Source organism: Thunnus maccoyii, chromosome 16, assembly GCF_910596095.1.
Source record: "Thunnus maccoyii chromosome 16, fThuMac1.1, whole genome shotgun sequence".
Lineage (NCBI taxonomy): Eukaryota > Metazoa > Chordata > Actinopteri > Scombriformes > Scombridae > Thunnus > Thunnus maccoyii.
Window position 1 is genome coordinate 9,546,593 of NC_056548.1, and position 243,488 is coordinate 9,790,080.

Sequence of the window (243,488 nt, forward strand, 5' to 3'; positions counted from 1 at the left end):
CAGTGGTTCCCAAATTTTTTGGCTTATGGGCCCTTAAAAAGGCCCCTTAAGTGTGTATCTGTGTCTCTTTGTCATGTTTCAGACATCTGAGTTGTTTGCAGTTCCACTAAAGAGACATTTCCCCTCACATGGTTTCAAATAAATAACTGTTTAAGGCCCAAACAGGTAAAATTCTCCAATATTTCACAAAAATGCAAACATGAAATGTTCTGAAAAGTTGATCCAAGTTTATGTGGCACAACTATGCTTTTTATTCTTTCCCACCCAATCTATCATCTCAAGACACCTCAGAGTTATCTCACGACCCTTACAAAGTAGTTCAAACTAGCTCCACCTTGAGCAGCCACAACAACAAAATCCTGATTATGTATCGGCTCATCAGTATTAACAATGTACTTTAAGTAAAGCTTGTAATACTTAAGTAGAATTTTAAATGCAGGACTTTTACTTGTAATTAAGTATTTTTACATTATGTTATTGATACTTTTACTTAAGTAAAGGATCTGAGTACTTCTTCCACCTCTATTTAAATAGGCTAATTGTATTAGCAGTGGCATCAACTTTGTCATACATCTTATGGATGAAACGGTGATCTTTATTCACATGAAAAGTTCTCTGAGATAAAAAGAATCACAATAAACAAAAAACAAACAAACCAAAAAGCATATAAAATTGTCTTAATAATAATTATATAAAAAAAACTACCCTCAAGTAGACTATGGCTCATTGAGTGGATGAATCTCCAGACTCTGTATTAAATTAATCTGATAAGAAAGATCACATAGTATTACCCCAATGCTAATGGTGGTCAACAGAGGTTCCTTTATCAGATAAAAATCACATATTAAGACCCTTTCAGATTCTTCATACCCAATAAAGTACAAGTGGTAAAAGTTTTAATCCATGTAACATATTCATCTATAAATATTTAGATTGTTTTCTGTAAATGTTTAGGTTTATTTGGTTTCTGCTTCATTCTCAATTCATAAATATGAAATAGAATCAAAATTACACCTATTTTTAAACTTCTGCAACTCCACAGAAACTTGGACAGATGTTTCTATGTTTAATCTTAATTATTTGTGCAATTTCATTTATTTTCTGAATATATGTTGCTGTTTTTTTAATCTACATATATCTTTGTCTATGGAAAACAATTTAGTCTAATATTCATTAATCAAGAACAAACAATGCTCCTAAACTTCATATATTTTCAACTGATGAGGATTTTTATGTATTATTTGTCATTTATTTGTTGTATAATTAATTTAACACATTTGTATACCGTCCCTGCTTTATGTTACAATTCTTCAGCTGATATTCTATCCTGAATAGTTCAATAAAGTTATTTAGAAAAAAAGAATACAAAGGTTTTTTTTCTTTAATAAAACTGAGAATTAGATTTAAGCATTGCAGTCATAAGAAATGTGATGTGCTGATACAGTAGTTTTCCATTTTCTCTGCAGATGGAAGATAACATTCAAAGACAAAGAAACAGTGGTTTTAAATATAATTCAGCCAGTTAATATGATAACCACAATACAATTTACCTTGAAGCTTAGGCAGATGCATAGGCAGTACAATTTTTGATTGTTTAAATGTTTTGCTTTGTTTTGTTTTAACTATTTTCCATCATGCAGGTGTGTGTTTGTGTCTGAAACCTATAAAACTACATCCAAACTTAAGCAACACCTAAAATAGGCTATATTTTTGGGTGGGCAAAAGTCTTCTTTTGAGTCAGCTTTATTTTCAGGACTGTTCAAATCATCTAGTTTTCAGCGGTGTAAATGCCTTTTGTGGTTAGTGGCAAAACAACAGGAAATTAGATCTTTTAAAGAGACTGGGGGACAGAAAATGTCCACTCGGCAAAGAGGATGATGTTGTTTTTATGTCTGTGTGACATCAGTCAAATACACCATCAGTAGCTTATGCTGCCTCCCAGTGGTCTTTGAGAAAAGTGTCTCTTTTTTTGTGGCCATGTTCCAAACAATTCAATTAAATTCAAAGCACTTCATTTGTCCCCGAGGAGCAGTTTGCAGAGGCATGTGGAGTAACACAGTCAACAAGCAACACAAAACAGGAAAATTTAAAAATACGTAAAAAGCAAAAAACAAGCTGTACACATTATGATAATAATGATATCGATATGAAAAGATAATGATATTGCAAAAGGGTATAAAGCAGTATAATGCAGCATAATACTGTACACATTATGATGATAATGATATGAGAATGATAATATATGTATGCAGTAAAGAATATAGAGCAGTATAATGCTGAACACATGATAATAATAATGATAATGATGTGAGAAAGATAATGATAGTACCATTAATGTTAATGTAAATTAGACAAATCAGATTGTTTCCTCAAACACAACAGAGGTGACCTTGCTTTTAAGCCACTTTACATATCTACAACATTGTGTTTTTATCTCACAACACGTACATGTTATGATATCCAACAAAATGTTAATACAAATAAAAATAAATCAACACTGAACACCGGTGGTGGAAGAAGTTTTCACCTTTTAAAAGTAGAAATACTATAGTCTTAAAAAAAAAACTCTATCACAAGTAAACATCCTGAATACAAAGTGTTACTTAAGTAAAAGTACATCAGTTTTATAGCAAAATGTACTTAAAGTATCAAAAGTAAAGTACTTGGATGGGTGGAAAAATTCTTGTGCCCTTGTCCAATGTCACTTTTGATGACGAATAAAGAAGAAGAAACTCTACAGGCTCCAGTTGATGTTTACTTGAATATATGAAGTTGATATGATCTGATATCAGTGTATACAAGAAATAATCACTTCTTATAGAGCAGCACAGAACATGCAACCTGAGGAAGAGGGAAAAGAGGGCACCCAGGGTCAGAGTGAACTCTAATTGTAAATAATGAAGATAGCTGTTGTTGTCCGTTTGAGGCTACCTCATCTCTTCCCCTGGCGCCTCGATGTACAATATCTTTCATGAGAGACCATGAATGTCAGAGAGACACAGGCCTTGTAGATTAAAACATTATGGCAGGGAATTTATTAGAACATTCTTTCATGAACATATATCCATATATTGAAGATAATTTCTTCCATTATGTACTCATTATGCAAGCTCTCCTCTTTAAGAGTTATAATATCATAGTATTTTTATATATATATATATTTTTTTATCATTAACAAATACATGTAAGAGCATTTTAAATGTTGTAGTTCATCAATATGGAGCCAATTTTAGATACTTTGGGTAGATTACTGGTAATAGTACTGCAGCTAATAATATGATAAGTGTATCATGTGTTTTTTACAATAATAATAATAATAATAATAATAATAATAATAATGATGATGCACTTTATTTATATAACACCTGTCACACAAATTGAATGACAAATTTAAAAAATAAAAAAATAAAATAGCAGTTAGAATATTAAAATATATTATTTTATGTAAAATCTTAAACTGGAAAGTAACTAAAGCTGTCATGTAAATGTAGTGGAGTAAAAAGTACAATATTTCCCTCTGAAATGTAGTACTACTAGTACAGTAGAGGTACAAAGTAGCATAAAATGCAAATACTCAAGTAGAGTACAAATAGGCTACCTCAAATTTGAGTAAATGTACTTTCAACCACTACTGAACATTGGTGATTGTGTACAGCGCGCGCGTGCACCGTTGAGCCGCGAACGAGCTTTAAAGAGCCCCGGCGCGAGCGCCTGAGCTTGTTGCGAGGGGCGATCGAATCGGGGCCGCGCGCGCAGGAAGGCTGATGATCATCACAGAGTCGTCACGTCACGGATCCGCAGCGACCGATAGAGAGATGCTGAGGTGACAGCAGGCAGAAGGAGAAAAGGGACGGTCACACTCAGACGTATTTCGCTCCTCTCTCTCTCTGCGCCTCCTCGTTCTGTTTTCCAAATCACCGACGCGGCCGCCGCCACCTCTTCCGATGGACGCTATGGGATTCCGCTCGATGTCGTCCCCGCCGCCTCCGAACGTAGAGGATTTTTTGTAACCACACCCGGCTGTTCTTCGGATCAAGGATTGGCAGCAAAGACCCGAGGTAAGAACCGAGAATCCTGAGGCCGTGCTATGCGTCGCCCCTCCGGTTTCGCCCCCCCTTCCCCTCCCCTCCCATTTCTTCCGTCCTCCTCTTTTGTCGCCTGCAGCTGCGCGCGTCGAGTTTGTTAACCCTGCATGTTGTCAGAGCTCATAACCTCCTCCACGCCAGGCGGGATGAAAGCTTGCGTGGCCTGCGGACGGCCAATGTGCGTGGACGCGCCTGAGTAAATCTGCTGTGGCAACCAACTCGCTATGCAACAGCAAAGCCAATGTGTCCGCTGCAGGGAGGATAGGTGGTTCACTCGTTTTGCAGACCAGCATGACAACCGGCTTAAACCAAATATACTGGGACATTGCTGCAGGTCGCTACCTGTCAAATCCCATTGAAAACAACTCAGCAGAGGTGTTTGTTGCTGCGTTAATCCATGTTTGAATGAAGGATTTGTCAAAGATATGGAAGTAATTGCAGAAATCTGGTGAAAAGCATCCTTAATAGTACAAGCCTGTACTGCTATACTTCCATGCCTCATCCTTCACAGTTTCTGCTGCCTGTATCAGTTGCATCCCTGCTGTGATTTGAGAGGAGCCAGAGTGTGGAGGGGCCTTCCCATGCTGGCTCCTCTCCAAGGCTTGTTCTGGACACACTGAGATGTCAGACCGAGCACAAAAAAATTCATCCGGCAACTGTCCCTTGTCCCGCCACTGAATCAGGACGTGCTCAGATTGAGCAGAAAATGCAGCAAACATTAGATTTCCAGTCAAGTTTCTGCTCGGTTAATTTCATTTGAGCCACATGTCATTGCACATGCATGCTTAGATGCGCTTGTCATGCATAGTTTCAGTGTTTATACTTGATCATCTGTCAACATAAAGACACTATTTGCTCAGTTAGATTAGATTACATTCAACTTTATTGTCTTTATTGAACAATCACAAGTACTTAACAGCGAGATGCAGTTGGCATCTAACCAGAAGTGCAATTTAGACATAAAGTGCAGATGTACAGGATATAAATTATTCTGAATAGCTTTCAAAGAGATAGATATAAACATGTGCAGTGATGCATTATGTTAAATAAAGTGATGTTGTGGTGAGTAAATAGTTTTAGTATTTCCAGGAGGAGCAGGAGGAGTATTCCTCCAGGGTGGGATCACTCATTTGACATTTCATGATGCTTTATGTCGCTATAAAGTTGCAGCTTCCAGCGGAGCAAAAGGGCAGAGGAGACGACAAGCTGCAGTCAGCAAATGAAAATGGCACTGCACCATCGTCGCCATGGAGATGCCGGGGTCAGGAAGCATGATTCATGATGAGACACAAGCCGGCTGTCATAGATTGGTTTAATTTTTAGGTCCAAAGTCCGCTCCTCCTCCTCCTCCTCCTCCTTGGCTGTTTGTCTTTTTTCTTCATTGAAGGTGATTTAGCATGGAGGAGGAGGAGGAGGAGGAGGAGGAAGAGGAGCAGAGCCTTGCCTCTCTGTGAGGTGTGAGATTAGTCACAGTGTGAAGCCAACCTGGCTTGTGCATAGGTGCGTGCACTTATGCAATGTGTGTACGAGCTTGTGTCGGAGAGGTGGCGTCAGCTGATTATATGCAGTCACTTAGTATCTTTTCTACTCTTCTGTCCCACGTTGGCTGTTTTGGAGGGATTGAAAAGGTAAAAGACGACTTATCCTCACTCTTTAACCCAAAAGAATAGGTGAGGTTGGGTAACAGAGACCTCCACGGACATCCATCCATCCTTCTATCCTGCCTCCAGATCTTTCTAAAGCAGCCAGAGAAGTTAAACGTGTAGTAAACAGCAGCCTACTTGCTTCGTCTCTCTCTCTCTCCACTGATCAATTTTTTAACAAATGACTTACTCATCCTTCTGTGCTCGGAGAGGATGTCTCGTGCGTGATAGCTCAGATGTAGAAAACGCTGGAACATGAGGTGACCTTGAAGTTCTGACACGGGACTCATCGCCGAGGTTATTTAATCACAGTGTTTACAGCCAGTTTAACATCACGTGAGGTTTCGTACAGCACGTTTCTTCTCCGTTATGACGGTGCGTTCCTTGTTTTTTTGGGTCGTCACCAATTAGCATAACATCAAGATTTCGACTGATGTTTTCACAAGACTACTCTCACTCAGTGTGAGGAAAAATATGACATTGAAATGTTTAGGTACAATTTATAGGCACAGTACTTGTACTTTACTTAAAAGTATTTACATTTTATGCTTGTTTATAGTGGTCCACTAAAGATTTTAGTTTTTACTGTACATACTGTACTTAACCTGTGATGATCTTTTTAAATGTGTTGCATTGTTACGGATTACCATATACAACATTAAAATACTGCTTACACAGTATTGTATCAGTAATAATAATCAAATATTATAAAATATAACACTCACAGGGGTCATTTTAGTGCGTAATGTGTGCTTTTACCTTTTATACTTAAAGTACATTTTGCTATTAATACTTTTGGACTTAAGTAAAATTATATGTAGGACTTTTACTTGTAATAAAGTATGTTTACAGTTTTGGTTTTGCTACTAATACATAATACTTCCTATACGACTGAAATTAAAGTCCCCTCACTAAGCATTTATAAGCAGTATGTAAAAATGTAATAAATAGTAAGGCTGGGCGATATGTACAAAATCAAGTATCACAATATTTTTGACCAAATACCTTGATATTGATATTGTGATAATATTGTAGGGACACAATGATATTTTTAATAAATAATCATCGGTAATGTGTATATAATGACTAAGTGGATAAAAATGAAAAATAGAACAGTCTGGTAAGAAAATTACATCACTTTACTGTAATGCAGCCTTTAAAACCAGGAAAAGACAACACTTATGACATATCACAATATTACGATATCTGGTCTCATATCACGATATCAATATAATATCAACATATGGCCCAGCCCTAATAAATGGATTATAACACACTTGTAAGCAGATATAGGGACATTTTAAGTGTTTACTGCACAACTTCTCCTATGAAAACATATTTAATATTATTATAACTCTGTTTTGCTATATTGTCATTCATAATCTGTTTGTGCATCAGGCTCCGCTTATAGGTGCCCACAGGAGGAGTTATAATTGTTGACTAATACATAAATAAAGACTTATATCTGCTAACAACTACAAGTAAAGTTTTGGCCAGTATGGCTGTACTCAGAAGTGATCAGAAGTTTGATTCAATTCGACTTTTATCCCCCCTATTTTCTCACTATTCATATATCTGTCTTGATCTAAGCCAAAAACAAAGTTGCTAAGGATTTTTTATATTAACATTTTTTTGATGTTTGTATTTGCATCTTTCTTAATGCTATACTGGTTAATAAAAGGCTTACTGCTCTTACAGTCTCATCTGAAACTTCATGAAAATAATCTGCATAGCACTTTTCTAAATAAGGCCTTAAATGGAGGAAAATGGGGAGTATAATTTGGGAATAAAACTCATATGGTATACCTATGAAACAGTTCAGTAAAGTGAACTTATGCAGATCATATTCTATATAAATAAATTAAAATTATATGAAAATATAATCTTAATCTTAGACAGTAACTCACAAAGGTCAAGACATACAGGATAGGTAGTGGTAATAAATAGTAACTAGATACAAAATGAATAAAGTTCAAAGGACATTACAGTACTAGTACTGTATGTCTTATGAATAAATCAATTATCCTGAGACATCTCGTCCAGTTGTGTCATCTGTTCAGCAGCACCGAGGCCACATTACTCCTGAGTCTTAACCCTGGGTCACATTTCATGGTCGTCATTTTGCCAGTTATCAAGTCTAACCACGCTTTGCCCTCTTCCATCTCCCAACCTCATCCTGGTGCACGATGGGATTGATTGCCTCCTTGATGTCGGGATCATGCCCTGTAACCAAATAGTGTTTTGAAGGCTTGTTGCATAACCGTGGATGCCTGCGCGCCGTGTGCAGAATGATGAATCGAAGTCGGCTTGCTTTGTGTGTTTGAAGCCAGACTAAAGGAAGTTGCCAGCATGTGCTCTCCAGAGGAATGCTTATCTATGACATGGATGTTGTATAATATAGCAGTATAGACACAGCTTTTCCAGGGGAAACTCCGTTTTCAGCCTTGTTGTAGAGACAACCTGCATTTCATGTGAAGGAAGCTAGTGCTACATTTATCAGTACCACTTTCTAATAAGTCATCCTTTATAAACTAATGGCTTTATTAATGGTCTATAAATACTTTACTTATGCTTAATAAAGCTGTAAATAAGAACAGCTTTTGGGTTGTCAGGTAGAAATACAGCAGGACACTTGTCTTTTTAGCTCTTTAATTCATTCGCCTTCTGGAGAATCTGCACCATCATTAATATATTAACAAATTATTACCATGTATAACTGCAGTGTGCAACCCACAAGTGTTAATTCATGTAATAGTAATCTATTATTACCCATTAGAGAGGATAAAAACACCTGCCAGAGTGATTACTCACAACCTAGCAATCCAAACATTGTTCGTGTTAACGGCTTATAACAGATCAATAAAGCACTGAGAAATGATTTATTAACATTAGTAAAGCCTTTTGTTACAGCTTATAAACCTTTAATAAGGGGCAACTCATCAGAAAGTGGCACCAATTTATCTTAAAGCATCAGATACATTTAAGGTCGAGGACAGTATTTGTCAAGTGGTGGGTCAAGAATCAGATCATTAGTATAACTGACTAATAACATCAGTGTATTTATACTCATAAATCTCATTTATTGTACAGTATGTTAGCAGACATGGTTTGATTTCAAAATAATGCTTTAAGATATGATAGTTTGTCCGTCATATTACGCTGCAATTTTTATAATCTGTGCAAAATTAAACAGCCTCGGTAGTATCTGATGAGACTCACAGTTCTCTATTTACTAGGCCTGCTCCTTGGTTGTCACACAAAAGAAAAACGGCAGGGAAAAATGATACTAAGATGAAGCCTTTTGTAATTTAAGACGCAAGACTTTTGCTTGCGACTTGGTGGGGTGAGTTTGTCTAGAAAGACAGCTGCTGGCAGCAGGTGTGGCAGCTGCAGCGATGGTCAAGTATCAGAGAGCCCCAGACATTAAGCCAAAGGTTTAACTACGTCTCTCAACTGGGGAGACTTTCAGACTTTCACATGGCCTGAAGTATATCCGACACTATGAAACCTCCTTGTTTACTGTCAGAGAACATCAACCCAAGAAGTGCAGATAAGCCTAAACCAGAATTCAACTGATTTCTTTAGTATTTATTCATCAGCTTCTAACAGTTTTGTGTCTCTCTTGGACTTCCGTAGGGTTCTCCATCAGACCCCAAATGCCCGGCCCAGTTTGAGGCTGTTGGTTGAGGGGGGAAGCAGTGAGGACAGCAGTCCTGGTCTTCAGACGGTATGAGCGGGGGAGCGGAGCAATCTGACATCCTAAGCGTGCTCTCCCTGGTCAAGGAGCGATGGAAAGTGGTAAGTGACACGTTATTCGGCGACAATAGGCAGTGTGTTTGTCCAGCCCTGTCACTGCCTGTCCCTAGCTTGCACTCTGTCCCACAAACAACAACTCTTTGTTCATCAAACAGTGCTTTTCCCCCCCGCCTATGAGTCCTTCTCCTTGTTTCTAAAGTGTCTCACCTGTGGCTTGGACAGTTTGGGGTCGTGTCTCACTGTACAGATAGTGCTGCTGCAGTATGTGAGATCCAAAAATAGCCCGTATAGCTATTTGTGGCAGTGCAGTGAGCTATAGGCAGCAGCAGTGTTCCCCCGAGGGCCCATGTCTCTCATTGCTGTGCCAGCCGGGGTGCCATGTGAGGCTGTTATTCCTAACTGGCAGCCTGGCACCACTTCCTCTCTTCTAAGGAGCTGAGTTACATAAGAATGCTGCAGCTAATCCCACGACTTTAGCTCCTAGTGCGACACAGGGCCTTGCGTGTGTGTGTGTGTGTGTGTGTGTGTGTGTGTGTGCATTAAGGACGGTGAAGGACACGTGGGAGCTTAGCGGAAATTAAAGCTTTGAGAGATGAGAGTGAAAAGGTGGATCTGTTCGGGGAAATTTGACAGATCAAAATAAAAGAAGAGAGTGTGCTGAAAAGTACAGGAACTATTCACGAGTGAGCTAATTATCTAGTCACGTTAACTCCTGTCATAAAAGAAAGTTTCATAAATAGACCTATCACAAAATAACTCTTGTATAAAGTGAAAAACTGCCTCCTTACTGCTAGTATGTTCAAATTGAACCTACAATACATATTTTAAATAAGTTGAATGCCCTCATTACTCATGCCCATTGAAGTACTATGAATCTCTTCCATTATGTCGTAAAGGAAACAATCAATTTGGAGCTTCTCATTTGAAATATCTGTATGAATAATACAGAGGTGATATATTAATTTGGCTTGTTGCAGTAGTCCTTCATTATTCAATATGTGCTATGTTTTGAACCAGTGCCTACAAGATCTTTTATCGATTTTCATCGACACACAAACTCTTTAACCCCTTACCACCCTAATCCTTCTTAGGAGAGCCTAAATGAAAACAGATTGACTGCTTTAAAAAAAGAAGAAGAAGAAAAGGCTTCCTGTGCACCAGAAAACTCAGCTCTGGATGAATTTAAAAAGTTGTTGTATTTATTAAAAATATTAAACTTTTAAACAGTTTTTGGTTTTTGTTGCTATGCAGCAAGATATTTGTTCATTTTTGATTCTCTTGCATTGCAATGATTTATAACACTGTTAGACAACCAGCCTATTTTGAAAGTATTTTTAAGGTGGTTCAGTTCAGTTATGCTCTTTGGCTTTCATTGTAGCTGAATTATTATCAGGAGAGGGTATTCTTTTTGAAAAAAGACTACAGTGACTGAAAAGATGAGAATCTATTAAATCAATCAAATCATATTACATGTTCATATTCATGTAACTTTTTATAGCGGTCTGTGAAAATGTGTAATAAAGGGCTAAAGATGGCGTTCCAGAGTTTTCCAGTGCATGCACACACACTCATACTGCAATCACTTGGAAGCACATGCTTTTAATTTGAATTTATCCCCTTATTGCCCACATTGTCATGGCGACAGTGATATCCCCATGGAGGAACGTCTGATTTTATATTAATATTGCTATAAGTCCTCATTGATACCTTGTTGTAAAGGTAAAGGAGAGAAAATAGAAATACTTAATACCAGAAAGACAGAAAGCATGCTCTCCTGCTGAAGTGTCTTTCATGTACATGTTGTGTACTTTTTCATATGAAGTTCTTACGCAGTGTTTCATGCTCTTCCTCCAGGTGAAGAAGATCGGGGGTGGCGGGTTTGGGGAGATCTACGAGGCGTTGGACCTGCTGACGCGGGTCAACGTGGCGCTGAAGGTGGAGTCGGCCCAGCAGCCAAAGCAGGTGCTCAAGATGGAGGTCGCCGTGCTCAAGAAGCTCCAGGGTGAGTCGAAATGGATTCAGTGGGTTCGGTTACATTTCTGGAATTGACCGATCCTCGTTGTCACGGTGACCTATTGAGTTGACCCAGAAGTGGATATTGTGTGTATTCTTGGCAGAAAAACAGATGCTTCAGAGAATTGAAACATGTTCTTTTAGTAATTTCTCCTGAAATGATGAGAATAAAAATAGGCAAAGAAGAAGACCAATCCAGGAAATGTCATGTCAGAAGAAAATGCAGGGATAGCCTGTGTGCAGCGACAGTGGGGTGGAATTATCTCTCCCTCTGAGACCAGATATAGATCATCTGACTCATCTGAAAACACAATTTGACCCAGGGTTCTTCTCAGTTTGCTTCAGTCTCTGCGGTGCAAAGCACACTGTCATTCTGGATGCACAAGATGTAAATTCCAGTCATTTATCTGTGCTTCATTCTTGTTTTCCTGCCTAAAGTGTTTGGGGTTTTAATGTAAAAAGCTTCAAATGGCAGTAAAAGAAGTGACAAAGTGCTCATGCAAGAGGAAGTATATGATTGAAAGCCTGGGACGCTCCCAACTCCCAACAAGAGAGCTCCTTCAGGCGAGCATATAGTTTTACCCCTTTCTCTCTTTTGTTAACCATGTCTCTTCCTTGTCCTCTTCCTTCCTGCCTTTTAACCACTGTGCCCTTTTTTTCTTTCTCCCCTCTGAGAGGAAAATCAATGGGCTGGGATCATGTTTGCTGTCTAATGGCTGCGACCTTAGGCATCACGGTTCTGTTGCTTCCTCAGGGAACCATAATGTAACTTGAGATAGGCTGAACTCCAGCCCCCCCAAACATTGCTGACCCGCCCAGCTGTAAAGAGTAAACATCGACCCACAGCCTCATAAGAACGCTAATGGGTCATATCAGGCTAATAATAGCTTGTTGTGTTTTTCATTTGGATTCTTTCATTGGATTATTTTGATTTGTTGCACCCTTAGATAAGAATTTGGTGAAAACAGGCAATCAAAAAAGTAGTGTTTTAACATGGAGGTTTTGTTAGTGTTTGCATGCACTGTGTGCTGAAGGGCTTTGGGGTGTGGTCAAGCTGCCAGTGCAGCAATGTCCTTTGAGACCAGAATACACGCACTCACTCACACACACGCAAGCACAAACACACAACTCATTCATGCACATGTGTAGTCCCCGGTGTTGTGCGCTATAGCCTATACGTTTAGCAGGATGGTCATACGGGGAGGCTGGTGATGGGAGCCGTAGCGACTGGAGAGGGAAGGACACAGAAATATGGAAACATCATTATGATTCACGCAGCATGCCGCATCTTATGATGTAATTATGCAGCTGATGTCAAGCGGCTGTGAGGTGACCTCATCTTCTGCCCTGAAACTATTCTGAAAAACTCTTGTCTTCCTTTATTTTTTTAGGTAAGGACCACGTGTGTCGCTTTGTGGGATGTGGCCGCAACGACCGTTTTAACTACGTGGTGATGGAGCTTCAGGTTGGTCTTCATCTTGGGCTTCAGGCACCGAATACATCACAAGCAAAGCAAGCTTAGTGTAACAGATCAAACCAGAGCTGAAACAATTAGCTGATTATCTGTCACTATCAAATTGACAGATAATTAATTGTCAGCAGTTTTGAGATTTTTGTAATTGTTTAAGAACTTAATTAAGAACTTAATTAAGTTTGGTCTGTACCAGCCTCTATCATGATGATTTCCTGCCTCTCTCAGTTTTTAATGATTGGAAATGGAATATATTTGGGTTTTAGACTTAATTATACAAAACAAGCAATTTAAAAACATCACTTAAGGCTCTGAAAAATTGATATTTTATGAATGAAATGATTAATTAGCAAATGAATCAACAGATTAAAGAGAGGCTGTAACATTTAAATTAAGTCATGAAATATTCCTCCTCCTACAAATGAAAAGTTCAATTCACAAGCAGCAAAACACATCCTTGCACAATTCTATACATTCAAGGGTTTTTGCCACTGCAGCCTTACTTGGTCTGGTATGACCAGTAGCTTATGGTTGCTAATGTTAGCCAACTTTAGATAAAGACTACTCAAATGTCACTCGTTGTCAAAGTAGCTGCTGTTCAGCCAAAGTTACACAGTCTTACTTTAAAGCAGTCCTGCGTCAAACCATCTTCAGTCATTGCTCTGAACTGGACTCGACTTTGGATTGTCAACAGATTGTCTTATGTTATTCTTGTCTAGAAGTAAGTTACAAGTACCAAGCCATCGGTTATTGTAATGTTAAATAAATCATTTATAAAACTCTAGAAATTCTGCTGCATGTAAATAACGTAGCTACTAACATACATACACTACATTAATCCAGCTGTATGGGTTAATGAACACTACATATTTGACCTGGTTCACACTAGCTAGTCTCCATATATATGAACCAGACTGTGTGGCAGAACACCAAGCAACAAAAAGTATTTATAGCTTCAATACTCTCAGTGTAGTGATTCAGGCAGCACTACTGCAGGCTGTTCACAAACTATATCCCCTACTGTGAACTACAGAGGCGTCAAATTAGTTTCAATCATTGCATCCAGAACATGAGGCTGTTAATACCGAAAATCATCAGCACAATTTTACAAATACATTCTCTGAATCTGATGATGAATGATAGTTTTGAAAGTGTGGTCTGCTTGTGATTTATACAGCCAGACCCACAGGAATGAAGATTTCCATGTACTGTGCTGACTCCTGACCTCACCATGGGTTTAATTATAGATGATCAGTGTAGCTGAATTTGTGTTTTTCCTCACTGTGGGCTTGTTTTCTATGTCCACTCAGCATATTTGTCCGTCACCACTGTCAAACATTTCAGTCAGTGTGACTGTTCATTAGTGATTTTATTTTTCATTTCAATAAAGATTTACTAGTCACTACGTGTTGCTGCCAAAAGAAGAACTTTTGGCAGTTTCTTTCTTTGCTAACCGATCTTGTATAATTCGCTCTTTCAGGGTCGTAATCTGGCAGACCTGAGGAGGAGTATGACCCGGGGAACCTTCAGCATCAGCACCACCCTGCGTCTGGGGCGCCAGATCCTGGAAGCCATAGAGAGCATCCATTCTGTCGGCTTCCTGCATCGTGACATCAAACCGGTGAGTCACAGGGAGCTGAGTGCAACAGGGGATATTTTGGTTCTAATTTAATTACCTAGCACTTATTTTCCTTCTATATATTCCAGGCACATGCGATTATTTCATTTCTGTTGTCTGGATAACATTTGTGACCCATGCACTTTTTGTCATTGGCTGCTAGTATTGTTGCTGATTCAGGGATTTTGTTTTTTTGACTGTGCACTTGCACTGTTGGCTCAATATGAGTGTCGGCCAAATACCTGAAATATGTTTGAATAAATATCTTCTGTCTTTTGAGCTGCTGTATTAGATGATATTCCACCATAGCAACACATGGGGATAAATGTATAAACATTTTATTTGCACCTACACCTTTACACCTAAATGATTTTATAATTTTTTGAACCGTTGCCTCCTTACCACCCCTCTCTCTCTGCTTCAGTCCAATTTCGCCATGGGTCGCTTCCCCAGCACCTGTCGAACCTGCTACATGCTTGACTTTGGTTTAGCTCGCCAGTTCACCAATTCATGCCAGGAGGTCCGAGCTGTGAGTGCCTTTATCTGTTTCTGAGTATATACTGAGCTTAAAGCTGCATTTATTAATATTTTTTATTCTTTGTCATGTGTAATGTAAAACCTCAGAGAATTATCACTTCACTCTGCTGCTCTCTCCAGAGTTTTTAAGTGTGTTTCAGCTCATTGTTTTGGTTTTACAGCCTGTAACTTTACTGTTTTGGTTTATTCCTGCTGCTCTTATCAGCCTAGCACCAAACAAGAGATAAACAAAGTTAGCAACTAGCTGCTGAAAATAGTGGAGCATTTAGTAACTAAAAAAACAGACATTTGCCTCAGAAGTTGGTGGAGACCAAAACAGAGATAAAAGTTGAACTGACATTTATCACATAGCATGAAACATGATGTTGCTCCGCATCTGAAGTTGTGTTCACAGCTAGTTTCTCTGCTCCTCTGGCCAAAAAAATAAGTGAATCAGATTTAATGTGATGAAGTCATGTTAGAGATGCTTATTAAGGGTTAGGATCAGATATGAGATGTAAACATATGTTAGTTCTTTTCATTTTGTGATTTTTTTCTCTTTTTTTTGGCTGAAAATCTGTGAATTCTGCAGAATATTTCAGACATTGTTTGTATTGAGCCATAAACATGTTAGATTACATCTGTGTTTGCATTTAATGGCTGTATCCGTCTTTGTTTGTCAGCCCCGTCCAGTGGCAGGGTTCAGGGGAACGGTCCGCTATGCATCTGTCAATGCACACAAGAATAAGGTCAGTATCTATCTACCCTCTGCTAGAGCTCTTGTGTAATAAGTGATGCTGCCCCACACGTGTCTATTCATGTGCTATATTCAACTTTACTCCATTTTGTCATAATTTGTCACCACTGTCTCCTGTCGATCAAATATTATTACTCAATGTAAACTCAAGCCTGGTGTAATTCTACAGGAGATGGGTCGTCATGATGATTTATGGTCCCTCTTCTACATGCTGGTGGAGTTTCTGGTTGGTCAGTTGCCTTGGAGGAAGATCAAGGATAAAGTAAGGAATACCTATAAATTGTCCCTCCTGGAATCTAAACTGTAAGTGATGAGAAATTATAGGTGTGTGTGTGTGTTTGTTTATTCCTAGGAACATGTGGGGAAGCTGAAGGACACTTATGACCATCGTTTGATGCTCAAACACTTGCCGGCAGAGTTTGGTGTGTTCTTGGAACACATATCCACTCTTGACTACTTCACCAAGCCTGACTACCAGGTGACCCAGGCATCTGATATGGGTTTAATAACAGAACTAGTTTGTCTTTAAGTGAAGTGTGGAGTGCATGATCTAGAAAGTTGTATTCTAGTTGCTGCGAGCAACCCAAAATATTTTGTCTACTCTGAATCTTGCTATATATATATATATTTTTGTGTTTTTCCAGCTGTTGATGTCAGTGTTTGACAACAGCATGAAAACCTATAATGTAGTGGAGAACGACCCTTATGACTGGGAGCGGACCGGCACAGATGGCACCCTGACGATCAGTGCTAGTGCCACGACACCCCAGCATCACACCCGCCTCACCCCAGCACACATGGGGTATGTTTGATCCAATTACTACACCTTTAGTAGAGTTATTTCATAAGGGTTTTAATCAACCAAGAGTTTTTTATAGTTCACATATAAGGAAAGACTAGACATCATACTGTAAGTTAACCTCAACCATCAAATGAATGTGTACCTTTTGTTGTCCCAGAATGGCGAACGCCTCCTTGATCCCCGGTGACTTAATGAGGGAGAACACAGATGAGGTCCTGCAGGACGAGCAGCTCAGTGACGCTGAGAACAACCCTGCTCCCGAGCGCCTGATGGGCTCTCCCATCCACCCGCACCGCAACCAGGAGGCTGACGTCTGGGAGGAGCTGGACCGCAACCGTAACCGCATCAGGACAGCAGTCTGGAAGGTAGATTACATACGAACACGCAAAGTATAGTTTCTGTACATGTGATACGGGAGTTACATGAGAATTTATACCCCAGTTGAAATTTACCTGATTCTTTAACCAGTTGCTTACAAAAACTTAACTGACTGGTTCCCACAGGCAGCGACAGAAGAGGAGCACAGCAACAATCAGGGCAACCAAGGACATCAAAGCCCTTATGCTGGACCAAGCCTGGGTTCCCCAGTCAAACCACACCCTGATGTGGTGGCTTCAGACCGTGACGGCCCCCTGCTGAGAAAGCTCCGCAACATCCACAGCTTTGAGCTGGAGAGGAGGCTTGGCCTGGAGTCCAAGCCCAGTCCAGAACGCTTCCTGGAGGCCTGGTAGGTCTATCTAGTGGCCCATCACCATTATTTGCTACAAAAGTAGACTGCAATTTAACCAGTTTTAGATCAACTACTTTATTAATTTTATCATCAGTTTCTTTACTTTTTTAAAAAGAATTCTGAATTTTCGTCAGGATAGAGTAGAGACTTCATTGTTTGTTTGTCTTGTGTCTGTTCAGCTCAGCGAAGCAGCAGCCTGGCACCCAGCAACAGGAGAAGGCTGACGGGGCTTCAATCATCCCAGTAACTCAGGGTCAGGCTTTACCTGCTGGAGAGCGTCCTGAGAGGGTCTGGCACTATGATGAGGAGTTTCTATCTGGTGGTGGGTCTCCTAAACCAGCATCCCCTCGATCTATAGAGCATGGAGAGGGGGCAGCCAGTAGTGGGGGCTTTGTGGCCCTCAATCTTAGCTCTGGGAGGCAGGACATTGACTCAAGGGAGTGGGTAATGGTGGAGCGGCCCGGTGGCTCTCCAGGAGCCAAGGTTACCACCAGCCCCTCAGAGGAGGATGAGGATGAGCCAGAGGTGCTCCAGCCAGGGGAACAGTCTCCTGGATGGGAAAAGGGCAGCCCAGGCCCTTGCCCTGGCATAGCTAAACAAGAAAGCCTGGCTTCCTCCAAGGGAAGTGCAAAAGCGGACAAGTTGGAACTTAGTGTGGGCCCTGCAGGGGCTCTGCCCCCCGTCACTCCAACTAGCCCGGCTGAAGCTCTAGCCGAGGGAGTTCTCACTCAGGTAAGCACTTTCATTTGATGGCCATCTCACAACATGACATACATGATACTGACTGTAGTCAGCATTTTACAAAGCTAAAAAGCTGCACAGAGTCAGAGTTCTAGCTATAGAACTTCAATGCTAATATCATACAACGATCAGAGTTCCACCAGCTGCATCTTGCTGTAGTGTGAAGCTAAATGTTACTGCTTTATGTTTGGTGGCTTCTTTGCTTGTGTATATTTGTTAGAAAAAAATATGACACAAATGCAGAGCTTTTATCAGATCACAGCATGGGGGGAAAGAGAGCTTATTGCTTTGAATTGGACTTTGATTTGCATTATATATCATGTATAATTTTATCTTATTTGCAGACATTTTCAGTATGTTTGGTTGTTTTTATGTTCTTTGTAAATGACATGATTTATTTCCAAAATATACTTTGGTATGTTCAGTTTAAATAACTTTTTTGCTCCTTTGCTATTCATAACCTTCAACCAGCCCACTTCCAAAATCCTGCTCAACCCATGAGTCCAATATAAACAGATTTCACTCAAGCTGTAGAGTCGTACTTTTCACTACAAGAGGAATGAATGCTGACTGTCCCCTCACTCCTACAACCACAACTACTACCTCCAAATTCAAAATGTACACTGCCTTCCGATAAACTACCTACCTCTCTTCCTTCCCTAGCCTAAAACAATCCCCAACCCCATATTTTTGATCCCTCCGAGACTTTACCTGTTCAAAAAAACTCTACGTCGTACTCCCCACGGGTGCAACCTGCTTGTCCTGCCTCATAGCACTTCCACCATACTTCCTCCATCTTCTCACTCCCTCACCAATCTCACGACCCCTCCTTTTTCCACCTCCCACTTCTCTCCTTCCCCTCTCTTAGCTTCCCACCTCTCCTCCATCCCTGCCTGAGGAAGTTGCGGCCCGGACATCCAGTCCCATCCCTCTGCGCTCTCCCAGCCCTCACACCCTCCTGACCACCTTGTCGGACCCGCTGCACCTGCGCCACCCGCCGGGCTTGAGGCGCAGCCAGTCTGCTGACCATCAGCAACAGGAACGCCCGTCCTCTTCCTCATCCTGCCACGCTTCCTTACCACTACCACCAAACCCTGCCCCCGGCACCCGCTCGCCCAGTCGCAGGAAACTGCCGGCCATCCCGGCGGGTGCTGCCAACACCAAGTTTCCCTCTGTCATACGCATCACCCGTGCCCAGCTTCAGCAGGTGATGAGCCCATCACAATACTGTAAAAACAGACCTCCATTCAGCTTCCTCCCGCTTACATCAGTAGCAATACACGGGCTGTCAACATTTTTGTTCTTTGTTTTTCTTTTTTTTTTTTGTTTAAGTTGCTTGTTTTGGCTTCTTTGTTTAGTTGGCTTGGTTATTGTGTTGTTGTCAGGCAGCTCTCTCCAGAAACCATGAAGGGCATTGTGCAGGCCAGACAGAGCATGGGTCAAATGTGTCCTTGTGTCTGGACATGTGTTCTTGTGATCTGAATAGGGATGTGTGTCTGATTGTGGCATGTGTGTTTGGAATGTCGAGTCATGACTACAGGTTGCATGGTCTCTTTTGTTTCAGATCGTCTTTGTCCTCTCTATCTTTCTCTTTCTCTCTCTCTCCCTGTATTTGTTCCTCACCCTCTCTTCGCTGAAGCCCCCTGCGAAGTTGCGTGAACGTTTCCTGTTCTACTTGCTGGTTTAGTACTCACAGCTTGACTGACACTGCCATAGCACTTGTGTGTTTCGGTCTGATAATGGTAGCTATGGTATTGCATGCTGTTGCCAAACTAATCACCATTTATTACCCCATATTTTAAAATTCTTCTCCTTTCACACATCTGCATCAGGCTCTTGCTACAGAACTACAGCACAACTCGACATGTTGTAGTCTATCAGCAACAGGCCTTTGACAATTAGAATATTATTCCAATTTATAGTGAGGCTTATTTCTATAATAACACCAGTGTGTTTTTTTTGTTCCCTCTCATGTCTGCACCTCCCCCTCCCCTCCAGTTGACAGCTCAGCGTCCCTCTGGGCTGTCCTCCCAGTCAGGATCAGACAGTGCTCCACAGTGCCTCCTGGTGGAGAGGCGTGGTGAAGCTGAAGATGAGGCTCAGCAAGTCCAGGAGCACACAGCGGACATCAGTTCCCCCCAGGACCGTGTGCCCACCCATCCTGGGACACCCACAGACCCTTTGGCTGAGACGCTGATCAATGGAGACAGCCACACCAAAGCTCAAAGTCCTGTGCCAAGCCGTGTGTCTTCCCCACGCTCTCCCCGTTCACCGCACTCACCTCCTCCACGCTCGCCTTCCTCTCCACACTCTCCTCGTTCCCCCCACTGCCCTGTGTTTGCCAATGGCCACCTCTCACCCCCTGTTAATGGCCACAGGGATTTAAATAATGGAGCTTTTCCGAAGTTCAAAGACCCTGAGAATGATTCTGGCCCCATGCCCTGTGTCACAGAGCCTCAGCTAAGGTGGGAGGAAAGTGGAAAAGTTAATATGGCCCCAGCTTCCTCCTCCCCTGCTGCCCCCCGTAAGGACCCCAGCCGCAGGCATAGTCGTATCCCCGTGCTCGAGCCCTCCAGCCTGCTGGAGCTCCCCCCTCCAGGGTCCGCCAAGGAGAAACTCCTGCAGAAGAAAGCCAGCCATCAGGGCCCGGTCCCCTCTCCCACTGCTTCGCCATCCCTTTCTGATAGACGTGGCCACGTGGTGGCGTCCCTAGCTAGGGACCCCTTATCCTCCACCTCAGACCGCTCTCAGGATGAGGACTCTCTTATGGGCTCCCGTTCTGACCGCCAGGGAGACGACGCTCCTTCCCTCTCCTCCTCCTCCAGCCCCCTGTCCCGCAAGAGCAGGATCCCACGTCCCGTTCATCCAACCTCTTCTGCTGAGCAGCTGGCTTCACAATTTCTGCCGCGCCCGCCCCCAGGAAAGCCACCTTGCCGCCCCACAATGGAGGGCAGGTAACTTGTTGATCTGCATTCTTCCTTTGATTATTGCTCTTAAACCATTTATTGTGAGTGAAATAACAGAAAGAGTATGAAGAATATTTAAAAAAACATAAGAAAAAGATATAACGCTTTAAATGTCACCTTGTTGATTTGCTCTTGTGATTAAAGGAATAGTTGAATGTAGGAAATAAGCTTATTTGCTTTCATGCAGATAGTGAGATGAGAAGATCAATACTAATCGAATGTCTAAGAGTTGTATCAATCTTATCTAACTCTCGGCAAGAAAGCAAATAAATCACCTGAGTTGCTTGGGAATATATGACTTTGCTTTTATTCATAACCTGCCCTGCTTTTTGTATCTATTTAGGCTTAGGCGTTACCGCATCCGAGCTGGCAGCACCAGTGACTCAGACCTCTTGACATGCCTTGCTCAGCTGATGCATGGTTCCCGTGGCTCCCCCCTTCACCACCGCTCCTCCACTCAGCACAGCTCCAGGATGGGCATCTGCAGCCTGAACAGCTCTCCGCACCACCACCGCAGCTCTAGCGCCTCCCCGCGCAGCTCCTCCTCCCTGCAGCGCTCCGTCAGCTCCTCGCCCTCCCGCCATGAGCACCGTGGCAGCGGGGGAGGGGGCTGCCTGGGCCGCAGCCGTTCGCCTCCCAGCTTCTCTGGCTCGCCTCCTCCCCGCCGCTTCTACTCCTACCACCAGGAGACTTGCTGCAGCCGCCAGGCTCGCACGAGCCCCTTCCACCTGACCAGGGGAAAAGGCTGCAGTCGAGAGGGGAAGTGCTCCAGCAAGCTGAGCAGATAGTTGCTGCCACAGCAGAAGATGGGAAGACTCCAATCAGGATAGAGTAGACAACAGTGTAGATGAAAGCCTGAGTCTTCCTGTTTGAGTATAATTAGACAACAAAATTCTTATTTCCCTTTTTTTGCTGTCAGTCTGAACCTTACACATGTCTTGCCGCTTCCCTCCGCTCTCATCACTCCTATTGCACACAGGGTTTGTCATTCATTTATGTGCCCAGCTTTATGATAACTTATCAGACAAGGGATGTTGACATGTCAGGGTCCTCATTTTATGTATAGCATAGTGTAGCTGCAAAATTAAAACAGATTTTCCCAATGCAGGGAATATTACATAAATCAATAGTTGGGCCTGTGGGCACATTAATAAATCAGCTTCCTGTTTATTCATCTTTGCTCCATCCTGCACCACAATTTATAGTAACTTATTTATCCCCAGTATTAATGCACTTGGATTATACTGATGAAATATCAGTGTATATGATTACAGCTTAATTAAATATTGGCCTGGGGTTGACTCAGTTATCTCCTCTGCGTTTGGAGATTGCAGGCAGGGTATATAATATTTACTTTATGCTATATGTGAATGCATAAAGCCAGACTTTGTGTACAGTTGTATTTATTGAGATATTTATTTTGATGCATAGTGTTGCTTACGACTCCTACCCTCTTCTGTGTGATAGTGGATGTGTGGTTTAGTGTCGCTCACATTAATTTTAAATGTTTAATTGAAGTGATTACTCCAAAGTGACCCTTTATACAATCAATCATGTAAAGTGCGTGAGGACACACACCTTTTTGTGCCTACTGTGTTGCTAAGAGGGAAGTTAATTGTCACTCTGAATGAGAGAATTAAAGGTCAGACTCGTGAAACTACTTTTGAGATGTGTTTTAGAGCTCAAGGCATTAATGGAACATGCATTTCCAGTAGTTGTAGTTGTAGTAGCAGTAGTAAGCTTAAACAACACAAGGTACATTACTGACGAGTAATGTTCAGACACAGACGTTTGTCTCAGCGTGTGCCTTGGCACTTTGGGCAGCTTGAGGATTTACTCTGGTGTGTTTGTAATTAGAAAATAAGGAGCCAAAAAAAACAGACTTGTGCCAGCCGTTATAGGACAACCCTTTTCACCAGTATTCTCTTATGTAGAAAAGGTAGCAACACAAATGTTTGGAAATCAAACACAATTTGAGCAACAGTTTACTTTATGAGAGAGTAGCTATTATTTGTAGTGACGAAAGGAAATATTTCATGTGAAACCCACTTTAGCTGTCCTGTATATATACCAGGTCAGTATTTCAGATAAAACTTTGAACAAATGTGAATTTCAGACCTCAAAAAACATTTATTCAAATGTTAATGAAAATTGAGGCCATATGTACATATATATTTCCTCCTGTCCTGTTCCTCCTGCGCCGGAGAATGTCTTTTTATATAATGACATAAAGTATGTTTGTGCACAAGGCGAAAGAATCAGCGTGTTGTTTGAGTTTAATTTAGTCAGGATTCCTCACTGAAACTCTCCTCCACAACCTTGTCCCACTCCTCTCCTTGTAAGATACTGTAAAATAACTCCAGCTTACTTCCAACGCTACTTCTTGCATGCTCAACAGAGAAAAGGGGAAAAAAAAAAAAAAATCAGAATCAACTACTGAGTAAAAAAGCTTCATACCACTTCCCATCACACCGCATCTATCTTGTGAAGATTTTAACACAGCAGTAACTTCATTACCTGCTGGGTGAGCAATTTTAATTTCTGTGAAGCTGTATATTTTCTCTGACCTATGACACTATTCCTCTTCTCGCCTAATGTTTGACACTAGTTTTCTGCGCTTCCTGCACTGACTCGGGATGATTGTGTTGCTGGAAAATGATGGACTGTATTTTTATCAGTGCAAATAGCTGACGTGGTGCACAAAAGAATTACCTAAAAACTACAAAAGAGATTAGACGACACATAGGGTGTAAGATTGATGGCAGTCATAGCCATTATAAGATATGGCTGCACATAGAGAATAATAATAAAAAAAATCACATTGCCAAATATCTTGATGAATTTTGCAGATGTGGTTTGAACTGGGATACATGAGAGTGTATAGAGACTGAATGGGCACACTGCTTTGTAGATATAAAATGTGCTGGTTCGTTTTGACTCATGCAGATGTTGCAGGTACCTACGCTAGTCTCACAGAGCAGCTATGATGACTCATCCTGAAGGCAGACAGTGTTCAGTCAGTCAGCCGCCTTAATGTCTCTTCTCTGCCCCTCTGTGCATAGCGAGGGATGACTGAGCCTTGTCTGTGTTGGAGATCATTCCACTGTTAGGCCAAGCCAAGCCTTCCATCACTTTATCTCTTGTCTGTATATGGCATGTGCTACCATGCCTGTCAGCGTGGTCTCTATATCACCGCTGAAATCAGTGCTGTCAGACTGATACTCGTGTGCTTAAAAAGCTATGCTTATACCGGAGAGAGCTCCCTGTTTGTCTGTGAGAATGCGTGGACCACTATCGATTGAAAGTGAACAATTTCAGTGTGCAGTATTCAAAAGTGTTTTTGTTAGTATGCTCTCATAACAGCGGCGTGTAATTTCTACATGTCTCCAGCAATCAATCTTTGAATTCTCCCTTTGCCAAATCTCAAATTTCAGGCTCACAACTTTTAAGGCATTGCAGCTCAGCAAGTTCAGAATGCATTTGTGCAGACTTTTACTATATACCTGTAAAATATTCAAATGAATTATTTAAAAAAAAAAAATCATTATTGTAAACCATAACTTATATGCTAACAAGCTTCAGTGAAAGGGAGGAACAGACACTAAACAGTGCTGCTCGTTTTAAAAGATAATCAGATTTCTCATGTTTTTTTTTCAATTATTATTGCACATAAGTGGTGTGTAGTTGTAGTACTAGTGTGACCTACCAGATGAGATTTTCTTTGTCACTTTTCTGAGTGGCCTGCTGATAGAAAAGTGTCATATTTATAGTAGCTTGCTGGTATTTGTGGTTACAGATACCCATAGGCCAACAGAACAAACCCAGCTATATCTTTTATTTAAGTGAGATGGAAACTAATGAAAGCTTTGGTGTGCACTGGTACACTTCTCATGTCATAACATTGGATTACTTGTTTTATAACTTATAAATACTTGACAGATATTATTTATTGTGACATATGCTTATTTGCCCATCCGTCATTTTTACTTCAATTGTTGGGATTTTTTAATGGTTGATATTTTTTTGTGTTGTAATGTATCTCATGGTTTTGAAATGTAACTGTACAGTCTCCAGAAGAATGTAACAAGTGGGAGTTTTGCATTGTATATAACTGTAATTATTTATGTTTATTCTATCATTTGTATCATATCAATGCCTTGTACAGTGTTTTTTTTCTTTTTGTTTTAAAATTATTTTGTATTTTATTTTTATAAACTGGTTATAAATAAAATACTCATTCAGCATGCAGACAGAAATGTTGTGAACAGTTTCTTCTTTTAATCGTTCTGAAGTGTTGCTGGCGAGGCGCACAAAATTATAACACATCTGCATATTTTTATTAATTATTGAACTATTGGTCAGCTTTTTAAAAAAGCATCTTTATTTTAAAAAATTATAAGTCATAGATTTTACAAAAAGTAGGGGAATTAAATATTAGAATGAGAGTAAAGAATATAATAAACACAATACTACAAAAGAGGGGAAAAAAAAGTAAAAAGTTTTAAGCACATAAATTAAAACAATCAAATGCTACAGAGACTTATGTGGTGTTTAGCAGAAGGATTTCAATGTCTCAGACTTGCTTCATGCTTCAGACACAATTTTTTAAGACTTGCAATTTTTTCTCTTCGATATAACATCAGTCATACAACAGATGACATACAATGATAAATTTTATTTCAAATCAACTCAAACTCCCCATTCCCACCCCAACCCGAGACGGAAAAAAGAGGCGTCAACCTGCATATAGAGTGGCTTGCATATAAAGCTATTGACAAAAAAAGAGAATAAAACTCTGAAAAGATCATTAAAAATACATTAATAATAATAATAATAATAATAATAATAATAATAATAATAATAATAATAATAATAACAAAATAATACAATATACATAAACATATCTCTCACATGGAAATCAAAAACCCTCTCATCTTTACACTGATGCTTTTATAAAAGAAATATACATACCCCACTTTGTCTTGTCCTGCAGCCTATGTGACATCCTTTCATATGCAGCTACTTTTCCTAACTCAGTCACCCAGTCCTGAAAAGGAGGCTCTCCAGGCGCCTTACAGTTCCTGAGAATGATTTGCCATCCGGGCATAATTAACACCTGACCTTACTTATTTTTCCAGTTAACTTCGGCTCATACTTCACATTACATCTGGAAATTGAATTCAAATGTAATGAAATTGGTTTCAATGTTTTACACAGTTGACTTTATTACTAATATTTTTAATTGTGTAAAAATTGATGATTATTTTGTTTAAAAAGTAGATATAGTGTCAGAAGAAATATTTTTACTAACAAATTACCCAGCAGTCGTGGCCTTGGCCGTATTACAAATCTGTGTTGTTTTGTTCCTGTGTTTGCGTGAGAGTGTGTAATCTCTTCCTGCCAGGATCTTGGAGTAGCCTATGAGTTCTAGGTATCTCCATCTGATTAGCTGGTTATGTGGGTTCGGCCTGGGATTATCTGCTGCTGATTGGTCCGGAAATTACATCCTACCTTTTAAAAATGGCCATTTTTCCACCAGTCCATTGGCAGCATTTTGACAGCAGCACCTTGTTCCGTCCTCGGCCTCTGAACCACTCTGTTTTTCTATTTGTGATTGTCTTATTAGAGCGTTGTTAGACTTTGTGATGTATGGTAAGTATTTTTTGTACAAATTCGTGAATGCACATCCCACATTTATTTGTTGTAAATAGCACTGAAGCTGTAGGTGAAACTGTAGCTGCACTGTTTTCTCCTGGTTTTGTTTAATCCTCGGGAGTTAGGTTTAGTACATGTCTTTTTGTTTGTTGGTTTGTTTCACCTACGTTAGTCAACACTTTTTGAGGAGACAGATTCTTATGTTTGTTGTTTTGGCCTTGGGTCGCCCTGATCTATATTGCTTCAGTTTAATATTTAATTGTTATTTCACTCTTTTTGTAATAATAGCAATAAATTGTTTTACATATTGCAATTCCATGTTGAGATTTTGGGCCGGGGACCAGGGAGGGAACAACCTTTAACTCCCAATGTTGCACTCCAACCCCCCTAGACTGGGGCGTAACATAAAGTGGGGGCTCGTCCATCGTCTTTTTTTCATGTTTGTCCCACTTGTTGTTCATTGGTAAGTTGCTTTTGTTTTGCTTTTGTTTTTCTTTGTGTGTGGGGGCACAACATGGAAGTTGAAGTAGATGAATTCACAAGAAGTAATACCCTTGTAAAATTGGACCGATGCACAAAAGCAGATTTTTTTTGGATTGCAAGTTTCTTTGACATCTTTGTCCTATTGAACGTATGCAGTCAGTGAAGTTGGTGGAAAACAGCAACAAACTCAAGACACCATTAATTTTGCAGTAAATATGTGGGAACCCTGCTTTTGGGAAGCAGTATGGGTACTTGGGGGGTCCTGGGAGGTAAATGCTAGATTGGATGGGCCAGGGCGACAAACTCTTGCAGGTTCAGTTAGGGTTAGGGTTAGGGTTAGGCTTAGGTTAGGTTAAGGGTTAGGTTTTGGGTATAGGTAAAGGTTTTGGTTAGTGTACAAATATCACAAGAGTTTCACAAACTGTCTCTCTGGCCCATCCAATCTAGCACTAAGTGACCTGGAAGGCAGCAGTTCACTGCAGCTGGTCCAGGTCATCTGGGGAAGTACCCGGGGGAATGTGGGAATGGTCCCAGATGCCTGACCAGTACTCCCACTTGCTCCCCCTAGCATGGGTGGAATCTGGAAGGCAACAGTTCACTGCAGCTGGTCCAGGTTCATGCCAACCTTACTGGGGCAGGCTGGATGGCCGCAATCCTCTGTGGCTAATCTTGGTTGGCCCTCAGTGGAGGAGCACCCAGGGAGAGGAAATGCTGGGAGAAAGCTCAAGGAGGCAGCAGCTTGCTGTGGCTGATCAAAATGTGCGTTTTCTTCAGTAGATGTATGCTATTACTTTACTTTTTTCAAGCATATTCCAGTAATAAATTAAATTTATAATGGCCGTCTATGGGAGTGTAGCTATAGTTATCAATATCTCAACAATTAAAAGAGCTAAAGTATTCATAGTTCATGGACAGGGGTCTCATGTGGAAATGCTTGACATATTAAAACATGGTACCAATAGCACCACCATGTGGTAAGTTATTACGTGTTTTTTACATTTTGGCTAATAACTCGATTAGACTGATTAGACTTAGACTGACCCGATTGGACTGATAGGCCACATTTTTTGCTTCTTTTGGCACGCATTTCATCTAATCTTCAAAAAACGTATGAGTTCGTTTTTGGGTATCACTTACCATTTGTCTGCAATGGTTACCAAAATTTTGAAAGTGTGGCCTGATGCACATAACAGGCCATAACTCTTCAACACAAATTATGACTGCAACCAAATTTGGGAATGTTGTACATACAACCACATTGCACAAGTTTGTAACATTTCATACAATTCTACCCACAGAGGCGCTACAGTAACATTATAACATGATACTTCTAAAATTCTGTTGTCTTAAATAAAATGAAATGTGGTCCACAATTTCTCCATGAGAATGTGCACAGCATAATGAAGCCCCACCTTGTGCCCATAAACACCACAATACTACTATTAACTGTAAAAACCATCTCTCTTAAATGTAATATTCCATGGCAACCAAATTCAGCAAAAAGTTGTACAGATAGGGATGTTAAATAAGTCTGTAGCATTTGATACAATTTTACCTGTAATTGTCACTACAAGATTTTAATAAATTGCTGCTGGAGCAGCAGCTAGCAGTCTTATCAGCTAGCAGCAATCCCACGCATTTTCTTCAGGAAATGCACATTCTAGTTTCCCTTTGGGATTAATAAAGTACTAAATCTATCTATCTATCTATCTATCTATGAATTTTGGATACAACAAAAGCAGATAAATCCTTCCAGACTTCCGGAGCAACGACAAAACCAAAATAGGTGAATGAATCTCTCTAAACAGTCACAAAAAACACAGGCAGTATTATTTGCTTTACAGAATCTTGTAAAATAATGATCACCCATGTTGTTACCACACTGTTAGCTGCACACGTGGTCGGCATACGTCACCCGCAATACGCGCATGCGTGGTGGTTGACCCCGCCCCTCTCCTCTCAGTCCCTCCGCCGCGCAGCGACTGGCCAGAATGGCGGCTCTTTTGGAATCGCTTCTGTTGAAGAAAGTGGACGTTAATACGGTCTTGGACTGGCTGAAAAATGTTGAGGTAGGTCTGAAATAACTGAGAGCCACATGAGTGAGACATTTGATACGCGCTTGCCTTTGGGTAGCGTGTTATAAGAGATGACATAGCTCATAACTGATTGTAAACAAAACTTTTAGCTGGCGAGCTAGTAAGTTAGCTGTAGCCTGGATGGAATTGATCCCAGACGCGACGTTAGTTACGTTGTCAACTTTCTCGCCAGTCTAGGAAGATTTTTGTGTTGCAAGTTAAAACAGATCATAACTTATCATAGCTGCTTGCTTCTTATTATTATTATCATCCGAAGGGGGCTGTGCAGCTAAGCAGATGTTAGCCAGCGCATTGTTAGCTCGGTGAAATGGCTATGTTCTGCAGAAATGTCTTGAAGCTGTCCAACCTTTACTGACCTAGTCACGCACTATCTTGGGTTCGTCATGGATCGAGTAACGTTGACCATCTGTGCCAATTCAATCTTAAAATGCTGCATTTGTAACAATCGTTCAACAGTTGTGTGTCTCTTCTCAACAGGAGGGTGACAGGCTGGCGTTCAGTGAACCTGAGGTGACAGTTCACAAACAAGAATTTGTCCCTTTTCTTTTAAACTTCCTGAGAGAGCAGAGCAGTCAAGCTCTAACCCATGGCCCTGCTACGCCTGCAAAGACTCCCAGCCGCCCCAGGCCTGCTGCTCAGATTCAGGGCTTGTCTGACAGGAGGGGTTGCAGGTCTTCTGGTGGTGGAGCTGGCTCTCGGAGTGCCAGTCGGGTCCAGCTGTTTTCTCCTGCGCCCTCTGTTTCCCCTGTGAATGAGTGGGATGCTGCCAGTCAGTCAGGCACACACTGTTTGAGCGGGGTCAGTGCTTTCAGCAGCCCCTCCTTTTCTACAACATGGAGCCCAGCCTCTAGGCCCTCGGGCTCGGAGCGCCGACCTGGCCAGAGGATCAGTCTTGGGGACTACATTGTTTCTCCTCCTGAACTCCAGAACAGCCCCAGTTTTCAGTCACAAAAGGGCCGCAGGAGGGGTGGCGGCGGCATGGCGATGGGGGGACAAGGGAGACATGGAGGAGGGCGTGGTGGACATCATAGTGATGAGATTGGGAGGTGGGAGAGTGGGGGGAGAAGATCCGGTAGAGGAGGAGGAGGAGGAGGAGGAGGAGGATATGGTAGGATAAGTGAGCAGGTTTCACCTCCATCTGTGGGTCAGCTCAATTTCAACAATTTGGAGGACTTCCCCCCTGTAGGATCAGCATCCATTTCACCTGCGTGAGTCCAAACAACTCTCAGTTTAACAAAATTCAACACTGACTTGATCATCTTTTTTTCAGATTTGATAACGGTGTCCATTGTTCTTCAGGGGAACTAAACCGTCTAGGAGAATAAACCCAACACCAGTCAGTGCAGAGCGGCCACACTCTAAACCAAAGACCTGCTTCACCTCCACCCCATTCAGTAAGCCCTCTAGTCCCCCGTCAGGGGTGGAGGCTCTGGAGGGGTCGATGACAGCGGCCAGTCCTCTGAGCCTGCAAGAAGAGAGGGAGCTACTAAAGAGGGAAAAGTAAGTGGACATGCAGAATCACTCAATTGTTTTGACATGAAAATCGGCCTCTTATTGTGCCAGGGAGAGTAGTGGAAGAAAGGGTGACACAAATTTGCTACATGCTTTCTATGGTAGTGCCTTGCTGAAATATAAAGGAGACAAGTTAATAGTCTGTGCACTCAGTATGATGGTGTTATTCTACAGGTTTCCACACATATGTCCCAATATCATTATATTCTTCTTCTAGCCTCTGTTTTTTTCTGCTCTGACTGCAGCATCACTTTCTCTTCACCTCAGTTTATCTCAGCAGTTTCATATAGTAATTAATAATATTTTTATTTTTAGGACTAAGCGTGCTCAGCAGGCCTGCTCTCCTCTGCCGTCCTCTTTGGACCCTTGCACCCCTACCAAGTCAGGACTCAGGACGGGTTCTAAGGTTACACCAGACCTGCAGACACCATGTCCTGAACCATCCAAAGTCACCTTCGCCTCGGATCTGGATCTCCTGGCAGAACTATACTGTACCTGCATTTCTGGTAAATGACCACTAGGTGGTGCTAGTGAGCTAAGTAATCAATAGGCTGAGGATACCATTTTAATAAAGTGAATTTTGAGAAACATAACAATCGTGTGTTTTCATGTCTTGCAGAAAACCTAGTGCCAAACATTTTCTTGGAGCTTTTCTTTGTGATGCAGTTGCTAACGTCTCAGTCTCCTCACACTCATGATGATGAACAAGAGAGTTTGTGTGCAGTAAATTCAGGTGATTATTTCTTATGTCACATGAAAAAATGCAATGATTTATCAACTGTCATTCAAAATGAAACTGATACAGCTCCTCTTCTGTTTCTTGTTTTCAGATGCTCTGGAGAGATGTTACCTAAGACAAGTACACAACTGTGTGTATTTTGCGGTGAAGGTTCTGGAGAATCAGTTTCAGTGAGTGTCTTTATGTCATGTGTCACAGTTTTCCTCATTTATCTCCTATTCACTAACAGGAATATATCAGCTCACAGATCTTTCCTGATTTAGAGACTTTATTCCTCCACTCTAGTTCAGTTGATTCATAAGCATGTGTTTTTATCACGTTTCAGGTTGGTTGCTCATTTGGACAAGTGCACCTTGCGTATGCTGGCAGAAAATGAAAGAGTGGCGTCTTTTTCTCTGGATCTCAGGGATCGATTGACTCAGGCCCAAGACAGAAGCACAGCCAAGGTAAATGCTTCAAATAAAGGTTATTGAAAATATTTGAATGCTTGTCCCACTAATGATAGAAGTTATTTAAAAGCATCTAATTTTTCAATATTATGAATGTTATTACTACATGATATTTTGTACATGCCACTTGCTTTTGTTTAAGAATAGTTTGTACTTGCTTAATTTCTCGGTAAACATTTTCCTTATTGGTCTATGATTTTCAGACAACCTGAAAATGTTATACTCTCTTTTTTGTTCATAACGTTTTGTATTCAACCTTCTCTCTTCCAGCTCTCTCCTTCAGTTTCCACTTTCATCCACTCGGTCCCATTCCAGCCCGCTACGGACAACCGATCCAACTTCAATAGTGACAAAGCCTTCCACACTTTTAAAAAACAGAGGTATACACAAGCATTTTTTGTAGATTTATCTTTGAAATTAGTAGCTGCACTATTTCAAATATGTTCTAGGCTTGGTGCTTGATAAGTAGAGAATTCATAGTTCATAGCTTAAGTGCTAAACTAGACTTGATCATCAGTTATTCTTTTGCATGTCACATTTCTGCCCCTTTCTCAGAGATATTTTTTATGAGGTTCTGCGGGAATGGGAGGACTTTCACAAGGAACCAGGATGGAACTTTGATGCTGTTCTCGGGAGTAGGATCAGGCAAGTTCAATTAAATATTTGCAACAGCTTTTTTGCCTCCCGTACCAGCTGTAATTAAAAAAAAATCTATCTAGTTATCTAATCTAACCTGATTTAGTTGTGCTTTATGCATCTTTTTGTGTTTTGTTTTTTTAGAGGAATGATGAGTCAACTGACCGCTGCAGGAAACCATTCACATTTTGCACGTCTGTTCCTGAAGCAGCTTGTTCAGGTAGACTATGGCACTTCATCCACACTTTCACAATCATCTTAATAAGTTATTTTTAATTTTTTTGTCTAATAACTTACATTTAAGATAAAAAGACACCAGAATACATTTTCCTTAGATCAGAATTGTGGCGTATTGCCTAATATTGTATAACACTTGACCCAATAAGGTTCTTAATCCGTCGTTTTCTTCAGATGTGTAAAGGCCCCCGTTTTAACAGTTCTCCCGGGGACACCCCTGATGCCGACCTGCTGGGCATGCTGGGAGCTGACAGCCTGGGGCGTTTGAAGCGCCTCGAGGAGCGCCTCATTCAGCCTCAGGGAGTTGTTGGCCCCTGCCCTCCTCCGTCCTTCCCTGGTCACCAAGAGTTCTTCAGGGACTTCTTGCAGATAGCTAGTTGGTAAGATAATACATCGCAAACAGAGATCACCAAGTACACTGCATGATATGAAAAATATAAAATCTGCACACAGCATCTAAATGTTAAATTTATTTCATAGCTACCTAACCTGACAGGCCAGTTAGGGTGGTCTAAATTTTTCATAATAACAGTTATTTTATTTTATTAGCAAGTTTTTCATTTGGCAGATGTCCATTTCAAACTGAATTAAACGTTTAATTTGTTAAAAAGTAAAAGCTTTTTGTATGTATTCTGTGTCTGTTGTCTTTCTGTGATCTAACATGTCTTTCATACTGTGCACCAGCTGTCAGCTGAACCAGCACCTGCAGGACAGCTTGTGCCAGCAGCTCCTTCAGCTGGATGAGGTGTCCATCCTGAGCCCTCCTGCTTCAATTGGGGAGGGAGAGGAGGAGGGAGATGGGGACATGGAGCAGCAGGTACTGTATGCTAGAATCAAACAAGCAGATATTACTGATATGTAAACTTGTCAGTGTTTCTGCGATTTACCTGTGTGTGCCATGTCGATTTGGATCAAAATAGTTATATTAGTAGTAACAATAGTTCAGCATGTATAGTCCATAAAATACATTTTGCCAGATTCAGAAAAGACTAATCTCCTTTGCGTCTTATCTCATCAGGATGAGAAACAGCGGTTTGCCTCGGTGCTGCTCCTCGCTCGTCTTCTGGCTAAGTTTTTGGGATTCATTTCTTTTCTGCCTTACCAAACATCTGAGAGACCATCCAGGGAGATTCAGGAGGCCGCTATAGCCCTGCGCAGCAAGGTGATGAAAAAAGTTTAAAAAAGTAATACATCACAGGTCTGTTTGAAATATTAACATGAGAAATCTTATACTCTCTCTCGGTCTTACAGAGTGTCCCAGTGCTGGATGTGTGTGCTGTGCTGAGTAACAGTGTGAGGAGGCGGCGCACCATCCTGACTGTACCCTGGCTCGTGGAGTTCCTCTCCATGCTGGACTTTATTGGTCCTCTGCTGCTCTGCTACAGGACTGCTTTGGGAACACTGCTTCTCCTGTACAGGTAGAGTATGTCTCAACCTCGAGAAAAGCTGCAGTTAAGCACCTGAGGTTGTTTTTTTTCCCCCCCTTATTCTTTAAAACGCAAAAATATATATTATAGCTCTCATAGACTTTCAAACTGTAAATAACAAATCTGAAAACGCAAGTAAGAATCAGAAGCCTCTATCCTAACAACCTCAGGCAAACAAACACTTTCTTTTTTCTTTTTTATTCACTTTTGACCTCTTGTTGTTAACTTTGGCTAAACATAGCTTTTGTTTGCTTGTAGGAGAATGCTGCTGGGCAAATGTGGAGAAATGTGTTACCTGAACAAGCTGCTAATGGTGTCTGTATTGGGATGGCTCTTCCAGGTAAGACACAACTTGTAGATATTTGTTTTTGAATATAATGGTATATTGTGAGCGGCAGAACACAACTGGTTGTAATCTACTTACAGAGCTCACTTTTGTCTTTGTCTGAGAATCATTTTTGTTACATTGTTGAACTTGTTGTGTTTTTACTTGTGCAGATCCCAGTGATTCCTGAGGACATTTTTTTCACCAGTGAGTTTACTGAGGTAGCGAAGCTGGAAGACAGCAACACAAGTGCTGCAGGACTTGTAAGTGAAATGTTCATTCCTCTCTGTATTTGTCCATAAAATTCCCACAGCTGGTTTTTCACTCATACTGCTATTTCTCTTGTTATTTTTTAGGACTGCATTTCCCTGGTGGATCAGCAGCTTCTCTATACATGTTGTCCATTTCTTGGTGAGTGGAAATGTATTTTGTTTGATATTCCCTCAGGGATGAATGGTGCAGTTTTTACCTTTACTTTTTTTTTTTTCATGTGGCTGTAAAAGGCAGCCAAGCTGGAGAGATTAGATCCTATTTTGTCCTTATATTATCACCACAAATGAGCCATTGAGCTGTGGATCAATGTTCTGGCTTGTTTTCATCGCTCCAGGTGAGTTTCGTAAGCTCCTAGCTGCCTTTGTGTCTGGAAGCACAGCCAAGAGTGGAGGAATAATTCGCAAGATCACTCCCACTTCTGCTGAGCTAAGAGATACACCAAGTGCCAACAGGTCGCAGCAGAAACTGCAGGTGAGTCAACAGGAGATGTAGTAAATAGAAATGTTATATTGCATCATGGAATTGCCTGCACGAGTATTCAAACCAAACACTCAAATGTGACAATTCTTCCTTTTGTGAAGGTGGATCTCGAGCAAGCCTTCTTTCATAACCAGCCGCCGTCTTTGCGTCGCACTGTGGAGTTTGTAGCTGAGCGTGTCGGATCCAACGCTGTCAAGCATATGAAGTAGGTATCACAGAGCTGGGAGGCGGTTGGGGTCTGAGAACTGCACATAATCAGTCATGAATTTCCATATTTCCAAGTCATGGATTTCCAAATTAACTGTAACTTTCACATTTCCTTATTTTACTTTTACCACCCTTCCACTAAATTACCTTTTAGAATTGAATAGGACTCTAAGAATAGCAGGTTATCAGCCTGCAAATTTGGTTGGTTGCCTACCTAAGTGGCTAGTGGACAAAGTGAGTGTTCAGGAGTTGGTGTGAATTTACCACCCTGTGTGCATGCATATATGTGTATCAAAAGTCTATTTTTAACAGCATTAAAACTGAACTGTATAGTATGTGTGTGTTTTTTGTGTGTTCAAATGTATCTGGGGATCTTTAACAGGGCCACATTAGTGAGTGAGTTGGTGGAGAGAGGTGAGAAGATGCTGCGAGATGGACTTCAGTCGCCAAACGCAAATCCATCAAAACTGAATGACTCTATCTGTGCTCAGCTGTGTGACACAGGCTTAGAGGCCCTGGCAAGAGCTACAAGGTACAACAGCTTATTTTACAAGTAACCTGCAAAATCTGTCTGTCTCCAAGTCTATTGATTTAATAGGATGTTAGTGCCAGGTTCTTTTTTTAATAGCCTGCATACTGTACATGTATTAGTGAAGGGCCATTTGAGTCTGTATAGTCATTTCTACTTTATGGTAAACTCTGTTTTATGTGATTCTTCAGATTTTGCTGTGAGAAGAGTCCTGAAGCTATAAGAATCCTGCTCCCTGATGAGACCTCCCCTGCTGTAAGTCCTGTGAAAATCACTGTGCAAAATAGTAAATTATGGCATGTAAACATAAAAAATCCCGAAGCCTCCTTTTACAGAGCAAACCAAGCACATACAGTACATATATATATTATTTTAAGAGGGGAGGAAAAATACACAATAAACCTAAATAATGAGTGTGTTGTTCCATTTTTCTGATACTGTATCTCTCTGCAGGTCTTGACCACATCTGAAAACATCACCAAACGTCTTGCAACAGAAAAAGCCTGCAGCTGGCTCTCTGGCAACATTACAGGTAGTTGGGTGAAGCATCATTTATGTGTTTCTGCATGTTTTTACCCCTTTAAATTTGAGTCTCGGTCTTATAATTTTTCTAATGTGTTTTTTAGAGCTGCAACAATAAGTTGATTGACAGAAAAATAATCAGCAACTATTTTGATAATTGTTTTGAGCCAGATAAAAAAATACTAAAATAACGGTTCCTGCCTTGAAGAAGGTCTCTGACTGAAAGCTTGTTAATTAAAAAGATTCTTGCACAGATTGAATGTGCAGATGCTTTTTTTTTTCTTTCAGTTCAAAGAAAAAATACCAGAATTTTCTGGTTCCAGCTTCTCAAATGTGAATATTTTCTGGTTTATTTAGTCCTCTGTGATATTAAAATTAATATCTTTGGGTTGTGGATTGTCAGTCGGAACAAAAAAAGACATTTTAGATTCCATTTTGGGTATTTACCATCTTCTGGTTTTTAATAGACCAAACAACTAATTAATTAATAGAGAAAATAATCAACAGTTTAATCAATAATGAAAATAATCATTAGTTGCAGCCCTAGTGTTTTTTGAACCTTTGTCATTTTTTCCTTTTTTTGTATTGAGATGGGCAACCATGTCCATGTTTGCATTTAATTTGTATTCTTGTTCCAAATATTTGTCTTGTAATTTGAAACCACACATACTGTAATGATTGTGATGAATTATGTGTGTCAAGCAGTAGCTACTGTACATTACATTTCAAAGTGTAACACTGACATGCTTTGGAAGAATTGTAAAACTTAAAGTTATATTTTGTTGAGACTACAGATTATTATATTCAGATCCCTTTTACTTTTTCCACGTTGTTATGTTGCAACCTTATGCTAAAATTGTTCAAATTAATTTTTTCCCCTCAATACCCCATAATGACGAAAACAGGATTTTAGAAATTTTTGCAAATTTATTAAAAAGGAAAAACTGGAATATCACATTCTGGCATAAGTATTCAGACCCTTTTCTCAGGTGAAGCACCTTTGGCAGCAATTACAGCCTTGAGTCTTCTCGGGTATGACACGTCAAGCTTTGCAGCTTTTTGGGGATTTTCCGCTCTTCTCCTCTGCAGATCCTCTCAAGCTCTGTCAGGCTGGACGGGCATCGTCGGTGAACAGCCATTTTCAGGTCTCTCCAGGGATGTTTGATTGGGTTCAAGTCAGGGCTCTGGCTTGGCAACTCGAGGACATTCACAGAGTTGTCCCTAAGTCCCTCCTGCGTTGTCTTGGCTGTGTGCTTAGGGTCATTGTTCTGATGGAAGATATACCTTTTGGCTCAAAAAGGTCCTGAGCGCTCTGGACCATCATTAAGGATATCTCTGTTCTTTGCTCTGTTCAGCTTTCCCTCATCCCTTACCAGTCCCCCAGTCCCTGCTGCTGAAAAACACCCCTACAGCATAATGCTGCCACCACCATGCAGTGCCTGGTTTCCTCCAGACATGACGCTTTGAATTGAAGCCAAACAATTCAATCTTGGTTTCATCAGACTAGAGAATATGACCAGAGAATCTTGTTTTTCACAGTTTGAGAGTCCCTTACATACTTTTTTGCAAATTCTAAGCAGGCTTTCATGCGTCTTTCACTGAGTAGAGGCTTCTGTCTGGCCGCTCTACCATAAAACACAGATCGGTGGATTGTTGCAGTGATGGTTGTCCTTCTGGAAGTTTCTCCCATCTCCACACAGGATCTCTAGAGCTCAGTTAGAGTGACCATCAGGTTCGTACCAAGGCCCTTCTCCCCCGATTGCTCAGTTTGGCTGGCCAGCTCTAGGAAGAGTCCTGGTTGTTCCAAACTTCTTCTAATTCTTAAGAATTACAGAGGCCACTCAGCTCTTGGGAACCTTCAATGCAGCAGAAATGTTTCTGTAGCCTTCCCCAGATCTGCTCCTCAACACAATCCTGTCTCTGAGCTGTGCAGGCAGTTCCTTTGACCAAGGCTTGGTTTTTACCCTGATACGCATTGTCAGCTGTGAGACCTTATATAGACAGATGTGTGCTTTTCCAAATCACATCCAACCAATGGAAGTTACCACAGATTGACTCCAATCAAGGAGAAACACCTCAAAGATGGTCGAAAGAAATGGAAGGCACTTGAGCTAAATTTCATAAATAAATCTAATACATTTGCAGAAATTTCTAAAATTCTGTTTTGACTTTGTCATTATGGGGCATTGAGTGTATATTGATGAGGGGAAAAAAAGAATTTTTCACATAACAAAATGTGAAAGGGTCTGAATACTCTCTGAATGCACACGATTTCACATGCATTGTATTTTTGCAGGTGTGTTGTATTGAGTTCATTAAATTGTGAAAGGACTTTTTGTTCTGCCCACTGAACCAATGTAAGAATGAATAATATGTAGGGACCATGCTCGAACATGCAAAAAACACCTGAGAGCTTTCAGTGCTGTTGGGATCATGTTGTACAACATCATTGCCATTGTTGATGAAAAAAGAAACCAATGCTGTGATTAAAGGTTCCCTAAAGGACATCCATCTAAGATTTCCTTTCTATTTTCTCACTGTCTCAGCGCTGATAAGGCGAGAGTGGAAGAGCAGGTATGATCGTGTGGTGAAAGCTCTGGGTAGCCCAGTGGTTGCAGACTCTGGGGATGTGGCGGGAGCCGTGGTTGAGCTAGAGCAGTCGACTACCCCCAAGAGAAAGCAAGGAAGCGAGAGAGTGACCTCCTGCCCTCCACACTGCAACCACAACGCTTCACTGCCTTCTGACGTCCTCATAATGATGAAGGTACACTTCATCTCTATGGATATTTTAACCCTTTATTAAGGAGTAGTAGTTGTGATTTATTTATCAGTACAGTACTATATTTGATGGATCATTCTTTATGAGTTTGGGTGTTGGACAGTGTTATATCACCAGTTTGCCTCACACAAATGTTTTAAAGGAAATCCAAAGAACTGACTGAATTTACTTTTTTATGAAGGAGCTGTTGAGCATCGCAGTAGGCCCGCGGACTGACGAGGAGCTGCCAACTGACTCCCAGCTCAGAACGCTGCTTCAGAGAGTGGGAGACACACTGGCCTGCAGAAAGGTACATCAACTACAACAGTAGTGTCAGATTTATTGATTTTTTTTGCCAGTATTGATCACACTCTGTTTTCTTTTATCTTCTCTCTTAGTTCTCAACTGTGGTGTCAGAGCAGATGCTTGTGAACTCGACTGTCCTACTGGCCTGCAAGCTTGGTAAGACAGTCCTCGCTGTCAATGATAAAACTTTTAATTACAAGACCTTTATGACATGCGATGTATACTACATTTTGTTGTTATTAAGTGCTTCATAATTAATTTTGTTATTTGAATTGTGCCTTGCTGCTTAAATGCAAACAGCATGTAGTGTATTTCATTTTGGTTGATATACTGTACTGTGTAAAAGACCTGACCTGGGGCTGTTGTGTGTGTGTATGTATGTGTGTGTGTGCTCAGTGTCCGCAGAACTGCCGGTGCTGTCTCTGTCAGAGTGCAGCAGAGGTGGTGAGGTTGTTGTGGGTCCTGGTTCAGGTTCAGAGCCTCCTGTCAGAGCACTGCTGGAGCAGCTTGCTGAGCTGTGGGAGAGGGACTTCTGTTCCTCTGCCCCCCTCCACCTGCTCTTCACCCCAATCACTGTCACTGCTGTGCTGAAGGCCAGTGACACTGAGGTACTTCTACCACTGCTGCTAATACTATTTCTATCTTTTTTTTTTACCTGTGTTCTCCACAACTACCAAGACACTGTGTATATACAATATAATCATTAGCCTCTATTTACCTTGTATGTTTATCAAGTATTTACAGTGACAGGTGTGCAAATTGCACTTTTCTCATTTAGAGATGGAAAAAAACATATTGCTTATTTAATCTCAGTGTTTTCACCTGAGTCTGTCTGCCTTTGTTTTACTTTGGTGTGTGCTGTTGACCATCAGGTGGTACTCAAAATAAGCTTTTGGTCATTTTAATTATTTTCACTTTTCTTCAGATTTTTCATTTATTCCACACTGCAAATATTTCAGTTTTTGTTATTTCTGATATATCTAGCCTCATTTGACCAATGCAGATTATATGTTTTGTGACAATCCTTTCAGATTTCCCTTTAAATTTCAGGTTTTCTCTGACATCTGATAGTTGTTTTACTCTATGTAATGACCTTTTCTAATGTGCTTATTTGTCATTTTAGTGGAACAACTACCTGTTCTTGGTTAGACAGCTGGTTGACAGAGGAATCTTGGGCGAAGAAGAGGTCATATCTCATTGGAAGAAGCTTACAAACTTGGCCGTGCCAGCGGTGAGGGTCCATTGCATTCATCGTCATACATTCTTTGGAAAACATTAGGGCTGCAACTATTATTTTTATCTGCTCCCTGAGTCCAAGGTGATGTCTTTAAATGTATTGTTTTGTCCAACCAACAGTCCAAAACCTAAAATATTCAGTTTACTGTCCTGTGTGATAAAGAAAAGCATCAAATCTTCAGATCTGTGAAGCTAAAGCTCTAAAAAAACAACTAAAACGGTTATTCAATTATCAAACTACGTGCTGATTAATATTTTGTTGATTGACTCATTGCAGCTTTAGAAATAAGTCTTTTGTCTTTCACCAGTGATTTGACCACACTGACTGTTTCCCTCTCCATCCCGCTCTCTCATTTCATGTCATTTCAGGAGCTGATGGAGAAATTTCAGCTGCAGTCACGGAGTGTTAAACCCTCCTCGCCTCTGGCTGAGTTACAAAGCCACATGGACATGCTGCAGGTCTCACAACAGACAGTAGAGGGGGCTACATGACAATAATACTAACCTGTATCCCACGGCATCTTTTGTGTGATCACCACTGTGTTTTATGTCACATCTATCAGTGTGATGTTCAAAGGAGAGACAGTTCTGGGTGACTTCTTGTTGTTGACCATTTTTCAAGTTGTCATCTCTGCAAAGGCCATCAAAGCTGTTCCACAGTCAGCCTCTGCTAGCTTATTGCAACTTTTGATCTCTACCTGTGAAGTGAAGTGAAGCAGCCTTTCATGAATTTCTCTGCTCTTTTTCTAAGGTGCTGATGAGTACTAGAAAACCCTGACAGGCCAGGTTAGTAGCTAGGGACCACAGCATCTTACACCTTAGATCTGTGAAATCATCCCGCAAGAAAAACCTGGATAGATAATTGTGTCAATTGGGAAATAGTACTAGCTTCTATTTCAAATAGCCAAGATCATAGCAGATTCTTGAAAAAGATAGAAAAAGGGTCTGCATCAAGATGGGCATTCATAATTTTTGCAACCCAGAGCTCAAAATGAGTAGGTTCAGTGTTGCTTAAAGGCCTTGGTTCATTAAAACATACAACATATACTGTGTTTTTACATTTGTGACTCTTGAATTTCTACCAGACAAGCCATAGTTTAAAGTTTTAGAGACACTGCTTTAGACAGTTGCTAAAAATTAACTGAAAAAAAATATGGGCAGTTTTTAGACCCTCCAGAGAAAACCAGTGTCTTTATTTTAGTATAGCACTTTTCACACACTGCCTATGACCGCCACTACTAGTGACTGCATGTTTATTTCATGAGTGCAAGACTGCATTTGTGATCGTTTCTGTTCATGTTGAACAAGCGCCGTATCCCCTGCTGCTTTTAAATGAGAAATATTTTTATTTTGCGACAAAATTGAAATGATAATAATAAAGATTTATTCTGCTTTAGTGTTTATTGTGTATTGTCATATTTGTTATGTTGGTAGCAGGAAAAACTGTATTGTGCTGTTGAAATTCTGGTATGACAAAGCCCAGGATTGAATATCATTTGTTTCCAAGACAAACCACACAGATTATTTTTACTACGTTTCAGAGGAAAGTATTGTAATTTTTACTTCACTATATCTTTTTCACAGCAGTAGTTACTGGCTACTTTTCAGATCAATATTTTATGAATGAAATGATCAGTTTATAAAATGTGAATTGTTATAGTTTAGGTTACCCAACAGTATCAATTGTTAAAGGACAGGTTTGCAATTTGTCAAGTCTGTCTTAAAACAACAATCAGGTGCCCAAATGACCACTGAAATAGTTTTTTTTAATTGCCATAACCATTGCTCCTGTTCATGCTGACCATAAGAAGATCCCTTCATAATGTACTTACAATGTAAGTGATGGAGTCCAAAATCCATGAGCCTCCTGTGCAAAAATTTAAAAGTTTATCTGAAGCAAATATGAAGCCTCAGCTCTACAAATTAGTCTAATCAAGTAGATATCTTTCAATTTTACAGTCTTTTTAGTGCCAAAGTCCTTCTTTTCGTTACTACCACCACAGCTCAACAGGGAAACACTGTCTGAGGAAACACAAAGAGGGAATTTTATGCTAAAAATACTGTAAATGTGGCAGATATCCACTTGATATGACTAACTCAGACTGCTGAAGCCTCATATAAGCTTCAGCGTTACTTTTAGTTCCTGTTTTTTGGCACGAAATGACTGTAAACACACTTGGGATTTTTGGCCCCCATCACTTACGCTGAAACCACATTTGAAGGAGATCCGTTAATAGCCAGTATGAACAGGAGGAATAATTACAGCGAGGAAAAAACCTCTTTCAGTGTTCATATAGACACCTGACTACTGTTTTAAGACAGAAACTGTCCTTTAAATTTAGCTCTGCCTTGACCTAATTAAAATGCTACATGTGCATGTCAATGAATCCATCCAATGCATCCAATACTCATGTACTTCTACTTAAGCAAGATTCTGACTGCATGACTTGATATTTGTTATTATGGTACTACTACTTCAGTAGATTTAAATAATAACACAAATGCAAAAAGAAGGGATTTGAATATGGCTCAGTAAGAGGAGGAGTGTCCAGCAGTATCTCTCCTCCCGCCCCTCCCTTTCTGTCCAGCAGGAAGTTTCAGTTCCCTGTGAGAGTTTTTGGAGAGTCGCGGCGGGCGGTTGGACCGTCTACCAGCCGGTTGAAATGGCTTGAGAGGCGGATGGCAAGGACGGTTTCGCCTCGCTTCAAGTTTTGTCAGTAGAGTATTAATATGCAATATGCTTACTCAAATGAGTAGCGTTATTTTACACCAGCTCCGAGTTATTCCGCTGCTGTGTTGTGTGTAAAAATCTTCGGAAGGCATCATGGCAAACGTTAAAGTTGCCGTTCGAGTCCGTCCACTCAACGCAAGGTAAGTTTAACGTTAACGCTGTTAGCCATAATTGTTGTAAAATACGGCTAAATTAGCTAATTGAATGAAACGACGTTTCATTATTAGAGCCCCGTCTCTTCATGTCTGAACTGTTGGGGGATTTGGCTTCTGCTTTGTGCTAATAACATACCAAACAGTACACTTCTCATGCTGTCTTTTGTATTAACACTGTTGTTCTTTTTGCTTTTTGCCGTGTCTAACGTTAAGTCGTTATGCTAGCTAGCTAGTTAGCTCGGTACTAACTATGTGCAGTGGTTAGAAGTGGAACAAGTGGTGCACATGGTGAATAATGACAACTGTGGCTGTCAGTACTGTTGTCTGACTGTATGTGGAGCTGAGAAATGGAGCTAAAGTAGGTTAGGTTCAGAGTAACTTAAGGCATGTCTTTATACAACAACCAATTAGTGTTAATTGGTTTCGTAATTAGAAATGAATGGTGATGTAACGTTATACAAAACAATTTAGATGCCTCTGTGTGTTGGACTGCCCTTAGGATGAATCAGTTGTGGTGTTTTAAATGGCCTGTTTTATCTCAGGGTGGCAAGAAACCCAAAATATGAATCTATTAACATCCAGTTTTAGTTTAATTAGTTGATTACTTGATTAGTTAATTAACAGAAAATTAATTACCCTCTATTTCATCAACTGATTAATATTTTGAGTCATTTTTTTCCAACATAAACACCAAACATTTGTTGGTCCATGCTTCTCAAAACTGAGGATCTGCTGCTTTTCTTTGTTTTGTATGATAGTAAACTTAAATGTCTTTGGGTTTTGCTCTGTTTGTTGGACAAAACAAGCAATTTGAAAATGTCACATTGAGATTATTATGATAAAAGTGACTTTTAGTTGCAGCCCTGTGAATCTATATCAGTTTTTCCATTGAAGCTATATGATGTTTTTACACCAAGTGAAATATTCAAACCCAAGATTCAGGATTTGTTATGGCTGCACCATTCCATGAAATGGAAATATTCTTGTGCAACCTGTCATATTTGATATCTTTTGAAACTTTGGGATTACCACTAGATATGTTTTAAAAGGTTTGGTTGGTTTGAACAATGCTTGCCTGTACCGCATGAGTTATTAAGTAGGTCTGAAGTGGTACATTTCATAATACTAAACAAGGAAAAGAAGACAGACTCAACAAATGTTTGGTTTCCTTTTAACTATTTTTATTCTTAAATGGGAGGCATTTATGGTGAAAAAAGTTCCCCTCTATTTTACAGTCTTGTAAAATCTACTATTGAAGTAGCAAAGTAACACAGGGAAGTTGCTCTGCCCCCCTTTACATTAAGAGGCAAATTGCTGCAATATGTTAAATAACAGGTCTTTTGGCTCTGGGGGATATAGCACACACACACACAGTATAAGTACTACAGTAATACATGAATTACATGGCACTCCTGCAGGATGTTTTGCAGGGGTGCTTAATGTGAGGGTCACCACAATACCATAACAAAGCATTATTCAAGCTATGAAGGGCTGGACAATGATTCTTTCAAACAGTCTTCCTGGTGTTTTGCATAACAAAAGAATTTCTTATACCTAATGTTCACTGTCATGCAAATCTATGCCTCCAGATTCTGATTCTGACAGTCCTACTGTCCTCTTTCCTGTTTTTTTTTTTTAATTGAAGGATGTATTTAATGTGATTTACCTACATATTTGAATAAGTGCCTGCTGTGTAACACAGATAACATTAACACCAGCATGGTTAGCTGCATTCCTCATTCGCCCGGGCACAGAAATGTGTTGTGTCTCTTTGTTTTAGTAAACCATTAGGATTCAGTGGGACCCCCCTGAGAATGCAGGCAGCCTCTCACATGTGCAAGAAACATGTCAGCCGAATTGTGAAATTGCTCTTTTTAGGTTTGTATCAAAACACGTTAAGAGGTTTACTATTTTCCACCCCCGACCTCCTCTCCTTCATGCTGGTTAGAGAGAGACTGAGTGTGGTGGTTTTGGGTTGGGCCACCACTGGGGTTGGCAAAATGAGTCCCGCGTGGTGAGGCACAGGGAGAACTGACGATTACAACAGCCTCCTCTTCTGCCCCTAACCCACCACAGAGCCTGAGCGTTTGCACTACAGGCAGCAGTCGCCATCATTATCGCTCCTGGAGATTGAAATCCTCTCGGCTCTGTGTTGTGATTGCCTCCAGTTTCGCATGTGTTGCATCAGATGCGCTTGGTCCAGCTGCTGAAGCACACACAGCTGAGCTGACCTTGTTATATGATCTTATACACACACAACTCTTGCGCGTACTCTCAGCTTTGTGGAAACAACCCAAGCTGCCTCATCAGAGGATGTCTCTGGAGAGTACGATGGTCTGTTTTCATTTGAATCTGAAACTGTCCAGTGGTACTTGCAACTCTTGTGTGGCAATTTCATGGATCACATGCACACACTAATGCTCATACAAAGATTCATTGTTGTAACTGTCATGTGATGGCCTCAAGTCAAGTAGAACTAGCCTTAATTTATCTGGACACCCTCTCAACTATAACTGCATCAGCTAAAAGGGGATTTTAAACCTATTTCAATCTGTTTGTAGAGTCTTGAATCCAAAGTGAAGCCTTTGTTAAATCTCTGCAGGTCCTGAATGTAAGTGCAGGATTGTGGGTATTGCGCATAATTTAATTGATTCCCGCAAATCTAGCACTTATAATGCAGGAAATGCCTGCACGTATTTGCAGCGATGTCTAATAATGTTCAGCCAACATTTGCACCGGTGCTGAATGTGAGATGACTGGCTGGAAGTGCTGCATCAGATGGACCGAGTGCTCTCTCTCCCTCCCTCTACAAGGCTACGAGCCCTCTCTGCTGTTGCAGCATCTCTCGCTAGTTTATACAGACAGGTTTCAATGATATGCACTTGAAAACCGCTGGCTAAAACGTAAAGCTACATCATCTGATGTGGAACCCGCTCAGAATAAATTCAAATGAACGGGGAGTTGTTATTAAGTGTAAAGAGAGTGAAAGAAAGAGGAGGAGACCGAGTACAAGGAAATGATAGAGCATGCAGACAAGAGAGAAGAGGGAGCCACCAGAAGAAAGACTAAGGGCATTGATGAAGCTCAAAGAGATGACTACTAAGAGAGGAGACGGAGAAAGAAAGAACAAATCACAGCAATGTATAGAGTTCAGAGGATCCATTGAGTTGGAGGAGAGAAACAAAATGCAATCTGATGTAAGCATAGGACAAGTAAGACCTGTAATTGAGCTCACAAGTGACAAATGAATTTCAGGCCCTGCTCTGTGCGGTACGCATTTGCAATGGAAATCACTGATCCGTACTGATAACTTCCGTTAGATCGCCTCCTCTGTAGTGGAAGCATGTTTTCACTGATCTGATCCCTCTCTTCTCATCAACGTTTATCACATTTCCTTACACTTCCAAATATGGATGTTTACTGAGTTGACTGAAGCAACCGTTCTCTTCTTGTCCACAGGGAGAGTGCGGACAGAGGAAGGGTAGCAGTTCAAGTGGAGGATAAATTTGTGAGGATCCAAAATGTCAAGGTGAGTATTTTTGGGGGGGCCAAGTTTTTCAACTGCTTTACAGTTAATGTCAAATACTGAGAGTATTTTTGTGTGTCTTTTGTTGCGTAGAAGGGTGTCTATCACAGCAACAGGATGTTTACAGCTTCGCAACGGCCTCTTCCTGCTTGATGTCACTATTGTTTATTATATGATGGGCTCATACACACATGGACTTAGAGACCCCTCCTGTCAAAACACATGCAGTCTGACACTCTGCACACCGATTCAAACAGCAACTGCCAAATTCTTCAGACACTCTTAAGAGACTGACTTACTCTAAATCATTTATGGATGGAAATTTGAGCCTCCAAAGGAATAAAAAGTTTAAAAACAATATAATACTACACACAGTAGATTTGATATTGAATTAGGTAAAGAGGGAACCTGGCTTCTGGCCTCATTGGTAACAGTCTCATTTGCAAGACAAGAAGAATTTGCTGTTGTTTTATACTGTTCTGGTTCTGGAAATAATGATTATGTTAGCTACATAGTCTTGTAAGCTGATACTTTCTGTAAGTTATGAACTTGCTGTGTCAGATGGCAGGGTAGACTTGTCTGATTGGTTTAGCTCCATTGCCGGCACACAGTCTGGTGCTGTGACTATGTCTCATACTATATTTTTCATTAACGGAATATTTGCGTTAGCTGGAGATGGATAATGGAGATGATAAAACTTTCTGAGCATTGAGAGAGAGAGAGAGAGAGAGAGAGAGAGATAAACTGTAATGTCCCAAAGGAAAATTGTCTTGGGCAAAAGCGCTATGCAGAGCTGCAATCAAGCAATACATGACAATATAATACATGGAAGAAAAACATACCTCATTGACGAGAATGCAGTAGTACACAATGCAAAAAAGTGCTGCACCCAACTACAATCTCATACCTCAGAATGTCCATCTCCAATGTTTACAAATGACTCAGACATACAAAAAGATAAAAGAAATTCAGCCTGGAATCAATTTCAAAACTCACATTTGGCTCCAACTTTGTCACACATATATGAAGAACTCTCTCTTGTTTACATTCGGACTACATGCAGACAGAGAGAGAAGTTGGGTGGGGGAGGAGAGAATCTGTTACAAATGATGTGACCGGGACAAACCACATATGGCCTCCCTCTGCAATGGAAAAGGATCAAGACTCCGAGGCTCTTGCGGGTCTCATGGGAATAATTATTTATGGAAAGTGGGACAGTTTTGAGGATGTGAGACTGAGAGAAAAATGGTGGATTTTAAAAGACAGTAAACATAAGGCTCATAAACAGCAACTAATACAAGCTATAAAGACCTACTAAACTAAATTAAAAGCGTGAAACAAGAAAAATATACAGGGCAATCTTTTAAAAACAAGCCAAGTTAGGTCTCCATATCTTGACTAGTTGTAAACACCATTCCCTCATGGTTGAAGCTCTGGTGGCTAAGAGAGTTGCCTGTGGCCGGTGTTGCTTTTTGCTAATCCCGCACACTACAAAGCCATTGTCTAATTTCATCACAATGCTGAGGGGTCAAACAATCATGCTTTCAGGCAAGCCAATTGCCGTACACAAATTGATAAGCAGAGCTTAGTTTTGCCTAATGCTGCAGTTAGAGAAAGGAAAGGTCATTTACGTAGATAATTATTTGGAGTCATCATTTAATTGATATTGAAGCATAAAAGTATAAAAGAAAAGGACCATTTTCTAGGCAGTCCTCTTGAATCCTTATTGGCTCCAAATGTGCAATTTTTGCAACTTATCATGCACTCACCAGATGAAAAAATGATACCCTGATGTTGCCTCAACTTGTCCACTGCAGTGGAGTTTGATAGCTAAACGAAATCAGATGTGCACAACATTAATGGTAAATGTCCTCAGAATGAAAGCACAACAGCTAAACGCTCAAAATTGACAGCAGTGTTCAAGAAAAGCTAGGTGACCTTGACAATTATAATGTCATGGTGTACAGAAACCTCTAAAACAAATGGTGGGTGGTGTGCAAGGAACATCATCTTGGGTGTTTACCAATTTTTATGCAGCTCATACGGGCTTAAAGTTCAAGTAGTTTCACCCGACTAAAACAGCCAGATTAGTACATAAAATTGTAACTGTAATGCATGATATTACAACTTCAATCCCCAGCTGTATCCACAATCATAGAGGGAGACATCAGTGTGCCAGCCTCCACCAGACCATGATTCAATGCAGTGAAAATAACATGTTGTGTTTTGCCACAATCATACGCACGCGCCACTGCACACAATCTTGTTGTCTACTAGGCTAAGCATTATTTAGTCTTCCGCAAATAGATGGAGAGAGGTTTAGATGAAGTGGGTACCATTTATCACAAAAAGCTCCTGAAATACAACCAAACGTCACTGAACAGAGATGGCTCTCAAGGTTGAAGAGATGTTTAGATGCCATTAAATTTTTTTTTTTTTTTTTTAACAGTGCGACTGTTGTGTTTAGGCAAATCCAAATGCTGCTGTGCTGTCTTTCTTCGGTTCAGCATTCACTCACAGTAAGCAGAAAGGCGTTCAGTGTTAATGCACTGAAGCAAATAGGACTGGATAAGGAGTGAATGGAGTGCTAATGAATGGAAACTGCTTGCTGGCAATTCCACACCAAAGCACTCCCATAAACAAAAGCTATAGTACCTGGCTTTTATCACTGGGAATTTTTGTTTGTGTAGGTTAGATTTATTTTTCCTTCACTTCTCAGGTTATTAAATGCATATACATATTGTCCCTGTACAGTGTGTGTGTGTGTGTGTGTTATGCAGTTTAGTACAGTAAAATAAATTCTTTCTTATTTATTTTGCTTGGTAAATTAATCACTGATCTTGCAATGTATGATAAACAAATCAAATGTATAAGTGCAAAATTAAATCCTATGTTACTCCTCTGTTTCTTCTCCAAAGCTGGATGGACGTATGGACAGTGTTGTGGACTCCAGGGAGAAGCTTCTGGAGTTTTGTTTTGACTACTGCTACTGGTCGGTGGACCCTGCAGACCCTCACTATGCTTCGCAAGAGGAGGTAATGACCTGACTCCTCGACTTTGTTTATGTGAACTGGAATATCCAGCTATTAACCTTACTCAACTGTAAACAAGACAGTATTCAAATGATAGGTCTTAAACATGGGTAGATCCCCCTTTTATGCTACAAATCATACTCCAAATAATAGCTGAAAAGCCCTCCACAGTATGTTACAACATCAGAGTTTACATCCAGCATTCAGCCTCAAACCCTGTATCTTTCAAAGCGCTGCTGTGGTTCAAACGTGTGGCTATCTTGGTGGAAAAGCAAAATAAACAGTTCTTTTGACAGATTTTTATCACAGATATACATGAGAGTAGATTCAGATAGTAGAGCCAGCACAAACAGATGGTTCTCCTGGAATGATAAATCATCATATTTGGATTACACTGAACAGAAAGTTTTGTTTACATGGCAGTTTCTTACACTTGAGTGATGTCTCAATTGGATTAGTCAGTGTTAGCCTTTTATGTCCTTTTGTAATAGATGAAAATATGACATATTTGTGTGGAGCTACCTAAGATTTTTCTGTGTTTTGATGCCATGTTTCATGCCCTCGTCGTGGGTGGGGATTATATGCGTGCCAATCCGGACGCCTGCCACAAGTTGACACCGGGCAAACACAACTACTGTACCAAGAAAAGAGCCCAGAGGAAACGCTGTCCTTGTAGACAAACCGCAACAAGCGGGGCGTGTGTTGTGTTGTATGTTTTTACACAGATGGCCACTCTGGGGATACAATATCAGCTCCATCTGTTACCCAGAAGTCTCTTTGCTTCAAACATGGCATAGCTAGAGTCAGCTTGCTTTTCATGTCACGGCTGCGATTGGGTGATTAGATATCTTTGTGTTGCTGTGATTGGAGGGTGTTGCTGGAACCTGAGAAGAGCTTGACATCAAGAGGAAGTGGTGCCTGATTCCATTACAGGAAATCTGCCCTAAACCTATTCATTTAGAGTTATTATTTTAGATAAATATAACTCGCACTTGTCATTAATTTGTATCCCAATTAAGCTTTCATTGTTCAACACAATAACTGCACCCTTGATCTTACAGTCAGTCCACTTTTTCTATCCTTTGTCCAGGGGTTTCCCTCCTCTGCCTCTCCCTCACTGCCCGTCTCTCCTCTTGTCAGAGCTGCCTTTGTATGTGTTTAAGAAAGACGGGGCTGTGATGACGGCCTACACACTGCACAGAGCAACAGACAACACAGCACTTTCCTCTCTCCTCTTTTTTTTTTTTTTTTCTGGCTGCCTCAGTCCTCAGCAGAATTGTGTCCAGTCACAGTGGCCTGGTTGCCTCAAGACATTCCTCTGTTGACCCAGGGTGGGCGAAAGGACATCAGTGAAGGACTGATCCGCTGGTTCTTAAATCTGACCTCTTTTCCAGCGCTACAATCTATTAACAAAGAATCTGCTAGATGACCACGTCAGCCGTTCATTTATCACATATCAATTGAAAATATTTGAATGAAGCCTTTATCTGGTGGATCTTTCTCTGGTGGATAAAAACGTTGCAGTGCAGGAAGCCAGATTAATGGAGCACAGTGGCAGGTGAACTCAATAATTTAAGAGCCACTCTAACTATTTTACCAGACAAATTGCTTTTGAGAACAATAAAGAGTCTGTCTGAGTGGCTGTTTGAAAAGGCAGATTTATTATACACAACCGAAATTTTTGCAACAGTGTTGGAACTTACTGTTCATTTCCCACACTGTTGCATCGCCTCATTTCACTTAGTGGAAGTACATTATGGAAATTTCTCTAAAGCAAGGTTATGGATTTAGTTTCTCTTATCTGGTATCTAACCGCATCTATTTTAAGCAGTCTCCAGCTTAATGAGTTAATGCTGATGTTGATGCTTTCTCATGGTTTCTATTCTCAGAATATATTTAACATGCTTTACTTTTTCAGAGCAAGAAGAGGGACTTGCTCCGAATTCTTCTTACTCTGTAGTCCCCATGAGACAATCTGAGCCTGTTGGTGAATGAGAGGAGGGGAAACTGGATCTTAACTCCTGCTTTTCCAGTCCACCGCCATCCCACCACACCCAGCGCCCATTGACTGTATATAAATATGGACGACGCGTCTCCACTTCCCACCGCTATGCAAAAATGAAGCCAAAACATCTCCTTTCCAGGATCTGCCATCTTGCTTGGGTCATTTGGAGCCTGCGCAGTAGAGTCGGGTGGCGGGATGAGGGCCTGCGGGACACACCCCCTCAGCTGTCCCGCCATCTGACAGAGGTTATAGAACAGCTGTCACAGCTGTCAATCATGATGCCACACCTCCTTTTTATATCATCAAATAACTAATTGAAAATAAACTTATCAGAAAATTGAGCTCTTGGACAAACATCAGCGTGATAAGAACGACCTAAAACGACAGAAACCATCTTTGGGGAAAAATGTATTTGACATGTACTTTTAATTTTTTTTAGTTTGGCTCATGTCCCATCCACTAACAAAGAGGGCGTGGGGTTTAAGACCACCAGAGGCCCATCGAGATGTTTTGGCTTCACTTTCGGGGCGCTGTCACGACGTCCATCTTTAAACACAGTCAATGCCAGAGTCCCTCAGAGACTAGCCTGTACCTCCCTCCCCACTCCTGCCTTGCACTGTCTACATGTTCATGCATCACTGATAGTTGACACCAGATACTTGTGGTGGTTTCCTTCTTCAAAAACTGTTACAGCAGACAGAGAAGACAAAAATCTGGTAACTATATGTCGGGGTGTAGATGTAGTTGCATTCTGATCGCCGAGGGCTCCCCACATGGAAAGATTAGTTGTATCTTTGGGTGAAAAAAGTTTCTAGAAGAATGTTGAGCAGAAAAGAAGGGCTCTACCAGGTGGAAAGAGGTAGTATTTTGGAAGAGAACCATAATCCATAATAGGAGCCAGCTGTTGAGTTAATGCAGGAGAGAGCTGCGACTATTTGTCTGAAGGCTGTGACTATGATTTGGGTCTAGATGTTGAGCTAATAAATAGCATCCCAGCATATTTATTGTTTTTGACGCTTAGAAACACAGGAAAGTGAAAGAGAAGCACAAGATTATGAGTTTAAATGGAGAGACGGCAAGAGAAACTAATTAGAGATGAAGAGAAAGTGGGAATGTGAATTCCACGGGTGGAGTAGGAGGAGGAGGAGGGGAAATGGGCAGGGGGTCCACTTTGCCTCTACGGCCCCCAGCTCTCGCCTGCCAAACTCACAGCTGCCTCACTAAGTACTTTTTCGCAGTTAAATATCAGTGTAAAGACGTCACTGCTGAGATTTCGGCTGGGTGCACAATGCTGTTTTTTATTGCCAAATGGAGTCTGCATGCTGGGGTTTTTCCTCTCCCCCCTCTGTTTTCTCCTCCTCCTCTTCTGTCTCTCTGTCGATGGCAGAGCATGATCAGATTATGCTCGCAGTTTCTAGGTCTGTATGTCAGTGGCGCTGCAGACGGGGGGGGAAGAATCGTTTCTCTGTGTATAGGAAGAATCCTCCACACACACGTGACCATTTATTCCCCCCTAACACATGGCTGGACCCAGAGCCAAAAGTCCAGTCTAGCCTGGTTCGAATTAACTACAAACAGGACACCAAATAAGCCCCATGCTGTCTACAAAGAAATATGATATCTAGGCCATGTGGATACGGAAAAGCACCTGTGATTTATGTATGAACTTACTGCTTTCTATCAGTGAAGACAGAGGACGAGAGGAATTGTTTCAAACAGTGTTTGTTAGATAGACACACATTATGAAAAGTAGCAGAGCTTGCACACCATTATCCTAATTGCACATTTTTAATTGGCAATGTGGATGCCAAAGTTGAATCATTAGTTAACTGAATGGCAAAGATCCAACTCAGGCAGAAGCTTTGCTACCTGAGATACAGTTGATAAGGTAGAGATATGGTGTGTTATTGGATTTATGGTACTTTACTCCTTATATTAGAAAAATTGTAATACGGTCAGTTGTGCTGCAGTATTTATTGCCTGGTTGTATGTCATAAGCAAATGATTTAAACATTTTTCTATTGCATCATTGCAGAATATACTTCCACAATAACTTGCAAATGGATTTTATTATACAGCATGTAATACAACACAGGTGTTGCCCATGACTTATATCTCTAATTCTGCCATGAGATGACTATAAGTGATTTAACTCGGGGTCAAAAAATTTTCTTTTTCTGGCACACCTCTCCTGTTTTCATGGATGGATAACCACACAAGACTATAAAGGGTCCAAGAGCCTTTGTTTGAACTTATAAACCTTTCACTTTGGAAATTTGAAAGGCTCAGTTAAAAATAAGAATGCTCTGATCACTTTTTTGTGGCTTTTTTTTTATAGGTCTCTGTGCTCAGGGGTCTGTTGTCTCAATCCGTTCATGTCTGTCACTGTCAATTTGATGCATAATCAGATGCAGATAAAACATTTCAGCCGGGTAGTGAAATCTTCTCGCATGGGAAAGACAAGCAACAGAAAATAGGTTATAATAAATGCAGTCAGACAGGTCAAAAAGTCGGCTAAATCCTTGTGTAGTCACATGGTACTATCATCACAATGTCAAAACATGTTTATCACACATGATCTCATGTTTTCTCTGTATCATTCAACGACAGGTCTTCTCATATCTGAAGACCTGAATCTCATCAATCACCCTAGAGTTATAGCTAAGTTCATGTCAAACTGCATCCATCAGGTAACTGAGTAGCATAATGCATGTCCCGCTGCAGTAGTGTTTGTATTGAACCCATTCGATCCCCAGTGAAGGAAACTACTGTACCACTGTACAATATGGATAAAACACAAGGCTCCCATCAGTCTGAAGGCTGGGGAAGTCATTTCCAACCTACCATGAAGAGTGTGGCATGCAGCTCCACTCCGCAGTGTTGTGCTTTGACCCCTTTAAACACAGATTGGGGGGGAGGAGCAGCAAATTCCCAAACTCTCTCCAGATACGGCTTTATTTATTTATTTTAAGTCTAGCCCTTGCCCTAGTGTCAGCTGCAACAAGAGTGTACGCTGAAAATGGAAAGCACTGCCCCTTTGCTTTCTTTTTTTTTTTTCACTTTCCTGTCCACTGCCTCTCTTTTTCCCCACTGTCCTTCTTTCCCATGTGTCGGCAAGCCCAAGTAATGAAGAGCAGCCAATCTGTTTGGCCTGCACAGCTCTGTCTCTCCCTCCTCCCAGCCTCTCTACCCTTCCATGCTAATTTGACCTACAAATTCTGTCCAAGTGTGACAAACGAGAGTGTTGTTGAACTTCGGCCAAACAGCTTCCTCTCTGTCTCTTCTCTGCTGTGTGTGTGTGTGTGTGTGATTCTGTCTCCCCGTGTCTCTGTCCTCCCTCCCTCACCGTTATCCTCTCCACTTTTCTCTCTCTCTCCTCAAATCAGCTTCCTTGCACGAAGCCAGGACAAAGATCTCCAGTGACATTTTCTTTCCTGTGTGTAAACAAAAGCATTTAGCTTTTTGCTCAGGGCCCAGCTGTTGTGTTTTCGTAACCCAGTTGGAAAGCGTGGGACGGAAACCGAGCGACCCTCGCGTCTTCTGCAGCTGTCCACTCCTAGACATGGACAATAAGTGAGGGGAAACGCGTAGATAGGAGTTATGTTTTTTTGGATAAATTGTTGTAAGCATCTCTTTTTGCACTTTCTTTTTTCGTATGCAGTCTTGTGTCTTTGCATTGAGCTCAGAGACGTCCTTCCAGTGAGAGCGGTTGCAAAGGGAAAATTAATCTCCGTGCCGCTGGTTGCGTCAAACCTGGCAGAGGCAATGAGAAATTGAAGTTTTTAAATGTGGTGAAGTGCTTCTCTTCGCCTGGCTGGCCTTCTGCCATCACCCCTGACGACATCTTACTCACATTTACACACATACACACACACACACACTCCACATAAATGCTTCTCCAGGATTTAGTGTAGAGCAGGCCACATAAAACTATACCAGCAATTGGCGTTTTCCACAGCCAGTGATTACAGGACTTGACTCATTAGAGGCATTACAAAATTACTTTTTCACTCTTGTCAGCCTGTCTATATCTGTGTTTCTCTTTTTGATTGCCACTCTTTCTAAGCATTTCTCCCTCCCTTTTTCTTTTTTTTTCACTGCCTTCCCTCCACTTTCTATGTGTTACCATGCCACAAACCAGTCTAGGGGAAAAAAAAGTGTTTCCCATGTTTCAAAACAAACCCGAAACATAGTATTTATCAGGGTCCAGATCTCTGGCTTGAAACCCAGCTGGTTCCTTGTTTTTCCTCAGAGAGGTCTGGTCCAACTTATGTTAGACACACGCATGACACTTCAGCTTTATTCCTGAGATCTGTTGCCAGAGTAGGATTTTACTAGATAGCATCTCTCTCTGCGTCACCACTCGGTTTGAAAACGGTTTGTCATGCATGTCATGTGGCTGTATTGATTTAAGGCTGTGTGCTTTCTCAGTCTCCTGACATCGCTTTGCTTAAAAGTTTGATCTTAACATGAGCCTGGCCAAATATTCTATTTGGAGGATAGTGGTGTAATAGTCAAGATTGCTGTGCAGCAAAATATCTCCTCTGCATCTCTGCATGGCTGGATGATGAAATTCAAAACAATACCATAACCTGTGATCACCTATTAAAATGACCCATTCTTGGAAGACTGCTTCTCTCAAAAGGGTACAATTTCTCCCTTATTATACATTTTGTGTCGGAGAGAGGCAGTATAGATGAGAGTGAATGACCCGTGCCAAAGTCTATTTGGGTTTTAACCTTAAAAATCATTTATGTCATGCATCCTATCTAAAGCAAACCCTCCTATTCTTCTTTTTCATTTTACTAGATCTAGATCATTTTTCCACCATCCCAAACCCTTGTTTTCCTCTTCCTTCCTTACTCTCTTGTTTTGACCTGATGAACCTGACCTACATTTCCTTTTATAAGAATGAAATCTATATTCTGCTTTTCCTCTTTCATTGTTGGATTGTTTGTACATTTTTTTTTCTCGAAAAGGGGGAAGCAAACTCTTGAGTCTTTTGTCTTTGTTTTGGATGCTGCTTCCTCTTATTTGCTTTCTGGTCAGAAAAACACATGTGCACAGACACACACACACGCACGTGCAGCAGCCTTCCTGTTAATGGAGGTGTTCAGTCTGTCCCCGGAGTGTTTTCGAGGCGACCGACCAGCCTACACGCTTGTTTTGGCTCTCGCCTTGTCACTTTAACTCCAGGCTGTTTTTGTCCTGCTTCATTTGATTCTGGAGTCCATTTCTATCCCCACAATGCAACTTGTCTCTTACCTCACCTGCTTTGTTCACCTAAAAATACCTCCCAATGCTGCAGGGTGCTGCAAACTGTGAAAGTAGGTTGCGAGAGAGGGCCATTGTGTCCATTTAAGCAACCAGAGTACAATGGCACAAATTACAATCTACTGATTTAATTTGATGTGACAGTGATGACCAACAACCGGATTGTTTATTATGTTGCCCAACATGGCCCGTCTAGACAAACACAAGGTTGTAATTCTCTCAAGAGGTTGCAATAAGTTTATGCTTTTCCTTGCGGTTTTGTTCAGAGGTCATTTAAAGTGTTTTTCCCAGATATTTAATGAAAAGAAACAGGAGAAAGTAATAGAAAGAGAGTCAACAATAGCAATAGTGCACAGAGAGAAGGAGATAAGTCAAGTTCAGAGAAGGAGCGGACAGTTGAAGTGAAGTTCCTGCTCTTTGTATTAAGCCTGGAGGGACCCTCAGTCTTGTTGTAGCCCCCATAGAGTGAATTTAAGAGGGTCAACTTTAACAAGGGCTGTATTGAAGCTCTCTGTTTGAGGGAGGAGAGGGTGTCTGTGTCTGTTTTTTGAATAGTAGGATGAAGACAAGACAGGGGTGGTGCTGCTTTTTGTCTTGGTGTTTAAGTTTCCATTCAGCCAAGAGGCAGGGGGCAACACTTGGTGGTCTGGACTCCAGTGGGCTACACACTTTGAGATTTTTACTTGTGGTGTACTTTATTGAGCAACAGTTACATAAGGAGCTCACATTTTCAATTTGTTTCTCGATATAAAATGGAGTATTAGATTCTACTTTGGTTTTACACTATCAATTAGGTGCAGTGTATTGTACACAACTGTATACAACTTAAATGTCTGTCACAAATGATACTTTATCAAGGTCCCTGATAAGGTTTAAAAAACACAAGTTACTTAGAGCCTTAACTTACGTGGATTAAAATACATTTCCATGCATAGGAATAACGATGTGTTAGATGTTACTAGTCTAGTGCCTGTTGGGTGATTTATAAGGTCATCGAGTAAGACGGCCGTTGTTGCAGCACTTTTACTAGTTACACGTGGCTGTTGCCTGCACATGGTTGGCTAGGCTACAGGGTAATACTTTCAAAGGAAAATGGTGTTTGTAGGGTTCAGGGTTGCAGCTAATGATTATTTTCTTTATCAATTTGTATATTTCTTTTTTTGATAAGTCAGAAAACCTTTCCAGAGCCCAAATCACATCTTCATGATTGCTTGTTTTATCAATGCAACAGTCCAGAAGACAAAGAAAATCTATTTGCAGTGATTTTAAAACTGAAAAAAGCAGCAAATATTAACATGTGAGAGCCTCAAACCAGTGAATTTATCAAAATAGCTTCTTTATAAATAGATGTATAAATGTATCTGATTGGATTTGATTACTGATTTATTAATTGACTGATCGTTTCAGCACTGGGGTTGTGGAGTAATGTGAATGCAAAGATGTAACGTAATGTAATTCTATAAACTTACAGCGCTGATAAACCTTTTTCAAGCAGGTAATAAGTATTCCGCACTGGATTACATTTTAAGACTGTCCTTGAGTGTTGGTTTACTCATTGGTATTTGCTCAATCGATCGCTCACAGTCATAGCGGTTAGAAAAGGACTCTCTGAGTGAGCTTTACTCCACAGTGTCAATGTTGAACATTTTAGTTCTCTCAGAGAAAACTCAAGGCTGTTGAATATTAACACACACATTCACACTCTCCTAAGAACAACCAGATGACCAGTGAATCCTTTCAGGGTGCTTTCACAAGGCCCAAGCCTTTCACAAGAGCTTTCAACCATGTCCAACTTAAACCTATTCCCGCCGTTTTGTAAGCCTAGAGTATACACAGGCTTAGCTCCAGGTTCTTGGTTCTCCTGACAGTGGTTGGTAGTCACACACACACTGGGAGGTATGTTGAAAGTATTCTTGTGTTTGATCCTTGGAGATCAAGGTAGCTTTGACAGCATTCCCCCTCTCTCTTCTGTGTACTTACCCACCAGTCTCCGTGGGCCTGGCCCGAACCTGGGGGCCAAGGGAGGGGACCCCTCACTGATCCCAAGGTGTGTTATGGTTCTGGGGGAGAATGTGCTGTGTCTCAGGTCTGGTCTAGATCAGGTTGCAGCCCCCTTAAGGCATGTGTTGCCTTTGGACTGAGCGTTTGGGGTTGCCAGTGAGGCCTCAGAAACTGATGAAGTTTCTTTTTGCTTATCAGTGATGAACTAAGGAAATATAACAATATAGGAGATTGAACACTTCTCCATTGCCCTACCTCAAACCAGTGACACACGCACAGAGTACTGTAAGCACAACTGACTTATATCATATTAATTATTAAGTGGTACATACCTACATTGCTCACCTTGCACAGTGTGTTGTGCAGCAAAGTCAGATACAAGATATTTGACTTTGATAATAATACAAAGATAAATATGTGCAGTTCTCTGCCTCTGAGCTGCCATGGAAAATCCTCCAAGTGATGTGTTACCACACTTGATTTGGAACAGGTTTGCTGCAACTTTTACATGAGGATTTGAATACGCTGGTTGGCTGTTTGTCAGTTCTGAAAGTGAGTTAGGTCCATATTTCTTCCCTGGTGCCAGTTTTTCCAGTCAGTTTAACTTGATTGTGACTGGTTTCTAGATGCGGTACACAGTTTGATGTTGGTGCCACTGGTGCACAAGTCCACTGTGAAGAGCCAGACAGCTTTCCTGCCTATTCCAGTATATTAATCTTCTTGTGTTTCTATCCTAGTGTAGGCATGTGTCAATAGAAAAACATAATTGGCTAAAGATAATATCTTTATCATCATACTTAAGTGTTATACTCTTCACGTAACTTCAATTTGCATTATGGAAAACTTATTTGATATGTTATCATGAGACTGTGAGCCATAAGTTGCTGGATATTATTGAGATACAGAAAAGAGGGAGACATCTATTTTTCATGTTACTTCTATTTTAGTGTGCACATACTGTATAGAAAATGTTCTTTAACATAATGTTTAAATGATATTTATAGAGAACACACTGAATATTTATGTAGATTGTCATTCCTTTGATATTGATATTGTAGATATTAGATATTATGGCAACACTACTTCACAACAACAGCCTCTACCAAAGATGATCTGTTGAATTACTGCAAACATAAAGGTTGAGTGAATACACACACATTTCATGCACCATCCAGCTTTTTTTTTTTTTTAACCAGTTTAACCTATAAAAACAAGTGGTTGTGATTTGGCCTCATGCTAATAATCCCCAGACTCTGGCTCTCAGATGCAGGGAGAAGGAAAACAAGAGGCCTCAGCTGATTGATTTTGAGTGGGACTCTCCCGGATCCACCGTCTCACCACTACGCTTTTAGTCGAGGTTTATTTTCCTGACCCAGTCATTTTTGAAAGTCTTTGTACTTTCACATTTGTTTTTCTCACATACACACACACACACACTCTCTGCAAGGTTGTTTATCCAGAGTATTAGCTGACCTCCCTGCTCCTTACCCAAACACCTCAGCAGGAAGCAACATTACCTCCCCACCAATGGCTCGGCGCCACAGCATTGTGATCCTGAAACCTTGGTGTAAATCTAGACTCTTGCGATTCAGATCAAGGACATTGGCTTACATTGTTAACACTTTTATCAGCCCCCCGAAGCTTTCAGCTGCTTAATCATCTAGACATTTTGAAAAAATAGGGAGGTAAATTCAGGTGTCTGGCTCCATCTAATTACTTATAGATATCTCCTAGTCTGTCTTTGTTTGTGTATTTGTGATTGAGGGTGTGTGTTAATGTTTCTCAGGTGTTCCAGGACTTGGGTGTGTCGGTGCTGGCCGGAGCTTCCGAGGGCTACAACGTGTGTCTGTTTGCTTACGGCCAAACAGGATCTGGAAAGACGTACACAATGATGGGGACACCGGTGAGGAAAAAGGGTGGAGTGGGCACTGGCATCACTGCATGGCATTAGATATTGTGTGAGGGGAGATTAATTGAACTTTAAGGCCTCAGGTAATGTCACCAAACACAATGGAGGCAATGTTGCAAAAAGTACAAACTCAGACCTTGCAGGACTGCGAATAGGCAAATGTAAACACCCTGTAAGGAAAAGCAACACATTCTACATTGCAACTTTCAAATTAATGTTGCTATATCCTCAATTTGTTTTTTTTTTTGTTTTCTTCTGTATGATGCCAGGATTCCATTGGCTTGACCCCTCGGATCTGTCAGGTACGTCAGTGGATTATAATTAATGCAGGTGGCAACATGAACAGATGTGAGAAGTGTGAAGTAAATTGCAGTTCTCCTTTTTTTTACAGGGTCTCTTTAGGTCTGAAGACACTTTTCCTGATGGGCAGAACTCAAGCAGAGTAGAGATCAGGTACTGTGTCCTTGTCTGACTCTGTGTAAGTGTCTTTCGCCTTTTTAATTGGTGAGATTGAGCCATTTCCTGATGCTGAAATACAAATTACACTTATGCAGCAATTATACTGCAAAGCTGCATGCAACAAAATGCAAATTATGAACTGGATTTGATTTGGTCAACTAACTTTTGCAACATATTGCAAGTAATATTAATTTGACAGAGCAGAAATTATGCCATCTGGTTTCACCCTGCCATTTACTCTAATGGAAAAATGTAGTCTTTTTTAAAATTTGAAAATTATAACCCAGTGAAATTTCCATAGTAAAGACTCTTTTCTTTCTAGGGTTATTTAGTTGGACCCACAGTCTAATATTATTTTTCCGATAAATCATTTATTCTATAAAATAAAATATAGAAAATGGCCAGAGTTGCCCAGAGAGAAATTTATCAGAGTCCAAGGCGACATCTTCAAATTCCTTGTTTTTTCTGACCAACAGTCCCAAACCAGACAATGTTTGTATTACTATCCTGTGTGACAAAGAAAAGCAGCAACTCCTCACATTTATGGAGCTGAAACCAAAGAAAGGCTTTTTTGCTTATAAAGCAACTGAAACCATTAATTGATCAATATAGTGCTGATTATTTCTCCTGATCTACTAATTGGTTAATCAACCAATCGTTGCAGCTCTAGTCTAAAACGTAGACCATGTAACCATGACTACGACATGGTTCAAAACACATGGTTCACAGTCAAGGTCAACAGTACAGTCGACACCAGAAAAGAACTCTTAAACAAAGATGATATTGTGTAAAATGCAGATGATGAATTGACAAGAATAAAACAACTTACATAATGTGTAATGAGACTGTATGTAGGTCTGTGATGGTACGGATTAAATGGAAATCAAATGATCCAATCTGTCCCTCTGTCCCTACAGCTTTCTGGAGATCTATAATGAGCGTGTGAGAGACCTGCTGAAAGGAGGAGAGCAGAAGAAGAGAGCCTCCCTGAGAGTCAGAGAGCATCCTGAGAAAGGGCCTTATGTACAGGGTGAGTCCTCAGCTGCACCTTAACATTGCAGTGTTTTTTAAAAGGAAGGACATACAGTTCTCAGGGGCTAAACTCAATTTTTCAATTTGAAAGGCACCTTTTTTGTGAGAACTGGTTACGCGGGATGACATTGGAACCAAGTGATTTTTTTTAATTTACTGTATTTGTTTAAAAATATAGAAATGGTAAAGATATAAAATGGACACCCAGGGACAATCATTTACAGATGCATATATACATGTGCATATGTATGTGATGACACGTCCATACACATGTGCACAAGGCTGTGCGGGAGAAGTAGGAAGGAACAAATTACGTTAACTACAATGTAAATGTGATGTTCAAATATGACCCCACAATTCTAAGTGTAATTGCACAAAATGTCAAACTCAATAACCAACTGATTTCTGTTTTTTGCCCTTTTCTGCCTGTCTTACAAAATAAATATTATATGGAGGACTAGAGGCTCCAAATTCTCATTGCATACATATGTACGTTCTGTATATTGGGGAAAAAACATTATTTTAAATAATCCTGCAACAACCTTATGTCGCAGACTTTGCATGTTTAACTGTCATATTGTTAAGATTAGGTACTTTAGCAGAAATTAGCTTTATTAAGTGTCCAATCTCCATTTCTAACACTTGAGAATAGTTTGCAGTGGTTCATGATGTAAATGAATCTGTCTCAAACACTTGGTGTTGAGAGAGCAAAGACGAGAGCGGATACCACAGGTTAAATATTTCTCTAAGCCGTCATACACACTCAGACACATAATTAGGTGAAATTATGGACTTGTAACATGGTCTGTAGTATTTTGAGTAATGCTGTCTTGTAAGTTTATTTTGTAAGTCACTTTGGTATGTGGTCAGTGGTAGAATTTTGTTCTCTTTTGATCAGCTCCAAAATTGTCTTTTCTGGCTCTCATCCAGTCTCCTCTTTTAGCTTGTCTTACTTTTTCTCTTTTTTTTTTTTTTCTTTTTCCTACTGTCCTTACAGCCTTTCCTCCTCTCTTTCTTCCCCTCTCATCCGCCTGTGTCTCTATGTTTAAAGCCACACATCCACTCATTGTCTGTATCAAGAGAAATCCCAGTTGACCAGAGGAAGTGAAGTCATATCCTTGTGGTTCCAAGGAGAACACTTCACCATACACACAGCACATTTTGAACCTCCAGAGTTGTACTTCTCCATCAATACTTGTCTATCTAACAGTGTTTTACTGTCACTCTTATTCTTTTGGAATAATTCAAATATCCGTACTCACTGACCAAATTAAAACATGGAATAAATAACCACTCGTTATAGCGCCACAAGGCTCTGTGGTAATCTGTGTGCACACATGTTTAACAGCTACTTATGCTGATGTGATTCATGCCTGGAAGTAAAACATTGCGACAGATTTTTTTTTTGTTAGTAAATGCTGTTGGAAAGTATTACACATCAAACATGAGCATGCACTGATGAGACATGTTTCCCATTTGTGTCATTTCCATCTCTCTGATCGTTAAACTACTTTGCGAAAAACGTCTTTTTCTTATTTGCTGAAGTTTTATCGGTTTCAGTGTCACTGACAGTTTTATGGATTTTTTTTTTTCACAGAGCTGTCTCTACAAAATATTTACAAAATTAATGTTTAATATGTGTATATCTCATTTATTTTTGCCCAATGTATCAGTGTAGCTTTATTCTTATAGCAGCCACACAAAACCTTAACCTTAAAATGCAAGTCCATATATATCCTTTATCTTTAAACTTCATTGCTTTTTAATGTTTTTAGACGATTCTGTAACATTATATGGCTTTTTCAAATGTCCAACTTTTGCCTGATGTTCATCTTGCTTTACAACAATGTAGCTGTGCTGCTTTTACCCTTACAGAGAGTTTCCCACAACAATTTGCATTCATAATTCCCCATAGGGGTGATTGAGTCAATTAATAAGCCTTTCTATGTTTATATAAAAACATACTACTCTTTGTTTATTTGCTCAGATTTCTCAGCATTTTGCTTCTCTGTTTATTTCTCTCTAATCAGACCTTTCGCAGCATGTGGTCTCGGACGGCAAGCAGGCCATGGACCTTTTGGAGGAAGGCATCGCCAACCGCATCACCGCAGCAACCCACAATCATGACGCCAGCAGCAGATCCCACGCCATCTTTACTATCCAGTACACACAGGTCATAACCTCTCTCAGCCCTTCAATCACAGTCTACATACCATCACACTCATCTTGATTGCCCCTTGAATTCTTGCGTGCAATTAACACGATTAGGATCCATTTTCACGTGGAGCATTTATCATTATTTGCAGATTCCAGTCTGATTATTATCATCTTTTCTTCACAGGCAATACTAGAAAATAACCGTCCTTCAGAAACTGTCAGCAAGATTAACCTTGTAGACTTGGCGGGGAGGTGAGACTGTTTCCCTGTGTTGTGTCTCTCTTTTTCTCAACATTTTTGAGTCCAAGTCATTGACAAAACTGCCCCCTAGTGGATCTTGACTACTGCCCTGAGATTTTCTAAATTCCTTCAGCATTGCATTATTTGCATCTTTAATCATTTCTAATGACATGAGTCATATTGTGTTTGTGTTGTGTCTGACAGTGAGAGAGCGGACTACAACTACTGCAGGGATAGACTAACAGAGGGCTCCAACATTAACAAGTCGCTCGTCACTTTGGGCATCGTCATTTCTGCTCTTGGTAAGTGAGATCAAATGATGATGCGTGATTAAAAAAAATAGATTTTATGTACCTGTTTTTCATTCTACATTTCTGCAATCCTTATTCCTTTCTATCCGTTTCATTCTCTGCACACATTCCTCAACCTTCTTTCCCCTGCCTCCACAGCCCAGAATTCCCAGATGTCCAGCAGCTGCCAGAGTATCAACAGCATGGCCTCTGAGGGTGATGGCAGCACGGTCGGTAGCCACAGCAGCTCCCTTTCTGGAGGAGGAGGAGGAGGAGGAGGAGGAGGTGGGAGGAGGCACTGCTTCATCCCCTACAGAGATTCAGTCCTGACCTGGCTGCTGAAAGACAGTCTAGGCGGCAACTCCAAGACCATTATGATTGCAAGTAAGTATCATAGCAGTTATTTTTGAAGGACCATTGTGCTGGTTTTGTATTTTTTGTTTTACTATTTAAACTTGATGAGATAGATTTCTGCACACTTAGATCTATGCAGTATTCACTTTATTTTTAAGCTTTCGGCCCATCAGACCTTCATCAGAACATACATGATTCAACCATTCCTCTCAGATCTTTCTGACAAGCAAAAGCGTGACATCCTGGATGAGGGCATGGACCCGAACAAGCTGTTTGTAACTGCTGTTGCAACCATGCAAAAGCGGTGTGAAGAGAAGAAGAAAGAGGGAGAAGCCCTGCAGCTTTGCCTTCCAAGAAAGACTCAGGCTACTTCCACTCCTTGCTGGGCCTTCACTCAAACTGTGACTCAGCAGGCCAGCAACAAAGCCTTTAAGATTCCCACACGCCCAGCCCCTCAACTTCCAGCACAAAATCAGCCCAGGCCATCAAACAAGGGGCCCAGGCCGAAGAAATCCTTTCCAGGGGGGACCTCAAGCCTCAACCTCCTCCCAGGGAGCAAGGAGGAATAAGTGGGTGTAGCAACTCGCTGGTGTTCCCCTCCCCTCCGCCAGCTCCGTTCCTGAGTCTGTTCCAGAGTGTTGCCTCCATGCAGCATGCAGGGCCCGAGTTGGCGTTTACAGTTCACCGCACCCACAAAGAGGAAGAGAGACTGTTCACCAGCGGTAGCCGTCCACATGCTTCCTGTGTGTCTCACAAGCACTCTTATGTGTCCCAAAACAGATCAAAGTCATCTCCAGTGCAGCCAGGCATGTTGCCAAGGGCGCTGATGAATACAAGAAAATATGCACTGTTGAAAAACAATGTCAAAATAAAACCCTTTGCGTCATCACCAGAAAACCCACTTTCCAGGGTGACTGGCCACATTAGCGCTTTACCAGAACAGACCTTAGGTCATACATGTTCATAATGCTGATACATGCCGCCCTGCTATGTTTTGTGTGACTGGTTTACTTCAGTCGACCTAAAGGACAGGAGGTGCCTTTCCAGTGCTCAGTGCCCATAATGCTCAGCTTTCTGCAAGACTTGCTGAATAAGGGCAAAGCTTTCTCTACAGTAAAGGTTTACTTGGCTGCTATTGCAGCGTGCCATGTAGGTTTTGATAGTAAGGCTGTGGGACAACATCCCCTTGTCAGCGGTTTTGAGAGGGGTGCTCGCCGTCTGCAACCATTGTCCAAACAGCTTGCTCCATCATGGGATTTGTTAACTGTTTTGGATATGATTTCTCACCCCTCCTTTGAGCCTTTAGATCAGGCTGATATAAAAGTGCTCTCATTTAAGACTGCTCTTTAGTTGGCACTGGTGTCTGCTAAGCCGGTCAGTGATATTCATGCATTTTCAGTGCACCCTGACTGTCTTCAGTTTGCCACAGGAGATGCAACGTGTGGTGCTATGGCCTAATCTGACCTTTATACCGGAGAACCCTACTTTGGTGTGTCTCCCCTTTGACCTAGCAGCCCCCCCCCCCCTCCTTTCCTGTCCTTGGAGCAGGAGTGGTTACATACATTGTGCTCAGTGCACACATTACACATCTACGTGGACAAAACACAGGGGTTTAGGAAAACGGATCAGCTGTCATGGGTAGAGCTCTACAGAGAGTCATGAAGACGGCCCCAAACATCACTGGGACACAGCTGCCGGCAGTCGAGGACATCTACCGGGCCCGATGTCAGGGTAGGCCCTCCAACATTATCCGTGACCCATCTCACCCTGCCCACCACCTCTTCAAACTACTCCCCTCTGGCAGGCAATACAGGACAATACATGCACACACCACAAGACTGAAAAACCGCTTTATACATACATATACCGCTCCCCCCACTGACTGAACTCCCTATTGTGCAATATGCTCATAGGCCATACTTGTTTAATTGTGCATTTGTGGCTGAATTGTATGCTGCTAACTGTTTGTTGTTTATTGGCACACCAATAGCACCTTGAGTAACTTTGAATTTGAGCACTGTTTTGTATAGTAATTTTGTATTATATATTATATTGTCCTTTATAGCAATTTCGCCTTTTTAAAAATGTTTTAATATTGTTTTCATATCTGGGAGTGTCATCGTAATTTTGTTGTGTTGTCGTCTTGCACAGCAGTACAATGACAAGACTCATGTTATCAGAGAACCAGGGTTACCTCTGTAACCTCAAGTTTTTAAAAAATAAAATAATGACAACAACAAAATAAGGTGAATATACTAACCATAAAATAAAATTAGTTATTGCGATTATTATTTTGTATGGCGCATAGTATGAGCACTCAAGAAAATGTGAAGGATTACTTCAGGATATAGCAGTTACTTCATCGGTGAGCATATTTGCTTTGCTTTTCTTCCTAATGCCTGAGTGTACTGTGAAAAGCTACAACCTGTGTTGTTTTTTAAATATAGATATTGTGAGATGTGAAAATACATAGTGTTTAGTCAAATAACATCAAATATTCATGGGTAGGAGATCCAGACCCTCAACCAAATGACCCTCCATGGAAAATGCTGAAATGCAAATAAAAAAAGAGTATAAAAACAAATTAATGTTTTTAAAAGGTAGCTATTTGTTAAATCTGTTTTTCAGCATGTAAGATGCTCAGTAATTAAAAGGAATTTGGTGGTTTTAAAAGCAGCCAATTCTGTGGTCAAAGTTTTCCACAAGTACTGAAAAATGTTGTCTAAATGTTTTGTGTGATTATCAACTTTATCTTTGAAAGTTGGTTTTCATGTTGTTTTGAAAATTAAATCAATGGCTGCCTAGTGGGCAGGGAATTCATCTAAAAAGTAATAGTGATGCTTTGGAGAATGGGTTGCAGTAATGTGAGCATGCCAGCAAAGCCACTGGTATTTTCCCATAAGGCATAACACATAAAACTGCCAGTGTTGTTTCTTGTGATGTTAGTGCTAACTGCTCTTTATATTTCTGTGTGTGTGTGTGTGTGTGTGTGTGTGTGTGTGTGTGTGTGTGTGTGTGTCTTTTGCAGCGGTCTCACCCTCCGCTAACAGCTACAACGAGACCCTGAGCACCCTTCGCTATGCTGCCCATGCCAGAAATATTGTCAACAAACCTCGGGTTAATGAGGTCAGTGGCTGTTTTATGTTTGATGGCAACATTTAACATTTGATCTAAATGTTTTCAGCAGGTTAATGTGAGCTCTGATCTCTGCGCAGGATGCTAATGTTCGGCTGATCAGGGAGCTGAGAGAGGAAATTGACAGGCTGAAGAGCATGCTGCTCAGCTTTGAAATGGTATGGCAACCTTTCATCTTCAGAGTATGACACTAACCCTCCTGGTGATACACCCTGCTGGGTTTACCCAATAGTATTCTTAGCACTGTAAGGCTTTGAATAAAAGTGATTTCTAGCAAAGGCTTAATGCAGTGATTTGTGTCTTTGTGACATTTTTAATCCACTGGGTGGTAAAGATTGTATTGCAATGTAACACGTTTGACATTTTCCTTTTGCACAGTATGTTGACTGATGATTTTTTACTCTCTTGACTGACAGCAGCGTAATCCCAGTCCATCCCTGAGTGACGAGAGGGATGGAACACTTTCTGACATCGTGCTGCAGAACGAACTAAAGGTAACACAGGGTCGACACAGATAGTTTCATCTGCCTGATTGATAGTCCTTGATATAGCAAGCCAGAGTGCTTTTATGTTTAGTTGAATATTTTTCATCAGTTTGACAGATATCTCACAAAAAAGAAATCCGGGGCACGAATGTAATAAGTTGCATCATCCTTTGACTGGCAGTTTCATCATCACATATGTTGTACGGACAAACGTGATTCAAATCGCAACTCTGGTTAAGCTCCAGTTTGGATGGTGAGGGTTTAGATGAGATCCAAACACAGAAATATTACCGTCAGTTTAAAAAAAAAAAAAAAAATGTTTGCCTGATATACTCTAAAAGGATCAGTTCACCCAAATGACATACATTTTTTCACCTTTTTAAGCCTTTTTTTTAAAAGGTGAGAAATATATCTCATTTAAAATGTTTTAATAAAATAGAAACAACTACAACTACTACAACTTGCCCCCCTAGCAACTTTGAAGCGAGTTAAGAAGAAATTACAAAATTTAGATGAAACATTACAATTGAAGAGGTTAACATTTATGCATATTTGTGTTTATGGATGTCTAACAAATCTAAATATAACAAACAATCTGTTGTCATATTATTAGTAACAGTAGTCTTTAGTATCAGTAGTTGTAGGACTGGCAGTAGAAGTTTGAACAGATACTTTACTACTCTGGTCTCATCCTCCTTTCTTCATGACTTTCCTTCATTGTCTTTATCCGTGCATCCCCTTCAGGTGGAGCAGCTCACGAAGGACTGGTCGGAGAGCTGGAGAGACAAGAAGGAGCTGCTGGAGCAGTACAGTGTGGACATCAACAGAGACCAGGCCGGTTTCCTCATCAACTCCCTCCAACCACACCTGGTTACCCTCGATGGAGATGTTCTCAGCACTGGGGTCGTCTTCTATCACCTCAGGGTATGATCATAAGGAGGCAAATAGTGTCCATGTATAAATGATATTAGTGTTAGATTTGGTATTATTTACTAAATGAGGCCTTTTCTTTATGTCATTTATGTGATGTTATTATAGTCTTTAGTGTTAATATTAGAATAAATGTTAGTTGAGAGATGAGAATTACTAGTATAATTTTTGGAGTTTATATCTTTATAAGTCCTGTTAGATGTATGGATGATATGAAGTGTCTATTTTCAATCAGTTTCTCTCTTTGTAGATTTATATTCATCCCCAGAGACATGCATCACTCATTTCCACATATTTTCTTATACTGAAAATACACATTTGCTTGAACAACATAATGCAAACCCTCACGAACCGATATTCTTTGCATTTGCTCTACTTTTTTCTTTTTCTTTTCTCAAGTTACTGATTCTGTCAGCCGTCTTGACTAAAACCATCTTTTTTTGTCTACTAGATTCTTCCTCCCCCCTCCTCTTCCTACTATTTATCTCTGTTCTGCTAGAAAAACTCTTGAGAAAAGGTGCGTTTTGATTGTCTTTTCTTTTCACTTTACCCTCCAACTGTTCTGTCGATCTCCCATCTGTGTGTGTGTGTGTGTGTATGTGTGTGTGTCTTCTGCAATGTATAAAGCTTGGTTGGATAAGAGGTTCTTAGTTCTGAGGCTAGGACTCAGGGGAGCTTAAGCTGCCCTGATTCTGACAATGACAAGCATACCCTCAGGCCTGACAATTACACTGTTTCCTGCATGTGAAGAGCTGAGGCCACCTGGGAGCACATGTGGTCCTGACACCATATATGAAAGCCTTTAATCCCATTAGATAAGACTTCAAAGTAAGCAAATGATAGTTTTTCTGTCAACTGAGTGGAAGATTAGAAGTGAAAGGACAATAGGTCTTCATAGAACAAGGTGTAAATTTGCTGCCATGATATCCAGTAGTCCTCTTGTGTTTTGAGCGCATTCAACTAATGACCAGTATGCGCAAGGTGTGCAGGGTTTCCGCCAGAAACGTTGTTAGGCCCTGCGGTCAAGTGGGGGGGGGGCTGAGCAAAACTCAGAGGAACGGCTGAGATTGTCACTAAAACAAGAATAGCTGCCCCACCTTAAGTGAGCCTGGGCCGAAGTTGTCGCTAACTTCGGGGCTAACCCCCTTCACTTCAGCTGGGTGGCAAGCAAGACATGGGAACTTGGCTTGGGTCTTGAGGAGTTGTAGCATTTATTCACCAATAAATAGCCTAAACTGTACACTGCTACATTCAGAGCTATACTGCTAACTTCATACTCTCTGCTCCGCCCGCCAGCCTCACCATCGCACACCTGTTTGCCCTCTCTCGCTCTCTCTCGCTCTCTCTCTCTATTCCCCTAATGGTTAGGCCCGGCGGGCTGCCAGGCTTGCAATACTCTGGCGAAAACCCTGGTGTGTTTCAGTGTCTTTGCTTATTTGGATGTTGAGAATAGCTGCCGTGTTTAAAAACTTGGTCTTTTGTTACAGGAGGGAGTTACCCGCATCGGACCTCAAGATCAGTTTGAAGAACCACAAATAGGTATTATTTATTCATTTGGTCTCCATGTTTACCCATCCAGCTGTTAATATTAATTTTCAAACTGTACAGTGAGTTCAGAGAAAAATATTTTTTTTTCTCAGCTGTTTTCCATTTCAAGAGCCTCTCACAGCTATGTTTTATTGCAGAGTAAACATACAACACATGCAGCATTAAATATGGACAAAAGTAGAATATCAAGTTTATTAGCTAGCTTTTCACACATACATACAGTTCATCGTGATATTTACTTAAATGAGAATTCATAGTAAAATATGAAATGCCATAAAATGGGCCGTTAGCGTTTCATTAAATGCTGCATTGAGCACTGAATATATTTAGTAGTACAGAGGCTGCGTCAGCACAGCTGTCTAAATCGGTGTGTGTGTGATTGTGTTTCTGCATTCTGTTTCTAGTTCTGCAGGGCAACGCCAGCTGTGAGATTGAAAACCACGGAGGTGTGGTAACGCTCAGACCGCTGCCAGGCTGCGTCTGCCTGCTCAACGACAGGGAGGTTACTGAGCCCTGCAGACTGGCTCAAGGTCAGTTCATGTCCTCAACAAATCAGTTTGTTTACACAGTCTTGTTTCCATTGCAGTTTTTACATACACGTGACACAGATTGGATGTTTTGTAATGAAAGTAAAAAGCAAAATGTTTCATGTTTTAATTTGTGATATGAGCCTTGTGTGTGTGTGAAGGCCTATAACTTGTATTTTAATGAGAATAAATAATAAATGTAGTGTTGGTATCCTGAGAGAATTGCTGTCATTTTCAACCTTATGAAAGCTCACCCCAGGGACGGTACTTGTGAGCATTAAGGCCTACTGTGTGACTGTGGCTATGTGCTGGATGGCACATATAGGTTAATGTACAATTACATATGCACGCACACTTAAAGATGCATAGATAGGTTCAATATCACATATAGGTCAATGTTAAACCTTAGATACACGGAGTCATCCTGAGAACATTGACACACACTCACATACACTCTTCCCCACACTGCAACACACACACACTTCCTGCCCTTAGCTTACATCGCTACACAATGAGCACAGCGTGTAACAAAGGATATGTCTCTCTGTCTCTAGGAACAGTGATCACCTTAGGAGGAGTGCATAAGTTCCGCTTCAACCACCCAGCAGAGGCAGCTGTCCTCCGTGAGCGCAGACGGGTAGGTGCTGCTCAGCTGAAAATAAAAATGATGCCGTTGGTTATGATCGCAATCAAGATAATATTGATGTCAACTAGATGATTGGGATGCTGCAGGCACAAATTTTTCTTTATCTCTTCAGAGAATAGCGATAGTGGCGGTTGTTTATTTTTTTATTTCTGGCAAATTTTAAAGTGTATCTCTACTGTTCTCAGGCCAGCGAAGGCGGCATGCCCTGCACCTACATCGACCTTTGCCCCCTGACCTCTGACCACAGGTAAATACTACCCCAAAAAAATAAATGACCATACAACACAACAATCTTTTCAGGACAATATTCATCAGTGTGTATGTGTTTGATGTACACAGTGATCTTCTGCCAACTTACAGCCAGTATATTTATTTAGAGGTACAAGTCTTACATCAGTGTACATGCTGTAGAAATGTCATGCATGTCTCCCTCCAGTTGGTGGAGATGGCATGTGTTTCCATTAGCCCCCACCCTTGTGAACATTCCCAGTTGTTGCTTGGTTACTGTTGAGATGCTAAACTAAAAACCAACAGAACCTTTTACTTTGACCCTGCTACACTACCACCAAACTACTAAATTAGGCAAGGTAAAATAATAATTGCTTTACTTTTTCTGGATGTTTTTTTTTGTCTTTCCATCACAGTTTCTTAGTCTGTGTTTCACTGTGACTCTGTGTGCCTCTTTTAAAGTGACAAACAAGTGGAGCTCCAAGGGCAGCTGGGAGCCAGTCTCTCCCCCAGTGAGGAGCCTACTGCTAGGCAGCGTGTGGAGGAGCAGCAGCGCTACGTGGAGAGTTTGCGACAGGAGATTCACTCTGAGCAAAGACGGGCTGAGAGAGAACTGGAGAGGGAGCAGGCCCATCTCCGACAGCAGCACAGTGAGAGTAAGTACTCTTTCCACACTCTCACATTTTGATAAAGGTTATTATTGTGTTATTTCTCACATAAATACAAACTTACTTTCAAAATCAAAGCCAAAATTCTAGATTATTTTAAGCAAATTCGTATATTGATAAATGCTGGGGCACTATGGTTGTAAAAGATTTCCACTCACTCCTGACTTCGACTTTTTGTGAATCTTTATCCAACAGTCCAGCAGTGGATTTTGCAGGAGAAACGGCGTCTGTCAGCAGTAGAACATAGAGTCACCCAAGAGCTTGGAATTCAAACAGACCTTGTCCCTGCACCCCTCCTGGAGCGGCTAACAAGTCAGGCATCTGAGGATCAGGAAGGTCTAACAGTGAATCGTCCGTCCCAGGTGGTAAGGGCCAGGAAAAAGGCGGTACAGGAGGAGTTACTGAAGCATCACGCCCTCTGCCGTGCTGAGAGCCGCATCCGTCGGAAAAGACTGCACTACCAGCTGGAGAGAATCGCCCGCAAGCGGCATCTTTTGGAAGCTAAGAGAGAATTGCAGCAGCTAGAAAAGTCCTTGCCTCCAGGACCAGACAGCCCTGAGTCTCCCGAGATGGGGTCCCCCCAGAAGCTCAGAGGACGACCATTTGTTTCTCGTAGACATTCATTCTCAGCAGATCTTCTGTCCCGGCTCTACCCACAGCACACCCCTATCTTCAGGTAAGCACATGGAGTTCTAGTACAGTTCGAAGTTCTTCAGTGGTAGTTAGATCAGGAAATCTACCCACAGAGAAAATGTATAAATCAGTTATGGTTGCTTTCACCTCCTATATTCATGTAGATCATAAATATTTTTTTTTAAATTGAAGTTTATTTTTTTTCCTATCAACAGACACTTCCTGAAGAGAAACAGATCCACAGAGCTGGCTTCCAATTCGTCCATAACGTCTGATTCCATAGGCAGCAGGAGGTGGGTTTCGGATGAGTGCCTTCCTCGGGAAAGGACCCAGAGTTGTTCCGGCACTCTCTTCTCAGGACAAAGTCGAGCCTGCCAGAGTAGAGTCGGCTCCTCTGAAAACAACAGACAAACCACGAAGGAGGCGCCCCAAGCTCAGCCCTGCAGGGAACGTCCAGAAAGAAAACCTCTGCTGCCGAACCGAGACCTGTCTTTTAAGAAGAGATCAGATCAGAATTCACCAATTACTCTGAAGTCACCACTTAGTTCTACTGTGCAGCCAGTTAGCAAAGAAAATATGCAAGGATCCACAACAGACAAACCGTGTTCTGAGATTGTCCCTTGTATGAATGTAAAAACCCCAGCCCATGCTAATGACAACAGACTAGAAACCATCAGGAAATCTTTTTCTCGCTCTGTGGGGCCGAGGTTAAAAACAGCTCTGTCAAAAGTGTTCAGAAAACCACCGTCAGGTGCAAATGGAGGACGGGGCCCCAAAGCTCTGGGGAGGATAGCAAGCAAATTTCACTGGAGACAAAGAAGAGACAGGAGCTTCAAAGATACCAAGACGAGCAGAAGTAAATGTACCATTAAAGCTGCTGTGTCGTGCGAGGAGCTTGACCAAAGGACTTTGTTTGAGAACATTAGACAGAGGAGGTGGCATAGTACAGAGACCCTGATGAACAAGACTGGCAGATGGGTGGAGAGGCAGCAGGAATTGGTCAGATGGGAGGAAGATGATAGGGAAGCAGAAGTAGAGAGGGATGAAGGAGCGTCAGACTGCGAGAGCCTTTTCTCTCTTGATTCTCTGTCCTCTGCTTATGCAACAGCCCTAGTAGAGCAGCTGAGACATGAGGAAGCAGCTCAGAGTGAGGCAGAGAGCGAAGACAGTGAGATGTCTAAAGACTCCTTGGCTGTGGGGAGCTGTGAAAAACACTCTATAGTGAGGAGACTTAGCCAAACAGTGGTTCCAACTTACTCACTGGTGACAGGTGCCTCCCATTCATCCACGGTGCGCAACAAGACACAAGAGATCAATTTAGAACGAGATAGCTGTCGGAAACCTCAGGTGATCCCAGCCGAGGCGTACTGGAGCCAGCAAGGCTCCCCAAAAACAAGACATAGAGGGGATATTGGTGCTACAAGGAAACCCCTTTCTCAAAACCCCTTAGCAGCAGATTGTAGAGGCAGAGACACTGTTCACAAATTGATTGAGGACTTTGGTAACATGCAAACCACTTCAACATGTAGCCCCCGTTCCCTGAGCAGCTGTAGTGCGAGGGAGTCAGAAAGCATGTTGCCTCTCACTGATGCCTGGTCCTCTACCGATGCAGCAGACAGTCCCAGGATTCACAGGGATTCTCTACCTTTCCAAAGAGAAATGATGTTCAGAGGTGTAGAGAGCAGCAGTAGCAGCCCCAGCCCAACCAGTATGAACCTCTCAGACTCAGACAGACAGAGCGGATCTAGAAGCTCAACATCCACCAACTCTGAAGGTATAAATATAACAGTGCAGACTCAAGACTCTCGGAGTCTAACAACACCAGATGATGCTTTGATATCACAGAATCTGAAAGATTTAGAGCAATCAGAAAGTATGCAAGAGGCTTTTACAGATACTCCAGATGACAACAGCAACAGAAGTCCACCATCTTTGCCCACCTCAGATCGAATTGCTTGTGTGTCACCCACTGAGATACCCCACGCTGCACAACTAGCATCAAAATTGCTCCAGGTGTTTACTGATGGACCTGATATGGTTTCTGCTGATGTTATGATGTCCTCTGACACTGAAATGTGTACCTCAGGTTGTCAAACAAAAAAGCATTTCTCTACAAATCCTACAAAGCAAGGTCAAGTATTGAACAAGATGTTTGACACTGCAAGTGCCTTAAAATCGTCCACTGAAGATGATGTACTATGCAATCTAGATGGTGCAACAGAAACGTTGAAAGATATACACCAATATGATTTTACCAAAGATGTATCCCTCACAAGGGATGAAACAGTAGATGAGGTTGAAGCCAAAGGCACTGAGCAGTATGTTGCACTACAGCAGGAACTTGTTAAATCAGCTTGTAAAAATTCCAGGAAGAGGAACAAAGACAAGCAGGATGCTTTCATGGGCAGCCTGAAAATTCCAAAAAGGAGCAACAGCAGAGAGTCGGTGACTTTCTGCTCTATACCAGTTGGCAGCCAGGATGATATTTGGCTTGATGACAATAACAACACCAGTGACTCTAAAGGAGAACAATCTCCTGTGGAAACTGACAGCCCTGGATTTGATTCTGCTCATGCTGATGGCAGCATTAGACAAGATACAGTGGCTTCAGTGGTGTTGCCAGTTTCTGATCCTGTGTCCAGGAAACTTGGACAGATTTGTAAGATCTTTGAGGACTATGAATGTGGGTTTAAAAGTGGTGACAAAAGTTCTCATACTGGTAATTCTGTGGGAGAGAAGAAAGTAGTTGAAAAAGGTGATGTAACAATAAAAGAAGTTGTTACAGTATCAAAAGAGGACAAATCCCAAATTAATAAAACAGGAAAACATCAAGAAAATAGAAAACATGTATGTCAGTCAGAGGCAATTTGTAGCGCCATTGACCTGAGAATCTCAGAAGTTGTGAAAGAGCACATGAAACTGTCATTGACTGGCAGCAACTGTGACAGGAATAGGAGTCAGAGTCTGAATGCCTTGTCATCATCTACATGTCATTTCGACTATAAAAGTGATGAACATCAATGGAGAGAAAAACAGCAGAGAGGTGAGAGAAGTGATCAGGTGAAAGAAGTGACAAACCTCGGTGGAGATTCATTGGACAGAATGACATGCAAAAACGCGGTGGACAAAAGTGAGCACCTGGCATCAGATATACCAGCTGAACTGGGCACTAACAATGACGACGACACTCTTAAGTCTACTGAAATAACACAAAAGATTGACCATGCTCAGAGCTATTCTGATGGAACATCAAAAAAGCTGGTAAATGATCATTGTGTTTTTCAAAACTCCTCTGCAGAAACCAAAAATATTAAATCGAATCTGACACTGAATGGCCATGAAGAGTCTGAGGAGCCTGGCAACCCAACTTTGCAACCAACGAGTTTGTCCTCAGTGAGTGATTTCACCTCAGCAAGAACATGTATTGATTCTCAAGGAAATGCTGTGGAGAAAGATGACACAGGTCAACAAAAAGAAAATTCTCATCTTAATCCTACCGTCGGTGATATTTGTTCAAAAAGAGTGGACCAGCAGAGCTACTCTGAAGCCCCTGCTTTGAATTCTGATTGCCCACAACTTCCCCAAATATCCCTTGCAACACCTGACACCACCGGTGGCACAAAGGTGAACCTTTGCTGTAAATATGTAAAGGATGTCAGTATGAAAGACGCATCCAGTGTGGAAGATGAGGACTGTCATTCATGCAAACAAAACTCACCGAGGGCAGTCAAACAGCATATCCAAAATAGCCCTCACATGTTGGGGGCTGTGAAAAAGTTCTGTGATGGAGCAGTCAGTCAATTCAGACCACAGAACCATTACAGCGACCAGAATACATCCACTTACGAGAAGCAGCCTGGCCATGATGACAGTGAAACAGACACCACGCTAGGAGGTAAACCTTCTATCAGAGCACAGGATCAGTTCAGCAATCCGCAAACCCATTCAAATAACTTGGCTCAGACTTTTGTCGTCAATATGAATTACAAAAACAAATGTCAAAATATGCCACATTCACAGTGCAGATTTGATAAAGATGCTCAAACCCACAGCAAAGGTGATGATGTAATGAAAAATGACAAAGAGATATTGACCCAGTCTGAAGTGCAGCTGCCAGAGAGCTTGGCAGAGTCTAAATATGAAACAAGTATTTCTGGTTCTACACAACCCCGACACGAAATGCCACAGGGAAATGGCGTCAAAAATACAAGTTGCTTTGGGTCTGTAAGGCCGCAAGAGGGCAAGATAAACACATCTACCGGCACACAGGGTAATTCTGCTCTTATATCAAAAAAGGCCAAGTCTAAAAGGCTCAGAAGGTCTAAGATCCAGACTCATCCCACCTCTTCCTCTGACTCCTCTCTTAAGTCTTCATCAGATGAAGAGGATGACATAACCTCCAGAGTACATCACAGCAGACTCTCATCTACACGGGGAAAGCTTGGATCTGAGAGTACCGGCAAACTAGAAGTCAGACAGCCTAGAAGCAATGATGCAGATATTTCTGCTACAGTGTCAATGAGAAAATGTAAAGTGAAGACTTGTTCTTCTAAAAATGAGGTTCAATTTAGTAGAAATTATTGCCAAAAAAGACATTCTTTACCCCCTGTAGAAAAAATCATTCCCTTTGCAAAGAAAAGCGAACCACAACATACACTGAAGTCGCAGGACTCCCCCATGCATTTTGCCTCTAGTGACATCAACCCTTTTGTTCACCAGTGGCAAGACGAGGACTCAGACCAACACTGTTATAAAAACCCAGCATTTGGAAGTGCTGCTGACCTTTCCTGTAAATCTCCCCTTTTAAACAGCACTGAAAAACGTATAACAAGATGCTGTAGTGTTGACAATGGTTTGAATGGGCAGAACTCTCCTTTCAACTCCCATCTCAGCACTTACGCCACCAACAAGGGGCTCTCCAGTACACTCAGCAGTATGGAGGATTATAAAGAACAAGTCAACAAAACATCTCAGCTTACGCCACATCAACAGACATCCATCGATATTCACAATCACCCAGCCAATCTGACAATGAACAGTAGTTCTTCAAACAACGATGTTCCCAGCGGTTTTAGTAACAACTCCAGTCACATGGATGAAATCATGTTTGTTTACTCATCTGAGCAAGAGTCTCAGGCGCCCAAAGCCCAAACCCAGGCCCAAAGAAGGAAGACATGTGAACATGGCACTCAAACTGAGCGTAGCCTTCAGACAATGCTGGTTAATGCTAGTAACAGTAGTAGTGCTCTAAAGAGGAAAGAGCGGCACAAAAGGAGCAACACTGATGTACCTGCAACACAGAAAACCAAAGTGGACATTAAAGAATCTCCAACGTGGGCCAGTATGGAAAGCATGTCAGTCCAACTCTCAAAGTTGATCGACAGCACTTCAGACCTGCTGGAGGACGTCCAGGGAATGAGAACAGGTGAAGCCCTCAAGTCCAGTCCACAGAAGAGCGTCAACTTGTCAAATATCAGCATCTCCTATAGTGAGAGTAAAGACTGCACCAAGAGAGACTGCTCAACTCAAACAGCAGTAGATGTTGGGATCCAGACAGAAAGGCCTTTAACACCAGCAATGAAGGAAATCGCAAAGCATCAAACATCTACTGAAAGGTCCAAAGCTCATGAGGTCAATGTGATTGTCAAAGTGATTGGTTCTGAGGTTGTTAGTGTGTCGAAAGACAAGGATGTTCACTGTGTGGTGAAAAATGAAGCTAACACACAGGAAAAGATGCAGAGCATGCCTGACCTGAGGTTTAACACCTCTGCTGCAGCAAAAAGGTCTACTATACAATCAGAGAACGCCCCCGTCAAAACACCACCTATGAAGACTGCAGCTGAAGGTCGAAGACGTGTAAGATCTGCTTCTTCAAGAGGCTCAAAGCAAAGCACGCCTGAGGCACTGTTCCACAAAAGTGTTGCAGTCTCTGAAATCACCCCCAGATCAGCAAGAAACAGCCACCAAGAAAATCACAGCCCTTCTAAAAGAGGTGATCCATCACCTCGTTCAAAGAAAGAGCCTACATACACAGATCGTGCATCGTCTCCCATTCTCACTGTGGGAATGAGATTACATATGAATCAGAGAGGAAAACACTCCACACTTTGTCCTCCAAAATATCAAGATGGGAATACAAACCATGCTTCAGAGGAAGAAAGCCTTATTGTGCCTTCTAGCATACAGTCAGCATGTACATCTATTTCAGAAGATGATCAAATGCCCAGACAGGATTGTGATGTTTCCTCGAGAAAATCAGAATCTGTATCACTCGAGAAAGTGAGTGAAATGAGTTGCTCTAGCCCCAAAGGCTCCGATAAGTGCTCTGCAAGCCTGAGTTCATCACTGGATAGATATACAGACACTGACAGGAGAAATATTGCCTATAAAGACAAGAGCAACACCCAGCCCAGTCCCAAATGGCAGATGACCTGTCCTCCAAGTCCTGTCAAGACCTCTACTGATGGTTTACCCATGCAGAACCATATCTCTCCCATATTAAAACAGACTGGTGTGCACGAACAGCTGGCTAAATCTAGACATAGCAAAACACCAAACTACACAACCCAACCAAGACCTGCAGTGGATTCTGTAGATTTTTGTGTTGACGCCTACAATCCTTCCCCAAACAGCGACAGGACTGTTCTACTTCAAGAGGACGACATGGTGTCGCTGGCACCCAGTGAGTGCAACACAGATATCCTCGTGAACATTACACCTGTCACCAGCATGTCCATGTGTCCAGAACACAAGAGAGTCCCTGAGGACCTGCCTATGCACAATAAATTCACTAACTGGTCAGGCATCAACCATCAACAATCAAAGCGCTGGAGTCTCCCCAACAAACTGGACACAAGTTTTAAAAACGACCATAAGGAGAGCAGAAACTGTGCCGAATGGGGCGAGATGGAGAGTTACGGCTCAAATGCGGAGTCTATGGTGCAGAGCGACAGAAGGGCGAGAGAGATAGAGAGGCTGCGACAGGAGAGAGAGCAGGTGATGGCTACAGTCAACCTCAGCATGAACCCCACACCGCTGACTGTGGAGCTGACAGAGGCCAAGCTCCATTACGGCCTGGGAGAGACAGACACACTGTTAAAGATGCTGTCCCCGAGGTCCAGAGAGGAGCCGGAGCCACCGACCTCTGCTCCTACCAATCAGCAGCTGTATGACAGGTAAAGATACACATGACTCAAATACTCTTTAATTTTAATTTTATACAACATTTTTGGGCTTTTGTTTGGATAACACAATACAAGCATCTATACAAGAGTTTTGCCTAAACAAGGAAACTTCCTAAAATTGCCAGTTTCCTGATTTACATCAGGAAATAACTAATCAAAGAGTTAGTAAACAAGACTAAATATATAACCACACATTCTATGTAGCTTTCAATACCTTACTGTTTTTGATACTTAATACTACAGACACATTTCGGTTGGTAGTAAAAAGGTGTTGAAGTGGGATGTCCAGCCCTAAAACTGATAAATATTAAGTAAATATTTCCTGCTAAACTGTGTTCTAAGATATTTTTATAAAATCTGGTTCAGTGTGTGAAGAACTTTATTTGTTTATTTGTAGCCACTGCACCCATCTTGGAATAATGATGAATGTTTTGTAAAATGTGCTAAAAGCCTCTTCTTTGACCTTATTGGTTTAATTGTATTTCTGCTATTGTCGTCTTTTCCTCTCAGACATCGCAGGAGTATTGAGGGTTTGAGGCAGCAGAGGGAGGAGCGTCTCCAGACTTTCCGGAGAGCTCGTAGTCTGAGTCCCAGCAAACATCCTCGCTCCTCTCCTCAAGAGGCCGTTTCCTCCTCCAAGGTTTCTGTCGCCACGCCCAGTCGGCGTAAGGATTATCTGCAACAGCTGCGTCAAGAGGTGATAGACAGCACCAGGTAAGACACTGGGTCTTTCACTATTTCACAACAATGTGGTCATAGTAGTCTTAAATTGAATACATAAATCTTTTCAGGTTTCTATGGAAAATGCCAACATAAGATATTAATCAGAAAAACTTCTGTAACATGTGTATTATATTTGTTTAAATGCAGCTGCTGTTTTGCATTTCTTGATTGAGATCTCACCCAATTATCTATTTGACAGAATACCAGACCCTCCAAGAGGAGAGGGCCAGTGCCCGTCTGATATTGAGCAGCTGTTGCGTGACTACGGCCGTGCCCGGGAGGAAGCCAGGACAGAGATCGCAAAGGCACGGGAACGACTGAGAGAAAGGACCGAGCAGGAGAAGAGGAGGCTTCAGCAGCAGGCCCTGTCTCAGGAAGTTAAAGTCAGTTTGTTTGTCATTGCAGTGACGTAATTGATTTGTCATAAGTCACAAAAACAACAATAAAGACATCAGACATCATCATGAGTCAATTTGCTTGAGGCACCAGATAGATAGGATGAGATTTTTGATAAAAGTATTTCATTTTTCAGTTTGTCCAGCTCACTTTCTACTAGATTAGGCTAAAATAAACCTCAACAGTTAACTGCAAACACAAATTGTCATAGGTTTATTGATGTAAACATTAAATATGAACGGTTAATAAAATATTTTGTTTGTAGATTTTTTAGGAACTTACAGTTTTATTTGTAACATTATACAGTAATGCATATACTTTCCCTGATATCTCCATTTATGTGTGTGACAGGATGACCTGAGACATCGAACAAGAATCAGCAACAGCACCTTGTGCACAGGATCCAGCCTGAGCCTTTCCTCTGGACCAACGTCCGGGTACAACAGCGGCAACACTGTCCAGCTTTCACATTGCAGCAGACCAGTTCTTACTGGACAGGTTGGTGCACTGATGTTACACATTACAGAGGATTTGAGTAATTGATAAAGAATAAATACACTGAAATTCAAGATGACTGGATCCCATTCCAGATCTATTAGACTCAATAAATACCTCACAAAAAGATAAAATCTCCATGTATTTGTTGTGATTTTACTTTTTGAGCAACACACAGGCTAACTGTATTGATGTCACTGTTTTGGTTTAGACTACAGGGTTCCAGGATGAAGGGCTGAAGGTCAGGACACGTCCTCCTATATGTGGTCCTCAAAGTGTGAAGACACAGGGTGCCTGGCTGTCTGCCCAGGGTAAGGACTGAACTTTGTTTCACAAACAGACTTTGGCAAAACATCCATCAGGAGTATGTTAAATATTTCAATTTCCATATACCATCTCAGCATAAATACCTATTTGGGTTCAGTGAAAGGTTTCATTTTGACATTAGAAACTAAGAGATATGATTCCAGATAACTTAAAATAGCTTCTACGTGGTTCCCTGTATCTAAATTCCATGTTAACTTCCTTGTGTTTTATTAGATGTCCGCTTCGAGCCTTCTGTCACCGGGTTTGAGCCGGTGATGACCTCATCTCCATCACCCCCAACGTGTACTCGACGGCGCACCGCCTCCTTCGGCTCCTGCTCTTCCATATCCACAACTTATCAGGATATCACATCCAGTCTCCTCGGTCGAGCTCTAGCCGAGGTAATACACAACTCGGAATTAATTCTAAAAAAAACTTGTAGTGTGAGAAAAGATGTCTTTGGACTGCACTTGTAATCATTGACTGTACAATGATTATCCATGTTTGTAATCTAAACTTTCAGACATTTGTATCAAATTGTAAATTTCTTTCACCTTAGGTGCGACTTGCTTCCTCTGGGGATTTGAGCAACCTGATGACGGGCAAGGCCACAGCAGGCTGGAAGTGAGTTTAATCATTTCCCCTTATTAAACTCATCCAAACACGATCTGTCCTTGAGACTATCGCCAACCACGGGATCTACTTTCTCAGGATTTCTCTCCAAGCTTAATCTCTCTTAGATGAGATTAAGCGGCTCATTCATGTGCTAATATATTAAGTCCATGTTTATTCAGATACCAGGGAGAAGAACGAGGCATCCAGGCTTACTATAAGCCCTCTTCCAGCCTGTCTGTCCATGGTTTCATGGGGGCCGGGGAGCTGGACAGACCCCTTGACAGCCTGTGGAGCCTTATCTGCCAGCTGTCCAAGAGCCACATGTACAATCAGTCAGTCCGTTCTGTCTGGACACGACCACTAGATGACAGCACTCAGCTGGGTGAGCTAATGTCCCTGCCTAGTCTATATTCTCCGTCACATATAATACATGTTTGAAGCAAACTTTCTGAAATCCCAAATGATACTTATAGTCAATCCATAGTAGATATTTATTATTAAATCAGCTACTCTGATAATACTAGTTCATGAGATACAGATAAATATTTATTTGCAATTGAACCTGTATGTGATGGAAGAGTTTACCTCGCAAAAAACATGCATTTTTGCAAAATATAAATATAGAAAATGTTTACAATTTTTGTCTTTTCTGCAAAATTATTTATATTTTTGCAAGGCATTTACCGACCCTCGCAAATGTATGTTTCAAATTATGCATCTGCATCCATTAGTTATCTATAGTACAGCACAGTACAGTCACATTCATCACTGACAAGCTTCTTGTATTGCATGACCAACTCCATTCTCACACCTGCAGTATGTTAGATTTAATACCTACAGTACATCTTCATATGTTCTGCTTTGTTCAAATGTTTCTTATTCTCACCAAAGTTATATTTTGACTATTTGATTTTGTGTTCACACTGATGTAGGGTTATTATTATTATTATCATATCATGTTACAAATACATCAAATTTTGCTCTTTTTTACTGACAACTGAAAGATAAACTGCATTCTAAGCTTCTTAAGCACTATTGTTCTGTTCCAGTGCTTCAGTTCTTCCATATTTTCCTTTTATTTACAAGTTTTTATCAACCATATTTGTCCATCTGACGCATTCTCTCTCTCTCTCTGTATTTCTGTTTAGTCTACATATTAACAGATCCGTCCACCTGCCACCTCAGCCAGCCGCGGGACTTCTGCTGCATTAGCACCGAATCAAAACAGGTAAGCACAGCTGCAAAATCAACCAGCCGGTCCTGATGATTACTGCTAGTTGCCCTTGTACAGGGTTCATTGAGCATTCGCAGCATAGCCAAACACAAAATCGCAATGTAGTTTGAAGGAGAAAATTCCATTTACTGTCATATTAGTGTAGCGTGAAATCAGGAGAGGACAGTGCTGCCTCTTGTAATTACAACCAATTTAAGAGCAAGCGGCGCAGCATTGAGTTTTTCATCCACAAAATGTAGAACATGCGAACAGGTATTTAGGAACTCGTCATGCTGTTCAGCACTGCCTCACAGATACGACAGGGAGTGTAAACAACGCTGACCCAGGGGCAGTGGGTGTGGAAGAAAGCAAGTCAGCTGTTGGTTATCAGTGTCAGTGAACAGTTGCCTCTCGGCTGATCAAAAGGCTGCACTGCCTGTTTTATTGATGATTTTTTTTTCTCTCTCTCTCTCTCTCTCTCTCTCTCTCACTCTCTCACTGCCCCAGGGTGGCCTGAGCGTGTTGGCAATGCAGTCTGTGTTCGAGGAGTCTCTGCCTCGTCCCAGTGTTGATGCCGTCCGAGGGGAGATGATGCCCAGTTGCTGGATCCTGCAGCCGGTCAGACGAAGTGGACAGGAAGTCACCAGGGTCGTCTACCTTCTGCAGGTGAGATATGACAACTATATACAGTCATAGTTGACAGGCTGGTCTTTGCCTTGTTATTTTGTGAATTAACTGTCGTCATCTTCTCCAGGTTGATCTCGGATCTCCATCTTTTCCTCACCGACTCTTGAACACTGTTGCCAGGAGACAAGCAGCTGTCATCGCCGATCTTGACATTTTCCTCGCTTCGTAAATCCGCAGACACACACACACGAAGACGCATCAGCAGTGAGCACTTAGACTTAACTGTCTCCACTGTGGAGTTAGTCTGTCTTTTTGAATTTGCACCTAAAAAATTTTTTACTTGACTTTTTCTATTTTAAGAGCACTGTTATCTTGATTTCCAGTTACAAAGTTGAAGCAGCTTTTTTTTGTATGAAGGTATTTAAAAAAAAAAAAAAATTGAAACTGTATTTTTGTACGTGTATGTGAATGCTTTTAACAATCATACTCCTATTATACCAAAGATTAGTTAGAAGTCTAAGGGAATGACTTGCCATGACCCGTTATCAAGATCCCCAACTTGATCTTTTCACCAATATGATGAAATATCTTAATAAATATTTCATAATCTGATAAGTACCAACTATTTATCTCCCTTAATACCTGTTAGCAATATGGTGTCTTCTGATTTCTACCATTTGCTAACTTGGAAAGCTAAATATGTTAGAGACAACAAGGCATAGCAAGATAACACTCAAAAGAAATGTCACTAATTAGACGATATGTATGTTTTCTATGCAAGTGTTCCTCTCCAGTCTTTTCTTTCTATGTATAATAGATGTAGCCAGTTTTATAGTGACAAGAACATGTCAATACAGCTGAGATTTAAACCATATACAGAAGGCAGCATCACTCTGTGCCAGATCCCGGGTCAGTCAGTTTTTGCAAAAACTTAAATGCTTTGTTTTACCCCCGTTGGCTCGACGATGACGGGATTTGACAGATATGACAGTAAAATGAAAGCTGTAAGATTGAGGCTCACTTTCTAGGGAAAGTGTTTGGAACGCATGTGAGTTTCTTTTCTACTGATATCCAGACTTCTTCTAAATTTCCATTTGTCCGATACTTTTAATTTATATAGCAAATGTTCACATGCCAACATGTTACGCTAAGCTTATGGATATTGTACATTTTATACCTGCTTAACATCAGCAAGTTAGCATTGTCATAGTGAGCATTTTAGCAAGCGGATGTTAGTAGTAGTAAGGATGTACCGCGTGACACCTGAATTGTCCTACTTATTTACCTGGGAACTGCAAATCTTAACCACTTAATGACCTTAATTGAAAATGTATTTCAAATGTCCTTCCGCAGTAGCAAAAAAGGACAAAGGTATGTAAGCTATGTTTTGGATAGTAGAGGTGGTGTATTGAAGGAATGCTAAGAATTAAGAGTTACTGTGTTTATCAGTGCAGGCTCTGCTCATTTTAACTCTCTCTGCAGAAAATGTAGTCCAAAAACATGTTTTGTAACATAAACATGGAGAGAAAGAGTCGGAAGGTTGGGAACTTTTTGGATATAACAAGTCTTAAGAGCTTGTAGGCTGATCAACTTTCAATCAAAGGTCGTCGGTTCAGGAAGCATTTGGCCTGCTGAAGTGATGTTGAGTAAGATACTGAAGATACCAACCAAGCTCCAGGGAAGATGCTCTGTAGCTGATCCAGACCCCTGACCTCCATTTTTTTTTTCTCCCAGTAGTACTATATGGTACCCCAAATCTGCAAAAGCTGGGTTTTAAGGGCTTGTTCTCACCAACTTTATGAAGTTTCTAGTATTTATTTTGTTCCTCCTGCCCTCTTTTTGAAATGCTGTTGAATGTGTTTTATAGTTGTGATTGTTTTTTTTTTTATACGAGCAAAGCATGATGCTGTTTACAGCTGCTTGCACAAAAACTGTTAATGCATTTATCAATGTTGATATTAAAAAAAGGTGATTTTTTTAGTTTGTACAGTGTTGAAACTATGCAGAAGCTGATCAAAGACAGGACTGCTCTCAGTCAAAGCTGCGTCGGCTCTATCCAGATATGAAGCCATATTATTTACAGTAGTTTGAAGGTTCAGGACTTTTTTGGCACTGCAGCTGCAGCGCTCAGTTTGGTGACTGAAGACGTTGCCGGGGGAACCAAAGAGAAAGGAACAAAAATACAGAAGACGCAGAGTGAAGGAACGCAGTCACAACTTTTTTTGTAATGACTTCTTTTTTTTTTAATGTACATCTATATATTATAAAGTGTTTTTCATTGTGTGAAAAAGCATTGTTATTTATGTTTGTACAATGTATTGTAAATGTATTTTGTTATAAACACCCTGCTTCCTGTCGCTAATAAGATGTAATGTGGCCATGTGTTTGGCCATGAATACAATACGTATTTTTAAATGAGCTGTCGTTTTCTCATTTTTGGATTTGTTTATCGATGTTTTATGTGAAGGCCTCTTACAAGACTTACCAAGTCATTATCTAACTTGTCAACAGTAGATTGTGATTTTAATCAGAATTTGCTGATTATAATTAATTTCATTTTTCACTGTGCAGAATGAGGTATGTGCAGAGTTTGACACTAGAAGGCTGTTTTCACATTCACCTGCTGAAAAGGGAACATTTCTCTGTGCTCACCTTGAAATTGAATTCCTCTCCAGACAAGTTTTTAAGAAATATATTTAGCTTTGAACAATAATTTGAAGAAGGTGAGCTTTAGATGTCACTTTTAACTAGATAATTGAACTTTTTTTGGTGGAAAAACCATATCAGACAAAATATTATTCTGAGTATTTATATCCTAAACATAGACTGAGGGAATCTATAATAACTCTTTTCTTTTATTGGTACCAAAAACCAGACGTCATGTCAGATATTGAAAAATGTCAAGTATGAGTAAAATTTTAAGTTTAGTAACATTTTGTTTTTATTGGTCCAAGACTTCAAAACAGAATCCAACTTCACTTAATTTAACTTACTGAATCTGTTAGGGATTTAAAATCTTATTACTTTATTTTAGTATTTTAAAAAATGACCCTCCTGTTGTTTCTAACCTAAATCATCTTAATGGAAGACTTGCTTTGAGACAAGTGTCAATTTATTGATAGCAGAGGTGTTTTTGCTCTCATATTAAGTTACTGACAGTTGCTCTTAAGAAATTCCTCGAGCTTAAAATCAAGTAAACAAGTATAAAAAGTTTCTATCTTAACAGTGTGCGTCACATTATATCTGACAAGTGTTTTCACTAAGTGATGAACATCCTTTGTAATGTTGGGGTATCTGTCTCCAGCACCTCGCTGCTCTGCGTCTAAATGGCACATACTGTACACACAGGCGGCAGTGGAGGTGACATTTCTGAAAGGGTCTCGGTGGGTGAGCGGGGTGGGTGGGTGTTATGTGTGCGATTAGAGGGTCGGGGCGGGGTGCAGTGGAGTGGAGTAGGGTGGGGTGGTGAGGGGGGGGGAAGTGCTCAGGAGATCAGAAGTGTCTCTGCCATTTAGAGTCACCAGCTCTTGTCAGGAATGTGCGTCCCCTGCGCACACAGATCATGTACTGGATGCGCCCACTTTATTTTTAACCCGGCTGGGTGGGTCAGTCGCTGGCTTTCGGGAATGACCGTGGAGCGCGCGGCGCCTACAGCCCCTTTCCCTCGTCCCCCGTGCAGGACCGTGTCCTCCTCGCGCTGTGGAGACCCTCCGCTCTGACCAGGACCCCGCTACAGCTTCAATGGGATTATAATTGGTTTATTGGCAGGGAGAAGGCTCAACATAAACACTTTCGGGACAGGACAACATCCAGAAGCAAGTAAGTGTAAATTTAAGGCGCTGCTAATGCGCCATTGTTAAATGAAATTATTGATCTTTGGCCAAATAGTTTCTGACACCGGTCACTAAATGGTCCTCATTCCATGTAGACTACAATTGTTTGCCGTTGTTAATGGGGGGAGTTAAAAGTTTCCTCCAAACCACCTGTTGGACCAAGCTGCCATGTTAAATAATGACGTCGTTTTCAAATGATCTCAGACTATTTATTTATTTTAAATGATGACATGTTCCCCGGCTGTTAGAAGTGGTCGCTTTTTGTTTTAATTTAACTTCACCTTGTTTGAATTCTTGAGTTTTCACTCTTGTTATCTCTGACTGTGCAGTAAGTAGGCCGCAGCAGGCGCGATAGTGACATTTGCGCACAATGACGCCACTGTGCGTGTTTGCGCGTGGAAAAGTGCGCTCCTTAAAAGTTGTTTATAATCCACCAGCAGTAAGTATTTAGATCACTTACACAAGCAATATTGCAATATGAAAATACGCTATAACAAGTAAAAATCCGGCATTGAAAATGTAATTTATGTATTATGAAGTAGGATTATTAACAAGATGTAGAAGAAGTTTAAAGTATTAAAAGTACTAATAATTCTGAAAAATATCTCTGTTAGTGTTATTATAGACCTATATTACACAGCTGAATTATTGTTATTACTGATGCATTCATGAATAAATGTAATTTTTCTGTTAAAGTTGAGTGTTGTAGTTTGGGTGGAGCTAATTTTAAGTGTTATTCTGTAACAATGCATCATTTTATTTGATAATCATGTTTTGTATGATAAATCTGAATCTGTAATGTAACTCAAACTGTCAAATAAATACATAGTAGATTACAAAGTACAACATTTCCACCCCACTGAAATGTAGTGCAGCAGAAGTAGCCTACAAAGTAGTATGAAATGGAAATACTCAAGTAAAGTACTTCAAACTTGTGCTTCAGTACAGTACTTGAGTAAATCTACTTTGTTACATTCCACCACTGGTGTTAACCGAAGCCCAGGTTCACTATTATAGATTCTCTCTGTCTTACAGCACCTAAGAATACATAAAAAGTCCTTGAACGAAAACAGTGTCATGGCCTTTGAAATGATCTGCTCCCTGTACAAAAGTTTCTCCCTCATTCCCCTTAAAAGGACAAGTGTGAGTGTGTCGCCATGTCTGGACCAGCAGGGACTTTTGTGTAAACACACTCCAGGAATAGTTTACTATCGATTCCTTATGACCTCTCGCAAGATCAGGCGCAGTATTGTTCCAGTCAAAACAATATTGACCACAACAGTGCTTTTTTTTTTTTCTCTGCCCACCTCAGAGCTTGTTTACATGATGGCGCAGTATGGATTATGCTAAACAGAGTTTTGTTACGCTTGTTATTTTCTTACATCTTGTTCAAATTCATGAGTGATAATTAGCTTGATGTTGATATTGGCAGTTTGAGGAGAAAGCTGCAGACTTTGATGGTCACTCAGCGCAGTTACCAGCCTCCTCCTCCTCCTCCTCTCCACCCTCCATATTGATCTCTTTCCACTTTGTGTTTATATCTCAGATTTACTCTCTGCTGGACCACAGGCCTTACTTCTCCTCACTTCTCCCAGTTGCTGCTGCTGCTGCTGCTGCTACAGTTTCATACACACACTGTAGGTCACACACACACGTCTCGACCACACCCATCTCCTATTTCATCCTTTCCATCTGACTCCGTGCTACTCAGAATAATGTGCTCACTCCTTGCCAGCTAATGTGTTGTGCTCCTCAGAGTGCAGGCGTCAACATGGAAGTTTACGTAATGTGCAGCTGGGGGGAAAAGGTTCCTGGTGTTATTATTAATCTCAGGTGCTGATTTGATGTTTACATTGTAAATACTTGTTTACGGTGTAGTTTTGCTGTAACAACACACAAGAGAAATGGTTGCAGTCAATTAAAATCACAAGCAGCAGAAAAAAGTTTTCACACATTAGAAACAAGGTATTGTTTTGTGGCTTCAGAGAATTTCCTTCATTACTGTATATCCTAACTCAGCAAAACATACATATAAAAATCTCATTCACACCTTTTAACCACTTTTACAAGTGCTGCAAAAGCAATTATGTGCAACGCTGCATCCACAGAAATCGAAAACTCATATTGCATTATTGTAATTTCCAGCAAAAAAGAAATGTAATGCGGCTGTTTTTTGTTTTTTTGTTTTTTTCCCCCCTTCCCTGAGGTCAAGCATTACTTGAATATGTGGAGAAACTCCAGCTGGCATTTTTTTATCATCCTTCTTGACATTTCTCTACTTTTGAGAAATTACCCAGTGCCTCTCGGTAATCAGTTCATAACATGCTGCCAGGAAAATGTTGTATTTATTGGACCATGAAGTGAGGATTTTATCCTCTACAGGTGACAGAAAGAACAAGCGGTGCCAAAATATAACATAATTTGTTTTATCAGTAGAGGCCAATAATAGCTTAAGAATGTGTCTTCGGTATCAACCTGATATCAGAATTATGTCCAGTACCTCTCAATGGTAACGCTGATAATATGACTGATCATACAGTTACTGTACATCATTTATGCGTCAGTGGTAGCTTTGGCAAATTCAGACAAATGTAAACTAGTATTAAAACAATTAGTTGTTAACCAATTGGACAATTCCTAGAAATTGATTGCAATTTTTCACCTTCAATCCTTTAAGTAATTTATGATGGAAAAATGCTTAAAAGTAACGATTTTCTGGGTTTTTTGTAAGTAGCATGTGTTTGGGTTTGGACTATTAGTTGGACATTTTCTGGGAACTTGCAATGGATATTGTCACTTTTTAAAAATTTAAAATTTTAAAGATGAAATGCATCGCAATTTTAAAATCGTAAAAAAAACCCAACTAGTTAGTTGTCGCTTTAATGGAAATTGTAAAAAGTTATTGTAAAAGAAGATACAACAGCAACATAAATTGCCTCACTTTTCAGAAATGATTCTTTACTCTTTTTAGAGCTTTGCATCTGCACCGAGCTTTTAGTTACAGTAAAACAAGCCAGTCATCAGCCAAAATTCTTCTAAGAAATACCTCACTCATGTACAATAGTGCACAGCTGGGTTTTTTTTAGCCCACTGTTACCCTCACTCAGTACTTCATCCCAGTGATTGCATCTCATTGAGTTTGCAGTTTGTATTGTGTCTTGGGTGACCTATTGTAAGTAAGCAATTATGTAGGAGTTCTGTCTCTTGCTCAAGGACACCACAAGAGGACATCTTTCTATTGACAGGCGCACACTTGCTGTGGCAGGCGGTTAACTTGTGACCTTTCTGTCACAGGACTGTCTATAAGCAGGAGGTCACTTGCCTTCATAGAGCTCTAAATACAGCTCGCTGTCGTATCGTTGTATACAAGTTCCCACTACAAGTCCCAGCTCACTCACACAATTTGCTGCGGTTTGTGTTTGGCTGCTAAGTTGAGCAGTCAGTCGGTCCTCAGACACGATTAGAGTCTTATGGGTTTTGTATACAGTACGGTGCAGGCTGGCTGGCAGTCTGTGGATATGGGTTTGTACAGTGTGTAAAGAGTGTGTTGTGCAGTAGTCCTGTCCAGGTTGTGTGTGAGGTGATAAGGGGATCCCCAGTGGTGGGTGGAGCATCCCCAAGCTGATAAGAGCCCTCTGCAGAGGACTGATACTGAGCAGCAGGAGGAGGGAGACCTGTAGGATGCCATCATTGTACATCATCGAGGGCCTCTTCTCTGAAACATCCTCCATGGTCACATGGTGAATTTATGTCAGGAGAAGTGGAAAGTACTCAAGCACTGTACTTTGGTGCAATTTCGAGATACTTCAATTACTTTCAGAGACAAATATAGTAGTTTTTACCCCACTACATCTATTTTACAGCTATAGTTGCTTTGCAGATTAAGATTTTATAAGTAAAACATATCATTGCATGTACTTTTACTTGAGTCAAGTTGAGAATTTCTATTTGTAATGGGATATTTTTACTTGCTATTGCTAGTTGTACTCATTAAGGGATCTGAACACTTCCTCTACCACTGTGAGTCAGTTTTTATTTATTTCGCCAACATTTTTTATGTTAAAGTTCCCTTAAAGATGAGCAGAGATGTACTTTATACTAATCATATATAGATGAAATTAGTGCATTACTCCTCTTGTTTAGACATTAAATTCAATTAGGCTATTTTTAAAAAGTTAATTGCATAAAATCCTAAATATATAGTAGAAAAAAACGCAGATTGTTTGTCATATCACTGATCTAATGTTATCACATAAATCTCTGATGTTGTGACAAATAGTCAAAGTCATTGCATGCACTCTAAGGCACATACAGTAAGGACACTCTGCCATGTTTCTTCTTTTTTTTATGCTTTTTGTACCAACAACACAAGTTGGATTCTCCACCTCACACACTTATTCTCACCGATACCCGCCATTGGAGATGCACAAACACACAAACTCACAGAGTTCAAACTACGTGAGCTGCATCATTTAAAAGAAGGCGGTTTCGTCATGTTATGCAGTACAGAGAGGTTGCCCTCCCCCCTGTGAGACATGATAAGAGAGCTATGCTGCACCCAGATAGAGCTATCTGAGCGGGTACCCTTCACCCGCCATTCCACACAAAGAATACACAGACGCACACTGCAGGGTGACAGTTCAGCAAAATGGCACGCACAAAATGGAGATCACGAGCGCCACAGCAGCTTGTTTGGAAGCTACCGTAGGCACGATTTCTGTGTAAAAATATACCTGTGCCATATCTGTGATCACATACTTTTCCTAAATTAAATTCTGGTGCCAGGTACAGCCCCTCCCACTGGAAAAAATAAACTGAAACTTAAAACCAATATACACAAAGTCACCTAAACTGCAGTGAGAAAGTGCTCCCTCGAGAAAAACGTGGCTTCATTATCATCAATTCTCTCTCCTGACACTACGGTATCCTTTGAAATAAAGAATCAAAGAGCAGTAAGGTTAGTAAACTTGAATAGCTTTGTTGCACACGGTTTCTCTTCTATTTGAAGCAGTCAGTGTGAGAAAATGTCTGCATCTTTAAGGCTCAAATTATGTGAAATTGTGTCGTGGTGTCATTTATTATTTTGTATTTGTATTTGATTGAAATCTAATTGTCTAGATGGCAAACAGTGCAGGTGATCAGTCAGCTAAAAGTCAGATCAATCAGATTTCTCAGTGATCAGGGAGACAGTGTTGGTTGTTTTTGGAAAGCAGACAAAAGTGTGACAACGACTGTCTAGGTCGATGAAGAAAAGCAGCAAATCCTCAGGATTGAGAAGCTGGAACCAGATAATTTTCTCACCTTTTTTGCTGAAAAAATTACTAAAGCAGTTGATGTTTATCAAAACAGTTGCTGGTTCATTTTCTTTCAGTCGACTAATCCATTAATCATTTCAGCCCTAGTGCTGAACCCCAATTAATCATCATAATCAATCATAACACATCTGTGTGTTTACTCTCTGTTTCAGACTTCTAGATTCATCCTGCCATTTCCTCCCATCTGCTCATCTTCCTCTTCACCCAGAGCACCTGAGGACGCCAGCCGCCGTCCCCCAACCCGCTTGCCACGCTGGCTACCGCCATGACTTCCACCACGACCTCCACCACAGACTTTGACAATGTGGAGATCACGCAGCAGTACAGCCACATCAACACCCGCTTTGAACTCTCTGACGAGGAACTAGACAATGACAACAGCTCTGCCAGGCTGTTTGAGCGCTCGCGCATCAAGGCCCTTGCAGGTGAGTGCCTGCATAGTAAGCAGGCTGCGTCCTCTCTGAGGCATTTGTGTGGCAGATTTTTGAGATGACAGTGTCTTTTTAAGAGCGTGGGAAGGGCAGAAAGGTCGAGCTATAATGGGTGAGCTTCTGTTTACCTTTGGCAGGTTTGGATATGCTGACCTTCACTCAAATTTAGTCAAAAAAATTACAAAAATCACACTCTAGGCGATACTTGATTTCACTCCAAAGCTCCCAGCTAGAGTTCTGCAGGTGTTGTTGTATGTGTGTGTTTGTGTGTGTGCGTGCTTCTCGTGGTGTCACACATCCCCAGCAGCTGAGACCTGACACCGCTCCGCACCCTCTGCAAGTAACCGGGATCGCTTGTGCATTCCCAGAATGTTCTCCGTCTGACCGATCTGGACAGCTGCCTTGTCCGTCTGCCTGCCATAGCACAGATCTCTGGCATTTCTGGCTAAGCTCATAAGCTTTGACCCACCTGTGTGCCGCCAGCTTGGGGTTTTAAAATAGCAGCGTTTCTACGATGGAAGGAAGCGTAACAGATAAGGGGAGTTGAGGGTCAGTACATGTTCATGTCTGTAAAGCCTCAGACACAGAAGAGGTCAGCTATGGGGTTGTATAACATGATATAGGCTTTGTGGAGAAAGCACCTCTGGGTAGCACTAAACAGCTGTATACAGTGAGGGTGTTTGTCAGTCATTGATATGTATTTTGAGTTGTGTTGGTGTCCACCTGATGAATATTAGATCCGATATTCACTTTTCTTTGCTCACCACCTGTCTCCGAGGAAAATATGTGTCTCTTTAGCTGCAAAGTGCTCCACAATGTTCACCAGCTGGCTGATAACTTTGTCTACTGTTTCGTGCTGGGCTAGTAGTGTTCAGTAGGGGCTGTTCTCTGAAAACACCTGCATGCTCCTTCTGGAAACGTCACCGATGAGGGCGGTGAGAGTGAACCAAAACACTAAAGTTGCAGGCTGTAAAACCAAAACAGTGAGTTGACGGACATTAAAAAGCGCTTTGGAGCTGAGGGGGAACTGCATATCAAGTGATAACTCTCTGCAGGGTTGTCACTATGATGACACGTTTTACATTACACATAGTCATTCGATGCATTATTATTTTTAACACATGTGTCGTCCACTCCGGGCCTTGAGCAGCGACTGCCAGAAATGCAACCACAGAAGTGCAACTCGGATTACAGTGCATCCAAACAAACCATAAGATGAGAAGACTCTTTCCATCACATGCTTTTAATACAGAAGAATAAAGAAAAAATTCAACAATGTCATCTTGACACTGACCTCATGGTCGTATGTTGTCTTCCACATTACGGGAAATCTGTGCATGTATTTTCTTTACTACCATTTCATCTACTATGTGCATACATTGTTCCTATGAATTAATGCTGAGCTGTATTACTGTACTGAGCATTGCATTAGTTCTTGGCTACCAGCTAACTAGTACCATCCAGTCATATTTGTGCAGGTGTACACGACGGCCTTTATAACTCAACTACTCTTCTCATATCTTCATACAGCTCTCTCCACCACCCCAAACTCCTCCTTCCGAGCGAGGCCTTTTGTCTCGTCAAACTGACTAAGTGTTTGTTAAGTTGGATTAGTTCTCCCAGCAGAATCCTCGTGGCTGCTCGGATTCTTTGAGAGCAGAGAGAGAGTCTCTCTCAGTATCGGAATTGGCAATTTTGGTAATATCCTTGAAGTAGAGTGACTCAGAGTGAAAGAGAGAGACAGTTACAGAATGCAAATAGATTGAATGGCTCCTGCAACAAATACACCACTCAGAAATAGTATCAAAAATTGGGTAATGAAAAGCTTTATAACCTAAAATCAGGAATTATCTGATCAAAGAGCAAGTGAACAAGATAGCAAATCTGACCAGACATTCAACACCAGTTTTCAGTTACCTGACAGTTTCTGGTACTCAATGCTACAGACGCACCATGGGTGGTACCAAAAACCTACTGAGGTCCGATAACCAGCTCTACTTCTGGGTGGCCATAATGGCTTGTGTCCTGTCAGAACCATTTTATCGTGCAGCTCTCTCCCAACTCTTCTTGTCGTCCCTTGCTGTCTCTTTAAGTGATGAAGGCTTCTGTGTGGGTGTTGGTGATATTGTGTTAGAGTGCTGCTGTACTGATGTTTCTGTAATGCAATCAGTGTTTCCTGTCAGAGTGAGAGAGACAGAGAGAGAGGGAGGGAGTGAGAGAAGGAGGGAGGAAAGTGAGGCAGGAGATGAGAGAGACATTGAATGACACCTGCTGCCGATTTACAGCTTGTGAACTCAGAAATAGGCGCCCTGCCTGCCTTCAAAGCACATACAGAACGCATGAATATCCAGTCATTTACAGTGTGCCTTACATAAGCCTAAAAAAAGATTCCTTCAAGATGGTTAGTTTCATGTAGGAAATCACAACTGTGCCAGTCGTACACTTTCACATTCAGTGATGTCACAACTGTGTGGGAGTGTTGGGTTGTGGGAGGGAGTCTCGCAAGGCTCATTGGGAGCACATGGATGTATTGAAACATATTGTATGCATGGATGGGGCTAGAGAAACCACTCTGAGCTGAACTGAAGGCTGCCTGAGCCCTCGTGCCGCCTGAGAGTGGAGGCACAGCATCATCACACCAGCAGTGAGGAGAGAGTTAGAAAGAAAGAAGAAGAGGGAGGGAGGGAGGGAGGGGGCAGGAGTACGCGTGAGAGGGATCTGGAAAAGAGGACAGAGAGCCAAGAGACAGAGAAGAGGAGAGACGTGGAGTGCCAAGCTCCTCTGCCGGCTCCAGGCTGCCTGTTGTTGTTGTTGTTGTTTGGGGGTCAAGATGAGCAGCCCGTGCCTGCTGCGTGCTGCCCCTGTGAGCCAACCCCGACTCCGAGAGGTCAAGATCAGCCTGAAGGCCGGCAGCAGGGAGACCACAGCCATCCGGAGCAGCAGCGGCGGGACCAAGGAGACTGCCAGCCGGCCTTATGCTGCGGCCGAGAAAGAGGCCCCTTTGCGGGTTGGAATGAGCAGCAGCCGGAGCAGGAGCACCCCGCCGGTCCACCGGGCCCAGAGATCCGAAAGCAGGAAGACGGCGAGGGCAAGCAGCAGCAAGAAGCAGGAACCGGAGCACCACCTGGAGAGGAACGGCACCCTCCTGCACATCCCGCTCACCGTGGCCCCCGTGAGACTGTCCCCTTTCTCCTCGTCCTCTTCCTCGTCCTCTTCCTGCACCCCAAGACGTCAGCTGCCCTCTCACCCGAAGCCTCCACCCGCCCTCCACTCCACCTCCTCCTCTTCCTCCTCAGCTAAGAGTATGAAGCGAGCACGCTGGCTGAGTTTCAGCACCTCCAACATCTGTTTCAACTCCATCCTGGATGGACGCTTCAGGCAGCTGCAAGGTACAGGGGTCCTGATGGAAGAGCTGTGGGTGTTTGTGCATCTGTGTGTGTTTGAGAGACTTTGCCCATCCCCACAATCTCACAGATGAGAAAGCTAACACTTTTCCACTCGTGCCCCTCCCGTCCCCAACTTGGGTTTGTGTTTAGTCCAGGACGGGGATGGCAGGGAGGTTGGGCTGTGATGCGTGAGCAAGTGTGAGGTTAATTTGTCATCCTGTTGTGAGGACTGGAAAAAGGCGGCAGCAAAGAAAGTCAGAGCTTCCATAGCGTTGGCCCTTTTTATTAAATGTATTGGGTAGTAATTTATTTATTTTCAGGAAGCTGTGGCTCTGCCCCAATTGTTCACTGACTTGGCCTTGAATAATTCATAGTGCAAACTCCTAAAAAGGTTGTGATGTTTTTCCCCCTGAAGCCATTCATTTCCAGCTAGTGTTATTTACTCTGATATGCTGCATTTTCTTTAAAATAACAAACATATTCATCATTTTAGCTTGTTGTCTACTCTCCTTATGGCCCTCACTTTTCACAAATTGTTCCAAAGAACAAAGCATTAGTGTGTTTTGATCCCAGGCCTCCTTTTTTTTCCCCATGCATGATTGCCTTGGCGTTGTTAAAAAAAATAATCAATTTCTCTGACAGTTTAACTTCTGCCTGCCTGTGTTATTAACGTTTTAAGAGAGAGGTTTGCCGTCACTGTGGATTTTTGTTAGCTTGCACTATGCTATCCAACTCCCTGATGACAGGAGTGCATTAGTGAGAGGAGGAAAATGGAGGAGAGGATGAAAGAACAGAGAGGGGAAACATGTTTTTTTTTTTCTGCCTCTGCTAGATTTCAAGTATTGACTGATTTGGGAGACTGCAGAGGCAACTGATATGTGAAGCGGCAAACTTTGAAGCTTTCCTAAATCAGAGTGGTGTTCAGAGCCAAGTCTATTGATCTGCCAACTGCATGTCATGAAATTTTATTTACTTTTCATTTACCCATTATTCTGAGATCTGGTCAAGACTGCAGAAAAATGAAGTTGGACAGAACAACAGTAATAAAAAAAACCCCCATAAGTAATAAATAGAGAAAGAGAGAAAAACACTGCATTTTGCATCTATTGATTTCAACCATTCATCATTTTCTTACATCTTTCTTAGAAATCGACATGTTTCTGTTGCCCTGGTTGCCGAAAAGTGCTTGCGCCAAACTTGCCCGGTTGTTTTTTTTTTTTTTTTTTGTGAGACCTTGACCTTTAACCTTTCAGCTATCCTCAGCTGTGTCTGGAAAACTTCTTCAAATTTTCGGGCCCTTATATTTCTTCTGTTGTACTGTTTGGAAATATAATCTCACCTTAAGTGTGATACTATACTTTAATCAAGGTTCACAGCTGATGTGCTCATTTAGCATCTTTCCTTAATCCTTATCAGTACAAATATCGGTCGATATTGATTTTGTGGCATCAAGAAACCTTGACGACCTGTGCATTAATCAGATGTTCAGCAGCTGCACCTATCAGAGGCTCAGACAATTCATCTTTGACTGAAAACTTGTCTTGAGGAAGAGTGTAAGCAAACAAACGAGGATTTAATAAGACCTGCGATCATGGCTGCAAGACAGGTAGCCCTGGTGGTGCCATGACTCAGGCATGTAAGCTGGGTGCTCTGGGACCACTGGTCCACATCCAGTAAGAGCTGACTGTGGGAAAAGACAGACCAGGCTGTATACAGGGAAAATCCATCAGCATGAATAAGTCATGGGGCTTTCACTGAAGTCAAAGAGTGGATGAGAGATTACTAAGTAAACGCATGTGAAACAGAGGAATGTTTAGTAAGGCTTGTAGTGATATACAGGAAGAGAAAGCTGGGAAGTTTGGAAAAGGGATGCAGGGCAGCAAGGAAGAGATGCTGCTACTGTCCAGCCAGTGTGGATAAACTATGACGGAGAGTGAAAGAGGCTGGATATACTGGATGACTGCTGCTCACGCACAGGAATATTTTATTCATGTAAAAGCACAGTTTGACAATGGCAGCCCCTGTTGTAACAGCACTAAGTACAACCAAACATCAGACATACTATAACGCTGCGGTCAGACTGTCGTAGCTACTTTCCTGTTTAAAAACTGAACCATGCTCCCTCTCAGCTCCAGTTCTATCATGACTGAAGATAAAATCATACAGTAAGTAAATAAAAGATTGTAGCTTTTATATACATTTCAATAAAAAAAACCCAACAGTACAGGTTGAGATATCCTACTTATACACCAACTTTAATATACTAAACCAATAGAGGTGGGTGATAAAATGTGGATAAAATCATTAGTATATAGTATGTAATTTTACATCACAATAGCAGTATATATCATAATACAAGTCTGAGTACATTTTCATGGAGTTTAAAAAGCAGTTAATAAAGCACATGTATAAAAATGACAACATAAAATGGTTACTGCTCTTTAACTGTTTTGACTCCACTCACGATTCTGGTCTCTTTAAATGCCTTAAAGTTTACTATAAAACAGTCAAAATGAGTTTGCATGATACTGAATCAAACAACCAAGGCACCTACTGTACATTCTTCCTATTCTAAAAATGTCCTTTCTCGTGATTTTTCCGTTTAGTTTGCATTCCTGTTACAAAATAAGCAACATTTATCACAGTTATACTGAGATCTTCAAATGGTTTACATGAATAGAACTGTGAGGACATATTAACAGGTAGAGCTGCGACAGTGAGTTTTGAGTAATTATCAAGTAAAATGCTGAAATTCTTCTTAAATGTGAATATTTTCTGCTTTCTTTAGTCCTCTATGACAGTAAACTGAATATCTTTGGGTTATAGACTGTTGGTCAGGTTAAAACAAGACATTTTAGGTTGCATCTTGGGCTTTTGGAAAAGGTGATTGACATTTTTCACCATTTTTTTTACATTTCGTAGACCAGCTAATTCTTTATTTGAGAAAAAATAATCAACAGATTTATTGATAATAATAATCGTTAGCTGCAGCCCTATTTCCAAGCCTATCTCATTATGTTAAATTTGTCAAAGTTGAGTGATGGCGTCCTAAAGTAAGGACAAACCCAACTTCCAGCTACAATTCCACATTATCAATACTATATATCAAAATATAATGTGAGGGTCGCTGCTTTAGGAGTAACTTTTAAAAATAATTTGTAATATGATGTTCATGTTATTGGGCTAGAACACTGAAATAAGCTCTAATTAACTGTAACACAGCTTCAAACACCTGGAATAGACAATATCTAAATATATCTTGATATTACAATAATAAAATCTCAAACAATACTGAATCTTATATAATATTATAATGATTTGATGCACAGCTCTACAAAACCTCAACAGGAATTTTGGGGGTTAAATTGAACTTAGTTTTTAGACAAACGCTGAGGGCTTTGTTCAGCTGTTGTCACATTGAGCTTGTTGAACTACTCATCTGGAGACTGCTCAGCGGGGATGCATGCAGGCAACAACTTCCTTCCCTCCCCCTCTGCTGTCCCATGCTTCCTAAATGGCCGGGAGCATCAGTGTGTTTCTGTCTCCTCTCAAGGTCTTGTGATGTGAAACGATACCGACGAACCATGTGCATGTTTCAGGGATGTACTCTCACCGCCTCCTACTGTAAAATCCTCCACAGGCAGCAGCACCCCGAATAGTTTAGAAAGAATTCGTCACTGGTTTTATGGTGCATCTGTTTTTTTTTTCGTTCTTATCAGTCTCTGTTTTCTGCACTGCTGACAGATTATGATATAACCGTTTGTGATGTGCTAAATCAACTCCGACACTCCTAATGGAGCTTCGAGTTATTTGCATGTTTTAATCGCCATTACTTTTTCATGCCGTGGTTATCCGTGTGGATCTAGTGGAACGCTGCGTGCTGTTGTTCTGCTGCGGGGAGCAGAATGAAGCATGATTTATTTACTGTACTGTGCTCCGTGTGTTTTACATACAATAACCTCTGATTTTCTCTGTCTTTGATGACGCTAAGAATGGAGCTGAAGCTTTTTCTGTGCTTATTAGGTCATTTTTAGCAGTACGGAGATACTGTAGATAATGTGTCTTGTTCTATTTTCCTTGCTGGGTCCCTGTAGACTAAATCTGAAAGCCTGCATCCCAGTCACTTTCTCTGCTACGTTCTTTCTGATCTGTTTCGACCTCTATCGTTTGCTCTTCCTTGGTTTACTTTTGCTCCAGACTCTTTTTCCTCCCTCCATTTCACTCTCTTTTCTTGTCTCCTCTCCCTTCGTAACCTTTAATCTGACACCTTTAACTTCTTCGCTCTTCCTCTTTTAACCACCCTTTCCTTCCTTTTCTCCCTCTGTTTTTTTCTGTTCCTCCTCTTGAGCTGTTCCTTGCTTGTTCTCCACAGCCTCAGGGTCTGAATCATTTATTACATGAGGCATTAAGGATGCAGTCCTTTGCACTCCTTAGTTTGCTGTCGTATTTGGATTCAGGAATAAAGAGGGCAAACTGTAGCAGGGAGACCAAAAGGAAGTCACGTGGTGCAAGATGGGACAACTGAGGGGAGAATATCTCATCACCAGCAGTTGACCTGATAAACTTTACAGATCTGTGTGTGTTTATATGTGTGTGTGTGTATCTGCTGAGTTTGAGTCTGAGTTGTGGGTGCAATCAAGGTAACTGTAGTCAACTTGCATTGTCCTTCTGTCATCCTTGCTCCAGATTATGTCAGAGATTGTCACTCAGACTTCATTCAAAAATTATGTCCACTATGAGAAAAAACTTCCTAAAAAATAAACACTTGGATAAATCTGAAGTCCATTACAGGTTTCACTTAGAGTTGATGTGATAGACAGTTTTGTGGATTAATTATTGACTTAAAATGAAGTCACATTGTTATGATATGACCATATACTCTAGTGTTTTCATTTTGCAAAATGTAGTTGTCCAAATTAATGTTTCCCATGCAAGTTTATCTATTTTATGAGCAGTATTTAGCCGTGCTAGTGGCTTGGCTTTAAGGATGGCAGTATCAGTCTGTTGACTGAAATATCTCAACAACTATTTGATGGATCGGCACAACATTTTTAGCAGACGTCCATAGTTCCCAGAGGATGTATCGTACTGACTTTGGTGATCTTCTGACTTTTTCTTGAGCGCCACTATGAGGTTGACATTTGTGGTTTTGATTGAAATGTCTCAACAATTATGAAATGGATTGCTGTCAAATTTGGAACACACATTCATGTTCCCCACAGGTCCAAATGTTGGCTTGTTAACTAAGAAGCATGGTAAATATTATACCTGCTAAACATCAGCATGTTAGCATTGTCACTGAGGGCATTATAGCATGCTACATTAGCTCAAAGCACCACTGTGTCTGTAGTCTTGTTTACTGATGTGACGCGTATCAGTGGAGCACAGATGTTTGCATGATATATACTGATATCAGAAAATATCCTTTTCAACAATATTGCCAAAGCCTAGACTCCTATGTGATCTATAAATATTGTCTAATCAATTAAGTGATGACTTTTTTCCAAAATGGATGTTAATATGTTGGAGTGAAGCCTTATTAGATTATATATTTTAATATTTTAAAAGATGAACAAGCTGGCATCCTGTGGTGTTTCCTCCTCTGGGATGTTGTGGTCTTTAATGGTGTTATTACATTAACATAAATATAATTCAGAATAGCACTCTATGTAACTTGACATGTAATAAGAGAAAGTTTAAATCATGCAGGTAGATTCTAGGTATTTCACATGCTTTCTAAATGCAGATACACTGTACCACCTCTCGTCGCAATCACACACCCACTCACACCACCCCCATTCCCATTTACTTTATGCATGTCCACAAACAAAATAAACAAAGTTTAGAACATTAGGTCACACCGACATATGGTCCCATCAGATATGGTTTTATTTTTGCTGCTGAGTAGGAGGCACATCTGCCGTGCGTTGAGATTTGATTTAAAGTGTGAGTGTGAGCCCGGCAAAATGTGTCACCATGTGGGCAGCAGCGCTCACCCTCCCAAAAAACCTCTCCGAATGTGATGCTCGTACACTCTGCATCTCTCTGCCCTGTCATTCCTGGGTTTTCATGTAAACCTGCAGTCGAGCAATTCAGCATAAATACACCTACGCTTAACTATTACTTGCCTTTTTATGCACCTGATTTTATTTCAGTATGCAGCACTTCTACTTTATTGCTCTTTCCAAGAATTTTTCACATTTTATCGGAGGAATGATGTCACTAGAGAGGAGCTTTTATTGATTCACATACTGTACTAAATCCAATAACATAGATGCCCTGTTCAAAAAGACAAAACTCACAAGAAAGCACAGCCTGAGGATTAATTCAACCAGTAAGATTTCTGTTTCTTTCAAAGCAGCTTTCCTTAGACAAATGCTGATATACTATAACTCCAACTGCTGTTCTGTAGCTGTGAAGATATTCCATTATTCATGGAGCTCATGTTCTTTCTTCACTTTGTGCTCCCTCCAGATGAGCGTGAGGCGGTTCAGAAGAAGACCTTCACCAAATGGGTCAACTCCATCCTGTCCCGGGTCGGATGTCGAATCTCCGACCTCTACCTGGACCTGCGGGACGGACGCATGCTCATTAAACTGCTGGAGGTGTTGTCTGGTGAACGACTGGTGAGATGCTCCCTCGTCAAACCTTACATTTATATGTTGTAGAAATCCTTTTTTATTCTTTGAATCATTCCTTTCTCTCACTCTTGTCTCTACAATTTTCCCTTTCCATCTTTTGCTTTTCCTTTCTGTCTTCAGCCAAAACCCACTAAGGGCAGAATGCGTATCCACTGTTTGGAGAATGTGGACAAGGCCCTGCAGTTCCTCAAGGAGCAGAGGGTCCACCTGGAGAACATGGGCTCCCATGACATCGTCGACGGCAACCATCGCCTCATCCTCGGTCTCATCTGGACCATTATCCTTCGCTTCCAGGTAAACAAACCTTGACTACACTCTGACAGCCCATATTTACCTTTATTTACTTATATTTACCTTAATTTTACTTTCTTTTAAATAAATGTGGGGGTTGTTTTGGCATTGATTTAGCTCATTTTTTGCTTTCATCTTCAAAGTCTGACCATGATCATATTAAACTTGTGCACCACTGGTAACTATTAACTAAATTGTGCAGTACAAGTCAGCTTAAACTGTAAAAATGTAAAAGCAGGGTGACAACTTATATAGTGAAACTTGGTCCATTTAAATGACCGCCACAAAACGTTGGACAATTGAATATACATATATACATATATACATATACACATATACATATTCTCTCTTACTCAGTTACTAACAACTACAGGCAATGTGAGAATGTAGTTTTCATCAAAACATTATTTTATGAACATTATTATTATATGCAATGTATTTAATTACCATAACAAAGAAGATCAGTAAAGGAAGTTAATCTAGGAAATAAATCTCAACAAAAGTAAATCTTGCTTCACATTTGGATATTGTCCAGATGGGTCTTTGGCAGTGGTTGCAAACAGTGTTGTGATATTACTGAGAGTATTTACATAATTTCATAATACCACTACTCTCCGGACAGCAATTTTTGTAAAACATCTGTTACCTGGAGGGAGCGGGAGATTTTCTCTCTAAGAAAATTTTCCCAATCATTATTTTTTTTTAGCTTTTTTTAAAGAAATGGCTTTCAGATCAAAAAGGTTTTCTTCACAACAAACACAAGGTCGTTCAGCATTCCTTTAGATTTTCTTACATCTAAAAATGCCACCATTACAGTTCTGGTCTGGAAAACCACAAGTTTTTTAATACGCATATCACAATCTTCAAATAACATGATGAGCTGGTCACATGTGCGGCCTGACTGCACTTCAAATGTGACAGTGTAGTTAATATATGTTGCTATGATTACACCAACACTGACTGAGAACACAACTATATAATTAAAATCACAGTGTGGGTTCTGCTTCATATGGATGTTAGATTATAATCACATTTCCATAGTAGATTACCTACTGTGGTTCATAGACGAGTCTCTGAATTGTTAATTGTTTAGTCTCACTTGGGTGTGTATGCATGTAGCACAAAAACATTTTCTACCGGCAGCCTTGGGATGTTTTTTTTTTTTTTACTTTTTCTTTTTCCTCAAAATGAAGCTTTCAGGTTCCAGCCATTATTATCTGCTGTTAGAAGCACATCCAGAACATCTGAACATGTCTCTTTGATTCTTTTATCTTCTTGGAAGGGGCATATATTTATTTTATATTTGACAGCAACAGTGTTATTTTTAGACATGTTAGTTCAAACAATATGGCCTCCTGCATTATTTAGCCTTTTTTCAAGAAAAAAAAAAAGAAAAAAGAAACAGAAAGAAAGGAGTTGACTTGGTCCTGTCTGTATCTTTTCAGTCTGCAGGAGAACCAAAGCTGGCTAAATATAGCCCTCTCTCAGGGCCTGTCTCTCAGATCACATCACTGCTCTAATTACTGGCCCACTGTGTGGGAAAATAAGAACTTCAATAATTACCACATTTCATTCTATTAATTGGACCCCAGGTTTAGATTAGTGAGAATCCAGCCGGCTAATAACATTGATGATATATCCCTTTCAATTAGTTTTGTTTTACACAAATAATAACCTAGTTTTCCTTCAAGCTATAATAAATCATGTATTTCAAATGGGAATTAGTGCCACATTGCCATAATGTTCACTACTCGTGCATCCTATTAATGACATGTTGCTATCAGTTAGGGTTTTTGTTTTCTGCTGTGAATTGTTCTTGTTTGATTGCAAACCTCACAGTCATTAGTCAAGTTTCATTATTTACCATCCAGCTGTGCTTGTTGTTCTCATCAGATCCAGGACATTATTGTGGAAACCGGCCAGGCGGACCAGAAGGAGACACGCTCAGCCAAGGACGCTCTTCTTCTGTGGTGTCAGATGAAAACTGCAGGGTAAGTGCGACGAGTGAACTTTAGCATCACCAACCTGTTGCAAACATCCTTTGGGAATTTGTTATGAGAATCCTGTCCTGTGCACAGCTGTAAATCTTTTAGTGTTTTTTTTGTGAGTGACATTATTCCAGCTTTTATAGCTGAAATGGGTACACCAAAAGCAGTTACAGTTACCAATGACTCATATTTTTAAAGATTGTGCAAAATAGCTGAGTACTCAGTTTGATAATAATAAGATGACTTTGATAATAAGAAGTAAATTCATTAAACATTTACTTAAAACCTCAGTTTAGGTGTTTTGGTTTTTTTTTATCAGCCACAAATGATGATTTTCTTAAAGGAATAATTAAACATTTTGGGAAATATATGTATTTGCTTTCTAGCCGAGAGTTAGATAAGAAGATTGATACAACTCTCATGTCTGTACATGAAATATTATAACCAGCAGCCGGGTAGCTTAGCTTAGCAAAAACACAAGAAATGGGGTGAAGCTGGGAGCAGTGATTTTTTGGAGCTGGTAGGTGGATTTTGTGACTTTTGGACAGAGTGAGGCTACCTGTTTCCAGCCTGTATGCTAAATTTAAGTCAAGTCAAGTCAATTTATTTATTTATAGAGCACAAAGGTTGACTAATGTGCTTTATAGAGACTGAGAAATACAATCTAATGAAAACACAGACATAGTTATGTGGATCAAGGTGAAAATAATAAAAGTGTTAGAATAAAATAAATAAAAATGGGATTTGAATCCTAAAAACACAACTGAGAACAAATAATTAATAAAGAGAGACGATAAATAAATAAAATACAAACCGACCATTCATGTCTTCATGATGAATATTAAAGTTAAAGCCAGTAGCCGGTTAGTTTAGCTTAGCATATAGACTAGAAACAGGGGGAAACAGCTAGCATGGCTCTGTCCAAAGGTAACAAAATCTCTCTACAAGCACCCAAGGCTCACAAATTAACGCGTCACATCCTGTTTGCTTAATATGTACAAATAATGGGTAAAAAGTGATGTAAAAACAACAGTGGTTTCATGGTGGGTTATGTGCTGGATTATTTTTTGGCTGGGAGCAGTGACTTCCTGGAGCTGGATTTTGTGACCTTTGGACAGAGCCGGTTTAGCTGTTTCGTAAGCTTAGCTAACTGCTAGCTGTAGCTGCATGTTTACTGTACAAATATAATAGTGTCAAACTATTCCTTTAAGGCTAAAGGCCTTCTTTTTAAGTGCTGAGAGACGTTAGCGTCCGTTTGAATTCAGCCATTATTCTGTAGATTTCCACTCAGGGTACCTTGCTGAATTTTGTGATCTTTTGAGCAAATGGATGCTGCTGTTCAAAAAGCACTTCACCTGCTTAGGCCTTAAGCTACCGGAATAAGTGGTTCATAATTACACATGTCGAGAAGCAGAACAAATCCCAGACATTGATTTAAAACAGGAGCTTCTCAGCAGTGTCTCTTGTATTCAGTCAATGACGTCCCCTGGCTTTTGTTTTGCAGATATCCCAATGTCAACATCACAAACTTCACCACCAGCTGGAAAGACGGCATGGCCTTCAACGCTCTCATACACAAACACCGGTAAGAAGAGATGAATGACTAAATCCACTTTCACCAGCTTGAATGTAAACACACAAGAAACCAGGTCTGCTCAGTGTCTCACATCCTCATCCTCAATCTTTTTTATTGTCTCCTTTTCCTCTTTTGCTCACTTTCTCTCTCAGGCCAGATCTGGTGGACTATAACAGCCTGAAGAGGTCCAATCCGACCCACAACCTCCAGAATGCCTTCAACGTAGCAGAGCAGAGGCTTGGCGTTACCAAACTGTTAGATCCAGAAGGCGAGTGACCGTCAGAGGCTGTGCCTTCATGTAGAAATAAATGTTTATACGCTTTAAGCCTGGTGGAAAAAAGACCTCAGGGCCTGTGATGTGTTTGGCTTCGCTGTGACTAATTTGTCTGCCATTCTGTTTTGTAGATGTGTTCACAGAGAACCCAGATGAGAAGTCCATCATCACGTACGTCGTGGCATTCTACCACTACTTCTCGAAGATGAAGCAGCTCGCTGTCGAGGGCAAGAGAGTTGGAAAAGTGAGATGGAAAGATGACGCACGACAAGCATTAACATGAATCCCTTTCTGTTTTACTGACTGTCCTCTTCTCTGCTGCAGGTTCTGGATCACGCCATCGAGACAGAGAAGATGATTGACAAGTATGAGACGCTGGCATCAGACCTGCTGACGTGGATCGAGCAGACCATCATCGTGCTGAACAACCGGAAACTTGCCAACTCTCTGACTGGAGTTCAGCAGCAGCTTCAGGCCTTCAACACCTACCGCACTGTAGAGAAGCCACCCAAGTGAGTGAAACCAGCAAACCTCTCCTCTTCATCACACTCATTCTATTTCTATTCTATTATTGTGGGGTTTTTTAAATTCTCAAGATAAAAAGAAAACACCTAAATCATATTTACAATGATTCATATTAAACAAATTTAAAATAAACTGTCAGAGCTGCAATAACAAACAGAAACACAGGTGAATTAATTAAACAGTAAACAAACAACAACGAAAAAAGGCAAAAATTGTGATTAAACATCATTTTTCATCATAGCCGCAGCGCAGTTAGGTCTTTCTATTAAAACTAACGTAGGTGTTTTTCTTAAATTATACACAACTTTTTAATAGGGGGCACAGGATCACATCTAATTAACTACAAATATATAAACACTGATACAGAGGGCAGAAAATGAGTGTAGAGCAGTCTTTTCAACAGGTTGCAATACAGTTGCAATACAAATGCACAATGCACTTTGAACACAACATATTCAACTAAATATTTGTGAAATTATTGTGTTTTTGCTCATTTCCATAATCAGTAATGACTCATACTTCTGTTTTGACTTGGCTTTTGCAGAGCCCTGTGTGGATTAATTTGACCTTTTTGTGTGACTTATGGTTTTTAACAGGTTCCAAGAGAAGGGTAACCTCGAGGTGCTGCTGTTCACCATCCAGAGTCGTATGAGGGCAAACAACCAGAGGGTTTACACGCCTAAAGAGGGAGCCCTGGTTGCAGATATTAACAGGGTAAGAGACCAGAGCAGCACACAGCAAAGACAAAATCTGCGGCTAGCCGTCACCCCACTATGTGGATTTTTAATATGAAGATTGTCTCTCTTTTGACCAGCATGCAAAACAAAATTCAGTCATTTAGCAGAGTACAGTCCTGAGGCAACAATTAAACTACAAATGAACTGAATTACACCAGTAACCTCATGGAGTAATTTTCTAAACTGTATAAGAAAAGCCAGTCCTTGCAGAAAATAAAGGTCTGTGTGTCTCGACAGGGAGAACATGTCATGGTTAGGATCTATTTCCCCACTGTGACAGCTCAAAAATTAGAAATGTATTCTTAAGGTGCTGGTGCAAGGTGCTTAAGATATGTTGTGATGCTTTCCTATTTTCCTGAGAACCAGATTTCTCAGTAGTATCAGCAAACATCTGCCCCCACGGTGTCCTTGAACATGACACTCAATCCCTACCAGCATCAGGAGAGCTGCTCTGTAGCTGAGCTTGAGCAGAAAGCAAAAGAAAACTTCTAAATTGAAAATGTTTCACCTCGCATTGCTATTACCCACAAACTAGCAGAACCTGCAAACCCTCATGATCTCCATCTTCCTGTGTTTGTGTGCAGGCCTGGGAGCGTCTGGAGAGGGCGGAGCACGAGCGGGAGCGCGTCCTGAGAGACGAGCTGATCAGACAGGAGAAGTTAGAACAGATGGCGAGAAGATTCGACAGGAAGGCTGCCATGAGGGAGACCTGGCTAATGGAGAACCAGAGATTAGTGGCTCAGGTAAAACAGCAACAGCAGAACCATAGACACCATTATTAGTTCATGATTTTAAGGACTGTGTAACCATGTTTGTTATTATTTTTTGTCGCTCGATTATTGGTTGTGTGACTTTATGTTTGTTTAATTGTGGTTTTGGTTTCTTGTATGCAGGTTGTTTGGTTTTCAGGTCTTTCTTGATCTTAATGAGATGTCCTAGTTAAATAAAATTATATGTAGAACAATACAGATTGCATTATGCATTTATTAATTAAACCAGCCGGTCCTTTGCACACCTGATCATTGGTGGTGGCAGGTAAACAGCAGTAACATGTTGCCTTAAGAAACAGCAGAGATTACAGCAACTAAAAAGTGTCAGTTGCAAGTAAAAACATCAAGTTTCTTAACAAAACAGTAATTATATTATAAGACAAGAACGATTTTCAAATAAACACTTGAACCATACACTCTCTCATTATTATTTATCTAATATACCATAAGGTAACTTGTGCCCTGAACTGCCTTTCTCTCTCCCTCCTCAGGATAACTTTGGTTACGACCTGCCAGCAGTGGAAGCAGCAAAGAAGAAGCATGATGCCATTGAGACGGACATTGCTGCGTACGAAGAACGTGTACAGGCCCTGGTGGACATCTCAAAGGAGCTGGAGTCTGAGCGTTACCATGATGCCAAACGGATCGATGTGCGGAAAGACAATGTCCTGCGCCTGTGGGACTACTTGCAGGAGCTGCTGAAGGCCCGTAGGGGGCGTCTGGACAAGAACCTGACCCTGCAGAGGATCTTCCAGGAGATGCTGTACATCATCAGCTGGATGGATGAGATGAAGGTAACAGAACAGAAGGCAATAAACATCAACTGATAACATTTATTTTTCAGACTGTAAGGTGATCAAATTGTCTCCTCCTCTCCTCAGGCTCGGCTGATGTCTCCAGACTTTGGGAAACATTTGTTGGAAGTGGAAGACTTATTACAGAAACACGCTCTGATTGAGAACGACATCGCTCTGCAGGCAGAGAGGGTAGAGAACGCCAGTGCTGCTGCTCTCAAGTTCGCCAATGGAGATAGTAAGTACAGTGGCTCATAGTGCCCCTTGGCAAGAGTATTTATTGTTTATAAGCTGGTTTTATTAGAGATGAGGAAATTAGGTGGATTGAACCTGGAATGAACCTTGACCATGACCTTGACCAGGGCTGGGTATCGAACCTCTACTTTTAGAGATCTGACTGAAATCAGTTTGTAGCAGTGAGTGTGGCAAACTGCTTGCACCAAAAGCTTTGTCCAGTCTTGTTTACACATTATTTGATCAAGTAGCTCCTGATTTAAGAACTGTTATGACTTTGCCAATTTACACTATCTTTCTAATATTGCTATCTTCACTATCTTTCTAATATCTCTCTAATAATTAATATATTAAGAGAACAAAAAGGTGTAGGGAAAAAGTTTCAGTTACTGTAATGACACCAGTATCAATACACTTCAAACAATGCAGACTCCTAAACTTGACTTAAGGACAACACAAATTTTAAACCTGCATTTTCAGTGCATTTTCTTCCATTTGAGAACCTTTTTTATCTGGACCTTAATGTGTGGAGTCTGTTCTGACTCTATAATGACCATAGCATAATGCATCCAGTTGACAATAAGATCATCCTAGAGCCTTGAGAGGAGTTAAACACGTAGAGAAAGTGAAATCAGTAAATATATGTAACTGTTATGTTGTCCTTCATTATTTCCCAGGCTATAAGCCATGTGATCCCCAGGTAATCACGGAGAGGGTGCAGCACCTCGAACTGTGCTACAAGGAGCTTTGTGCTTTGGCTGCCCAGCGTAGGGCTCGCTTGGAGCAGTCTCGCCTCTTCTGGAACTTCCTTTGGGAGGTGGCAGAGTTGGAGAGCTGGATTAAGGAGAAGGAGCACATTTTCTCCTCCCTGGATTACGGCAAGGACCTGACGAGTGTGCTGGTACTCCAGAGCAAACACAGCGCCTTCGAGGATGAGCTTGGAGCCCGCCGCGCCAACCTCGATCAGGTCTTGACTGCAGGAGAAAAGATGATTGAGTCCAATCACTTTGGTTCACCAAAAGTTCAAGAATGCATGGACAACATCAGGAGGCAGTGGCAGCAGCTGGAGGAGCTGGCAGCGTTTCGGAAACAGAACCTGCAGGACACCCAGAGCTTCTTCCAGTTTCAGGGAGATGCTGATGAACTCAAGGCCTGGCTGCTGGACGCCAAGAGGGAGATGAGTAGCGACGACGTAGGCCACGACGAGTACACTACCCAGCGGCTACTGAAAAGGCACAACGACCTGAAGAATGAGGCAGTCAAGAATGGAGCCACCATCGATGCTCTCTCCAAACAGGTCAACGCTCTGCCAGAGGAGCTACAGAACACGCCTGATATCCAGAGACGTCTGAAAGACATAAAGGAACTGTACATGGAGCTCATGTCTCTGGCTGAGCTGAGACAGAAGAAGCTTGATGACGCCATGGCCCTGTACACCATCTTCAGTGAGACAGACGCCTGTGAGCTCTGGATGGGCCAGAAGGAGACGTGGTTGGTGGACTTGGAGGTGCCTGAGAAGCTGGAGGATCTGGAAGTAGTACAGAATAGGTACACTGAACTACTACTACTACTGAATTTAATGTTTGACAAATTACTTACTTGATTCTTTCTTCTGAAATAACATTTTTTGCAAATACTAGTCTACTCCATTCTAGTGCCCATGTGTATGCATTGTGTACATTGTACTGTTTCTATTTTAACTTGCACTGTTCTTGTTTTCAGGTTGAGCATTCTCGCTCAAGAAATGGGAAATGTTCAGTCGAGAGTTGATGATGTCAACAAAGCTGTGAAACAGCTCGAAGATAGCAGACACCCTCGAACCAAAGAGGTCAAGGAATGTCAGACACGACTGAATAAGAGGTGCTTTAAAATTATTATCTATCGATGATGCGTTTTAATAAATTTCACTGTTTTACTGAACTGAAATAAAACACAAACATCAATATTTTTATGTTCTCTCTTTCTCATGGAGACATATGAAAATTTTGTTAATGCTATATTTTTTATTTTCTATAATTTCTGAATGATTTCTTTAAATGTCCAATAGGTTTCCTGGAGAGAAGTCTGCAATTTAGCACTAATTACAGATCAAGTAGAAACATAATCAATTGCTATGCTTCCAATAGATTCTGATTAACGACTAGCAACCAGGACTTATTTAGTCAGCGAACTGCAGGTCAGCTGAGAAATAGGAAATTTGTTTAGAGGGAAGCATATAATTAAATATATAGAGAGAATAAAGCTTCCAATTATAATTGAATAATAAATAAATTTAATGAATTTACTTGGATTTTAAGTAAATGATTTCTTCAAGGAAATTACTATTTTCCCTATCTTCAGAATATGAGACCCTAACATGTCATTAAAGTGATTTAAACATTCAACAAATCATTCTCTTTCAGGTGGGAGGCCTTCAAGGCCATGGTGGAGGAGAAGAAGAGGAGAGTGGATTCTGCTGGTAGTCTGCACAACTATGGGCTGGAGTGTGACGAGACGGAGTCCTGGATCAAAGACAAGACGCGGGTGATTGAGTCCACACAGGAGTTGGGCAACGACCTGGCAGCTGTCATGACCATCCAGAGGAAACTGTTTGGCATGGAGAGAGATTTGGCCGCTATCGAAACCAAGATTATCTTCCTGAGGAAAGAGGCTGACCAGCTGGTCCAAGACCACCCGGAGAACGCAGACGACATCTTGGTCCGGAGAGATGAACTGGACGGAGCTTGGGACACGCTTAGAAAGACTCTTAAAGACAGAGAGGACTCTTTGGGTGAGGTCAGCAAGTTACAGTCATTCCTCCAAGAAATGGATGACTTCCAGTCCTGGCTTTTCAAGACCCAGAAGGCTGTGGCATCAGAAGAACTGCCTGCCACGCTACCAGAGGCCGAGGAGCAGCTGAGCCTACATGACGCCGTGCGTGAAGACATAAACAACCATGAAGAGGACTATCACCGTGTGAGGGACACCGGCGCCCAGGTCACCCAAGGTCAGGAGGACGACCCTCAGTACCAGCAGCTAGAGAAGACGCTGAAGGGTCTGGACCTTGGTTGGTACGAACTGCAGAAGATGTGGGACAGTCGCAAGAACCTACTGGACCAGGGCCTGGGCTTCCAGCAGTTCATGAGGGACGCCAAGGCTGTAGAGGCTATCCTCAACAACCAGGTACTGTACCGCATGTGTATGTGAAGTAGAACCATTTGTAAGATCCCAAAATTGTCTATGTGTAACTAGAAGAGTCATTCGTCACCACAGGGTTCGGGTTAGCTTGTTAATGATGGGGTTAGTGATGCTACAGGTATTTAAAAGAATGTGGTATGGAAGAATGTTGTGCAGTCAGTTCCCACACTGCATGTTTGTCATATAATAAAGTCAGCTGCTGGTGTTTGTGGGGTGTTTCTCTTTTTCCTCTCTTTTTTTTTGTTAATATCTTTTCCACCCTAATGTTGCTTTGTTGCAGGAGTACACCTTGGCTCACATAGACAAGCCCGACACCTTGGCCGGCGCAGAGAAGGCTTTGAAAAAGCATGAGGACTTTGTGAGCACCATGGAGGCCAATGAGGACAAGATTGACGGAACTCTACAGGCAGGACAGCGGCTGGTGGACAGTGAAAACTTGTACTCCGGGAAAGTTCAGGAGAAAATGGACTCCATCAGAGACAGGTCAGTCGTTCATTAGGGTAATGTAATTTAAATAAAAGTCATGTGAATAGTACAAATATGTCATGATCTTGTAAAACTTCTAAGCAATCTTTGACATGATTTCAACCACACTGGGTATTGATCATGATCAATTTAGAGGGGTATTTTTAGTGTATGTTTCTTTCCCACAATCACAATCATTGTTCAAACTGGCTTTGAACTGGAATGCTTCATTTTTATCCTGAGAACCATGACTTGTGTTTATCACATGATTAATCATATATATGCTATTTTAGCAGGAATAACCACTTAGAAACAAAGATTTAACCTACATCCTTACATTTTACTCAGTGATATGTTATAATGCAAAAATGTGATTTTAATTTTACAAAAAAAATAGTACTTTTATCTTTCACTTGAGTCCAAAATCTGTCTAGTGGTCTGTCTCATTGTACTTGTACCTCGTCAGCTACTTGTGAATTTGTACCACCACCAAATGACAAAGTGTAAATGTAAATCCTTATTATCTATAGTAGCAGTTAACATGTGAAATCAACATCAATCTAATGTATTATATTATATAATATTTAAATATTACATAGGAAGCAAAACCTGTTTCAATGCTCATTTGGGCACCTGAAAAATGGTGAACCTATCCTTTAACATAAAGGGGTGAAACATTAGGAAATTGGCTGAATTGGAGATAAAAGCAAAAGAAAACTGGAGCAGGAGAGAAATTCTGCTGCTGGTAGACGAGGTACATCACAGAAAACATAAAAAGAGGATTTAGTACAACACAAGTGCAGAAAATGAGGACACATGGAAAGTGATTGCAAACCAAATCAGTGCCAGCTTTAATGTTGTTGCACCACTGAAGAGGAAAAAAAATGGTGTAACATCCTATCAATTTTTCAAATCAAATTCAAATAATATGCTAAAACTACCCTATTATGAATCATACATATTGTTTCAGATAATGCATCATTTATCATGACCAATTATATTTTGTAGCATCACTCTAAAACATGTCTCAGGAGGTGCACTCACCTCTATCTCTGTACTGCAGTTATCTAAAATCTACTCTTAACCAGCAAAACATTAAGAGACCTCTGGAGCTCTCCTAAAGTTAAGAGAATTTTTAAATTGAAAGAAGTTTGATAAATAGCTTTTATTCTTAAGTTTGTGAGAAAGTATAAAAGTGAAGATTTTTTTACTTTTTATCTTTTCCCCTCAGGCCAAAGTGTCACTTGTTAGTTTGATAAATACTGCACAGGCCCCAATCTTATGTAGAAAAATAGACCTCTCAGAGTTCCACCAGTGAAACAGCTTCTTATCACTGTATCATTAGTGTCAACAAGAGGCAGTAGAGAGGGCAAGGATGCTTTTTCCATTAACTCCCACAATTCAGCTTGGTAGACAGGCTCCTGCAATAATGGATATTGATCTTAAAGTAAGAGCTATTTCTCACAGTGCAGCAGAAGAAACAGATGACTGTTTTGGGTTACTGTGTCAGGTATTTTTTTCTGCGTGGAGGAGGAGCTCATATGGATTCACTAGAGTTGTTGGATGAAAAAGTGGAGGAAGATATACTCAGTTGGACGTTGTGTGTGTGTGTTTTTTTTTTAAATGTATTTGCTTGTTTTTTGCTTTCGACCTTCAGGCATGACAAAAATAAAAGAAGAGCCCAGGAGGTGTCGGAAAAACTCAGCGATAACCGCGACCTGCAGCACTTCCTTCAAAACACTCAAGATGTGAGTTCACCGTCAGTTTGCTGCTCATGTAATCATTGTGTAACATCAATTAGTACATTAATTATTAGCTTAATTATTCATTCACTGAAACTCAACATCCCAGTAATTTTTCTTTTTTTTTTTTATCTCTTGATTATTGTTGTCAATTTGCCAAACACACTCTGCTTTGTTTATTATACCGCAGCTGCACTTCATTAGATCTTCTTAGACTAAATTTGTATCCTCCCTACAGTATTTGTGATAGGGGTCCCATTTGAATAATTGGTAAATTAGCTCTGTTTTCAAAAGATAAAGAAGTAAATCCTCACAAAAAGTCACCTCTGCAGAAACTTAAAAAGTTGACGTTTCCATGACTTTCCCAAGTTTTGTAACTGTGCTCGCACGGATATTAGTTGTTCACTTTCCCCACACGGAGACCATGATTTGAATCTTGTTTGCTAATCCGTTAATATTCACTTCTCCTCTCCATGCTTCAGCTGACTCTGTGGATCAACGAGAAGATGCTGACCGCTCAGGACACGTCGTACGATGAGGCCAGGAACCTCCACAGCAAGTGGCTGAAACATCAGGCCTTTATGGCTGAGCTGGCCTCCAACAAGGACTGGCTCAACAAAGTAGACCAGGTCAGTAAGTCTGTGTACAGTATAAGCCTGTGTACACCTGTTTGTCATTTATACATATATATATTTATATTTATGTTGTCCAGTGTTCATTTTACAGATATTGTTAATATTATTTACCTACCAGACACCTTTTGAAGAGCCTGAATTAAATCTGAATTATACAGTATGTTTTTCTTGATAACTTTAAATATTCATGACTAAATAAGCAACAATCAAAGTTAAAGTTTTGAAAACTTACTAATCTGCTTCATGAGGACTGTGTCGTTTGATCAGATTTGATTGGCCCGGCGACATCAGCAAACAACCTCATAACTGTCATTAGATTTAGATTCAACTGTTGCTAAATACTGATTGGCGCACAGAAACATGTGACATCACCTTTTTCCAATTTAGCCTGACCAGTTCAAGCCAGTGAGATGATCACAGACAAAAACACAAATACATAAATCTCTCATGTGAAATAACCGAAACTGTTCTAACTTTGGCAGATTGTTTTCTGTTCATGTATAAAATAGGTGGGTAGGGAAAAGAAAGAAAGTATTAAGTATTTATTAAGTCAAGGGTTTTGTTATCTCAGTTATATAAAACACGATGGCACAAATTGTAAACTAGTGTTTTGTGAAGGTAATGAAATATTTACCTTTACACACACTTTAACTGAGTTCCTCCTCACTTCTCTGTGTTCTCGTGGATACAGGAGGGCCACGAGCTCATGGAGTCCAAGCCCGAGTTTGAGCCCATCGTGAAGGAACGTCTGGCCAAACTCCACGAGCTGTGGGAGATGCTGGAGACCACCACCCAGGAGAAGGCTCGGCTGCTGTTTGACGCCAACCGCTCCGAGCTTTTCGACCAGAGCCTGGCAGACATGAAGAAGTGGCTGAGTGGGCTGCAGCAGCAGCTACAGAGCGGAGACGAGGAAGTCAAAGACCTGACTAATGCCAACATCCTGCTCAAAAAGCATCAGGTCTGCATCTCTGGAGCATATACTGGATATTCTTTAGATTTGTATGCTTTTTGTGTCTGCAGTTTCTTTGGTTATAAGCACTTCTTAAATCACACTTAGGTAAATCCCACCATGGGAGTTCATATATTATAGTATCAGTGGCTGCTTCTCACAAAATGTGCTTTCTCAGGATTAGCTTTGAATATGTGAGCACCTGTGTCTTTTGTGTATACTGCTGGCATTTAAACATAACCAAAAATCTTATGAATCTAAATGTAAAATAAAACATTGCATTTACTGGTATGAAAAACAAGAACACCACAAGTGATATTAAAATACGTTGCAATCAGTGTTGCATTGATAAAACTTTCCTAGCTGAAAACATAAATGGAAAGACAAACTAACTTTCGGTGGATTTACCCTCCACTACAGCCTGATTAAACTCTTGAAAGGCTATTCATCTTTTTCTCTAATCACGTCTCCCCGTGCCAGATGACAGAGAACCAGGTACGTGACCGAGCGCGGGAGTTGGAGGAGCTCCAGGAGGCCGTCAGGAAGCACGGCGGAGGCAGAGAGGACCAGCCGGAGCTGGAGGCTGAGCAGCAGGTCCTGCAACAGGAGTTCCAGCAGCTCCTCACGCCACTGGCCCAGCGCAAGGGCAAGCTGGAGGCCGCCAAGTCTGTCCATCAGTTCTACAGAGACTTGGCTGATGAGCTTGTAAGCATGGATCCAATTTCTGAGCAAAATTCAAGTGTTGAAAGTCCCATATTGAATGATTGATGGCACAGAATTAGAACAAAGAGCGTTAGGTTTAAAAGGAGGGTAGCTGGATGAATACTGGTTTTTGAATGACAGCCAGAAACACCTTTTGAGACTAGAAATATTGAAGCCTTAGCTTCAAGGGATGTCCCCCCCCCCCCCCCCCCCCCACCCCACAAAACCATAACTTATTCATTTGGAAATTAAGTTTTCAATTACAGTATGTACACTTAGTATTCAAGATAGTAAGACTACCAGCTTTTTCCATGAAATTGACTCTCCAGGTGAATCAGGGAAAAGCTTTAATCCCTTATTGGTTTCACTGCCTAAATCCACTTCAGTCAGGTGGAGGATGCAGCTTAAAGAAGGATTTTTACTGTTTGAGAAATCTGAGACATTTTATAAAGGGGGTACATTTCAGTATGAGAAAGATGGTCTTTACATTTTCTATACTCTGTGTTCATCAGAGATCTATGAGTCTTTACAATTTTCTCTCTTCATCACCATAATCTCTTGTTTCTGCTTTTTCTTATTCCTCCGTCTCTTACTGTCAGCTCTGGATTGAGGAGAGGATGCCCCTGGCAATGTCACAAGAGCATGGGAACAATCTTCAGACTGTGCAAATGCTGTTAAAGAAGAACCAGGTAACTGATTTGTCTGTAGAAAAAAAAGAAATCACCACTTTTAGAGCTGCAAATAACCGATTTATCAGACAAGCATTTTCTTGAATAATTGATTAATCATTTGGTCTAAAAAAACGTCGGAAAATGTATTTCCTGAAGCCTAAAATAACATCTATTACTTACTTGTTTTTTTGACCAAGAGTCCAAAACCCAAAAATAAAAACAATAAAATATGAGAAAGAAAAGTAAATCCACACATCTGAGAAGCTGGAACTAGTGTTTGTTTGCAATTTTTGCTTGAAAACTTACCGAAATAATTAATTGATTATCAAAATAGTGTCCGATTATTTCTCTGTAGATACATTAATTGACATTTCAGCTCTAACTAAACTTTCATCTCTGTGGAAATACCATATACTGCTGAGTAAACTGATTTAAAGCTGCATCTATATCAATAAAAGTAAAAACATATACAACATGTTACAATTACAAATACTTACAAGACACAAATACTATTTATGTTTCCGTATATCACAAAATTCTGCAGAAGTTTTCAGAATATGTGTAAAAGTTTGGTGTTACTTGAACACTTTTATATGATCCACACTCACTGTCTCCTTTTCTGTCCATCAGACTCTGCAGAGGGAAATCGAGGGCCACCAGCCTCGCGTCGACGAAGTACTAGAGCGAGGAAGGAGGATGGCGGCTGCTGCCAGCGCCGAAGGCAGACCTGAGGCAGACCGAATCACGGAGCAGCTGAAGGAGCTGGAGGACGCGTGGGCCCGGCTGCAGGACGAGATGGCCAAGCGCAGGGAGAGGCTGAACGGCTCCAACTTGGCCCAGCAGTACTACAATGACGCGGACGAGGCTGAAGCCTGGATAGGAGAGCAGGAGCTTTACATGATCGCTGATGAAAAGGCCAAGGTGAGGAGCAGAGGAAGCACGCTGATTAGTGGCTGCAGATGTCTGAATAATAGATCTAATTCAAAACAAGGCATATCATGTGCCAATAACAAGTGGCGCTGCATGCATTAACATGATTACATGGCTATGTTTTTCTTCAATTAAGGTGACACGCTTTTCATAAGTGGCACCCTCTATTGAGAGCTCATGTGGAGTATTTTCCTCCGCTTTGATGTGTACCATTATCACATCATTTCGTTTCTCCTTCTCCTGATTATGACTCATTCTCTTCTTCTTTGTCTCCAGGATGAGCAAAGTGCCATGCTGATTCTGAAGCGTCACATGATTCTTAAGCAAGCAGTGGATGACTACGCTGACTCCATCCAGGCTCTGGCAGACCGTGCACAGAAAATGTTTGCAGAAGACCATCCTGATGGGTCTGTGCCTTGATAATTTGATGTACACACTGAAAAAATTACATCTTTGTAAAGATGCTAATTCACTCATGTTGTCCCAGTCAGCTGTGGTTTAGAGTGATAAGAATGATAAGCATGTAAAGTGTGATCATACCTGTCATAATCACCCGCCTCATCTCGAGTAAACCTAAATCCAATCTCTTTCTCATTTCCTCCATCCTCCCTGCACCTTATTTCCATCCATCCTCCCCCTTTACCTTGTCTGCAGTGAGGAGATCATCAGACGACAGGGCCAGGTGGATAAGCAGTACGCAGGACTGAGGGAGTTGGCGGAGGACCGCAGGAAGAAGCTGGACCACACTTACCATCACTTCCTGCTGAGCCGAGAGGTGGAGGACCTGGAGCACTGGATCGAAGAGAAAGACGTAATGGCCTCCTCTCAGGAGATGGGTCAGGACCTGGACCACGTCACGGTAGTATTAAACACACAAAAACATTCACACACATGCACTGAAAAATGATAGGAAGCAGTGTAGCACATACTGGACTGCAGACGTGTTCAAATTCCAATGAAGCTGCATGTGGCATGATGTTTATTTAAACTCATTTTATCAATCTAATTTTGGAGGTGGAGTTGTTTTAGATAATTATCCTCCAAAACAAAATTTTGTTGTCAGGTACGTTCACTAGAACTTTTATCTACTTTTATGAGAAATAAAAAATCTAAGCTTAAGAGTGAAAGCGTTGCATGAACAACAATAAATGAGCGCTCTGTTCACAGTAACCATCAGTGAGGAAAATCTATTGCTCATTTTCTGCTTTTGCTGTTTTTGTTGCAAAGTGATCACAGACTGTCTGGTTTAGTGAACACTTAGGCACACGTTTGCAGTTCAAAGATATCACATTACATGATTTTTTGGGTATTTAACTCAAAATAGTCTTGTCTTGCTGCTAACTCGCACATTTTTATTCCAACTTCCATACAAAAACTACAACATCTGATTCTAATTCTAAATAATCGCTATCTTTTCCCCTCCAATTTGGCACAGCTTCTGAGGGATAAGTTCAGAGATTTTGCCCGGGAGACGGGGATGGTGGGTCAGGAGCGAGTGGACATGGTCAACCTGACGATAGATGAGCTGATTGAAGCCGGCCACACTGAGGCAGCCACCATGGCAGAGTGGAAAGACGCCATCAATGACAGCTGGGCCGATCTGCTCGAGCTGATTGACACTCGCACTCAGCTCCTCACGGCATCTTATGAACTACTCAAGTAAGGAAAATGGTATTGATGTACCAGACCATGAGCTTAAAGGTTTAAGGTTTCATGTCTAATCCTCTAATGGAACATAAGTGTCCCAATAAATGAGAATTATATTGATGACATCAAACCAGAATACATCTGGATGCAATAACAAAGTCAAAGAATTCAACTAGAACATGATAATGTTACATCGATTACAATGAGTAGGATGATACATGTGATGATGATACACACACAGAGCCAAAGAGACTGAGATCTCTGTCTCTTTTCTCTAAGGTACTTTGATGATGGGAAGGAGCTGGTGGCTCAGATCCACGACAAGCAGAAAGAGCTGCCTGAGGATGTGGGAGAGGACTTCAGCAAAGCCGAGTCTTTCCACAGAATGCACGCCGCCTTTGAAAGAGACATCACTAGTTTAGGCAAACAGGTACAGCACGGGATTGGCCTTTTTACTTTGAGGGAACACAGTAGTCAGCAGCCAAGAGGCAAACTTTGATGATTCATATCTAGAGGGGGGTAAAGAGTGCTGCAATATTTGGGCAACTGTGAAAAGTTTTTTCAAAGGGTGAGAAGCCATTAGTGAGAGAAATATTTGTTTTCTCCAGTCACACGCATCTTATGATCTGACTCCGTGTTTCTCTTTCCTCCAGGTTCAACAGTTTCAGGAAACAGCTACACGCCTTCACGCCCAGTACGCAGGGGACCAGGCAGAAGCCATCCAGGTCACAGAGAGACAGGTGTTGGAAGCCTGGAAGGGCCTGCTGGATGCCTGCGACGGCCGTAGGGCGCAACTAGTCGACACAGCGGAGAAGTTCCGCTTCTTCACAATGGTCCGAGACCTGATGGCCTGGATGGAGAGCATCATCCAGCAGATTGAGACTCAGGAGAAGCCCAGGTGAGCACACATGGGGGCAAGGACTTAATAGTTGATTAGATATCCGTTGATTACTGCTATTTCCAAACTGCAAGAGGCTGCATTTCTTTTTTCCAAAGGGAAATCTAATTAAGACTAAAACAAACCTGAAACATTGTCCTTTGAGTTTTTGAATTTCTCATTTTATTCACATCAATTTAAACAAAAAATTTAGACAATTTGTGGTAAAGAAGGAGAAAAATCAGAATTCAGATCAGCTTTTACTTGGAGTGTTTATGTATGTATAGATTCATGTATTTTTCATTTTTGATGGAAGGTGGATACAGAAGAACTATTAAGTCTAGTAATAAGATGTAGGCTCAAATAAATTAATAAATAAGAATAAAACCTTTCAATATATATATTGTTTAGTTAGAGTGATAAGAAGTACATACTGGTTATTAGAGGTACAATAAGTGAAATTTTGATGTCTCATTCCAGAAAAAAATTATAATTCACCATAAAGAGCAATGTGATCAAAAGCAGTAAATAGAAAATATAATTATGTAATAAAATATTTGTAGTTGTAGAATATTATTTATTTATTAGGCCAGTATAAAGACATATAGTATGACTTCAGTATTTCCGTATTAGATAAAGGACGACCTGCCTGGTCATTACTGTTGCAATTCCAGTCTTTACCAACAGAGGTAGATAAACTTCATACATTACCTGTTAGCACTTTACATCCTTCCCTCATCTGCATTAGGGATGTCTCATCCGTGGAGCTCCTGCAGAAGTATCATCAGGGGATCCGCTCAGAGATTGAGGCCAGGGGAGCCAAATTCACTGACTGCATAGACCTCGGCAAGGCCCTGCTGACACGCAAGCACCGAGACTCTGCTGAGGTGAGGCTTCCGCAGCAAAGACAGCTTCTTTTCATCCTCAGATGGGCCTCAAATTGCTGCTTTCATCAGATTTAATTACTTTTCTGGGAGTGATTGTTCTTGTCTGGCACAATGGAACCAATTGGATTGTCACGAAAGAAAAAAATTCCACTCATCTAACACTCATCAGGGAGACTATAAAGCAAACACTAATTAGAAATGGAAAAGCCAAAAGAATTTAAATGAGCAATTGACCCCGACCTCAATTTACGTGTGGTTAATTACTTCACAATACTAATTCTTTGAAGAATAATAGCCAGTCTTGGGGCAGAGATGTTTAATAATGCTGATATGTAACTGCAACTGTATAACCATTTGTGTCAGATCAAAGAGAAGATGGTGCAGCTGATGGAGAAAAGGAAGGAGATGATGTTCAAGTGGGATGACAGATGGGACTGGCTCAGACTCTGTGAGTAGATCTACTTTAACCTCCAACCTCACACTCCAACCTAGAAACAAATATTGGGCATACATAATTCCTTTTACCTTGTTTTCACGAATTTATACTCAAATGCTAAAAGCCTGAAGACTAACTGCTGTGAAAGCTCATAAATGTTTTTGTACATGAAAGAGCACCTTGGCTTTCGTTCATCAAAACACTCTTTTTTTTTGCAAACAGTTTTAAAAATAGCCTGAGACGAAAACAAGGATGTTCCCCGATAGTGTGTCTGATTCCCCCCACGTCGGCTTTGGAATTATAGCTTGACTTTTGAATGTTTTCAATATGCATTTCTGTTTTTATAAACTTCTGGAGGAAATACTGCAAGTTTAATACAAGATGAACCACCACAGACAAAGCTGATTGATATATTTCTAAAAATATCCTCATTTTCCACAGAATGTCCTCATCATCTAAACATGTTGTCACTTTTCCATAACATAGTCCTCGCTTTGTGAAAATATTCTCATTTTAACATGTTCTCATCTTCTAAACATGTTGTCAGTGTCCAAAACATATCCTCCTTTATCAATCATGTCCTCCCTTTCCAAAAATGTCCTTGCTTTCTAAAAATGTCTTCCCTTTCCATAACATGCCCCCCGTTTCCAAAAGCGTCTACGCTTTGTGTCCTTACTTTCAAACAAAACGTCCTCCCTTTGTCTATCCTTTCTAAAATTGTCCTAACGTTCTAACAATGTCCTATAAAAATGTCCTCACTATCCAACATTGTCACATAATGAATTCCCCAGCCCCAAATGCTAATCTTAATGTAATCTACCTTAAAACCAAGTCTTTGACCTTAATGTTTATTGAGTAACCTTGTAAGGACCAGCATTTGGCCCCAAATGGAAGCAGTGTCCCTATTAATGTGACCGTGAACAGATTATAAACAATGCAAATTCTCAGTTTTTTTAAAATAATGTCCATAATTAATATTTATGAAAACTTGAAGGTTCTTTTAAAATTGTGTTACTGCAAGATAAAAAAAAAAACCCTCATAATAACTCCTATCTTCTTTGCTCCCAGTGCTGGAGGTGTGTCAGTTTGCACGGGATGCCTCTGTGGCGGAGGCCTGGCTAATAGCTCAGGAGCCTTATGTGACCAGCAGAGACCTGGGCCACACTGTGGACGAGGTTGAGAAACTCCTCAAGAGGCACGAGGCCTTTGAAAAATCCACCGCCACTTGGGAAGAGCGCTTCTCTGCACTGGAGCGCCTCACTACGGTATGGAAAAAATCTTAAAGGTGGTTTACGGTAATTTGATTACAGGATTGAAAACTAAGGTCTTGTAACAGATGAATTGGGGAAAAACAACTTTTAACAACATATTTATTAATGAGAGCTGAATATGATTGCAGTTATGAGTCTAATTATGTTGCTAAATTGCAGCAAATGATGGTTACTGATTTCAGTTCTGTTCTGTGTTGCAGCTGGAGTTGTTGGAGCTGAGGAAACAGCAACAGGAGATGGAGCAGTTTGTTAAAGATGAACAGGAGAAGCGCTCAGATCAGGAAAGCAGGTACACACATGCAGGCGATCACACGTGTATACACACATCCATGCAAACAGAATTGCCAAAGTTTTCAGTCTCTGTACACACACGTTTTTCCGACCGCTGCTGTCAAAGGTCTCACATGCGCGCCCCATGTTGCCTTCTTCCCTCCAGGAAAGAAGACACCGGCTTTGTAGAAGAATCTTCACAGCTCTACACTGTCGAAGAACAGACTTTGGTTAGTAACTACACCGGCTCAGATCTGTGTCCTCTGTACTTAATCAGGTGTGACCTCTCAGTTTCAGCCTACTAGAATTGGTGAAAAATGAAAATTCTTCTCTGCTATTTTCTTACTGACTCTTGCATTTAAAAGAGCTCCTTGACTTTCTTACTTTAAAACAAACATTTGACTCGGTATAGGACTGACTTTGAGTACTTTTTTTAATACGTTTTTGGGGCATTTAATGCCTTTACAATAGGGACAGTGGAGAGATGACAGGAATTGAAGGGAGAGAGTGATGGGGGGGTAACAAGGATCCGCAGCCTGATTTGAACCGTGGATGTTGCGGTTATATGGCATGTGTCTTAACCAGAAGGTTACCAGGACGTGCCTGACTTTGAGCACTTTTTAAAGTAATCATGGCACCATAAATCAAGGGCACACTTTCCTTTCTTAATGTGCAGGTTAATTTGTTGATGAATCTTATCATTTTTCCTCTCTCTCGTTCTGTTTTTGTGTGTCTTTTTCTCCTCCAGTCTGGTTCTGGTGCAGTTGAGCCCAGTTCAGGTCTGTTGGAGGGGACGGCGGGTGACTCCACAGTGCCCATAGAGTCAGAGATGAAAGAGAGTGGTTCTCTGGAGCTGGAGCCCTCCATCTCAGTAGTGACCCAGAAGGAACCAGAGAGAGCTGCCACAATGCCCGTGGAGCCCCTCAAAGTCCAGACTGTGCTGCAGGAGGGCACGCTGTCCCGCAAACAAGATGTGGAGGGCTCAGGGAAGAAGGCTTCAAATAGGTAGATAATAGATTGAATCAGTACTTACTTAAATCAGTGGTTTTGCTTGTTTTATCCCAATTACTACCTATCAATTACTATAATTACTACATGCCAGACATTCATTTGTTTCAATTAATTTCTGTATCTTTGAAAAAATCTATTAACATACTCATGAAACTTGCTTAGGTAGTATCATGCATCATGTTGAACATCAAGTCTGCATTAGTTTTTTCATTACTTTTTAAGTTGTCTTATATAATGTGCATTAATACTGTATTCACCTAAACAATAATGTGACAACTTTGTGATGGATTAAACAACTCAAGTAAAGTCTTCTACTGGTGGGAATGGTGGGAAAAATACATCTAGAAAACTACATGCAGTGAATCAGGGCTGCAATTCACAATTATATTCAACATTATTTAATTTGTTGATTGGCTATAAAACATCATAAAATAGTTAAAATGCCCATCACAACTTCCTAAAGCTTCACAACTTCCTTTTTTAATCTGACCACTATAATTTACTATAATAAGGATGTTTGGCATTTTTACAGGAAAATTACTTCCTTATCAAAATGGTTGCCAGTTAGATTGCTGACGATTGATCAACTAATTGTTTCAGCTCTAAAATGCACAGCAAAAATTAAATTATACATGACTTTTATAAGATGGCAGGTGTTGTGGTGCAGGTAATTTAAGTAAATCTGAGTTATGTACATATTTACCTGCTGTAAATAAAAATATAACGACACAAACTTAAGTTATAGTTAACATACACTTACAGTAGCAAGCCCTTCAAGCAATGTCCTTAGTATAGTATTAATCATGGACTTACTCATGTACGAACAGGAAATCTTACATTCAAAACTTACAAATTGCACTCTTCAAGTGCATGTAATTTGAATGACTAGAGATGTGGATTGTACAAAAAGAGTGATGACATCAGTATGTAGCTTTTGTACATTTGCAGGTGCCGAACATAAAAACATTTTTAAAAACTCCCTTATTATCTTCAAATTTTGTAGTTTTCAGTGGTTTTTGTACATGGTAATACCAAACACGGCTATTTTTACTCTGCAACTTAAAGCTGCAGGATAACCAGTATTACTGCAGATTATAGCCAACTTTGTCATTTTAAGGTGATTATGCAGCTCTGTTTTTAACATAAAAATCCTGTTTAGCGCAGTATTAAGTCCATTTGTACACACACAAGCAACCCAGAAAGGTTTGTTTATTTTTGACACTACAGTATCACAAGACTGTTGTTTTAAAGAGGATCTGGGCAGTTTCCTCTTGATAAAATACAATTTACAATCATTACAGAGCAGTGCTCTGCTCCAACTGCTCTCCTTATTTTTAATGAACTGAATTAAGTCTTAATGGAGTGGTGTTGTTGTTATGCCTCACATAATTTGGATTAAATTTAATTGATTTTGCATTATTAACAGAAATTAGCTACCTGAAATTATAAATATTAAAGTCCTCTTTTTACTGCCCCCTCCTCCTTTTCATCACTCAGGTCATGGAACAACTTGTACTGTGTGCTGAAGCCTGGACAACTCTCAGCCTATAAGGATGCGAAAAGCTTTGGCCATGGAGTTACATATCACGGCGAGGACCCGCTGTCACTCAGTAACGCCACCTGGGAGATCCTCGCCAACTACAAGAAAAAGAAGAACATCGCCAAACTACGGTGAGTATCATATCTATCCTCAGGTTTTTTAATTGTCTCACCACTAAATTTATGAAATATATTGAGATGAGGACAAATTTAAACCCTCCATCCACAACTTGTATTCTATAGGGAATACAAGTTAAATTTAGGCAATCATTTATGGTATATGCCTTGGTTAAGTATAAAACAAAAATATTACTTACAGCATTCAAGGACTTGTTTAAGATTTCTACTACTTGTCTCATTTAGGAAAAGAAAGTGTTTTTCTTTTTGTTTTTTTTAATTAGCTGTACCCTCTTGTTTCCTTTCTCTAACCAGTGGTAATGCAATTCAGCTAGGGAACAAAATAAATTCCTTTGAAATTGTAAACAACTTCATGTCCCACAAGCTATAAGTGGAAAATAAGTAACAGTTTTAAAGAACATATGTACATTTGCTTAAAGAAAATGACTTGTACTCACTTTGCAAACAACTGCTAACAGATTGCAACTTTCAGAAACAAACATAAACACACCAAACTTTTAAAAATGTGCAGAAAGATGTCAAAGTTAGAGCTCAGAAAAATCCTCAAATTTTATTCTAATGGTGCAAGTAGGAGTATAAAACAACCAACAACTTGTTCCTCCACACTGAGTTTCAACTTTGCTTTTCTTTTTCTCTCACAGTCTTGGAGACGGCAGTGAATATTTATTCCAGTGTAAAGACGAGGTGAGTTTTTAACCATCGAGAGATAACGGAATAACTTTTAGCAGCTTCCAGTGAATCACATGAGACTGAATGTTGCGGACTTGACCACTCAAAAAGCATGTAATTATATAATCTTTAAACCTGTGAAAAGCAGTGGTTACAGGGTGCGATGCTGCAATCAGTACTTACATTATTTACATTTCATTTTTATAAGCTGTTTCGGTTTGATATCTCTGCCCTTGGCAAGGTTATTTATGTAAGTAGCTGACATTAATGAGGTTATTCACATTTCCTTCTGAAGTGTCATGGAGCAAGACCGTAAATCACCACCAGCTAGCCAGAGATATAGCTTACCGGGATCATTAAAGGGGACCTATTATGCTCATTTCCATCTCTATATTTTTATTCTGGGACTCCACTAAACTAGCTTTACAAAATTAACAAAACTCCTTATTTATCTTATACTGGCCCTTTAGGCAGCCCCTCAGTTCAGCCTCTGTCTGTTAACAGGCAATCTTAGCTCCTGTCTTTTTAAAGCCCCCCTCCCGATGAGCCCACTCTGCTCTGATTGGCCAGCTTTCTGGAAGTCTGCCAAGGGGCAACCGTATCAGAGTTGTGTCAAGTGACCACCAATGAAAACCCATCATTTCCTGCTTTACCTGTTCATACTAAAAGCTTTTAAATGACTAAATAATGGGAGACTTTTATTGTTAAGAATTTACAGGAAATGAAAAGTGTTCCTCACCGAGTTAGCGGAGCTTCGTTAGCGGCATGCCAGCTCGACTTGAGTCATGGTTCGGCATGACTACCCCCAAATCAATGGGAAAAATGCCATAATATTAGCGGAGCAGAGCAGTGAACTGGCGCACTGTGCATGGAGCAGATAACCATGTAAAGAAATCCGTCACGAGCTGACGTTGGCTTGGGCTGAAAGTAGGAAAAAATGTTGGAAACTTAGCGTTCAGAGCAGGGATTCCTTCTACGTACGTTTACCTCATTATTTGACACTTTGGCCACATTTAATATGAACATCAGACATTGTAACATTATATACATGACTGAAAATAAGGAAAAGCATAATAGGTCCCCTTTAGGTTTTACATAATAAAATACAGCAATGTTTTATCTACTGATTTAGCTTGTTTTCAGTTTCAGTGTTAATTGTGTGGCCACCTCCGCTTGTTCATTTACCCAAATAGCCCAAAAGAACAAAACACACACTGCCCCCCTGGAGCTGGACTTCCCTTTGTAAGTGTGTGTTTTTGTGTTTAACTTCAGGAGGAGCTCCAGCGTTGGAGCCAGGCCATGGAGAAGGCCGTTCAGCCACTGGCAGCAGAGGAGGCGTCGGGGGCCTCAGGGGCCAAAGCCCACAGCCTGCCCCCTCCCTCCTCCTCAACTGCCCTCTCTGAGCCCAGCTCTGCCAAGAAAGAAAAGGAGAAGAAGTACAGTCTCTTTGCCAAGAAGAAGTGAAAGGAGATGGGAAGGCCATCTGAGGGGTTGCCAAGGCAACCTGGAAAGAGAAAGTAGTATTTGTGTACAATCAGTCAGAGCAAGCTTTTTAGAATTTTTTATATTATTTTGTGAGAATTAACATTAATATTGTAGTTTAGGGTTAAAGCCATCACTCTTTTGCCTGTATTTAAGCCAGTGTATCATTGCAAAGGTCCACTTTTTTCTTTTCTTTGTGTTCTTTTTAACAAAATGCCAAATTCAAAGCATTAAATTAAAGCACAGGAATGCTCCTTTTACACTCAACCAAAGAATGTTTGTAAAACTTTTTTCTCACTTTGTTACTTTTGCTACAGTTTCTTTTTTGCTTTAGTCTGGCTTGCTTTGATATAACTATGTACAATATGAAGGCCTGTAATGAAAATAGGGTCACTCAAGAGTACTTACGAGTACTTTTATTAATCTGCCTTACAAAATGGTTGTGAACTGTAATACTGTGCTGTTTGAATTTGGAGCGCTAAATGCTACTCATAGAATCGGAGTGAACTTAACAGGCTTTAAAAAAAAGCTTTGTAAATGCGGTGTAAAGACTTGGTGATAAGCAAACCATAGTGCAGTGCTGCACAGTGCACACACACACACACACACACACACACACACACATACACACACACCAAGTGTAATTGCAGGTATGCAAACTAAATGCTCTATGCACTGTGAAGGGTTTGAAAGAGATTTTAAATTGTGACTTACAAGCAGTCATGTGACACCTCAATCAGTCAGTTTTGAATATAGATGCAATCAGTCTATATTCTCAGCTGCACTGTAGCAGTAGTTATTTCTGTGAACTTGAAATATATTCAACACTTGTGTATTGAACCCCTAAATTTCCTATCTATTCATTAACATATATAGATATACAGTATATATCTACAGATGCATGAAAGTATGTTTTACATTAGTTTGATATGGTGCTATTGTGATATTCTTGAACCTTCAATCAAGACCAGCTTGACCTGCCTGACTTGTCTTCAACTTTGGCTTGTAGTTAGTAAGTATCCGATTTCACAAGCCTGGCTCAGTATTAAATGTTTGACAGTACTTGACAAAGTTGAAGACAAGTTGTGGGTCGGATGAATCTTGACTGCTTTTCCAAACCACACAACAGGACCAGGCATGCTCTCTATCTAAGGTGAGGATCATACAGTAGCAGTATGGAGCTGAGGGAATGTGTTGTTTCTATGAATGTACGGGAAGAAAAGAAGGAAGTGAGAATTTGGTAAATTAAAGAGTTTCAACAAAAAAAAAGCCGTTATAGAATAAGAAATTTTAATCTATATATGCACACAGGGAATATAGAATATGTACAGTATATGGAGCTGAATTTATAGATGTTAATTTGTGGTTTATTTCTTATTTTCACCATCTGTCCCACTCTACCATTGCCGTCTTGCCTTGTACTGTGGGTTCTGTCCCTGAACTACAATCCAACTCAAGTGCCCTCATTGAAATTACGGAAGTCAGGTGTAGAAAGATTAACGAGACTGTTCAGCTCCAGAGTTTTCTAGAAAAATGTGGTAGCATCATGATGATCTCTGTCTACATTATCTACATTTTACAAAAGGAACAAAATAGCAATGAAATCAATGATCTTCTCATGGCCGTCGAAACAGGTATTACAGATCCAGCAGAACGTCACGTCTGTGCTATGAGTACCAGTAGTTGAATTTTTCTGTCACGCATGCACCTCGAAATGGTTTTGCATCACATGTATTCAGTCTTGTTTTTATTGATCACTATATCAACCATAACCGACTCAGATGAAGTGTTCATCTGCATCTTCTGACACTTCCTGCTCTGTCACCTTCATCCACTTTGTTTATTCCTCCACTCCTTCCTACCTGCCTTTTCTGTTCCGTGGTTTTTAATCTGCATTTTGTACTCTCTAGCTATGTAAAATATCCAAAAAATGTTGACAGGAAATATCGAATACATTTTGAGAGAATAAACTTTAAAATAAACTCCTGAAACTATACAGGTTGCGTTTATTTATTGACCTTTTCATCTCCTTTGCTAAACTTTGAAATTCAGGTGCACAGTTGTACCTTTGCCAACACTGATTTAATTCTAATCGTTAATTCATTAAGAAAAAGTGCAAGAAAATGTATTTCTGAATAGATTTATTGAGTACAAACAATTAAACAGAGGCATATGTGAAACAAAAGGCATTTTTACTTTGTTGAACAGTCATCTGTTCACCGAGCTAATTTCAGATTAAGACGAGCTGCATATGAACACAGTCAAAATAGACAAAACTGTTGTATTTACATTCCAGTGGCTGTTGGTAAAACAATGAATAAACAGCCTCAAGAGGGCGAGGCAGCCTTAGGCTAGGCTAATTAGATCTCTACTGACAAGTAACAGGCTGAGGATGATCACTTATAACAATACAAAGCCCTGAATAACGGTTCATTTCGATCTTTACAAACTCAATAGGTGTATGCCTGAAGCAGAGCACACAAATTATCATTTTTCTTCAAAACAAATAAGCCAGAAGATGCATACAAGAGATATTTTCAGCATACTGTATTGCTTATCATTACCCAATTTTCCACATCGAGGCCTAACAGAGCCCGCCAGGACTTACTCTGCTTCTACATTTACCCCTTTAACAACACTCATTTACATGTATACTTTTTGCATTTTGCTGCCAGCAGTAATCTATCCGCCAAGCTACGGCTTCAACAAAAACAAATTATGCTTTTCATCATCAGATATTATCGTTTTACTGTAGCTCTGATGTGAAAACTGGATATTTACAGAACAGATGCAAGAGGAGGTGTTTGTGGTACAACGGCTGTTACAACACAACCATTGACCACATACAAGACATTGACAAGGTTCCTGCACATTGTTCCCATTGTTTACTATATTTCAAACTTTTCTGGACTAATTGTTCAAATTTGCAACATCCTTTGGCTTTTTCATTATGACAAAGCTTCTGTATAGTGACCTTATGACATGTGAAACCAGCACATAACTGATACAAGAAACGACAGTGGATTGAATGTACATCCATCCATATACTTCAGGACTACACATTTGTTTTTCACATTTTAACGGACTGTGCAATTATCAAACTCGGGGAAATTAATTTTCCAGACATTTAATTGTGTAGGAACCCTGCATAGACTGTAAATCTCCTCTTGGGTGCTATAAATCTCTATTAACCAGGAAGTAAAGAATGAAATTAGATGAACAGAATGACTATAGGCAATTAATAAAAACAGCAACAGTGTGTTTGAGTATTTAAACCAACACTGTTGTGACAGAGTGGAAAAAAAACTCAAGAGACACTAAACATGAAGTACAGCAGTCGATCCACTGATGACAAATCTGATCATGGAAATAATCTACTGTTGTTTCTCATACTCAATATTGTTATGAAGTAAACTAGATGCGTTGGAGGAGGTAATGATGAATATTCTTCATGATGTTTACTGACCCTCCTTCACATTTGAAGGACATTTGTAGTGATTGCTATATGTTCATTTCTAAACACCAGGTCAGTGCCTTATAATTTTCTTGAAAATAGTTACAATAACCTTGATATCCCATCAGTCAGAAAATTATAAAATAACATTTAATTGCTTTCATTCAGGGGTAGGTGCTTTAAATTCCAGCATGAAAAGATTTGTCATGACTCACTTCAAAGCACAACATTTGATTTTTTTTTTTAAAAATAGCTTTTACAACTGAAATGGCATAAATGACATGCAAAAAAGTGTTAAAAAAAGACAACTTTATTCGCAAATTATTTCTGCTTGATAAAGAATATTTAAATAAGTATATCATCTCAAAATAATACACATGATACAGTTAACTTAATTACATATTGAACCAATAATTTGACTAAGATGTATCTGTTTCAGGCCAAAGTCAGTGATTTAAGATTAAACTAGATGCAGCTGTACCCCTGCCCCCACTATTGGTACATGACCAACTGGGGAGGATACATAAATTAATGCCGTGGTGATATCTTTCTAAAAATACAGCTAATCAGATCTATTTAAAACAGACATAGTTCATAGTTCTTAAAAGGCAAAACAGAGAAACCGAGAAAGAAAAAGCAGCTGACCTGTGCTTCCCTTCCTTAAGAATGCTGAGATATGATACAACAGACCTGGTAAATATTTGGTTTTAAACAGCAGTGATTGGCAGTCAGGCACTTTCTCTTTGGTGCAGTTTCTGATGCCTTCACTGCTTCTCAAAGTCCAGCATGACTATGAAAACATGTGTCAAAGGGTGTACTGGTGTTTTGACAGAAGGGGCCAATTTGTAAAATGTCTAAATGTATTCTATTTACATCTTAGTGCAGTAAAGGCTAGCACACTGCTGGCAAAAAAACATTCTCCCTGACTGAATTTTCTTTTTCATGTCAGAGTGTGGGTTCGTGCATGTACGCAAGTAGGCTGTGTGTATGTATGTGTATGTATGTGTATGTGTGTGTGGTGACAGAGGCTCAAGGTTGATGGATAAAACTGGCAGAAGCAGAATTCCTAGTCTAGTTGATGAGCTTGTTGGCTCTCTGGTTCGCGTCATCAATGCGAACTTTGTTCATGTCCGCCTGAAAAGAAGAGAAGAAACAGGTTGTCATCCCAAGGTCTACCATTTTTGACTTTAAATAAGGCACTTAAATGCATTTGCTCGTTGAAATGGGTATTAAAATTGTACAAAATATGCATTTAATGAGCTCAATCCCAATCCCTATTTTTTTTTAATTTGGACATCTTCTTATACTCTTACCTTATCGTTGATGCGGTCAATCTGTTTGTTCTGCTTGTCTATCTCGTTGCCCATGTCCACAGCCATATTTTTCAGGTTGCCAATGATGCTTCCAACTGCATCCAGATTCTCCTCCATCTCATCCTCGCGTGCATCATTGGTTATCCTATAGCGCAGTCGTAAAATTAGTTTTATTTTGGCTACAGGTCATTTCTAAATTAACACCATGCTTCTGACAACATTATGGTTTAAGATTCTCAGAGGAAACGAAACGACCAGGACGAGGATGTGACCCTCACCTCTTGATGTATGGACCTGAGGGTGCTTGGGCGTTCACCTGGCCGGCCTGGCCGTTGCGAACTCCTGAGGGCTGCCTTGAGACTACTCCTGAACCGTCGGCGTTACCTTCGGCGTCACCTCCTCCGGTACCCCAGGTGCGCTTGTATCGTGATTCGTGCTCGATAGACGTCACCCTGGAGGAAAAACAGAAAGTCAGCGAGGAAATCTGGAAGTGTTTAAAATAAAAATGAGAAGAAAGTTACAAACTGTCAATAAAAGCATCCACATGAGGTTTAAAAGGCTACAAGTCAGCTATGACTACGCTCACATGTGTCACACTCATGAAGAAGTTAAAAAAGATTCCCTACCTTATCTTTAGGTAATCATCAAAGAATCCGCTCCTCCAATGTGAAAGCATTTTGGAAAGATTTTTTTTCTCATGTTTAGAACCAGAAATGATCTTACTACGCACACACACTGACACTTCATATCGATATGGTTTGACGGAGAGAGTTTTAAGTATGCTCAGCACAGAGCGCTGCACCTGTCATGTTAAGAACTCGGTAGGAATACTGTTACGTTCCCTACCCATTCATAAACCACTGGGAATGCTCGCACAGTGAATCAGCATTATTTTGACCATAAAATGCACATCTGACAAGCGAATGTGTAATTTTCTTGTCTTTCCATGTCACACTCTCTGCTATTACCAGCCCCATTTGTGAATGAGGCTGCAGTTTATGTTGTTTTTATGCAAAATCCACCTGACAGATCAGAGTAGCGTCACTGAAGCGTTCAACCTCATGATAATAGAGTTGCAGAGTGGGAGAGGCCACTGGTTCCTGAAGTGTTTTTTCTCAGTTCTGTATTCTCATTTCAAAGTTTTCTTGTAATAATATCCTGAACGTTGCACAGAAACAGGATCGTGTATACATTCCTATATGTTTATGTTATGGCTGCCAGTTTTAATTATTTTGACTTTGCTTCTGAGAAATCATGTTTGGCATGAAGGACAGCTCTAAATACTACAATACTCAAGAGTATCGGCTGCTGTTGCTATGGAGAAGAAGGCAGTCAGATACACGGATCAGAGCTGTAACAAATTCAAAGTGTTTTGTTGTTGCAGCTGGGAACTAAACACAGGACCATGGCTGCTGAATTCACCCAAAATTGACCCAATATCCGAAAGTAAATTAACTGAAACTACAGATTGTATTATTGGTTTTCTCAGTATGTAATCTTTAGCTTCCGCCCACTGGTGGTAGCGCTCAGAAGAGAATTTTAAGGTCAGTGACTGTATGTTTCTTGCCAAAATGCTATTTGGGAGTCGTAGTTAACTTTTCACCTTACTTTGTTATGTATACATCTTTTGTACTGATTATTTCTCTGTTTCAAACCCTATCAAAGCTGTAGAAGTGCATCAACTGTCAGGCACCTCACATTGTCTATGAAGAAAATGAATGGGATTGTTACGTCTGGTGCTCAGGGGCCTGCATAAAAAAAACTCCTTCCACTTTGCAGTTCTACACATGATGTAAAAAATAAACATATCAAAAACAAAATATACTAATGATCAGACTTAAGTAGTTTTATACAGCTCCTTGCTTGTTTGCTCTACACTGCTAATAGCTATCATTGTAAGGCTCAACCACAAGTTTTTGTTAAAAAAACCAGCAACATACTTGTTCCATGAATAATCAAGATACAAACAAGCAAAACAGCAGAGAAAGCATGATAAATATTCTCTCCCAGCTGCCGATAAATAAGTGTTGCACAACCAAAAATCACAACAGTGATTTTTTTGGAGCCTTCACCGGGGCTGAGAGTTCAGTGTACCTGTCACAGGGGCAGACACAGAGACCGCAGCACTTAGAGAGGTCAGTCAGGTTTTTCTCAGCCTGTTTCATGTCCTGGTTGATCTGGTCCAAGCCCTCCTCCACATTCTTCAGTTGCTCTGAAACACACAGACGGGAACATCGCACCACGTCAGAGTCTCCCCCCTTTTTGTATCTACATATATTTTATAGAGTAAGAATGTTTTGTTTTGTTTATTGCCTTTATTTATCCGTTTTTAGAATAGATATAATTAAAGTTTAATGATCCCTATGAGGATTCTTAAATTGGGTCAATAACTGGGTCATTGCAGCAGCAAAAAAATAGATACACATAACAAAAAAAAAAGAGAATATACTGAAAAATGTTCAAACAGGGAACACAGAACGAACACATAAAGTTACATACAGACAAGTGACTGGTCCTGAGAAAAAACTAAACAAAACATAAAACAAACCAAAAACCACTAACACACTAATTTGACCAGCAATATTTAGGGATGCACAATAACCAATAAGAAATAATTTCCATGAACATTCTGGTTGATACTGATACACAATCAAATAAATGCTTTTAGTTGCTGTTGTAAAGTCTGGACTTTACCAACTGTATTGGAACAGATGCAAACATCTAAAAAACTGTTCTGCTTTAATACTTCACACAACAATGTTTCTAAGTGCTCGCAGTCACATGAGGATGTCAGCAAAACTTTAATTTAGGAGCATAACAGCATAGCATAACAATGATTCAAACATCTTTGTCCTTGAAATTTTTCTATAGTAGACATTTTTATGACAGCTTTCTTGTACAATCCTGACTGCCAAATGTGAATAAAAGCTTCTGTAGATATTAAAAACAGAGAATATGTTCCCTTCAATCAATAAATGTCTTGCAAAGTTGAAATGTGAAAGTTATTGAAATGAAAAAAATGTCATGAAAATATTGACATCTGGTTGATTTTAACTGCGACAAAAACTCAAAAATATGAAAAAAAGAAAGAAAGCAATCTGATGCACAAGGACGTGTTTCAGTGTATTTTAGAAAAATCCCAAGTTTGTAAATGGTAAATGGTAAGTGGACTGTACTTGTATAGCGCCTTTCTAGTCTTCCGACCACTCAAAGCGCTTTTTACACTATGAATCACATTCACAAACATTCATACGCTGAATGGGTACAGGGGCTACCATGCAAGGTCCCAACCTGCCCATCAGTGGAAGCTAACCATTCACACACATTCATACAGTGATGGCACAGCCATCAGGGGCAATTTGAGGTTAAGTGTCTTGCCCAAGGACACATCGGCATGTGGACTGGAGGAGCCGGGAATCGAATCGCCGATCTTCCGATTAGTGGATGACCCGCTCTACCTCCTGAGCCACAGCCGTCCGCCCGTTTGTAGATGGTAATAGTATTAGCATGAGATAGTAAATGTCATCGGTCACTTACAGTTAGTTTCCTTTGAAAAATGTGAAAAAAGTGATTCTCTTAACTTAACCATTAACATTCACTGTCTTGGGGATGCCACAGGAAAAAAAGAAAAGAAAAACATTTAAGAAGTAAAAGAAAATATGATTTAATGAGTTGGAAAAAAGACGCCAGGAGGAAACATATGCATTAAACCTGGCAGTTTTTATGTTGTATATCTACCTCCTTGCTGGTCCAACATCACCATGGTGTTGACGCCGGTCTGTTTGCTCTGAAAAGACAAGAGTCACACAAATTCAGAACCAATAAAAAGACTAAAAATTGATTAATATATTATGAAGGATGGAAATGATCAGGGTTGAATATATTTTAGGATATTGGATGGGATGTTAGGATGTTGGATACATTTGTTTTGATAAAAACTTTTTATGATATTAATTTAAACATCTTTTCCAACTTAAATGCAAACATATATATACGTATAACAGGAATACGACTAAATCGTGACCCATGTCATCTGCTAAAATCAGCATATATTGCTACAATCTTCCTAAATCCAACCCAGGTACAACATGGACCCACTTTCCAGTCAATAAAAACAGGACTACATGTGTGTTTTGTGCCAGAAGGAGCAGCAAGTTGTCAAAGTCTCACCTCCTCTGCCATCTGCAGCATCCTCCGTGTGCTTTCCAGTGACTGGGGACAAAAAAAAAAAAACAGGAGGTGTTAGTGAATAATGAGAAGTGAGAAAATGTCTTACCCAAAAGTAATTTTCACGGATAATAAGGGACTGGTTATGAGTGCATTCACACCTCAGATTTTTCTATGGCCAAAAACAGTTGATACATTATTGTGTCAAAACAAATGTGACCTGCGTCTCTTGAGTTTTATGTATTAACATATTTTTCCTGGAGATAGGAAAAAGTTCATTTTGTTTATGTTTGGGACAGATGGACCAATGTCAAACTCAGACAAAGTTTTACATTTATCTGGCTTCTATCTGGACTTTGGTTTTTCTAGTTATTTTCCAACAAACCGATCGATAGGTGTGAATGTTGCCTTAAGAGGCGGAGAGATCAGAACAGAAGAGAACAGAAGGGAATTAAAAAGGAGACAATAAGATGAGAGCAAGATAAGAGGGATAAGGAGAATGGAAAGATGCACATGATAAGAAAAAACATGCAGGAAGCGACACCATTAATATTCATAAAGATATGAAAGTAGATGGCAACAAGTCTATAAAACCAGAGGGTAAAGCTATAAGATCATATCACTGTGTGCCCACACTTTGCCTGAAAATAGCTTTTATACTGTGGTTCTTATTATTTACTTCTGTGTCTGAATTATGTTTTCTCTGCTCCTGTCCATACTGTGATACTGTGATACTGCATATAATTTGGGATTCTAGTTATTAAAACATCATGATACAGGTTTTTTTAACATCATGATTTGTTTTCCTGCTCTTAGGTTATTTTAATTATCGTTTAGCCTGACAATTATTTTCATGATTAATTATTTGGTCTATAAAATACCAGGAAATTGTGAAAAATACCCATGATGATGTATAAAAATTGCTTTTTTTGTGTGACCAACAGTTTCAAAAATAAATGTTATTCAGGTTACTATCACATGCGATAAAGAAAAGCAGGAAAATCTCATAACTGGCATTTTTGCTTAAAGCATAATTATACTATTAATTGATTGTCCAAATGGTTGCTGATTCATTTCTGATGATCACCTTCTTATTTGACCGTTCAAACTTAGAGAAATGACCAATGATAGTATCTCGGTCATTATGTCCACACTGCTGGTGATTTTCAGTTTCAATTTTATCGTTTAAGGTGAAAATCAATAGCTGTCCCCAAAAAAATGTCATTACGTATAAGTAATATTTTGTTAATATCAGCCACCTCTACTTTCCACCACTGAGCTGAAATAATTTGCCATTTATCATTTTTTGTCATAAAAAAAAAAAAAAAAAAAAAAAGCCAAAACTTCATTGGGTCCAGTTTCAAATATGTGAATATTTGCTGGTCTGGTCATCTATAGTCTTCTGTGGTTTTACTATTTGGTTTGTTGGTCAAGACAAAACAAGCAATTTGAATGTGTCACTATTTTCTGGCATTTTTTAGACCGGATGATTAATTGATAAAATAATTGACGTATTAATCATAAAAATAGTTGCAGCATTGATTTGACCACACTTATATCAATATCTGGAATACATCTAGGCTGCATAGAGACGTGATGTGATAACTTCAATAATTGGTTAGAAAATGGGATATTTTTGGTGTCCAGAACATTATATGCGTCCGGTCCATTACGACATTAAACACCTCACTGGAACTGCCAGCATGTCCGCAAACTGTGTCATGTAGTTACATAAATAAAACCTTGTCATTGTGCCACTCTTTGTGACCAAGTCACATGGGTAAAAGGCACAAAAGTTAACCTGCAGCACGACACAGACACAAAAAGTGTTGACGACGAGCTGGAATGCAGTCAGTTCAGGTGAGTTACGCCTTTGTGTCTCTATTAATAGCAAGTAAGCGCTGTACAGAGAGCGGGGCATCCAAAGGAGCGAAGCGCAGAAGCAACTCGGGGGGCATGACTCCTTTGTTACCATCACTAAAGAACTGTTAACAAGAGAGAGGAAGAGTGGAGACCATATTTCTCATTCTCTCTGTGTTGTGTTTGCTCTGAATACATTAATCAGTGAGTTGAGAAACAGACAAACATGGAATTGGCGAGAGCGATGTGTTGAGCTCAGCCAGGTTTCTGTTGGCTTAGCCAGAACATCACTTGGGTGGATAAACATTACATTATGTCTCCTAAAATCCTTGAACTTGGCTAATTAAGCCTGAAATTGCACTCTTAGCCAAATTTTCCAGATTGGGGTGTTGTGAGAAATCTTTGAGATGCAGACAATGGTGTGATATTTTTATCATTTGTTTGGGATGGCTCAAGGGGGACTACAGTTAGGCGAGGAACATGCAGGTTCCAGAAAACTACATAAAATTCAAGGGTTTTTCTCCCACATAAAGAATAAATCACACTATGGGTATTAATGGGCTGCAGTAAACCAGGATGCTTAGGAAGTATCACACAAACAATACATTTAAATAACGTGTGGAAGCCGTTTTTAGGTACTGGAGATTGAAAAAAGGCCTTGAAATTGTGTGAGAGCTAATGTTAAGACAGTCTTTTCTTATCATTTAAAAACTCTGATGTTGCCCTGATACACTGCCAGCCATGCTCTGAGTGTTTCAGGTATGAATTGTTACCCAAAGCAAGGCTGTAAAGTAGCATTAGCAGAAGGAGGATCCTCTTTGATCTCCTAAGATCAGAATGAGACAGATGTCAGTCAGTCAGTCAGGCAGCAGTGGAAGGAGGAAAGAGAAAAGAAAGGAAGATTGTGGGTTAAGTCAGTAAACACATATATATAGAGAGAGAAAAAAAAAACACACAATACAAGAGAAAAAAGAGGAGAAAAGACATACAATTAGTACAGTCAAAATTAGAGGAAGGTGAAGTGCACAGCTACGAGCGCAGCTAGAGTAAGTTAATTTGCCTCCATTTGAATCAGATGGCTGATCATATGATGCCCTGGAGTGCTGATTAAACAATTATCTCCTTGATAATAAAACGCTTAGATATAGCTGACAACATTCAAACTGTCAAAACCACAGAGGGGTAAGGGAGCTATCAGGCTAAATTAGGCGTAAAGCCTTACACACTTCCTATTAATGCCTGGCTTAATAATCAACTGTGAATGCAATGAATCTAATCACACAGCCCTTTGCTCCTCCAGTGCTTTGTTGCAGCAACACCAGTATTACATGATTGTGTGTGCTCTGTCTTTCCTACTGATGCTTTTCCGACTAAGCCAAAATTTGCTTTTAAAAAAAAAAAAAAAAAAAAGCATGGATATTGACAGTGATTACTCCATGATGATAATGACAAATCTTGATTAATTCCCACTGACAATGGCCATGATTAAATTAGATATTTCAATAACACTTATGCGCCAATTACATGATTAACTGAAGACATATAGTTGATTATCTGCATTTTGAATGTTTTACATTAAGTTTTTGTGCTTTGGACATTGGAGGAATAGTTTTACATTTTGGGAAATAAGCTCATTTGAGAGAGTTAGATGAGAAGATATATATAACTCTCATGTTTGTATGCTAAATATGAAGCTAGAGCCAGCAGGCGATTAGCTTAGCTTCTGTTTTCGTATGGATTAAACCAACTAGATAAAACGTGTTGATTAGTGAATTTTAGAGGTTCTGGGAGGCACATTTTTTTTAAAACCTCTGGACGGAGCTTGGCTGGCCTTTTCCTCCCATTTCCAGCCTTCATGCTAAACTAAGCTAAGTGTCTCTTGGCTTTATCTTTATATTTAGTGTACCAACATTGGTGTGGTATCAGTCATCTGATTCAACTCTCAGCAAAAAAGGAAACAAGCTGTATTTTCCTCCTTAAAAGTACAAACACTGAAACGTAAACCATTCAAAGCTGCAACCATGCAGATAATCAACTAAATGTTCCATTAATCATGTAATCTAGTAACAATGACTTCCAGTGGTGATGTTTTCACAGGTGAAAATAAGGAAAACAATTTATTTTAGAGGTCTGTAATTTCTGAATAATTTCCAGGGATGTTTCCTGGAAAGGTTTATGTAATTTGGTACTAATTATTGCCAAAATTGTTTTTCCTTTAATGCTCAATTTAAACCCAAGTTAATAATTGTTCAATATTTGTTTAATCTTGGAAACATTATCCCTCGGATATGTTGACTTACTTGCTTGCCTGTATACAAATTTGCCATTTTTGCATGTTCAGCTCACTTGCTGTACATCGACTAAAAGAATCTACAATCTCTAATTCTCTAGATTTGAACATTACTGACCCATAAAATAAAATATTACTCAGAAAAGTATCAAAACATCTGTAGAAATTTCTCCACTGTCCATCTGTACGTTCAGTATGTTCCTAACACTCATTGTTCGACCACGGCTTTTGTTTGTAGCCTTCACATTTTTGACATTTGATACTGAAACATTCTGGGTAGAGTATCACAATGAAAGAATGACGGAGTGAGACAGACTCTGTTTGTGTGACTCAGTACCTCGTCAGTCACTGCGTTGGCCCTCATGGTCATCTCTTCCACAGTCATGTCGTCCATGTTCTTGCTGTCTTGTCTGGAGGCTCCTCCTGCGGCACCAAGCTCAATATTCTGCGGCCTGCAAAATTGGGCAGAGTTCAAAGATTACTCAGTAACACCACGTCAGAAGGGCATCAATTACCATAAAACTCTGTGACATACAGTTACTGCAGGCCAATAGCCTGATTGATACTGGGTCCTGAGGCCAAAACTCATATTTTAGAATTTTAAATGTCTGCTGATAGTAATTTTTGAACAGAATTACAAAACTGAATAAAAGCAAGTGACCAAGACTTGAACTGCTCAAAATGTTTACAGTTGAAAAACAACAAACTATGTAATGGAGACACTACATCTAAATTACCTCCGGTATCATATACAGTATCTGGCATTTCTGTACAGCAACTTCTTGTTAATAGTCTGCTGACATATTCTCTATGATAAGCTAATATATGTCAATATGCACTCTAATTTTTATAATCAGTTAACAGTTAAAGGTTCTATATGTAGGAATCAGAAATTCCTTCTCGTTAGTGACATCTGTGGCCGTTAAATGAGCTGCTGTCAACATCATGCAGAGACTAATGAAGGTGATGTCTTTTTCTTTGCTTATACTTCTCATATTTACATTAAAGATCTCTAATGTCGTGTTTTGCGCCGTGTTTCAGCAAAGCAAAGCGTCTTTCTAGTCGGATAGCACCGTTTTTGTTGTGTTGTTGTGTGGTTATGCCGGTCGTTTGTCGACATTAGCGAGAGAGAGGTGCAAGGCACTTGGGAGCGTGCAAAAATGTAACTTCTGTTGGATTTTTCGGGAAAAATCTGGCCCGAGTCCTTCACATAGAAATCAGTTCACAAGCTGTTACAGACAACTGACAAAGTCAGGGAAGGTCTCATTTTTTACGTTACATTACTACCCATTCACTCATTAGCAATAAAAAACGATTAATACATGTAAATTGCTTCACAATTCTACTTATCGAACCTTTAAGGACATTTATACCAAGTAAGAGTACCAAACACTTGCTGGTTACAGCTTCTGAAATGTGATGTCTCTTTGCTTTTCTCTCTCTTTTGTCTCAAATCATGATACATTTCAAACTTTTCTTTGTTTCCTGGTCAAACAAAAAAATGCAATTTGGCTCTGGAGGGAGTTTTTAACTATTTTTTGACATCGTAATCATTAAATTACTGTTATTGATATGATGAAAACAACCAGTAGCACTACATAAAATTCTGTAATTTTAAACCCTTCGTATGCCATGTGTGTCTCAACTGAACAGCAGTCCATTCTTGTCCCAAACAGTGCATGAAAATGACATTTATCCCAGTGTTGCCTTTCTAACAACGTACATCTGAAGGCCTTTTCAGTGACATAAACCCAAAATGTTTCGCTTTGTAAAACAGGGTGGAAACACAAAGCAGAATCTAGATTCTAAGCCTTACAGGTACCTAAAGGTTATCAGTTGTTAACTTCCCATAGTGGAAAAGGCACACATCCAGTGCCACCGCACTAATCAGGGCTCAGTGCCGTATACCATATGTATGTTCATGTCACTCATATGGAGAGGGAAGAAAAAGATGCAAAACCTAAACAAATCAGACTATTTTCCTGCCCCTGAAGGATTGGTAGGAGTCTGCTCACATACATCAGGTTTGCTGATAAAGGAAACAAAAGTCAGTTTCAGTGATGAAGTAAAACTATCTTTTTGTGAGCCTAGAGCAGTTCCTTGTTGGTGTAAAGCTTAGCTGCAGTATGGCTAGCAGAATGTATGCTAAAAATGAGGGAACATAGATAAGGAGGCTGTGATAGGGAAATGGGAATCGTGAGATTTGATGGTGGTAACTGCCAGAAGGGTGAAAAACATTACTAAGATTTGCTACAACACAAAAAACTAGACTGTAGATCAAAGAAATGACAAAACTTATAACTGTATCAAAATGAATAAAATAAAACAAGATAAAATGACCGGTGGAAAGGTAAAAAAAACAAACAAAAAACAAATACCACAGGTGAGAGAAAAGATATGTCTTAAATGATCTTCCACAGATAATATCATGATGTAATGCAAGTTTGTGTTATTCTGGTTTTAAAAAGGTAGCATCACAAGTAGCCAAGTGACACACATTTCTTCACTGCTTTAACTGAGTAAAATGAACAATTATTGACGACCAATTTAATTGTTCTTTTTCAGAATTTTCTTGTATGTAAATATTTCCTGAATGCACAAAAAATTCATCCCAAAACATCTATACGTGCCATTAATATATCTATAAAGGAAATGAGTCAAGCATGTGACATTTGAGTGTGTTTATATCGCCTAGATCTTTAAAAACAGAGCTTCATGATTAAGACTAATATCATACTATCATTAACTTACATGGTGTAAGCCTAGGATGAGCATTGACTGATAATTTTCTCACAGTTTCTGCATCTTATGTCAACATTATAAGTACTTTCAACAACAATTCATTTTCAAGGTGAAATGAAAATAGAATAACATTCTATGAAAAATCAATCATGAAAACCAGTATCACCAAATATGATTCTTTAAATTCAAGTTCAAGTTCATGTGTCCACTAGTATATTTATAGTCTGGACATATGGGTTGTCTTACATCATGTGAGATACATTGCACTGACTTAATTGGCTGAAAGTGGGTGAAAGGTTAAATATAGTTCATTAAAATTCCACTGAAGTGCAACTTTGGTTTCTCAACAATAAACACTGAGCGCTTAAGAAGTTCCTGTGTGATTAACTATAAAACTATTAAAGCTAAAGAGCAAAAGGCTCAGACACTACAGATGAGGTCCAGTACAAAAGACAGAGTGCTCATGTGTGCGATTCATGATATTATCCCGATAATCATCAAAATATGCTTCAAATTCTTAAAAATGGCGCTAAAAGATACTAGAATCACTTTACCTTACATTTTGTTAAGAAACTAATTTACATCACAGATAGGACACACCATCTTTTTTTTAGTAAACATCCTTTTTAGTGAAAAACAAACAAACAAACAAACAATGACTGGAAAGATGTAGGCTCCACCTTGTGGCAATTAATCAATAAATCAATATAGGACTGTACGTTGTTAGCGAGCTAGACAGCTTTTCCAAGTCACTAATGTGACGATATTCATATTAATGCTGATTCACGATTATCCTGATAATGTTAATTCACCAGAATCAACTTATCATGTTGAGTGAGTCATGAGTGTCTTTTTTTTTTTTTTTTTTTTTTTAAAATCGTGGTTCACGATAAAATCTTTTATCATCCCATCCCTACTTCTCACAACAGACACCCCACAATGTGATGCACTAAGTCACGTCCACATTTTAAAGCTCAGTGCAGGCTCAAAATTTAGATTTCATGATCTTGCACAATATGTACAACTGCAGAGCGGGGATAACGCAAGCATTTACTGTGAACCAGTGGCAGGAAGTGTTGATCGAAGCTGACCACTGAGCGCCACATGTTGTGAAATTACATTTTTTATGCTTTCAGATTGGTTTTAGATATCGCAAAAGGAGGACTGGACTTCAACAGAGTTCAGTCGAAGTACGGAAGATGAAAGCAGATCAGGATAAAAATCCTTCTATGTGTTAGAGGATTGTAAGAACAGAGGAATACAGAAAGAGAGAATACTATAGCAGTGCTCTCCACTGAGGATGTTGCTGCAAATGCTGTCAAAGACTCTGGATGGTTTCTCAATTCATGAATACGACTACACTGACAAGCAGAAGCAGTTAGTGGGGACACAATTTGAGTAATAAATGTGGTTTTATTGTGTTTTTCAAGGTAATCTATTTGTTGTTTTGTTTTAGTTCCCTAATTCTAAATCATAACATTAAAAGCTAATCACTGAATGGTTTAGCAATCTGATTTATGCATTTAGTGGCCTTAATGCAGTCCAGCATCGCAGGATGTACTGGAATGACGGGTGTGATGGCGGCGTCGGACAAGCTTTGCTGCACAACATGTCATGAGATTGAGTCATAAAGTCATAAGCAAAGAATTAAACTTGTTTTTCTGTGATGTAGACAAACTACACTCTCAAAGAAAGAGACAGTTAACCGTAAACACACTGTTGTTTATTCCAAGTCAAGAGTCTTTAGATACCAACATTCAGGAAACACTGCTTACAGTAATTCCCCTATCCTTTTTCTCTTTCTTTCCTGTCCTCCTCTTTTCCTTTGGAGTTCATATGACATTTTCCTGTTTTGCAAATAACCCCTGAACTTTAAGTTCCCTTTCAAACCTGCAGCAACTACACATCCTGTGGGAAAAAAAAAAAACTGGGAAAATGGATAGTCTACTTGGCAGACAGTTCAGAGGATTTAATGTTGTTGACTCTGCATTTTTTCTGTTTTTGGAAAGAGGGCACTTGGTTCACACAGGCTTGACTGCTTTTTCTAGCTGATTATTGGACTTGGCCAGACACTGATGTGAGTTTACAACTGTAACACTGAATGAAGACTCATTCAGACGTATTGCACACTTCTGAAATGCCAAGCCACAACAAGAGCATATGAACATGTCAACACTAGAAGGTCAATTACATGTGCCAGTAAAGCAGACCTCTGTATAGCTGGATATTTATCCACATAACTCAAGTGATGAGAAGCTTACACTTATGGATAACACAAATGGATAAACACTACTTGTTTCTTATGCAGTTTGAGCCCTATATTTTCACACCTAACACTAAATAACAGGTACACAAAGCTGACACCACACCACCATGTCTTCACAGCCACAAGAAGAATAATTTAACAAGCCTTAAAGAGGACATACCCACTCATGCTGTCTTGACTGTGTTTTCTTCACCGCACCAACAGCAAGTGTTTAAAAGCAAGAGCTCCTACAGGGAAACACATTTCTTGTTCTTCTACCCAAACCTGTTCCTCCAGCTTGAACTCCCAGCACACACTGACGTCTTTGCTTATTCCTATCATATGTACTTATTCATATCCTCCTCCTTGATCTTTTTTAGGATTCAAACACAGAAGCCATTTTTTTTGCCCCCCTCCCCCTCCAACCACCTTTCCTGTTGAGTTTTGTATGTTGTGGACAAGGTGGTTGACTGATAATGCTGACCTGTGTACATAAACAAACCACAGGGCCGATGACATCATGCTGTGCAGGGGGGAAAAGAACCCTGAACCATGAACCTTTATTTCTTACAGAATATGATTTATAGCGGATAAAAACAAGCGTCCACCGTCTTCACCAAAACTGCCAATCAAAAGTGAAGACATCGGAGAAAACACAGCTGATAATTAATCATTTCCGGCGTGTCACATTTTTAATAGCTGCAATGCTGTGGCTACACACCTGACCTTGGTTATCTCGTAAACAATGGAGGAAAGTTGAGTGCTTAGCAACTATTTAACGTCGGTCACCTGATAAACAGGTGACGTTAGGGTGAAAGAGTAACAGGACCCAAAAACATGAAAAACAAGAGCAGTCTCCCACACCCAAGACACCAAAGTTGTGGCAGTAAAATTTCCCCCAAAGTAACACTTTTAAACATAAAGAAAGGGTGAAAAAACAGAAAACTGTGTCAAACAGTCGGTCAAAGCTGGTAATGGTTTCCTTACATTGTTTAAAAAGTTGCTCTTGTTGTTCTCAAGTTGTTGTAAATAACGTTACAGCAGGATCCGGGAGCAACTTAGCTGGTGTGCTAGCTCGCTAGTTCCGCTTTCCTGTCAACTACACAACGCCGCCACCCAAATAACTATGTTGAGAGGAAAAAGCGAGAGAGATATTTATCTAGGGAGTTAATACTTACAGTTAACCCTCCTTGTTTCGAAAAAATCACCTCGCAACTCCTCCTTCTTTACGGTATGTGAACTTGACTCTGGCAACTTCTGGATTCCTTCAGTGGTTCCAACGTCTGGCTGCCCGAAGTGTGTCGGTTGGTGCCTTTACGTGCTGTCGGAAATATCATGATTCGAAACCCGAGCTAATGTAAGCGAGTTTTACCTACTTTCCTTTGTTATTTTACTTAAATACAACAATAAGGTAAAGGGTGAAAAAAAAAGGTAAAAATACCCACAAAGCACTCGTAAAGCAAGGTGGCCCCTGTCAGATAAAATATGTAGTGTATTCAAGGATTATTATTGGTAATGCATTAAAGGAAAGCAGCATTTTAAAAGACGGGTTCACATGTTTTCAAATTTCTCTTAAAGCAATAGTCAGGTGCCCAGATTAACACTGAAATAGGGGTTTCTTGCCATATTCATCCCTCATGTTCATACTGTCCATTAGACGATCATTTAATTTCAATGCATTTACAATCTAAGTGATGGGACCCAAAATCCGCATATCACCTGTGCAAAAATGTATTTAGAAGTTTATCTGAAGCTAATATGAAGCTTCAGTCGTCCAAATTAGTCACATCAAGTGGATATCTTTCAACGTTACAGTCTTTTTAGAGCCAAAGTCCCTCTTTTTTCCACTATACTTTCAACCGCAGCTCCTTGGGGAAACCCAAAGAGGGAATTTTTTATGATAAAAAGACTGTAAATGTGGCAGATATCCACTTGATGTGACTAACTCAGACTGCTGAAGCCTCATAGAAGCCTCAGATAAATGTTTAAATGCATTTTTGCACAAAATGACTGTGTAGACATGCAGTGGATTTTGGCCCCCGTCACTTACATTGAAAGTGGATCTTTTAATAGCCAGTATGAACAGGGGTAATGATTACAGTGAGGAAAACCTCTATCAGTGTTCATATGGTCACCTGAGTGTTGTTTTAAGACAGACTTGAAAAATTGTGAACCTGTCCTTTAATATAGTTGGTGCTCTATGTGGTGGAGCCATTTCACTACTAGTGTTGTTGGATGGTCTATTGAAATGTACCTTATAAGCTTATAGCCTATGTTTTGTATGTAACATCTACATCTGCAAAGCAACTAGTATAGGTTGCTGTCAGACAGATGTAGTGGAGTAAAAAGTGCAACACTTTTCTCTGAAATGCAGCAGAGTTAAAGTAGAAATGAAATGTTCTTGGTTACTTTTCATCACTGCAGATGTGGTAGGAACTGAAGCTAGTTGATGTAATTTTATTGTGTGGTAAGTAAATGATAACCATGGCAATACGTTTATATTTTCATTTCTCCTTTTTTTTGTTTTTGTTTTTGTGAAACTCATAATGGGTTTCGGCCACTAAATTAGTTCCTCCCCTTAATTCCGCTGCTGTTGCCAGCACTTGTATTTGAAACTCTCAGAGGAAGGAGCTTTCGACAGGCACTTGAACGCACCACATGATGGTACGCATGTCCTGTCATATGACTCCAGAGGAAAAGAGACGCTGCTCATTTTCCCCACATGAGTGCAGCATTTACCCTTCACCCAGACCTCCCCCTCTCCCCCTCCTTCCCCCCCACCTCCCTCTCAGTATTTTATATGAAGACAGACTGCTGGATATTTTTTCATAGTGTTTCTGAGAGATGTTCTGAAATCTGAGCCTCTAGCATTGAATCTGCTGTGTAATTCCCAAGTTTTATGGTTTAAACCACAAAAGCCCATTCAAGGTGACTGCAAAGACACCGGGCAGAGTGCCAGCCAACATATCAACTGACAATGTCTAAAAGGCAAGTGTTTTTTTTCTCCCTCTAACTGCAGCTGAATATATTGTCCCTGTTGGGTCACCTACAGCTAAATACCTACAAGCAGGACATTTCTTAACAGCTCAAAATGTGCACAGGGGATGCTCCAGAGCTGCCCTCATGGTACTGCCCACTGGTGCTTGAATGGTGCCCAGCTCTCTCTGCCCATGTATCTTTTATAGAGTCTACATAGCATGCATTATTCAGCAATAACACACGGCCCATCTGGACGCCTGTGAGTGTGTGCCTATGCATTGGTGTGTGTGGTCTACAGTTAACTTTCCTGCCGTGCCATTTCACCATTTCACGCCACATCCAACAGTGCTTGAAGAGCTGAGAATTAGTATTTCCTCTGTAATTACAACTCAGGTATAATGTGTGTGTGTGTGTGAGAGAGAGAGAGAAAGAGTGAGAGAGGAAGGAAGGAAGGAAGGGGGAAAGAGAAAGAAGGTAGTGGGAGAAAGAGAGATAGATTAAGTGAATGTGTAATAGTGACTACAGATGGCACGTTCAGGATCAAGCTCTTTCATCATGCCGTTCCTCATTAATAGAGATGGGAGCGCTGCCCTAATTCCATAATTCCTAAATCATGCCTGTTAGCTGAATATGAGGAGACAAAAGTACAGTGGAGAGAAGAGAATAGATTAGCCTATAGCCTAATAATGTGTCTGTGAGTGCGAGAAAGCAACAGAGCAGAGGGAAAGAACAGAGATGGGTCGCCATCTGTATTTTCTGGCCTTCCTTTTTGGCCGTTGCTAAAACCAACATTATATAGGCCAAATTTATTCTCGCCAATTATTGTTCCACATGTATGCCAGCCAATGAAAATAGCTTAAATAATCAAATGATAAATTAGATCTGGAGGAAAATACAAGGGGATGTAATGCAAGTGGGGGTATGTGCGTGCATGTGTGTCAGTGACATAGCCCAGATCACTAGTTTCTTATGATTTCAAGGAGTACATCTGTTCCTTTCTGGCTCTGCTCCAGTTGTATCACACATCCATCTTTCCTCTCACAAGGATTGAGACATGCGAGGGTTTTTGAGGCCTTGCTTGATTGGGCTTAATTTTACGTTAGGCTAATTCAGCCTGTACCCGATACTTGTCAGGACATAGAATGGCTGACCAAGCGTGCGTCTCAATATTCGGAGATAATTTCATTCCCTCGTCTGCTTTCACTGGAATATATTCTTTCTCTATTTGAATTGAGCTCTCATATGAAGCAATTTGACGGAAACCAGAGACATCGATAGCCATTAGCCTGCTTTGCACAGGAGGGCCAAACATGGAAAGTCAGGGCTTATCTATTATTCATGTACCTCAGTTTTCCCCAAAAACAATGTTTCTGATATTCTTTTTGCATCACGCTGCCAAAAGAGACGAGTCAGTGGTTTCAAATAACGCTTTTAAAACAGGGCTGATAAATGTTTCAAGATAGCACTGGCCCTTACAACCCCCAGTGGGGAAAAGTGTCTATTGTCTGTCTATTCATGTCTGGATCTTATGAAAACTTATTGAGCTCAAAGAGGAGAGGAAGCATTTCATATTCACTTTTTTAGACATCATCAGCATGCAACTGTTCCATGTCTAGCTTAAAGGACACCTGACTTTTGATGGACATATCAGCTATGGAGGGGGGACGAACCTTTTATGTTTCAGGGCAATCTCTCTATACTATATACAGTACCAGTCAAAAGTTTGGAAACACCTTCCCTTTCCCTTGAATGAGAAAGTGTATACAAACTTACTGCATTTAGTATTCAAGTACAGGTCTTTCATTCAAAATCCTATATGAGTAAAAGTACAAAAATATCATCAGCAAAATGAACTGTACCAAAATCTGTAGAGAAATGGCCGTTGACTAGCATATTAAAGGGCAGGTTCACAGTTTTCCAAATCTGTCTTAAAACAATAGTCCCAAATGAACATTGACACAGGTTTGCCTCGTTGTGATCATTCCTCCTGTTAATACTGACCATTAGAAGATCCCCTTCAAATGCGCTTACAGTGTAAGTGACAAAATCATCAGTCCTTGTTTTGAGAAAAGATGTATTTGAAAGTTTATCTGAATCATATATGAGGCTTCAGCAGCCTGAGTTAGTCAAATAAAGTGAATATCTTCCACAGTTACAGTCTTTTTAGTGAAAAGTTGTCACTCCAATCAGCTGGAGGCAATGAAAAGAGGGAATTTGGCATTAAAAAGGCAGTAACTTTGACAGATATTGACTTGATTTGACTGATTTGGATGGCCGAAGCTTCATATTAGCTTCGGGTAAACCTTTAAAATAGATTTTTGCACAGAAAAAGACCTGTGGATTTTATTCCCCATCACTTACAGTGAAAATGCCTTATGAAGGGATCTCAGTATGAACAGGGGGAATGATTACAGCAAGAAATACATGCGTCAACGTTCATTTGGGCACCTGACTATTGTTTTTGACTGGTTTTATTGTTATTGACTTGTAAGACTGTGAACCTATCCTTTAAATTACATTAATAGGTTGAAGCATCAATGCGGAAGTAGCATTTTACTTTTGTAGCTGGTCCAGGGGGATGTGATTAATGGGGCCTGGAAAGAAGAAAGACTAAGTTATGCCACACTAATCTGTATGATTTTTTTTTTTTTTGTAAAATATTGGATATTTTTATCTCTTTGGTCCTGGAATACTTGAGAAGACTGGAGGGGAAATGTGTGTTTGGTGGAAGTGCTGACAACTTTTAGGCATCTGAAATGTGACAATAGGCCAGACGTACTGTAGATACTGCATTTTTGTCACAAACCAAAAGAGCTGGGAACCACGATCTTGAATAATGTATTTTATGTGTGTCATTGTATAAAATCTTAATCTGAAAAGTAACTACAGCTATGCAATAAATGTAGTGGAGTAAAAAGCACAATATTTCCCTCTGAAATGTAATGGAATAGAAATATGTCAAAATTACAGTTAATTACAGCACTGAACCAAAAAAAAAAAAAAAAGCACTTCATTACTTTCCCTCACTGGTAGGCCACCCTGCTGGAAATCTGATGGAAACAAGAGAGGAAAGGCTATCAGACTATTCAGTCTCCATGTTGTCAGCAGTTCAGATTAGCTGTCACATCGCTGAGGGAGATTCAGTTGAAGATTGGAGAGGGTGATTTCATCTGAATAATTTCATGCTTTGACTGGCAGAGCTCAATGCTCACCGTCCCAAGACTTTGACGTCAGAGGAAGATAGACTGGGCAAAGTAAAGACCCAGGTGCAGTCTAATAAATGAATACAATCATCTGCCCTTTGGCAGGGAAAAAAATAAAAACATCAAATGAAAATTAAATCACATTTCCACTGAAGAAATTCAACTCACTTGGCTTGTTTTTTTTTTTTCGAGTAGACAAAAAGACAATCTTTATTTGTGTGTTTCTCTCCTTGCTCTGACTTCTGTGTTTACTTTTGACTGACTGACTTTAATGACTAAGGTCAGCTTCCACAAAAACACCACAAACAGAAAAGGAGACAAACTCATACATGACGCTCAGACCTGGAGGCATCCTACCACTACCAACCATGGATCACAAACCAGAGAAGAAGAACGATAGAAGGACAGCATCAGTGGAATAGAAGAAGAGAAGACACATGTTTTTTTTAATCTTCCACAGGCTATACCCCATCACTGCATCCCACACAGGAGTAATTAACAGTGATTTTAAATGCTACAAAAATAAGATGAAACAGGGAAGGAAGTGCTTCCCCTTGTTTGTGTTTGTGTGTGTGTGTGTGTGTGTATGTATTTGTACATGTGTGTATGTGCATGCCATGTCTTTGTAAAGGTCTATATCTGCATGTGCTTTTCTACATATGTCTGTACGTGTGTGCGTCTCTGTACATGGGTTGTTATGTGTGTATGTATGTGTGTGTGTGTTCACAGTGCTTACTCATTATTTTCACTTCTCAACATTAAAGAAGTCTCAGTCCCATGATACACACACACTTTCTCTCCCTCCTCCTCCTCCCTCCTCTGCTCTCTCTCTCTCTCTCTTTGTGCCGTTCCCTTTTTAGTCATGTCCATGAATGCTCCCACCATCTCAGAGGAAAAGTCTCGTTATCAAAAGACTGCATGTGTGTGTATGTGTGTGTGTGTGTGTGTCTGTGTGTGTCTGTGTGTGTGTGTATGTGTGTATGCATGCGCATATGTGTGTTTTTGTGATGCTACCACACACACACTTCGCCTCATTTGCCACAGTCTATGCGCTTCCCTTATTGGTTTAACCCTCAGACCCAGGACCAGCTTCAGTCAGTGTTTACGTCCGTAGTGATCAAGCCTGGGCTCTGAGGGCTGATTTCCAGTCAGTTTCACCCTGTGGGTCCATTTATCTCCCGGCACAAGCTAATCCATCAACGACTGAAAGCCAGACAGGAGAAACTGTGTGAGGAGAGAGGTTGAATTTTCCTTTTGATGTCTGAAAAGTCTCAGGGAGAGCAAGAGAGCTGTAGCAGGGTGTTTCTGATATTCCCCATGAAAAAATATATCATCATTACAAACAAGATTGATCTGAAGGTTTCACAGTGGTCATGCAACTTGAGTGTCGCCTCCTTTTCTCACCTGTCCTCCGTTCATCCTTTCTTCAGCCTCTACACCCCCCACCCACCCAACCCCCCAACCCTCCTCCCCACCACCACCACCACCCCCCAAAATCCCCATCCCCGTTCATCCTGCCAGTCCGAGAGAAGGTACTGTAAGTGACCACAGTCATAATAATACAGAAAGACAAAGAGGTGGGTGACCAGTGGTACATTCATACATGAGAAAGTCATGGTTCCAAAAGTCACCCGACCCAATCGACATTAGACAGTGCTGAAGACGCCTGTGCTGGCCAGGCTGTGATAAATGCTTTGTTTAGAAACATGAATAAGACAAAACACATCCCACCTGAAAATATACACCTCACCAAACCCACCCAGAACACCCCCCCACACCACCCCACCCTCCCGCTGGAACAGGCTATGGTTATACTTGTCGTTATAATGTGATATCCGAGCGTTCCACAAAAATCAAACTGTATGATTTTTATATCACATTGCCATAAATCCACACTGAGCCTGAAAATATCAACACATATAATATTACATTTCCCATACGGCCGTATGTATTTAAACCTGTGCCCGCATTGTTTTCCCTTTCTTTTCCACACAGGCCGGGCCACTTTTCTCCTCTCCATCGCTGTACATTTGCTCTTATTCTGGTTGCAGTTGGAAATTGTCCAGATAGTATAGAATTCCAATTACAATGCAAGCTTGGCCACTTCCAATTCTTGCTTTGAGAATGGGATAGCAATGTGAGAAAAATCCAATTTTTGTGCATCCAGGCCTATCGCTTAATGCATCCTGCCGTTGATTGGATGATAGGAATTGCACTGGAACGACAAGTTTAATCATAGCCATGGCTACATCTACCCCATCAGTGGCCAAGAGTCAATAGTCAAATCAAATAGGACCCTCTCATATGAGTGCAGAGACATTTCCCTTGTGTTTTTCAGCTGAGAGGTGCAACACGTCCGTTCCACCCAGACCAGAAGATGGGCAGCTTCCCAGGCAGCTCAAGATCCAACCCTCTCAGCCAGGCCTGAGAAGGGTGCCCGTGGATGGGCCATGGAGGGGGCTGGCAGTGGGGGTGGTTGGTGGTCGTATAGAGGTGGAGGTGGGAAGGGGGGAGGGGGGGGACGGAGACAGAGGGCTTCCCTGAGGGGTGGTGGATTTAGAGGGACAGCCAGCCCAGCCCAGTGACCCTGGGGTGGGAGCTCCAGGATGAGGGGTAAGGGGTCACAGCCAGGAGAAGAGTCCCAGGAGCAGTGAGGCCAGAACAGCTAACAGGGCCATGGACCCTGGCCTCCAGCTTGGACCTCCATCAGTCAGGAAGGGCTCCGGAGAATCATATCCCGACCCATCTGAAACAGAGAGACGAGAGAAAAGAAAAACGACAAAACATCTGAAATGGGAGGGACACAAAGACAGATACAAAGACAAGACAATCTAAAACAGTGAATGAACGAGGGAATGGATTTACAGAATGACAAAGGAAAGACAAGTGAGACCACTGGGTGGGGGATGCGGAAAGTGAGTGACACACCCTTCGACAGCTGAGGAAAGGCAGAGAGAAGACGGCAGAAAAGGATGAGGAGAAGGAAGGAAGAGGGAGGAGGAGAAGGCGACAGCAACTAAGCTCTGCAGGGGGTTTAACCAACCTAATTACAGTTTAATCACAGAGACTAGGAATCTGGAGCAGCTGACACATACACATACACACACACACAAAAAAAACACATACACACGTGCAACCGCTCTGAGCTCATTCTAGTGACGGAATTTCACAGATGAGATGGAAGTTGCAATGTCAGACAGATTACTTTAACAGCACAAAAAAAGGAAAAATCTAAAAAAAAGAAAGAGCTGCAGCAATGACAGAATAATAGAATGTATGTTTTCAGTAATTATGGAGGAGGAGAGAATTTCCTTCCCCCTTAGCGAGATATAGAATGATCTGAGCCTGGAAAGCTGCGAAGGCCGACTCTCATCCTTTTACGAAGATCTTCAAAGCCATGTCATTATCTGGGGAGACATGTTACTACCCAGGTTTGATTCTTTAGTCAGGCTTTGGTTGAAAACTCATGAGGTAGAATCTGCCTTTGAAAAGGCGTACAGGTAGATTTTCAAGATAACGCAAGTGTAGCGTAATGCCTACCGCAATCTGATCCTCATGTATGCCAATCTTCTGTTGAGTTATTTTTAAACGACACTATCATAGGCAAGCCTTGGCACTCTTGTGTCAGCACTGCGCTCTGTCTACGCCAATTTATGAGGGAGCTATTTTCAAAAGAGTATATCTTACCAGGCTGCCCGCTGTTTGGAAAAAAGGAGTCAGTATTGTGTGGCAAGAAAGTCAAGGCTGATGCATAAGGATAATTTTATTAAAAAATATCAAGTGTCTATTATTAGGTTACACTCCTACTGTATGCGATAGGTTTATTATTAGATTGCTCTCTTGTTTCTTATGAGCAAATCTAGTGAGTAGAGTGATGTTGAGGCTCGGTAACATTTTTTAGAGAGCACTTTCAGCCTACTCTTTTCTCTCCTTACAAGGACAGAAGGTCTCGCTCACACCCAGTGTGATGTGATTTGATGTGAAGTGCGTATGCCACTTTGTGCCTGTGTGCTTGTGCGCGCCCACCCCTGCACGCTTGTGTGTGCCTCTACTCGTGAATGTGTCACAATGTGTGTGTGTGTGTGTGTGTGTGTGTGTGTATTTTCAGGGTATGTGTGTCTTTGTGTAAAGGTGTTAAAGTGTTGCCTGGCTGGTCTGTGAATCAGAGCAGAGAGTGTTGCCGGGGCATTCTATCAGACCTCTTATCCCCCCCTAATTTTACTTTGATAGCCAATCTGGACCTTTGTGTGTACGTGTGAATGTGTGTGTGTGTGTGTGTGTAAGAGTGTGTGTGTAGTCAGAGCGTGACTTACCTGGAGGTCTGACATACACCTTCAGCTTTAGACATGCCCGCCCCACATGGTTTGGATGGGGAGACGCTGTAAAAGGCGGAGAGATTGAAAGGAGAGATTAGTTGAGAGATAAAGCGATTTGTGCTGCTGATTGCACTTGTAAAGTAATTGAGGACATTTAATAAAAGTTTTTTTTCGTGTTGCTCTGTTATGGAGGGAAGGCTGTGGTGTTTATTATCAGGTGGTTGGTTGGTCCAGGAGTCACAGAAACCATGCTTTGACCTGCTTGCAGGCCCTAGGGTAAACTCCCACATCCCCTCCTTCTCACAGCATTATGTATCCTGATGACTACAAGTAAGCAAATTAAACACAAAGAGATTTGACACAGGGACCCTCAAAATGACAGGACCCCCAAGATTAAAGGATAAGACTCGCTATATTCTATATTTTCACAACTGACCCTACAAACAAGTATTTCCTGTGTAGCCAAAGACTGATATAGCTTATTCCTCTGTGCCCTAGACTACCACTGTTCTCCAAAAACTATTGGAAACACATAAATAAACTACACTGTTGCTCTGAGTTACATACTCCTACATAACCATAAACATGGGCACTGTAGTTTATTTTGAATCAATCCCACATATACTGTCCTGCTGCTATAAATACTCACTAGAGAACCAAATGTGTATTAATCTGCAGCTGAAATTATTCACCAGCAAATACACTGTTTATACCTTCTTGTGTGATGGTTATCAAAAACTACAGTGCCCAGCTTATCCTGTATTATTAAATGAAACTATATGACTGTGACACATTTTTAAAAATTCATGTCTTCAGTATGAAAAAGTGGGCTTGTGGCTGAGTGCCACAGACAGGGAAGAGAAGTCAGACAGTACTGAGAGACTGACTAAGACATTGTTGGTTTGGAAAAGCAACAATAAGAAAAATATAGACCAAAACTAACCTCATAGTAACCTCAAGTAATAATGCCAGACGCTGTTACAGTAAATACTGTCATCCTTTCAGTGGATATTGTAATTTAGTGGTGCCTGTTTTTAAACGAATCTATAATAATTTAAATTATACCTCCTGGGAATTTGCTATCACTTAAAGTACCTATTCATGGGATGGCAGGGAGAACAATATATAACAAGGTAATAAAACAGATATACTGAAAATAACTTCACTGGAGGATGACTTTCCAGAAAATAGCAAGGGTAGGAATTATAAAGTGAGAAGTGTATTTTCTGTATAAGTTACCACTTAATAATTTATTTTCATTTGACATTAATGTAATTATTAGCCTATTACTTTCTTGATGACATTTATTGCCTTAAGCACTTGGAGAGTTTTGTTTTATATAATGTCCTTTTAAGTTCTCTTAAACTCATGCTTCCAAGTTTGTGAGCTCCCGCAAACATACTGAGGACTTGAGGCAATGCAAACAAGTCTGTGAGGGATCAGCCCGCGCACTGGGATTCAGCGACAGTCACATTCATACCTAAGGGAAATACCAACTCTCAAATCGACCTGACTTGAATGTCTTTGGAACGGGGACGGAAATCCATGCAAATTCCTCACAGACCCAGGTCCTTCTTGCCGTGAGGTGACAGTGCTAACTACTGAGCTACCGCGCTGCCCTGGCTGAATGCCCAAAACTGAGAAAAAATGTTAAAAAGTTACTGTGATTCAAACTTCAAAGTAGAGTAAATGAAATTGAATCTGGGTTTTTAGTCCCACTTCACTCTGATGTGAAATAGAGCTGGAGACCCTAAAGGAGATGGTGACCAACTCTGACTGCTCACGCATATAGACACATACACACACACACACACACACACGCACGCACACACGGATGTGCAAAAGAATGTGCACACACAGTGGTGCTTGCAGAAGTGTGTGTGGAGACCTATTGGCCTTCTCCCTTGAGGAAGTCCGTATAGCCAGAGCCCACAGTGACCCCAGAGAGGACCATCATCAAGATCCACAGCGCACAGGAAATAAATCTGACCCTTCCGCTGCCCTCCCCTCCTCTCTCTTTCTGCCCACAACTCTTCTCTCCATCCTTCTGTCTGCCCTTCACCTCTTCTACCCTTTTCTCCCTTCCCTGTAGCCCACTTCCTTCGCCACAAATTTCTTTAAATCATCCACCTACACCCCTTACAGTGTCCAGAGAAAGTGTATAGTGGTCTCCTATGAATCCCTGCCGGCCTGGTATCGAGCTTTCGCTCCTGTTGTGTGTCTTTGTTTTGACTTCCCTACTGTTTCACTGAACAATGGCAACACTAGGGGCAAAAGGGCTAGAAGTAGATAGATATATACCCCCCTATCTTTTATCCCCTTTCCCCTTTCTCTGTGCCCTCCAACAATTTTCACTTTTGTCATTTTTTAAAAGTATTATCGGCTCTCCCAGTGCCTCTGTTTCCCAGCACATCCACAATCCAGCGTCTCCTGAAAACCCATTGAAAATCAGTCAACCTCATCAGATGGCAGCTGGGGGAAGTAAGGGGTGGAGCGGACCTGTCAACATGTCAACCACATGACAAATACACACACAAACGTGCACACACACGGACGCACACTCACACAGGTCTGGCCACAAATCACCATCAAAGATCGATGTGTTTTACTCCGAGGAGTATAACTGGAGAGGAGACGCGTACACACAAATACACACACACACACACACACACACACACAGAAGAAGAGCTGGATGGTTAAAGTGCATATGTGTGTGACTGTGTGTGTGTGTGTGTGTGTTCTTCTGTAGATGTGAGAGACAAAAATGTGTGTGTGCTTGTCAGTCAAGATGATGGACATGGCCTTTCACGGACTCACAATCGCTTGACAACTGACCCCACAACTAGCCCGCCCCCCCCCCCTCACACACAAAACACATACACACACACTCACCAATCCTGTGGAACACACACTACCCTCAGGGGTCCCAGAAACACAATACTATAGTCAGCAACTATACAACTCTGGAGGGGCCCTGTCCATCCTTACATGAGACTGAAAACAAAAGAGTGTGTGTTTGTGTGTGTGCGTTAGCCGACTGGGAAAAGTGCAGTCGGACATCGGGTGGCAGTTATCTTCGCCTCTTTAGCTTTCTGACTCTCACCTGCTGTGTCTTTGTGAAAGCGCAGACAACAGACTGGGGCAAAGAAATATTTGCAAACACATATCTGAGAGCTACTTTATCAATTGTCAAATTGTGTCACTTTAAACTCATTACTTTTGCCTGTAATGCAGTAGTACAATGCATCACATTTTGGTTTACAGTGATTACATTAGATGACAAAATTGTGTTACTGTGTTACAAATAATATCCCGACAAAGCAACGCTATGACAAATTGAATTCAAACTTGTGTCAATATCTGTCAAGGAATGTTTTTTGCCTTCGCTGATAGCTCTTTCCGCTGTCTGAACAGAGAGAATATCCCTGTAGGATCAGAATCACTATCCACGGGCAAAAAAAACTTGCCAAAGAAATCTATCCCACTTGCATGCCAACCTGACACCATCATCCCATCAGGGGTCATGGTGAGAATGCACCAACTCCTGCTACAAAGGCTAAGGTCACTATTTAGCCAATTATGGTGCGGCAACACAGGGAGAAGTGAAGAGACTCGTGTCAGGCTGAACAGTGGTAGAATTATCATCTTAGACAAAGTCTTAACAAGATACCATAAAAGTAAAGTAAGAAATAACTGATGAGATTACTTTATTATTTGAGTATTTATTAAATTAATCTCACTATAACTTTAGTATTTACAGATAAGTTGTTAGAAAAAGGATTTGTTTTTTAAAATATCTTCCCCAAAACTACTGACAAATGTGTATTTTAAAAATGTCAAATGTATAAGTACAAGTATAAGTATAAGTAAGTACACATGGTTCCCATTCAGTTTATTACAGTTACAGCTGTTAACTCCTTTGCTTTCTGCATATTTTCCTGCCTGGTATGTGGATTCAAACAGGCAATCTAGTCATAAGACTGCAGTCTCCTGTAGCCCTCACACAGAAAAAGAAGTGCTTTTCTGTGTTGTGCCAGAAAGTTTGGACATTGACAGGAAAGCTTTTGAAAGTCAATTTAATGTGCTTTTCTGTGATTACCAACTGATCTTGCACTAAACTGCCCGGATGCAGTAAATCTATCCCACCCATCTGGCACAGCGAGCAGCTGAAAACAATGTTTAAGAGTAATTTGAAGCTACTATTTGTCCCATGCCTGGTGGGGGAATGATAGCTTTTTAACTGTTCAGAAAAACAGTCTCAGGGGGCACAGCCCATCTGTGATACTAATACATGACTTGTTGAAGTGAGTAGAAACATCAATACAGCTAATATAAAAATGATTAAAAACTACGCCTGGTGACATTTTTACCACTTTGCTGAGCACATCATTTATGATCTAGAGTGAAGCAGAGAGATACATCAAGAAATAAAGAGAGAGAGAGAGAGTAGGGGGAGTGATTGAGAGATGAAAGGTGTATTTATGCACGCCTGTGGGTGCACGATGGTGGCTGTGTTTGAGAACTCTCTCAATCAACTTCTGTTGATTGCATATTTACATATCATTTATATATGCTTATTGAGCAGAAGCGTGGCACCACGCAAACACAGACATACACACACAACAAACAGACAAACACCCTTTACCTGCACACCAAATTTGCCACCACACACACACAGCAACACACACTAGCTCACTGATAACCTACAGATGTAATAGTACTCGTGTCCAGGCCTGAACTCAAAGCCCAGGGAGAAGGGAGTGAAGAGCTGGAACTTCTCTGAGAAGCGCAGGGGTCCGTCAGGACCGCTGGGACGGTTGCACTCCCAGCGCTTGAAGCCACGCATCCTGTGCTGGCAGGAAGTGTAGCCCTCGTGGTTGACCATGAAGAGGATGTAGCGCTCCATGCGCCCGTGGGACGGAGGACCCTCATAGTAAGGACAGTAGATGTCCAGATAGTCATTGATGTTCACTGCCACCCTGTACTCTCCGTGCCAGAACCTGCAAGACACAGAGGAAACAACACATTTAAATTTCTTCATGAATAAAAATAATCACAAACTGGCTTGAGAATATGTTTGGAATCAATGGGCAGGGGTGATAAGGCTGTGGAAGTAGTTTACTGAGGTAAAATGAGATAGTGTGAACCACATATTTAGAGAAAAAAAAAACTATACATCCTCTACAAAACTATGAATATTTACTGCTTGTATTGAATTTCTGTATGACCGCACACCATAAAGGACACTGCAATGAGAGTCCACTTAGAGTAGTCATGCTGCGCACCATAATTATGAAATTATATGATCCCTGTTAGCAAGTTTCTTGTGTTTGCACATCCCAAAAGGGAGATCAGAGGTCACAGTCAGCAACAAAACAGCAACTCTCAAGTTTGCTCAAGGACACGTTCACAAATGCTTTCTGATAGAGGGTTTTTAAACCATGTCAATGATGGCAGTTTGCAACAAAAACATCCTGGAGGGTATTCTTTACTGATTTAATAAACAAAAGAAGGCCAAAATAGATAAATACATAAAATCAATAAATATTTCTCTGGTTACGGCAGAAGTTTGCATAGTAACCAATTCCATTTTAATAAAGCTCAGCGAGTTATGCTTCATGGGGATTATTAGCATGTTTGGAATATAGGCTTTTCTTTCCAGTCAGAGTGCTTAGATGAGCGTACTCGTATGATGCTCAAGAGAAGTGGGTCATGTGATGGTAGAGCACACATTATTATCGCACCCCCTGAAGCAGTATATCGAGGCGGCTGTGGTGAATGTCCACTTAGTTCTATAGACATGCGGATCACTGAGGTTGGCATGATGAATAGAAGTGGGTCAGAGGTTACTGAAGAAGAAATATTACACGTTGTAGGGTGTATATACTGTAGCAATTTTCCTTGCTGTGATTCCTCCGTCTGGCATCGAGCCAAACAGCTTGTGAACTGCAGGTAACACATGGAAATATATGAGATGGTGCTTGAATTCAGTAGGTGTCTCATCCCTTTCCAACAGCCTCTGCAAATCGGTTATAAAAACATTAAAAACATATGGCTGCATCTTTTCCTTCATAAAACAGGCTCTATTTATGTTTAGGTTTTGATGCCAGTGTTACTTATACAGTATGTGAATTGAACTTTTGTGTACAATCTTGAAGTCACTGGAGTGAATCCGTCTCTCTTAGAGGATAAGGCTGGCAATGTTCTATATATTTTTTATTGTCAACAAATCCCGTGAAAAGACCAAAACCAATAATGCGTTAGTCAGTCTCTCAATGATTTCCCACTTCCCTTGCTTGTCTGTTCCACTCAGCCCCAAAACATATTTGTTCCTACTGAAGGAGAAAGGCTAAATACATTTTGAAGGAAGCAGAATAACCTCCTAGGTTTTTAGCAAACTTTGTGGGGGGGTTTCAGTTGTGGATTAATACACATTTGGCGCTCTAGGTAGTGTTTATGGTGGTGGAATGGTGTGTGTCAGATCAACTCAAATTATACATATTTTTGTTTTTTGGAAAACGATGGAGGTTTATGGCACAGAGAGTGAAAGCAGGCTTTGGTTTCACAGACAATACTTAGTAGTAGGAAAAAATATAGTATACATTAGAGTATCACCAGACCTATCCTTTAAAATAGTCTTAGTTTACTATGCTAAATAATCCAATGTTTACAGCCCCAACATGAGACTTTTATTTTAAATTTATAGTAGCTATTAGCAAAGCTTCTTAAGGCTGATACTGATTAGGGCTGCAACTAATGATTAGTTTCATTATCAATTAATCTTTTGATTATTTTCTCAATGAATGGATTTGTTGTTTGGTCTATAAAATTTCATAAATTGGTAAAAAAAATGCCGATCACTGTTTCCCAAAACCCAAGATGACTTCCTCAAATGTCATCTTTTGTCCCAGCCAACAGTCCACAACTCAAAGATATTCAGTTTACTATCATAGAAACCAGAAAATATTCACATTTGAGAAGCTGCAACCAGAGAATTTGGACATTTTTTTCTTAAAGAATGATAAATTATCAAAGATTAATTTGATAGTTGTCAATTAATCGACTAAACGTTGAAGCCTTAATATGAATCAATCAATATTTCACATTTGATGATGAATCCATACTCAAAACTGTAGTATTTATTTAACCATTGAACTCAGAATACGTAACAACTTTGTTTCATGTACAATTTTGCTCTCACATCAGCACCCTTCTGTGAGAGAATATAATACACCAGTATTTTTTAAATATTTGATATTCTAGATATTTTATTAATTAGCATTCCATAAATAATATGTCCCAAGGGTATGACTTTGTTTTTGGCATCTTTATCAGCTCACAGTAATTCGAAACTCAAGTTCACTTTGAGACAGTCTCTAGTAAACCATCTGACATTTCAAAGGCTTTTTAAAATTGATGTGATATCGTGGAGTAATATCAAATCTCTTTGTGGGCATGTGCTTATGCCTGTGTTCTTTTTCTGGTGCTCGTCATTAATATCACCAATCACCATGGCTACGATCAATTTCATTTCAAATGTACCACACCACATACGTATATACAAATCAGCTGCTGCACATTATCAAATATTGTATCTCGAAGCTCAGTAAATTTGAGACACGGGAAAATGTCTTCGATCAAATAAGCATAAACAAAACCAGTTGTCGAGCAATCTCGGCGTCTCAGATGACTCACACGCAGATTGAGCATTTTAAACAAATTCATTATTTTCCCCCTCACCTTGGCAGTAATTGATTGCCTGGAATGAAGACATTTTGGTCTAAGCACTTTCGGTTAGTGGGATATTTAGCTTTGGGACGAATTATCCCTATAACGGCAGTCCTATCTCTCTCCCAGAGGGCAAATCAGGAAGTGAGTTAGATGTGAAATGAGTGCCTTCATGCTTCGGTGCCCTATCAGAGCGAGTTTTGCAGGTTCTAAAGGGATCCTTGAACAGATCATTTAGAGGCATTGATCCACTGGGGAGCTCCTCTTGGCTCTCTCTGCTCCCAATCAACTCTGATTAACAACTAAAGGGGGAAAGGCAGAGAGAGAAACCGAGGGAGAGATGCACAGAATGAGAATAAAAGGAGGGAAAGGGATGAACAGAGGTAGTGAGACAAAGAGAGAAAAGGTAGTGGAGGAATGGAGAAACGTGGGGAATGCGGACAAAAGGAAGAGGACAGAGGGAGACTGAGAGGGGGATAATGAGATTGCATGAAATTAGAGTAAAAAAAAAAAAGACAGAAAGAAGAGAGAAGAAGAAAAGACGACGGAGAGCAGAAGAAGAGGAGGAGGCCAGCTGGAGGAGGAGCAGATGGAGGAGGAGTTTTTCTGTCTTTCATTTCAATTTGTACGACTGGTTTTTCATCTGAGACAAATGTGCTTTGCCTATTGATTGGGCACTGATACATTTATGGATGAATACCATCTGAATGTTTAGTACTTTGGGCATACAATGAAGTGTGTTTGCATTTGTGTATCTGGTTGCATGCCTGGATACAGTGTGTGTGTGTGTGTGTGTGTGTGGTTGGTTAACTGGTAGCTTGGTAAAGTGCCTCTCGATGAGTGAAGATGCTCAATCCAAGAAAGGGCTAATGTGCCAGGATACATTAGGTTGTATTAAGCTACTCAGCGCCCTGCCCTGCTCCTGTGACACTGTCTGCATTCCTAATATGTCCAGGCGAGAGGAAACTGTGTGTGCAGCAGGTGTGTGTGTGTGTGTGTGTGTGTGTGTGTGTGTGTGTGTGTGTGTGTGTGTGTGTGTGTGTGTGTGTGTGTGTGTGTGTGCGTGCAGGTGTATGCCATTGCACTCAAAGCTGCTAAACAGTACGTGTTGGTGTGCAGTAATGTGTGGATGAGTGTGTGTGTGTTCGTGTCCCCTTCCTCTCTGACTGTGTGTCATTTGGAATTAAACACACACACTGCACTGGACAAAAATACATGGGAAGGCACTCACACTTTCTCCAGGAATTTATGTGTGTGTGTGTGTGTATGTATCTTATTGCTGTGCCTTTTTGTTAATGTGCACTTGTATGCGTTGATACCTCACAGTTTGCATATTACTTACGTCCCATTAAACCTGTTACAGTCATTATAATATTGTGTAACACTTTATATGAAGGATTTGCATGACGCTGTCATAATACAGTCATACAGGAAAGAAACTGACATGTATCAGACATATTTATGAATATTTATGATTATGGTTTTGTCATTAAAGAGTAACTCAACACCCCCTAAAACCTTTTTTCTTAACAGCTTGAACTTCTCACCTTGCCTCTGTGATGTAGAGGTGTACTCTAGGGTTCACCAGTATGCCATAACAGAGGACACACTTTTGACCACACCCTACTCAGACCTAAAACTTTCAACCAGAGAGGGCAGCAGAATGCTGCTGTTTAGCTAGGTGTAATTACTACTGTAATTACTAACTACAGTACCAGCGTGTAGGATTTAGTGGCACCCAGCAGTGAGGTTGCAGATTGCAACCAACTGAATACCCCTCCCCTTCAACCTTCCCTTTCAAGCATGTAGGAGAACCTACGTTGGCTGCAAAATTTGGATAATTACCTTGCTCTTAAGTCTTGCGGAAAATATTTAGCTCTTTAGCCGCTAAATGCTTCACTATGTTCAGCAACCAATTGTTAACTTTGTCTATCTGACATTTAGTGCTGGACAAGCAGTGTTTTTTTTTTTTTAAATAGTTGCCTGCATCTGGAATCGAGGCTGATGCGAGCAGTGATAGTGAACCAAAACAGTAAAGTTACGGGCCAGAAAAGCAAAACAATGAGCGAAAAGATGCTGAAACGATTTAGAGCTCAGGGGGATCTGCAGCTGGTCGGTATAAGTAAACCCTTTCACATATAGTCATTAGTCATGGTCATAGTCATTTGATCCCTTGTAAATATAAAAATATTGATTATAGCCGCTTCAACAATTAATAGTGCTGTTACAGAGTTATAACATATGACAGAGTAATAACTTTATCTTTATTAAGCTTCCGAACTCTTTACTTTAAGTCCAAAAATTATTCATGAAACAGCATAAGACCATTTAATAGTAATGACAGTTTATCGCCGTGATATATCTACAGTATGAAGGTCCACTTGGCTAATGTCATGACTGAGTGACTGAGATCTCTTGAGCCATTAATTTAGCAGTCAAAAACATGTATGATGTTTAGCGTGGGATTAATTTGTGACCCCTCCCTCAAAACATCTTAACTCAAGGTCCACTTGCTAGTTTTTTCCAGAGCTTTCAATCGCATTTAACCTCCACAAATGAAGTTTTTTAGTTGTGACCTAGATTTGTATGATTATGACTTATACTGTCTTTATTTATGTTACATAAAGCCCTTACTCTATGTGTATAATTTCTGACTCTGGTGACGCCAAGCGATAGTAACAAAAAACACTGTTGCAAACCTGCAGACAACACAACAATTTCCTCTTCAGTGCGTTTGAATTGGACGCTGAGAATGTACAAGCTGAAAGCAACATATACAGAGACTGCAGTGCAAAATTACAAAAGTTCCACTAATCCTTTTACTCATTCTGTGTAAACTCTTATCACCGGGAAAAGAAATAGTGAATGTACTTCTTATTTTCCGGGTGATAAAACTTGATTATCTTTCATTTCCAGAGAAAGATAGCTTTTTGTATTTCTGGGATATTGACAATCAATATAATTTCCACACGTAGAACTACCAAAAGGAGGAAAACTTGATAATTAGCTCGAGGGATGTCTAGAAAGAGACAGTAGATCTTCAAAACTTAATCAAATTTAGTTTGTTTTCAAAACTTATGAAAAAGAATCTTAAAATGTGCCATTAAAGCAGACTGTTGTTAAAGTTCAAGTTGTTTAGTACATGGTCTTTTCAGCTTTTTGTTCCGCCCCTTCAAGCCATTTCTTTTTAATACTGACTGTGTGTAAACCTGCGCAATAAGATATGATGGTTTGCTTCGCTCCTAATCCCCTGATGTCTCACAGATTCTCCTCAGTCTTTCAGTGCAATGGAATTGTCTGGTGAGGTTAGCCAGACGCAGATGAAGGACTCTGCTTTTGGCTGTTGCCTCTCATCTGGATGTAAAAGGCTCATTCTGAGGCTTGGACCACAATCAGTGGAAAAGAGTCTGCGTAAAAGGGTTTTATGGTACTGTGCACACAAGTCAGAATAAAAAGAAAAAAAAGAAACTGAAGGGTTTAAAAGTTTAAGTGAAAGATTAAGTGAGAAAGGAGAAGAATGAAAGCATGTCTTTGTGTCTTGTGATGCAAGAATCTCTGCGTACAGTAATAAGTGTGTGTGTGTGTGTGTGTGTGTGTGTGTATTTGTGTAGTGGCCACTCCTTAGTATGCTGGCACCACTGAGTCATCAACATCATCTCTCAGCATAGCTGTGATCAAAGCTTCCTGGTTGAAGAAGCCTCAGATGTTTACCATACCTGCCTGCGTCCTAAACAGCAGGCCGGATCAACCAACAAACATCAAAGGATGCTTCGCTCTCTCTCTCCCATTCTCTCTCTTTCTCTCGTTCTCACTAATGTCACCCCTCTCTTCATCCATGGCTTTTTCTTTTTCTACAGCTTCACTTGATCTCCCTCTGTCACTCTCACTAATGTGGCATTCACGCTGTGGCCTGAAAAAACACTGCTCGTGGTGCGGGATGTCAGTCAACAAAACTGCTTTGCATTCACCGTTGAGATTTGGGTTAAAAAGAGGTTCAAAGGAAAATGAGAGGTTGTCCACACGGTAAAATATGCAAGCTCTCAAAATATTTAATGGTGCAATGTTTTGACTTACAAGGACCTCGTCAGGCAAGTATCCATGAAAACAAAAAGGTTGTACACTGTATACAGACAAAATATGAATAACGCCAATGTTTCTTACAGTAAAGAATGGACTGAAGCCCATACAGTAGTCCAGTATGGGTTACATTAAGAGGTTTTTTTTTAAATATATATGTATAGAAAACAGTTTTGGGACAATTTATGTTATTTTAAATGATTTACTAATTGTAGGATCAGCTGTCAATTTATGCCTGCTTGTTGTTCACATGGATGTTTGCCTGACACTTAAAAAGATCCTTCCACCCACCAAAGCATTTATACACGCAATTGATAAAATACCATCAAGACTCGCTACTCATTGGTTCATCCAAAAAATATCAAATGAGGATATAATTTGTATAAATTCTTACAAGATACTCTGTGGAATTTTTGGCCACTAAAGCGTGATGGAGCAATGTTTTTTACAAGTGTTTTGTTTGTAGCTCAATTGAAATCCTGCCATTGTTTTGACACTACACTGCTGATCAACAGTTGGCAGAGTTAAGGTACCTTGAAACGCAGCGATGCATCAACAAAGGCAGTGAAGAAGAAGACTGCTTGTTAGTAGACATGTATATAAATAAATCACAATTTAAAATGTTTAAACAAACGGCTTTGCAAAAGTGTTATGAGGAAGGAAATGCACTAAATATGTTTATTGGACCTCAAGAATTTTGGTGAGACACTCTGAATGTAAACATAGCTTTTGTTTGTTTATAAGAAAACTCCACAGGGCAGCTTTAACTAATTTTCTACAGTAAATGAAAAGGAAGAGGAGCGTTGGAATAGCCCAGTGAAATCAAAGTTATAATTCTCTTTGACAGTCCAAAAAAAAAAAAGAAAACAAGTTGCTTATTCACCACATCACTCTAGTCTGTCTTGTTGGAAAAAAAGGATTCAAAGAGAACAGGTTGACGGATCAGGTGTGGATTGATTTTCAATTTTTAAACATCTGATTTATTCTCACTTCTCCAGATGAAGGCAAAAGTTGGGAAAATTCAACTTTTGTTGGCATGTTTTATCTGCAGGCACAGCGGGTGATATTTTCTGCCAACGCTGACTTTATCATCATTCTCTTGTTGACAGTAATGAATATCCGGTTTGCTCTCCACCACATAACAACACCACAAAGAGATTGCACCATTATCATTGCCTAACCACGGCCAATTCTGGGCACTGCTCGCCAAATTAAAATGTGGAGTCTTTTAAATGCAAAATTTCATACTCAGCATTTGAAAAGTGTACAATTTCACCTCATTTGCCTTTTTGGCAGACTGTTTCACGATGTGTGTGTCTGTAAGTAGCCCAGTTACGTCGCTGTCTCAGCCTGCTGCGCTCCAGCTTCAGTCACTCTCAATGTCTCTCCAATTAACTCCACATTTACTCTCCATTTCTATCCCTCCATCTTCATCTACTCCTGTCTTTTGCTCTCTCTCTTTTCTTCTCATATTCTCCCTTTCCCTCAATCTTCATCTCCCCCTCACTTCAGCTTCATTTACTCACTCTCCCTCCCTTCTTTTTCCTTCTTCCATCACTTTCCCTCCGGTAACACATCAGCATCTTTTGACATTGTTGCCGTCTCCTCTTTTCAGTCTTTATGACTCTCGTTGCCTGCTGTTTTCTCTTCCTCACCGTCTCTTCTGTCTTAACTTTTATTCCCCTCAGCATGCCTCCTTCTGCTTTCTTTTTGGATGTTTTAAAATGACTCCTTTACACACACACACACACATACACACACACACACACATACACACCCATCATCCGCTTGCTAAGACTCTTTAGCTGCTTCGCTCTCAGCATGAGATGTGTTCCTTTCTCATGCTGTCGTCTCTCCCTGTGACTCCCACTGCATTGCTGCCGAAGCTCAGGTATGTGGGGCAAAGTAAATATGTTGCCTCCCTCTACACAAACACATGCTGAGACATATACTCTATCTACATAAAAATATATTGTAGCATACTAGGGCACTTATACACTGAAACACACATATATTAACACATATAACACATGCTGACAGGAGAGATGAGCACATACAGTATAATACAGTGAGACACGTGTACAGATTAACACACATACAGATTCATAAACACAGATGTGCATGTTTAATTATGTAAATTAGTTCTCGATTCCCACTTCTACAAAAAACATGCTAATAACTACAAGAAACAGGCAACTAACACACACATGTATTAGATACTGTACATACACTGCAGCAAGCATGAAAGACAAAATATCAGAAACCCACGCACACATTCCCAAACTCAAGTTGTGTTGTTTTGACAATTTCCACATCTGTCACTCTGAATAATGTCGCTCATAGATCACCGCAGTGACATTCAGCACATCTGAAAGGTTATTATGTATTTCTTCAAAACGAGCAACATGGGCCCCCTGTGGATTAAGCGCCGCCTTTGCCAATCCCAGGCAAATTCACACACATATAGACACACACTGTCAGACACAAACATGCTCCAAATTGTATATGCAGACACATACAACCCCTACACCCACGGACAGAATTAACATAACAAACCTTGTCGGGAAGAAATCTCTAGACCCCCTGGAAGGATCATTGCCACCTTGGTGATGTGATAGCTAAAATATACACACAAAAAAGTAGAGACAAGATACAGCCAAAGCCAGACAGATAGAGTGACAAGGCCACTGATGGATGGACAAGCAGGACGAGTTAGTCAGACAGACGAGATGAGAGCTCGGGCACATACGGCGCATCTGACAAGCTGACAGACAGAGTGCATGATATGCCTATATCAGTCTCCTTCTTTTCTGTGGGACATTCACCATGATGCAGTAGCGGCTTTGGCACCGTCGACAGCGTAAACAGCAGTGGGGCTGTATTGGTATCGACAAGGTTGGCCCCAAGCGAAGTGAGAAGGAGCTGATGGCTGGTGTCCAAGCACACCAATAGGAATCTCTCATCGCAGACAGGGAGGGAGGGAGGGGGGAGGGGGGGGGCGAAGACAAAAAAGGATTTGTGTCAGTGCCCTGCAGAAATGTCACGTATCCACAGAGTCAATGTTTAAAGAAGGGAGAAGAACTGGGTGATTTATTTTTTATTCCATGAATACTCATGCATTCTCCAGATTTTATGATGCAGTTTTAATGACTTTTTTTTTTCTTCTTACAGATTGGGAGACCCTTTTGGCTGTCAATCAACATGAGCACCCATATTTTGAACCCTAACCCTCTAAGGGTAGAGTTGCAAAACCAAGTCCTCCATGGATTGGCACTGTTTTATATTTGTGATCTTTTAACCCCATATTCTGCACCCAAACATCAACCCAATGCTGTTAGAGGTTCCACAGTTCACGGTCAAGACAAAGGGGGACCGTGCTTTAACTGTTACCTCAAACTTTGTGGAAAAACTTTACAATGTATTCCTGTACTCTGATAGTTTTATGTTTTCTGTATTATTTTTTTTAGTCTACGTTTGACCATTTCCCGTTACTGTTTCGCTGAATTTTAAACGGACGTATAATGCACATTTCCAGATCTATGTTTTTATTCTGGGGCTCTACTGGAATATCTTTGCATGATTTACAGTTAAAAAAAAAACTCCTTGTTTATCTTATACTGGCTCTTTATGCAGCCCCTCAGTTCAGCCTCTGTCTGAAAAAGGCTGTTTTCACTCCTGTCTCTTTAAAGGTAGAGTCAGCCATTCTGGAGAAAGACTGTTGATATTTGAACTAAACACCCAAACAAATACACCCCTCCAAATTAATGGACACGCATTGCCAAGGCAACGACCAAAAGAGAAATATGGCAGAATACAGAGTGATGCATCAGCAGTAGAGTCACTTCTGTTCCTCTCACACATTATCACAAGTGGAAAAAAATTTTCAACTCATGTGAGCACAACAGTCCATCCACACTCTCCACCTCTCTGCGGCCTCCCCACTCGACCTGCATTCAGCGTCTCTGCCCACTGAAGCAGCCGTCTGTCAGCTGCAGCTCCTGGAGAGCTGAGAGGACAGCAACCGGACAAACTGCCTTCACCAGGCTGACTGACAGCAGAAATTTAATTAACCAAAATAGTTTGCAAGTCAGCTCCACGGGAAGAAATCCACAGTGTTTGTATTTATTGATTCATTGTTAATAAGTTGAAAACACATATACAGCGGGATATTTGTGATTTAAACAGCTGCTTGCTCAGATTACACTTCACTAAATGTGACAGGAACAGACTCAGAGCGTAAAAAAATATGGGGGTCTCCGTGAGACTGCCTTGGATTCACTGTGGATTGATATATTTAATAAAATGGAAGCGTATCTGTTCTGTGAGAAAACCCTTTCTATGTAAAGTGGCGACGGCCTCTCTCTCTCCAGTTCGCCAGCCCTCCCCCTCCATTCAAGGGGTGCTGGAGAGAGGACACTGGCATGTCCTCACACAGACAGCTGCTCTGATGACTTCCCCCTGTCCTGTGCACCAACACCCCCTGCTGCTGATTGGCCTGAGCGGTGTTGTGTGGCTCGCTCTGAGCCACTGTGTTTACATGCCCATTTACAGAGCCAGTGCTGTGTATGAACACTGGATTTTTTTCAGCTCACACACAGAAGAGACAGCTAACGGACCATAAGGAGATATTCACTGAATTTGACAAAAAATGTATTGAATTAGAATCGTTGATTGGTTAGCTTCTGGAAGTTTCCAGAGGCTATGTGAACAAACAGTATCATTTGTACCATTTTAAGTGCTTTACTCATTTTGAGTACTTGACTCAATGTGGAAAACTTCTCAAATACATCTGTACATGTTTGAGCCCAAATCCGGTAAATACGCAAGTGGACAACATGAGCAATACATGGAACAACCTTAGCAACAACGTTAGTAACAAAGGTTATGTAACAGACAGCTGTTTGTCGGCATTCACGAACAATCTGATGTCATGTTGAAGCTTTGACCGTGTTTAACATAGACATCCAACATCATAACAATATAAAAATAACAGAAAATCACAAAAAAGCATGATATGTACCATTTAATGAATTGTGTTGTATCTGTACTTGTGAAGCGCTACTTTTAAGGGTACTTCAAAGAGTTTATAGGGTTTTCTCCCTCTCTGATTGGCAGATTAACAGACGGAGTGAATGAAAGAGTGCCAATGTGATAATATAACTGACTGATTCAGCCAGCCAGAAGACTATCCGGCTTGGCCCACTGACTGACTGGCATTAACTGACTGCCTGAGTGTCCAGCAATCTGACTATCTTACTACTAACCTTACTCATGAGCAAACTGGCTGAATGTCAAACTGACTGACTGGCTGACTGACTTATTAACTGTCTGTCTCGGTCCAGCATCACACTCTGGCTTAAGGATCTTCATCTAATATGGATGGGTTGATCCAGATTGACGAGGTGAACTAATCCATGTAGTTTGGGTCAAAGCGTTTGAGCCTCTGTGGGTTGGAAGTCACAGAGGGCAGAGGGAGTGAATGGGGAAAGCTGGTGTATAGATTGCTTTGCAGCATCTCTAATGAGTAATTAAACACTTGAATGGAGTCCAATTAAGATACACACTGTGTTCGCGGGCACGCACACACACACACAGCCGCACACACATCCACGTGTCGACACTCAAGTAAACATCGGCATGTAAACAAAATCATAGACACACACAGGGAAGCATGCACGCTCATACTAATAGTCACACTCCTACGAGTAGATCAAAAACAGAAACACACATATATGCATAGGCACACACACAAACCCGAGTCTCGCCATGTTAAGTGGAACCATATGTGCTGAATGTTTTACGTAGTTCTGGCTGGAATGAAGGTCAATGCTGTCTGACACTAATAGCTGGCATCTCCTGCTCTCCTTCCCTCCCCCTCTTTCCCTGTTTCTCTGCTCTATGTGTAAGTCTCTCCATCTTCATCTCCCTCCTTGGCTCTTTCTTTCTCTGACTCATGTTCTGTTCATTTATCTTTGTGTCAATCCTCCTTTCTGTCACTCACTTTCACTTCTATCTAAGTGCCAATTCCAAGTTGCAACAAATCAAACAGATTCTGAACCAAGAGTGTCCTCACAACAAGATGGAAACAGCGGTACGACCTGTGTTTACATTTTGTAGACCTCTAGTGGCCAGGTCAGTTATGACAGTCAGGAGCAAAGGGCAAAAGTGGTGTGACGTTAGAGCTAGGGCATGCTAGATATGAACAGGGTTGTACACCGTCACATATGACCCATATACTGTATATAAAGATGGATGCAGTGAGGTGTGACGTCACCCATTGGTTTACATTGGAGCCGGTATGAAGCCCAGAGTCGCAGCTTATGGTTGGTGCCATATTTTCCATTTGGAGCCAGGACCTTCCAAACGAGCCTTTCATGTTAGCTAGCTTACTGGGAACACCGACAATAGTGCACACTTGGGCTAACGTTACCTTTACTACTACTTTAGCTAAATTGTGCCAACATGGCAGGTATTGCAATTGAGTAACATTGAACTTATTGAAATATTGCAACAACAGTCCAGACTAATCACGGCTGTCAGTCAACGTCCACAGGGCAGACATAAAAGCTTTAAGTCTTCAAATCTTTTTAATGGAGCAATAATTTTCAAAATGACCACCAGCACACTTATTAGAGGGCCCAAATTTAGCGATCGAGACCATGATGACTAGTTGAACAAATTATTAGCATAGTATTTCTAGAGAGAAGTGAACGCTTTTTGAATGGGAGTCAATTGGAGCCAGGGATTTTTTGGAGCCAACAACAAGCAAAAGTCTTTATAACTGTACCAAATGGTGAAGGTAAGGACGAGGTGAAAAGTAAGTGGTGAGACGCGATAATTGTTCATTTTAGATTTTAGATGCCTAAACCTGACCAAACCTTAATTGCAGAGGTGGCAGATCAAAAAAGGCTTACAGGTACACAACTATTTTTTGCGATGAGTTGATATGAACTATGTGTATCTATCTGTTAAATTAACATTTTAGAGCAAACAATCTGTATTTCCAACATTTTTTTCCATTTCTAATATCCATAATTTGGTCTCCTAAATTGCTACATATCAAACATCAGAAAGTATCTTACTTCTTAATTTTTTACTACAAATCAAAAGAAGTGCTGCTGTCTCTCTGTCTTTCCATATTCCTGTCTCCCACTCACTTGAAGTAATCCCCCTGTGCCCAGACCCTCTTTTCTCATCTTCTTTTCTGCCACATCTCCCAAAATTCCACCCCGCTACACCCCTCTGCTCTTTTCTCTCTCCTTTAAAATTCTCTCGTCTGAAAACGTTACATCTTCAACTGCAGTAGACTCTTGACAAAAAAAAAAAAAAAAAAAAAAAAGATTCTTTGGGCTTGTTCCCCATCTTTGTACGATAATGAACCCTTCTGCAGATGCTCTTTGTAGAATCATGCTCAAATAGCTTGCATAGGCCCGTTACAGAATTGTCAAAGTCTTTTTTAAAACTGTCTACTGTAATTTGCTGTTTTGTTATTTAAAATTAAATTGATGCTTCTGTTTTGATGCAGCAAACACATTTGCTCTCTGAATTGCATGTTCCACACCATCTCTTAAGAAGAAACAATACCCATATTTTATATTTTTTGGTTACATGACAGTGCTTCCTTTCTTGGGATGGAATGGCTGTCAACGCAGACAGATAGCTTCTTTGCATAAAGCTGATTACCATTTTTACTGTATTTGCAGAAAGCAGTCTCCATTCTATCATAGGCTGATGGTGACAAAGTGAGCATTCAGACCAAAAAAAAAAAAAAAAAATGCTAGAGGCTACATTGGTGGCTGCATGTTGCTTACCGGTGAGACAAAGAAATACAGTGCAGGAAGGTCAGTTTGTGTGATAGAAACATGAGCTATTAGATACCAAAACATTGCACAAGGATTTATAATGTCTGTCATTTTATCTTTTGTCAGAATGATTGCCAGGTAAACAGTAGAAATACGGCATTGATGTTACAAAGAAATCTACCAGAAATGTACAATTGTCACGGTTTTGATGACCAATGACATTGCTTGCATGCTAGTCTATACAGATTCAGATTCTTAAGACTTAACTTTGAACTGCAACCCTCATTAACTTTCCAACTAATATTTTTTCCAGCACCTTGTGTTGTTGAGTGAGCGATCAAACAAACATCCAGTGCACTGCTAAAATCAACTTGCAGGCTAGATAGCTAATTAGCTCATCAGCACATTAAACATCTTAAAGAAATTCACTTTTACATGATTTTTGACTACATAAAAGGATGACTATTTGTGATTTCATTTGGACTTTAACAAACCAGAGTCATTACTGTTAAGCTAAGAGACAATGCCATGACCGAAAACCCAAGAAGAATCCTCTTTTTCTGGTGTGTAATTTCAGTTTCACTCTCTGTCTCTCGCTTTCTCTCATCATCTCCATGTGCTAAGTCTAATCTTTTTTTCTCTCCACCTCCTGCCTCTATCCGCCCTTTGCGCTCTCCGTCTCCCTCACTGTGATCATCTTCTTCCACGGTACTCTTCTCCCCAAATTTCCTCCTCTACCCTCTCATTCTCTCTCTCTGTCTCTCTCTCTCCATCTGGTGTCTCTCTATGAGCATTAATCAGAGTGCTCAAGCACCATGACCAAAACAACTCCACAGAGACTCGCTGCTTCTCTCTCTGAGTTTCTCTTCCCCAGTCTCACTCCTTTTTTTCCCCCTAAAACAGTCACAGATAGCCCCCACCAACTACACACACACACACACACACGCTCGAAATCCATAAACATTAGTCAATCATGGTTATGATTTCAACCTGGCCTGAAGCTACTTTGATTGATGGTAGAACTCTTTCATCCATCTGAAAACTTACTGTTGTGTGCAGAGAGCTGATTTTCACAGCGTACACTCAAAAAACGGAGTGGAAAAATTGTGCAAAGATGTCCTGCAGTAATGTTTTTCATACAGTTGTTTTCGGGTTCCATCCATCACCACCGAGTCATGCAAATCACTAACTGAGTTGATGTTTTTACATTATCAAATGGGCCCTCGGCCTTTTCTTGCTGGCAGCAGGCACACAGCCGCGATGGAGGCTTCAGCTGAATACGTCATTAAAATTCACAGCTGGGATCACATCTGGATGTTGTGAATCCCCTGACATTCTGCAAACATGGTTGTGCTCTTTCAGCAACAGCTTCTGGCTTGTTGATGAGGACGTTGCTGTTTTATGACACGGCTGCGATCAAAAGGGCATTGCATTATGGTGGGGAAGTATGCAACAGGAAATGTTTGCAAATAAATGTTTATTGCAATTAAGCATTCAGAGATTATTCAATTTTTTGAATCCCACAGAGGAGCATGTACAGCTTTAAGTGACTTTAAAATATGAAAGTATTTTATTTGGATTTTTAAAATATTTAATAGTATTGTAAGATATTTGACATGTGTCCTTATTTTTGGGTTTAGATGGGAAACACATAATACTTCTCAAAGTGCCTGTAGTTTTAGTCATAGACAGGTTGCTGGGCTGATGCAATGTAAGTGAGAAAAAGTGAAGTGATGTATTATATCTCCAGTCAGACTTCTGTTGTCCCACTTTTGTGAACCTGCAATAACACTGCAATGACACTTGGGAGCAGTGGAAACAAACTGTAAACGCAACATTTACATATTATTACATTGTGATAATATGTAAAGAGCGACATATGTATTCATTTCATTTCATTTTTGTGTCTATCTGATGAATGCATGTCCAATATTCACTCCTTTTAGCTCTGTTTTGGGTCTCCACCAACTCTCCACCAAGCTCTTTAGCTGCTAAATGCTCCACTGTGTTCATCAGGTAGTCGCTAAGGTAGTATTTCTGCTGTTTGCCATTGGTCTACTTTTTAGGCACCATTTGTACAGTATTTGAGATAAAACTGTTAAGTATTATTAACTCGCATTAATAATCAAATTAATAATCAAAGAAAAGCAAGTACAAATAAGTACAGATCAGTAAAACACACTGATAACTAAAAAAAAAGAAAGGGCTCAGCAGCTGTAGCTGAAATAAAATCCAGTATCCAGTACTCTATTTAGACTGATACCATCTCAGTAAAACCAGTACAAACCAGTACTGTCCACTACTAGGGTACTTTAAGTTGCAGTAATTTGAGATTTTCATTTTCAGGATTTTAAGCAATTTTTGATATGCCACCCACAAATATTTCTGGGGAAAATATCTGCCAGGTGGTGGGGGGAGGGGTGGGTGCAGGTACTGTGCATGCTCTCTCACAAACAGTGTTGGAAAGTTGGCATTATCCGTCATCTAAATTCTGCTTGGTTTGTGATTTGTTTAGCATTTTAACAGCTATAATTTGAGGTTCTTTTCCACTTGCTATATATTTGGTTGGCCAAACATGAAAAATGTTAGACTCCATCTGACAGACAGTCAGAAACAGTTTCCTGTCCAACTCAACCCTGTATTCCACCTGAAATGAGGGTGAAATTCAACACATTTATCTTTGCTCAAAGGTTCTGTTGCCTGCAGAATTAAACATCATATTCTCAAAACAAACTAAAAATGATAGCTGTAAGTCAAAGCCAATGCAAAGCGCCTAAAGATGCAGATTTCACTACATTTGTCCATTTTAAAATATATTATGGCTTAGAGAAATATAATTTTTGAGGTGTTAGCTTGGTTGAGAGGTATCTAAGCCTATTAACAACTTGCTTACCCCACCTAGGCTCTAATCAGGCTCCACCATGTTGCAAAATTAGTTTTATCTGGTATTAAACAGACACCAAGATCACCGGGAGCAGTTAATCAGTCTCCAGGCTTACAGTATAACCTGGAGAAACCTACAAGTGACATCACGGGGTGCTACATCCGTGTTTTTCTACAGCCTAATGGATTTAAAGGCTGTGTTAACTCGTGAGTCAGAGTCTGAGTCACCATCATCATGACTCTCAGTTCACAACAGCTCAAAGGAACTCCTAATCCAAGTGTCAGATATGAGGTTGAATAAAGCATGCTGATCATAGAGGAAAAAGTCCCATTTTTCTCTAAGTTGTGTATTTCAGAATTTCATTAAAATTACTCACATTGAAGGGCTTCTGAAATAATTTAGTATTTAATGGTATTCTACTAATGAAGCAGAAATATTATAAAATTCTACCAATAAAGCTGTTTTAATGGTGCTGTAGAAAGCATAATGTACCACTGAGAAGCCTTTTGCTGTATAATGAGCTATGAGGCAGGGGTTAAAGTCTTTGATGAAATCACAGTAACTCCAATTACATTTGTTCAGTTGCCTCTGGCAAACAAAGACGGATTTGAATTGAAATTTGAACGATTTGACTTCATGGTCAGTAAAATGTTAGAATTTGATGTTGATTTGATGTTTTTTTTTAATCTCCCTTATTTCATCCTGGATCCGTTTGCGTTAAAGTGCGTTTGTCTCGGGAGGATCTTTGCTGCGAGGAGCTATATGGCAGAGCAAGGGTTAAGGCTTTAAGAGGATGATGTGTGTTCGGTCTTCTTTTCATTGTGAAGAGAGAGTGAGAGCTTTTTTTCCCTTTTAAATGGGAACACAGCTTTTCTCCACCGGTGGCCAAACCTTGACCCCCAAACCGATCTAGAAATAGGCATTCGCTAAGGGAGAAAAAGAAAGAAACACACTCACACACACATAAAGCCTCCAGCCTTTCCTTTCACCACACACACACACTCACATATACACTTCCCACTGCCTGCGTGTACTGTAGATGCGTATGTGCATGGACACACGCACACACACACGGACTCACACACACGTAAATCAGCATGGTTTTTCACTTTTTCACTCTGGGGAGAAGGTGAACTCATATTGTCGACTGCGGAGTAAAACACAGCAGAATACACACACACACACACACACATGCATATACGTGCACGCATAGACAGACCCCGTAGACACAGACCCAGACTGTTGTTCCAGATGTCTCCTTTTCCTTTTTTTAACCCAAAGTGTGTCCCAGAAGATTGGTTCCAAGGGGGCACGGATTTCCAAAAGAAATTGCACTTGTGTGTATGCGAGAGTGTATACTTTACTGTATTTTAGTCATCAGTTTGCTATATGTTTGTACTATACAGTGCTGTGTCTTACAGTACAGTATGGATTTCTTTGAGTCAGATCCAGATCAGAACCACAAAATGTAAAAAAATAAGATAAAAATGTATAAGTTGGTACTTTTTTTTAGTGTTGTTGTGTTATAAAACCAGCACAATGCATGAATGTAACAACATAAATTGCTGTGAGGAATCTGTGAGGAGCCTTTCAAACGGTCTCACTTTGGTTGCAATGTCATCCATTGATGTAGCTTCTCTCCTGCAGCTACTCCACGCTGAAGATTGAGTTAATAAAACATTAAAAAGTAAAAAATGCTGCACAGCAGAGATGTTTTGGTGTGTCCTCAACTTGAAAATAAAATCAAACTTCACAAATACTGCTTCAACTACAGGCAGTGAGCCCATTCTATGAGACATAATTCATGCAACTCTAGTTTTGATGAGAATGGCACCCAGACTTCTAAATGTATGCAAACAAAGTCCTGCTGCTTTAGCACCCGACTCTTTCCTCATTTCCCTCCCCTTCAGCTTCCATCTCCCCAAATCTCCTTTTCTACCCCCACTTCTCCATCTCCTGCTTGCTATCCCCTTGATGGCGTCGCGAACACCCTCTGCTTCAGGCCAGCGAAACAGGAAGTGAGTCCAGAATGAGACAGACCGCCTGTGGCTGGTCGGCGGAGTTTGCGGCTCCTGTGTGACTCGGTGGCTGTAGCTGTATGAACAGCTGCACACTGGGAAGCCTGTGACATCTGTGTTTACTAGCTACACAAAGATGTAGCCCTCACAGAGGTCTCAACTTTTTGCTGCCCTTTATTTCATGCTACAGTGAAATGCAACTGTTGTTTTGTACTCAAGAGGAGGTGGAAGTGAAATTTATGCTCTGTTTTTAGCTATCTGAAAGTATACTTAAAGTTTGATTTGGCAACAAGTAAATAGAGACTCTCAGTTGCAGCATGTCTATTGAGTTCTATTTTATAACACTGTTAAATAATGAATGAAGGATCTGCATTAATTTAAAGCTTCTGTACAAATTAATAGAGAAGCTGGATAGATGCCTGATGGCAATCTTCCTCGACAGCAGCTAGACCAGCCTTAACAATCCTGACTCATGATGGACAGTACATAGTGCTTAATAAATGATTAAAATGTGTATTGTCTCAGGTTTAATTCATTGTGATCGGGGCAGATATTCAAATTACAGTTAAATAATGGACAAGAGAATGGATTTTCACTTACTGTAGGTTAAAGATCTCCTCATCTCAGAGTTCAGTGACTTTTTCATTTAATTGAAAACCACTTCCTCGAATACAATTAATTGAAAAAGGAATAGAGCCTTAATTTGGAACTAAGGGCCCGTAACTGTGGTCAGCAGTGAGACTAATGGCATTCTGCTCAAACAGAGGAGCTTGAAAAGTGGACTGAGAGTTGTTTGCCTAAAAATTCCCTTGGCAAAGCAGGCATTGATCCTCAAGCAGCAAACTTTGCAGCCCTGCTACAAACAGAGACTAAATGGGGGCACGAGGAGAAAAAAAAAATCAAGATTTTAGTTCTTAATAGAATGTTGGGCAGCGGGGTAAGCTCCACGCCTGAATAATTCACTTTAGCCAAACTGTTGCTTCGGGTTCCATTCATTTTTAATGCTGTCTTTTGATGTTGATTAATTAAGCAGTGCTTGCGCTGCTGTTTCTCCGCCGTCGCTGCCTCTCGCATGCACGCCGCGCACGTACACACAAACACACGGGCTGCTTCTCCTTCTTTTCCTCTTCTCCCTCGCCTCTATCCCTCTAAACCCTAAAGCCTTAACACCCCCTCCCCCCTCCACCCTCACACATATTCACACACTCTCATACATATACACAGGAACATACACACAAGCACCCAGCCGCAAACACAGGCGCATGCACACAAACTACCACACACATTTACAGTGTTGCACACACACGCACACACACACACAAACACGCACAACCTCTAACACCCCTAAGCCAACCCGAAAAAAGTGTTAAGATCCGTAAGTCTTAAAAGTCTTTTCTTTTAAGGCAGTTTGGGGAGGAGGATGTGTGTGCAAGTGTGTGTGTGTGTGTGTGTGTGTGTGTGTGTGTGTGTGTGTGTGTGTGTGGAAGGGGAGTGATGAAGGGAAGAAGAAATGTGAGCAAGAGAGGAAGGGGGGAAGTAAAGGAAAGGGGAATGCCTCTAAGCAAACACATAGCGGATTAGCAGAGGTGTATGTGTGTGTGTGTGTGTGTGTGTGTGTGAGTGAGAGAGAGAGAGAGAGAGAGAGAGAGAGAGAGAGAGAGAAGAGGATGAATTTATTGTTAGAGTCTGTACTGTACGTTACAGCTTGGGGGCTGGATGTTAATTAGAAGACATGCATGCCTAAGCTGGTGGTGGTATCTGTGCATGTTGGAGTGAGCGCGTGCGTGTGTTTGTGTATGTTCGGTTGTGAGCGCATGCACGAGCGAAGTGTGCATGCTCTCTGACTCTTTCATGTGTTTTTAGCCAATGAAGACAAGAGCAACTAAGCATCGTCCAATCAGCACACTGAGGTTTATAAATAGAGTTTAGCTGACTGGATTCTTACTTGTTCTTCCAGCGATCTTCTTCTCAAATGACACTTAATAGCGATGACAAGTTCTAGCTAAATCAAAGTGCAAGTTTAAGAGGAATAGAGGGAGGATTTTTTTTTTTTTTGTGCAGAGATGGCGCAGCACTGGTGAAAAATTTAAAAGTAGAAGTATTCACAGCATTATAGGAAGATGTTAATGGGAGACCACATGGGCACGCGTGCACACACACACCTTAGTGCATCTTCAGTGTGATCAAGGACCCGCTGGAAAAGTAAGTGAGAGACACTGACATTCTTTTCCACTTTCCTTGACTGGCCCCTCTACATCCCTGAACACACACACACACACACACACACACACACACACACACACACACATACACACAGTGAAAGCGATTTGATTTGGTCCTGATAATGAAGTGTCTCTGTGTGTGTGTGAGAGAGAGCGAGAGGCCATAATGGTGGAGTCTATAAATACCTGGCCAAAAAGCTCCCTGTCATGTTACATTGATCTTAGCATGATGGTATGAGCCTTCCTGATTCCATCAGTATCTCTGTTACACACAGCTCAGCGCTTTAATAAGGGATGGAGACAGAGAAAGAAAAAAAGTGAGGGAGGGAAAAAGAGAAGACAATGAGCTGTCTTTTACCCCAGGTTTTTGAATTTGCCAAAAAACAAAGGTCTCACTGCGAAGGTCTCATTTATCTTGGCCAATAATTATCCCATGAGTGCAGGTAGACAAAGAAAGAAAGGAAGTAAGGAAGAAGGGGGGAAGAAAGAGAGAGAATCTTGGCACAGTCTAAACTGAAGCTTCTCTAACAAGGAGTATACACGTTATAAATACATAACGGGAAACAATTCATTATATTGCAGCCTAATAAGCATTAGTCTTAAATAAATCAATTCTCTGAATCGGGTTAAGGTACAGTATATTGATGTCCATTATTTTAGTGAGTCCGTCTTGCCTAATGTGGTGTTTGCAAGCACAAGTTTAAAGGATACATTACCAAGAACATTCTCATGACAACAAATACACATTCATCAAATAGACACAAAACCACTTACAGAAGGTTAAATCATATATTTTTTTCCAAGGCATGAGCGCACAATATAAAAGAAAGTACAAAGGCAAGACACAAAGTAGGGCAGAATACTAAACAGCACCTATTCCAATCCTAAAGTAGAGCTGCATCACTGCAACCATTAACTGTACTTAATCCAACAAGGGACTGTGAATGCATCAAGTAAGCTCAGCTCTCATCATTTGTACTGGTCAAAGCAATCTAAACGGTCCATCCAGCCTCACTCTATATGTGTGAAAGAGCCACAATTGCAGTCATTTGTCAACCTGACAAAAATGACAACCAGCTATTTTTTTGCCAGAGTGGAGACTTTGTCAGATGACTGCTATTGGTTACTCTTACACTTGTTTATCTTGATTCTGAGATTTCTGAGTTTTCTTAAGCCCGGACCTCATGAGATCACATATTTGGCCTGAAAATGTCTTCTGTGTGTCTCCTGTGGATGTACAGCATTTATTTAAATCCGTGTCTGCATTGCTGTTCGGTGCAAATGGCTTATTTATGCATTGTGTTCAGAATACCTTTACTTCAATTTGCAATGCGGTTTGCCTCATCTCTGTAACCCTCATGGAAAATCTGACAACATTCTGAACAATACATATTTTCTCTGCAGACCTGTCTCAACATGATTAGATGTTAAAATATCTCATTAAAACAACAAAAGGTGACTATAGCTTTTGTTTCACAGTTCTTCGTACCTTTGTTGCACTGTGCTATGATCAGATACTTCTTCCTACTGCTTCATATCAAAGGCCTCCCAATAGCAAACCACCTTTGCTGTTATTGTGAAGCAGCTACAGGTGGTCCAGGACCTATAGCTACCAAGGTTAGCAACATTGTTGCAGTTTTAAGTACAAGAGAAGGATGTTAAAATAAAATGTAACTTCCTTATGTTTTGAGAAAACTTTAAAGCCTCTGGAAAATTGGCTTGAAATAGTAAAAAATGCATACATGATATGAAAGTTGAGTGTCTCATCAAGCAACCTAGTTCAAAACAGCTCATTTTGCTGATTAGACCATCTCTCAAGACTGTGTAGACGTGGCTGATCACACTTTGATTGACACCAGCACTGGCTACTGGGGGCTGGCTAACTACAGTAGCCAATGACTGGGTTTCCATAGTGCTGAGCTGCACTTTTAATATACTGAGCCTCGCCTCCAACATGGTAAATTTATTACATGTACCATTATCATGAAAGGAGGCGGGAGAATAGCTAAAACATATGACACACTGAGTGAGAGAGAGCAGGAGAGTGAGAGGGAGAGAGGGAAGCCATCGCTAACTGCTCAACTAGCAGAACTGAAAATCGTGTAATCAACTGTGTGATTAGCAAGAAAGTCGCTAAAAGACGGAGAGAGCTACGAGTGCTTGAGTAGAACCAGTGTACATTTAAATGTACAGCGGGTAATTAGCTGCAGTAATGATGAATATAGCAAAATTAGTTGGGTTGAGATGCAAAAACGCTACCAATAACACTGAAACTCCAGCAACCAGAAATGAGGCAATACGCTTACTGCAGCATGTCAGCATGTCATGTCGTTTATTATTGGTTTGTGGAATTTATTGGATAATTTTTGTAATAAAATGTCTACGCATAACCACAGCCAATTTAAACCCAATATCAGGTCAAGTTAAGTCAAGTATCAAGTTTACAAAAACTTAAATGACAATATTTCGTATTAGGATTGAGACTAATTTCTAATACTTTTTAGATGCTTACTGTTATGGACATAAGACCCTAAATTACATAGAAGGCTATTGTGGATTTGGGTTTCCAGTGGCCAGTGGCACCATCAAGCTTACCTTGACGTTACAAAGTCTTTGTTGTATGCAAAACCACTCCATTGTGCCCACATTAAGGACTCTGGCATGATATTTCACTACAAAAAGTCCTTACATGAGGCATTTCTGTATTAATGGGAGACGTGACACCTATGTTGTATAACCAAGTCCTTAAATTTGAGCATAAAAAGGTGTGATGGCCCAGGTGGAGACACTGGTGTAAGTGTTCATTAGTGAGTTCTTCACTGTATTTGTTGTTGAAAATGTTTGATTTTAGAATTATTCTGCTGGAGTCTTGATATTATGACTTCAACTGGTTCAGTTTCGTAGTTCTTACCTCTGTGTTTTCTCGATAGTTTTGTTCAAAACATGTTTTGTGTTGTAGTGGTGTTATACGTTCCCACTCTTCATTATGGCCACTGGTTCATTGTAAAACAAGCACAGTGGTCTCATACTTCCCTCGGGCAAAATGAATGTGTATTTCTCAATATAGTCATCCTTAAATGCATGTTTTTCACTGACAACCACTGGCGCCAGAATGGGGGGGAGAACGAGACTTTCAGGTGTTATGGTAATAAAGTGGTAACATCTGGAAATGCTCCCAAGCCTTTTGACCTCCCACAACTCTGCTCAACTCTACACATCCAAAAGTTACCAAAATTGCCACCCTTGTTGATGTTCTGGCAGTAGCGGGGGATGCGGCAAATGTTTTTAGTGAGGTGGGCAAGCTGCTGCATCTCTACCTCACTGTGCTGATGTCCAATGCCACAGCTGAGCGGAGTTTTTCGAGTCTCCGTCGTTTGAAAACCTGCATCCAATCTACAATGACAGAGAAACGGCTTAACAACCTGCTTTTCCTGCACTTCCACAAAGACCCGACTGATGACTTGGACATGAAGAAAGTGTTAAATAGCTTTTGCTTTGAGAGTGACAGGTGCACTCAGTACTTTGGAAAATAAGCCTCGGGGACTAAACCTTGCTCTGCTGCGGTGCTGTCTACTTGTATGTTAGCAGGCATAGTGGATGTAAAGACTCTGTTTTAATAGGACATGACTTATGATTCTCTTTCGAACCTTATTAAAAAAACATATTGACTGGTTGGTTGGTTGATTGGCTACAGTGTAACAGCTCTCAGAGTGAAAAACATAGAGGTCTGTATCAACAGGAGCCAGGAAGCTCTTTTAGAGTCAAACCTTTTTAGCCACTTGTTGGGGAACCACTACACTTAAAAAAAAAAAAACCCTGCTACTTTTTTGATAAGAAGAGGGAATGCATTTCTTGCCATATTATTTTAGTTGTACAAAAATGGTAGGCTAGGCTGAGATGAAGTTGACATGAAAAAGTTCACTAGCCTATTACGTCATCCAAAGCTGGATGCCCCCCCACTTCAAAACTCATTCCGGCGCTGCTGCTGTCAACCAAAAATCTTGCTAACTGTGGCAACTAGTGGGCACCTGAATGATGACAACTGAGGTGACATGATAGCATTACTTGGTTTGGGTCTGGACCGGAGCCCGCCTATTGAGTAGGTACGCATTATAACTTTATTGAAATTGGGTTGCTAGCAGTGGCTGCTTGCGTCAGGTGGTTCTTAGCCCCCAGTCATCCATTACAATCATGGACCGTCCAACTTGTTGGGTATTATCCCTCACATAAATATTCAACAATGTTAAAGAAACTTGCCTCTAATGGGTGCGTTATATGCACACAGTCAGTCAACAATGTTACAGATGTCAGAGCTTGTTTTCTTACCTCACAAAAAAAGCTGTTTGTTGCCAGTCAGTCTTGCACAGTGTGAAAAACAATTTTTACTGACTTGAAAATCGCCTGAGCCGGATAATCCGCCACGGTAAATCCCTAAATTAGTTATGACAGTTTTTTTGTTTTACTTTTGTTACTTCATTGTGTCTGTCAGCGCTGTATCGTGTTGTGCTCCTGTTATTGTCACAATCCTGAAACCTTTTTAGGTCCCTAAAATTTTTAACATTTGAATGCAGTGAAATGCAAAGTTATATGAAAAAAAAAATCAATTGAATCAAGTAACTGTATTTCCAAACTCCATGTTTTGGCTAGACAGCTACAACACAAGCCCTCAACATAACTGTTTGCTCAGAAAATCTCAGATTGCTCTCATACACAATTAAAAACAGATATCTCTTGCTCTGCAACGTAGGGTCATGAAATGTTATTGCTATTCTTGTTGTGTGACAAGAAATGGGCCAGTGAGCCATGTTTGGGTCCTAACCTACAGTTTGCAGGAAACCATGATTTCAATGCTTTTAAACACACAGCAAGAGTGGGAAACAACCCAAACGGTGTGTGGAAGCCTGCGTGCAGAACCTAGGAAGAAAAAAAAAGCTGTCAGGCTCACAAAAATAAGTTTAAATGCTTTTAATGGAGCAGAGCGTGCCGTATCCCTTTGGTGCATGCCAGTAAAAGCTCCTTTTGGGTTTGCACTTGGAGTATCTCTGAGGGTCCAGTGGGCCACTAATGGTGTGGCTTGGGAACAGAGTGTATCAGAGGATAGCGAACAGAGAGAACACAGAGATCACACGGGGCTCACACACACACACACACACACACACACACACACACACACACATACACACTTCTCGAGGCTTGCGCACATCACACTGAGACGATCCTGCAGGAAGACACAGAAGCGCACTGCTGACTGATAATGTTGAATCAGAGAGGGTGTGACATGTGAGTGTGTAGGTGTAGCACTTGTGTGTGCAGTCCCTTAGCAGGAGATAACAGCTGGCATGCTGAGAGCCCCAAGAAGCCACAGCATAGGGGAATGATCATTATACAAACATACGTGCTCGCCTACACACCCACACAATCCCACACACCCACACACACACACCCTGTTAAATTAAATTTAAAAAGCTGCACCTCTAAACTTGCATGTTTAGAAAATACTGTCACAACCACTTAACGCCTAAGAACTAATTATAAATATGCGTAAAATGAATATGCATAATGACTAAACCCCACTTGCACTGATAAAGGAAAAAGCTTGGAGAGCAAAAGCTGCCATGCCGAGTGTGTGTGAGTGTGTGCAGGTGTATGTGTGTGTGTGTGTGTGTGTATGAGGGAGCAAGAGTGTGTGTGTGTTCTTCTCCTCTCCCTTTAATCTGCGTATAGGGGCAGTGGTGGGAATCTGCACACCATGCTAAATCGATACACTCCCGCCTGCTTTAGTATGCCTCCGTGTGTGTGTGTCTGTGTGTGTGTGTGTGTCTTAGTATGCAGCTCAGATACAGAGTGAGAGAGAGAGAGCGAGAGAGGTTACATAAGAATAAAGAGGGACACACTTAAGTGGTTTTGACCTTGGGTACACCCCCCCACCGCCCCCCCCCATACCAGTCCCCCCCCCCCCCTTCTACCGGCTAAATAAATAAACTTTATTTCAAGCCTGAAATGTGGACATGAGGGTTTGAGTTGTGTGTGTGAGTGTGTGTATGAACATGAAGCTGATGCGTTTGTTCATATAGATTAAGAGCCTCAAAGAGAAACAGCATCAAACCGAGGGGACTCTGGGATTCTCTCTGCCCTCCCTCTCTCTCTCCATCTCCATCTTTTCCTCCTCTTTTTTCCTCTCTTTTGCTACTTTCTTTTGTCTCTCCATCCTCCCCTCCTGCCAATCTCTCCCTAACCTCCTTTGTTCTCTGGTTGTCGGTCCATTCTTCTGCCCTGCTTAGTTTGGCCTGCTTCACTCCGCTTAAATCTACCCCCCCTCCCCCCCCCCCCCACCCCAACCCCAACCCCCACCCCGCCCCTGCCCCATGTATCTCCTCATCCATCCAAATCCGTCCCTCTCTTGCTTAGATTTTCCTCGACTACACTTCTCCTTTCATCTCGCATTCCCTTTCTGCATCCCTCCTTCCGTCCATCCTCATCCCTCATTCTGAGTGACCGCTGGTCCCCCAGGCTGTGAGCACATCAGACTGGCAAAGCTCTATCTTCCATCACCCACCATCTCCCTCCCCTCCGCACTCTCCATCTCTTTCACTCGCTCTCTTGCTGCTGGCAGCATTGGCAGCATGACAGTGCTTTCCCAGGGCAAGGCCTTATGTAAACAGCCCCATAGCACCAAGCACTGTGGTGTGTGTGTGTGTGTGTGTGTGTGTGTGTGTGCGTACATGTGTGTGAGAAGGAGCGTTCAATTTCCTACTATGTGTGCTTCTGAAGAAGAGGGGGACAGAGTGCATTTGTATGTGTGTTGCATCGTGTGCGTGTGTCAGAAATGCCTGTTAATAGCTGTGGAGGTCAAAGTCGCTCAAGTCGCTGATAAAGTACAGAGATAAAGGTTAGGATCTCTCTGTACCCACCTTCTGAGGGAGCGAAGCACGCTCGCTCGCATTTCCTTTTTTTTTATTCCGCAGGCGCACTTTGTCGATTGAAGATGATACAGTGCCTGCCGTTTGATTGGTTGACAAAGCTGTCTTTTGATTGGCCCTCCCCTGGGCCCGTCCCAGCCACGCTCTAGGACGACCTTCAGGAAAGTTTACCAAACTTTGCTTTGATTTACCCCCTCTGTTCCCCTTCCTTCCTCTTCCTCCCTCTCCTTGTCTCCTCCCTCCAGCCTCTCTCTGGATTCCCCAAACAGTCGACAGCCTCTCCATGATAATGAACAGCAGCTCAATCTGTACAGCTGACATAGCACAGGAGGAAATCATAAGGCTTCCATAGCGAGCGACGCTTTATTGCAATCTCATCTCAATCAGCGGCAATCAGACCGTCTAGGCCGAAATATTAGGGTCATGCTGCCCTCCTACTGCACAGGAGACACAGCAATCCGCAGTGCACAGCTCCAGTCTGGAGTTAAATGTAATGACTGAGATCATTTTCAGTGCTGTTTGATGATGATTTTTCTGATTCTAAAAATCAAAAATGCTGAGTATGGCGCTGTGAAACTGAATGGTGTAAATCCTCGATGAATTCATGCACATCATTATAACTCCCTCCTGACAACGGTGCTGGGAAGAGGCTGACATTCAGAATATACAACAGAAAAAAAACACACAGTTCCACCCACACAATTTCATCTCTGCACAAGTTCATTCTGCCAACTTTTAGTCTGTCTTTCTTTCTTCTGTCTTGTTTGTTTTGATATTTTACAAGCATGACTTTTTCCCATCTTTATAATGATGCCAATTGTGAAGGTGATACTGGCCTCTACAGATGCTACTGGGGGACATTTGCGAACATCTCTTCGCTGATTCTACAACAAACTCCCCCTCTCTTTCTCCCTCTAAAGTAACTTTGAGTGTTATTGACAGAAAGGCAGAAAGACGCCTACTGGCATCTAAAGATAGCTGGAGAAAACCCTTATACTGCTTTGAAGTGCTAATTGATGCTATCGTAGTTAGAATCAGAGAGAAGTCCTCGGCTGCCGCCAATTTGTTGTGGTTTATTTTCCAAGAGGAGTAATCTTGATGTAAGACTTTGATCTATTTGAACCTGGGTCTCTTCGCTTTTTCAGCTTTGTGTTCTAACACAACTTCTGGCCCAGAGCTTATTAACCTTACCCTTATTTACCTTACCCCTTATTATCTGACTTTATTAAAGCTTATAAACTGCTTCCCTCTACTGTGTTCAATGTCAAAAACCTCAGTGTCCTCTAACCTGGAGGAAATTAGGGTGATCCTAAAGGGGTCGCTATGCGTGTGTGAGTGTGTGTGTGTGTGTGTGTGTGTGTGTGTGTGTGAGAGAGAGCTTTTATGTGTATATTTGCCTGTGTTCCTGCATCAATTACCCATCTGTGAGCAATTGGATTTGGTGTGTGTACAGGTGTGTGTCTTTGTGAGTGTGCACTTGTGTTCCAGCCTCAATTATCTACCTGAGCAGAATTTGTGCCTGCACATGTCTGTGTCTATACTTGTGTGGGTGTATGAGTGCATGCATCAGAGGCTGCGTGAATACCTGTGTGCATAAATAAGCGTAGGGAAGCATTAGCGTCTGTGTGTGAGTGTGTTTATGAGTGTGTGTTTGTGTGTCAGAGAGCAGTGCAGTGTGGAGCAGAGGGCCGGCCCTGTCTGAGACTGGCAGGCAGAGTTATTCACGGATCACGGCAGACATATGGGTAGACTGGGACTCGCTGAAGACATGCCCTTACTGCTGGGACTGATACAATGAGATAAACAGATGTGGAGGAGGCCACACACGCTCATGCACACACGCACACATAGAGACATTTGACAGACACGCACCGAGACGTTTGACAATCACACACGCACAGAGACTTTAGAGAGGCACACACAGACTTTGGAGAGGCTTATACACAGTCACAAATGTGCAGAAACACACAAATGCTGGCAGCACACGGACACACAAGCACATATTGCGTGCACAAATTAGCACACGACATCCACAACCATACCCAGCACACTCACAAAACCAAGACAGAGACAACATTCACACAACATGTGCACATAAAACTCCAATGTGCACACAAACAAACAAACCACAAAATCCTCATGGACTGATAACTCAACAGGGAGCTCTTCATCAGAACGAGCTTGCCCTTATCGTCTACTGTTCCAGCTTAGTGGCCCCTGCACACTTTCCAACTGTAACCCCTCACTAACATCCCTATTTCTACCCGCTGCCCCTCGGCGCTCTCTGTAGGTGCAACCAATACGCTTTCTTTCTCCAAATTCCTCCACCAGCAACCCCCCCCCCTCGCCTTCCCACTCTTCCTCCCCCCCATCTCTTCCCGCTTCTTGTCTCTGTGCCAATCCTGCTGAATGGTAGGGGGTGAAGGATGCAGCCAAAGGAACGAAAGGGAGCAGGAGGCATGTGAAGGTTGGAGGGGGGGGTTTGTGGAGAGGGTTCCATTCAATATGCCAGCTGTCCTGAGAAAAATACACACAGCACTGACTGGTGGAAGATTTACCCCCCGGAAAGTGTGTCTCACATAACCACTATCTCGGTGTTACCTGTCTGCAGGCTTTAAAGAGGATGCAGGGTGACCAGAAATTTACGGGTTAACAGTTGACCTACATTTGTTGAAAATGAGTAGAGATTGGCCATTTGTAAATGGCATAACAGGACAGGCAGCGAGAGAGCCTGGCCAGGATGAGAGAGGTTATTATGCATAATAAGGCCATAATGCATGAGCACTAAAAACAAGCTGGACACCACTGATCATGTAATGTTACTAGAGATTGCTTAATTAATTTATAGTATCTGACCTATGTAACTCATCTGATATGCTAGTGTCTGGTTGAGGTGTTACAAATTTTTTAAACCAAATCCTGAAGCTGAACTGAGTGGACTGCATCAGTGTCACTAATTAAATCCCTTGCTCTCAGCCTCAGAGCTCCCCTCGCTAGTGACTAAAATTTCGACTGTCAGCTAAGCTACGATATATAGTAAATCACTCCTTGGTTAAAAGCTTACCGAAAGAGCCTGGAAACCACAGAAGCAATCATGGTGCAATAACTGTGTTACCGTTAGGTGGTTGCTATGCTATGAAGCTGATCAAAAAGTACTTAAATAAGCACAGAAGCACCAGAAGCAGCACCTTAAAGTAATACTTTGACACTTTGGGAAATTCGCTTAGTCTCTTTCTCGCTGAGAGTTAGATAAAAGGATAGAAATACATCTCATGTCTGTGCGTCAAGTATTGAGCTACAGTCAGGAGGCTATTATCTTAGCTTTGCATCAAAATTTCAAGAAGGGGGACAGTTAGCCTGGCTCTGCCCAAAGTTTAAAAGTGGTCTACAAGCACCAATTAAGCTCACTAATCGCTCACTAATTGCATAAACTGTACACTAACAAAAATGTAAAAATGGCAATTTGTGGTTTTAGAGGGAGTTTCCCAGTGTTTCCTGTCTTCACGCTAAGCTAGGCTAACTGCCTCCTGGCTCCAGCTCCATTCGTGATGCATAGACATGAGAGAGGTATCGATTTTCTCATTTAACTCTCCGCAAGAAGCAAAATGTCAAACTATTCCTTTAAGGTCAAGGCATTCTAAATGGTGTTCATCGTTGGCACTTTGAATGGCGATGTGAATGGCAAAGTATATTGGAGCAAAACAAAATATGAACACTAAAAAGTAGGTCTCCTTTAATAAACTGTTAAAAGTACTCGAGAACTTTCTCTGAAGCTTTTCCTCAAAAACACACAAGAAAATACTCACAAGTGACAATTTTCTAATAAAGCAGTTTCGTTTGCACATACCATTGGTGTTTCTCCTTTAACAAATGGAAAGGGGAAAGTGAAATTTGCTTGACATGAGAGAAAGAAATAAAGGGAAGTGAGTGAAGAGAAGGAAGAATTGAAAAAGAAAAGAGATAGAGCAAAGGTAAAGCAAGCTGTGAGTAATTTGTCAATTCCAGTTTGTGGATTTTTTGTTCTGGCTTCTTCCAGACAAAGAAACAGAGAGAAATAAAAGAAAAGAACAAGGAATCTGTTTTGATGCGAAGTTCTGCACCTGGGGACCCGCTAAGGAAGCCAGGTTTGGAAGCCTTGTTTGAGTGTGAGAGAAAGCCTATGAGAGAAAAACACTCTTTTGTGTTTCTATGTGTATGTGCACATATACTTGTGTAACTTGTGCATTACTGTGTGCACTCAAATGTTTCTATTTTGGTATTTCTTCTGTGTGTATGTGTGTAAGAGAGAGAGAGATAAAGTTTGTTTGGGAGATTTAAAAAGAGAAATTGAAAGGCAGAGTGAAAGAGGTGAAGATATAGATATACAGATACAGAGAAAGGTGAAGAGCCAGAGAGATAAACTGATGGAGATAGATGGCTTTAGAAAGCTGGAAAAGATGGAGAAAGTGATAGACAGAGAGAGAGAGAGAGAGAGAGAGAGGAAGAGGGACCTTTGGGAGACACTAATTCAAGGACCAGCTAATGCACACATCCATGAAGACCTGGAGCTTCCTCTCCAACTACAAAGGAGTCTGCTCTGTTTTCCTCTGAGGATGCCCAGCAGCACTCCTAACACTGTGAGGTCTTTGTTTCTCTCATTTCCTTCCCCCCACTTCTCTCTCCATCTCTCTCCCACTCTCTTTTTCCGCATCTGTACACCTCCTAATCCTTACCCCTTTCTTCCACCGCATTGGCGAGCGTGTCTCTTTTATTTATTCATTTGCTTCTCACCTCCTTTTTCCTTTATCCTCTCTCTTTTTTTTCCTCACCTTTCTGCCGCTTTATTCCCCCCCCTCCCAAACCCCTCCCCTTTCTCTTTCTCCCACTCACTCTCTGTCAGTTAATCTGTGTCTTGTATTGTATCACTGTTTGGATTTGGACTGTTTGCAGTGTAAAACATCTTGTTGCTTATTCTGTGTAGGGCAGAGCGTCAGAGTTAATGACTGTTTACCTTTACCAACTACATGGATGAATAAATGAATATCGAGCAAAACTGTTTACATACAGCGTGTGAGAAACAGGAATTACGCTTGTGCACAGTCAAACTCTAACAATTTTAAACGATGGAAAGATGGAGCGACTGCCCCTAGCGCTCACAATGGTCATTAATCGAGGCTTCAACGGCAAAATAAGTTATTATTCATCAGTGATGCAGCCTGTGAGAGATCTTCCTTCAAATCATAACTTTTTTCCAGCAGTGAGTGACACCAGCTGCCAAATATCACACAAGTATGCAGCTCTTTCCAGTAAATGTCCTGTCAGGTCAGAATAAAGCTGTAATGAAGATTTACTTATGTATGAACAGCAAAAATCCATCACTTTAACAGCGTGACAAAGCCAAAAATGTTATGTATTCCATGTTTGAAAAGGGCTTATATGAGTGACAGCGCAGATGGCTAAAGTGTGAATAAAATGAGTGCTTCAGGATTTCTGTCTGATCATGTTTTTGTAAATTTGTACCTGCCGATTAACCTGATTCAGATTCCCAGCATCCCTCTAGGTTTGGTTTGCTCAGTCTGATTCATTTGGGTCTCATTGTTTCTCTCTATGTCTCTAATTCCCCCGTATTTCTCTCTTTCTTTCCCTTCTCTCTTTCATCCTCCACATCCCCCTCTTTCCGACAGCCCCCCGCTTTTCTTGGTAATCCTAAATCGGGTGAACGGAGATAGAGTTTTCTCATTCTCTCCCATGGCCTCTCTGTCTTTTATTCCCCCTCAAATCTAAAGCTTCCTCTGCCCTTCAATCCGACAGGACGCTAATGCGAAACTGCAAACGCATGCACGTACACACTGACACAAATTAGGCACTTGAAGGGATGGATGCTCTAAACATACAAACTACACAGAAGCATCAACATACACATAATGATTCCCCGAAAGAGTTCTATAGGGGGAAATTTGCCCAAATTCCTGCCTCATCCCAAACATTCCCAGCCAAGTCCGGCCCACTGCCTGCTCAATTCCTGCCGGCATCATCCAATCCTGCTCTCCTTTCACCGTCGGAGCATCAGAGGAGCCAATCAGATTAGTCGTGGAGAGGAAATTGGAGAAGGTTTGGCAGCGAATCCATCGAGCCTGCTTTTCCCTTTCATGTTCCTCTTTCACTTGCACTCTTCCTCACACACACACACACACATATGTACACACACACATTCAGAGATACACACATGCAGGGGACAAGAAAGAGAGTTGCCCTGGGAGACAGAGGCCTGGGTGAAAGAAGGATGCTGGCAGTGAAAGGGCCTGACCCATCTTTTGGCAAAGAGGAGCCTCTCACCCCCCTCTAATGCACTGAAAGGAACAGCTCAACAATGCAGGGCAAAGCATTCTGGGTGATCCCTGGACCCCTGCACGTGCCTTCATGGGGGAAAAGAAGATGGGCTGTGCATGTGTGTTGGTGTGTGTGGAAGTAGCATAGAACTTAAGCCGTGGGATCCGCTTCTTCTCCTTCTTCTTCTTCTTCTTCTTCTTCACCAAGACAAACACGGAAAAACAAGAAAACCCTCACTCCTCACTTTCTCCTCCCTCCAAATTACGACTCTGATCGTTACCTGCAATTTATATGCAAACAGTATCATCATCACAGTGAATTAAGAACTTCTCTCTGAGATGTCTCACGGAAGATGATGAATGGTGATGACGGGCTGTAAGTTGCAGGAGTCAGAGGAAATAATTAGGGATTTTAACTGAATGCCGACAGCTCTACCCCTTGATAGCTTCTCTGGGAGGGAGACTTCACCGTACCGCTGACACCTGTCCGCTCCGCTTAGCGATCCACATGTACGCAGTTGATATGGGAACGGGGGCATCTCCCTTCTGCCCTGCACCCTCTCACCCTTCATGTACAGTAAATATCTTTCTCTCATCCACTTTCTCCTTTCAAGCTCTTCTCGCACCTTTAGCAGGTTGGACAGCTCTAATCACTCAAACCCTTCGAAAACACTCTGAGCTTTGCCACTAAATCCATACGGGAGAACAGGGGCCGTATGTAAATCTATATCAGAGAGAGCGTATCTGCCGGCGCTGAGCCCCGCCTGTGTCATAGATCGATACAGCGTCTGTGTTTTATTAATAACTCTAAACGATGCTTTGCCTAGTCAGCCATTTATCAAACGCACCTCACCTCTGTGCAACCCAGTCTCTAAACTATCATTTCTCCACCCCCCCCTTTTCCACTGACTATGTTAATCAGCAACTCCATAACTTCTTTATTAGATGGGTGGCATACTTTCTTAAAGGAACATACACAAAGTTCAGTTGCAAACCATGCTGATGTGATTAGAAATTAGGGTGTATTTCGTCTATTATTCTGCACATCCATTGGTTTCCATTTATTTCCACTCTACTGGTAGACTTTTATAGTTGTGATGTCGTCAGAGTGAACATCAAGTCTACATTAAAGTTACATTACTGTCATGCAGTGGTGGAAAGACATCGTTTCACTTGGCCCTGGTTCCCAACATTTTTGTGTATTAAATCACTAATTTCAGTCCAACATTCCTGTTTAATTTATCAGGGTTTTGGTTGGGTAGTTTGTGTTTCGCAGTGTTATATTTTGTTGAGGGGCTTCAGTCCTGATGTGATGTTTGTGTTTTGAGAGTTTTGTGATGGTATGGCTGCTGCTTAATCAGTGATAGTGAGATCTAGTATGGAAGAGAGAACGTGGCAGCTTGCTGTGAGGTTGCAGATTGTTTCTTTGCTTTGGCTTAAGATATTTTTGTTGAATTTCCCGGGGTTAATTTTGCCTCTGTTTCATTAATATTTTTGTTAGTAAACATCACATTTTAATGCACATACTCCTGCCTGTTGAACTGCTTCATTAAAATCGCTTTAAAAGTTTCCAGTGACAAATAACATCTTCTGACCTTTATATGGGCTAGCGGCACAAAATATGATGCATTAATAAATATTGAACTACCAAACAGTATACAAAGTAGTTCAGGGGCACTCCTCTGGCCTGTCAATTTACTAAATTGATTTTAGAACACAAAATGGATTGAACGACGGGGACTACATAGTTGTCAACAGTTACAAGTGACAACACTAGAGTAATCTCAGTTTGTGCTTGGAGACTACACATTTTAACAATTCTGATGTTGTGGAGTTTTAAAGAAGTGGGTGTTTACCAGGCAGGGAGGTTTTAACAAAAGATGCTGTCTAGCTGCGTTGTGGGAAATGCAGGATCCAGTGTTTTTGTAGCTTAACCTACACTAGAATATAAAAGTCAGGATATTTTGGCTTTTGCTGGAGCAATTACGACCATTCTTTTAATATATATTTTTCTTGGAAGCCCCCAGCTTTATGGATATGCAACACTAAATCTAAATCAGAGCACATGCATCTGGGACTCATTTCACAAACACCATTTGTGACTACTGCTTACATGTAGATTGCAAATGTTGGCAGCATCCCATTTCACAAATGACTCACAAATTGCAGATAAATTTGGATGTCCTAGAGGGCTCTCGAATGTTCATGCGTGTGTTGCAAGTATGGTGTTTGTTTTGGATTAGTGACAAAATGTCAAAAATCAAAGGGAGGAAATTATCTCATGTTGAAAATTTGGTAATATGCGCCCCTAAATACTCGTTTCGCTACTCTTGTAGTAATGCAGCGCACACTATTCAACTCAATCTGTGCTTGAAAAACGCACTGCTAATGTAACATCGACAAAAATGTATGCAGATTGTGATGGATTACAGAATATAAGCATGTTTCAAGAGTTAATTGATTTTCATACAGATATGAATGGAAACCAATGGCTGCCTGGAACTGTTGGAAAACTACTTAACATAGAAAAGTTTAAACTACATATTCTGCATTTGAAATGTTCAGGAAAAGTGTTAAGTCTACATGATTTGCAGTTGAAGAGGTAACTTACAAACACACTGCGGTAAAAGTCCCTTAAGACACAAAGATTTTGAAGCTGCAGGAATATATCCCTGTGAATAACATGCTGTTTGTGAGTCTAGAGGCCCTCCCGTTAAGTTTGCTTAGTCGTGGAAGCAAAACATGAGATGCTTCCTCTCCTTGAAAAAGTGTTTAGAGGGAATATTCAATTTGTCAGTGTGGAGGAGCGGAGCAAAGTGCATTTGAGAGGAGGAGATGCTGGTATGGTTTACCATCACCAGACGCCTACTTGTTGGTCTAAGAAATGGAGGGGAAAGTAGGAGGGAGGAGTGAGAGCGACAAAATGATGAGAACCAACAAATGGGAGATGGAACGAGAGCAAGGAAACATACAGACTGAAGGAGAAACGGAGATAGGGAGAGGAAAGACTGAGGGAGGGAGAAGAGGAGGGGAAAAGGGGAGGTAAGGAGGTGGGAGAGGAGGAGGGAAAGACAAATTGAAAGAACAGGGTGAGAGGTTTTCTATCCCTTCTCTCCCAGCTCTAAGACTCTCATTAAAAATATTGATTCATGGCTTTTCAGGTCTTTAGCAGTCAAATGCTCATGACACACACAGACGCACACACACATTTTGCTGCACTGCTGCACACATATTCAACCTTCCCCCCTTCCTGCACACACACACACACACACACACACACACACACACACTGTGGTGTTATGGGACAGGTTATAAAGTACCATGTGGTCCGCCCTCGCAAAACACTGAATTTTCAGCTCCATAAATAGCAGAGTATGCATTTTTAATTGCTCTCTGCACTGGCGCCCCACGAACACTACCTGTAAACAACTGGTAAGCCTGGTCTTAGCTTTTCACACACAATCTATTTCATAATTATTGGAAATAAAATATGAAATATTTGGTTGCAGGTGTTTTTTTTTGAGACTGTGCTTGTCTAAAACCTTTGGGAGAGGTTGATCAAGGTGAAACCACGTAGCTTTGGACCTTCATATACCATGTATATAGCATATAAAGCAGTATTTAAGTATGTAAATAAGAAATTTTGAGATGCAAAATACTTGGGCTCTAGTTTGAAGCGACTGAACATCTAAAACATGCACACACACACATACACACACATGCATATTGGCAGCTAAACTAAAAGGTTATTGATGAATTAGCAGCTTGTTAATTCAAGCAACACCATTCGCTAATAGGAGCAACACCTCTTTAAATGCCTTTCTCGTTCTCTAAAGCAGCACGTACACATACACACACACATCTTCTAAACAGCTCTCTCTATCTTCCTAAACAGCTCTTGATTGGACGTTGTCGCTGACTGGGCAATTTCTCTTGCAGCCTCTGAGTGTGTGTGTGTGTGTGTGTGTGTGTTGGTGTTGGTGTGTGCATGCATGTGTTGTAAAGTAATAGCTGTTGTGTATTGATTTAGTTTAACAGAGCTAAAACAGTGTCTAACAAGACTCAAAGTGACAGAAAGCACAGTAAGACCACTAATGCCTTGTTAGCCAGCCCTCTTACTTATATGATGCATATATACACACAACTCTGCATGCACATACACACACACACACACACACATACTTGTTCTGCAGTGGAGAGATGCTTATGCTCTGCTGTGGAAAGGTAATGTAACTGCACCATAAAGACACACACACATACAAACAGATTTATAGTCATACATGCTCGAAGCACACAAATGCTCACTTACATTACCAAAAGCTCTTTTTTTTCTTTAAATTTTTAAATATTCACCCAAAAATGAAAACCTGATTTTCTGGATTTTTTTTTTTTTTTTTAGCTTTTCACCCAGATGTCTTCAGGCATCCACAGTTGTTGTATCTTTTCTGCTGCTGCTCTCTGAAGAAAGGAGGTCCTTTTTTTTGACAAATACAGCTCAGGAAACACATCCAGTATTCAAAAGTGAGGAGAAAAATGGGAAGAAAATGCAAATGAGCTGCCGCTGATTATGCACCAGCATCCCTCCAAGTAAGTAAAAAGATTAGAATTGGTTAAACTAGAGAATGTTTGCGCTGAAAAAAAAAAAGTATTTTTAGAATCCAATTTACATCTGGATTTTGTTGTTATTGCTTTTTTAAAAATGCATTTCTTTTGTCAGGTTTTTAATATTCAAAATAAATATTGTGTTATTTTTTATTATTTTTTTAAAATCTAGCCCTTAGTCATCTTACTTTACAAACACATACATGCACACAGACTCACAAATGCTCAGTTATTCATACACACACACACTGTAGATGCATGACATGTAGTTACAGTACATACACGCACACTCACACTCCCTCCAGAGGGGTCCAGAGGTAGATGACAGCTGTTCTGGGTGTTGTGAGGCAGAGGTGGGGGTAGTATTTGTGTATGTGTGTGTGTGTTTGTGTGTGAGAGGCAGTGTTTTCTCTGAAGTGGTAGACGGCTTTGACTTGAAGGTCTGGAAGAAGGCTAGAGCTGTGGCTCCCAGTGGAGCGATGCATGGATTCATCCCCTTCTTCCTTCTTCCTCTGTTGTCTTCCCTTCACTTCGCTACCCTGTCCCCCCCTTCACACACACACACACACACACACCTCCTCCATTTATCTTTCGCCACATCGCTCCCAAACCAACATGTTCTGTTCTCCTGTGAGCATTTTCATTGACTAATTTTCCTACCCTTCCCCTTCTTGCGTGTTGGTATGCGTGTGTGTGTGCAAAGACTGACAGGATCAGGCTGGTTTGAACTTGGTAACCTTGCTGCACTGCAGATGTGCTCTAGTGGTTTCTAATACAATCACAGTTATACAGTGAATGTTTGTTTTGCTTTATTGATTCCATACTCGAGTAAATACATCAGACAGTCCTGCAAAGCCCATATTGTCCCTAAAAAACTTTAAAATTACTTCTAAATTTGAAGGAAACAGACAAATTCCACACCAGCTCCTACGCCTGTGTATCCACCTCATCATGACTGCTAATGTCAAGTTCACATCATGTGGGAATTACTGTAATGACCACTTTCTTACTTGTATATTCTGTTCACATCAGCGCTCAAGTCTTAATTAGAACTCTGAAACCGCCTATATATATTGCTATACGGTGCTCACCCTGTCTCCTACTAATTATATACTACCAATTTACAACACCATATACATTTAGTAAGAAATTATGTTTTCTATCAACACAATGAGGGTTTTTTTAATGGACATACAGTATCTGCAAAGTTGAAAAATGACTGAATAGTACTGAATGCATCCACAAAACACTCACTGACTACGTAATTCACTTTTTCCCTACAATTTCTATTCTTGCAGTATAACTAAAACATGATAAAACTTTTTAATGGTTATGTTTATCGGGCACATCACTTGGTTAAAGGGTGAGGTAAAGATAGTGGTCTTGATTTAATATTGAAAATGCTTGAAGCACGGGAAAGGATGTGTTTAACATTAACATTAACATTCAACAGAGAATCTTTCTCCAACCATAACTGAAGTGCTTTTTTTGTTGCCTAAACGTAACCACATGTGGGACCCCCGGTCTCCGGTGTCACAATCCTGTGTTTTGCATATTTCTGTTCAAAATAAATTAGTAGTATATAAACACAATTTCTAGAAGTTGATAGTGCCTGAAAAAGTCAACACACATAATTACCTTACCTCACATCAGCCAAGTTCAAAGTAATTAAATGCTAATTTTATGGATGTATATTGACCACACACAGCATTCTTTAACCCAAACAATTACCTCTGCAATCATACAGCCAGTGTATCTACAATTTATCTTTCCTAAGGAAGAACTTTGTAATAGTATAGGGAAAATAAATTGGTAGACTTACAGTTGATTAATTCCAAGTAAAGGACCAGTGTGCAGGATTTAGTGGCATCTAGCGGTGAGGTTGCAGATTGCAACCAAATGAAGACACCTCCCCTCCCCCTCCCCTTCTAAACATGTAGGAGAACGTACGGTAGCCGCTAAACTCACGTAAAACACGGAAGGCCCTCTCTAGAGCCAGTGTTTGGTTTGTCCATTCTGGGCTACTGTAGAAACATGGGAGGTGGAAGACCCGCTCCCTATGTTGATATGATGGGCTCACTCTAAGATAACGAAAACACAACAATTCTTATTTTCAGGGGTTTATACACTAATTAAAACATACTTACGAATATTATATTCCATTTCTGCTGAGGCCATTCCACTAGATGGCACTAAATCTTACACACTGGTACTTTAAGTGCTAGTGTAACCTAGAGTCAGTGCACAGCAGGTCAGCTGGACATGCAAACATGTGAAATCTTACAACAGGCAAGCAAATAATTCAACTTATGGATAATAATGTTTCCAGTTATACATAAATAATAAATTAATTCTATTTTCTCTATAATTAATAGTATAATTATATCAGATCATTTCATGGAAATGTCCTTGGAAATTATGATCTTATTATCTTAGTAAATTATAGAGAGAAAATAATGATTACTGTATGTTAATTGCAGTAGAAAAGGAAGACAGAATGACACATTTCTGTTGTTAATGGGAGACAAGTGTTAAAACTGTGTTGCAACTCCCACATAATTTCTTCTCCGATTACTAATTGAACGTCCACACTCAACATAAAACATCACACTTACAACACTGTCACTTTTTGTCTAGTCTGAGACATCAACTACCCACATACTGACATTTAATTGAAATATATGGCTAATACGCACGTTAAAAAATGTGTTCTTGTTCCCAACTAGACAAGAAGATATATTGGACATGACACGCTCTTTTAAACAACCTAATTAGTCGACGGAAAAATGTCAAACTGGAAACATATTGTAGAAGCTTTCTCCAGGACAGTGATGATTTAATAATACTCAGTGAGTGAATGAGATAAAACGACTTGCCTCTGTGATCTTCCTCTAATCCACATCTGATAGCAGCAGTAAATACCAGAGCTCACAAATGAGGTTGAGAGGATTCCTACGTCTCCAGTGACTCGTTTTTCATTTGACTCATCACTCTTACATTTTTCTCTCTCTCTCTCTCTTTTCTCTTCTATACTTTTTGTCAATAAAATTGAGAGCTATTTAGTTACAGTGGCATGGGAACACTAAATTGACTTGGAGACACTTTTTAAGCATCTGCTGTGAGTATCCTTCTCTGTCTCTCTCTCTCTCTCACCGTCTGCTTAGTTTTTTGTGATTTAAAGAGATGCTGTAGAGCGAGCGGCGCAGTACAAGATATCATTTTTCAATATCCAGCCCTATTTCGATGTATCTTTTTTCTTCCCTCTCCCTTCTGTTTTGCTGTCCATTAAATAGAGAGCTATTTAGTTACATTGACAAGGAAATTCTAAACTGATAGAAGGACACTTTTTTTCCCCCTCCCTTTGATTCATGTTCCCATGAATATTTCTCTCTTTTCTCCCCTCTACATCCTGCAAGGTACACAGAGAGCTAAGATAGGAGTACAGATGCTTATTATTGTTGACATCACCCTTTTAGCTGCATTCTTGCTTCCAGGAGGAATTGTTTTCAAGCTTTATCTTACTTCTTGGACACTACAAAGAATGGCTGGTGAGGTAATTAGTAGCCTACAAGTTTTTTTCTGATATACTGGCTGAAGGATAGACTCAAAACTTAAGAAAAGAATTGCAAAAAACAAATCTCATGTGCAGAGCCAAACCAACAATGAATTGATCCTACTGACAAGTATTGTGTGTGTATCGAAAGCCTGATATATCTTATTCCTCTGTGCCATAGCCCTTCTTTGTCGTCCAAAAACTATTAAAAACACATCAGTGACTCACTGAATTTTTTTGAGAAAGTTACAAAGTCAAGAGGTTGTCATATGTTGCACAAGCTAACGAAGCTCTAAACAGAACTGTGTTCTTGTGAATGCACAGTGGTGTCTGCCTTACACGGAACCACTCTCCTGAGACTGAAAACATGAAAGCTGTTATTGGTTTTTGGAGGCGTTTCTAAACAAACTACCATAACCATAATCTTCGAACATGTCACCCAGTGTAATGGTGAGGTCTTTGACATGTTTTTAATAGATTTTGGACAAGAACGGCACAGAGGTTTGAATACACACACAATGCTATGAGTTTTTACAAGTTAATTGTTGAGATTTGTTGACAATATGAAAAATATAGAACATCGCCAGCCTCATCCTTTTAAATGTGTCTGCTGCTTTGAGATTTAAATTACATGAGACGTGTCCTAGCATGTTGGCTTAGTAGTTAAGACACATATCTTTTACTCCAGCTGGTGACTTCAAACCCCGAGAATTACTTGAGACTAAACTGACTGAAGAACTGGAAGCAAAAGCTCAGTTTTGACCAGTGTAGAGCAAGTAACTCGAAAAATGTAATCAATCACACGTTACATATCACTCAATAAAAAGCAATTACATTACTGTACTACTAACTCAACAGCAAAAGTAATTAGTTACATACTTGTTGTACATTACATTACAGAATGTGGGCATGCTGTTGGCTAATGTTAGCAAGCCAGCTAAGAACACACAACATATAGGCAGTTCTTGTTTCCGCCAGTTGTATTTCTCCTGTTTTGGCTTCTTCCAGCCTTTTGCACCAAGCTAATATTTTCCATACAGGTGTCTATGATATCAACCCTCCATCAAACTCACGTTAAGACAGCGAACAACCGACCCAAATTGTTGAAGTAATGGAGTGTAACTGGGATTAGTAATGGTAATGTAATAACTAAATTTCAAATTGTAATCCTTTACGCTGCGCAACCAAGCGTTACTCAACTTTCACTAAACTTGACTCATGTCTCTCTGACAGAGTTGAAACTCATATTGAGAACTCAAACACTGACTTGGTATATATTAAGCCGTTTGAGCATATATGTGATTTATGCCATATATTGTTAGTATTGACTAATCTATTAATTATTGAATTGGTAGGATTAACTATTAAACAGGTAGGATACCCTGTACTGAATATGTATTGGACTGCTGCCTTCTCACACATTCACATATATGAATTTATACTTATTATGCTCATATACTCACTCAAACGCTAACAGTCAAACACACAGCTACGGTACCCAAAGGACCACAATGGAAATAAGCTCTTGGGCTTTATTGTGTTTTATCTTTTTGACAACTACTGTACAAAGATATGATGCCTCCTGCCTGTGGCTGTGCATATATTATTTATTTATATATGTATATGTCGTATACCTTTCATATTGTCAATAAAGAATTTCAATCAATCAGACTCCCTGAGTGGCTCTTCCGTTTCTATTCCTACTTCCGTCTTACTCTTATTGCAACAACCTGCTGTCAACAATTTTGACAAATGCCTTAATATGATATCTTGCCTTGAAACTTGATTTTTAAAAAAAATATTTTAATCATACGAGGAATATTCCAGCATTTGGGGAAGTTCATTCAACTTTTCTTATTTCAGGCATTTGCTAGTATCTTACACAATGATGGATTGGTTTTATCAAAACACAAAAATCTTACAGATTATGGTGAAATATACCAGGATTAGGTGACAATTATCTCTCTCTCTCTACTGACAGATCTTTTGCTACTTTTAAGAAACCTGTGATTGCAGTGACTCAGTAATAGACTAAATACATGGCAAAGATGAGGAACATTTTCTTTTTTAGAGGTAATGTGATTTCTCATATTTCGTGACACCTTTTGGGTCTGTAAAATGGATTTTACTACCAAATCAGCATGTTGTGTATTCGTTTTTAAAATCCATCTCTTCTCTCTCCTTCCCTCCGCAGGCTCATTGCATCTGTAGGTGTGAGACACCTGCACTTTCACAAAAACATAATTCCATCTCCCTCACTTTTTCGGTCAAGTTAGATCGATTGATCGGCCATCCAGCCAATCACAGCCATTTGACCAACCCACCAGGCCAGGGAAGAGTAAAGAGTGTATGCGAAATTTACGTGTGTGGATTCAGAAAAGGTGCTTCAATTCTTAGTAGTGTATTAATTTTGTTTGTGCGTCAATACCTTGTAGCTGTTTCATTTATGTAACTTAAAGCTATTTGTTTGAGTTTAAAATCCATTTAAAAAAAATAAAAAACGTTTTTCTCCTACATCCTTATTACTGCTGGGTGTTCTGCTTGTTTATGCTAGGCAATAACATCAGGCATCAATCTCAATGAGAAAGGATGAAGACAGGGGAGCAGTCAATGATGTCACAATGAATTAATTCATCTGTGGAGTTCCAGGAGGCCTTACAGCTCTCGGGGGCCATTATTCGAGTGAAGAAAATCTCGATCAACTACTTATGTATAAAGCGGAAGAAGACCCATGCCTCGCCAGGTGGTTGGCAAGTAAAAGGGATGTTTACACATTGGGACCAATTCAAAATGAGTTCCTTCACTTGATCAGCAGATCCATTGTTACGGACATTGCTGACAAGATTCGATCACTTCCACACTTGCAGTTCTCCATAATGATGGGTGGCACTAGAGAGCAGTCAGGAAAAGAGCAAGAGGCATTGTGCTTAAGGTATGCTGACCATGATTTGGTTGTGCATGAGGAATTTATTGGCCTGTATTAGGTTTCATTGACCACTGGAGGAAATCTGGTTAGGGTGGTGCCCATCATAAGCTTCCATGGCCAGGCGTATGATAGAGCAGCAAACATGGCTGGTAAATATTTAGGGGCACAGGCCATCATTCAGAGAGAGCAACTGCTTGCGCTATATGTGCACTGCGGTGCACAATGTGTGAACCTTATCACCCAGCAAGCCTGTACTGCCTCAGCTGCTATTCGCAACTCCATGGATGGATTCATGAGTTGAGAATTTTATTTGGCCCGTCAGGAAAGCTGAAAACTGGGGAGGGGCCACAGCAGGGTATTAGACCTCTTTGTCCCATAAGGTGGACAGTTCGCACAAGTGCCATACGTTCTGTGCTGAACCAATATGAGCATGTATTGCGTGCTTTGAGTGAGATGGCAACAGGTGACGCAGATGCAGCAGGCGGGGCACAGGGCTTGTATGACAAATTTCAGCAGGGAAATGTTGTTCTTGATCTTTTGCTTGCCTTAGAGACAACAGAGGAGTTGGAGACTCTCAATGTTTCCTTCCAGCACAGAACACAGACTGTAGAGGGCATGCTTTCTGCTGTTGCCTGCGTGAAAGACACTCCACAAAAAAAGGAAACCCAGATAGTTTCCAAACTGTTCACACCAAAGCATCACACATGTGTGAAACGCTTGGTCTAACTCCGATTGCATTTCCACATTTACATAAGCCACCTCAACATTTTACCAGCTGTGCTCCTGCGCATGTACATGCCTCTCCCTCTGAGTCCTACAGAGCAGAGTTCTTGATGTTGTGGATATGTAGATTAGACTAAGATTTGAGCAGGAAGGAATGAGAATGATCAGAAATCTGGAGCAAGTCCTCTTAACTGGAGAGGTACATGATGTTATGAAAAAGTACCCAGAGTTGAAAATGCCTGAAGACTAGGGCTGAGTATCGTTCAAAAAAATGATGATACCATTTCCAATACCAGTACCCTTGAAGTGATACCAATTGATGTAAAATGCTACCACTCCTCCCCATCCAATGATTTTTGCACAAATACATTTTGAAAGTGTTGAAATGATTTAAATATTTATTAAATAACTGTACAAATTGCACAATGAAGTGTTATCACCATAGACTGTTTGGCTTGTAGCTGCTGCGGTAGTGGGCGTGTTTAATGCAACAATCACATGTTGCATTAAATCGAAGAACGTTTGCTATGATTGGCTGTGAGCAGAACCATACAAATAGTCATTTTTTTCTAGATCTGGGTACAAAAAGGATCACATGCAGGTATCGTTTGACTGACTAATTTCAGTCGATACCTTAAAAAGGTAACAAATATGGATACCCAGCCCTACTGAAGACACAACTAGCAATGTTCAGAACCAAGTATAATTTCCAGTCCAGCAGTGACATTGTTGGTGTTCTTCAGGGGATGTATCCGAAAGTCCGTGGCCTCTCTGATCAAGTTGAAACACTTGCGAAATTGCTTATTGTTGTCCCAGTGTCATCAGCTAAGGTGCAGAGAGGGTTCAGTGGGCTCTGGAGGCTGAAGACATGGCTCCAGAGCACTATGACACAAACACGCCTGAACAGTGTGGCTGTGTGCCATATTCACAAGGAAAAAGCTTGACATGTTGGACAGGAAGGCAATTGCCAAAGAATTTGTTTCTTGTAAAGACAATAGAAGGAGTACCTTTGGATGTTTTGAGCAGATGTAGGCAATTTGGGCTATTTTTGCCTTTGCTTACTAAAAAATAAAAGGGGCACGTTCATACTCAGACATTTTCCTTCATAATTGGGTTTTAAGGGGCAACAATACGAGGTAATAAGGACAATGTTTGTTATTTCTAACAGCGGTTTTGAGTAGAGAACTGTTTTTGTAATGTGAAAGCTGCCGTGTTCTTGCCAATTTCACCCACTGACACTGGTTGTGAGTAATGGGTAGGATCGACTTGGACAATGTAGCTCAATTTTCATCTTGTTGTGTATCAAGGATAAATAAGGAAAAAGAAAATTAAAGTCTTATATATATATTTTTGTGAAAAGCATGTTTGTTTGTTTTTTTAACAGACACTAAAAAGTCTAGTCATTGTGAAGGCAGGGGTTGCGGTGCTCATGTCTCACCCCTAGAACCCCCACACTTTTAAAATCGCTGCTCCACCCCTGTCCTCCTCTGCCTCCTGTCCATTGAATTGAGTACTAACAAGTCACAGCCAGTGAAAACACTAAATTAGCTTGGAGACACTTCCTCCCACTTCTGTCTCTCCTCGCTTTTCTGTCCAATAAATAGAAAAAACTAGGCGCTCGTACAGCTCGTGTCATTTGCTTTATTGAATAGAATCAGCCACGGTCACTCGGTCTCTTTGGCGAAAAAAAACACCCTCAAAGTAATAAAAACACCAAGATCCCAGGATAGGAAGCAAACATGCTGGAGCTTTGAAATTCAGAATATCAGGGCAGTGCTTATATCTAATGCATTTCTATCACCAACATTACTTTGATGTAACTTTCCCCTCTCCTCTCCTCTCCTCCCTGCCTGCCATCTATTAAACAAAGCTACAGCGGCAGCAGTAAGTTACCCTAAATGAGTTTTGAGACTTTTTTTAATCAAAGCATCTCCAATGTGTATTTCTTCCTTCCTTCTCTGTTTGCAATTTATCAGATAGCGAGCCAGCCATCTCCATCACGAAAACCAGCTTACACTAAAACATACAGTAAAAAGCATGAAGGTGCTTTTTTTTTTTTTTTTCTTTTAAATTGAAACATCTCCCCAAGTCTCTTTTCTACCTCCTCTATCTTTCATCGCCGCTCTGCTTGCTGTCCATTAGTGCACGGATGTCTACAGTGGTGTGGTGGCGGACTAAACTGTGCATGTAAAGCTCCGATCTCGTTTAGGTTCTTTTCCTCTTGACATGGACTCAGCTGACTGTTCCCAATGCTCACTCACCCATTAGAGGGAAAAGAGTTGATTCTCCCTCTCTATCCCTTCCTCATCCTCTCTCTCATTCTCTTTTTGTCTCTACATGTTCTCTTCTTGGCTTGTGCCTGTACCGCTTCCCTTTTGCTCTTTTGCTTCTTTTTTTTTTCACCTCACTGGTACATGTATTCTTGCGCTTTCAGCCTCACTCTCTCCTGCTCTTATCTTGTTTTCGCGACATGCTTTCGGTGGCTTATAGCTCTTCTCTTTTCCATCTCCATCTTTTTTTTCTGTTGCTCTACATGTCCCCTCCATTACTTTGCTCTCTGCACCTATAGCTCCCCTGTGTTCTCTCTCCTCCACTCTCCATTTTTTCCCTCTCTTTCTGTATCTGCATGAGCAGCGGTGGAAGAAATACTAGTAAAAATACCACTATGTAATAAAACTCCAATACTTTTTACTGATTTTCAGCTAAATGTATATGCATCTAAAGTGCCCATTTTGCAGAATGGTCACTTTTAAACTGTTATACAGTATCTATTATTGGATTATCATTTCTGATCATTAAAATGTAAAACCTGTAACATGTATTAACATGTAAGCAGCATGTTCATATTGTGGCCGGTCAAAGTGGAGTAAATTTATAATTAACTTAACAAATTCATGTAATAATGCATCATAGGCTCTCAACAAGTGTTTTTTGCATGCAGAATCTGAAAGGATAATGTATATATTACTATATATATTAATGCATTCTTCCAACTAATGGCATTCAAACACCCAAACCAACGTGTTCAATACTTTCCAGCTGCCCAAACCTATCTGTGGCACTCAGCCCCAAGCCCCTTTTATTCCTACAGAAGATATAAATCTTTAAAAACCGGTCAAAAATATAGTTTCATTTAAAATAAAAAAAAAGGCTAACTAACTGCCTGAAACAGCTGGGTACTGTCATGTCTTAGCAAATGTTACTCAAAGTAGAGTAGATAGTGCACTATTTTCTGCCATCTGCCATGGACTGAGACACATTTAGTGCTCTGGTGAGTATTTACAGTACGGCAGCAGGATGGTGTATGTGGGACTGACTCGACTACAACTTCCATCCTCAGACATGTCACCCGATGCAACAGTGTGGCTCATTTACATGTTTTTAATAGTTGTTTTGGACAAAAATGAGAGGTGTACGGTTCAGAGGAATAAGCTAGATCAGGCTTTGGCTACACAGACAATACTTATTAGGGTAGATTCATTGTTGGTTTTGGTCTCTTAATGACAAAAATATTGACTGTTTAAAGACTTATCCTTTAATCTGCTTGGTAACTAGTTACTATAACAGTCAAATTAATAATAATCAATTTCCTTCTGAAATGTGGTTGAAGTATTAAGTGTATAAAATTAAAATACTCAAGTATAACTACCTCAAAATGATATTAAATACTGTACTTGAGTAAATGAAGGTAACTCATAAGTTACTATCCACCACTGTACAGCAGTCACCCTTTCCCAACCACCATTTATTTTTTCTCGCCTTCCTCTTTGCCTCTTTCTTTCTCCGGCCATTTCCCTTTTTTTCCCTCATCCCTCCTTTGCACTTTACGCCCCTCTTCCAGCCCTCCTCTCTCTCTCTCTCTCACTCTCTCTCTCTCTCTCTCTTTCCTCCCACTTCTGTACCTCGTTCTCTCTCCCTCTCTCCTCCCCAGAGGGAATGAGTAAGTGTATGGTTGAGTGGAGAAGAGAGGTGGGTCTTGCCCTCCCAAATTCTATTTCAGAAAAACTCGAGCTCAGAGAAGCATGTCTGCCTTCAGAGAGCAAACGCTGGCCTGCTTTTACAGTTTCATAAGCAGCTCGGGAGCGCACGCCGTGTGGAGATAAATACGAATCCCAAAACCAATAAATACGCCGAAGGAAAACAGATGTCAAACACTTTGCCCATGGTCACTTCCTTTAACCCTGAGTCACGTAATGAAACATATATAAAAGTCAGCAAGCGAGCGTTCCCACGCCTATACATGATTTATATAAATTTAAAGACATAGATGTAAACACATATGTGCACATGAACACACACACGTACTCAGATGACCTGTTCTTTCCGCTTTGCTTCTTTGGGTGAGGTCTGTCTCTTCGGCCTGACGAGTAATGGTGGCAGCACACACACACACACACACACATACACCAAGAGGAGCATGGCTGGCAGAGGGGGTATGAATTATACATCCACCCTGTCTCTATGCATTAGATAGAAAAAAAAGGAGAGATGGAGGGAGAAAAAGAGAGATGGAGGGAGAGAGAAAAAAAAGTGGCAGCAATGGTAACATGTTCTTGATACATAGCATGTTATCTTGTGATGAGGAGGAGAACAGAGGAGGGGGGGGAGGGTGGATGAGAAGGAGGTTGCATCCACAAATCGTCTATCACTTCTACAGTATGGCCTTAAGACAGACAGTTGTGTTTGTTTTGGGTGTGTACTAAGTGTGTGTTTCATGTGTGTGTTATGCACAGGTCCACAGCTGGATGTAGGAATCGCTCCTAGCTACATCTTTCTGCTACTGTGCTGCTCATTGGTTCACAGTTCAAAGAGTTCTTTCCACTGCAGATGGGGATGCAGTAGAGGGAAATGCACACATGCATGCATGCACACAGACACACATACACACACACACACACACACAACTTATTTGGGCAGATTTTTTTTTTCCTGAAAGCACCAACCTTGGTACAGATTTGCCCGTTTGGTGGAGAAAAAAAAAAAAAAAAACAGTTTGAAGCTTGAAGTGCTGCAGGGATATAAAAGAGAAACCTGTACTTTTTTTTTCTGGAGATGGCAACCAAATCAACAGTAGTGAAAATGCAAGGAGGACTTCTTGCCTGTCACTGCTGTCAAGAGAAATTCCTCACATCTTTGAAGAGTCAGCTTCTTGGGAATAAAAATAAATTCACATATTTTCAGATTGAGAGCTGTCCAGTTTTTTGCTGGCAGTTACTGTGGGTTTTTTTTTTTTTTTTTACAGTTTAGATTCGTGTTTTCTAATTCAGTTGTCTTTGTCTTTTGATTTCATTCAGTTCATGTTTGTCTCATTGGCTTGTTTTGAGAGAGGAAACTAGCTTTTATCAGCTTTTTTTTTTTTTTTAATCTCACTTGACCAAATTGGTTATTCTCTCTTCTCACATCAATGTTTCATCAGGGCCTTGAAATTCACTTCCTACATAAAGTAGAATATGGAAGACAGACGTGTATGCTTCCACAAAGGCACCGTGCATTTTAAAGCAAGTTTTACTAAATATTACCTCAAATTTAGCATATTCGAATTTCCCACTGAGTATTTCTCTTCATGGCAGTTTTATTTCAATCTGCTGTGTTAGTCTGACATTTTGTTCCATGAGGTGATTTGTTCAGTTTCAGCTTCTGACATCAAATTTAGTCATGTCCTTGCTTGTTTTTTTGTTGTTGCAGTTTTAAAAATTATTTTCCTCTCATTTTTATGGCTGCTATCACCACCACATCTCACCACAGGGAAAAAAAAAAAATCAGCGACCTTTAAAACTAAACGATAAAGCTTAAACTTGTTTCATGGGAACTGAGCAAAGAGATTAATAAATCAGTGACACAGCAGGGAAGATGACCAAAACAGAAGTTAAGAGGTTCGCACTATGTAGTCTTTGGTGTTTTTGTTTGTTGTTATTTTGAAAGCCTTTGTAAATCTTATTGCTTGGGTTTAAGGACATGGACCCTGCTGTTGTACAACCATTCTAAGACTAAGAATTACACATTTTCTAGATGCTAATGCAGCTGCTCCCTGCACTGCATCTGTATGGTCAAGCTCCAAGGTGAAGAGAGGGTGAATTCTGCAGGAAATTTAGTTTGATTTATAAATAAGAAGCTATAATACAGTCGTCATGGGTATATTGAGTGCTCCTAGCAGATCTAATGCTCCGTCTGCAAACTCTCATTCATCCATGTACACATAAAAACAAAAAAAAACATTCACATTTGAATAATTTCTTTATTTTCACATGGAATGAGAGTGCTATTATTGCGAATGGAAGTGTTTTGAGAGACTGAATGTGCTCTGAAGTGAAGAGGTAATCACAGGAAAAACAGTGATCAATGGCGGTGGAAAAGCAGTCCTCGTTACAGAATAAAAAAAAAAATGGAGGTTGAGTATCGCAGATGAAAAGGAACCCTGAAGAAAAAGGCCTGATAATTCACATCATCAAAACAGACAAGCGTACAGTACACATGTAGTAGGTACAAAAAAACACTGCTTCCTCCACACCTGGCTCATGTCAATAAAAAGTAACAGCAAAAACAGTAACTTTCCATGTGTATGTTCTTCCCTCTCATCGCATCTGTCATCTGAAGCAACTTAAAACTCGCCCACGAGCGTGGCCTAAGGGTGCGCGCCCAGCAAGCAAGACCTACCTGGTAAGGATTTGATCTGCAACGGTTGCCCAGAGCTGTTTGAATTAGATTATGCCAGAACTTTCCTGGTAGGCATATGAGTTCTTATTGTGCTCAGGATGCGAGATTTCAGACTTCTCCATGGGCAAATAATAGGGATGCAGACGGTGGCAGTTGGTGTCAAAGCCGAGAGACACAGCGAGACACAACAAGGCCGTCGACAAACAGGAGGCTACGTTTGAGAAAAAAGGAGATGATCTGCTGAGAGTGAAACCACCTTCCTCATTACTGACTCAGAGTTGTCTGCTAAGTAGCTCCACAGATGCTTTAGTAAGAGTGTATTTAGGGCTCGGCGACAAAGGGGGCTTCTAAATAAGAGACCTGTAACTGACACTCAAGGCCTATTTGTTTCCTCCTCACAGGTATGAGGTGAACAGCAGTGTCTTTGGATTTATAATCCTGTCACGGTAAAAAAAACAAAAACCCTTGCACTTTTTCTAAAAAAATAAAATTGAATATGTGTCTGGTGCTGAAATAAAATGTTTTTTTCCTTTATTTATGTGGTATATAAACTATCCTTGTCAGCAGTCCAAAAACTGTGCAAAAGTGCAGTGCAATAGGAAAACAATAATAAAAGAGTATAATTTGCCTTTTCACTGCTGACACATTAAATTAATTTACACATGAGGATAAATGCAAATCCATTGCTGCCTGATTACCCAAGAACCATTTTATCGCCAGGTGTTAATGGGTCATACAGGCGATCAGAGCCTCTCATGCCGCCCACCGTTGACCAATCAAGTAACCTATCAAGTGAGTTTCACCCAGTGGAGTAAAACATGATGAAAATCACAGCTTAGCTCTAAAATTGATATTTTTCTGTGCTCCAGGTCATTAGCGTTACAGTGAAATAATTGAAATAATTACAACAGAACAAAAGTTTCTGCAGAGAAAAGGAAAATAAGTGCTATAACCTTAGAGGCAGTTAAACATAGAACAGGCAGTCAGACTGAGGAGTTTCATGTATAATGCTGTTGATGTTGCTCATCTTTTAAATCTTTCAAAGTAGTAGATATCTGTCTGGACAAGCAAACTATTCAGGCATGGTTACTGTATGTGTACCCATTACAAAGCTGATTGCTGAAGCCAATACTGACAATGTACTGGCTTTAAAACTCTGACTGTATTGAAGGGATTTGGAAAACCCTTAAAACAGTTCTCAGTACTAGAGATGTCAAACAGTTAATTGGTTAACCACTGAGAATATTCTTGACCGGTTACGCATGTCGGTTTATAGGCTAATTTGCATACACACTCCGCTAACGGCTAGACAGTTACGTGCTCACAACATCAGATACTCTTTTTGAATTGGTAAAGTACAAATGTAAGACCAACTTCTACGCAGAGTGTTGCATTATGGGTTGTTTGTAGCATTAATGTTGCTAGGCTGGCGAGTGTCTTAAAGTATGTTTATAGTGAGTGTGTTAGAGACAGTCGGCACTAAAAGTGTTTCGCTAGTGCGGTTTAACTTGCAAGAGTGTCTGAAGGCTCATGTTATGTGTTTTTCTGTCATGGAGGAATTAAATTCATGACGAGTGAAAACGAGTCCAAAGCATCTTCCGACATCTGTACTGTAGAAACAGAATATGTTAAGCTGCCACATACCACTGTCACAGATGATAAGGAGCACAAAAAGACAACAGGCAGTCTTATGAATGCTAACTGCTGGAGAAAATATTTCTGGTAGGAGAGAGTGTGAGAATGTAACTATACTATGATGTTATAAGTGATACTCAGCTGTTGGAAAGGGGGGGGGGGTGTTATGGTATTGAGAGCTACAATGATTAAATGCATTGAAAAACACTTTGAGGAGAAGAAGGATGAGCTAAAAGTCAAGCTAACGTTAGCTCTGACCACCAACTGCTGGACAGCTTCCACAATGAAAGCTACATCACAACTTTTCTTAAAAATTAACCGGTTAGTTATCGGTTAACAGGTGTCGGTCTTTCGAAAGCAAAATTAATTGAAACTGACATCAGTACGAATATATATTGCACACAAGACATTACATTTTCAGTTGCTATTTGCTTTCTCTTATGTGATGAACTTGATTATTATTGTTTAGATTATCATTCCTTTAAGAATATTACGAGGATGTTTGGTATAAAAATGTGATTTATTCCTGCACAACTGACAAGACTGTCTGATGTATTTGGTCTTTATAGTTGATATTTTACATATATTCTCATAAATATGATGGTAATATAATCCAATTGTGACTTAGTTACAAGTCACAAAAATTCAGAGGTGCACGACCAAGCGCTGCGACAACTTTCGGAGCCTTCGCGCCTTCGTGACTGGGACACCGCATTAAGCATAATAAGCTCCTGGCTTTGAAAACTCCCACCAGTCACCTGCAGTATGTGTGACATGTTAAGCACTACACCCATGTTTTTCTACATTCTGGGAGGCCCTTTGGCTCTACCAGGACAGGTGTTTTGCCTTTGTAGGTCCTGGTGGGCAGAATTAGTGCAACTGAGTGCACAGATTGAGTCACAGATGCATTTAGGATTGGCCAGCCCTAGATTTCACTCTCTCTCTCTCTCTCTCTCTGCCTGTGTGTCACTTTATTTCCACATCATTTAACACTTATTCAAGACAACATTATTCACACCTCCTACCACAGTTGACTAAACCGACTGACCATTACACAGCAACATTGAGTGTGTTCTGTTAGCATTTTTGTAAATAAACCTCTTTGTTTGATGTCCTTTATAAATGTTCTTGTCAAATATTGGAGACTCATCTGAAATATGAACCCGGGACCTCTCACGCCCCTAAACACTATTGTTTAGTTCAGTGGATGAATAAAAAGGGTCAGCACTTTGATTTTGCCTACACAGAGCTGTTGACGTGTTGATGCGAGGTTGAAGTGTCTTTTGTAACATCAGAGAGCATTCTAAATGATCTTTTTAAACAGAATCATTACTGATTTACCATCAGCTCCGGGCTGAGTTATCACATAGCGCCATGCCCATGAGCGTGTTCAGTGTGTCCGTTTCTCATCACACACACACACACACACACACACACACACAGTTCGCTCTTGATCACAAACTCCAAAGCACATACATATACAGTCCACATACATGTATTACCCACACAAGTCTTCACCCGTGTCTAATCTACTCCCCACAGACTTCCCACCTTACTGATCAATAATTCATCAATCTAATCTTCAATAATGTTCTTAATCAAACTTTCATGTGACAGGATGACTGTGTTAGAGTGATTTTAATGGAGAAAAATTAAAGTAGTCTTAGAGGAAGAGCCACAGTATGCACATAATGTAACATGCATGAAGAGGCGACCTATAGGAGGTTGAAGGGCAAGCATATATAACCGGATGAGTCAAAGGTTGGTTTTTCTGTGCGGAGCTGTTAGAGATATGCAAGCAGACAACAGAGAGAGAATCTAACTATTCTGTGACTTCTCTCTCCGCTAATGGCTTTAATGAGCTCTCTGGAGTCGCGGCTCTTTAAGACGCAGAAATGCGGAGGAGATCCACAATGAGGGCAAACGGAGAGAATGAAGACATGAAATGAAGTAGATGTAGAGAGCGATTAATGGCGAACAACTTAATAGAGGTGAAAAGAGTGGCAGGGGAGTGATAATAGAGGAAGTAGCGGCACATACACGAGCTCACACCGGCTCAACCACACACACACACACACAGACACACACAGTTGGATAAATAATACACACACACACACACACACAGGGTCATTCATCAACATTATTCACCGATTTGGGAGCCGCGAGGAAGCCGCAGTTTACAGCAGTCGACACCGCAGACACTGTGCTTCTTTTGTTTGGGGGTTGACCCATTTTAGATAAACAAAACATCAATAACGCTTTTCTCAGCAAACACGCAGTCACGAGCGCGCGCACGCACACACACACACAAATGCGCACGCGTAGGGGCGCGTCTCCCAACTCTTCTGCAAACGGAAGTCAGCGAGGGTGTTTGAAGTGTGTTTGATCAAACAGAGAGTATGCAGCACCACTAGTGGATGCCACAGCCTATACTCCTCACTGCACCCAGAGACAGCAATACACGCCTCCTGTCAATTTTCTCTGTTTCTCTCCGTCTCTCACACTCTTCCCTCCATCCTCGTCTCACTATTTCTCTCTTTTACCTCCATCTCTTCCGAAAGTCCTGTGTCATATCATCCCTTTTTTTTTCGCCTTTTCACATTTTTGGATTGGTCTAAAACATTTTTTTTTACTCATTTTGTTCACAAATCACATAGTAATTGCTTCGGATGCTAATCTTAAAGATATATGGTGGACAGCTTTTTTAAAAATTTTTATTTGGACCAATTCTTTTCCCCTCCTATTTCGTAACACATCCTTATCTCAAAAACAAAAAACCCAAACCAAAACAAAAAAATGTGGAAGCTCCCCAGAGCCATATTCCTTGTTAGGCAAATATAATTCACCACTATGCATAAACTAAAAATATATCCATTACTATCTCTTCCTTCCTTCCCCCCCTGTGTCTGGCTTCACCTCAGGCTTTGGATGATTGGTGCCACTGTGAGCTTCTCATCATCCACATGTGTTTATACATCCACAGTGGGAAATAAGAAATGCAGACAGTCGAAGTTTCTGCAGCGGCTCTGTTTGTTCAGAAGCTGATACCTCCTGTAAGGAAGCGCGCTCTTCTAGTGCAACAGCTATGAAGAATGTCAACACAAAGGCCCGGTGAAGAACAGAGCCCTCCTGCAGCCCCTTCAGTAATCAGGGATGAGAGGAGGTGGGAGAGGAGGAGGGAGCAAAAAAAAAGGGGGGAAGCTGAGAAAAGAGGAGCCCAGCAGTCGCCTCGGAACTACACAAGAGGCGAGGAAAATTTGCCAGCCTTTGATTGGGCTCTTCACAAACCGGTGTAAAGATCTTTTTTTTTTTTTTTTTTTCCTCTGAAGCCAACACACTTACACACTCCTGAACCACACCTAAACACCCACATAAAACAGGCAAAGAAAGGTGCACACATATCCACACACACACACACACACACACACGCTATTGCAGGCAGGTGCTTGCAGTCACACACACATACATACACCCAAAATATTAAAAACGATGGACACAAAGGAAGAAATGAACAAATCCAGTCTTTTGTGACACAACACCTCTCTGCAGCTGTGTGAGTGAGTTAGGGGTGACACCTCAAAGAATGGAGCAATCAGCGGAGAATCTCCTCACTTTCTATTTCCATTCGAAGAAAAGACAGAGCTGCCAAAAAAAAAATCTAATAATGTTCTCACATCTCCTCTCTCCTTCTTTATTTTCTATAGAAAGGAAACAGAAGGGAGAGATGAAGAATCTTAATGGAGTGCTCTGATTCTCAAAAACCTCCTTGATAGAGAGAGAGAGAGAGAGGGGGGGGGGGGGGGGGGGGGGGGGGGGGGGGGGGTTACGGGGGAGTTGGTGGGTGGGCGTCTAAAAATTTTTGATAGAGAGGGTGACTCATCATGGTTTTTTCATCATTCTCTAATCATACTGTCTTTAACATCATCATCATACCACTGCAATCATAATCATAAAAATCATCTATATTAGCATCGGTGTCATTATTGTACCTGTCAACAACATCTTCATCATCATCATCGGTGTAATCATTTAGCAGCAACATATCATCACCACTATCATACCATGAAAATCAGTTTCCTTATTATTATTTCAAAAACATTGCCATCATCGTCACCGCCACCATCACACAATGATGATGAAGGTGATCGTTTCAACTTCATCCACCTCATCATACCTCTGTCATCATCGTTATCTTCATCATACCAGTGCGATCATGATGATAATCAGTTTATCCCTATGAGCCTCAACATCATCCTCATCGTTGCTGCTGTCAACACAGACATCATCGCCTTCAAAATTTCTTTTTATTTTCATCACTACCTTTCTCATTTTACCATTCTTCCTCTTCCTCCTCATCATCACTACACCAGTGATCATCAACGTAATTTCTATTAGCACCAATTCGTCATCATTTCTGTTACTATCAACATCATTATTGTCATCCCATAATAATCACATTCATCATTTTTGTCATTTTCACATTTCCTTCTCACCACCACCACCACCATCATCATCATCATCATCATCATCATCATGACATGAGAGTCAAATTTACAATTTTTTTTAATCATTTTAATTTATACCCTCTGGTGCTATAGAACACCCCTTATAAACAAAAAGACATATGCAATCAATATAATGAACAAAAAGCACTAAAACACCCCTTTTTGCACTAATATTGCTGATGATTTGTGATGCCTGTTATTTTTTATCGTGCTCTATTTACTCTTTTTCTGTGTTTATTGTCTATGTTCTCTTCCCTCATCCTCCCGATCACCACTGCGACTGTCATCATCATTACATCATCATCATTTCCATTAACATAATCAACATCAAATGAAAACATTAAACGTGTCTGTGATTGTCCCTATCACCATCACACTCACCACCCTCATTTTCCTCATCAAAATTATAATCACTATCGTTATGTTCCCCGCTGTTTTCATTATCCTTTCATCATCTTCATAAACATCATTAGCATTATCCAAGGAAGGTTGAATCGACTGGACTTGGTTGTAGATCTACAGCTGCCCTCCATTCAACCCTCCTTGGATAACCATGACTTGGATGACTGAGAATCTTCACAGAAGTCATTAGCATTATTGTCATGATCAACACTGATTTGAAATAAATGGCAAATAGATTTTTTTTTTTTTTTCCAGTTAGGTTGCTTTGGTTCAGTTTGAGAACGATAGATCAGCCTGGTGGAGAGAGCTGGTTTGTAAACTTAACTCCTCAAAGCAGTGATTCATCAAAGAAGCATTTTTAATTAATCTGGAGGGAAAAACGAACAGACAGACAGACAGACAGACAAGAGTACAGTTCAGGTGCCTAGAGGCTCTGAAGACAGTTGCCCCTACATGAGTTCAAGATCATCTCCTCAGTCTGGTGCTTTAAAATGCAAATGGCCCAAAGCAACCTTTATAAAAGGTCTTTTGTCCCTGAGGCTGTCAGCATCCTCAAGACCAAATTAACTATTACAACTGCACTGTATTCAATGGATCTCTACCTGTTCTGAATCTGTAATGCTTTATTATGTGTGTAGTTTTTAATTTGTGTGTTTACTGTGTGTCTGAGCTGAGACTGAGGACAAATTTCCAGCCAGGACTGGACAATGATGACAGATTATATCATCAACACCTCTGCTGTCACCCTCGTCCATGTGTTCATCATCACTAGTGCCATCAGTATCACCGTCATCATATCAGAATGATCAATATCATCACCTTCGTCATCATCGCCTCCTCTCGCCCTCTCTGTCTGGAGGCATATCAGATTAGTGGCCAGTTTTCTAATGTAAAGCCCTCAGAGTCTTGCTTAGAATTAGCTCAGGATTAGACTGGAGGTGAGGATTATTCTGTAGGTCAAAGGGAAAATTGCAGTTCAGACAAAATTACACATCCGCTCAACCAGAAGGTCGCATACAAATGGACACCTTGGAGAGTCATATAGGAATCAGAGGGATGAGTTTATTAGGCAGCCTCAGAACCAAGCAGAATTAAGTAGTGACAAAATGATGAGAGCACTGCAACATCTGTTGGTTCTGCCTTATTATGTCCCATTAGCATAGTGTAAAATGAGGGGTTTGTTTATAGTGCCCCCATTCTGGATCAAACCAAGGTAGCGGGGCGTCCATAGCTGGCTTGGAATTAGATGATTTCTCCCTGCCTTGTCCGATGGATTACAATGCAAATGATTCACTCGCTCTTTCTTTTGTTTGACTCTCCACTCCTACTGTTTGAAAATCTACTGGGGATTTTTTTTGGATGAAGATGAAAAACCGGTTTTCATTATTGCACCAGCACACGCACGCGTTCTGTGAGTGTACGCGTAACACATGCATACAAATTCGAGCCACGAATCTCGTGTCGCTATTGTGCAGTCTGACAAGGAGAAAATAACCCTGTTGTTCATAAATACATGACCCAAACATTTTTTTAGCACAAACTTGGTTGCCAAATTGTTTTGTAAAAAAAAAAAGGTGATTATCAGTGTGAAAGTTACCGGGGTCACTGAGTTCGGTCTTACCTTGGATGATGCCAAGTGGAAAACGGGGAGGGGCAGCATTCGCATGACTAAAATCCAGCCTTCACCTCATCCTCCTCATCTTTAAAGCACATCTTCTCTTCCTCCATTTTAAATGCCAACTTTCTCATTCTAAAAGCTGTGTGCGTCAGAGGGCATCTTTAACACCAGGCGAGGCTCCATGCTGAAAACCAGTGTTTCCCCCTGTAAAACCAGCCCCTCGACATTCACCTGCTGGGACCATCCGACCATGTGTTTATAGCTGCTTTCTCTCCAACTACACTGCTGTATGTCTGCCTAAATCATACCTCCAGAAGTAATGTTCCTCTTCCTCCATCTTTCTCATCACCCTCAATTTCTACCACTTTTCCTCTCTTTTTCCACCTAATTTCTCTTTCCTCTGCATCTCTCCACCTTTGCTTTGATTCTTCTTCCGACTTCACAAACTCTCTCTACACTCATCTTGTTTCTTCTCTGAAAGGAACATTTTGAAAAATTCAAGTGGTTTTCTCTTTGTTATACACTCAACTTTTTGTCCTTCTTCATATTCATGCTCTGAGTGTCCCTAATCCTTCAAGTAGATCTCTCTATTTCCCTTTCACGTTTTTTGTCTCTCAGGGCCAGTCTGAGGCATAGCCAGACACAGTTGCACAGTATGTATTATTATCAGTCTCCAGCTGGTCTATATGAAGAGTGAGCGGCCGAGGTCCCATCAGAGGATCATGCAGACAGAACTGAAACGGTCCGATTCTTTCGCTCGGCTAACACAATCAGCACAACCAGCCAGGACCTGAGGAAAAGTATTAGAGGGGAGCGGAAACACGGATGGAACAGGAATGACAATGCACATTGTTCACTATGTATTGGGTGCAGTCTGGCATCTTTCATATTCTAGGCTTGTATCTCCCTATTTTGTCCTCTCTTATTCATGCTTTCATTCTTTCATCCTGTCTGTTGGCCTCTCCGTCTCTTCTTAAAACCCCCCGGCTCACTGACTCTCTCTATCTCCTGGCTCGAACTGTTTCTCTCTCTGTCTTCATTAAAAACAACAACTCCTGGGATCTCCCCAGGTTGTTTCGGAGTGCTTACATCATCATTTCTATTATCTTTTATTAAAAAGACAATTACATCTGATTGACAAGAGCCGTGACACTGTTTACATAAAAGTTGGTAAACTCTTCAAGTAAAGGCACAAAAACTGAAGTTATTGTGCTTGGCCCTAAACACCTTAGAAACACATTATCTAATGATAAAGCTGCTCTGGATGGCATTACCCTGGCCTCCAGCACCACCGTAAGGAATCTGGGAGTTATCTTTGATCAGGATATGTCCTTTAACTCCCACATAAATCAAATTTCAAGGACTGCCTTTTTTCACTTACGTAATATCACAAAAATCAGGCACATCCTGTCCCAAAAAGATGCAGAAAAACTAGTTCACGCATTTGTTACTTCTAGGCTGGATTATTGCAATTCCTTATTATCAGGCTGCCCTAACAAGTCTCTAAAGACTCTCCAGCTGGTCCAGAATGCAGCTGCACGTGTATTGACTAAAACTAGAAAAAGAGACCACATTTCTCCCATTTTAGCTTCACTACATTGGCTTCCTGTAAAATCTAGAATAGAATTTAAAATCCTTCTCCTAACTTACAAAGCCCTTAATGGTCAGGCACCATCATATCTTGAAGAGCTCATAATACCGTATTATCCCACTAGAACACTGCGCTCCCAGTATGCAGGCTTACTGGTGGTCCCTACAGTCTTTAAAAGTAGAATGGGAGGCAGAGCCTTCAGCTATCAGGCTCCTCTTCTATGGAACCATCTACCGGATTCAGTCCGGGGTGCAGACACCCTCTCTATGTTTAAGAGTAGGCTTAAAACTTTCCTTTTTGATAAAGCTTATAGTTAGGGCCGACCAGGCTCGCCTTGGATCAGCCCTTAGTTATGCTGCTATAGGCCTAGACTACTGGGGGACTTCCCATGATGCACTGAGCTCCTCTCTCCTCCTCCTCCTCTCCATCTGTATGCATTCATGTAACATCAATGCTTGTCACTAACTTTGCTTCTTCCCCGGAGTTTTTTGTGCTTTCTCATCTCACAGAAAAACCTGACTCCCGGGCCGAACCTTCGCGGTCCTTCACAGTCCTGATGGCATCCTTCCCTGGCTGTTGCTGCTTGTGCTTGTTGTTGTTTGTTGTTGTCATTGTTTTTCTTCTGTCCCCCCTCCCCCTTTCCCTCTCTCTTTCTCTCTCTCAACCCAACCGGTCAAAGCAGATGGCCGCCCACCAAGAGCCGGGGTCTGCTTGAGGTTTCTACCCGTTAAAGGGGAGTTTTTCCTTACCGCTGTCGCCAAGTGCTTGCTCATGGGGGAACTGTTGGGTCTCTGTAAATTAAAGAGTATGGTCTGACCTGCTCTATGTGAAAAGTGCCTTGAGATGACTTCTGTTGTGATATGGCGCTATATAAATAAAGATTGATTGATTGATTGATTGATTGCCATCACTGCCATAGTCATTATCATCAACAAACCTCATTAGTGGAAGGTAGCAACAGAAGCAGCAGTACTGCAGCGTAATATCTTTACTCGCTCTTTCAACCTGCTCCTCTGCATGAACAATCAAACGTGGGGGGAAGATAAGTCAACATTTCATATTGCATTAGAAATACACAGCCATGCTGCTGACATACTAAACAAATCATTACGCTCCTATGGGCAGATCAAATGATGGTGATATTTTGCAGCATGCATAGACACTCTGGGGCAGGATTGAAAATCTGAAAAAGGGCACCTTTTTGTGAAAAATGCATGGGAGAGGTTGGTTTCATGTGCTCTAGGGGAAGTTTTTTTTTGGGGGGGGAGGGGTGTTACCATGAAAAATAAATCATTTCTAAGACAAGGATTATGATTCTAAGCCACTACCTCCATACCTTCATAACAGGAAAAGTAAAATCTTTAATCCTAAAGTGAAGGGAAGATATTGTTGCAACAGTAAAATGAAATCCTGTGGCTGGAGATTTTTCTGACATTGATTTTCTGTTCTAATTGTTAGACGCACTGACAGTAGACGGTGTGACACATGACTGGCAGTGCAAATTAGTGCAGGAGCCCTGGGTTGCTATCAGCTTGTCAAGAAGAGGTGCTCAATGGAAGATCAAGTGTCATACATGGTAGAAATAGAAGAGAAAAAAAAAATCCAAAAGTTACAAATAAAATATATATATTACCAGTTTACTGGGCATGATTTTCCTCTATATATGCCATATACAATGAATCTTTTTTAAATGTGCTTTTAAAAATACAAACTCTGTTTTTAAAATACAACCAAGATACCATGAATAAGAAGGCGTGGCTGTGACAACATTTGAATGTTTATGATTGACAGTTTCTTGGTAGAGGCTCCCTAACTTCCTGTGAGCGTCAGTCCATTAATGTTCATTAGCAAACTACCATTTAGTTGAGTTTATTTTAGGGTGGTTGATAATACAAAGCAATATTTATGTCTCAGCTAGTTTGTCAAGGGTAACACGGAGTCTAAAACTAATTATTATTTTTATGATTAATTAATCAGTTGTTTACTTTTTCCATTACTTAAGTAATTGTTTGGTCTACAAAATGACAGAAAATAGTAATAAAATGCACATCACTCTTACTGAGAACCCAAGCTGACGACTTAAAATACGGCTTTTCAAAGCAAACATTTTGGCTTGTCACAGCAGGAGAAGCACAGGTGTAATTAATCACATTAACGATGCTGTGCCTGCAAGTCAGCATGCACAGTGAGCCTGGCTCTAGAACACCTAAATGTAATTAAGACATCATTAATATTAATAGCTACACCTTTGTTTGACAAGTCAAAATGTCTGCTGTTAAAAACAGTCTAGCTATTTTCAATTTACAATGATTTAAAATATAGAGAAACATCAAATCCTCACATTTTTGAGAAGCTGGAGCTGATCAATGTTTGACATTTTTGCTCGATAAAGGACTCCAACATTAATTGATTATCAAAACTGTCATTTAACTAACTAATTGCTCCAGCATTCAAGTCTAGAACTTCTTTCCATTGTGGCCCTTGAAGCTACATAATCCAATCGAAATTAAATTTCAAGCAGAGCAGATGGTCACACTGAGCCTGATAGCATCCTGCTACACAACACGAGACCCACATTAGCTTTCCTGCAAACGTCTCCTTATCTAACTTACAAACATGAACACACGTCTTGTCCTGCACCTTAGCTCGTTGAAAGAACCACCAAAGAAACACCTAGAAAAGTGCACCTCTAACGTCAATTAGCAGGCTAGGTAGCTAATTGTCTGCTCAGCCACAGCACATTAAACAGCATGTTAACATACCTGAAAATGCCACCTTGGACCTGTTACATGCTGGTTTGCTCTTCAAAATCCCTGCTAGCGACACACTGTCTGTCCATGACTTGTAGCTGCAGTTTGTTTACTTGTCTCTGTTCTGTAAGGTGTAACCATAGACTGTATAAAAATAATGGACTTAGCCACCATGACGTCACCCATTGGCTTGTGGACTCCCATTTTAAAGCCTCAAGTTTGGCATTTTGACTGTGGCCATCTTTTGGAGCCAGAAGTGATGAGAAGTGACCATATTTGGATGAGAGCGTGGGGCTGTGATACACCCTTCTTTATCGATTATTTTACTCTAAATGGGGCCATAATGTACTAAATGAATATCATGCTGTATCGAAGAAGACTTGATACTAGCGATTGAGACCATAAACTCATTAGGAAAGTGTTTACTGAGGTAATAAATCAAGGGAGAAGTAGGGTTGTTTTCTCATAGACTACTATACAAACATGACTTCTTTTTGGAGCCAGTGGAGTCGCTCCCTGCTAGCTGTTAGAGAGAATGCAGGTTTAAGGCCATGTGTTGAATCCACTTTTCAAACCCAGAGCTACCTGCTTGACAGTAACACCCATAACCTGCCAGCTACTGTCAATCAAACAAATCTCTGACATGTCCACCAACCAGCTGAGACAAAAAGGAGCATTTCTGACATTTTTCCTTCATTCGATAAAACACAAAACTATTAACAATACATTAAAAAAACCCGTTCACATTATTCTTGAGACTTTGCAAAAGGTACCAGTATTAATGCTTTTTTGGGTGACTTCTTCAATCTGAGTCAGGAGGTAGTAAGTGTTTCATCATACATGGCACAATTTTGATGTGTCTTAGCCCTTCTTTAGAAAACCCATACAATTACACTGTATGTTTCCTCTCTCTCTCTCTCAGCTGAGTCAGAATTATGTTTTCTTTATTGAACAAACACAAAATAAGGTTTTATCAAACAAGTCTTTGACTTTCATACCAAAACTACCTGAAATGACTAGTTTACTTTATATCAGCTGCAAAACTCTTTTGCCTTAATTCCCCTGAATATTTAGATGACCTCCTCCTGCCAATCACTGTACTAAATCTGCTGATGACTAAGATCAGCTACACTAGATCTTGTTATGTAACTGTGTCTCCTGCTGACAAGGGAGAAATAATTTGCGAGGTAGGAGCCCTGACTTTAATTACTTGAAGTATCACTTTTAGCTTGATGTGAGGGGCTCTGGATTCCACAGATAACTCGAGGCTCCCTACATGAACCATAGCAGCGCTGACATCTGAAACAAATACATACATGTTCCAATCATGTAGGTCATAGCAAAGATATGTAACCTGATGTAGTGCAGCTTTGTGTGTATGTATAGAAAGAAATGTTGCCCGAGGCAGTGTGGACAGTGTAGGGTCCTGTGCAAGAAAAAACATTCTAACCATATCCCAACGGGACAAGAGAGGGGGGGAGGGAGGGTGTGCGAGGAGTCGTGATACAAGAGAGAGAGGAGATAAGAGAGAGTGGAAGATGAGAGCTTGATAGAAAGACACAAAGACAGAGAGACAGTGAGGAAGAAAGATGGAGAGAAGGAGAGGTGGAGTGGTGGAGTGGGTGGTGTTGGTTGTGGCGGCAGTGGGAAGATGGATTTAACCCAGGGCAGGTTTGAGTCTGACAAACTGTCAGTAACTGAGAGGGGGTGACTACAAGTCTACATGTAAATTGGATGCAAATCTATGTGTGTGTGTGTCTGTCTGTGTGTATGTGTGTGGTAGGGCTGAGGAAGTGCTAGTGACTACACATATCACTGGGCGCCACAGGGGACACAACGACAAGACAGTGTGTGGGTTTATGTGTGGCGTGCTGATTGTGTGTACGGACAGCGTGTCTGTTACGTGTGCGTGTGGATGCTTGTGTGTGGTGCGTGCAATATGAAACTTTCTGCGTGCACTAGTATATGTATGTGTGAGTGTGTGGGTGCTCTGCGCATAAGACACTTCTTCCTCAAAGACTGTGTGGGTGCAAGTGTGTTTGGATGTGTGTCTCCAAGGAGATAGATTCTGTCCCATAGAATGAGTGTGTCGTCAACCATCAGTGCTTCTCACTGACACGGAGTTCCTCAAAGACACAGAGATGAAGAGAGAGGAGGAACAAAGAAGAAAAGGAAAAGAAAGTCTTTTGAAGGATAAACCATGGGATTAGATAAGGTGCTCCTTCTGGACCATTGAGCCAGTGTATGTGTGTGTGTGTGTGTATGTGTGTGTGTGTGTGTGTGTGTGTAGGAGAGCCCATTGCTCTGAGCACATTAGCTGCTCGGGGTGAACAAAGCCCCCTCACCTGCAAGCTTTATAATATGGGCCTGGGAGCCAGAAGGGGGCTCAGTGTGTGTGTGTGTGCATGTGTTTTTGTGATGTGTGTGTGTGTGTGTGCGCAATGACAGGCCAGTAAATAGAAAAATGGAGGCTGCCTAACCTTGTATTCAATGGACAGCCATTCTGGTTGTAGTTGATTGTGTGTGTACATGTGTGTGAGTTTGTGACCTAAATATAGCTGCCACTGGTGTAGACGTGCATACGTGTACGCATGTGTGTGTTCCTTCTATGTGACATAAATCCCTTTATGTGGGTCTGGCAGATTTCCAGATCCTGTCCTAATGTTGCAGTATTGTTGTGATAATGTGCATTATGGTACTTTGTTACTGTGCAGCATCACATATCTCATCACAACAGGAGGATGGACAACACTCCAAGAGTGTGTGAGTGCCGCTCCCCCGCCGTGACCAAAAGTGGCTGGAGCTGTTTGAATTGGATTATCTGATACATTTTCTATTATCCAGCAAGACCTTGAAAGAAATAGGCCTGCTGAGAGCCAGAGACCTTGATATAAAGGGTTGGGCCAATTTGTACTATGCTTCCTCTCCTAAATAGGAGCGTTTGTTTAACTCATTTTATTTACTTATGCGGGTTAGTCTCACTGAGATCAAGGAGCTCCTAAACAGACCTGGCCAACATATTGGCAGCACAATTCATTAGCGGGTAAAAAAAAAAACCAAACAATTAAAACGTGTCAGCGTGGAGGGTGATGAATCCCAGAAAAGCAGACGAGAGAAAAATAGAGCAAGCAAGAATGTGGTAGACAGAGAGGAAGTAGACAAACATTAATGGAAGCAATTGAAACATCATCAGTATTGGGAAATATGGGGCAACAGTGTCCATAGCAACAGAAAAAAAAAACACAGATAGTTTCAGTTTTATGTGATTTTGAGATATCTGCTTTTGAACCTTCTACCACCCCGCCAATAAAATGGGGCTAAATAGAATTTCATTTCAGCTGCTCAAAACATTGGAAAATTAAATTTGGAAAAAAAAGTGTACATGGGGACAACTTATTTGAAGTAACTGGGGCATCACTGTTGGAAAGACAAGTTGCTATGGGAACTTTTTAATGTAATTTTTTCAATGCATTGAGCACTGCACCACCATTATATTCAAAATCTCAGCACATAACATCTAAACTATCTGCATGACTATATGTGTCTAGAGCCATGTAGAAAAATATTTGTTTTGTAACTGAGATGAACCCTTTAAAAAAACTCTACTGGTGAGAGGGTGTGTGTATGATACCTGGCAGCAAGTATGACACATCTTTATAAAGCTAATATGCCGGCTGTGAGGCAAATTAAAGTCACAGAGGTCACTCGTCACATCCTAAAGTTTAGGGTTACAATTTGTAAAATGGATCCAATGATAAATCGAGTCCATTGTTAAATGATAAGATACCAAAAGGTGCTTCATGCTTTAGCTAAAGAAAAAGTCATAACAAAAGAAAGGACATTAGTGCTGGCTACATCAGCCACATTTTTTTGGCAGTATTTCAGAAAAGTTCTCCACTATGTTATGACTTGTCACTTCATGCACTTTCCTACATCCCCTTCTTTGGAAAAAGAAAATGTATGCTAGTTCTAAAAAAAAAAACAAAAAAAACCCAGTGTGATTATCAATTCAACAAATTCAAAGTCAGTACTTGTGACCTTGTAGAGAACACCCTTCTTATGTTGTTTTGGTGGGAGCAAACTTTTGATGAACACAAGAGTCAACACATCCTGATAGCTCGATACAAGCTGTGTGGTCGGTGTTGTGTGATCAATTAAGACGCACAGCTGTTCGTTTTACCAGCTGTTTGTACCATTTCCGTGCCTCAGACAATAGCTGCTGTTTGGACATGATACATTATTCCTGCATTTAGTGTCTGAGCCACTCATCAGTTCTCGGTGACTAAATCACCATCCAGTGTATTAACAATTGAGAAGTGAGATGTTTTAGAAATATTTGTGCAGGAATTATACTTCATCTGTCAGATATTACCCTACATTAAATGTGTCATGGAGGACATGAGACTGCACGGAAAAGAGAAGTAAGAAAGTTCAATTTACATTCTACCTTTTTTTTCTTGCTAAATTTCACCTGGGGAATACTAGCTAACACCACTCAACATACCATAGTTCGACTTCATGCTAAGTTAATTATGGCTTAATTATGGTATTTGGATTGCGCTTATCTTGAACAGCGAGCTGGATGGAGACTCATATCTCACTTTCTCTCAGACATGTTGACATCTAGTTACACTGAGATGAATGTGACTGTTATAAACTGCTAAAAAAAATATGTAAACATGAAAATATTGTAATGTTGTAAACACAATAAATATATCTTGAATATGCCAACTCACTGCATGCATTAAATTGTTCTCACCAAAGATATTGCTGAGATCTGGGAAGCCAACGCCATCTCTACGAGTCAGACGGGGCAGGAAACGAGCAGTTAGACGATCAGACAGGTTATAAACAATCTAAAATGTTCAGACAGATTATCTAAACCATTTAATTAGGAGGTTAAACCACAAGTGAGTGCACAAAATGTCAGATATAATCTCTCACTGCGAAGCAAAACTGTGCGCACAACTACACCGAGCATGGTAGTCTATACACCGAGATGTATGTTTACGACGGACAATTTGGGTAATAATACCTGTCAAAATGTCTGATTGCTTGTGTTTCTTGCCTCATTGCACTTCTTTTTAGAGATGAATTCTCAGATCTCAGCCACCACTGACATGGTGAATACAGTCTTATTATGCCCAACAGGAATGAAAGCCAAAGCTAGAAAAATAAAACCCAAGTTGTAATAAACTGGAATCATCCTTTAAATATTTCACGAACCGCCTTGATTTTAGTGTCTGAGCTCTTGTCTCTTTGCCAGTGGCCTAGTGTCTCCGAAACTAGTCGTAATCCTCAAAGTTTAAAAAGAGAAATTATCTTCATATTAAAGTTGAGGATTGAATGCTGTCAGTGGATGGTCCTCACAAGTACAGCGGGACTGAATTGTGTGTGTGTGCGGAAAAGGGCGCAGCATGAGCAATGACAGTGCCAGGGTCTAACAGGGGGAACCAACCTCGCCAGGGCTCCAGAGCCTAGATTCATTGCTTTAGTAGCAATGCATTTTTGATGTGCCCCCTTTTCTGCTTCAACTTCTCCGTACGACCCTGACGGAATAACAGCGCCCCCAGCAACCGTCCATACAGCTTAAATTTACCCTGTGACGTTTGCAGTGTGTAGGTGTTTGTGTGTGTGTGTGTGTTGAGGAAGAAGGAGCACAGAGAGACGAAAAGTAAGACAGAAAGAGAGAGAGAGAGAGAGAGAGAGAGAGAGAGAGAGAGGCGGCGAGAAAGGGAGAAAATGTTCCCCTTTGCCTGTTAAATATTTGAGAAGCCTTCTGTGGAAAAGTGATGCAGTCAGGGACAGGCCTGTTAGCTCAGTGTGTGTGTGTCTGTGTGTGTGTGTGTGTGTGTGTGTGGGGTTGGTTGATGCAGAGAGAGAGACAGTGCCGTTAGTTTGGACTAATTCAGCTGTGAGCAAGCGAGAGGGAGCACTTTCACTGTTTATTTATCTACCTGGGAGAGAGAGGGAGGCCAAAAGGAAGAGAGAGAGAGTGAGAGAGAGAGGGAGAAGAAGAGGAAGTGGTGAGAAAGAGAGAGAGGAGGAGGCTGGCCAGGTTGTCACAAACCATTAGACAGACGGACCCAGTGTGCTCTGCCCCATATCAATGAGAGAGGCCTGGCTTAAGACAAGTGTGTGTGTGTGCGCGAGTGTGTGTGTGTGTCTGTTAATGTGTGTGTACGTGTGTGCAGCTTTGTGCACATGTGTGTTTGTTTATTTATGGATGTGGTTTTTGCACAAGTGCTTGCAATTGAGAGATAATTAATGTGCGCTTGTGTTTACTGGCACAAGTCGCTGAAAGTGGCAGAAAGAAAGGTAAAGGCTTTGAGAGAGTGAGTGTGTGTGTGTGTGTGAGAGAGAGAGGGGGTTGAGAGGGAGAGAGAGAGAGAGAGGGAGTAAATCTCTAGACATTGATGAGAGGAGAAGGCAGGATGCCCTCATTGTCTAAGACAAAAGGAGCTCCCTGTGCCACAGAACAAAATATTCAGTGTGCCTGCACATGCATACACACACACACACTTCCACTTGCCACCTATGTGTGTTTGTGTGTGTTCTTTCTCATTGTAAATAAAACATCATTATTAAAATATTTGGCCAACGCACTGCTGAAACAGGGACAGATGGGATAAAATGTTAAAAAAGACTGATGTGGTCAGACAGATGTGCCAGAAAAGAAGAAGTGTTCCTTTTAGATATCAAGGTTCAGCTGCATGCTGGGAATATTTATAATTATTTTAAGAGCCATACACGTCAGGGAGGTAGACAACAAACAGTGTTTCAAACACACACACACACACACACCTTTAGGAATAACTCCTACAAAAACTCACTTGGGGTTGGAGCTGTTCCAGTAGACAGCGTGTCTGTCAAATATGATCTTCTCCTCTGCCCACACGGACACCCAGGACAGTATGGTCAGCACCACCACCTCCATCACACACCTTTGCCCGAGCTGGTACAACATCATAGACATCCAGGGGGACTCTCTCTCTCTCTCTCTCTCTCTCTCTCTAAGTGGGATCAGGCTGTCACTGCGCTGCTGCTGCTGCTGCAGAAATCCTCTCTAGATCATTAATGTCCGTCTGCGCGTCTTTGGACAAATCGGATCGGCGGTTCATGGATCGTTAACTGGCTTGGTGCGAGTTCCGATAACCCAAAGGGTGTTTCAAGTCATACTGAATGGCTGAAATTCACTTTCAAACTTGGTCGGCCGCGGACAGAACAGCGGGATTCACATGATATTTACAAGCGCGTCGTCGGCGGGATGCTGCGAGTGCGTCTCCTCTGCAAGGTCCGAAACTTTTCTCCCATTACGCGCAGCCGGGGAGATAGATGCGCCAAACGGGATTAGATCCTCTCTTTCTCCCAAAAAAATAGTTATCTAGACTCCAGAATTCATCCGAGGTTTGTAATTTTATCAGCGATATCGTTGCGCAAAAGCAGACATGACATCGGCCGTCATATTTGTTTATCTGTGTTGGGCATTCAGCCTGGCGTATGCTTTGTTCCGCTGCTCTCACAACGAAAATCTATTCACAGGCTGACCAAAAGCCTAAAACTGCACACGCTTCACCTTTTTCTCTTAAAGCAGTTCAAGGAAATACATCCAAAAAAAAGACGAACGCGCTCCTCTCCCGTTATTTTCTGTTCAAACTTATCACACCATGAGAACTGCGAAACGAGAGCATCCTTTCTCACACAACCACGGGCTCTCGCAGCATCTCAACTTGGTGATCCCTCCGCTGTCACTGGCTCTAATCCAATGTGACTCCGGTCGCGGCGGTGCGCCTTCACTTCTGTGCGTCACGCTGACCGGCGCAGCCAGGGGAGCCGTTGATGATCACAGCTTTAATCCGAACATGCTCCCATGCAACCTCCACCTATGGCGGCAACAACAACACTCACCGGCACCCTGATTCGGTGTAAGTAAACCCCCCCTCCCCCCTCTTGGTCTCTCTCTCTTTCTTTCTTTCTTTCTGCGCGGGCGGGGTCTGTAGCCGTGCCGTGCCGCGCTCCCTCTGGGGACTCGGTGCTGGCTGACTCACTGCGCCCTGGCTATATGCTGCCCAGCCAGGGATGTATAGAGTAAACTGATAACGTTTGTTTTATTTTAGAAAGTTAACTTAGCCTCTTAATATAACAGAAGTCTATAAATATAAGTGCAAACAGATGAAATTAAGATAATACATCAATTTCCCAGGGAGAACTGGAAATTGTTACTCAAGTTGTCTCCATTTCCGATGGTTTACTTTTAATGCGTATTATTAATCATCGCTAAAACCATCTGTTTAACTGAAGGCGGTTTATTTTCATCGCAGCTGGGCATGTAAAGCACCCATAAAGTTCAGTGTGTTTGAAAGCCCAAGCCTGATGGATGGGCTCAGAGAGAGAGAAAGAGGGCGTCTGATGGATCGCTGGAACAGTGGAGTCATTTTCCATCAGTGTCCATTAGGCCCAAAGGGCACCGAGTCTGAAACCTGTGAGCCATAAACCTCCAGATAGCTGTCTGACAGAGCGATGCCACCCCTGCCTCTGTCCTAAGAGTGTGTGCGCGCAGACTACAACGCAAAAACATATCCATCTTAGGCATTTAGTCTCACTCCCAAAGGCTTGACATATAGTAACTGCATTGTTTCCACAAAATGCTCCATGATTCGTCTAACATGTGTCTATGTTCTTGTGCTGAATCCAGTCTGGATCAAGATGAACAAGATGAAAATTTCAGGAAAAATGATCATTTGTATTCTTTAAAAGGGACATCTGCAGACTGTGACGCGTGTATTGACAGAAACAGAATTCACAGACTCAACAGAACAACACATAAAGGACCGTCTGCAGTGTACAAACTCTTCCACCCTGCTACAAAAGACAGTTTTCCTAAATCAAACCGACTGACGTGTCCCACCGTTCCCCCAATCCTAACAGGCCCCGTGTTATAATTATAACTGAACCTTTTCTGCAGCTCCATCTTTCACATCTTATTGTGCCTCTCGGTTGGATCCTCTATGCAAAGTGTCCTAGTTTTGCTTTGCCCTGCTCTGCCTGCAAAGTAATGCCTATAATTTGGGCTGCATGAATTCAGACAGGGAGAGGAACCGATGCACCCCCATAACCCAAATACAGCTGCATGTTGTCCGCCTCTGTGGATGAATTATTCAACATCTGTCTGAGGCGTGCATATGTAAACAGGTGGATAGTCTCCTGATGGCTTTTTTAAGGGGAGCCACTATAGACCAAAGACATCCTTCACCTCAGCATCAGGCTTTTCCCTTCCTCTGCTGTGTCACACTGCAAGTTAGTCTAAATCTCGTATAAGCTGTGCAGACTAAACAGTTTTTGGTGGATTCAGATAAGAAGGCATCTTAAGTGATCCTAAATCTAAATGAATGCGGGCCTCAGAGTCATTGTGTGGTTACACGCCTCCTTAAAAAGGCAGTTTAATCCTGGAATATATAGTTGGTTGGTCTGTGATTGCTCAAGAGAGACATAAATTATAGACATTATCTGCAGCTACAAAAGTTAAATAGAGAACATGTGTATTTTAAAGCTGTTGACTAACAAAGCAGCCATTCACACTGAGCCAACATCTGACGTTGAGCATCTTTCTCAAAGACTAACTGGCTGTTCCTGGGATTGAACATGTCACAAATTATAAACAGGACAGTCTCTCTAACCACTTGGCCATCCTGCTCCCCCCCCCCCCCCCTCCTCCATTCACTCACCAGAGGGCTTGCATGTGTGTGTGGCCTTGGTGTTTGCTTGATTAGAGACCGCAGGACTAATGTAAATAAATGTTGCCAGATGTGGTGGGATCACTACCCCACATGGTTTCATTTAGTCCCGTCCACACAGCGCCAGGAACATCCCAAGGGCCTGAATTCGGCAAACAAATCGCGAGGAGGACGGAGTACGGTTACATGTATACCACACTGAAGTAGTTAAAAGTACAAGTGCAGTGACATTTTTTTGATGTGAGAGATCTCATAGTACATACAGTACGGTTTCTTTCTTGGGTATCAAATAACTTTTGGAGCAGAGAGATTTTGGAAAATTAAATGTTTTGCCTTTGCTGTACACATGCTGTAGTACTTGCCAGTTTCAGTTTTTCAAAAGCTGTCTTGACAGATTAAAAATTACATTAAGTACCATATTTTGCGAGCCAGTGACTTCTGGAATTTGATAACCTAAAAAACATCTCAAATCTATGTTTGGATCATCTTACTTTGAGTTACCCTTCCACCCAATTATGCAATCTCTTTGCATTTCAATGTATCCCGAAGAGGATTCTGGGTAGACTGCTCTTTGCTCCAAATTGCTCTTGGTGCAGAGTGAATATACTAAAGATGCTGCAAGTAAACAAGGGTCTGTGGTATCAAAGCAGCATCAAAGCATCAAGTTTTTGCCATGAAGTTTCCAGACTGGCACAGATACACTGCAAAGATGTTTAAAAAAGGTACCTGAACACAAGATGTTATGAGACTGGTTGCAAGTCTTGGCAGACGTTGTAATGTTACCACCTTCTTTTGGCATCCTGAAACATGCTGCTAAAATTTCCATGTCCATGTTGGTGACGCCCAGAGAGTATCTTCAGACTGTGATGTTTTTACTATGACCTTCATGCATGCTGTCTTATGTTAAGTGATAACATGAGAAAAAACAAGTGCCGTTGCTGTGAAACTCACAATAAGTTCGAGCTCACTATACTTAAGACCACACTCCACATGATGCTGGGATTATATGACAAATCCAGCTGCTCTCAGCTACAAATACAGACATCACTGGACTCAATTCTTACTTTCTCTCATTTGTCCCCTTCTCAAAAGGCAGGGAAGATCTGAGGGTAATCCTCTCTACCGCTCTGTAAGTAAGTCGGGGGGGAAAAAAAAAAGTATAATGCCAGGAAGCCCAAGGAGGCACATTTTGACATTGTGTGAGTGGCAGGTAAAGTCACCTCTGTGCTCCAGACTTGATTACCACCAGAGAGCAAGACCTCCCCCTAGTGGTGCTGACAGTGTATGACCAGTTTGTCACTTGTTTTGTGTTTTTTCGCCTCCATCTCCATCACAACACCGAGGAATTTCACAATAAACATGGATGCCAGATGTGCCTGATAGCTATGCTTGTGTTTTTATCTTAATTATTCATCTTATGAAGAGACAGCGACTTGGTTTCCACGGCAACCTGGCACATCTTAGAGTCAGACAGACCTGTTA

General features: G+C 40.9%; 6 protein-coding genes across 13 annotated transcripts; 4 read left to right on the forward strand and 2 right to left on the reverse strand.

The window, feature by feature from the left end:
- Positions 1–3,743: 3,743 nt before the first annotated feature.
- ttbk2a (tau tubulin kinase 2a) lies at positions 3,744–25,332 on the forward strand. 2 transcript variants are annotated; one of them, XM_042389074.1, is made up of 16 exons: positions 3,744–4,058; positions 9,365–9,526; positions 11,339–11,486; positions 12,889–12,962; positions 14,449–14,589; positions 15,011–15,115; positions 15,786–15,851; positions 16,029–16,121; positions 16,212–16,337; positions 16,504–16,661; positions 16,819–17,026; positions 17,165–17,388; positions 17,571–18,123; positions 19,001–19,339; positions 20,131–21,086; positions 21,442–25,332. In XM_042389074.1, the coding sequence occupies exons 2-16, from the start codon at positions 9,458–9,460 to the stop codon at positions 21,884–21,886; spliced, it is 3,705 nt and encodes a 1,234-aa protein (XP_042245008.1). In that variant the 5' UTR covers positions 3,744–4,058; positions 9,365–9,457; the 3' UTR covers positions 21,887–25,332. The 2 variants fall into 2 exon arrangements, with proteins under 2 accessions (XP_042245008.1, XP_042245009.1); XM_042389075.1 differs by lacking the exon at positions 19,001–19,339.
- Positions 25,333–29,146: 3,814 nt separating this feature from the next.
- On the forward strand, positions 29,147–42,369 carry cdan1 (codanin 1). The gene is made up of 28 exons (XM_042388895.1): positions 29,147–29,305; positions 29,810–30,540; positions 30,632–30,832; positions 31,160–31,350; positions 31,464–31,577; positions 31,675–31,753; positions 31,909–32,029; positions 32,303–32,412; positions 32,588–32,677; positions 32,813–32,888; positions 33,080–33,285; positions 33,590–33,722; positions 33,924–34,067; positions 34,157–34,323; positions 34,591–34,672; positions 34,831–34,920; positions 35,014–35,068; positions 35,265–35,401; positions 35,512–35,615; positions 36,000–36,149; positions 36,338–36,401; positions 36,600–36,678; positions 39,215–39,432; positions 39,629–39,736; positions 39,825–39,888; positions 40,129–40,340; positions 40,856–40,963; positions 41,338–42,369. The coding sequence occupies exons 1-28, from the start codon at positions 29,228–29,230 to the stop codon at positions 41,458–41,460; spliced, it is 4,035 nt and encodes a 1,344-aa protein (XP_042244829.1). The 5' UTR covers positions 29,147–29,227; the 3' UTR covers positions 41,461–42,369.
- Positions 42,370–43,472: 1,103 nt separating this feature from the next.
- stard9 (StAR-related lipid transfer (START) domain containing 9) lies at positions 43,473–88,907 on the forward strand. 2 transcript variants are annotated; one of them, XM_042387947.1, is made up of 32 exons: positions 43,473–43,839; positions 47,314–47,383; positions 50,299–50,415; positions 61,479–61,595; positions 61,871–61,903; positions 61,993–62,054; positions 62,978–63,090; positions 65,123–65,265; positions 65,434–65,501; positions 65,694–65,791; positions 65,939–66,163; positions 69,162–69,259; positions 69,349–69,426; positions 69,685–69,762; positions 70,498–70,677; positions 72,171–72,222; positions 72,636–72,761; positions 73,313–73,395; positions 73,590–73,651; positions 74,095–74,288; positions 74,496–74,976; positions 75,149–82,108; positions 82,628–82,831; positions 83,040–83,223; positions 83,588–83,734; positions 83,943–84,042; positions 84,272–84,438; positions 84,597–84,661; positions 84,832–85,034; positions 85,801–85,880; positions 86,373–86,531; positions 86,620–88,907. In XM_042387947.1, the coding sequence occupies exons 1-32, from the start codon at positions 43,793–43,795 to the stop codon at positions 86,719–86,721; spliced, it is 10,896 nt and encodes a 3,631-aa protein (XP_042243881.1). In that variant the 5' UTR covers positions 43,473–43,792; the 3' UTR covers positions 86,722–88,907. The 2 variants fall into 2 exon arrangements, with proteins under 2 accessions (XP_042243881.1, XP_042243882.1); XM_042387948.1 differs by having other exon boundaries at positions 69,688–69,762.
- Positions 88,908–89,998: 1,091 nt separating this feature from the next.
- On the forward strand, positions 89,999–134,821 carry sptb (spectrin, beta, erythrocytic). Of its 5 annotated transcripts, none has more exons than XM_042436922.1 (37): positions 89,999–90,311; positions 95,793–96,065; positions 105,932–106,083; positions 106,219–106,392; positions 108,283–108,380; positions 109,882–109,962; positions 110,106–110,221; positions 110,359–110,471; positions 110,552–110,739; positions 111,349–111,466; positions 112,074–112,232; positions 112,751–113,053; positions 113,141–113,291; positions 113,965–114,835; positions 115,010–115,147; positions 115,690–116,449; positions 116,745–116,947; positions 118,587–118,677; positions 119,154–119,300; positions 119,998–120,264; positions 120,736–120,960; positions 121,557–121,646; positions 122,259–122,549; positions 122,835–122,965; positions 123,213–123,417; positions 123,994–124,217; positions 124,485–124,635; positions 124,859–125,103; positions 125,831–125,969; positions 126,333–126,417; positions 127,474–127,670; positions 127,877–127,965; positions 128,113–128,176; positions 128,695–128,951; positions 130,455–130,628; positions 131,276–131,318; positions 132,576–134,821. In XM_042436922.1, exons 2-37 carry the CDS (start codon positions 95,906–95,908, stop codon positions 132,765–132,767), a joined length of 7,092 nt encoding a protein of 2,363 aa, XP_042292856.1. In that variant the 5' UTR covers positions 89,999–90,311; positions 95,793–95,905; the 3' UTR covers positions 132,768–134,821. The 5 variants fall into 5 exon arrangements, with proteins under 5 accessions (XP_042292856.1, XP_042292857.1, XP_042292858.1 ...); XM_042436923.1 differs by lacking the exon at positions 89,999–90,311 and adding an exon at positions 91,885–91,962; XM_042436924.1 differs by lacking the exons at positions 89,999–90,311; positions 95,793–96,065; positions 105,932–106,083; positions 106,219–106,392; positions 108,283–108,380 and adding an exon at positions 108,817–108,897.
- A 90-nt stretch (positions 134,822–134,911) lies between these two features.
- On the reverse strand, positions 134,912–152,169 carry LOC121914006 (synaptosomal-associated protein 23-like). 2 transcript variants are annotated; one of them, XM_042436929.1, is made up of 8 exons: positions 152,035–152,169; positions 146,207–146,321; positions 141,723–141,764; positions 141,291–141,339; positions 139,647–139,764; positions 137,831–138,004; positions 137,553–137,697; positions 134,912–137,373 (listed from the first exon to the last, which is right to left on the reverse strand). In XM_042436929.1, exons 2-8 carry the CDS (start codon positions 146,261–146,263, stop codon positions 137,311–137,313), a joined length of 648 nt encoding a protein of 215 aa, XP_042292863.1. In that variant the 5' UTR covers positions 146,264–146,321; positions 152,035–152,169; the 3' UTR covers positions 134,912–137,310. The 2 variants fall into 2 exon arrangements, with proteins under 2 accessions (XP_042292863.1, XP_042292862.1); XM_042436928.1 differs by lacking the exon at positions 152,035–152,169 and adding an exon at positions 151,844–151,954.
- Positions 152,170–158,847: 6,678 nt separating this feature from the next.
- efna2a (ephrin-A2a) lies at positions 158,848–240,174 on the reverse strand. The gene is made up of 4 exons (XM_042436818.1): positions 239,106–240,174; positions 166,062–166,354; positions 161,352–161,417; positions 158,848–159,784 (listed from the first exon to the last, which is right to left on the reverse strand). The coding sequence occupies exons 1-4, from the start codon at positions 239,246–239,248 to the stop codon at positions 159,660–159,662; spliced, it is 627 nt and encodes a 208-aa protein (XP_042292752.1). The 5' UTR covers positions 239,249–240,174; the 3' UTR covers positions 158,848–159,659.
- Between the last annotated feature and the right edge of the window lie 3,314 nt (positions 240,175–243,488).

Coding starts and splice junctions, on each gene's coding strand:
- ttbk2a (XM_042389074.1), top strand. CDS start 9,458: ATGAGCGGGGGAGCGGAGCAATCTGACATCCTAAGCGTGCTCTCCCTG. Junction 12,963..14,448: donor ACGTGGTGATGGAGCTTCAG/GTTGGTCTTCAT, acceptor TCGCTCTTTCAG/GGTCGTAATCTGGCAGACCT. Junction 16,338..16,503: donor TCACCAAGCCTGACTACCAG/GTGACCCAGGCA, acceptor GTGTTTTTCCAG/CTGTTGATGTCAGTGTTTGA.
- cdan1 (XM_042388895.1), top strand. CDS start 29,228: ATGGCGGCTCTTTTGGAATCGCTTCTGTTGAAGAAAGTGGACGTTAAT. Junction 39,889..40,128: donor CCTACTGGCCTGCAAGCTTG/GTAAGACAGTCC, acceptor GTGTGTGCTCAG/TGTCCGCAGAACTGCCGGTG. Junction 40,964..41,337: donor CAAACTTGGCCGTGCCAGCG/GTGAGGGTCCAT, acceptor ATGTCATTTCAG/GAGCTGATGGAGAAATTTCA.
- stard9 (XM_042387947.1), top strand. CDS start 43,793: ATGGCAAACGTTAAAGTTGCCGTTCGAGTCCGTCCACTCAACGCAAG. Junction 85,035..85,800: donor AGATGACAGCACTCAGCTGG/GTGAGCTAATGT, acceptor ATTTCTGTTTAG/TCTACATATTAACAGATCCG. Junction 86,532..86,619: donor GGGTCGTCTACCTTCTGCAG/GTGAGATATGAC, acceptor CATCTTCTCCAG/GTTGATCTCGGATCTCCATC.
- sptb (XM_042436922.1), top strand. CDS start 95,906: ATGACTTCCACCACGACCTCCACCACAGACTTTGACAATGTGGAGATC. Junction 113,292..113,964: donor CAAGTTCGCCAATGGAGATA/GTAAGTACAGTG, acceptor ATTATTTCCCAG/GCTATAAGCCATGTGATCCC. Junction 131,319..132,575: donor TATTCCAGTGTAAAGACGAG/GTGAGTTTTTAA, acceptor GTTTAACTTCAG/GAGGAGCTCCAGCGTTGGAG.
- LOC121914006 (XM_042436928.1), bottom strand. Junction 137,698..137,830: donor TCAGGTCCATACATCAAGAG/GTGAGGGTCACA, acceptor ACTGCGCTATAG/GATAACCAATGATGCACGCG. Junction 137,374..137,552: donor TTGACCGCATCAACGATAAG/GTAAGAGTATAA, acceptor TCTTCTTTTCAG/GCGGACATGAACAAAGTTCG.
- efna2a (XM_042436818.1), bottom strand. CDS start 239,248: ATGTCTATGATGTTGTACCAGCTCGGGCAAAGGTGTGTGATGGAGGTG. Junction 161,418..166,061: donor ACACGAGTACTATTACATCT/GTAGGTTATCAG, acceptor CGCCTTTTACAG/CGTCTCCCCATCCAAACCAT. Junction 159,785..161,351: donor GGTGTATGTCAGACCTCCAG/GTAAGTCACGCT, acceptor TCTCTGTTTCAG/ATGGGTCGGGATATGATTCT.